The 288358-nt window shown below is 42.5% G+C and overlaps 2 protein-coding genes and 1 pseudogene across 3 annotated transcripts; 1 reads left to right on the top strand and 2 right to left on the bottom strand.

Annotated features, from left to right (window-relative positions):
* Nucleotides 1-57760: 57760 nt before the first annotated feature.
* On the top strand, nt 57761-173084 carry STAC (SH3 and cysteine rich domain). 2 transcript variants are annotated; one of them, XM_054595142.1, is made up of 11 exons: nt 57761-57940; nt 101467-101743; nt 125139-125239; nt 126815-126896; nt 128014-128129; nt 136587-136665; nt 146247-146311; nt 147610-147698; nt 162138-162189; nt 162294-162431; nt 172965-173084. In XM_054595142.1, exons 1-11 carry the CDS (start codon nt 57830-57832, stop codon nt 173061-173063), a joined length of 1209 nt encoding a protein of 402 aa, XP_054451117.1. In that variant the 5' UTR covers nt 57761-57829; the 3' UTR covers nt 173064-173084. The 2 variants fall into 2 exon arrangements, with proteins under 2 accessions (XP_054451117.1, XP_054451118.1); XM_054595143.1 differs by lacking the exons at nt 125139-125239; nt 126815-126896.
* Nucleotides 143345-145874, bottom strand: LOC129088445 (transmembrane protein 183A-like; annotated as a pseudogene).
* A 76788-nt stretch (nt 173085-249872) lies between the features above and the next one.
* DCLK3 (doublecortin like kinase 3) lies at nt 249873-287317 on the bottom strand. Its single transcript, XM_054595066.1, has 5 exons — nt 287278-287317; nt 265096-266945; nt 254042-254174; nt 251304-251471; nt 249873-250179 (listed from the first exon to the last, which is right to left on the bottom strand). Exons 2-5 carry the CDS (start codon nt 266893-266895, stop codon nt 249986-249988), a joined length of 2295 nt encoding a protein of 764 aa, XP_054451041.1. The 5' UTR covers nt 266896-266945; nt 287278-287317; the 3' UTR covers nt 249873-249985.
* Nucleotides 287318-288358: the final 1041 nt, after the last annotated feature.

The following is a 288358-nucleotide window of genomic DNA, read 5'->3' as shown; positions in this document are numbered from 1 at the left end:
TGAGGGAGTAGTCCCAGGCTGAAGACAGAGAGGGTACAGGGGGAGGGCCACCCCGCGGGAGCCTGAGTCACCCACTCCAGTCAGTTCACAGGGAGGAAGTCAAGGAAATAAAACTCTGCCCTCTGCTCCTTCCCTTCAGTCCCCTCTGAGCTCCAGCCAGAGCCAGAGGGCAAGGGTGAAATCTGAGAGCAGCGAGCAGGCAACCCAGGGCCCCAGCGGCAGGGTGGAGAAGGGTGGGGCCGAGGGAAGAGTTCTACCCCTTTGATTCTCTGGTCTGCAACTCCTGTTCCTCAGTGATTGACAAACAACAGACATTTTGCCCTATCAGTTCTGTGAATTTCCCTCATTCTTTCTTCATGGTTACACGGAATTCCAGTGTGTGGACTTAGGCAAGCAGTCACTTAGCGATGGACACTGGGGTCCAGTTTTTCACCAGTTCAATCAATGCTGCAGTTCCAACCCTCTGTCTACACACTGGTGTGAAGTCTGTGGGATGCGTCTCTCCACAAGGAATTGCTGAAGCTAGGGGCTGCTGCTTTTTGAAGAAACTGAAACGTCTTCCCACATCCCCCTTTTAAAGACTGAGACTCTTAGCTATAGTGCAGGAAACAGCGTAGTGAAAGTGACCATAACATGCTGCATCTGATGGATATAAACTTTAAAGATGAAGAAAGGTAGACAGAGGCAGAGGCAGAGGCAGAAGATACAGCCCCCAACCCCACACACCAGGCAAGGTACCCAGAACATTAAGTTTTCAAGGTTCTCTACTGCTCAGAGTATCACTCAAAAATGGTGTGTGGGAAGTTCGTTTTCTAAGACCCTAGATGTATAAAAATGCCCTTATGACTGGATATAGAATTTTAGGCGGGAAATCCTTTTTTTCTCACTATATTAAAGGCATTGTCCCATTGTAATCTCTCCCGGTCATGCTAACACAAAGGTAGGGTTATTCTGGTTTTACACAATTGTAACTCTCTCCCCCTAATCTCTAATTTCATAAGCCATGTTATCTCATACATTATTCAGGATAAAAAGTAAATATTATCCAAATTTTTCCTTTGGGACTTTTAGCAAAAGCAGCATTGGGACTTTTCACAGGTCCCCTTTTTCCTCTGCATATCCAGGGAACATGCTCCCTCCTGATACGTAAGAGGATCTCTCCCTAAGCCTCGCCATGTGAGCCCTGCCTGTCTGCTCCCTCACAGTTAGAGAGTCTGCAGCGGGCCCTGCGTGCTCCAACATGCCGGCCGCCGTTGCTTCCCGGGGTCCCTGTCACCGTCTTCCACGTGTTGTCAGAATTCGAACTGCATACGAAGAGCTGAGAGCATGTCCTATGCACACCTCCAAACACTCAACACCAAGTTGGCCTACCTCTAGGGCAGCTCTACTGAGCCATGTCTTTTTCTCTTAGAGGGAAATTATTTGGAAGGCGCTTTGAGATAATTTTTTAAGTCATATGCAAAAAGCAGTATAGGGAAATACGATACCCCCTTTTCACACTGTTCCCAGTGGGCTTCCTGTTCACACACACACACCCCCACCTGCTGGCTTCCTAGCCACACTGGTTAGTCGCCTTCTTCTTTTCCACCCTCAGCTGCACTGCATTGCAGAGAGCTGTCTTCTGCAGAACACGCAGTAAAGACGGGCACTGTTGGGCCTGGGGGAAGTACAGGGAAGGACCAAAAGCTGCTTGGGAAGCGGGAGGATATTCGGTCAGGACATCTGCTCTGCAGCAGCACAGGCCTGGACTTTCTAACGTGAGGATGCACCAGGGACTGAGGTAAAAGCCCTTCCTCGTTCTCTCACACCTTGATGTGTTGCTCATTTGGGCATGTTTAGGAGCAAGTGAACTTCCAATATTTCTCAGTTCCTTTAGGAAATTTTTACAAGAAATTGGCCCATTGCTGAACAATCTCCTTTGTACCAGTGCCATTGTGATGCTTTATTGGTGTGTGTGTGTTTTCATGGATATTTCAATGGGAAGATCATTAGGAAACTAAATCTGCTAAAGATCGCAAGTGAAGCATTTGAAGCTTTAGGAACTATGTGTTTTTTTTATGGTTCACCACACTGGGGGGCCAATAAATATGAACTGGATAAAAAGCAGAAGTGCAATTATTTTTGCTGTCTCTATGCTGAAGAAACGAACCTCTCCCATGGCCTTTCTGTTGGCTCCAAGCTTCTGTGACAATTCTACTGGTGTTGGGGTTTTATGTGTCCAAATGCCACAATGGAAGGTTTTCCACCTCAGGACACCTGCAACCCATTGTCATGACAGCATCTTGCTTGAATACTTCAGGGAGGGATGTTTCTCTGGACATGCATAGAAGTTCAAGTTCTTCTGCATCAGCATCCACCCATGATTCTGAGCAAGACCAAGCCATGCAGAAGCCCCTCCGGCCCCTCTCCCAACTCCCTGGTCAGCTGCCTGCTCTCCTCTCTCTCCACAGCTCAGAGCAAGGATGAGTGGTAGACAGAGGTAGGACGTTGGGGGAGAAAGCTCTTTCCAACACCCAAGATAAAGGCAGGTCCCCAGACAAATGTTGGAATGCGCTTTACTTTATGCATAGAAAGGAAATTCTTGGAATGGCAATTCAGGTACAGGCTGCCAATTTTAACATTCTCTCACTCATTCTTAGTCCTTCTAAATGTGCTGATACAATTTTTAAAGTGCTATTCAGGTTAGCTCATCTTCCCTATTCTGCATTATTTGCTTAAATGTTACATCTTAGATAATTTTTCATTAAGCTATTACATCTTTATAGGGATTAAATTAAATGTCAGCACAATATTTCATCCAGAGCCTGTTCCATGGCTAATTTACCATTTGCCCTTGTTTGGGGATATTCAATTTGGTTTTATTTTCATGCATTATAAATGGTGTCATAAGTAATATACTCATGTGTAAGTAACATTCTTACAGTTTAAAAAAAAATTTAGGTTCCCAAGAGAAAAATTCTTAGGTCAAAGGAATGCATATTTTTAAAACTACTGAAATGGACTGTCAAATTGCTTTCTAACACTGTTCTGGTTCTCGAACATAGCGAGGTCATGTCAGCTAACACAAGAGTGCTTGTTTTTTTGTAAGTGAATTTTTAAAGAAACACATTGCCTTTGTCCTTAGCCTGACATTCTGTGCATTAGTTGTTTGGACAACTACTATATTCATACTTTCCATTTTTTTTGAAATGATCCTGTTGTAAGGACAACATGCACTAGAAATGTGAGGCTCTTCCAAATGTCACAGGGCCTGCTGGTGTATTTCTGCCTTCACACACGGAGGGCAAATACGCCGTCCTGTACAAAACACGGAAGGGCCATGCAGTCATGCTAGCAGAACGGCTCTGCCATCCATGCGCTGGGTACTGGGGACGCTGTTCCTTGGGCCATAGTCACCTTCTATGAGGGCACTGACCGGTTGTGCAGAGTTATGCAACAAAGCCCTGGCTTTCCAACCCTGCGCATGCTTTAACCTCATTGAGCCTCAATACCAGACCCTGGAAAATAGAGGTGATGGGGAAAAATCAAACAAAAATTTATTATTGAATAGGCATATAACTAATTGTAATCCTCCCCTCTACTTGAGTAGGGAATGCTACTATTTAAAGGAATCGTATATAAAGTCTTTTAATTGCCTACCCCCCTCCCCCCAGTTATTTTAAAATCCAGATTTGTATGTATCTGTCTTTATTTAGAATTCTGGTAAAAATACTTCCTACTTTCCACCTCCCTTCTTCTCATAATGCAACACTGATGTCAAACATCACCTCCTCTCAACAGCCTTCCCTGCCTAAATGGGTCTCTTCATCTAGGCACTTTCTGTCTAGTGATCCGATTTTAGTATTTTCGTGAAACCTACCATTTCCTAGAATTATGTTACTCATGGTGTTGTCGAATAGCCCACCACCTGTCCTCCTCAGCTGGAACACAAGCTCCGGAGCCTGGGTTTCCGGAGGAGCACTCCGAGCCTGAAGCAGTGCCAGGCACACATCGGGCACTGCGCAGGGATCTGATGCTTGGGAGCCCAGATGTAACTCAGGTATTGCACCACGAGGAACAAAAAGTGTTGGCTGTTTCTCAACCTTGCTGAGTAATTTTTTTTTTTACTAATCACCAAAAAATTACATATAGCGCTGCATAGAATAAACGTATAACAACGGTCAAACTTTCGCACTTGGAGCAATGCTCTCCACATTTCTCTTTCAAGATGCTCCAACTCGGATGCCGGAGTGAGAATGCTGACGTTTGCAGTGACCACATCTGAAGGGGAAGTGTGTTTTGCCTGACTTTTTTTTTCTCACCAATTGTGTGCGGCTGTAGAAAAGCCACACCTTCCCATAATTGTGAAGGTAAGAAACATGGACCTCACGGGGCTTCTTTCGTAGGGACTGATTTTGAGATTAATCAAAGCTCTGCTTTCGTTTGATTTTTGCTGATGCCTTCCCATCCTCCTCGCTATTACCACAGCCTGAGAAAACAGCCCTACACATAAATTATGCATTAAGACTTTAAATATCTGGCCTTTTCCTTTTCCTGCCCCACCTCCACCCCAGGAGGAAGACTGCAAGGCTCTTAGGAGGTACCTGTGTTTCTGTCATTGGACCTCCTTTTCTCCTGCACTAGATTACTTTCATCTCTGAAAGAAACTGATATTTGATGAGAATCTGCCTCCAAAACAGTACACACACACACACCCCCACACACACCCCCACACACACCCATGCTAATGAAATGCATTTTTAAAACTCAGAAGTACAAAGCCAAGTTCAACATTAAGACATGTTGCTAGGGCCAGAAAATGAAAACTTCAGTCGTTAGTGAAACTAAAACTATGTGGTCTGTCAGAATAACTAGATGAGAAATAGGCTTTAGAGGCTTGGTTTTTATTTAAACAAATAAACAAAAATCTTCTGGGGGGCAGTGAGGATATGATAGTCAAGACCCTGACCGTCTGAACTCCCTGCATAAATAAATCTGGGAATCTGGGAACGATGGCGGTATGACCACGCTCACATGATCAGCCCAAGAATGGGACCAAGCAGTCTACGAGAGCCCTGGGATGTGACCAAAAAAAAAAAAAAAAAAAAAAAAGCAACATTTCTAGTCTGTGGTCTGAGATAGTAGGAACCAAAAATCTCTAATACCTTTGTGATGTGGAAACACAAAGTAGGAAACCGGTGCAAAAATGGGTCCAGAAACTGTGAACCACAAAAGAGGAGAAATAACTCAGACACTTCCAATGAGAATGGCTCCACAAGCTGAAACCATGTGCAACCTGCACAGGAGAAGGTTCCTACAGAAAGTGAGCTCACGGTCAAGCGCGATGCAGTGCATGAGCAATAAGCACCAGATGCATCAACAGGGAAGGCAGCGCGCTCAGGGATGAGGAAAGAGTGCAGTTTGAAAGGACACTACTCAGCTCAGTGAGATAGAGATGGGAAGGTGTGGCAGTGGGAAACACAAAGGTTGGAAAGAAAGAGAAAACTATTATGTATAGATGTTGGGTTTGTTTACACACAGATTATGAGAACCAATAAGTGTGTTTCCAGGTGTAAGACGATTCACAAAAATAATAGCAATTCTATCACCCAATAATAACAAAGTGTAAGCTTTTTAAAGTTTCTTCACAGTAAGAACAAGAAGCCTAAGATACTTGAGAACATATTTAGTAAAAGATAAACGTGACCTTTGTGGAGAAATTGCCCAGTAGTATATAGAAGATAAAGGATACACAGAGATACATAAATAACGAGGTATGCTATGTTCATGAATGAAATGACTCAATATTGTAAAGATATAGATTCTCCTGAAATTCATCTATTCATTCAATATCACTCTTTCTGAGAGTCCTACGACAAAAGGGTCCAACAATAGCAATTCAATGCTAAGAAATGTATCAAAAAACAGGAATAGGAATATCAAACTACCAAAACTAGCAATAGAGGTACCGAATGAAAGCATTATTACACTGATGTAAAAGTAGTTAAATGGATCTAGATCAGGAGCTCAAACCTGATAACCTGGTAACAGAATAACTTATTCCGGGAATGTGGCACATGATAGACAAACCATATTTGAGGGCACACGGCTAAAGGGGCACAAAGAGGACTTTCACTTCATTAGTCACGTTTTATGCCTTATATCTCAAAATAAGCACAAAATAACAGAAAGCTAGATTTTTTTAATTCTAAGACAGTAGGTATATAGATATATTTCATATGTAATTTTTTTCAAGTAAAAATATAGAAACAGACTCATGGTTGCCAGAAGAGAGAGAGGCTGGGGGACTGAGTTCAAAAGGTGAAGGGATTAAGAAGTTACAAAATAGTACTAGGATATAAAGGACAGCACAGGAAATATAGTCCATAATATTGTAATAGCTATGTACGGTGCGCAGTGCGTACTTGAAATATCAGGGAGATGACTTTGTAGCGTGTACGACTGTCTAACCTCTATGCTATACACCTGAAATTAATGTAAAATAATATAGAATGCAAATTGTAACTGAAAACTAAATTTTTTAAGGCAATAAAATTTTATAAAGAAAACATTAATATTTTTGCTCCAAATCTCTGTTTGTGCAAATAGGAAGACATGAAACAAATAAAAGAAATGTGGAACTTCCCGTACCCCTGGGACTACACGGGCACTGTGACCAGGCAACAGGGAGCTCGCTGGACAGCAGGGAGGCAGAGGGCTCTTGATGCCAGAGGCAGAGGGGACGCTGTTCTGGATTAAGAAACCCCGTTTTAGAGAATTAGACACCAGCCTTTGTCATTTTTAGAGCCCAAAAGAGCAGTTTGTAGCACCATAAGCTGCAGGCTTGGTTTTTATTTGAAGGCCTTTTTTATTTATAAGATTTTTAAACAACTAGGTAAACAGAGTTATAGAGCCTGAATGTCATTTTTTTTTAATTATGGAAGAACATACATAGTAACACAAACATTCAACTTGGAATCAAGCAGGTAAAGAGGTAATTTGTAGATGCAATTACATGATTGAGCGCATTTGAAAATGTACTCTAAACAAGAGAGAGATCTTCAAAGTCTATGAAAACCACTCACATAGATACTACTTAGTGCTTTCTTATTTTAGAATCAAATGATCTTAATGGCATAGTGATATATTATGGGTATGAAGAAATCACATTCTCTGCATTTATATGTGTGTATATATGGTGTACATGTGTGTATAGAGATACATGCATCTGTATATATGTGTGTATTTAAATTAGAATTCAGAACTCAGAGATACAAGGATTAGAAGGCAGAACAATTCTGTAGAGATGTTATGTTTGTCTACATAGCATGTAACTACCAATAAGTGAGTTTCTGGATACAAGAAACTCAGCATTTCTGAGAAAATTCTCAGAAATTGTGGATCAGAGACTTTACTTGGAGGATTTGCATAGCAAACAGCAACGAACTGACCAGAAAGGAAAGATAAGGCCATGTTTTCAACTGGCTTATTTATCAGTAGCAGAGATCTACAGTGCAAGTCAGTGGGTCACACCCCAACATCTCATACCGTTGTCTTCTCTTAGCAAGGCCACGCTGCGTATTGAACAAGGGAGCCGCTGAGAACACCAGGCCCGGAACCAGAGCAGCCAGTTAGCTCCAGGCAGAGGAATGGCCTAGAGATTTTCTTCTCTCGACCCTGCCTGAGCCCAACCCTGCAGAACATAGCTCCCCCTTGAAGCTGTCTCCTTGGTGCCTGGTGCTGTCCCAAGAGGATTACCCTCACCTTTCTAGAAACTTAGTTTCCTTTGTCCTAGCCTTGGCTTTCTCTTTCTCCCCCTTTCGGGATTTGTCCTGGATCAGCTGTTGCTGATTCATGCCGTCTATTTGTCTAGTGCTGATTTCTTTCTGGCTCTAGATCCATATATCTAATTGTCCAAAACTGAGGGCACCACTCAGGGAAGGTCGTGGTGGTCAGACAAGGCCGTGAACAGATGAGGGTTCTGGTGGGTCAGTTCATCGTGCTCTCCACCTTCTCTATGTCCAGCTGGTCTTCCCAATGGGCCCTACAAATACTCAGTGGCCCCAAGCCCATCACAGCGTCCTGGACTTCAGGCCCACAGAGGTGACTCTTCCATGAGGGCAGCTGTTTCCAAGGGCAAACTTCCACAAACTTCCCCACAAGCACATGGTTTCTTGAAATTTCAAGCAAACTCTGGTCTATATGTGCTAGAGCTTCAGTTGACTTGTGCCTGCCTCTCTCATCTTACCACTCCTACTTCCGGACCTTCACTTATGCCTGCCAGCTTCATATACGTTCTAATTCACGTAAGATCTATAAGGTACCCTCTTCCTGCAGTACTTCCCATGGTTCCCTGTTCCTGACCAAATGAAGGTCACACCGATTCCAGCCTGCTCCCCTACCTTTCCTGCTCTTAGGAAATATCAACACTCTCCCCACTTAACAGCCATCACCCTTTGCTTCTCCTCATGCCCAGCCAAGCACAGACCCTCTCCGCATGATCTCTTAGGCTTGTTGTGACCCCCTCCTCTCTACACTCCCACTGGCCCTGATCATTTTTAGAACTTTCTCCCTCTCTCTCAAGTCCTTTCTGCCTTCACTTCCCTATCAAGATCGGCCCTTGGGTGCTACCACTTCAAACATCATCTCCCATGTATCGTTGGCTCCCGCAGCCCCTGGCCTTTCATCACCCCCCCCCCCCCCCGCAACACAATCCTTGTCTCCACTTCACTGCTGGTACAGAAAAATCACACAACCACTCAGCCTCAGGTGGCTGAACTCAAATTCTCAACGTCAAGGATACCAGCCCCACTTCCCATGATTCCCTGCTCCACTTCATTTCCTCTTCTCCATGGCAGCTCCTCTAACTTTTTCCACTATCAAATCTCCTACCCCAGCACCTACCTTCTCACTATCTACCTACTTCCCTTAGAAATTCAGATACCAAGCACTTTAACGTCCTGCCAGACTACCTATGAACATAGGCAAGCACTGAGCTGGACACTAGGAATAAAAAGAAGTAAAACAGGACCTTAGGTGTGCAGATGGAGGTGGTGTCTTGCAGTGAAATCGGCCTGGGTTCATCTCTACTCTGCTGCATGCCCTGCGCCAGCTGCTTAACAACCTAATTAGAACTGTAGAACAGTTATGGATAATGCTAACCTCTTAGGCTACTTAAATGGATTAAGTTAAATAAGACAACAGAGGAAGCGGCCTACCACCCCAGGTAATTATTAAACGTCTCCCCCCACCTCTGGCCCTGGAGGGACCCACAAGCCAATGTGGGAGACAGAGCTAAGCAAACAACCACTGTCAGCAAGAGAGGTACATCTTAGGAGAGTGACTGCAGGGATGGGAACTCAGATACAGGAGCAACTTATGCTGCCCAGGGCAGTTCCCGGGGGGCATCCCAGGTGTGTGTTTGGTTGCATAGTTTTACTTCTATATCCCTAAACTATCATACCTGCATATGGATGGCTTCTTTGGGTTTGAGAAAGAATTCTGGGAAAGGGAAGAAAAGGCTGCAGTTCTGAGACTTGCAGGGATTTTTATATGATTCAGTTCAGTGAATCTCAGCATATTTTCTTCGAACAAACACAATGTGATTAAAGAAGCTTATTATTAGAGGAACAGCTCTCCTAACACGTTAGTCCCTCTCAGATCCTGGGAGCTGCCCTGCAGGAAGCCATCTCAGCAGGTAATTCATGAGGAAGAAATGCACTTATATAAGTGGCAGCCTTGTTTATGAGGAGTTCTCTCCCCCTGACTGAAGTCAGTACTGCTCTCTCCACTTTATTAGGCATTTTGAGAAGTGTGACCAGTGTTTTTAAAGGGATCGATGTGAACTCTATGTCTTTCTAGGCATCTGACTTCTGACAGAGTTCAACGCGCCTGGACCCGCCCCGTTCACCCCCTGCTATGGTTGCTGTCAACCTTCCCTGGGACAGCTTCTGTCCTGGGCCCTGATGGTGGCCGGAAGCCACTTCTGCCCTCAGGGACCACCTGGTCATTTTCTAGTGTGGTGGCTGCTATTTTTAGATTTCAAACATCTAACTTGGAACCTCAATAAAACGGATTCAAATCTATAAAATATAAAGGATAATGATTCTGATTCAAGCAAGGGAGTAAGACCTAGTGTCACCCTCTTTGAAGCAAAATTTGGAGGACACAGGTCTGGTAAATGAGGGGACAGATGTTGCCTGAATTTTGGAACAAAATTTGAAGAGCCCTTGAGCATGGGGCCCCCCTACAACCTTTCCTTCAGCTAGGCCTCCTCTGTCCAAGTACACCCCCAGGAAGGAAGGCTGCCGTGCCACGCGCATGCTGTCCTCTCACCTTACTTTCACCTTTAAAGTTAGAAAATTTAATTTATTTTCACTTTATTTTCCAATCTCTTTCTATCCATCTATGACCCCTGAACTCAAAACTTCATCTTATAGACACGTTCATCCTGCTTCATTTCAAGGCTCCACTCCGGGGTCCCCAAGGACTTCCATTCTTCTGTTATATCGATGTGCACTGCATCTGCTGCCTTGGACTTGCCCTAAGTCATTGATACATATGGGAGGTATAATCCACATTAAGTCACAAGCTCGTTGAGGAAGCCTTGAATGTACCCTTGTTTGCTTTATCCCCTCACACATAAACTTACAGAGTTAGTCATGGACCATCCACCCAACGTCATCATCGTATCTACAACGGCACCCTAGTACACTTTTCTCCTATTAAATATGCCCTAGGGTGCTTCCCTCTTTCATTGTTACAGCTTTGGCCACAGTGTAAAGTAAGTTTTATTTTGTATTCCTCACTCTTTCAACAGCAGTGACTTGTTAGCCATCCCTGTATCCCCAGTTCATCACATCGTACCTGGCGCAGGAGGTCAATAATACTTCACAATACTTAAAGGAAGCCTCTATGCTTCTTCATTAGTTTCCACTGAGATCCCTATTATCACAGGCTCAGTGGTGCCTGCTGACACAGACTCTGTTACTTCTGAGTTGCACTTGGGGCAAGAGAATCTTTGGCAAATTTAGGAGAGCCTGTGACATCCATGCCCCTCCCTCTACAGACCTTGCCTGCTCTGAGGGCACCATCACTCCTTCTAGGGTGACCAGCCATCCAAGTCTGCCAGAGATTTCCGTGGTTTTATGACTGAACATCCCGCATTCTGGGAACTTGAACCTCTAACTTATCTTCAATCACTGTGGGCTGGAGAAGTGGGATATAACTCTTTTCTGCCCTCAAAATCACTCCGCTCTCTCACCTCACCATCCAGGACACCAAGTACAACCTCTGTAGTCATAACCCTTAAGAAGAGCTGACAATATCTGGTTGCTGGCTTGCGAAGATGGAGGCCGAGAATACAAATGCTGGTTACCCAGATAACCAATCAAGGAGTGAAACCATAGAAGAAAAATCATCTGCATAAGTAGCCTGCCATATACCTACAAATCACTTAGCCCAATGCCTGATACATAGTAAATAGCAACAATTATTATTATTCCTGTGTATCAGATGTAGTCAAAGCAAAATAACACAGGGATCTTGCTCTCAATGGCCTGGCACTCAGGTAAAAGAAGACCAGAAGAGAAGAAATGTATTCATATATTATAAGTTAGATCTGACTCAAGGTACTTATCTGGCCTGGTATGTGTGAGGTGGACAAAATTTTTTTTGGAGTCAAGAAAAGAGCAGAAGATGACAAAACATCTGCAGGACATGGGAAGACACCTCTCGCAACAGTCTGTGAAGCAGTGTGCTCCCCATTCTGTGTATGGTCAGATTTTATCGTTTCTCTTCAGGCATAGCTCCTGCTGACGTCATTTCTGACAGCCTCCTAAATCTTCCTTCGTGGCTAAAAGGAAATTCTGCTGCTTATCTAGAAGTAAAATAGGAAGTGATTTCTCTTGATGCTCATTTTATTGATCTTCAAATGTGTTTTAAGAGTTTGGGGACATATCATCTACAGTTAATAGGGACAAGGTTTCAAAAGTGGTTTGTTCTCTGGCACTTTTCTAATTAGGTCAATAAACAAATACGTGAAAGAAATGCTATCTTTGCAAGCTTTCACTGGCTGTGCAACTACAATTTGCCCTGGAGACCCTCACTTTAATTAGATTCAGTAGGGGGTCTAGACGCTTTTATTGTCATTAGAATTTTTTGGTGTCCCACTTCAGGCATGAAATTAGGAAGCACTGGCTAACGCATGACTCCACCATGAAGCAGAGAAAAATACAGATTTATTTTTCATGCCTTGGACAATATCCTTACTAAAGCTCTGCTTGGTGCTTTGTTTTTCAAATATTTCTTTTCCAGATTTAGGAAATTCAGTCCTGTTTGTCACAACATTGTCGAGAAGAATAAAAATGGGCAATAGTTCCAATGTGAAACCATAGACATGCGGTTTATCTATAACAATGCAACCATTCAGCACAGACCTGTCCATGTACTGACCCAGAAATATCAACAGGAAAAACAACATGTATATTAAAACCCTATTTTTGAATACATATATGATTAGAAATAAGGGTGCACTGTGAACAGTGTTAAAATTTATATCCAAATTATGGGAATATGTTGATTTTTTTTTTGATATCTGAATACTGGTGAATTACTGGTATATGAGTAACTAGCATCATTAAAACTAAATAAAATAATATACATTGAAAGATGGAAATTAGTTTCTATTATAGCAGAGAATTGCTACTGACTCTAGTGCCCAGTGGGCCTGGAAGATGACTCAGGAGGAGGCACTGAAATTAGAGCACATCGGGCCCAATGTGACCCTGGAGACCCAGCTGCTCTCCCTCATGTCATGGTGAGGGAGCAAAAGCTGTGGAAGCCAAATATCTTGCTCCAAACACTACCATTCATTAGCACAGTAACTGGGTTTTTCTGACTCACTTTTGAGTAGATTTCCCATGCCTCACAGTCGTAAGGAGAATTGCTCCCACAAGTCCATCAACTTTGCATTTTGCACACAGCTAGACACTGAAAGCATACGTATGAATAATTTTTAAATGCAATCACTGGCCAGAAATAAAAAGGTAAAAAGTTTTGGAAATTTCTGGCATCAGCCAGGCTTGGCTTGATAGGGTGATCTGTGTGGAACTGGGCTGGGACAGATCTTCTCTCTACACAGTCTCTCACCCTCCTGTAGGACAGCCCAGTCTTGTTCACTTGGTTCCCACAACAGAGTGGAAGTTGCAAGACCCGTTGAAGTCTAGGCATGGAGCTGGTACACAGCTATTTTCACACTATGTTAGTCAAAGCAGATCACAGGCCAGCCCAGATGCAAGAGAGAAGGAAATAGACTCTGCTTCTTGACAGGAGGAGCTACAAAGAATTGTGGCCATGTTTGCAATCTATTACATGTATACGAGTACAAGGAAAGCAATCAGTTGGAACAGGAATAGCATAGTGTGGCCCTCTTTTCTTTAGGTCACCCAGACTCGAAAGATAAGCCTGGATATGAGGTTGAACCAATTAAACAGCTAATGATAATTGAGTCCTAGACTTAGGATTTCAACTTGGGCAGAACAAGGCTCATAACCATGATTCCTCACCACTCAACTCAAAGAGCAGCTCTTCCACGTTGTTTTTTAAATACTCAAAGCAAATATATCCATGTCCCTTTCTTTGAGCCTCCATAGCAATATAAAGGTCATCTGTGATAGTCCTTATCTTACCCTACTATGTGGTAAACTCATGTTTCTACTTTGATCCCCTATTCTAAATTTAGGCTACTTGAGGGCAGGCACTGGAACTTGTCAATCACTATATCTCCTGAAGCATCAAGCATAGCAAGTACACTGGAATACAGTGGCCACACTTTAAGACGTTTGCATTGATATTTATAACTGTTTGGTCTGTAGTTTTTCTTCTCCTGTGCTTTCTGTGGCAGACTTTTTAAACAATGCATATCTACATTATAAAAATAACCTGGAAATGCCCCTTCCTTTTTGTACCATGACATAATTTAAATATAATTGGATCATTTCTTCCTTAAAAGTACAGCATAATTCTCCTCTGAAACCATCTATACCGTTTTAGTGAGAAAGTCTTTAACACCTTCATTTTTCTCTAATAATGAATATGTTTAAATTTCCTGTCTTTATGGGATTTAGTTCTAGCAATTTTTATTTTCCTAGACAAACTTCTTCTTTTAAGCTCTCAAATTTATTGTATATATCTGAGCATAATTGTCTCCAATGATTCTCTTAATTTATTTCCCCTGTATCTATGTTGATTTCCCCATTATTGTTGTTAATTTTGGATATTTTTGTGCATTTTCTCTCACTTCTTTATTTTAAATTTAATTAGCTAATGGTTCTGAAAATATTTTTTGTGTCCTCAGATTTGTTATTTTCCCAGAAATATCAAGTTTTGCATTTACATATTAGCTTTGCCATGTTTCTACTTTTTAATGTAACTTTTCTAGTTAATAAAACATTTAATTATAAAATATAACACTCATAAAAAAGGTAAATGGGGTATATTTATATTAAATATAAATGCATAACTTCGTGAATTATTATGCAGTTAAAACTTGTGTAACCAGAACTCAAGTCAATAAATCAGACATTTCCAGAAACACTGAGCCCCAGATATAACCCTTCAATTTCAACATTATCCCTCTCCCTTACAGATAATACACTGACCTTTAGGTCATCATTCCTTGTTTTTCTTTATAATTTTAACTCTTATAGTAGCAACCTAAACCTTATATTTTAACTTACCTATTTTGGAGTTTTACATATAAAATCACAGAGTCTTTATGTTTAGAGCATTTTATGTAGCTGTGGAAAACTGAAGACTTAATTTCGTTGCAGATAATATTCCATTGTATGAATGTACTATTGCTTACTTTTTTCATCTTTTAATGAGATTGGCAGTATTTACAATTTTTTACTATTACAAACAATGTTGTAGAGTGCAGACTTCTAATTGTATCCTAATGCACAATTCTATGTAGAGGTCTTTAATCCATGAATAGAATTTAAAAAACCCATGAATTTGAATGGGAAAAAATATTACATTTTACTATTCATTAATGTCAATCTAAAATGCAGCCTTCTGCTTCATTACAAATGCAGACAAAAGAAACACACCTCCACTTGTAAGTTTGTCTCAGATGGTTCTGTAACTTGTCATTGAAAGAAATAACATTTTAAATCATGTTATGGTTGCTGATATCTAGAAATATCATCTGTGCTCATCACTATTTTGAAATTACGGTAGGTATTTGACTAGTAGAGGTTGTTATGTTATATGTTAATGAAGATGGACAATTTTTACCATATCACAAGTTTGTTTCAATACAGGGTGGAGTAAAAGTAGGTTTACAGTTATTCATATGGAAAATAATATGTCAATAAATAATAATACAAGAATAAACTGTGTTTCATGTACTCATAGCTGTAAATCTACTTTTGCCTCACCCTGTATTTGATAGCTGTATTCTCTGATACAACTGGATTGAAAGGCTCAATATTACAAATCTTTTGAATATCCCCTAAATTGATCTAACACGTCAATGCAATCCCAATCAAATTCTAAGAATGTTTTTACACTAATTGACACAGTTCCTAAAATTTAAATGGAAATGCTAAAGATCAAGTATATCTAAATATATAAAGAATAAAGATATAACATATTATGAAGCTCTAATAATTAGGACAGCATAGTATTGGTACAAGGATAAATATATGACAAATAAAACTAAAATCAGAGTCCATAAAGAGGCCCAAATATATATATAGTCACTTGATTTATGTCAGAGATGACACTCCAGGGAAATTGGGAAGATGGACCTTCCTATAAATGGTGCTGTATCACTTTGAATATCCATATAAAACAAAAAAAAATACTATTTGTACCTCTTCTTATGCCATATCCACAGAAATTCCAAAGAAATCATATTGATAAACAGATCCAAATGTGAAAGGCCACATAATTATATACATTGGACTCGCTTTATCTTCTGTATTTTCTCAGTCTTTTCCGCGCTGAATAGAAAACGGAGCTTGGGACTGTCGAGGCAGCGGCGTGGATGCGGCCACAGTGGTTCGCCAGGGGAGCCGCGGTAGGACAAGTGGGGTAAACCCCCGGCGGCAGCTGAGATCAGCAAAGGACCAAAACACCTCTTCATCAAAACCACCTGCTGAATCCAAAATAAGCTAGTCAAAATATGCATGGCCTCATTTAAAAATGTGTTCAACAACAAAATCATTTCCTTTTTTGTCTTCAATTAGCCATATGAAGAATTTCATGTGCAGAACCATTTTTTCATGTTTTTAGATTTAAATTTCTTACAACACCCTCTGTAACACTTGGACATCAGCTGCGTTGATTTTGTCTGTGTTTACAGAGCAGATAAGGCACGTTCTCTCTGACTTAGCACAGCTGTGTGGCAGCAAGCTCTTGCAGAGACTGAGAGAAAATAAACTCTCCATAAAACTAAAAAAAAAAAAAATCATATTGAATTTACAATATTTCCTGTGGGTTGCTTGTAGAGCAAGAGATCATCTAATTACAAAGATCATAGAGGAAATGTTGCCTTTTTCAAGAAAGACAATCCATGTAGCATGAAAGATATAAAAGCTGTTGCTTTATACTTGAAAGATGAAAATGTAGTCACAATTCAACAGAGAAAACCTGAAACTGAAAAACAGTTCTCATATTCTACCATTTTAAAACTTTTTATTGAACACATGCATGAATACCAAAAAAATGTATGTATGTATCATAAGTATACAGCTTATCAAATTTTCATAAAATGAACACACCCATGCAGCTAGCGCCCAGACCAAGAAACAGAATATTGCCGGCACCCAGGAAGCCTTCCTGTGCTTTTATTCCAGCCAATACTCATGCCTGTCAAATGTAACACTACCCTGATTCCTAATAGCACAGATTAGTATTGGTTATTTTTGCACTTTAATAAATTGAGCCATGCCCCACGTACTTTTTTATGTCTATTTTCTTTCATACCATTTTGTTTGCAGGGATTATTGCATACTGCATGTATTGTTGCATATTGTTATAGATCCTCCATTTTCATTGCTGCAGAATATCTCATTATGTAATTATATCACAACTGTTAACAGTTGATTGGTGTTTGGGTAATTACTGGTTTTGGGCTATTAAGAATAGTGCTTGTATAAATATTTGTGTACAGTCTTCTAATACATACATTATGCATTTCAGTTAGGAATAGACTCAAGAATAAAAGCTTGCTTTAGAAAAGAAGTATGAAAATCAGAAATGTACTGGTGTAATTAACAATGCATTAGAAAATAAAGAAAATATAGACCATCTCAACAAATGTAGGAAAAACATTTCTGAAATTAAACATATATTCATCACTTAAATTTTTGTGGCCCCCAAAATAGACATTGAAGCTCTAACCCCCAATACCTCAGAATGTGACTGTTTGGAAACACGGCCCTTTCGAGAGGTGATGAAATTATAATGAGGCCCTTATGGTGGGTCTAATTTAATAGGACTGGTACCCTGAGAAGAGGAAATATGGACACAGAAGAAGACACCAAAGATATATGCCCACAGAGCAAAACCACCTAGGGACACAGTGAGAAGGCAGCCACGGAGAGAAGGCTCAAGGGAGAAAAAGAAGTCCCTGCTAACACCTTGATCTTAGACTTCTAGCCTAAGAGAAAATAAATCTCCGCTGTTGAAGCCACACAGTCTGTAGTAATTTGTTATGGCAGCCCTAGCAAACTGACACATCATACATTTTTTTAATAGGGCAAATATCTTCTTTTATGTTGAAATGTCAAATGCATTTCCACTAAGATTAGGAATAAGACAAGGATAATGCCATCATCTCCTATACTTAGTATTCTATTCAAAGTCCTAGTCAATGTCATAAGGAAAGAAAATAAACAAAATGAGTGATGACCGGAAGAGAAGGCACAATCCTGACATTATTACAGCTGACATGAGAAGTATATGTTAAAAAAAAATAAAACCTCAAATTCAAATAAGTTATTTGAATAAATAAGAGATTTGAGCAAGACTGTAACCTATGGAAATAATTACATTTTTTATGCAATTAACACTTAGAAAATATAATTTTAAAACATTTACAAATACACCAAATATATAATTATAAATTTAGTTAGGGAAAATACTATTAAAATCATTTAAATGATTTTCAGAGAAAAGTATAAAACTTTAATGAAAGTAATTAATGAAGAGCTAAATAAGCAGCAAGATACACCCACTTTCTGGATAAGAAAAGTCCATGCCATAAAGATGTCAATTCTTTAAAGATGTCCAAACAGAGTAATAAGAGTTGATGCAATTCTGATCAAAACCCCAAAGGTCCCCCAGGTACTCAGTAACCTATTGAAATGCTTATAAGGAAAAACAAAGAGCAAGAACTGCCAACAGTCTGCAGAAGAACAAAAGGAGCATTTGCCCTATTAAATACCAAGACAGATTTTTAAAGCTACAATAATGAACACAATATAATACAAATGCAAAGATGGACTGCGGGCATTTCTAACCAAAGTAACACTGATTGGTTGCTTAATAACGGCCATTAGATAAGTATGTCAAATTAGAAAATGGATCTTAGTCGCATAACATAGTCAAAAACATAATTCCAAGTGGCTTAAATACATAAATATGGAAGTAAAATATGTTAAATTTATATAGGTCTCTGGGTAGAAAAAAAATGTAAGACTTAAAAAAGAAAAACAGGAAATTACAATTTTTTAAAAAGATAAAATCAGCTACCTCAAAATTAAGAATTTCTATATACTGGGCTGCCCTGTGCATGGACGGCAAGGGAGACCAACAGAGTAGGCGGCAGGTCTAACAAGCAAGGAAACTTTCTCGGGAGGCGTATCTCCTGCAGCTGCAAGTAGAGATCTCCACACCCCCAGCCCGCTTGAATCTTTAAAGTTTTTATAGAGGCCTAAACGAGGTTCAGTCACGTAATTCTTCCTGACAGTCTCAGCAGCAAGCCCTCTCTCAAGGTTCGACCTTGAAAACAGTTCTCACTGATGTAATGATGGACAGAACATTCTAAGGGCAGGAGAGCGGAGAAGGAGCCTCCAGTTGCCCAGCTCTCGCTTTGGGTCAACTGCTGGTTACATCCTGTTGGTGACCACCCCCCGCCCCGCCCACCAACGATACTAATTTTTTTTTAAGTCAGAATGTATTTATAAATTCAAAAATTGGTGAGGGACCGTTACAGGAATTTTTAAAATGAAACAAAAAAATAGACAACTCAAAAGGAAAAATGTGCAAAAGATACAAACAGATGAGGAAATTTAAGCAGCCAATGTACATGCAGTAAACAAGTTTCAACTGCATTATTTCTTAAGGAAATGTAAATGAGACCCACAAGATACAATTTCACTCTGTCTCAGTGGGAAGAAATTTTAAAGTATGATAGCAAATGTTGTTAAGGATATGGAACAATGGCAATTCTAATTTTTGCTGAAAAGTGTAAATGTACATGCATTTACAAACAACTATTGACACTCCTCTTTTTACAAACATAAAGTTTCTAAAATAAAACAGCACCCTTGATCTCAATCTGGGTAGTAATAATAGATGTTCATTTTGTTATTATCTAAAATGTCACCATGATAAAAAATTATCAAAAAATGTTAAAGACCTACTGCCAACATTTACCAGGCACACAGAATTTAGGGATTTAAATACATTCAACCCTTAAAGGAAAAGACAATGCGCTATTTTTTTTTCCACAGTGTAAAAAGAAATATTTCCAAAATATTTTTTTAAACCAGCTTAATATTAACCACTATGTTGTACACCTGAAACTAATACAAAATAATACTGAATGTAAAAAATATACCAATTAATATAAATACCAACCTGTAAAAGAATATACCATAAAAATGTAGAAATCCAACAAAATTAATGAATACTTTGTACAAAATTATTCATTAAAATATTAGCAAACAAAATCCAGTAGCACTTTAATTCAATAATACTTTCTCTGATTAACAAAAAGATGGTTAAATATGGTCTTCAACATAACCCTAATTGAAGAACAATGAAGAATGAAAATATTCAGGTGAGATCACTAAGATGAGAACTTTAGTCCCCTCAAAAGAGACCAACTAGCAACTAACCATAGAAACGATGCCATTGCAAAAATCCCAGAACCTGGCTGTGAGGCAAAGCACCTCCTGGGAAACATTAAAACGTTCACTTGGCATGGGGAGAAGGAAACAAAGCGAAGTAGGGTAATGCGTATCCAATAGAAAATTATGGTAGTTATGGTTATTTTAATACTTTTTTTAACTTTTAAACTAGAGTTGTAAGTGAATTTATACTCCACATTACAATACTAGTTCATCTAGCCTTATATATTTAACCATTATCAGTGAGTTCCATGCATTTATGTTTTCACAATGGCACTCAGCTTCCTTTATTTCAACTAGAAAAGTTCCCTTTTGCATTTTGGTAAAGAAATTAAAATATAATTTGACTGTGAATTTTATGACATAGACATTTATATATATATATTGAGTTTTTCGTTTGATTGTCCTTGTGTTTTCTAGGGATAACAACTACTTCTCCAGCGCTATCCAATCTATCCAACAGAAATATACTATGAGTAACCAAAGTTAGCCATATATATAATTCTAAGTTTTCTGTATATTGTGCATATTATTCCATTTTTATTTTTCATTCACTTTGGTATATTTAGTTTATTTCCTGTTCCTTGTGTAGTTGGTATCTATATTTTTAATTCCCTAATCAGACTGCTAGCATTTTATTTTGAAGTTTTCCTAAAATAACATATTTTGGCCTTTTTGACCTATATTATGTGTTTTACTTCATTGATTTGGTGCTTTATATTTGTTAATTTCCTCTTCCTATTTTTTTTACATTTGCTTTTTATTCTTTACCATGCCTCTTAGTAATTTTTCTTTTCTTACTTTCTAAAGAATGCATTAAGCACATACTCTGAAAATAATTTGGACATATTTCCTGTTGCGCGTTTGGTGGGCATTTTCATCTGAAAAAGAAAAACAACCCCTAAATCTTCCTTCAGCTTAGCAGTACATCCACTCTTTTTCATCCTCTCCCTTTTCCACTTCCTCTTCTTATTCCTCTTTCTTCTTGCTTTTTATTTTCGTCCCTTAGTTATAGTTCTCTCCTCCTGTATGTCTGTTTTCAGAAATACCAGACCTTCTATATTTGTCCTCCAAGTCTATTAGTATTTGTCTCTTATGTTCCACCTTTTTCTTGTTTAGCTCTATATTCTCAGATAGTATTTCTCAAACTTGAGTAATATCATTTGTCTCTTACGCTAATAATATACCTGAAACACCAAAAGCATATTGAGACTCCGTTTAAGAAGCATCCTGTTTTTAGGCCAATAACTCAGTTTTCCATCTTATCTAGTTCGCCTTTCCTTTGAGTTTCTTTTTTAATTTCTGTAATCACATGTCTCCATTTTCACAGTACCTTAATTTGATTTGTTTCATAGAGGCTATGTCTTCTCCATTTGCTCTAAAGATTTGACTTGGAATATTTTTGAGGCCCTGTTAAACTGTGGCCCCACAAGTTCTTCATGATAAGGAATTTTGAAAAACAACTTTAAAAAGAAAGATTGCATACAAGACAGGAAGACAGAAGGGTGACTCCAGGGACAACCAAAGAGAAAGAAAGTCTCCAGAGCCATCATGTGATTTTTGTCTCATTTTCTCAAAGCCACATTTACAGCTTTGGTCTTTTTGGTATTCAGTATGAAAACAAGCCTTAAGTATTATAAAGTATGGGTAATATGAAAGGGGTAACAAATACAACAAAATAAAAACTAGAAGGTAAAAATTAAGAAGACATAAAACTGTAACAAAATAAAACAGAAAATTAAAATAATTACAAGAGAATTAAAAAACAACATATTTGTAAACCTGATATCAAAAATAATATAAAACAACATTGGAATAAAAGATAAAAGCTAATCAAGTGAAGTATAATATGAAAATAAAATCAATAAAAAATAAAAAGTAGTACCAGATAATAGTTAAGAAGTAGAGGATTAAACTTTAAAAATAAAAGACAAAGGATAATTTTCAAAGTTAAAATGAAAATATAGGTATGTCAAGGGACCCCAAAATTATCCTCAGGTTTAATAATTCTCTAGAATGATTCACAGGACTCAGAAAAGTTGAAAAAATTTTATTATATTGAAAGAAAATTTATTAGAATTAGCAAAGGAAAATGTAGATGGGCTAAAACCAAGAAAAACCAGAAACAATCTTCCATTGTCCTCTCTCAATGGAATTACATGGATGGGCTCAATTCTCCCAGCAACAATGTATGACAACACATGCAAAGCTTTGCCGACCAGAGAAGCCTGCCAGAGCCTTCTAGGAATCTAGGTATCTAGGAGTTTTAGGGGGGTTCAGCTTATAGGACCAGGATGACTGACATTAGCTACTTAGTGAGTATCAAGCCTCTGGCACACAAAACCAGGCATTCACCACAAATCATATCGGTAGTACTAGCATCCCATGGGCCATGGTCTGAGGGTTACAACAATGGTTTCCTTGGGCAGAATATCTCAAGAGCTCAGAGCTCATTCCCCCAGGAGCCAGCCACCTGCCAGTCCTGAAAACAGGTCTTTCTTGAGTGTGTGTAAGGTTGAAACAACCCAAGCCTTTTGAGTGTACCCTGTCCTGCATAATAGTGTGAGAGAATAAAAAGGAAAATTAGAAAGAAGAAACACTCAAAGTCTAAAAGCTAGAAGAAGAATTAAGTGATAAATTTAAAAGAAAAAAAAGGCTCAGTAACCAAATCTATTAAATCAAAGCCAAGATTCTCTGTTGAACTGACAATACAGGGAAACAAAAGAAAGGAAAGAAGTGAGGGACATTAGCTGTAGGCAAGAAAACAAAAGGCTCCCAGCTGAGGGGCTGTTGGAGAAGAAAGAATCAGAGACAGCAAGCAGCCTCCACCTCTCTCCCAACTTTACAAGCCTGGCAGTGTCTTAAATTCTTCCAGCACCTTTCATGACATGATGGGTCTTGCCTGGTTAGAGAAGCCATCCATCCAGAGGCTTCAGGCAACAATCAACAGCCCAGGCTTCCAACCTTTCCTGTGCTTGGATGCCCTCCTTTCTCTGGGAAGGTCATTGGCTCTCTCATACTCATACACTATGGAGCACATTCATGTAGGCATCTTGGATTGCAAGTGTATGGCTGGCTGCTTCACTAATCACCTTAACCTCATCTTAGCCATTTTCTCATTGTGTGTCATCTGTTCTGAGTCCAACCTCTCTCCACCCCCATGTATCTACATGTTACGGGAGCACAGAGATTGTCCATTTAGGGAAACAAGAAGTCTAATGGACATCATGTCAATGTGAGTAGCAGATGTCTAAAAGCTCCCACGTTAACCTTCAACAGTGGGGACAAATGAGAAAAAGAGAGTGCCACAGGCTTTTGAGAGCATGTTATACGCCACTGCAAAGTGAAAAATGAATTTGCTGAAAGCAAACTGCCACCATTTATGAAAAGCTATCAGGGCTCCAAGTCCAATTAAGAAAGAAAAAAAAATCAATAGTGATCTACTTCCTTGTTAGAGAAATTGATTTTCCTGATAAAGTTCACAATATTCTTAGAGTTTGTCTTAATCACTTTCTGGCAAAATGGAACAGCTCCAACTCTCCCAAATTGTATAGCTAAATTGACGTCAGTGGCTTAGCCATGCAGAGAGTTACAGATCAATTTCATCAAAGAGGACAGGCATCCCTCAGACTGAAGATAAGCAAAAATACTCTCCAATCATCTTACTCTTGCCAAGTATTCGAATGCTTACTTTATCTCTAAAAAATCTAGGGAAGGATTACAATCTTCCAGTTTTCATTCAAACCTTAGTATCAAAATACATATCTGGTTTTTTGTTTTTGTTTTTTGGTTTGTTTTTTTTTTTGGTTCTGCTAAATAAAACTGTGACCTCAGGTTTTGAAGACTTAAGTCTATGTTCCAACTCTTTTGCTGAACACATGACTCTGAGAAAACCATAACGCTTCCCTGAATGGCTTCTTCATCTTTGAAGAGCTTAGATTTGCCAGTGCTGTGCTTGATATATATTGTGGCTATAAAACAATCATGTATAATTCAGCGATTACATGCAATTAAGCAATTACATATAGCAGACCCTGGGCTAAGTGCATCAACACACTGAACCTGTGCAGTCTCCCTATGAAAAAGCTATTATTATAATTCTTAAAGACAAGGACCTAGGCACTCAAAAAGTTTTAGGTATTTTACCCAATCTTAACTGTTATCCAAGGGTATGTATGCGCTCATAACTTGTGTTTTTTTCCTACACTGTTAATCATGTTTTATATCTTCTATGCATATTCTAACACTGCTGTTTCACTACTGAGTGATACATTAAGATGAAAAATTCAGCATGAGAAAATTTCCTCTCTAGAGTCAAGGAGTTTAATGTCCGAGTATCATCAAGCAGCGCGTGCGCATGTGTGTGTGTGTGTACATCCTATGGCCCAAAGGCCAAACGAAATCCTGCCCTCCTCCTGCTTCTGTACATCCCAGGAGCTAAGAATAGTTCTTACTTTTTTTTTAATGGTTGAGAAGAGAAACAAGAAATATGTTGTGACAAGTGAAAAAATATATAAAATTCAAATTACAGTGTCCTTCAGTTTCACTGGAATACAGCCGCACCATTTGTTAATACATCGTCTGCAGTATGGCTGCTTTCATGCTATAACAGCCGAGTTGAGTAGTTTGGACAGAGACCGTAAGGTTTGCAAAGCCTAAAATATTTACTATTTGTCCCTTTACAAAAAAGTTTGCCAACTCCTGCCTTATGCTCAGGCTTTTCATACAATGTGTTTTGGCTGAAAAATACAGTTTCTTCAATGAGCAGACATCTGGGGGATAAGCTTAGTTAGTTTTTTAACTTGACTTAATTTATAATAGAAGACCGTATGACTTAGTAGAAATCTTGGGGTTTCAGACCTGTGTGTGAACCTTGATTTCGGTTTTCTTGACTGCCAGTCCTAGGATAAGCTGTTTGAACACACTCGTTCTGTTTCTTTATCTATAAAATCACACTCACGAATTTAGCCAGTACCTACCACAAAGCCATCTTCTGATAGGTGTCAGCTTCCTCTCTCAGCGTCTGGCAAGACCGATGGGGAATGTATCACAAATGGACTCCAGCAATTCATCTTGTAGTCTAGACTACAAAGCCACTGAAAAGTAAGGAGCAGACCAGCACCCAGCCTGCTTCTCGCAGCTTATTCACAATACTTTTCACGTCTAGCTGACTGAAAAAAATATATTTTGTACAGCTCATTTGATTTAGCTCTTCCTTCCTGTAAACAATCACCTCATTGCATGTGCTTTTCACTGGAAATGTGTTTAAATGCTAGACCTCCCGCCTGACATCGAGCTGCCTGGCTCAGAGGAGGAACCCCGGAGGACATTGGCACAGCATCCCCACAAGTGGGAAAGAGATGGAAGGCAGGGCACTGCTCGGGAGTTGATCTTCCAACTGCTAAATCAGGCTAGATGATGAGATGAACCCCCTGTTCCTGCCCTAACTGCTCAGTGCTGAACACATAACAAACACAGCAGGCAGGCTTTGCCTGGTCACTCAGCTCAAGTGTCCTTATTCCTTACACAGTCATATTCTTCACGGCTGTGTTTATGCATGATCAGAACACTTAAGTGTGCTGGATGCAGTGATGCTTCCCACAGATCCTCTGAGGCAGGTTGCTGCATCTGTTCCCAAACAACTGTGAGTGAGGCCCCTGCTCAAAGTGCCCTTGACCAAACCCCTGGGGTGCATCCTATTCTCCTTGCTCAGGAACAGCCCAGAGCCGATGAATAACTGGTGCAGGGGCACAAAGGGCTGCCCCTTTGCCTCCAGACAGGACAACTGCTCCACTCTGTGCTCTCGGGGGACCTCCCATCACCTTGAGGGGATCAGGCCAGGCTAGATTTCCCCTGAAGCCACATCCTTGCTCCGTTCACTCCCCTTTCCTACCTCACTGCTTTCATGGGTCCCTACCAGATTTTTGTGTTGAAAAGCACTCCCTCAGCAAATTGTAAATCCCTGTCTCAATCTCTGCTTCTAAGAAGCTTAGCCTAAGATACCTCAAGTCACACAAAGAGCACAGGATTGTACCAGGTCTGAACAGCCCTGTTCCTCCTCTGTCAGATTAACCATGGCCACCAGTTATGCTAATAGAGGTGACAGCTCAACAAACCCAACCTGAGGAGATGCCCAAGAGAGGGACCTGGGAGCAGGGGGTGAGCCCACCTCCCCAGGGAAACTGGCTGCTGGGCCTGAGAGTACCCCTTGGCCGGGACCAGGAGAAGGGGCTCCAGCCCCCGCCCCCCACGAAGTGTCTCAGAGGATTGCTCAGTCAACAATCAGTGCACATTTGATTGATTACAGAGCCAAGTTTAGATAGGGGTGGGGAGTGTGGAAACACAAGGGAGCCTCCAGGGAAGCAATGCAAAGATTATTTGATGACATTATAATCTTGGACTTAAAGCCTGATGGGGTGGTAATGGCTTGATGAGCATAAAGGGAAACACGGCCTTTTTGCAAGGTTAGGCCAAGAAGAGAGCCAGGACAGCAGGAAATTTGAAACAGTCCCGGGAAGAGATGGATGCTCACAGAGATCCCGCTTAACCCATGGTTAACCATGACACTACTAGACCTGAAGGATAGCAGTCACCCGATTAATGAGGGAGCTGAGAGCCAAGGCCACAGGAAGCTTAAGAGGACAGACAGGGGAGGGCTTTCTCCTCCCTTCTCCCTTCACAAGCAAGAGGACAGGACGCGGGGGGACAGTGCAGAGACCATCGTGACTAGGACGTGGATACCGGGTCATTATGTCAGTGCTACGTGCACCCGATCACCGGTCTCACTGAGAGTGTCAGGAAAGGCAGTGGTCACCTGGTCTGCAAAGGTAATTGGTGGGCCTGAAGGTAGACTTTCTGCCAGATTAAATGGGTTTCGCGTCGGTGTTTACAGCTGATCAAGCAGGCAGGGAGCAGAGGAAGTTTAAAGAGGATGAAAGAAAAGCTAAGAAAATAGTCTGTCGTAATAAAAGGAATTATGCCTTCAAAGGCAAGTAGGAGATATTTCTGTGAAACACAGAGGGACTATATAGCAATGGAAACTGAACCAAGGACAAAAGGACTTAGGTGGGAGGAGGGAAAACAAGGAGATTTAAGGGGTCCTCTGCTTCCACTGACAGAGGAAGAACTGAGAAAGGGCCAGTTTACCAGGAAAATTGTGGAACATGTATGACATTGGATATAATGTGGGTTACCAGGTAAGTTTGTAAAGGCAATTGTATGTAACAAGTTTATATAATAGACTGCAAAGAAATATGAAAAAACTTTCTAAGGAGGTGAAATAGTCTATATGGTCATTGCAGTGCTGGTTACATAAGGTTAATATTTCCCACCTGTGTTCTTGAAATGTGTGAATTTTATTGTAGGTAAATTATACCTCCATAAGGTTGTTTTTTTAAGTTTATATGATATATACCAATTGTGTGATAATAAAAGGTTATTTTACCTACAACTTTAATCAATGAGTAAATTGCAGGATAGGTTGAATCTTGGTCTTGAAACTATAGAATTGTATGAATTGCGTGGGTGGATCATTGAGTTTAAAGAGGTGATTTTCAAAGATATCAGAGTTGAGTCAAAATGTGCCATTTCCATTTTTTAATAAGCTACTGTACTCTGAAACTTCTTCGGAAAACAAATGTGTATATGTGAGCTGGCTGGAAAAACAGGTTGTAATGCTGGGACTCGATGTACAAGATTATTTTATTATTTCCAGATGGTTCACAGTCCTCAAGTACTGAATGGCAGTGGGCACAATGGAATTAACTAGAACATCACTACTGTGCACATAGTATTTTTTAAAATAATGAGGTCTGTGTGTTTTCAATAATTATTTCTTGTTTTTCAGGCATAAATTTGTTTTGGAAAGAGAACATTTGTTGGACCAAAGCTAAAAGAGATGGAAAGAGAGTAGAGATCAGGCATTAATAAATGGCATTGTATTGAGAACAATGGTTGTCAACATGATTTTCCCTGAGCTGAATTTTGGATGGCAATTTTTCTGTGTTTTGGTCTCTTTTAGAACCTCACATTGTGGTCGCAGATTCTGAAGCTTCTCTAGGAAAAGGCAATTTTTAAAAATTTTAAAGATTTACAAATACAAATTGGGAATTTTTCTATTTAGAGACTTAATGTTAAAATATTTTCATAGGAACAAATTAAAAGGTGTTAGGAAATGTGTATAATAAAACATGGAGAACTAATACGAAGAACTTCTTTATCATATATTCTAAATTCAAATGGGAAAAATATTTCTGGGCATGTTGTCAATTTTTGCAGGCATTAATCTGTTAAAGTTATTGCAGAATATTAAATTGGAGTGCCCTAAAATTTATTTGATTTTCAACTTTAAATTATTTTGTTCTTAGGTAGTATATATTTATCTGGCTCGGGCAATTGTAGAGACTTGGAAAGTCCAACATTTTCAGAGGAGGCCAGCAGGCAGGAGGCTCAGAAAAGAGTTGCCGTCCAAGTCCAAAGGGGAGCTACTGACAGAGTTTCCCTTTGCTCAGAAGAGCCACTCTTTTCCTGTGGAGCCTTCCACTGTCTGGATGAAGCCAGCCTACATGATGGAGGGTAATCTGCTCTACTCAGAATCTACTGATTTAAATGTTAATCTCATATATAAAAGTACATTTATAGAAACAGAATAATAATTGACCAAATATCCCAATGTTGTGGCCCAGCCAAGCTGACACATAAAATTATCTATCACAGGTGAGGAGGAGGGGAAAAAAATCTTCTGAAATGTATCAAAGATGGCTGGGAATCACATCTAATGGTACTGGGGCCTATCTAGATAATAGGCAAATGTAAAAATGCAACTGGAATATGCTGCAGCATACTTATATTTGCAAGTCTAGTGACATGTTTTTGGTGGAACACTGCATATTCAATATTGTCAAAGTTGTCAGTATTGTCAATACTGACAAAGAGCTGTAAGTGGCGTCACAAAGATATTCCCAGTCATGCCCTGGTCAGTGTGGCTCAGTTGGTTGAAGCGTCGTCCCAAAAACCAAAAGGTCATGGGTTAGATGGCCAGTTGGGGCACAGGTCTGGGTTGTGGGTTCTGTCCCCAGTCAGGGCACATACAGGAGGCAGCCAATCAATGTTTCTCTCTCACGCTGATGTCTCTCTCTCTCTCTCTCTCTCTCTCTCTCTCTCTCTCTCTTTTTCTCTCTCTCTATCTCTCTCTCTCTCTTTCTGGAATTAAAAATAAATAAAAATAAATTTTAAAAAAACATATTCCTAGCTTCATGCTTCTAGTTATAACAAAGGCTGTATTTCTCTGATATGTTCAAATTTAGAGGATTTGCCATAGTTAAATCTTAGGTGATAGTGATTCTATGTATCTCAGAGCATCTAAGAAACTGAAATTCAATACCAATCTGCAATAAAAATTATTTTAAAGTTAATAGTGGCACTCATGAAAATCTAAATGGGGAAATGGAGGAAAGGGAAGAAAACAGTTACAAAGATCACTCCACTTGCTATCAATCCCAATCAATTGCTCAGCCTCAAAGGACCCGCTTTAGAGAGATCGTGAGATTACGATATCTCACAATGGACCATGAGAGAGCAGAGGACAATTTATCTCCCAGTCCCCACCTCTCCTTGATAAAAGGTTTCATCCATAGGGCATTAACTCCTCTGCATATCCAGCTCATGTATTTGTGGCTGCCAGCTGGGGTCCAGGGAGTATCTTGTCCCCACAGCAACTGGGAAGTAAGGGACCTCGGGCAAGAAGCCTGCAGTATTAGCATGAGAAGATGTGTGGTCAGGTGTGTCTACATTGTTCAGAGCCCACGGCATAGCTGTCCCACACTGGGTTCTCGGGGGACACACCCTGAGATGGGGACATGCATGCACATTTGGTGTTATTACTGATACAGTAGGATTAATGTCTGCCATTTTACTTTTTGTTTCCTACGTGTCTCATGTATTTTTTGTTATCCAGTCCTCCTCTACTGCTGTCTTTAACTACATGTTTTCTAATGCAGTATTTACATTTGTTTAATGATTTTTAGCTATATTTTATCTATTCCTTAGTGGTTGTTCTAGGGTATACCATAGGCAACTTAACTTACCAGAACCAGTTTCAGATTTGTACAAACTTGATTCCAGTTAGTATGGAAACCTTACTCCCAGGTTAGCCTGTTCTCTTTTCCACCTTTTTGTATATTATTGTTATATAAATACATATATATGTGTGTGTGTATATATATATATATATATATATACACACACATATATATAAACTATAAATGTTACCCAAGAACCTATAGCTTTATGACTTTTGAAGATGCTGAGAGAAGAAACAGAAAGTATATATTTATAGCTTTTTCTATGTTAATGTTCTTTTTTTGTATTTTCTGTTTCCCTTCACTTGTTTCCGTAAATCTGAATTCCCATCTGAAGTCGTTATTGTAGTCCAGGAAAGCTTTGCTCCCAACTACCTCATTTGTGCTGTTATAGGGAACTACACTACAATACATTATACACATATTGTTTTATACAAAAGCTTAAGTTAAGAGAATAGAGGAACAAATATGAATTTATTCTTTCTCTTACAATAACATAGTTACCTTTATCAATGACCATTGTTTTAAAGTGCCATCGGAATCATGTGCTTCCAATCAGAACGTTCTTCAGTACTTCCTGTAAGATGAGTTGGCTAGAAACAAATTCTCTCAGTTTGTGTTTATCTCAAAATGTCTTTACTTCTCATCTATTTTTCAAAAATAGCTTTTCTGGATATAGGATTCTTGATGGACAGTTTTCTCCTCCAGCACTTGAAATGTGATATTCCACTGCCTTCTGGCCTCCATTATTTCTGCTGAGAAATAAGAAGTTTATCTTACTGGGGTTCCCTTGTTAATAGTCTTTTTTCTCCTGCTCTTTTTCCAGATTTTCTCCTTGTCTTTGGCTTTCAGCATTTTTGTTACAATGCATTTATTTGCGGATCTCTTGGTACATTAATTCTACTTGAAATTTATTGAGCTTACTGGATATAGGTTAGTGTTATTCGATAAATCTAGAATATTTTCATCCATTTTTTTCTTCAATATTTTTCTGTTCCTTTCTCTCTCTCCTCTCTTTCTGTTATTTTCATTACATGAATGTTGACACTTAACACTCCAACATTTCACTGAGGCTCTTTTCATTGTTCTTCATTATTTCTTTTCTCTTTCTTCAGGTTACTTTATCTCTATTGATCTACCTTCAAGTATGCTAATCCTACCTTCTGCCAGCTTAAACTACAATTAGCCTCCCTGGTACATTTTTTATTTTATTTATTCTACTTTTAAACTCAAGAAGTTCCATTTGTTCTTTAACATAATTTTTATCTTGTTACTGATATTTTCTATTCAATGGGACGTTATCATCATACCTTCCTTTACTTTTTTTTAAATCCTCCCCTGAGGACATGCTTATTGATTTTAGATAGCAGGGAAGAGAGGGAGAAAAACATCAATGTGAGAGAGAAACATCAACTGGTTGCTTTTCATACATAACCCAACCAGGGATGAACAGGCAGCTTAGGCCTGCGCCCTGACTGGAGATCAAACCTATAACCTCTCAGTTTGCTGGATGACATCCAACCAACTAAGCCACACTGGCCAGGGTCCTTTATTTCTTTAATCATCATATGCCAAACACACTCCCATCCCAGCAAATTTCACTTTTGCTTCTCAGTCTTCCTGGAAGACTCTCCTTCTAGATATTATAAGGGCTTACTTGCTCATTTCATTCATGTCATAGGCCAAATGTTATTGCCACAGAAAAATCTTCTCTGACAAATCTACATAAAAAAAGCAGTCCTTCTTGGGTTGCTTCCTAGTTTTGTGCTTTTCCACAATATCTATACTGTCTTCCATGATTACATATTTTCGTTTTTGTTTTTGTTTTGTTTTTTTGGTCCATCTTACACACTAGAATGTAAGATTCACAAACCATAAACTTTGCCAGCCACATTCATTGTTATAACATGTCTAGAGCCTAAAACAGTTCTTGGCACATAGTAGGCACTCACCAAATATTTGTTATATAAATAGATGGAAAAAATAAATAAATAAATAGTGTCTCCCTATACTAGGCATTTAAAGTGGGGAAGTATGTTCTATGAAGAAGACTATAAAAGAGACAGCAAAGGCAACCCTCCCACCTCTGCCTTCGTAAGCTTACTACTCTGTCTGGAGAGGTAACTCCTACTCAAAAGGCTTATCTTCTTGTTTTCTGCTCTAAAGTCTCACAAATCCCAAGCTGCAAGGTGTGAGAGAGGAAGATGTGGTACAGGAGGAGAAATTAATTTGTGTTTAATTTTCACAAGCACGCGTATTTTCCAAGATTAGGGAAATATGTGCCAGAGCAAGGGTAAAGGACCACAGCCACTCAGAGAAATGTCACATTAAGTTTCCCCAAAAAGGTTTACGTATTGCTCTATGGAATCAGATCACTCCTCTGGTTCTCATTCTTCAAAAATTCCCTGATTTCCCCCAGAAATGAAGACACATATTCTTTTATGTTTTTCATGCTTTATATAAGATCCTCAAACCTTATTCAATCAGACCCTTAAGTGATTAAAAGATCCTATAGGCCTCAACTTCCCTCTTTAAGTGTTCTTGCACTCCATAAACTTCCCCTCTCAAGCATGGCCTGGATAACCTTAACTCAGATTTCAGGTCTCAGTGCAAACGTTACCTCCACCAGGCCTCCTCTGACCTTAAACTAAATAACCCTCTTCATTAGTCAGGAGAAAGCCAGCTGCTGGGACAAGTAGATTGCAACACAAAAATGGCTCAGACAGCATAGAAGTGTGTGTCTCATTGGTGTAGCAGTCCAAGGCAGGATAATTCAAGGACAAAGACTGTTGTGGTCTCTACTTCAGCACGTGGCTTTTAAGATGACCATGATAATTTCCTTCTCGACCAGCTGGTATGATAGGGGAAGAGCACATATGGGAGGTTTTATGGGCCAAGCCTGAAATTGGCACATATCACATCTTCTCACACTCCATTTTCTAGATAGTCATATGGCTATGCTCACCTGCAAGGGAGACTGGGAAATATACTCCAGCTGCATTCCCAGGAGAAAGAAGAGAATTTGGACTTGGCAAAAAGGTAGCAGGTTCTGCCACAAGGATTCCTTCTCTGCAGCTCCATTATATATTTCTATAGCCCCTGACATTTCTCCATCACAAAGCCCAATCACGTGTTATATGTGAGACATATACAGTCTACGAAGGCAGGGATATAATGGCCTATACCCCATTATATTCCTTGCAAGCCTGGCATGCAATAGGTTCTCAGTACATATTATATTGAACTATGTGAAGTGGCTGTTTTATTTGTCATAAAATGTCTGATATCAGCAATGTAAAAACAGCTTTTAAAGGCACACCTTTGACGAATGGGTTGTTTCACAGAACATCTTTCACAGGTGGGTGACAAGCTATTACATAGAACTCAACAGTTTCCCAACTTGCTTCTTTCCACTTGTTTTAAGCCTTGATATGTAATTAAACTCCTTGCCAGGGAAACATTTGTAGAACAAAGTGACTTCTGAACTAACTGCAAAGCCATACAGCCTGTGGAAATTTGGGGGGATGAGAGGGGTACTCACACAGAGTGGCACTTACTCTTAAGAGAAAGCTTTGCCATGCACTTTAATGAATGACAGACCTTGGGTTCTATCCCAATTAAGCAAACATTTGTTCAGCATCTATTGTGTGCCAGGAACTAGGTCCAGAGCCAAAGTCACAAAGATGATTGCTCCCTTTGAGGAGCCTATAAAATTGCAAGGGACTCACGATCAGTTTGTTTTGGAAATATCCCTTCAGCAGTTTTCAGAAGAATAGAAAGAAAAACCATCTGGGAGTTGATTTTAATAGTCCAAGCAAGGGATGGTGTCCTACATTATTTTCTTTTTCTTCTTTTCTTTTCCTTTTATGGGGAGAGAAGGTGGGAGAAGAGGTAGCGATGGGAAGGGTTAGGGGGCTGAAGTGGCTCAGCTACTCACAGCAGAAAGCGCTTGTCCTTCACCTGCTGGAGAGGAAAGCTGGTAAGGCACAGCAGGGGACAGCTGCTGTGCAGATCAGTGACAGGGGGTGGCTGTGCTGTGCTTAGAAGGTGCATCTGCTAACAAGATCCCCTCTCCCTTCCAATCCTTGAAAATAAAGGAATCTGCCAGCGAAATGAAGAAAAGTAGAGATCACAAGCATGAAAGACACGAGGCTGTACAGCCTTATCCTGGCATCATTTAGTCCTTAGGCTCCGCCTTAAACACTGTGAGTGCTGCGCCGAGGCTCGTGCGCTCCATCATTTGTCAAGCGGGAGCAGTCTTTTTGCCGGGTCTTTGTTGCTCTCACGCTCTGAGCTAAAAATAGACTTTCCGAAGAAAGCTCCCTTTAGGGGGTCCCACCAAGGCAATTTATATTATCAGCTCTGAGCTTCCAGACTAATTTGGAACACTCCTGCATTTGACGTGCTCCAGTTTTGTTTTCAAGGGTGGCTGCTTTTTCACAACAGATTGCAAGGAAGTGCTCACCACAGCCATCTCAAACCTTGGGCCAAGAATTAGGACAGAAGGTGGGGGGGATGGGGCTCACATAGTTTAGGTGCCACGTAAACTGCAGTTGGAATCTCTGCACCAGACTATCAAATTCTTCGGCCCATTTTTCTCCTACTTCAAGGTTAAAAATATATGCCCACATAATTATATTCCGCTAAGTATTCTAGATGCCTTTTAATGTGGACAGAGCAACAAGTCAGCTGGAGAATATTCTGGCGTTGTCACTGTAAAGGCTGAAGGAGCACTTACATCAGAGCACAAAGATCCGAGAGGCAGTCCTCCAGCTGACTGGCCTGTCCCTTTCCGGTCGTTCTGAGCAGCATTAGGGAGCCTGAGCCTCACGCCTGGCTGCGTGGTTGTCGCCTCTGCGGTGGAACCTGACTGCCAGGCCCAAGAAGTGCCTGAGTCCCCATCATGAAATTATAAGCTGTCAATGTGGACCCTGCACAAGTGACCCCTTTCAGTAGCATGACTCTGCTGACAGGTCTGACTTCTGTTACCAAAGGCCTTGTGTATAGCCTGTCACATGATAAACACATCTTTCAAAGACAATTTATTATTTAGCCATGGCGACTTAAATTCTAAAGAGGGGGAAATGAAAACCTGGGAGAGTTAACTGACTTGTCCGAGTTCAAATTTGTCCAAATCTTGAGAAAATGGAAATAAAATTGATGATTATTTTAGCGACACTCATCATCTATTTGGTACTATGTCTTCCCATCCAGAAATAAGATATCTCTGACCATCTATTAAAATCTCAAGTTTTGCCCTCCATTCACTGGTTCAGAAATTACAGACTAAGAGCCTAGTGTGTGCATCAGGCATGTAGTAGCTTCTGTTGTTACTATTTTGTTTTATTTCATATATTATATATATATATATATTTCTGCATAATTTTATAGTCTATTTCTTAAGATTTTTTAAAAAGTGTTCCTGTTGTTTGAATGAGGCCTTGTTTGCATTATATTTCTCATTTATTACAGGTAGAAAGGAAAGCTATTGCCATTTCCACTTTAATTTCCTAACCAACCACCCAATTGCACTCTCTAATGAGTTTTAATAGTCTTTAAGTTAGTTCCCTTGTGCTTTTCAAGTAGACAACTGCACCATCTGAAAATAACAATACTATTAATTTAAAATTTTTCCTCTTTCCCTCCCTCTTATATCCGTCTCTTTTTCTCTGCTCTAACCACCTTCCTTAAATGAACTGTCTCATATCGCTGGAAATAAAATGCTCTCTTTATGTTGGAATGAGGGTAGTTAAGGTTAAGAGGAAAATTCAACATTGCGATATTTCAGTGGCTTTCGGGGTGGAGGGGAAGCACAAAATCTGCTCTAGCTAAATTCTGAAAAATAAACTTAAAGAGTGAGGTCTTTCTGGGAGAGCTGGAGGCAGTGGCCTATTCTGTGCAAGGTTCTGATGGGAAATGAGGGCCTCAGCGGTTGCTGCTCCCTCCAGAACCAGAGGACATCCATCGCCTATGCAGACAAACTCTCAGAACAACCATAGGCAGGGTTGCCCAGCGCCACATACACCACTTCTCCAGATGGCCACATCGGTCAGCTTATTTTGTCTGCGCTGACACACAAGATCAAGAGCAGCCCTCAACTAGGACAAGACGTGACACTGTGGCATGATGAGTAGGCACAGGAGCTCTGGGCTTCATCTGAATGGACTCAAACCCTGGCCCCACCACTTGCTGACTATGAGGCCACTTGGGAAAATTACTCTTCTCTGTTCCTAATTTCTGTAGCTGTAAGAGGATGTTAATATTTGCTCCTACCTCACAGGGCTTTAGGGAGGAATAAATTAGTAACTATATGTAAAGTTCTGAGAACAATGCCTGGCTTATACAACAGTATGTGATCAATAAACCTTGGCTCGATTACTGCCCGGCAAGTTAGCTTCATTAGAGCTAGGGTCCTGGCCCTGGCTGATGTGGCTCAGTGGACTGAGTGCCAGCCTGCATACCAGGGGGGTTGCTGGTTCAATCCTCAGTCAGGGCACATGCATGGGTTGCCAGCCAGGTCCCCAGTTGGGGGGTGTGCAAGAGGCAACCACACACTGATGTTTCTCTCCCTCTCTTTTTCTCTCTCTTCCCCTCTCTCTAAAAATAAATAAATAAATAAATAAATAAATAAATAAATCTTTAAAAAAGAAAAAAGAAATAGGGTTCTGGTGTCCTTTGGCAGCAAGACTTTGGGAAAGATGTTTAAAATTTCCAATTAACCTTTCTGAACCTCACTTCCTTTGTCTGTGGAGGTCAGAACACCTTCTTCACTGAACCATTAGGAGAATTACTTGAGCAAATGTATATAAAACAGCTAAAATGGTGATGAAATAAAGTTGGTTTCCTTTCCATTCAATGTCTTTATTAGACCATCAGTTCCATAAATTCCCATGCCTAAACCTGTCAGGGACTCAGATAGATCCAAAGAGAAAGAAAGATATTGGACTAAATAAAAAATTGTAAGATTACTTGTCCTTTAACATTTCTATATGTATATTACTGTATATTCTTAACTGTTTAATATAGTCATATGGTCAATATTTTACTTTATAGCTTCTGGGTTTAAATATTTTACTTCAGGGTAAGAAAAATGTTATTTTTGTATTTTCTCCTCAAACTCCTTAGATTTTACATTTTGGTTTTTAACTCACCTGATATGTTTTGTATAATGAGTGAAATAGGGCTCTATATTTGTTTGATTTCAAGTAATAGTGGTCCATGCACTTTATCTATTGAATGAGCCTTATTTTCCCCATTGATTTAAAATATCGATTTAATCATAAATTATATTGTTAGACAGATATATACATGTGTTTCTACAATGCTCATTTTATTTCATTGATCTACTTGATTGTTTCTGTGCTGGTGTCATGTTGTTTTGGTTGCTGAGACTTTATAATGGATTTAAATTTTTTAATATTTTATAATGGGTTTTGACATTTAAAAAATAAATAAATAAAACCAATCTGCATTTTAAAAAAAGAAAGAAGGAAGGAACTCCTACCTTTTGCAACAACATGGATGGAACTGGAGACTATTATGCTAAGTGAAATAAGCCAGTCAGTGAAAAACAAATACCATATGATCTCACCTGTAAGTGGAATCTATTCAACAAAATAAACTAACAAACAAAACAAACCACAGGCAAGGAAACATGGAGCAGACTGAAAGTGACCAGAGGAGATGGGGAAGGAGGACAATGGTGGAAAGAAGGGGAATGGACTAGACAAAGAACATGTATGAGTGACCCATGGACATGGACAACAGAGTGGGAATTGACTGTGGGAGCGGGGGGCAGGTGGGATGGGCAGAGAAAGGCAAAGAGAGAAAAATTAAGAGAACTGTAATAGAATTAACATGATTTAAAAAAAGAAATTGTAAGATTAAATTTCATTCATCTTTTACTTGGCACAGAATCCATTTTTTGGACGTACTTTGAATTTGGTCTGGTCAGTATTTCTTCAGTAGGATAATTTAAGGAGGGTTAATTTACAAAATGACTATTTACAAAGCTGTAATGAGATATGAGGGGCTCACCAGTATAGTACAGTAACACAGAGCTCGTAAAAACAGTAGAGCTATTTTCATCTCTCAGCCTACAGAGTCAAGGGGAAGGACTGGTACCAGGAAGGTAGAAAGAGAGAGTCATTTTAAAAAAAAGTTTCTTTGCAAAGAGTAATGAGCTTCAGTCAAGGAATAAAGCTAGCCCAAGGTGACCTTGCAAAAAGGGAGGAGTGTAAATATTTTGAACTCCCTCCCCTATCTCCCAGCAGCTTCCTACTGGAGTTCCTGGTGGCGGATCTCAGCCAGAATCCAGATGGGATGAAAGCAGGATTGCCAGATTAAGCGAATTAAAAATGTAGGACACATAAGTAAATTCTAATTTCAGATAATAAGTAAATGTTTAGTATAAGTAAATCCCAAATATTTCATAGGACATACTTACACTATATATGCATTTGTTATTTTTTTTGACATTCAGATTTTAACTCTGCACCCTGCATTTTGTCAGACAATTCTAGATGAGAGATCATTGGTGATTCTATGTAGGTCAGTCTGCCTAAGCAGATGGAAAGTCCAAAAGCGAGGTGGGAAGTAGAGTTTGAGAGGCAAATGCAAAATAGTCTGACACAAACATTAGTTCTCCTCTTTTGCCCCAACACGTTCTGTATTTCCTCTCACCTAGAAAAGTTCGAAATTCCAACACAGGGAATACATGCGAGCGCAAGAGCCGTCACATCATCGTCACGGAGTAATGTCCGGTCAGAGTCCTCTCTGAAAGCGAAGTCCCCTTCTGGAGCTACGGGAAGTAAGTTTCTGTTGTTTCAAAGTGACCCAGTCTGTGGTATTTTTATAGCATCCCAAATGGACCAAAATGCCACCATTTTTCTTCTCCCTTAATTGGTCCTAGGAAGCTCCCGATGAAGCCTTAACTGTGGGTGGAGGGGAGACAGGGAATGTGTTGTTGGTGTTCTATTTTTAACTGAATCATTTGTACATGAGTGTTTGAAATTAGTATTTTATTTATAATACCCATTTACGTTATATGCTTTATTTGTTTTTATGCAAACAAGAAAGATGGATGGAGGAAGGGAAACAAGGAGAAAGGGAGAGAGGGAGGGAGGAAAAATATAAAAAATATCTCCAAGAAAATAAAATATGCCCAGTTAATTAAGCAAGTGGTTGTGTTCTGTATACTAATTAGGAGTAAAAAACAGTTGTTTTTTTTTTATTTTAAAATCATTTTATTGTTTTTAGCAGAGAAATTTATAAGAAAAACTATATATTTCTTAAATTTATTTTTATTCTTGTTCTCTTGCAGTTGTCCCAATTTTCCCGCATTGCTCTCCCCTGCCCCTCCCACCCCCCGCTCCCACAGTCAGTCCCCACACTGTTGCCCGTGTCCATGGGTCATTTATGCATGTTCTTTAGGCCCTTTCCCTTCTTTCCTCCCTTATCCCCTTCCCCCCACCCTGGTCCTTGTCTGACTGTTCCATGTTTCCAAGCCTCTGGTTCTATTGCATTCATTTGTTTCTTTTGTTCATTAGGTTCTACTTACAGGTGAGATCACATGATATTTGTCTTTCACCTACTGGCTTATTTCACTTAGCATAATATTCTTCAGGTCCACCCATGCTGTCTTGAAGGGTAGGAGCTCCTTCTTTCTCTCTGCTGCATAGTATTCCACTGTGTAAATGTACCACAGTTTTTTGATCCACTCATTTACTGATGGGCACTTAGGCCATTTCTAACACTTGGCTATTATAAATAATGCTGTTAGGAACATAGGGGTGCATACGTTCTTTTGAATTGGTGTTCCAGGATTTTTAGGGTATAATCCCAGCAGTGGAATCACTGGATCAAAAGGTAGTTCCATTTTTAGTTTTTTGAGGAAAATCCACACAGAAAACAGTTACTTTTTGATATCAACTCTGAGAACAAAGTTTCAGTCACTCACTAAATCTCCACATTTTAAACTTTAGAATGGAATTCCTAGTACCTGGATTGCAGAATTTTTGGTGAGTTTAGAGACAAAGAATACATGAAAGCTAATACACTTTTGAAACATAAAATAATTGCTTATAAGCAATATCAAGAGCATTCTTACCTAAAAATGTTTCATATCACATCTATTTTTTTCAAATTGATAAGCTTAAAAAGTCTGATGAATTTAATAGTATAATCACTCTTGATCTCTTGGTCATACAAACAAAAGATAAATTCTAAAATTGCCAGTCTCCAAGGATCATAAAATAGGAATTACAAGGCCAATACGTGTCAGTATTTTGGTTTCAGTTTTAGAAGTTATGTCTACTTTTCACATTTATGCTATTTTATATATCTTCCTCTAGGCATTAGTCATCATGTTTATAATTTTAGCAATGCTAATATTTATGTGTTCAGTGAATAATTAACACAATTCAGGCACCCACACAGAAGAAGTTTTAAAAACTCCAATAGCACTTTAATGTAGTTATATTAATAAGAAAATGAATACATAGGGTGCTCACATGGAAATATCTTTGTGATGATACTTATGGAATTTTTTAAATTTCAACTACACAATTAACAAAGTAGGTAGATGTAGGTGGGTGAATACAGCAGGAAACAGGAATAGAATCGTAGCGAAGAAAGGATATAGGTAGAATAGTAAAGAACACCTCACCTGAAGTTCCTGATTTGACCAAAAAGGAAACAGACCTAAGGCAATGAAAAGATTTGCCATGTAATATGTGCCATGCCATGACAACTATCTTTGGCTTTACAGTAATGGCCAGCTCAACCCTACGCCCTATCTAGAACCTTTTAATGAAGAGTGACAAATGCTCTGATTTGTGAAGTTTTAATAATGCCAGAGGAAATGACTGCATGTGGAAAACAAACATTTAATCTCGCAATACTTGGACTTCATGTGCTCTAGGAAAAAGAACTATGTACTTAAAGAAATGGCACCAATAGGAAAAGCATTCATCTTGAAAGTGAAGGGTAGGAGATTCCTCTTGGATTTCCTACTGAGATGCTCATTTTTCCTACTCTTGGTTTAATCATGGGGTCAAGCTTATATGGAAGAATCAAAACACTTAATGCCTACAATGAGTGCCTACAGGTTATACCAGTCAATCCTGCCAACATAACAGGTTGTGCCCAAGACATGTGGCCAAAGCGAGCTTTAAAGCATACACCTGAGTCAATGAATCAGAAAATTACACACAGCACCCACGTGCCCAGTGAAAATGTATGCCATCAAGGGACCAGAACCTGATTGTGGTTTTCTGGAAAGGGATAATAGAGTAGAAAAGAAACCAGTGCACCTGCTGGGAGATCTGGATTTTTAGACTTATTTCAGCATTTTCTGGATTTGTGAGATGGAGTAAGCCCCTTGGTTTCCATGAGAGTCAAACAGGGAAAATAATGGTTGGAACAAGCTTGACAAATAGTAAAAACTCAGAAGTGTTACTTAGTTAGTATTCATCATTACAACCTTCCAAGATTACTGTGTTAAACAAAAGTGCATGTATGAAAAATTGTAAACCATTATGTAAACAAGGAATTATGTAACTCATTGTGGAAGATAACACTGGTACCTTATCTTACTCATGTTACTTGAACCTTTTAAATTCAGGATGACAGGTATTGGGGGCAAGGGGAGGTCATGGGGTGGAGGGGTCCATCAAAAAGGAAAGAGGACTCACGGATGTGGACAACAGTGTGGTAATTATGCAGGGCAGGAGGGGGGCGGTATATGGGGGTTAAATGATAATAAAAAAACACAATTAAAATATTTTTTAAAATAAATAAAATTCAGATGATTGAAATATTTTTCAAGGCATAACACTAAGTAAAACCTTTAAAAACATACACAAAATTAGTATTCTTGACAATGATTGCAACTAGGAAAAAAACTACCTATGTATATAGATAAAGACTGGAGGGGAACATGGAAAAATGAACATAATTGTATTTGCTGGTGGTAGTAGAAATATGGGTTATTCTTTTTTGTTTCTATGTATTTTAATCTGTTTTTCATATTAAAATAGCTTTAATTTAAAAATAATAAAATGCAGAAAGTTAAGCTAAGCATTGAGATTTCCATCAGGGAATACCAATGCCTTGGGCAAGACTAATAATGGTAGTAAGAACAGTTCATTTTATTGAGCACTTATCATGGGTTAGGCATTGTGCTGTGTACTTTACATACACAGAGCTGGCTAATCTTCCCAACAATACCATGATCCAAAGGATACAAATGAGGAAAGTAGGTCTCCTAGCTGGTAAGTGCAGAATCACACAAGTTTTTTGCATGTAACAGTTCAGGGTAAATGGTGTCCCATTTAATCTGGGAAAAATAGATGGGCGAGCATCATACCAGCTTTTTCGTGATATTGGGAATATTAAATGAAAATTAAGTCTCTAATCTACAAATATTTTTACTTAGGTTTCATTTACTCTTGCGCCTGTGCGAATGGCACCAACTTCCCATCCCTTCGTGCTTGCCGGTGTCCTCACCCAGTTGCCTGAACAGGCATGTAGCGCGTGCAAGGATGATTCCAACAGCAGCCTACACGTGAGGAGTAAGGCCCAGAGAGACATGAAGGAGTTCACCACGTTTCGGGGAGAAAGGGACCAAAATTACTACGGAGGCATCTGGGAGCCTACCTCAGCTACAGAAGAGAACTCAGATAAAGCGATGGTTCTAAGTTCAGCCATGGGCCCGCCAGGCAGAATTCCCAGCAGCACTGCTGCACTTCCGGGAAAGGAGGAGAAGGCTGCTGCTTCCAAGAGCCTGTTTCTCTGGGAGGTGCAGAAAGTTCCCTCCTTTAAAAGTATAGACAGTCTAAGTAACCCCAGCTGCACCCCATCCGAGAGTTTGCTAAACTGGATGTGAAGTGGGTTCTAACGTCCTTTCTTGCTCAGTGCATCTAATTTTTTTTAAAATAATGTTGCTGATATTATAAGACCTACCTAAAATAACAAAAAAATAGAGTACTTTCCTAAAATAGGGGGATCAAAAATACAATGTTTATTGTTGCTTTTTGCAAAGGATTTGATGATGTTTAACTGAAGGGGTTAGTAAGCATCGCTATCTACTCAATGGCATTGTCCGTTATGACTGGAACAGTTTATTACAAGTAGGTAAATTATCATGACTTTCTTTGACAAGTTGGTTTTTTAAAATCTTTTTTTGTTGTTGTTGTTGTTATTCTATTACAGTTGTCCCAATTTTCCCCCTTTGCCCTCCTCCGCCTATCCCATCCCCTACCCCTACGGTCCATTCCCACACTGTTGTCCATGTCTGTGGGTCATTCATACATGATCTTTGTCTAGTGCCTTCCCTTTCTGTCCATCATTATCCCCCTTTCCCCTCCCCTCTGGTCACTTTCAGTCTGTTCCATGTTCCCATTCCGGTGGTTCTATTTTGTTCATTAGTTTATTTTGTTCATTAGATTCCTCTAAAAAGGTGAGATCACATGACATTTGTCTTTCACCTACTGGCTTATTTCACTTAGCTAATGTTCTTCAGCTCCATCCATGCCGTTGCAAAAGGTAGGAGTTCCCTCTTCCTTTCTGCTGCGTAATGTTCCATTGCGTGCCCATCAGCAAACAAGTCACAAGTCATTTTTGAGCACAAACCCTGTACCAAAGATTGGGCCAGCCATTGGGGCTAGAGATAATAATTAGACATAATCCCTGCCTAGTCTAGAGGGCACTGTATTATGATAAATACTTCATTATAATGGGATAAATGCTTTAGTAGATGAATGCACATAACAGGGATGTGCAGAAAGAACTAATTTTTGGGGGGAGCTGGACAACAGCAGAGGCTTATAAAATAAAGAGAAGGCAAAGATTCCTCAAAAAAACAAAAAGGGAATGGTATTCTTGAAAACTCTAGGGATTCATTTTTGAGAGGCTATAGGATCAGTATTGGAATCAGTGTCCCAAGCTTGGCTCTAACAGTTACTGACTGAGGTGGATTTCAAAAAGCAACCAAAATCTGTCTACTGCCCTTTACAATGTGAACTGGCAGCTCCTCCAATAAAAAGATAGAGTTCATTTCTTTACCCATTGCACCTGGCTTTGCCATGTGACTTGCTTAATGACATAAGCAGGAGCTCATCAAGCACTTGAGCATTGTGGCTTGTCCTCTCTTTGGGTGCTAGGAACACTGTGACCACAATGCACACCACCCAATAGCCTCTTGTTGGGTACGAGAGCTGGCAGGTGACCTCAGTCATGTGAGTGAGGCTGGTGATCACTGTCCAGCTGAGCTCACCTCAACTGCTTATCTACAGACTTAAACGAGGAAGCGTGATCACTGTCCTAAGCACTGGTTGGGTGTGGTTTGTAGTAGAACAAAACCTACCTGCTACACTCAGTGGCTCTGGATAATTTACTTCACCTCTTTAAACTTAGGCCTCCTCATCTACTACATGAAAATAATGATAATAATTGTCTCCTGGGTTGCTGAGAATATTAAATAAGATAATGCATGGAAAATACTTATAGTCCCTAGCACTAGATAGTGACTAATAGCATAATTGCATGCTTCTGCCCAGAATTTAATTTTTCCAGGGATCAGGAGTAGCCCTCTGGGATGCTGTCTACTCTATAAGCTGAGAGCCATTAAGTTCCTGAGACGTGTTATAAAAGTAAACAATTGGGATTTTTTCAATGTTGCATTTATTAGTTACTGGGAATTAAAATGTTCTATTTGGTGAAGTGCTATGTTTTTACGGGGGATTTTTTTTCCTAAATTCAATTTTTTCTTTTTTTTGTCTTCTTTAACCATTGCCTCTACACAACAAAGTCAACACAGCTGAATTTTCTCTTTTCTGTGACTTCAGTGGAACATAATGTCTTCCTGATTCATCTCCCCTGGGGAAGCATAGGGAGGAAAATAATACTTGACTACATCACAGGAAGGACATGTGGGTTTGCTAATGGCCTCCTGAAAGAATTAAGTGCTAAGTGTTTCGATTCTTTCCACTTCTCTATCTTAAACATCAAAGCTAACAGAATTAATTTGCTAAAAATTAAAATTCTGTCCTAATGGAACACAATTAGGAAACTATGTGGACGTTCCCTTTTCAATAATGTAGATTTAATTCCTTTTAAGTAACTTCAAGTAACATCTAATAGACATGAATGTTTATATTCCAACGGAAGTCAGAAATTGATGTAAATTTAAAGTAGCTGCAAATTATTACATTTTGAATTATTACTTACATTTTGAATTTTTTTAAATTAGCTATATGCTAATATTTCACACCTTTGAACTGGGCTCCACCTGACCCTCCATGTTCCGCTCAATTGTAGTAATCCTGAAATTCAAAACCTTGCCCAAGATAACACATTTATCCTTCAAATAGAATTATCACAGGAAACTTCACTAATGCATTTAGAAATAGCAATTTCCTGGTAGGCAACAGCGTTGTTATATCCTTAGTTTAGGTTCCATCTGAGCCTAAACATGAATGTTTCTAAGAACATGCATCAAGGCTACAAAACCAGATGTCCGGCCATGAAGGCAATTAATGAGGGAGCTCTCAATAAGAGCATCATCTTTGTTGAGAGTATCAGTTCCTCCATTTGTTTGAACTGATTTATAGCACAGGTTCTAATTATATGTGCCTATAAATAAAAGATAAGGTACCTAAGTCACAAAAATACTTCTGAATCACCACCCTCTTCCATGTTGAATCCCAGTAGGATGCTCAGTTTGGTGGCAGTAAAACATACGAGAGTATGATGCAGTAATCAGAATGCCTTCACTTAATAGCTCTGAGTTCTTGAGCAAGACGTGTCACCTCTCTGGGCCACAGGTTCCTCATCTGCAAAGTACATTACCTCCCAGACTTGAAAGAGATAATGCACATAAAATTATTAAAACAGTGGCTGGCACATAATCAGTACCTGCTTCTTGAAGTTGGGTACTGCCTTTAACCCTTGCTGAATGTGTTCTGTGGTTGAGATGGTATGGCTCAGACCACTGTTTATGGATAGGCCACATTAGTCAGTGTGGTAGGACCCTCATCTAAGGCAGAGGTTGACAGTAGTAAGAGATCTCACGTCAACTTGTCTGGGACCAGACACTACTATATGAGACTACCTATAGTCTGGGACTGTGTGGTGTGTAATCAGGGGAAGAAAACAGTCCCAGGAAGAAAAGAGGAACTAAGTTTAGATACATGTTGGGTTTGAGTACAATTACCAGGGAAATGTGGTCAATTCACATGCCTGAACACATCTGCGGAAGGCAACATGCAAGCATCTTCTATCTAGAGTGATGTCCTTTGCATGAGTCAACCCCAGATCTGATTATCAATGAAAAGTAAGAGTGACTGATAGTGGAGGGAACATAGCAAATATGGGAATTAGAGTATGGCAGTGCCTATAGCAGGAACGGTATAAGGTTATGAGTAGAGAAACCAATGAGTCGCAGACTCTCTAAATCACTGGTTATTTCTGTTCCTACCTAGCAGTCTTACCTGTTTTTAATGATCCTAGCCAGAGTTTACTCATTACAGTCCAGGGCACATTGAAATAAAATGGAAAAAAGGAAATAAGCCGTTCAACCCCCAAGTAGGTTAAGAATCAACAAAACTTTAAACTAGAGGAGATAGCACAGCTATTTTAAACCATATTAGGAAGTTGTGGGGAGGTTGTAACAACACTTAGAACAATGGAACCAAGAAATAGGTCAAAATATAATGCTTTCATAGTCAGCAATTAGGTCTGGTCAAGAGATGGTCACCTATAGGAGATAAGACTTGGCTAATCCATATTTTGTAGGGTTTAGGATAGGGAATTATAATATGAGATATTATTTTATCAGTGTTCTGTTGAAATGGTGAAGTAATATTAGATATGTGTTTGATAGGGGAAAACTAACACTTTTGGAGGGAAAAGCAATTTAGAAAAATGCATATAAAAGGTAGCAGAATATTGAATGGAAGCCATTAATCAAAGAGAGTAGTATTAAAAAGGAGAGAAAATCATGAAGGAATTACATTAGGTCATTCTGGAAAAACTATAGCGGTTGCTGCCATTGTTGTTAATGGTGCCATGGATGTTTAAACAATGGAGTCATCTCTTAGTGTGTGTTAGTTTCATGCTAATAACCTCTTATAATTTCCAATGAGTAAGGTTTGTAATTTATCCCTCTTTTCTGAGGCACCTGTTTTTTCTTTAGTAAGATACATCTGTGGCTTTAGTCAAATATCCCTCATATAAGAAATGTGCATGCTTTTTTTCATATTGCACATCATTTTCCACACCTGTAACATGTTTTGTGTGGGAGTACTTTTCTCTCATTGATTTTTCACAATGATCCTCTTTCTAAGGGTTTTCTTTCAGAAAAGAGGAGCGGCCACAGGACCCTCCCTGTCACAGTACCTCCAGGCAACCTTCCTGACAGGCCTCCTGCTGAGGAAGCGCAGGAGGTTTGAGTGTCTTTCCCTTTGATTCTATGATGAAAACAACTTTGATTCTCAAGGTTTGTCATGGTCTATGGTCAGTGATGGTTTTATAATTAGCCTGATTTCCCAAATTTGGGGATCGTGATGTGGTCCACAGTATAAAGATGCTCAACAAAAATAACTTTAATTTTAAAATTCCCTTTAAAAGTTTGTTTCTGTATACTAATTTCTCTTTTAATTCTTTTGTTAAATATCATAACAATTAAGAATGACCCAGCCAATCATTTACATCTCCCCCAAAATAGAATGTGAATGGTTGAACACCCCCAAGACAACTTTCCATAAAGAATGTTTATGGACAACATGTAAGGAAATAACAATGTAGTCTCTAGGTGGAAGTTTTATGAAACAAGAAGCCTATGTAGCTTTAAAAAGTGTTCCCCACAAAACGCAGTCTTTCTTAATTCTTAATTTTCCACTTCTTTACAGGTGCTTTAGGTACATGGTTCTTCTTTCCTTTATTTCTCATTGTAGGGAGCTACCTGGTTGAAAAGTTAAAGGCTGGCTACAAAGAAGAGAGTATTTAAGGAAAAACAAAGGCAGGAATTTCACTTAGTGGAATGACTGGGGTTAGAGGGCTGGAAGACCTTGGAGCAGTGAGTCACCCACTCTGTTTTCTCGTGGACTGATTACCTTTCTGAGATCACTTCTAACCCCTCCACTATGTGACATGGAATCAGGGGAAAGTAAGTCCCAAGAAGAAAGAAGAAACAGTGGAAGATAGAAAAAGATTATGCAAACAGGAGAATGGCTTCTCCAGATTCTTAAGGATTTCTAGGAAAGATACAGGAAGCTGGGAGTTTTCAATCTCACAAGAAAGCAAATGTAGTGGAAATTGTTCATGTACTTAGAAATAGGTTACCCAGTCAGATAATCTAAAAAAATTAGATTCCTCTTTTTTTCTTTTAGTAGGAGCTAAATCACCTGATGGCACTCAACTTTGTTAGTCATTAGGGAAATGCAAATAAAGCCAAAGAGATAAAATTAGAAATAATGCAGGATTCATGCTGTAAAAAACAAGTGGCAGCCATAACTCATGCCTATGCGTTAGCATCAACAGTCATGTTTGAGAAGAGTCACAGTAGCGGTGGTCATGATAAGCAAAACAGGAGAATGCCTAATAGTCCATCAGCACACGAAGGATTAACTAAACTGAAGATTCATACGGTCAAATTCTGTACAGCAACAAATGATAATACATTCAACAGTATGGGTCTTCACCCATTTTAAATGATTTTTGCATACTTTATTTTTAAGGTAGTTGTAAAAAAATCAAACTGTTTTCCTGAAATAAGTTAGAAAGAAATATGCTACAGCTCAATGTTTTATGCAATTTAAAATACTTACACACACGAATGAACTCCACATATTTTCCATATATCCATACAAATACCTGTATCATATATATATATGTGTGTGTGTGTGTGTGTGTATATATATATATATATATATATTTAAAACATTATAGTGGGTGTCATTTAAGAAAGGAGAATTTGAGGGAGAATTGAGTTATATTTGGGACAGTTAGTAAAATAAATTAAAATGATAAAGGGGAATTGAAAGAAATAATGATGACATGTCTAAGTCCCTTTATTACCACCAAAGTAACAATGATAAAATAAATAAACACAGATAATATAAGCAGAGACATATATTCATCTTAAGGTGCCCAGAACGACCTCTTTCTTCTCCTTCTGGAAAACTGCTACTTACCTGTTAATATTAAATCTTTTCCTTTGGCGAACCTTCACTTAGCTCCTCAGTAAAATTAGCTCTTTCCTCCTCTGGTTACTATAGACCTTTCTTCAAACTCATGGTCATTATTTGTCCCTAATTCTGCCTTCCTTGCCAAGCTGAATTCAGGAATCTGCACATTATGTCTGTACATGCCTAGATCTAATAAAGTATCTGGTACGTAGCAGTTCTCAGCAACTGTTGATAAATAAATCAGCTAATAAAATAAGGACTTTGTTTAGTTAGACGTCTCTACCTTTTTTGTAATGTCCTCAAATATCTTAAGCTGAATAATGACCCCTCACCCCCACCACTACACAAGGGGTGGAAGCGGCAAGCCACGGTGACTCAATAGATGGCTTCCTTAAAGTATTAGGCCACTGCTTGGTAGATTTGGGCATTGTGGCAGCTTGCACTTCAGGAGAAAAGGGGACTAAGACGCAGCCAACCACCACCTCTGGTCTGTCTGAATCACAACCCCATTGATACTGTCTCCCACTGTACCCTGCATCTGATAACTTATCATTATTAACAGAAGAGACAAAATCCCTATTTTCCGGCCAACTCCGCAATAATAAAGACAGATGAAACAGGTATGTCTCCTAAGTCCATGATTTATGGGTAAGTTCTTCTCAGCTGTGGAGGGAAGAAAATGGCATTGAGGCTTAAGGCCTGAGTCATCTTTTCCAGGCCACTCGTCAAGCGCCCGATGGATAGCTTAGCGCTGCCAAGTAAGTTATTGGAGCAACACAGAGGGTTACAGAAGGCAGAAGGCTAAAGCAATGACATAACCCCTCCTTGGAAAACACTGCAAAGAGAATTTTTGCAATTCATTTGCCCCAGTATGAATCTACAAGGTTCTGGAACACATTTATTTCAAAGTATAAAGATTTACAGATAGCGGAAACTCTTACCCATTTTGGCTCAAGTTTCTGTTCTGTGTTTTGAGAGTCAGTCCTACTACTCACTTCTAGGGATGTCACTTAAGATACATAATGATTAACAAGTTGACTGTTCATAATCTTTTAGGGACTGTAAATGGGCAAGTGACATGTGTGTTTGAATTTTAGGACCCTCTACGCAGAGCAGGACCCTGCCTCTCAAGAACAGGAGCGCTCTGCGGCAGGCTGCCGGCTGTGAAGATTCTCTGTCTGACAGAGCTCTCTGCACACACCGGCCCTTTCTTAATCTGTGAGCCATTTAAGCCTCCAGAAATCTGTGTGATGGTTTTTATTCTTCTCTCTGTTACTAACTAAAGCTGTCTCTCCCAGGCTGACAGAGATCCAGCTTTCCTGAACTGCCATTTGTAAAAGTACTTAAAACTACCACTCAAGGAATCAAGGAATTTCTCTGGTTCCAGCCTTTCCTTTTTTTTTTTTTTTTTTTTTTTTTTTTGGTAAGCATTGTCTACGTATCAGTAAAAGTTACAAAGAGAAGACACCATGGTGCTGTAAGATCCAAACCTAAACATCCCCTGCCCAAGCACATATCTGTGGCTGTATTGATTGCTCAAGATTGACTGATCTGCTCAAGCTTCCTTCCAGAGAAAATTGTATCAACTTTCCAAGTCCACTCAAACCTTCCCCAATGTCCTTTCTACTTCATGGACCTCATCCTTCCCCTTCTTGTGCTCTCATATCCTGTTGTCCATACTTCTGATACAGCAATGATCAGAATTGTCTGCTTACGTTGTGAGGAGTCTGAGGTGTATAGTCTGAGGAGGTGGGCTGAGGACACGCACTCTGCACTTACTATATCCCACTAGGGAAGTCATGATGCTTCTCAGGCTTCTGATGACCTCATCTACAAAATGGGTCTAATCGTATGGAAACTTGCCAGGTTGATGTTTAGGAATAAAAGAGATAATGAATTTTTAATTGTTCTCTGATAGTTCCTAGCAAAGAGCATAAATAATACTACAAAAATAAATTCTGGTGCATTTATACAGTGGAAAACACATTTAAAAAGAGAATGTATACTTTATTTATTTAATCCTCACCTGAGGATATGGTTATTTATTTTAAAGAGAAGAAGGGAGAGAGAGACAGAAACATCAATGCGAGAGAGAAACATCAATCAGTTGACTCCCATATGTGTCTCTACCAGGGACTGAAACTGCAACTAGTTATGTACCTTAACTGGGAATCAAACCCACAACCATTTGGTGTACAGGATGACAGTCAACCAACTGAGCCACCTCACTAGGGTGACACTTAGTTGTTGACACAGAATTTACCTCTAGGACATACTATCGAAGAGAAAGGAAGTTACAAAACACCCCAGGATGCATTTTTTCATCATTTTTACATAACTATATATAAATTTAAAATATACTCATATATGCATGCACTTCTAAAAGAAGGCTTACCAATGCTATTGGCTATTACCTAGAGGTTATGGAATTTTGGAAGATTTTTAATGTCTTAGTATTCTTTTTGAATACTGCTGGAATAATGATAAAGCTATTGTTTTGGAGAAGAGTATAAAGAAATACCATGCATAATATCATAATAAATTTGAAAACTCAGAAACTTGTGCAGCTGACGATTTAGCCGTATATTCCAAAGCTGAATAAAGCAATGACCATGGTGATTGCTGAGCAAGTACATAAACACTCATTCATTGTGCCACATATCAATTGCCTTTGCACAATTATTCAACCTATGGGGGTTTCAATTTTGCCTTCTACAAAATAGCTCTATATTAGACCTATTCAGTTCCTCTCCAGCACTGACATGTTAACTTTCATTCATTTAATAAATATGCACTGAGGACCTATTCTATGAGCACCTAAGCATCAAAGACAGATGATGAAGAGGAAAGAGAAGGCCCTTGACCTCATGGAGCTTATATTCTAAAATTCGCCAAATAAGAAAAGAAAGAAATGATGTTTTCAGAGGGCAGGCACTGAGATCCAAAACTAGAGGAGAGCTGGCCACGGGGAGTGAGGGTAGGATTCTCAGATACAGGGCCCAGCCACAAAGACCAACGCTGGGCAGGGAACAGACCAGGGTGGGCAGGCTCTTAGGCCTCCTCAGCTGTCACCCTGAACTCGCAGAAGAGGAAATGTAAGATTAAATGCTAATTACTAGTCAAAGAACCAAAACGTATGAGACACTTTAGGTATTTGCTGCTTCTGAACTGCCCAGATAGGAACCATTAATAATTTTGTAAATGTAGGTATTGCATATGCATTTGGCTGTAGTGAACAGAAAATCCAATTCAAACCAAATACGTTTGACCAAAATCACAGGACTAATGATAATAATAATAATAATATCAGGCATCAGCATTTTTTTCACCCTCTAATCCTTACAGAAATTCTATAAAGTAGGAATTACTATCTCATTTTTGACTTGAAACCAAGGCTGAGATCAAATCAATTGTCTAATATCTTGTTGCTTTAAAGTGAAAGAGCTGGAATGTTTGGAGTTTAGGTTCATGGACTTTCCACTAAATGCAAAATAAAGATTCAAGTCCCCTCTGTCTTGCAAAGGATATAACCAACTAGAGCCATGTCCATGCAATTTCTCTTTAGAGGAGAGAGCCAGACCTTACCCAAAAAGGGGCGATTTGAGGTTCGGGCCTTGCTGCCCTTTTCTAGGCATTTCCGGTGGGAGATAATTCCATGCAGTGAAACAGTGCTACTCAAATATGCTTTCCTATTATTCTTGCTGCTATTATTATTGATTGGTACTTATAAAAACAAGGTAAGGATGCTAACGCAGGATCTCGCTCATCCTGACAATATCAGTCCCCAAATTAAATTGTTCGCTTTGGTGCTGAGGAGAGGCCAGTCATGAATTGCTGTGAGAAATGCAGTCTGGCATTTAGGGTTGCTCAATGCAGAGGCTGTTTGTTGTTGTTGCTGCTGCTGTTGTTGTCGTTGTTGTTGCTATTGTTATTGTTGTTAGCTTAAGACTTTGGGCATAGCATTTGGTTTCTCAGGGTCTGAAAGTAGGTCCCTGAGGCAAGGTTGCCCGAGGGTAACAACTAATGCTGGCACCCACCTCCTACCCCCCGCCCCCTTCCCCCCTCCTAGCATTTTTTTGACCGGTCGGATGGCATAGGTTGCTGCCTCTTGCTTAGTTTGTTATTCTTGGCGATCACCTTCAAAGTTAGACCTAGTTATTATTTAGCCTTAAGATAAAAGAATGGAGCAGACACCCCTTCACTCTCTGAGGACTCTCCTTGTGCCTTCTCTGAGGGCTCCAGCTCTTCCCGGAAAGGCCTGCCACCTCTTCATCAGATCTGGGCTCTGCCGTTGTCTGGGAGGCAGCAGAGCAGAGTCATCAAAACTTGGCGCAGCAACAGTCTATAACTGGACTCAAATCCTTGTTTCCCTGCTCACTGTGGAGTCGGCAATAATTTTCTTTATCTTGTTAAGATTTTGCAGAGACTAAATGAAATTTTAATATATAGAAAATAGCTATTGCACACTAGAAGTCCTATATGTGTAAGCCATTATTATTATCAACAGTCTCATTGCCAAACCCTAGGCCCTCCTCACATGTCTCATTGCCATGACGACTCCAATGCATCAGACATGGAGGACCATTCCTTTATTGAGACCTCCCTCCTTTCGTCTTGCCAGCTCTCCATCACATTCTCATTATTTTTTGCCTTCCCTTTTCTTGCTGGTCCTTTTGCACCCTGCATAAACATGGCCATTCTAGTGAAGCAGTCTCAATAGTGTCTTTTTTTACCAAATGGCTCTAAAAGGAGCCAAAGTCCACAGAATAAAAGTCTGGTCTTTTATCCAGATTCTGAGCAAAGCAATGAGAGAAGGTTGAGAGCATTATATACTCTTCTGTTGAGCAATGTTACTGCGAAAGGCAGCCGTATGTGATCAGGAGGAAGCTTTTGCCCTTTTTACAAATTGGTGAGTGAATAAAAGTGAACGAGTAAATGAACCAGGAGCAGGGGCTTCCAGTTTAAGAATATAAAGATAAATTTCTGCATCCCTCACACTTCGGCTGCCTTGATATTTAACCAGCAACCAGAGTCGAGATTTAGGATGATTATTTGCAACTTGAATTTTCCCCAGGTTTCATCTGCCTGCTGTAGACATGAAGTCATGTGGACCGCCGTAGCTAAAAAGTTGCTGCAGCTTCCGTGAGGCCTCACCCCCAGTATAACTGGGGGTCCGGAGGGGATACCCCACATGGGGCAATGAAAAAGCACACTTCTGTTCAGCGATATCTGCGCTTTATCAGGTGTCCTCTGGGACTCGCTTTGCTGTTCTACCAACCACTGACCTCTGCTACATGAAGAACATCAGTCCTTCTCACTGTTCTCTGGGAATCACTATTAGTATAACAATGGCCCTTTAGTGCCAGGTCAGGGCTGGCTTTCCTGACAGCGTGAGAGGACTCTCCTCCCTTTAGGACTTAGAATCAGCACGGCCGTCTATTCCCAAAGCAGCAGTGTGTGACCCGAGCCTCAAGGCAGCGACTCCAACAGAGTGCCCTCCAGCCCTGGCAGCAGCCCTGCCCCCACAGGCTGAGACAAAGCAGCATCCTGACCATTTCTACTCCTCCTCCCAGAGCGGAGCTGTGAACCTCACGACCTTATCACAGACCTTTCCCTTCATGCAGACCAATGAAGCCCTGTGCACAGACAGCCTTGACTCTCAGTGTAAGAACCTCTCAATCCAATAAAGACAAAATCCTTGAGTAATTTTAAATCCCACTGCTTTCTAGAAACATCCAGTGTCCTTCTCCAGTCAGTAGATGGAGGGCACTTGGAGGAACTAATGTTGAGGCTACTTTAAGGCTCAGGGGGCTACCAGGGCAGTCTCCTCTGACCACCTAGTGAGCAAACACGATGCTAGCGGCCAAGGAAACAAGACGAACGCAACATGGTTCCCATGCGCTCAGTGCAGCGCATAGCTCAGCCAGGGACCCACGCAGATTCGTCACTGATTACTTAGGAGAGGTTGCCATGAGACTATGATTTGGAAATTTAAATCAGACTAATGGGGTTAAGGAAGGCGATTTCAAGAGTCATAAATGTTTGGAGGTCTGCTTTGAAAAATAAGACACGTTAGCTAGATAATAAAAAAGAAATGGGATGGAAAGGGATGTATGTGAAAGAAACACATGAGCAAAGTCTTGACCAGTTTTGGAAACGACAGGTAATTCCACAGCTTCCTAAGAAAGGCAGCAGGCCAAGGATTTCTGTTACTAGGACAGGGGTGGGGTGAGGAAGAAAGGTATTTTAAGGCTTCTTTAAAATTTCCTTCAGAGGAACTTTTCAATTTATTGGCTATTGTTTATCAGAGCCAATATTTTCAAAAATGAAGGTTAGCATCTTAGAGCTGCTTCCAGTTCTTAAAGAAGTAAAACCAAATCCAAAGATGAAAAATTTCTTGTTCTAAGTCACGATGAGCTTGCCCACCAGGACTGTACTTGCCCATGGTCCCTAGGGGGTTTGACTCCCTCAGAAAACCCTTCTCTGGCCTCCAATTACATCAGGCTTCATATCTGTACACACTCATTAGTGGCCTGTATGTTTCCTTACCGCAGTTCATGAGAAATGTTTCTGTGTGCGTGCCTGTGCACATGTGATTCAATTATTCGTTGTCTCGCTCACCAGGCTCTAAGTTCCAGGAGAACAGACTTAATCTATGTTTTCGCTCTGTTGTACCATCAGTTCCTAGCACAATGCCTGGACAGAAAAAATGCTTGATAAGAACTGGGTTGATGCTGCTGCTTCTGTCATTTTGTGCTTTGTTTGCTACTGTTGCGACTTCGAGTGTTAGAATGCTGTCTCTTTTGAACAATAAGGAATTATGTTTTGAGGAGGAAAAAACCATAGCCGTTGGGTTAGACATTCTGGCCTGGTCAAATGAGAGGCTCCAGGTCACTATGGTATTTAGAGCATCCTGAGGGCCAAATGTCCAGCAAGAAAGAGGCTGTTAATCAGAACAGGCGTTTTCGATTGATGTCTAGGATGGAAAAAGTAACAGGTTCTTTCCAAAGGACATGAGCTAAAGCAAACATACAGGACCAGATACGTAATTCACAAGACCTAGTGCAAAATAAAAATGCAAGGTCCCTTGTTGAAAAATTATTAAAAATTTCAAGGCAGCAAAAGAAGAGCATGAAGCCAAGTGTGTCATGTCACAGGTTGCAAACCCATGAAGCTGGCCTCGCAAACGTTTACAGTTAATAAAGAAAATATGAACTTAAGTTGACAATTATCTGTTAGAATATTAAGGAAGGAGTTCTATATTTATAAAAAGAAGTGTTTTAAATGTCTAGATGTATTTCCTTTCCCTACGTAGAGGTTGTATTTTCAAAAAATACTGGCTCTTTCTGCTCTTTATCCAATGGGGCCATAATTATGTTCCAAAAGATCTACTGAGGCAGAATGATCGCCCCTCTGTGAACAGTCCTGGACTCACAGTTGTACTGCAACATCCAGTTGCTGTACAGCTATGAAGATCTGGCCTAGATTTGAAGCTCCACAGTCCAAAAAGCATGGATTTTTGAAGCCAAAATGGGTTCCCATTCCAGCCCTACCATGTATAGTTCAGCGACTTAAAGCAAATTGCTTAGCCTCCCTAAAACCTCCAGCGGTCTCTTTTGTAAAATGGAAGTGCTCGGACCCAGTCCAACAGTCTGGTCCTGAGGATTCAATAAGATGAAAACTGTAAAGGGATGAGCACGAAAAAGCACAACAAAGTGAGGGCACAAGCGCCTTGCATTGTTTCTCTGCTTTAGTCCAAAGCTGAATAGGGGGAACCCCAGCTTTGATTCCTGATCTTCGTCACTGAACCCTATAAATAACTTAAGCTAAGTCACTGCCTCCCTTGGAGCCGCTGTTGCTTAGGGTGAGAAATGAGGGAGTTGTTGCAGGTGGTTCCTCCTGGCTGAATCATGCACGGGTTTTCTATTCATTCGGGGTTGGGTCTGAATTTTTACTACCTCTTCTAAAAATTCACCCCGACCTGGTGCGGGGCGGGGCGGGGCGGGGCGGGGCGCACCCAGCCCCCAGCATTGCCTCCCTCCTGCGCGGCCTCTGCCTGCCCTCACTACCCCAGCATTGGCCGCGCAGCCCCGCCCGGAGCCGCCTCCCCGCCTCCCGCTTCTCCAGGGCGAGCAAGCCCGAGCCTGAGCCCGTTCAACCGCTGCCCGGTGGCAGTCACGACTGTTCGTTCGCCAGCTAGGTGGCGGCGGGCGCGGCGGGGCGGGGCGCGCTCTCCTCTACCCCCAGGAGTTCCGGGGCGGTGGGCAGGGCCGGGGCGGGGTGAGGCCGGCGGAGGGCTCGTGGGCGCCTCGGCGAGGATGGGAGTCCCCGGGACCCGCAGCTAAGCGACCCAGCGCACGGCAGAGCCGAGAGGGCGCGCCGGAGGAAGGCGAGCCTGGCTGTTCCTCCGGGAGCCCAACACCGTTCCCGCGCCGCCAGGATGATCCCTCCAAGCGGCGCCCGCGAGGACGGTGTGGACGGGCTGTCCAAGGAGGCAGCGAGCTCCGAGCAGCCACCCTCTCCTGCATCCACCAGCAGCCAGGAATCCAAGGTACGGCGCACACTTGCCCCAAGGGAACACAAAACTCTCCTTTTTTTCTCTCTCTTTCTCTTCTCTGTCCACCTTTGTTTCCTCTGAACTGACGTTGGCGCGAGAGGCCGAGACGTGCCCCTAAGTGACCAGGGTTCAAGGACTGATCGTCCCTTGAGACTGGAATGTCCGGCTGACTCTCTGCGCACAGTGCTGGACCACGTCCCTGTGAACGGACCCAGCCGTCTCGCCCCTACACACCCAAGGCTTCGGGGGGCTTCCACCCCGCGAGCACACGCAATTCACCTGGACTCTGGGTCCACAGATCGATCGCTTTCTTGGGGGATGGTGGCTTGGTTGTTCTTTGCCTCTTTGTGCCCAGACTCGTAGAGGGCATATTCCGGCCAGAAAAGAGTGGTCTGTGCCCCAAGGGTCTCAGAGACCCTTTGCTTCACAGGGCTCATCCGTAACTTATCATACCCTTTATTGCAGAAAAATGAGGTGGAGGGCAATGCCGCGATCGCGGGACAGTGGATGCCTGTCTGGTGGAAGTTAATATACTCCGAGAACTTTCATTTGCTTAAATGAGAGTTACACTCACACACACACACACACACACACACACACACTCTCTCTCACACACACACACACACACTCAAGACACACACACACACACACTCAAGACACACACACACACACACACACACACACACACACACACACATACACTCAAGCGGTCCCGCAGCACCTCGCCTGTCGCTGTTACTCGGAAACTCTCGAGGGTGCCAGGCACATGGTTGGAAATCTTGGACGAGGATCAAGTGAAAAGCCGCTGCTGGCAGGGAGATGCCATTTGGAGTGAAAATTGTGAGATGGAGTTTGTAGTTATACGGCTTTTTTAAAAGTACAAGGTTCCTGGCTCTTTACACAGATCTCCTCGCGAGTGTCCCCAGCATCTTTTGGGTGAGAGGGAAGTTCCTGCCTAAGAGTGAAGGACAGAGTGGTGCCAGTTTGGAGAGCAGGACAGATGGGGCAAAGAAAGGTCCCCTCCCTGTCTCCCTTCCCACACACCCCTGGAAGCCACTGACACGTCAGCAGGAGCCAAACCAAAGCTGAGGGCCTCCTAGTTTAAGTGACACCAGGCACTGTATCTATCCCAGCCTCCAGAAGTTAGATAGTTATCCAAGGCAGGCAGCTTTGCATTATTTTAACTGTAATTTAATGTTTTTCTGGTAAGTGTTTGACCTAGGACATGCGTGTCAACATTTCTAAGTCTCAGTTGGAAAGAAGGGCAAAAGCCTCACTTTCCAGTCCTTGTGAGGAACGCGTGAGGCGACCAGAAGTCCACCCTAGGATAGCCTCAGAGATCAATGTTTATCCTCTTCCTGCCTGAGAAAAGGAGTTGGCATCTGTCTCACCACAGACAGTCCGCTCCAAAGCAGCCCCAACAGCCTATACACACAGACCACCTTTCCTCTGACCAGAAGTTGCTGTCCACCCTTGACCGTCAGTCACCTGAGTGACATGACTTAGCGGCCACTTCAAAGGTCGTCCAGAATGGTATTATATAAATGAATGGAGCCAAACTCAAGAGTGAGGCTGGTATTAAACTTTTTGAACTGGGCCTGTTGCTCTGCAGTAGGTGCGTTCTGGAAAGGGCTTAGCGTTTGGATATACAGCGGCGTGATTCAAGCACACCACATGGGTTTGCTATTTATAGATATCCTAATGTAAATTATTTGGCAACGCAGAAATTACCTATGTAAGACCCGTAATTACCCACCAATTTATCTGGCTTATGGTTTCAGATTTGTACACGTCAGTTTTTCTCAAACACGCCTGAAGTGTGTTTATACATTCCTAAATTTGCTCGCGTTGACTTAGGTGCTCTTAATCCATAGTAATGGGCTATGCATTCGGTCAGGGGTCGGGCACGGGATGACATGAACCCCAGGAAACTGAATATGAAATAGTGTGCCTGAATGAATTTTTCTTGGCATAGCACGTGTGATATTCTCCAACGGGTCCGCGCCCCTCCCATAGGCTAACTTCTGGTGTGGAGGAATGTACCAGAAGGAGGCAGGATGGCGAGAGAGGGGGGCAGAGGAAGGCTCTGTTCACTCTACGCCAGGAACGCCACATTTGAAGGCTCGTTGGCATTAACAAGAATCTTCCTACAGATGAGGCGCTGGTGAGGAAAGGGTGAGCAAGACATTAGTGATCATCCTATCTAACTCCTTTAAAGTGGTCTGTTTGTCCAAATACATGTGGGACAAGCATGAGCATTAAACCTTCTCAAGACACACTTTTTAAATACCTTTTTAATAACATGTTTTTTTCTCTGACTATAAGAACAACAAATACTTTCTGTAAAAATTTGAAAAGTCCGAACAAAATAAAGAGGAAAAAAAACACCCATTGGTCACAATCTGCAGGCAGCTACTGATAATATTCGTCCTATACCTTATGCCTTTTTTTTCATCTATTTTCTATTTATACAACTGCGAGAACAATGGTGAGCATCTACTGAATGCTTGCTACATGGCAGGCACAACTTGTCGCTTCACTATTTCCCTATGAGGGTGATGGCGCTGTTATTTCCACTTTATGGATAGGGAAGCGGAGCTCAGAAAGGTTAGGTGACTTACCCAAGAGCAGAGTTAGTTGAGTGACACAGCGAGGACAGGGACCCAGGTGGCCTTGTTCTGGAGTGTGAGTTCTCAACCACAGCACAACTGCCTCTCATGCTTTTGTATTGCTTTACATCCCTCCTTCCACCTAACATCCTAACCAAGTATTTTACGTGCCACTAAAAGTTATTTACAACAGTTATTTTGGTCTTCTCTTCTTAAGAAATATTTGAAAATGAACTGAGCTACATTATCATATGAAATAATTAAAGACCAATTCTTGTCCAGTTTCTTTGCTTTTGGTTTTGCTGCCCTTTCCCCGAAAGTATATTTATGGAGATACTTGATGGGAATATCACAGAATCATCTGGAAAGTGGGGCCCCACAAACCCTTTAGTCCAGAGGGCTCATTAGAAGAGAAACGATGCTGATTCAATGCCCTGAGCCCATAAAATGAGTCCAGAAGTACATTTCTTTGCAAATTCCTTGGAATGCTAAATCATGGACTATCAGAATTTGAAACACTAAAGATCAGCTATTCCAGTATTTTTAAATTATAGACAATTTTTACTGTGTAAATTTACTTTATGGAGGTGAATTTCAACATAAACAAAAGTAGAGAAAACAGTATGAAGAAATGTCATGACCCTACTCACCTGGCTTCATTAATTATCAATTCATGAACCATCATGTTTCATCTATTACCTTTCCCTGCAAACACTGGATCATTTTAAAGCAAATTCCAGAAATCAAATTATTTCATCCATAACTATTTCAGGTCGCATCTCTAAGAGGTAAAGGATCATTTTGTAAATATGAGTACAATCCCGTTATCACATATTCCAGGTGTTTAAATCAAGGGTTAGTATATTCTTTGGAGGTTCATGAATGGTCTTTGGAAGACGCATGAACAACCAGAACGTTCCAAATTGTGCAAGTACATGCATATGTGCATCATCTGGGGAATGGAGCATTAGCTTATATCAGATCAATAAAGTGTTTATAGCCTTCAAAATTTATTTAAATATATCCTGTTATTCTCTTGAATAAATCCAGGCCCAGAGCGAGGTGGTGATTTGCCTAGGATTACACAGCCAGTTACTGGCAATACATTAAGAACCCTGTCTTGAACTTTGGATACCCCAGTACAATTTCCTCAGAGCAAGTTCCTGTAAACACAAGTGGTAATGTAGTTTATATGATTTTCTTTTTCATAAAATTTGTTGAGTTGAAAGAGTTTGAGAGCTATTGATGAACCTCAGCCCTCTATCTTTCCACTAACTATTCCAGAAAAACCACAACCTAATTTATTTTCAAAGTGCTTGACAGAGAATATTGAATACTGAGAAAAAATTCACATTTCAGCATCCTTTAATTCAATAAATGTCTTCTCTCCTACTGACTTATTGACAACCTAGAAATCTCGCTACTGTCTAATATGAATTTTTGCTATGGATACCTTTTGCCAACACTTATAAGACCCTAGGTCACATTATGGTAATATGAAGGGATTGTAGGTTTTGAGGTCAAATAGACAAGAATTCAAATCTCTGCTCATCAGTTGGCACCTTTGTGACTGTGGGCAAGTTGCCTAACCATTTTGAGCTTCAGTTTCTGAATCTCTAGAATGGAGATACAAATGTCAAACTGGCATGATTTTTTTTGCAAGGCCTGAGAATATATAAAGCATCTAATATGTTGTTAGCATATGTAAACTTAAAACATTGTTTATATGGTCTTCCTCCTTCAAATTAGATGATTTCTGTCACTAGCCAACTCCAAATGTCATCATTGGAAGAATTTCAGTAATCAAAACTGATATTTCAATAATATAACTGAGTTTTCCTCCCTTCGGAATTTTAGTTATGCTGTGAGATTTCACCTTAGCTATTTTGCATGCCCAAGAAGATAAGCCACAGACTCACCAACATGTGACTTCAATTTTGAAAGGGTGATAGACCAAGGTGCCCCCTCATTCCAGGATGGTCCTCTCTGGACCTGGACCACTCTTCAGGCTAGGGAGAAGAAATCCCTAACCATGAAGTCATGCCTTGCAGCTCCCGGAAGGGTTTCTGTGACATCAAACTATTTATTGAATGCCTATTTTGTGCCCAGGACATCCCGTACATATATATGTATACACACACACACACACACACACACACACACGCATACATACACATACACAGTACTATTCATAAGAAATTTAACTTCTACTCGGGAGAGAAGGTGAAATAAAATGTAACCTTGGCTTTGCATTCATATCACCTGGGGAGTCCAGGCCATAGGCCATTCCTGCTAAATTGAAATCACTGAATGAGGTTCTTAGACATCAGTATTTTTCTAAAAACTTTCTTAGTGATTTCATTTTGCAGCCAAGTTTGAGAAACATAGAGTGTCAAATGAAGCAAGATCCTTTCCCTCCCAACCTAGGTACTTGAAGGAATAATTTGTATTTACTGTCTCTTCTTTATTTCCTATTTGTACTTCAATCCAAAGAAATGGCTCTGGCAAATGTGACCTGCTGTTGTTGACCACATGGCCAAAGAATCTTAGGTTTTACTCAGATATTTGGGTTTACAAGGATGACTGTATCTTACTAAGTTACCTTCATGATTATAAAAATAACAAGTGTTGAATGGAGAACACTGGAAAACACATTAAAATATACAGAAAAATTTATCACACAACCACCAATCATAAAGATGGTTAAAATTTTTGCCACAGTTCCTTTGTATACATTTCTACTTTTACACACACATACACTTGTAACAGAATTAGAATAGTGTATACACAAATACTCAGTGTACTTTTTTTAACCTAATGTTATACATAAACAGTTTTGCTGTACCCTTAAATAATCAATAATATTAATATTAAAGACAGCATAATATGCTATTTCATTGTTATACCACATCTATTTCATCAGTCTCTCTTGATTGCATATTTAGGTTCTTTCTCAGCTTTCACACATTGAAAAATATTAACATGCACATTCAACATTTTTATATATTTCTGCATACTGTCATGGGAAGTAGAATAACTAGGTCTGGATGTAAAAACCTGTAAGGTCTTTTATTCTCATTGACACAGTGCCCTCAAGAAAGATTCTACCATAGCTTTTCTTTCTTAGTAAACTTTTTATTGAACTATGACATCATACCAGAAGTTCCATACATTATAGATTAGAGCGTAATGAGTTTTTTAAAAACAAACTCCTGCTGTGTAGAACTACCACATAAATCAAGAAATACCATATGATCTCACCTATAAGAGGAATCTAATGAAAAAATAAACTAATGAATAAAATAGAACCACGGGCATGGAAACATGGAGCAGACCAGAGGAGAGGGGCGAGGCGGGTAAAAGAGGAAAGAAGGAAAAGAGACTAGACAAAGAACACATGTGAATGACCCACAGACATGGACAACAGTGTGGGAAATGACTGCAGGAGCAGAGGATGGGACGGGCGTAGGAGGGCAAAGAGGGGAAAAAAATGGGACAACTGTAAGGTAATACCAACAGAAAATTATTTAATTAAAAAAAGAAATAGAATGTTACCAACACCCCAGATCTCCCTCATACCCCTTCTATTACTACCTTCCAAAGGTAACAACATCCTGAATTCTGACAATGTCAATTAATTTTGCTTATTTTTGAACTTTATAGAAATGGAATCATACAGCTTGTATACTTTTATGCCTGACTTATTTCACTTAGCTTTATGCTGTGAGATTCATCTATGATATTACACGTAGCAATAGTTTACATTTTCATTGCTGCATAGTATTACACTGTATGCATAGGCCTGAACTTATTTATCCACTATTCTGATGATAGTTAATTGGATTTTTTCCTTGGTTTTGGCTGCTATAAACAGTACTGCTGTGAACATTCTTGTACATACATATCCTTTGTGGCACATATAAAGTACTTCTGTTGAGTGTAAACATCAGAGCAACATTACAGGGCTATAGGATATATATATATATATATATATATATATATATATATATACACACACTTAGCTTTAGTAGATACTGCCCACTTTCTGAAATAGCTGTACCAATTCATAGCCCCACCAGCAATATATAAAAGTTCCATCTTCTCTTCATCCTACCAACACTTGGCATCATCTGTCTTTCTCATTTTAGCCAGTGTTGCAGGTGATTAGTGGTAGCGCACTGTGGTTTTAATTTGTAGTTCTCCAGTGACTAATGAGTGTATCCACTTTTATGCTTATTGTCATTTTAATATCCTCTTTCATAAAGTAGTTGTTCAAGTCTTTTGTCTATTTTTTTTATTAAGAACTGTTTCTCTTCTTAGTTTGTAAGAATCCTTTACATATTTTGAATACAGCTGCTTTGGGAGAGAAATGTATCGCAAATATCTTCTGTGGCTCACCTCTCTCTTCTCAACCTAAATGTTAATCTAATGCAGTCAGTTCCACAATGCCCTCCCTTAGGACCGTAAATGCTTTTGTGTTCTGCTTATGAAACATTTGCCTACCCCAAAGATATGAAGGTATTCTCCTATATTATTCCCTAGACATGTTTTCGTTTTGCATTTTACACATAGTTCTATAATCCACTTGGAATTGGTTTCTTGGTATGGTGTTCGGTAGGGGTCAAGATTAATTACTGACCAACTCTGCCATAAATCAGGAGACTAGGTATCCGGTTTATGTGGTGGCTTCTATAGTGCCCCATTGGTCAGTCTATCCTTGTACCCGTATCGCTCTGTCTTCAATGGAGGGGCTTTATGAAAAAGTTTTGATATCTGGTAGATTAAGTCTTCCAGTTTTGCCTTGCTTTTTCAAAACTGTTTTGATTATTTTGGGCCCTTGGCATTTCTATGTGCATTTTAGAATCAGCTACTCCATTTCCAAAAAAAAAAAAATGCCTGCTAGGATTTTGATTGATGTTGCAATAAATCCATAAATCCACTTGGAGTGAATGGACATGTTTATACTATAAGTTTTTCCAATAACATATTCCACCCCACAGTGTTTTCTTCTGCCAAGTGTCTCATTAGCTGAGAACCCAATTCTGTTACTTTTGCATTGGGGGGAGGCTTCCCATATCAAACGTTGAGCCCCAACTCTATGAGAAGGCAGGTCTGTAATTGTGAATTCCCAGGGAATTTATTAATTCATTTATTTATTATTTTCTACCTATGCTGAGATTTCTTTGCTGTCTACCTGAGTGGGCGAGAAGCCTGTGTCTAGTTCATTCTTTCCTGCCTTTGCAGACCTCCCATCCATGCAGGCGTCCATTTCCAGCTCCCCTTCACTTATTTTTATTTGTGGTAAAATATAGTCAGTGTAGAACATACCGTTTTAACCATTTTGAAGCATACAGTTCTGTGGCATCAAATACATTCCCACTGTATGCAGTCCTCAGCGCCATCTGTCCCCAGAACTTCCTCCCAGACTGAAACTCTGTCCCCATTCAACAGTAGCCTCCTCCCCCCACCCAAGGCCCTGGCCGCCACCACTGTTTGCTGTCTCTGTGAATCTGACTAACTCTCGATACCTCATGGGAGAGGAAGCGTATTGTATTTGTCCCTCTGGAACTGGCTTATTTCGCTTAGCATACGTCTTCAACAGCCATCCATGTTGTGTTATGTGTTCAAACTTCCTTCTCTTGTAAGGCTGAGTAGTATTTGCTGTAGGTACTGATATATAGCACCTTGTGTTTACCCACTCATCTGTTAATGGGCATTTGGGTAGCTTCCACCATTTGGCTATTATGAATACTGCTATGAACTTGAGTGTATAAGTGTCTGTTCAAGCGTCTGCTTTCATTTTGAGGGGGGAGGTGTATAGCAGAAAATGGGATTATTGGATTATATGGTAATTCTATGTTTAATTTTTTCAGGACTCATCATACTGTTTTTCACAATGGGGACCCCATTTTAGATTCCCACCAGCATTTCAAAAGTGTTTCAGCTTCTCTGCATCCTCACCAACACTTACTGTTTTCTAATTTTTAGATCCTAATGGGTGTGAAATGATATCTCATTTAGATTTTGATTTGCATTTACCCTAAGAATTAGTGATGAGTATTCTTTCTTGTGTTTATCAGCCATTCGTTTATCTTCTTTGGAGAACTGCCCATTCAAGGCCTTTGCCCATTTTTAATTGTTTTTTGTTTTGTTTAGTTTTGTTTTTTATTGAGTTGAAGTATGATAGTCAGTTAAGTCAGCAAATTTGAAGGACAAAGATGTATTGAATTTGCTTATTGTTTTCATGACATTTATTCACTAAAGAGAACTGTTTTTCATATTTTTCAAATTATTTGTCCTTTTTCTTTTATGAATTATCTATTCATGCTCTTGTATATTTTAATAGAACATTCATCCATTTCCTATTGATTTTTTAGGATCTTTTATAAATATTAAAACCATGATCTTTCACATATGTTGCTAACAGTTTCCCAAATTAAAATTTGTTTTCAATGTTATTACATTTTCAACATAGAAGATATTTTTTAATGTTATTAAATGTCACAAATGTATTCAGCTATGGTTTCTTCTTTCTATTTATATTTAGAAAGGTCTTCCCCACCCTGGGAACAAATGAAATATTAACCAATATGTTTTTCTAGATCCTTAATATATATTTTTTATTTTTATCATTTTAATCCATCTGGAATGGTATCACATATTTAAAAAAGAGATCACAAATCTATTTTTTCCAAATGGTTAATAAGTATTTCTAAAATCATTTGTTGAACAATTTATTCTCTTTTTCACTTACTTGAAATGTTACATTTATTATGTTATAAATGGTAATATGTACTAGGTCTTTTAGAGTCATCTGTTATATTCTAATGATTTTAACTTTATCACTATACTTTTGCATTACTATTGTGTTTTAATTATTGTAGCTTTATAAGAGGCATAATTGACAATACAAGTTCCTTCCTGGGAGTTTTATTGTTTATTTATTTAGCTGCACTCATCTTTCTGTCTTTCCATCAAGTTATAAACATAATATTTTAAAAGTAATTGCATCAAACTTTTAAGATAATTTTAGTGGTCTCTTTACAAATAATGGGATTTCCCATCCAAGAACATAGTATCTATCTTTCATTAGTTACTGAAATGTCTTTTATGCCATTCATAAATGCTTGAGAATTTTCTTCAAATAATTCCTGCCTAATTCTCTGTTAGCTCCTTCCTGGGTATTTTATATTCTGGGTTACTCTTAAGAACCATCTCTTCTCTTTTCTAACTGGTTATAGCTGACATAGAAAATTTGCTTTATATTAATTTTGTAATCTAAGACACTTTAGATCACACTTCTTATTCATTAGTAAAGAAATGCAGTGTTGCTCTCTAGTTCAGAGCATGGGCTCTGAGTCAGACACAGGCGTAGTTAAATTCCACTTTGGGATGCCACTTAACAAGTCCTCTGTCCTTTACTTGCCTGAGCGCCACTATTCTTTCAGTAAAGTGAGCATAATAAGGCCTTCTGACACATTGTCATTAGGGTTAAAGTAATTAGCGTGTGCTAAGTGCTTACCATAGCACCTGGTACATAGGTGCTATTAGATTGTTATAAATGTTAGCTATTAGATTATCATAAGATCTATAATAATAATTTTGCTTCTCTCACTCTCCCCTTTTTTTTTGGGGGGGGGGAGTGGGGGAGGAACAGGGTAAGTAGGGACAAGGGTATATTATATTAAAATTTTCCAAAATATGGTTAAGTATTAGTGGAGGTATTGAACTGGTGCCTGAGTTAATTTAAATGCCACCGCTGTTTTGCCGAAAGTGTACATTGTCTATAGGTGTACGCTGTGCAGTGCTGGCGCTAAGGAGGGGTCTCAGCTCTATTCCATTTCAAGTCACTCTGGAAACCACTGCAGGGTTAGACACTCAGCCCGAGAAACATAAGGCGGTGCTTTAAAATTTTAGCTTCAAGACAAATACATTTGGAATGAAATCATTCCTTAAGACCCCCTTTTTACACAAAATCCAGGCTTCCCACTCATGCTACAATTAAATTGAGACAGTCCTTCTTGGGTGATAGAAGGATAATGTTCTTAGCTTACTAAGAATTTCCATCAGGAATGGATGTGGAATTGTTTCAAATGACTTTTTGGCAAGTATGAAGGTAATCACGCGATTGGGGGGTTGCTTTGGCCTTAGTATGTGATGGATTACATTAATAGATAGTCTAATATTAAACTCTTCTTACATTCCTGGAAAAGGTCCTAGTTGGCCATCGGGATTTTCTTTTAATAAACTGCTGGGTTTTGATTGCCAATACTTTGTTATTTGTATATCTATATACATAAGGAGATTGGTCTATGACTGTAACTTTGTATCCTCGGTCAGATTTTATTTTTAAGGATATACCAGTTTTTAAGAAAATGATTTAGGAATATTCTATGGATGTTTTTGTTTTCCTTTTCTCTGTGGAACAGTTTATAGAACCCATATCTTCTATGAATGTTTAAAAAAGACTGTCAATAATAACTACACCTAGTGCCTAGTTTAAAATAAATTTTGAAAATTTTGCACTTTTTTATTCTATTTTTTTTCTAGGTTTGCTTAAGTCAGGTTGGTTAACTTCTATTTTGCCAGAAAATTGTCCATTTCATATACATCCTTGTACCCTCTCTGGATGAGCAATTCAAGGAGAGCCCTGGGACCTTCCTCCTGCCTCAATGCATCATCGCTCTCCGGCAGGAGTCCTAGGTGCCTCTGTCCTGTGAACACCCCTTCCCGAAGCTCTGTACGTTTACATAACATTAGTTCCTTTAGGTCCGGATTTGGCACCAGGAGAGTTAAACAGCAGTGCTTACATTTCCACTGGTGAGAATAAGAGGAGCCATTGAAGTTGTAATAGTGAAGTGAAGGATGGGATTGTTGTAGAGAGAGCCTAAAGGGAGGGTAACTATTCAGTCATAAAAAAATGACAGAGGGGAAATGAGAAGGAAGGGAAGAGAGTGTGTGTGAGAGGACTTTCAAAAACAAGTACAAGTGCCCGGTTCTTTTGCAGAGAGCCTCCTCCCAGAGGCTGCATAAAGGGTGGACGCTGGCTTTGACCAGGAGGGGCCCTTAACTGGCCAGAGATGGTACGGTGAGAGTCAATGGCCAGAATGATTGAATAGTAAGATGAGAGAAACAAGGAAACAGGGAAATTTCAAAGGGTGAGGTAAGAAGGCACGAGAGTGTAAGAGTCAATGTTAGCAGTAAAGAAAATAAGAAGCCAGATGGAATGAGGTAGAAACAAAGTCATCAAGAATTCAGACCATGATCATCCTCCTGTACTGAAGCTGTTCTCTGCTACGTTGTTTGGTCGTTGTAGATTGTCAGGGCACCAACCCGTAGTTAGAAGGATGGGTTGTGAGTCACAGTGACGTGCATTCATATCTCCTTATGCGGCAAGAAGATGACAACAAGGACCATCCAAGAAGAAAATATTTTTATTTTTGGCTTACATAAGCATAGGCCATCTCTTCTCCAAATTTAAAACCTGGTGAGGGTCAAGGAGAACGACCTTGGATTGGAATAATTTCCTTCAGTCCGGAGTCTTTCTATTAAATGATGGTTATTATTTCTATAATAGAAAAAGCTCCCAGATTATAGTTTTGGCAGAGATTTGTTTCCTCCTCCCCTGATTAATTTTTTTTTTCTGCAAGCACAATGGAAGTCCCCACCCTGGAATTGAATAAGCTTAATGAAATTTTTAAACTGATTTCTTTTAACTGTACCTTTACAGCAGACAGTGAACCAAAGTTTCATTAAGTGGGGTATATATGACTTGGATATACATAAAAATAGTCAGTTATAAATTGGATCTCTGTTCATTGAACGATATTTTCCTACTGAGTTTCATTAAGAAATTTGAAATGAAGTTTCTTGGAAAAATAGCAAAAAAAAAAATCACATGGTACCAATGCAATGAATCTTTTAAATGAGGTTCATGGTTGAAAATTGCTAAAATAATTTTCCGATAACACATTATAACTAATGCAAAGTTAGTTACTACTTTCCTTCCAGAAACATTTTCTTGGAGTTCCATATTTTGGGGAAAATGAGTTCTTTTCATCACAAAGAAGTCCAGGGAAACCTTGTCAGGCAAGGATGCCCTAGGAAGGAGTCACCCTGGGCAGTCAAGCCTTTCTGAGTACAGAGAACATGTCTTTTTATGTTCCAAGCATTGATTTCCCTGTTGGGAATTTTACCTGCAAATTTTCCTATATTTGGTTTATATTTTCCTGCTTTCAAAAGCAGAATATGCTACATGGAATTTCATTCATATATAATAGAACTGCAAATGCTTTGTAAAGTTCAAAGCAATTACATTGTTTTGTAATTTCCTTTCCTTGATTACTCAGAATCGCCATTTTAAACACAAGTTACTGAACTTTTTGCATGTTGTAGTTTTTTTCCCCTTGTACTGGTAACTTCCTACTGCTGGATGATTCCAACGTTTTTCTAACTCTCCCTACACAAAGACCATCCCTCTCTGCAAGCGACTTTGAGGCTTATAATGTAATCCTTGTAATTTGCTTTTGTATTGGAAAATAAACCATCCAACTAGTTGGAATTTCACGTTCCTTAAATAGAAACAAAATAGAAACTGAGTCTAATGACAATTACAGGGAAGTAAATAGAGGATTTTTGGTTTTTTAGTCTTTTTATGTTTTTGCTTTGATTTTTACTTAGTAATTTGTCTGCTAGTGATTTATCACACTTTTTGTTTACATTTCCTAGTTCTTGGCTGCATGTTTTACACGTCAGCTGTTGAGTTTTCCTGATAGGTTTGCTATTCCTTAATTCTTATTTAAAAGGCAAAAGGATTAAGCCGAAGTTGCTGGTTTCATTTGTTTCATTAATACATTTTTACTGGACGCTTAATATGTTGATCAGTTTGCTGGTGATCATCTCCAATGGAGATGACTTTCCAGATAACATTTGTAGGGAGTGAATGTTTTTCTAACTATCACTTCTGCTTAGTAGATAGCCTGTCGCCAATAAGTGACATGTCCATGAACAAGTTGGACAATACAATAAGGGGAGAGGGTACAAAAGGAAACAAACATCCAGCTTACAAAATTACTGTATTTTGCAGTATTCTACTGTACTTTTTGCCCTAATTCTTGAGGGAAAATAAGGATGTGCATTATCCATGGGTATAATGATTACACACCATGGGTATAATGATCCCATGTATAATGCGCGTAAGACAACACAGCTGCGCATTATACATGAGAGTGCATTATACATGGCAAAATGTGGTAAAACATGCAGTATATGGTTCTTCTGATGAATATGAAAAAGGACATGATGTAAAGGCAGGAGGCTTCATGTGAAACCACAACTCAGCTGGCTGCAGCCTCTCAGATGTGCAGATCCTTACCGCCTGTTGGTGGCCTTTCTTCCAGAAGGAATAACTTCACCCTGGTCCTGGTGATCCCAGCGCTCTAGAATTTTATGGATTTTATGAACTTGTCTCAGAAAGCAATACACATTGTTTCATATGGAATTTGTTTGTTCTTGTGGTTAGAATTATTTTGGCAAAGTTCCTACCGTAAACTGTCCATAAGGTGACTTTTGTAAACAGCAGGAAGTTAAAAACCTGGTACTCTAATTTGTAATACATCTTGGAGTTGAAGATAGGAGATATTTTAAACTTGTATATCGGGAGCCAAGAGCAAAGTGTCAAGCCATCTAGCTTCATGGCAGAGCCCTTTCTGTTTCTTAGTTGGCAATTGACTTGGAAGTTTGTCCACAGCTGCACGGAGACCCTCAATCTAGCACTTGGAGCCCATGTACCTGGTTCCCAGGCTCTGGACAGCAGCTGGGAGACAGACAGGGGCCCATGGTGAGGACATCAGCTTTGACCTCATCCCGCGAGGCCAGATTAAAAGGCCACCTGCCAGTCTGATCTTTGTAATAAGACTATTCTAGTAACATCTATGCAAATGGGGGAGAGGGGGAGAAAAAGAGAGAAAAGAAAGTAGGAAGAGAGAGAAACAGAGTTATGCTCATCAAAACATATAGGCCCAACTTTGAGAAATTCTTCTTCCAACATAAAAGTTGCTGTAGCTGCAGAAGGTACTGAGTTCATGTTTTCTTTAAATCATTCCTTTATCCATCACCATAAGTTGGGGTCTCTAGAAGCACAGCCTGAGGTTCCGAGGCATGTCATTTATTGAGGCTGTGCTCTCGGGAGAAACCCACAAGGAGGAAGTGAAGGGCGGTAGGACAAGAGACGGGGCTGACCGAGAATGTGGCCTCGGGTCAAACTCTGCCCCTCAGGCTGCACGCACTGCCCCTGCCTCTAGGCAATGTGGGAGGACTGTTTCACTCTGTGTCAATCTTTGGACCAAAGTTGTTTTCTGGGGGGTGGGGGGTTTGCATAATGTCTCAGGGGGAGAGAGTTCTCAACAGCTGAGGGTAATCTTAGAGCAAAGGATCTGCAGACCAAAGCACCTGGGCTATGGGTGCTGGGGTCCCCACAGCACCCACTGCCTTCGTTTCTACCTGCCTGCCTCTTGCCTCCTTCAGTTGCCTTCCTCTTCTGCGCTCTACAGTTAGGAATGTGGCTACAAATTTTGGTCAACAAAAGACAGTTACATTTGCAAAAGGCTTGATAAGCCCCTGATGAAAACATGTACAAATTGCTGGGCATGGAAGCTGGCTGTTCACCCCCTAACACCGCACCGCGTTGTACAACAGGAGGAAGGCAACTAGGGGTCTTGGTGAGGGAGTAGCACCTCCTAACCACTCTACCCACCCACCCCCACCAAAGAAAACAACATGAAGGAGAAGGGCAGCACTTGGTAGGATTTCAGTTGGCCAGTTTAACATGCATAAATGGCTGGAGGACAAGTGGTCCAGGTGTCTTACTCCTTCAAGACAATGTTAGTGACCTTGTCCTCTAAGGTGGCCATCCTTTAACCTTCATATAAAGACCCCTGCGAAACCTGCTGCCGTGGGGTAACTAACTCAGGACTCTAGGAAATATTTGAGCTACACTGATTCACATGCATTCACGGGTTTTTGGAAAAGTTCCCCCAACAGACTTTGAGGTTGTGTGTAGCACAAGAGTCCCAAACCAGGGAGCTGCTTAAGTGTTCACAACATTCAAAAAAAAACCCACCTGGACGACTAGCAGAGGTGGACATACCGTTTGTTACTCGCATTGCAGGGGGGTGCACTGACGCGGGCGGGTCGGTGCGAGACAGACCACCCCTCCTCCAGTCTCAGGTTCGTTATAAGGGGTCCCAGACAAAGGCAGCGCGGGTCCAGGTTGCACAAACCTACCTGTGAGCTACACGTAGCTACATTGCATCAGTGTACACGTGAGGAGGAAAAGGTCAAGAAGCTGCCCCCAAAAGGAGATAAGGAGGGAGTTACAATCCATTCCCAAAACAATGCACATTCCTTCTGGCCAGGGATCCCCTGGCCAGCCCTTGTCACAGGTGGTGGGAGAGCCAGGTGTTGACCCCACATCAGGGACAGACCAAAGCCCAGATCTGGAATCAGTGCCTCAATCAGCCTGGATTATGCCACTAGGTGTCGTGGGCTTTGACCGGCCCCTGACAATTCTGTGCCTTACACAACCCCACACGAAATGGGGGCACTCATCCTCAAGCGCTTTGATAAATATTGGGGAGAATAGGTAAGGGAAAGGGAAGGGGTTAATGTACTTGAAAAGAGGGTGAGGATAGTGTTCCAGTCCAAGAGAAGAAAGCAACAAATAGTGACTGCCTTTCGCAAGTTTTATGTTCCAGACTCAGCTTTTATGGTATCATCCCCTGCAAAGTAGGCACTTTCCCAATTTGACAGATGTGATAAGTGTCAAATTCAGGTCATCTCACTCCAAAACCCGAGCTACCATATTGCAGATTCAGGTAGATGATAGATAGCTAAACAGACATAGAGATACACAAACAGATATATTGTATTAGCTGTTCAGCTACTATCCAATGATCATTTGTTCCTGTGTTTTGTAACCCTTAGAGGGTGCAGGTAAAATATATTTTTCCACTGACTGCTGTGGCTCAATGGGATGGGTATCATCCCCCAAACTGAAAAGTCACAGGTTCGATTCCTGGTCTGGGCACATGCCTGAGTTACGGGCCAGGTCCCTGTTTGGGGACATGCTAGAGGCAACTGATCAATGTTTCTCTCTCACATCGATGTTGCTCTCCCTCTCTTTCTCCTTCCCTTCCTCTCTCTCTCTAAAAATAAATAAATAAATATGTCCCAGTGCATACAAAATACAGTGTGGGAGAAACATGTGAGATCATCACAGACAATCCCATGATTTTAGGGTTGAAGAAACTGAGGTCCAGAGAGTTTGAGTTTTTCTCTCAATTACTCAATGAGCACTACAACTCTAAGCTGCAGGATGGACCATTTAGACATTTATGTTGGGTTAGGAAGCCTTACAATGACCATCAAAGACAGTCATAGAGCAACTGCTTGCAAACTTGAGTATGCATCAGAATCACCTAGGGGGCCTGTTAAAACACAGATTACTGGGCCCTGCCCACGTAGTTTCTGACCTTGTAGGTCAGAGGTGCAGCCTGAGATTTTGCAGCTCTACACAGGTTCAGGTGATGCTGATACAATGGGCACCGAGACCACTCCTTAAGAACCACTGCCATTGAAGTAAATACCTACTCTGCATGCACGCCGTACCCATCCTCTTAATTTAGGGCTTTAACTGTAACTACCTACCGGTGTTCTCTTGATTTAAGGTGGTCTGCATGTATGCTACGGCTCTGGCCATAAGTTCTAACGATGCACAGATGGCCAGAAGGTATTCATATGGCAAGGAGGAAAGTACCAGGACCATGCTGGGTTGGCCCAGCCTCTCTCCCCTTCCCACATCCCCTGTCTCGTTACCCAGCTGTGGACTTGGATAAAGAAGGCAAAGGAGATTGGCATCACATGGCCGAGATTAGCTTGCTCCAACCTCCCATCAACCTTTTGTGTTCACTTTGAAATAACTAGAAATCAAGCTTTGGAAAGGTTGTCATGCCCACCTTTTGGAGCCATAGTGGCTTGTGAAAACCAGCCTCTGCGTGCTCTGGAAAGAAAGGGGCAGATGGCCAACTGGGGTCCACAGGGCGGGGAACCAGGGACGCTACCAGCTATGCATTTCCTTGGGATTTCACATCTGAGGACACACGCTAGTTCATGCACAGCATGATCTGCCTTTTCCAGCATATTCCTAAAGATTTTCTTAGGCTCAAAAAAAGGCTCATTCCTTTAAAAGTCATTAACAAAAAGACAGTCCGTTGCATGCCTTTCAGAACTGTGCAGAGAGCTACCTGGAAGTGTGTCACATTAGGAGCTATAGTTAGACCAGCAGCAGGACTCCCAAGGAAGCCCGCACTGGTTGCGCCAAGAACTTGGGTAGGAATGACCCAGGAGAGCTGCAGCCACAGGCAGCCGATGATTCCGGGTGCTGCCTTCGGGCGCCTGGGAACCTCCTTCCTCTCGGTCTCCTGCCTGTCAGCCTTCTCAACTCTGAGGGACTCAGGGGGTGCTCGACTCCGAGCCACACCTGCAGAGAACACTCACCCCAGCACCCATAGGACCAAGCTAATTCTTCACACATGAATATGGACAGACAACTAAAACATAAAATAGGAAAGACCAGTGTCCACAAACCAAATAAACCCAGAGAAATGAGAGGTTACACAAGGATTATGAATGAAAGTTAAAACTTTCTAACTGGTATCTTCTGAAAGATCCAAGGAGTATAGTGATCATATCAAAAACTGGTTTCTATTTTTTTTTTTTTTAAGAAGAAGAGTCAATCAATGCATAGGAATGAATTTTTGGAAAAGTAAGAAGCCTCAAGTTGCTTATCAATACAGTGAGATTCACATTACTTTTGTCGACATAAAAATGTCAAAACCTGCAGCGAATTTTTATGAGCTTATTTGAGCCAAACTGATGATGTGTTGAGAAGCAAGATCTCAAATGCTCTGGAGGATGACAGTTTTGCGGTTTCTTTTTATACATATGGAATTTAGGAGGGAACACGTCATGGTGGGAGAAAGCAAGGTGGGGAGATGGCTATGCTTGGAATGCAGGGTAATGAACAAGGTTATGTGCTCCCCTGAGGGTGGTAACCCCTCCAAGGGGTCTGGAAAAGAGGGTTACTTCTGGCATTTCAAAGATGTGTTAACCTAGATGCACAAGAATGGGCAGGACTTGCTTAAGGTAAAGGTAACTCTTGTACAGTCCTGGGGCCTGACTACTCACCAGGGCCCGCCCAGTTAGGATTTTATAACCAAATTACCCTGTGAGGTCCCTTGGGGTCCCTGGACTTGTACACAGCCCCCTTTTTCTTCACAGCTTTTTTTCAGGGTATAGTAATCATTAAATGAGAAAGCATATATGGATTACTAACTATCACAGTACCTGATAGTAACTCTATGTTCACTTACGTGAGAGCCAGTGGGTTTATTCAAAAAGGTATATGACATTTTAAGGCTGAAAAAGACTGGAATCCCACTTTCCTATTTGAGTAGAGTAGATGTTAATGTACTTGTTTTGGTAAAAAAAAAAAAAAAAAAAAAAAAAATCTTAGATCCTGCCAAACATATATGGCCTTTTGCACTGCACAAATGTGACAGGCAGTCTGGATAGTCTTGGAGTTGTCCTGCTTTATGTATCTGGTCCAGATTCTAATTGATCGGAGCAGGCCAGATCCCATAAATGAAAAGTGTTGTAATTTGGAGGTGACAACTAATATGTCATTGCTGTCTAGAGTTCCATTTCATTAGCAGGTATCACTGTGCCGAGGGCCAGCCCCAGAAGACCGTCTCTAGGACAGGATTTCCAGAGGCGACAGTCCCTGCACACTTGATGGGGCATTTACCGCCTTTATATGAGCAACCTTATTGATGCCATTGTATTTAGTTAAAGTAACACTACCTGCTATGAACCACCGAAGCTGAATGTCTCGACACAAAGAATGTTTATTTCACATGCATGCAATGGTCCACAGTAGGTGCATTGGTTTCTATTCCTGCATAACAAAATGCTGCAAATTTACCACCTTAAAACAACACATTTATTATCTCAGTTTCTGTGGGTCAGGAGTCTAGGTACAAGCCAGAGGGCCCTTTTGCTTAGAATCTTACCAGAATGAAATTGAGGTGTCAGCCAATTGCAGCCATGCAATGTCACCTGAGGCTTGGGGTCCTCTTCCAAGCTCCCCGGTTGTTGGGAAAATTCAGTTCTTTGCAGCTCTCTAGCTGAGGTCCCCACTTTCTTGCTAACTGCCACAGAGCCTCTCAGTAACTAGAGGCCATCTCAGGTCCTTGCCACATGGCGCCCTCTGCTCCTAACATGGAAGCTTACATCTTGAAGGCCAATAGGACGATCTCACTTCAGTCTGCTACAGTGGAGTTTTATATAACATGATAATCCCCAGCGTGATTGTCCCTCGCCCTTCTCATGGAATATAACCTAACGGAGGGAGTGACTATCCCACCATACTCCCAGGCTCTGCCCCAACTCTAGGGCAGGGAATTACATACTCTTGCTTCCTAAGTCTTTCCTGTCATCTTCTTTCACTTTGTCTCCCCTTCTTCCTCTTCCAATGCCTCCTCCTTCACCTACCACTAATCCAGTCATTCTCCACCAAGGTCTCTGGATGTTCAGGAGACATTGTTGGCTGCCAACCTCAGAGCCATTTACTCCTTTCTTCTTTCTTATAAAATGTTAATACTGTTCTGGGGTGTCCACCTGTGTCTGTATAGCCATGCTCTTCAGGAAACATTGTTCTCAACGTATGCACCAAAGAGATAAATCCTGATTGGTATAAGCTAAATATAGTGGTTTCATTTTTCTCACCAGTGATTGGTTGAGGAAGAACATGTGTTACAGTTTTGGCCAATGAGAGAAAGGGAGTCTGATGAGAAGTCTGGGAAGGTTTTCAGGCCGATAAGAACAGACATACGGGAAGGTGCCATTACCCTTCTGCTACTGAATATTTGCAAACAGGTGGCCAAAAAACAGAGCGTGAGGGAAGCCTGCTTAACGGCTGGGATGAGGAAGACAAAGTAACCTGATGGAAAGAACTTGAGTCTTTCATGATGTCATTCTGCTCCTGAATTATCCATCCCCAGTGTCTCCCTGCATTACACCTCTCATTATATAAGGCAATATCCTTATTATTTCAGCCAGGTTGACTCTGGGTTTTCCAATACTTGCAATTGTAGGTACCTAAATGATTGCATGTCGGTGCAAAACATAGTGGTGTCCTTACTTCACATACTATGGTTCGAAATAATAGTAATGATGATGATTATAATAAAGACAGTAAAAGTAGTAATGTAGAGAGGAACTACCTCTGTCCAGGGAATGATATCAAAGCACCAGCATGAACTTTGCAAAATTCATTGCCCCTGATTTTACTGAATGGCATCCAGGATATAAATACAGATTTGACATATTTCCTGTCGTCTCCCAGATTCAGTGCTCCCCAGTGGGAAGATCCAGAGTCAGTGTGCCGAGACAGACTTTAGAGGAGCTGCAGATGATTTGGCATTAAGACTTGACTGGCTGCCTGTTTCCAATCCAAATCAGGGGAGCAGGGTGGTTCGAATCAGAATTTAGTTGGTCTATGGATATTAAGGTTGTAAGGAGATAAATAGAATTCATGCTCCAGCTCCATTAGCATTGGACCAATGGTGTTATTTTTCCAATTTACAGTTCATTCTGTGTTGTATTTTTGTTGCTGATTTTATTTAGTACTTATTTATTGCCATTTTGCAGCAGTACAGATGATGTGAATTGAGTGGTCCTTGACCGAGAAAACCAAGTAAACTCCTGGAGAATAGTGTTCATCAAAACTTTAGTTGGCTTATAGCCCTGGCCAGGTGGTTGAGTTAGTTGGAGCATCATTCCATACACCAAAAGACTGCAGGTTCGATCTCTGGTCTGGGCACATACCTAGGCTGAGGGTTCAGTCCCCCATCAGGGCAGGTATAGGAGACAACTGATTGATGTTTCTCTTGAAGCTATATAGCTGAGATCAGTGTCTCTCTCCCTCTCTCAAAAAAAAAAAATCAATAAAAATTCTCAGTTGAGAATTTTAAAAAAAACCAAACAAAAAAAAAAGTTTAGTTGGCTTATGGTACTGAGAGCAATTCACCTGCTTCTACACAGTGACTATGATTTGAGAGGTATCTCATACCCACTTAATTTATTCACATGCAGCTGGAAGAGGAAATCAAGAAGGCAAGTCACACATTAAATTATCAAGGTAAAATACTCCACATAAAAGGCCCCCTAAAGCCAAACTGAATGAACATTCAACTGGCAGAATCAGGAGAAATCTGCCAGCCTTACATTTCTATCTTATATAAATCCAACAAACAGATGAGGCAAAACTAGGGCATTTTGCAAAATGGGAGAGGTTTGTTCATTCCACCCAAGTCACGTTGCTTGGGATAGATTAGCAGTAAGTCTCTTTAAAAAATGGAGTTTTTATTTCCTTTTAAGGTGTATGGAAATGAGAATTAAAGATCATCAGGGTGGTCTATTTTTAGAAAAAGTGGTTTACTGAGAGTATTTGTCAGTCATTCAGGAGGACAGCCAACCATGAACCATGGCAGTCATCCGTAGGAACAGCCAGCTCTTGGAAGAAATAGAAAATAATCTTTCCATTCTTGAAAAGCATTAAAAAGGAATGTTATGATGTCAAAGGCCGGCAAGACAGGCAGTGAGGGAATGAGAAAATTTAAGAAATTTGCTATAGCAAATGTGTGCATGGACCGTAGATGTAGATTTACTCTATCGTGTTTGTCAGTGCATGGGTATAAGATACAGGGTCAATGGGCTCTGTGTGTCTGTAGTGGATGCTTTTGTGAATTTAAGAAATTACAGCTAATATTTATTGGGTTGAAACTATGTCCCAGACTCGGTGTTAAGAGCTTTATGGAGATTGTCTGTTTGAATTATCTCAACAGCCTATGCTTTCCACTCATGAAGAGGTTAAGAGTGGTATTAGGAATCAAAGCCAGGATTCAAACCCAGGCAGCCTGACCATTCTGGGCAATCAGCTCCCCAGAGCCGTTTGCCATTGGTTACATTACCATGCTGTACAACAGCATTGCTTATATGTATTTCTACATTTTTTTTGTTGTTTGTTTTGGAGAAAACCTTAAAGAGGAGCAGTTCTGTCTATTGTCTGCATTCAAATAGAATCAGTACATGTTTCAGACTGAGATAATTGACCAAACAAATAAACATACTCATCTTGTTGTTAACATACTGCCATTACCAAGAAATAACATCAGTGAATTCATCAGTAACAGCAGTAAATTGAGATTGAAAAGCTAGAATCTCAGGGTGTTTTTAATTTCTGATTGATCTTTGTCTTCATCTTCCAATATATCTCATAATTCATACAGTGCACTCTGGTGCCTTGCCATCTGGCCTCCGGCTTCTAAACAGTTTGGTGTGGCGCTTAGGGCTGTAGATTTAGAAGATTTGAAGTCTCCACACCACATCGCCACATGATATCTAAAGTCATCACCATATATTAACCCATCAAAAACAATTGCCCGATATTCATCCTCTCCTTCCATCAAGCACGATTCTTCCCACTGTCCACCCTCTCAGTAAATGGCCCCTTCCCAATGGCCATTGCTCGGACCAAAAGCCTCGCACTCATCCTTCGTTACTCTCTCCTTACACCCTGTATCCAACCCACTAAGAAATCCTGTTGACTCTACTTCATAACATGTCCAAAACGTACCTCTTCTCACCATTTGCGTTGCCATGGCCTAGCTCAAGCCATCATCTGTCTCTAGAATGCTCGCCCTTTCTCCACACACAAGCCAGTGCGATCCTGCATTAATATACAGCTCATTCAGAAATCTGCAATGACTTGACAACACACTGAGAATGAATCCAAAGCCCTTATCAAGGCCTCTGAGGTCCTACAGGATCAAGCCTCTGCCTGTGAATCCTTATCATTATCATCCTTTGCTTCCCCTTCTCTCAGTCTTAGTTCACCAACTTTCACTCTGTTACTTGTAACAATGAAAGCTTTTACGGCTTTGCAATCACTCCTGAGTACAGCCGTGATTATATATCTCTATAATTTTTACGATTATTATCCCTAACCGTTGAACAGCCAAGCTCCTCAAACACACAGAACGCAGGCCCATCTCTGCTTGGGAGAACAGCCAGGATTGAAGAGTGCTCATAGGGGATGTTATAATGAGACTCTTATAGAGGTATCCAGGTAAGACAGGCAAGATTTTGCCAACAAAGTTGCACCCCCATCGTAGGCAGTGAGACCATGGCAGCTAAGCCCAGGAGAGAGTGTCCCTCTAGGGTGTGGTCTAGGGTGCAGTCTAGAGGTCCCCAAATCTCCATCAGGCCAGGGGATGTGACAGCAGTCAGCATGCACATCCTGTGATGAGGCACTGTGGACAGGGCACAAGCATAACATATTGGAATCATGAGGGACCTGGGTTTGATTCCTGACTTTGCCACTTACTATTAGCATGACTGTGGGCAAACACTTAGCCTCTCTGAGTCTCAGTCTCTTCATGTTCCAAAATTTTACAGCAATTTCCTTTCCTGCAATAATATTTTGGCTTCGTCAAAAATCTGCAGGTACCCGTGGGAATGTAGCATATATGCGCTGTGCCAGTTAAAGGTATCAGGTGTGTGAGTTTAGGATAATTTTGGCTAAAAGTAACTGGAAATCCAACTTACAATCATTTAAACAAGTATGGGTTTGTTGTTCTCCTACAGTAAGAGGTGTGGAGGTAGGAAGTTGGCTCAGCTACTCAGCAAAGCCATTCGAATCTTCGTTTTCTCTCCTTGGGCGCCTGGCCTGCTGGCTTACATCCTCTTGTTTATTGTCTTGACTTGGCAAGAGGGCCGCTGCAGTTTTAGACACCACGTGCATGTTCAAGAAAAGAAGGAAAAAGAAAGGCAGGACCAACCTAGTCTTCTCTCTTGAATCAGGAAATCCACTCTCTGGAGATATCTACACTCCACGTGTGTTTCACTGGCCAGAACTGTGGCTTACGGGCATTTTCAGCTGTAAGGAAAGTTGAACACAGTGGTATTCCAAATAAAATGAAGGTTCTATAAGAAAAAGGGAAGTGAAGACTAGAAGTTTGGTGCATAACTATCCATGTCTGCCATGGGGAAAGAAAGAACAATGTAAAAAATAGTCTTTGTTCCCAGAATAAACCTTTTAGGCCAAGGAACATAATTATTTCAATACATAGATTGGTTTGATTTTCTAGTATCACATTTAGAATGTTTTTGTCCATGTTCAAAAATGAGATTGGTAGAATGTGGATGTTTGTATACTTTTGGGCACATTCTCTTCATTGAGTCTTAGCATTGGTATCTATTTTAGATGGAACAAAAGCATGAATTTGGAACATCACCCATTTGTATCTATGCTATGGAAAACCTTAGGAAGCATAGAATTTATGTGTTCCTTAAATTTTGAGGGGAACTTGCCTCTTAAACATTAGGTTCAGCCACCTTTTTGCAGATAATTATTTAAAAATAATATGTCATTTTTATAGTAATTGAGCTAATCAACTATCCTACTATTTCTAAATTAATCTTAGCAGTTTAATTTTCTTAGAAAATTATTCTTTTAAACCAAAGTTTCAAGTGTATCAGTAATGGATCTCAAATCACTTGCATTCATGACTATACCTCCTTTCTCATTCACAATTTTGTATATTTAGTGAAGATATTTTTCATCTTCTAAATTAAACTCAGTTTTTTCTATTTTAACATTTCCTCAGTAAACTAGTTCTTGGATTTATCTATTCTATGATTTTCTTTAATTTCTGCTTTTATTTATTACGTGCTCTTCTTGGATTTATCTATTTTATGATTGTCTTTAATTTCTGCTTTTATTTATTATGTGCTATTCTTGGATTTATCTATTCTATGATTTACGTGCTATCTCCTGATTTCCTTGTACTTACTTTGTTGTTCTTGTTATAATGTTTTTAGTTACACTCTCAGTTCACCAACTTTCACTCTGTTTTGTGTAACAATAAAAGCGTTTATGGGTTTGCAATCACTCCTGAATACAACTGTAATTATATATCTCTTAAATTTTTATGATTATCCCCATCATTATTTTCTGAGTACTCTAAAACAGAAGCAGGGGTGAGTGGGTGGGTGGGTGGGTGGGTGTCTGTGTGTGTGTGTGTCTGTGTGTGTGTGTGTCTGTGTGTGTGTGTAGCGAATGAGAAGGCAAGGGTTAATTTCCAATTGGCCAGGTATTTTTATGTTATTTGCCTTTTGGTTATTAAATTCTTATTTTATAGTTCTGTGCTCATTGTATGTAGCCTGTCTAATCATCTCGTTTGTGGAACTCATTGTCTGTGGAACCCTTCGTGGTTGCTTATAAGGTAACTTTTGGTAGGTGTCTCATAGGCCCTTGAAAAGAATATGTATTTACTGAAGTGTAAAGGGCTTGATACTCATGATTAAAAATACATTATACATTCAACAGTTCAGATATCTTATACTTTCTTTTACAATGTTAGATTTCTCATGGATTGAAGGAAACCAGTTAAAGTATTTCATTACTGATTCATTTCTTTCCATTTCATTTTTGCAGTTTAAAGGTTTTATCTTATATATTCTTAATGTCCTGTTACGTGGTGCATAACGACTCACCACCATTTAAACTTCATTGCCATTGTGCCTATCACCACTGACTAACTTCCCACTCTTCCCCACTACTTTTAACTTAAATTCTACTCTGTATAATATTAATACTGCAAACTCTCTCCTTTGCCAGCATTTTTCACCCTTTGCTCATTCTCTTACTTAATCTCTATGAGTTATTTCAGTTTTAGTGGAGATCTTCTAAATTATATTTTAAATTTATTTAATGAGGAACATAATCGTTAACATTTATTGTATGTTTGATTTTTATCTGTCATTTTATTTCTGTTTCTGGAAGTTTTCCTACTCCTTACTCTTTTTTTTTTTTAACTGTTCTTTGATATCTGAACTTTTTTCCCCAATAAGTTGAAGACAATCCAATTTTGTTATATACTAATGGCGACTTATAAAATTTTACTAATGCTGCAGCCGTGTGATTCTAATTATTAATATTGAGACTGGAATAGCACATCTGTCCCCTCTTATATCTTCAAATGAGAGCAATAATAATAGGACCTACCTGATAGGGTGGACTGGAGGATTAAAAGAGATGATACATTTAAGGTTCTAAACCATGTGTCACACATGTAAAGGACTCAAATGTGAGTTATAACTAACACTGTTGTCCTTGTTACTTGGCCTCCAGATAGAATGTGGAAATTAGCACATCCTGACCTCCTCCTCCTCTCCCTTCCCCCTCCCCCTCCCCCACCCCCACCACTCCTACCCCCCACCCCCCACCTCCACTGCTCTCGTGTCTTGTTACTACAAGTCATGGTATTTTTATTAGTGTTAAAACACTTCTAAATTATGTGTCATCTGTTTCATTAAGTATTTATAACAGGTGAATTTTCTTCATGAATTGTTTATACCAGTCATTTTTAACTCAACCATGTTTAACTTATTTCAAGCACAAATCCTTTTATGCTTCGTGTTTTCCATAGTTTCCAACCTTTTGTTTTCTCTGCTCATGAATGGTAATTTGTCTGGGTTGAGAACACTTGGGTCATAACTTTGTCTTACATTGTTTCATTATTATAGAAGAGAAATCTGAAATGAGTCAGTTTCTTTCTCTGTGGAGGGCCTATTTCCCTGCCTGTGCACTTGGATGTCCTTCTTCACTTTTGACACTAAGTTTCTGACAGGAGACTTGAACATGCTGGCAGGAAAAGAGATGCTTCTTTTCACCAGGCTGAGCCGACACATGGTGATTCCCTCCTTGACAGATGGGTCTTCTTTCCTCATTTAGCCCAGGAATTCTCTTATTTTTTTAATGTCTCTTAGGACCCAATTCTCTTTTTATATCTTCTCTAATGATTCTCAACTTACTGTATTTTTACTTGGTATTCCATGAGAGCTTCTCAAACATACCCTCCAAATCACTGAATAAGACCCTTTCTGCAGAACTAGGTGGTTTTCTTTATTTGTTTTTTGGGGGTTTTTTTGGTTTTTGTTTCTGTTTTGCTTTTACCTTTCCCTATTTTTTTTCACATTGTAGAAACTTTATTCTTTATTTTAATAGTTTATTTTTATTGTATTTTTTCCATTACTATTTATCCCCCTTATTAGACCCTCTTCCACCTCCGCCCACTTTAAATTTTACTGGGCTGTTACTGTTGCTACAAAGTCTTCTTGTCCCAATCCCTCCCTTTCTAACCTACACTGATCGTCTCAGTTTTCATAGCTTATTTTATATATTTTTATAATAAAATTATGTTTCTTCAGACTTATTGAGAGCACAAAGTAGTATATAAAATTTACTTTTTATTCCAAAAGGCAATATTTTTATAATTATGTTCTTCCTTTATTACCGGAGTGTACTAATCTTTACTCATTTTATGTTTTAGAAGTGTTCACAGGCCCCGTGTTATTGGTGTGTGTTTTATGTCCCTTCATTTCTAAATGAAAAGAGGGTTTCAAGATCTGGAATTTGTGCCTAAATATAGTGAGGCAAGTCTCCTATGAGCAGTTGAGTATTCATGCAGATGCTGTTAGAGTTCTTGTATTATATCTAAAGCTGGACAGGAGATCAGTGTTAGTTTATAAGAGCTGAGTGATACACCAACCTCAGGGATCACATAGAATAAGCAAATAGTAAATCCTCAATAAATGTTGGCCATTATTAGCAGCAGCAGCAGCATTGTTAAATCTGACTCAATAAAAATTTAAATCCATCCACTGTAAGTATAGTCGGTGAATAAAGTCAAAGATGAATACAAACTAAGAAAAATATTTTGTCACACAAATGGCAGGATTTTTATAAATCTATAAACATTTACATATCAATAAAAAGATCTATAACTTACTAGAAAAACTGATTAAATATTGAGCATTTAGTTTCCACCTGTCAGCCTTATAAATTGGCTTATTAACATATAAAAATACATTTGACCCTACTGATAATTAAGAAATTGAAAGTTTTGGAAGTTCATAAACCACTTTTTTTCACCTATTGCTTAAAATTAATTACAGTGTGAAGCAAAAGCAGATTTACAGTTGTTCATATGGAAAGTAGTACAATAATTAATAAATAATAATACAAGAATAAACTCTGTGTTTCACATACTCACAACTGTAAACCTGCTTTTGCCCCACCCTATATAACAAATTGCCCAAGGTGTCGAGAAAAAGACATTGTGTTATATAAACCAATGGGACTGAATTTAAAAATACTTATTAGGCCAAGAAAATTCACATCCAGCACTATAGCTCTTTGATATCTTTGCATGTGTATGCAAAGTGTTTGTTCCAGTATTGTTTGTAAAAGAATATATATTAGTAAGGAGAAAGACATGCCGCTACCGAAAAGAAACCCAACAAATACTCAGTGGATCAAAAAACATGGACATTGACTTTTCTCTGAGATAGGTTACCAGGTAACCTGTGTAGCTTAGCAGGGCAGCTGTACTCTTTGTGAACCCATTTCCTTCTAAGATATCACGTTACCATCGCCAAGGGCATGGTCATAATCGCCATGGTTGAAGGGTGTCCACACCACATCCATTGCAGCCAGAAGGGGAAGGGAGAACGGAGCAAGCAGGCACCCAGCCTTTGGCCCAGTTTCAGAAGTGATACATTTCGTTTCATTATATTCCATTAGCAACAATGCAGTCTCATTCCCGCATTGATGTGCCAAAAGCTTTGGGAAGTGTATAATCTAACTGTAGACCCAGGAAGAAAACGAAAATGGATTTTGGTGAACAGCTGCAGGTCTCTCCCTCAAGAAAATACTGGAAAAAATCAAATGTCCATCGAAAGAGGAACAATTAGTTAATCTGGTACCTCCATTTGGTGGAATATTAGACTGCAGTTAAAGAATGAGAGAATGTCTCCCACTCTGTTAGAGACATTAGAAAGATCCCAATATGGATTATGAAATTAAAAAGAAAGATAAAGAAAAATGTGCATAACATACATTTGTGTTTTTATAAAGAAGATATTCTATACCCTCAGGTGCAGTTATATGCCCAGGGCATTTCTGGAAGAAGCTACTAATGGAGGTTTAACTCTGAGTTGAACTAGGGGTCTGATGTAGAAGAAAATGTCCTTTTCCATAAGTTCTCTTTTTGTATCGCACGATTTTTTTAACCATATGTATATATCATGACTAATATTACAAAATGTGAATATATAAATATTAATAAGTTCTCCCTTGCTTAATACTCTCCAGCAATAATCTGTTTCTGTAGATAGTGCCCAGGCTTATTCATATTTTTCAAGCACCCTTCCTTTTAGGTTCCTGTCTGCCCTCTTATGCCTTGAACTTGAAGCTCCATACCTGTGCTGATCCTCATTTTCCTTCCTTTGCTTATAGTCTATCTGCCTCAAATGCTCCTCCAAAAACCTCATTACCCGGTATTTTTCTTCCTCCCTCTTTCTTTCTTTGTTCCCTTTTTCCTTTCTTCCTTTCTTTTTTGGGGATGGGGCTTGCAGAGTGAGTTTAGTAAAATTAATAAAATTTTATCCATAAAATTAGTATGGGTCTGTCCATGTTTTTCCCCAAGTGAGAGGAAAATCTAAGGACAAGGGGCATGTTGTTGCCCCTCCCTATCCCCAGCAGAATGGATGACACATGGAACATAATCAATAAATATTTGTCAAAGTGCAATGGTCCTCCCACCTACTTAATTTAAACAACATTTATTAAGTGACTCATACCTCTCTTAAGTAGCATCTTCACTCCTCAGATTTTTTCCAGTTTCTCTATTTTGTCCTGTGTATTTACTTTAAGCTAATTTCTGTCTCCTCTCCCTCTGGTGTAGTTGAAAGGATACTAGCTTTAGAGTCCAGCTATGCACATGTCAACCAGGGAACAATGAGACATGTTTTAACAAATAAGGGAGTATGTTGGTATAAACTCATGGTTTTTAATGTTATGCATATAGATTGACACAAAAATAAATATAGGCAATGTGTGAACGAGTGTATGAATGCACATTCATATGTCTTCTACTGCTGTCTACTGAGAGAGCCTAAAGTCAGTGACAGCTCAGTAGCCATGAGCACATCCAGTACCCAGACCTCAGTTTGTAAGTACCATTCCCCGGTGAAACTAACCAGGGCTCCTTGGTGAGATGGCTGGCTGTGAGATGGGAACAGGGAAAATACAGGACAAGCCTGGAAATCTCTGTACTGTTGGAAAGCAAGGAAGTGTTGAAAAGCAATTGCAACATGTCGAAAAGGACACATATCCTAACCTAAAGGAGATGCCGATGACCAAACTTCGGATAATTTGAACAATATAAATAATGATACTAGTACATTGTAACTTATAGAATAAAGCAAATAGCCATCAGGACATACTAATAGAAATGAATAATTGAATGATTCCTGTGATATCATTCCTGGCAAATATCACTTAAACCCAGTGACCAAAGTTAATATTACCCATAATGGGACATACTGACATTAGGTAACTCCTAATAGGCTACACTGAGAAATTCTAGAATGCTAATTAATAAATATAGAAGAATACCTCTGGGTTTGTTCTTTTTTTCTCAGGATTAGTTTGGCTATTCACAGTCTTTTATGGTTCCATATAAATTTAAGAATTTTTTGGCTTATTTTCATGAAAAAGGCCATTGGGATTTTTGATAGGGATTACATTGAATCTACAGATTTTAGGTGATATGGGCATTTTTACAATATTATTTTTTTTCAATCCATAAGCACAGAATGTCTTTCCTTTTTTTTTATCTTCTTTAACTCATGTCAACAATGTCTTGTAGTTTTCAGTGTACAGTTCTTCCACCTCATTTGTTAGATTTATTCCTATGTATTTTATTCTTTTTGTTGCCAGAGGTTTAACATGCCCCAATTTCAAACTATAATACAAAGCTACAGTATTCAAAACAGTATGGCGCTGGCAGAAAAATAGACACACAGACCAAGGAACAGGATTAAGAGTATATATATAAAGCTAATTTATGACAAAGGAGCCAAAGAGAAAGGAAACTTCCAATTAATGGTGTCGGGAAAACTGGACAGCCATATGCAAAAGAATTAAAGTAGGCCACTATCTTGTACCATACACAAAAGTTAACTCAAAATGGATTGAATACTTGAATGTAAGACTGAAACCATACAATACATAGAGGAAAACGTAGGTGCCAAGCTTCTGGATGTCGGTCTTAAAAATGTTTTTGTGGATTTGACTCCAATATCAAGGAAAACAAAAAGAAAAATAAATAAATAGAACTAGAAGGACTAATGGAAAAAGAACATCACCATTAGGCAAACATCAGATAATAAGTTTTCTAGTCAAGAATTGTCTATGTTGAAATTAGAGGGCAAATGTTTGATGACAAACAGGATATTTGCAAAGTCTCAAAGTACTTCCCCTACATGAAACTTGTTTGTTACAAAGAGGAAAACTATTACTTTTACAGTGGAACAACCTGGCAAATATCACTTAAACCCAGTGACCAAAGTTAATATTACCCATAATGGGACATATTGACATTAGGTAACTCCTAATAGACTACGCTGAGAAATTCTTATCCTATTCTTATCAAAAATATTTAACTTCAACCTAATAGTAGGAAGACATGAGACAAACCGAAATTTTAAAACATTCTACAAAATACTGGCTAGTAGAGCTTCTAGTCAAGATGGTAACATAGGTAAATACAGTACTCAGAACCTCCCAAAACCATATCAGAATTACAACTAAGCCACAGAACAGCCATCATTTAGAAACACCTGAAATCTAGTTGAACAGAAATCCTACAACTAAGGATATGAAGAAGCCACATAGAGACTGGTAGGAGAGGCAAAGAAGAACAGACTGGCCCCACACCCATGTGTGGCAAATAAAAGTTGAGAGAGAGAGCTGAGCTGTGGGGGTTCCCCACTGAGGAGCCAGGGGTCCCAGGTTCTAGGGCTAGGAAGAGAAGTCCACATAATTTGTGACTGTGAAAACCATCAGGATTGTGGCTGAATTAGACAGAAGGCTTCTAGAGCCCCAGGCGTTCCTCTTAACAGCCCCACGCAAGGACTTACCCAAACTCACTCTAAGCTCCAGTGCTAGGGCGGCAGCTCAAAAGGCACCAAGGACATCCCAGGAGGAACTGAATCATCTGGCATCAGGATGAGGGCTGAAGGGGCAGCTTTCTTCCAGGCAGAAGTTCTGGCAGAGGCCATTGTTTCTCTGCTGAGCCCTCCCCACACAGAGCCAGCAGGCAGGCACCGTATCTGAGTCTCCATCAACCAGGCTAACACTGTTTGCCCCACCCTAGTGATACCCCGAGACCCTGCCCCACCCAACTTTTGGGCCAAACACATGCCCTTTCTAGTGGCTTTTCCATACAAATGGCCTGTTTTGGTTCATGCTTCAGAATTTCCTGTAGTCACTGAAAGGTTCACAGATACTAAATAAGCTGCATCTGGCCTCTGCATATCCCATACATCTTGTTAAGTGGTCCCAGCTTGGATTAAATCCTCAATTAAAAGACATACAGTGGCTGAATAAGTAACAGAACAAGACTCTCATATATGCTGGCTACAAGAGGCTCACTTCAGATTGAAAGACATATCCAGAATGAAAGTAAAGGGATAGAAAAAGATATTTTATTAAAATGGAAACAAAAACTGGGGTAGTAATACTTATACCAGACAAAATAAACTTTAAAACAAAGGCTGTAACAACAAAGGATCCAGCATTTCCACTTCTGGGTACTTATCTGAAGAAACTCAAAGCACTAAATCTAAAAGACATATACATCTATATATTCATTGTAGCATTATGCACAATAGCCAAGATATGGAAGCCACCTAAGTGTCCATCAGTAGATAAAAAGATAAAGAAGTAGCGAATATATACAATGCAATATGATTCAGCCATAAAAAGAATGAAATCTTGCCATCTGCAACAACTTAGAGAGTATTGTGCCAAGTGCAGTAAGTCAGGCAGAGAAAAGCAAATGTCAGATGATTTCACTTATACGTGGAATAAAAAAAAAAAAAAAGAATAAACGAGCAAGCAGAACAGAAACAGACCCATAGATACAGAGAACATTTTGACGGTTGCCAGATGGGAGAGGGTTGGCAGAGAGGGTGAAAAAGGTAAAGGGATTAAGAAGTACAAATTGGTAGTTACGGAATAGTCATGGGGATATAAATTACAGGAGAGGGAATAGAGTCAATAATATTGTAATAACTATATACAGTGTTAGATGGGTACTAGATTTATCAGGGTGATCAGTTTTTAAGTTAACAGAAATGTCTACTCACTGGGTTGTACACCTGAAAGTCATATAATATTGTACATCAACTGCAATTTAAAAATTAAAAAACATTTTTAAAAATAAAATAAAAATCCATGTAATCAAAAGGAAAAAACACTTGCTAGTAGTCTTCAAAAAGGGTCAAGGTTATGAAAGACAAAGACGGAGGACCTGATACAGACTGCGGAGACTAAGGAAACATAGCTACATGCAGTATGGCATCCTGGACCGGATCCTGGACCAGGAAAAAAAAGACATTATGAGACAACTCGCAAAAGTCTGATATAGTCTACAGATTAGTTAATAGTTTTATATCAGTGTTAGTTTCCTGGTTGTAACTAGTGTATTGTGGTTACATATGATGTTAGCATTAGGAAAAAGTAGGTGGAAGGCATTTTACAATTTTTCTGTGTGGTATAAAATCATATTAAAATAAAAATTTGGAAAAAAATAAATCATGCAATTTATCATTGAGTTGTTCTTTCACAGATAAACCATCCAGAGCGTCCGAAATTGAAAGTTCAGAATAATTCTCCAATCCTTAATAGCTAATGTTTAAAATCTGTCGTTTTCTTTCTCCCCCTCATTTGGTATAATCTGACTCCGGGCTTGTTTTCTTAACCATCTAAGAGAAGCAGAGTTGTTGTTGTTCTTTTGGCAAAGGAAACTGCCCTTATCTTATCTTCAGCTCGATAGGTTGTTAAAACCAGAGCGAGGTGGGAGGAGGCTCTGAGCGGGGCTGGGATTTTGCGCGCTGCTCTGATGCGCCAGGCGGCCCTCACAGCTGCAAGCTGTCTAACGGGAAACTGTTTGCAAGGTTCCCCTAAATCTGAGCGTTAGAGGTGTGCTGCCGTGCAGTGAAAACAAGTCAAGGACCAAACACAGTGTAGGAGATACACAAAGGATTCAGCCTATCCATGGGCTGTATTAGCCACTTTTTTCAAGACATAAATATTATCCGTGACTACAATACAAAATATCAGAACCATGGGAAAGGTCTCCAGATGTGAACCCAGAAGCTTGGGTCCAAGTTCTGCTGCTGCCACTAATTATCTAATCTGTAGGAAAATAATTCTTAAACGGAGATAAGGCAACCAGTTTATGAAGGACTTGAGCTCGGGGTGATGCCCTCAGCTATCGGGCCTTATTTATCTCCTCTCACGCTCTTCTGACGTGGTTGGTTAGCATTTGTTCATTGCCTCTTAACACCAGTTGGGGCACATGCCATCACTGTCATTATTGATCGTAAGAATCTCATTTTCAGGTATTAAAATTTTAGTTCATCTGAAGCAAACTGTTAGGCTGACCGTTAATTCGCTGCTGTTCCCCTATCCCTACCACCAACCTCCTCCCTGCCTTTATCCACAAACGCCTAACCAGCTCAGGCCTAACCCTTGCGCTGAAATCCTGCACTGGAATCAAGCATGTTCCAGGAAGACTGACTCCCAGGCAGAACAAAGGCCCCGAAGGCCTTTGAAGAGAATTGAAAATCTGGGGGCAGCCACAGATTTTCTTAGTGTGTCGGCATGCCTGGGGTGAAGGAAGGGTGACTAGACATAATGGTGGGCAGGTGGGTGCCCCCACCCATCAGGAAGGGTTTTGTATCCCCCACAGGAAGGAGCCTGGCTATAACCTAGAAGGGAGGGGGCCATCAAAGCACTTACAGGGTTGAATTGTATGTTTTAAAGTTGATTCAAGGTTTGAAAGAAGGTCTCTGGCTATTCTAGCCCCCATTGATAGCTCTCTTTTCTGGCATGTTAGATCAGGCAGCAATCAAAATACTCCACCTGTCTCTTGATAATACAAATATAGGGTCTTGCGTCACCTTTGGATAGTTTTCAGCATTGCTTCTTGTCTCCAGAATTAGATCTTCGACTTCCTATACGTAGAAGACACCGTTGAAAGTCTTTTGTATGCCCTCACTGCTGAATTGACAGAGCTGGAAAGGAATTTAGCAGCCACTGAGCTCATCCTTTCTATTAACTGATGAAACCCAAGCCAAGGAGCTTGAGGGACCTGCCCAAGCCACACAGCTCGTTGGTGGCAAAGCAGGCGATCGGCCATATTCACTAACTGTTGCTTTACTGATACATTCACCAACAACTGGTTTTTGCAGCTGGTTATGATAGAGCCAGCTAGATGCATTAAGACAATTTCTGACTTGAAGTCTCCATCCAGACTAAATCAAATCAGGACCTGGAATATATTGTGCCTGCCTTAAAGAAAATGAGTCTGTGGATGGATAAAAACATTGGTAAGAAAGTTAGTCCTCATCACAGGCATTCCGTTTCTGAAGGCCCCAGTACTCACTTTTTGCCTACAGAGCCATGGGTAAAATATTTGGGGTGAGTGTGGGAATTGCTCCGACAAACCAGAGCCTACCTGGGAATGGAAGAAGGTAATCTGCATGGCTGATGGGGAGCGAAGGGAGCAGCGCTTGAGACGCAAGTCACAGGAGTGGTTCTGCCTGCTGCAGCGTGACAAATAACCTCTCTCCTTGCCATCAGTTAATTTAATAATAACTTTTCAGGAAAAAACAAAAAAACAAAGAAAAGGATGAGCAATTTCCATAGAAGGCATCGCCCTATTTTAGAAAATTTTAAATGTGAAAAAGAAAAAAGTGTTCACGCTAAAATCAAAGATGTAGATCACATATGGGCATCCAGGATGAGACATTTGGACATTTGTTCATCGAATGTTCTCTGATGACCACATTTCAATTCAGAAGCAAGCCAGCGCATTACTGGTGTGGTCTTCAATAGCGAAGGAAACGTCCTTAGAGGCGACTTCATGGTTAAATGTCACCAGGCAGGAAACTGAACTGGCATGGTGACTATGCCTCCTGATTTATGCCTGTGTGGGCAGAGATTCGTTTGCTCCCAGACTCCCCCTCCCCCACATAGTGCAGACTTTAGATCCTGGCTGTAATGATCTAATGCGTGCTGGTTAATTAACTTTATGGGCCACTGCAGAACAGACTGGTAAATCAATAGGCATGCCACTACAGTCACCTGCAGGCGGTATTCTGTGTTCCATTGCTCTAATGACGCCTGAATTCTGCTCTCCCCCAATTAATTGCCATAGAAGTGCTTCTCGACATGGCAACCACATGGATTATTGCTAACATTCCAGCTGGCTCTGAAGCACATGAAGTGGAGGAATTTCACTAAGAAAAGGTCAGGGTGAGAAACCTTCTCCTGAAAGCCCATTTGGCTTAGGGGGCTTGAGGGTTACAGAGATCTGTATGTGGGTCTTCGTTTTGCAACTTACTAACCATTTAACTGGATTTTGGTTGTCTCATCTGTAAAATGAGGTGAGTCCTCTGTGCTACTACCCCCCTCCCCAGCCTTCTACTGAGCAATGCTCTAGTCTGTTCTCTCTCTGCTCTCTGAAACAGCTCTTTGCATCTTCTCTCCCAGCTTCCAACATCTCCTCCCTCCGCTTCCCCCGTGTGCTCACTCAGGAGATGGACTTTTTTCTGTTTTAATTGATAAAAACAGAAGCAATCAGAAGAGAAGATCCAGCCAACACCCACTGCCTGCTTCCGCATCTCTCTCCTGACAGATGCACTGTGGGGATCCATAAAGTCAACCACTCCTCCCCTCTGGAGCAGTGCACCTCATCGCCACCCATCTACTCCAGGACGTCACCCCAGCTTTTCCTCCTTTCTCTCCTGAGTCCTGAAAGACATGCTGCAATAATCTTGCATCTTTAAACAGTTCAAAACAGAAAGCCTCTCCTGGTGCTACATCCCCCTCCATGACTGTGTTTTACTAACATCCTGTATAGCAAAAGTGCCTTGCCTTACCCCGACGTACTTCCCCTCTAGCCAATCTTTCCTGAAATCTTGCCAGTTAGGTTTTCATCCCCCACCCCCACACCACCACTTCACTGAGTGCATTCAAGTCCTGTTAAGGCTACTACCAAGGTCTCCCAGAGACACTCCATTTGCCAAATGTAACTACCATCCCTTACACCTCGTTTGACTTGATATCCAGGCTCTGTTTGATGCTGCGGGCGTTCTCGCCTCCTTGAGTTATCTTCTTCCTTTAGAGTCTAAGACATCCCTCTCTTTCATCCTTCTCCTTCCCCACCAGCCCCTCCTTCTCCGATTTCTTTCTTTGTCCTTAATCTTCTTGATGTCTGAATTGTTTGTTCTTAATCTTCTTGGCGTCCTGGACTCTGTCCTCAGATCACTTCTCAGTGTCTGCACGCGTTAAGTAGTGACCTCATCCAGTCTCAAGGCTGCAAATACCATCTATATGCTCGTGACTCCCACGTGTTTTATTGCAGTGAGGACCTGTCTTCTGAACCCCACAATCATATACTCAACTGCCTACTTGGCAGCAACACTTGAATCCAAAGCAAGCACTTCAAACTTAACTTACCCAAAACTTGACTCTGATCCCAACCCCACTCCCTACACCAACTTACTTCTCTGGGATCCTTCCTTTAGTAAGTGGTCCCCTATTCACCCAGTTGCTCAAGCCAAAACTCTTGAAGTCATTATTGACTCCTCTCTTCTCCTCATATTCCACACCCAGTTCCTTAACAAACCCAATTGTGCCCCAATTCAACCACGTCTTACTATAGCTGTATAAGGACAAGCCACAAGTACTTCTCACCAGGACACCTGCAAGAGTCTCCCAGATGGTCTCTCTGCTCCCATCACAGCCTTCTATGGTCAATTTTCCACATAGTAGCCAGGGTAAACTTTTTAAAATAAGGGTCAGGCCCTGTCACTTCTCTGCTCCCAGAAATCACCCTTAGGTGAAATTCCAAAGCCCTTGACATGACCTGCAAATGCCTGGTATGAAGCTGGCTCGACCTCTCTGTGCTTTCTCTCTCTCATTGCTGTGTTCCGGACACATTGACCTCTTAGACTTCCTCAAACATGCCCATCTTGCTCTCCTGTAGAGGCTTTTGCCCTTGGTTTCCCCACTACCCAGAATGCTCTTCTTCAAAGTAGTTCCTACCTTCACTTCCTTCATGTCTGTGCTCCATGCCATCTGTCTGAGAAGACCTGCTTGTTACAGTCTAAAGCCTGGCTCTGGCCCTTATACCTACCCAAATTTATATTATTACATATCTTTGATTATTTGCTTATTTTCCATCTTTACCCACTAGACTGTATCCCCAAAGCCAAGGGCTATGTCTGACTCCTAGTAGTAGTCCAATAAGGGCTTATGGAATGAATTATTTTAATAAGTGAATGAATGAATGAATGATCCTGTAGTCACAGGGTTGCTGGAATGATTACGTGAAATAAAGTATATTTAGAGCAGTTTCTAGCACATGGTACTCAAGACTATCTGTTCCTTTTGCCATGATTATTATAAATAGAATAGATGGGCTGTGGCAATGGAGTCTGGAAGCTAATCATTTTGTGACATCTGCTATTATCAGAGTTTGCTCCTATTTCTGCATCTCATATGTTCCCATCTGGCCTCAACTCTGGTAGGGATAATTGGAGAAAGCATGTTCCTTTGAGCTCACTGCTCAGACTTTGTTTAGCTTGTAGGCATTTCTCTTAAGCTGTCCACTTGAATAAGAAATGTCACATCAGCTCCCGAAGCAAATTCTCCAGTTCTAGAGGCAGACAGGCTCCGAAGGTCTAGCAGAATTTCCAGCCACGTGTCTCAGGGCAAGGAAAATGCCACAGGTTTCTTGGCATCATCCTACACTTCCAGGGGACACAAAATGCCACAGGGATGGAAGGGTTTGAAGGGAGGCAAGAAGCACCTGAGCACGGGAGGGAGGCCAGACTGCACATAGGCCGGTGTTACCCCACCACCATGCCTGTATTGGCAGCAGAAGACCATACAAGGATGTCTGATGCTCTGCCTTGATCAAAAATCATGCCCCTTTGTATTTTTAAGAAATTTGAAATATATAAAATAAACAGTGTAGCTCCCCAAAAGCAGATTGGCTTTCCATCCCCACATCCCTTCCACATTCATAGACCACCAGTTGTTCCAATCCCCTGGTGGTAACGGGTATTTCCCTTCCATCCCTCCATCTACTCTTGGTGAACTCACCAGCATGAGGTCTGGAGGAAGGCAGATTTAGGTCTTTACTCACCTAAGCTGTGTGGCCTTGGACAAGTCTCTTAACCTATCCCAGCCTCTATTTCTGCAGGGAAAAAGAAAAAAGTCTTCACTCCATGGTTGGGAAGATGTAAAGGCATCACCTGGTGAGGCACTTGGGCTAGTTCCACACCCCCAGCTCCATTCTGCCCTGCTCTGCCCACGCCGCTCCTTCCATTTGTACATTATAGAATTCTCAGCTCTCTCGAAGACAAATACCATGCGATTTCACTTATAAGTGGAATCTAAAGAGGGAAATAAATGAACAAAATAGAAACAGAGAGACTCATAGACACAGAGAACAGACTGATGGTGGCCAGAGGGGAGGTAGGTAAGGGGGCTCAGTGAAAAATGTGAAGGGATTGAGCAGTACAGACTGGAAGTTAAAATAGCCACAGGGATGTAAAGTACAGTGTGAGGAATAGAGTCAACGGTACTGTAATGACAATAAAAGGTAACAAGTGGGTACTGGAAATATAGGGGAAGATACTTTGTAAAGTATATGATTGTCTAACCACTATGATGTACACCTGAAACTAATACAAAATAATATTTAATGTAAACTGTAATTGAAAAATGAAATTAAAATAAGCATTGAAAAAAAAATTTTCAGCTCTGACACAGCCTCCTCTCTGCTCCCTTCACAGCTCTGCACTGATTTAATCAGGGTAGGTGTTACATTCTCTTTCTGAGACAAGAGTAGCCAATTCACTGAACCATCTGAACTCCAAGGAGGAAAATAGAAAATGACTTTCTTTTCCTATGATATTTGCTTTGATAAACTTCCCTCTCCTTGGTTTGCACAGTCCATGACAAAGTCTTGGCAGATTCCTTAACATCCTGATCACTTTAATTTATTCAAATCTGTCTAAAATACAACTTCAATCTCACCTCCTATTTAAGTCCCCCTTCCTCCAGTGCCAGGCCGGCATATAGCCGGAAGGACTTCAAGTGTAGAAGGTCTGTTCTATGATGTTGCTGCTTCCAGATCCTCCCCTCAATGTGGCTCAGTCTCAAAGAGTGAGGGTCTCATACCTCCCTCTCATTTACCTTTGCTGCAGATGGAGGGACCACTTCCCAAGAAGGGCTGTGCTCCCCGAGGCTCATGACTCCATTCTCCTATATCCATCATAGTACACTAGATTATGGGCCAGTAACAAACTCAAAAATAACTCAGGAGCACCTCTTTCTCCCTGCTTCTTCAAAAGCCCCAGCCCCTCTGGCAGGTATGGGCTACAGAGCAGAGGGAAAGGGACAAAAAAAAGGTCTTGGCTGGCCCACTGTTTCTGACCTTTCTGTGTATGATGTCGCTGCTTCTCTGGCTGATGATGCTCTTTCTGGCTGATGATGTCCCATTGCTGGCCCCCGCGGGGCTTCTCCAAAGGGTCCTGCAGGGCCATCCTTCCATACAGCCACCTGAAGGGGAGAGTCAATCTCACATGGCCACAGTCAATTTCAAATGAACAACCAAGTACAGTCCCACCACATGCCAGGAAATTGGGGAGAACAGCACTGTGTTGTGTACACACAATAGATACCTCAGTTAATGGTTTAGAAGACTAGCCATCCCATAGTTGACAGTTCTGTGGGTTGACCGTTTGAACGGGACTCAGCTGGTCTCATCTAGATGCCTTCATTCCTTGCAGGGAAGCAGGTGGCTCTGCTTCTGGGGTCTCACTTGAGTGATGGACAATGACTGGACCATGTGTCTCTCATCATCCTTCAGGCTAAGTTGGGTCTGTTCATATAGCAGTTTGGCACATTTCCAGGAAGGATGGCAGAAGCATGCAAGGCATCTTGAGGTCTGGGCTTGCTACTGGCTTAAAGTTACTTCTGCCACTTTCTATTGATCAACTTCCCCAAACCAACAAGATTCAAAGAGTGGGCAAATACGCTCCACCTTTGACAGGAGGAGCTGTAAAGTCACATTGCAAAGGGGAGTGGGAAAGTGGAAAGACAGAAAATTATGGCGTTATTGAAGTCTACACCCCAGCACTAAAGATCATCGCACCTTTCTGATCTTCTTAGGGAGAAGCTGGTGGGTGGGGTGGGGGGGAGGTGATGAAGAGGTGGCAAGGCTTGGCAGGGCCAGATCAACCACATTATGCATCCTGTCGGGGACTTGACCACTTGACGCAAGCCTTTATTAGAATAATGTGCTTAGCTTCATTTTCTCTGCAGGTTTAGGCCAGGGACATTTATTCCAGGCAATAGGCCAAGTCCCCGTGGATATTCAATTACAAAAGGAACTACCTTACAGGCAAAGTGACTTACTGCAGGTCAGGCAGCTACCGAGTGGTTTAGTTCTTTAATCTGGACAGAGAAAACTGTGTAGTAAGGGCTGGTGATGAAAATGCATAGTAAAAACCAGAGACTTTTAAAAGGCCACTGCAGCTGGGAGGGACAGAACAAGGCGAACGGTGGTGTGAGCTGTCCTTGGGATCCAGAATTTGCTAGTCGCTGGAGCCCATGATGATGTGCTTTTCTTTATGTTTAAGAACAAAGGAAACTTCATGAAGGATTTTAAACACGTGCTCACTTCTGTGTTTCCAAAAGGTTCTTCTAGCTCCAATGTGAGGACTGGACTGGAGGTTCAGACCAGCCCAAACCCAGACTTTTGGAAGTTAGAACTTTTCCAAGCTTCTTCCTGAGTCCCAAAGGCAAAGGAGAGGGGGTCCAGTTTGCCAAATGGACAAAGCCAAGCAGCGGGACAAGGGGAAGAGCAGAGACTGTCAAGTAGGCAATTCCACACTGTGGACTCCTCAAACACACACACACACACACACACACAGAGCACACACACAAAGGTTCCTTATCCATATGCTTCAGGCCCAAGCAGGCTTGGTAGTCTGTGTTCTCTGGATAGTTTAGCCAGATTGATTCTGAGTTTGACAGTGGCCTCTCCTGCTTTGCTAGGTAAAGAGATAAATGGCTGCTAAGTGACCATGAGCAAGACAGGCCAGCAGAGGCCCCAACATTACAGACCCAGCCTTTGAGCCCAAGAGTTTGTACATGTAATATTTCTGCAATTCAAATTCAAAAAGCAAGAAGTATCAAAAAACCCACAGTCATGGGATATTTTGACGTGGGCTGGGGTGTAGACTTCAATAACGCCATAATTCTCTGTCTTTCCCCTTTCCCACCCCCCTTTGCAATGTGACTTTACAGCGCATTGGTGGGACCCCAAGGAGGCAGGGAGGTGGAGCAGGGGCAGCAGGTAAGGCAACATGGAACCTTTTTGGCTCGGCAGGGGTGTGGGCTGTTGAATTCCCTCGAGGCACTGACATCACCCCACCTGCAGAGGGACATCTGAGAGCCTCCTAAGGGCTGAGGGTGTCCGTGGGAACCAAGCAGTGCATGGAGCCAACGACACCCCCACATCATGCGTCTGCGCAACTGATCGTAAGAGAGTCTGTTCTGTCATTGCATTGCAGCTCCAGAAACTAAAACGATCACTTTCTTTCAAGACCAAGAGTCTACGGAGCAAAAGTGCTGACAACTTCTTCCAGCAAACCAGCAGCGACACGAAGCTGCATGGGGATGCGCTGGCCGAGGTCAGCCCCAGCTCCAGCCCGCTCCCTGCCCCAGCCAGCCTGACGTCCACACCCACCAGGGCGGGCCTGCACCCAGGCAGCGGCAAGGCCCATGCCTTTCAGGAACACATCTTCAAGAAGCCCACTTTCTGTGACGTCTGCAACCACATGATCGTGGGTAAGGCCTCTCCTGCCCCTCCCTCCCGGTCCCCCCCTGCAAAGCCAAGGGAGAGTGGCGTCTGTTGCATGGGTCCCGGTCCCCGCAGACAGACTCTGCGTCTCCGAGGTGTGCACCTAGGAGGATTGTTTGGGAGCACTGGGGGGGGATGGCATTTGTGAAAAGGTACAGGAAGCAGGACAGGCAGTGGGAGAAGTCAGGTTGTGATATAGTTGTAACAAAACCTTCAGCCAATCCTCCCGGGAGCTCTAGCCCTTACTAGTCCAAATTGCATTGAGGCTGGAGGTCTGGGACTTTGTGCCCCTGTGGCGGACATAACTTTGAACAAAGTAGCTCTTCTTAGCCAAGGGCAATTAGCAGAGGGGGAGTTAGTAGGAGGCCACCGAAATGGCATCTGAGGATGCTGCAGTTTTTCGGGGGGATCTCAGTGAGCATCCCAGCATTTACTACAGTGTGTGTGGGATGTCTATCTGGGGCAGCCAGCAAAGGGGGCTATTTCTTGGTGAGTTACAAATGAATTACAGGGAAGTGTGGGAGGGATGATTCTGGGGTTGGGGACCTCGAGGAGGTACTAAACCAGGCAGAAAATATGGTTCAGCCAGCATTACAATTCTGGACCCGGAGAGAACTCACCTGTGGTCCCTCAGAGAAACGGTGGTAGCCTGAGAGACCTAGGGGTTGTACCCACATGCAGAGAATGACCTACGCAATGCCCCAGCTAGATGAAAAGCATGTGCCATTCAGGGCCACGGGGACAGAGATTTCCACACTTCACTCTTCTGCATCCCCCATGTCAGAAACCCAGAGACTAAACAGATGGAGGGAAACAAAGGGAATGTGGGTAGGACTCTGTGAATTTAAACCAGTGGTTTCAAGAACAGTAGTGTATCCTGGAAACAGAACAAGAGAAAAGAGGGAAGGAGACAGGTGCGCGTCTGCTCTTGGCAGAATATGGGGATGGACCTCCCTCCCCCCAGTAACTCCCTATTAGCAGAAGTTAAAGGGCAGAGGCAGGAGAGGAAAATGAGGCTGCAAATCAAAAGATGCCAGGCTGATCCAGCTGTGGACCGGCTTCCTGGGATGGTGCTGGTCTTCCGGACATGTAACCATGGAGATCCCCGGAGTGCCCGAGAGGACGCGGAGAGGGAAATGGGTGTGGCGGACAGGCCCTGCCCACCCTGGGGTCCCCATGCCAGGCCTACACTGCAGCTCTTGCTCACTTACAGCCTGGATGCTCCGCTGGGGGCTTGGCAAGGATGCTTTAGGGAAGATCAAGAGCCTCCGATAGTCCAGTGGGGGGCCAGGGCCCGGTGCGGGCCCTGACAAAAAGCTAATACGTGAATCATTTCCTCTCACTGCCCAGCCCCTCCACCCTGACACACAGCCCTCCTCCCAACCCTGCATTTCCCCTCATGCTCTTTTCCTGTGGCCCTGGCATCTCTTCTGAGGATGACAGTTGTCCCAAGTCTGGTTCCCTAGAAGCAGAGCCTGAGACGGGATTCAAGTGCACCTATAAGTAATTGAGGGGGTACTGCTGTCAGGGGAAGGGAGAGAGAGAGGAGAGGTAGGGCAGGGAAGGAGCTAAACCAGGACATGGTCACTGCTGGAGTCTCATTTTTGACCTGGCCTGGGAATTGCACCGGCTGTCAGTGGGCTTTGGAGGTGGCTCACATTCTGCTGAAGGAAACTTTCAGAAGAAAGAGTAGCAGCCAGCACATCCATTTCCCACTAGTGTATTGGTGGTTTTTCGCTATGGTAACAAATAACCACACACTCAGTGGCTTGAAACAACACAAATTTATTACCTGGCAATTCTGGAAGCCAGAAGTCCTCACTGGGTCTTACTGGGCTAAAATCAAGCTGTCCATAGGCTGACTTCCTTTCTGGAAGCTCTAGAGGAGAATCCGTGTTCTTGTCTTTTCCAGCTTCTAGAGGGAGCCACACCTTGGCTTGTGGCCCCTTTCCATGTTCAAAGTCAGCAATGGCAGGTCATGTCTTTCTCCCCCTGCCCTGTCTCACAAGGAGCCATGTGATTACAGTGGACCCACCTGGATAAATCATGATAAGGTCACCTGAGTAGCACCCTTACTTCCACCTGCAACCTTGATTTTCCCTTGCCATGTTAACAGCACGTTCACCAGTTCTGGGGGTTAGGATGTGAACATCTTTGGGAGGACATTCTATGCCTGTGCCCACCCAGGAAAGGGTACCTGGGCAGGGCATGGGTAGTATCTACCACAGCCATAGAAGAAAACCTTGGCTGATCACAGGACGGATCTCTATGGACTCCTTTCCTCCTTGGTGCCAATCATGTGACTTTGTGTTCCAGCTAATGGCTTGATAATGTCCATCCTGAGGGGCTATTTTCATTCAAAATGGGCAAAGATATTCCCTTCTGTTGGTGCACGGTATGGGAAAACAACGACCCTTGTTTTTCTCCTGGCTATTTTTATGAAAAAATTAGCCCTTCCCCTTCCCAGATAAAATGAGATGAGGGAGTGGGGATATTAGAAAGAGCATGATCATGAAATCAGATGACTTGGATTTAATCATTACTCTCCTTGAAGCAAAGAAAGATATTTGGAGGGTAAAACAAATTAGTTTAACAGAAAAAAATTTTTTTAACTTAATAGGCATAAATAATTGAGAATATAATGTCCAGATAACAGGCAATTAGTCTCTCATCTGCATAGCAATATTTCACATATACCTTAAGGATTATCTCTAATTCTGCATTTCACATTTTTGAGAGTATGAACGAGCAAATGGGTGTCTAGGAGAGAGTGATCAGAATGGTGAGTGGTGTGTCAACATAAAATTATGAGGAAACCCTGGGAGTCTGGTGTGGGAAAAACTTTAGATGTACAGCTGTGTTTTAAAATAGCGTATTTGAAGAGTTAAGAGGCTCATTCTATGAGGCTTTAGAGGGAAGGATTGGGAACAAAGGTTTAAGTTAAAAAGGCAAATGTCAGTGAGAATCTAACCTTTTAACTGATGCACTTGACCTGTCATTGAATGACTCGCCTTATGAGTAGCATGTGATTTAACTTCTGTCAGGCATAGGATCACCTCAAAGGTCTTTTCTTACTTAAATATACGATTTTCCTTGAAATGAGACTTGGAATGTTTGTTGCTTCCCAAAATGACCAATGTCTGTCATCACTGAACTTGAACTTATGGTGTCCAATATGGCCAAGAGGGCAGAGTTTTGCACCTCCCTTCAACCTTGACCGAGAGCCAGTGAAGAGGTGGGATGTTCAAAATGGGGAGCGATGTCAGCCCCCGTTGTGACTGTACACACAGGGCTATCCTCATCTTCAGAAACTCACTATTTACCCACATTCTCCTTTTCTCATCACTGTTATGCATGTGCTTCCTTCAAACAGTCCGCATTTAGGATCAGTGTTTGTGTCAGTCAAGGATTTTTCATAGTAATGCTACATAACAAATACTCTCAAACTCTGGGGCTTTTAAAGTAGCTTTCTTTTACACTCACTCAGGCATCTTCAGATCAACTGGGACTTGGCTGATCCAAACTAAACCCAGTTACTTATCTTCTCTCTATTCCTTATTTCTCACTCTTTCCATGGATCAGTGGACTATCCACATCATATTCTTCTCATGGCAAGGACACGTGGAAGCGTGCAAAGCTTCTTAAGGCTTTGGATTAGAGATGACACTGTCCCTTCCACTGGCATTCCACCAGAATGAGAGCCAAGCTCAAGTCAAGGGATAGAGAAGTGCACTCTGTCTTGAGTGACAGCAACTTCAAAGCCACCTGGCAAAGGGCATGGGTACAGGGAGGGGTGAAGAATGGGGTCAATAATTCAACCTACCATAGTGCTGAGGATGGCCTCTGAATTACTAACCTATTTAGTTTGGTAGATTCTGCTAAGTCTTGGAGCCATAACACCCTTCAAACTCACTTCTCTATCTGGAGGTGATGCCTGGCGCCTGACTGTGAGCATGGCAGGGAGGGGGTCTCACATGTTCCATGCTCAGAATACTTAGGCAATTTGGCCTCCGACTTAGTTTTTGTGTCTGTCTCCCTAGCATCTGAGTCTGACGCATCACTTTCAGTTTCCACCAGGCCTTTTCAAGGTATTGCTATTCATAACCTTTAAGTAGGTGACTATGCATCTCTATTTTAAATCTTATTGTGACCAGTGTGAAAAGACAACAGGAAGGCATGTTTTCTAAAATGCATAAGGGAACTGAGTTACACATTCTGAGGAATGTCACAATCATTATCCTACAGAGGATTCTAGGTACACCTCACCAAGCAACAATTTCGAAAGACTTTATTTTGAAAAATCACAAAAAACATGCCCTGTGCCAAAGAGAATTGCGCTATACTTTTCTCTCATCAGAACTGAATTTATATTGTAGCTGGCTTTTTATCTTAAGAAAGAAAGAGGAAAAGAATAGTCCACAAGGCCTGCTGTTCTTTTCAAAGATGAAAACAAAGTAAACCAAATAGTAGGCTCTTCGTAGGAAAGGAGAAAGGAGATGAGAGTGGCAGGAGGGGTAAGGGGAGAGAGAAAAGGCAGGAGGAAGGAGGTGAGGAGGAAAAGAAATGAGGGGACGTGGAGGCTGATAAATGTTTTAACCCCCTGAGACCATGCCTAGGCCTTTGTAGTCTGTGATAATGGAGCTCAGTGGCTCTGCCCCTTTTCTCTTTCTTTACTCTTCAAACCCAGCCTCCTGTCTCTACCCATATCAACCTGAAGATTTGTTCTTTTCATGCCACAGGTCATTTTTATATTTTAAATTCTAGGGAAAGACCACCTGCTGTTATCCTCTTAGAATGACATTTTGGAAAATATATTCAAGCAGATACTTTTTTTCCTTTCAACAAGAACCAAAGGTTATATAATCATAGCCAAGAACAATCAAATCTCATTTCTGCAGTTTCTAGATGATGGATATTTATTTAAAAATAAAAGGAATCTGGCCCTGGCCATTGTGGCTCAGTTGGTTGGAATGTTGTCTCATAGCCCAAGGGTTGAGGGTTTGATTCCTAGTCAGGGCACATACCTAGGTAGCAGGTTAGATCCCCAGTCCAGGTACATGCAAGAGGTGGCCAGCTAATGTTTCTCTCTCATATCAATGTTATTCTCTCTCCCTTCCTGTCTCTAAAAGCAACGAAAAAAATGCTTGGATGAGAAATTAACAAACAAACAAACAAGCCTGGCATTCTCATTGTCTAGGATTTCTAAGTCAGATTGGAGACTCAGAGTTGCATTTACAAAGCCTCACAAAGGACCTTGCCTGACTGCCTGTGCCTTAAAGCTGGAAAGACTACACATTTGCCATGAGAAAGCAACAAATAAAAGTAGACCTGGACCCTAGCCTCCATCTCTGCCCTTCTGTTTAGAATATCCTTAGCTCCTTCACTCTGTAACGCATTACCTATGGCCAGCTTTGCCCTTGTGCTTGGCCTTGACCCTGAGATTATTCCTCTATGACTGACCTGGCTCCCATGCCTCTTGGGCTAAGCAGACACTGTGGCATGCCTGTCTGCTAATCGAATCTTGCCTCTAGGACATTGCTGACCTTTATGATCCTCCTCAGATTATCCCTTTCCAAAAAAGTTGATCATCTATGCAAGCCAAAACTGCTCAACCCAAGCTTTCTTAGAGACCCACAATAAATAGGCAGTCAGGTATACTTGCCTACCCCAATGCTGGATGTCCAAGTCTTTGAGTCAGCAGGACTCAAGACTCAGCCTTAGACTAGGAGAATCCTCTTGTACTTGGTTAGATGAATATACTTCCTCCACCGAGCACATCTACTCTTGCCATCCTTAGGCCCTGGCAATGGTAGTTGGGGGTGGGGGGCTCATCTTCATTGTATATCAACTAAACGTATTCCATCTCTTGCACTCTGTCTTCACATGGGATTAACTCTCTACAATGACTCATTTCAAGAGAGTATAGGGATATCCATGTGGTAATCTGCATCTCACTGAAATTTCAAGACTTGAACAACTCAACACGAACTATTAATGTAAATAAGTCAATGCATGGGTCTACTCCATAAATTAAGGAGGTTTTTCCAAGGAACTCCATTCTTCCATTTACCAACAGATACCTTGTTTCCAAAACTATTTTTAAATTAACTAAATATTTTTAGTTGGCATTCAATTAGAAGTCACAGCATATTAAATGAGCTCATGTTTCCTATGCAAATGTTTAGCAAAATGCCTGGATTTAATAGCCTAAAATTTCAAGTTTCCTTATACAGTCAATGCAGAGTCCAAGAACCATTCACTTTCAAACTGTCCAAGCAGTAACCACTGGGAAAAATAATTATGGCTTTGTCTTAAGTAAAAATCCCTAGAGGTTCTTGGGAGCGTGGTTTGTTATGGGGAATGCCCCCAGGAGAAGGGGAATCAGAGGAGCTGGAGGGTCAGGGGAAGGAACTAAGCAAGGATATGGTGTCCACCGGGCTTGGCTTCAGACTGGCCCCACCCTGGGGCACTCTGGAACACAGGCTCTATCACCTCGTGGTGCCAAAGGGACTGGCCTTTGTATGTTACCACCACTCAGTCATTGGCCATGGCTGCCCACAGGAGGCAGTGGGGATGTGACATCCCAGGCAAGGAGGACCTCATTTGGGTGAGAGCAATCCTCTGAGAAAAAGGCGCCCGTGAGCCATTAGCAGCCAACACGCACAGCATCAGCATGATAAATAAGATCTCAACAACATCACCACTATCAACACACTCTAAAGCCACAAGGTGCAATATAAAAACATCCTCCACTAGGAATGAATTTAAAATGCAGATGGACCCTTGGCATTGTGTACCTATAACATTATGTTACCATTATCATAAATAATATGACATGAGGAAATATTACAGTACACTGAGTCCAGGACCATTCTGCTGTGCTCTTGTTTGACCATTACTTTAATTATTTCCTGACCTATTCTGACCTCGTCCGATTGCTCAAAAAAGCCAGATCAAACAAACCTTGAATGGAAAAAATACACACACACACACACACACACACACACACACACACACAACTAAAATGACAAAGCAGTGTTCATTCATCAATTAAGTTATCTCTTAGCGGGAAAGGCCAAACAGGATTCAAGGGAAATATTAAAAAGCAAAGGTCAAAGCCGTGTATTCTCAGAACAGAATTAAAACTCGGAGGTGTCATCAATCATTTAACTGGACAGTTGTTTCAGGAGCCATACAGTTTAAATAAGAAAACACAAACGCTCTCTAGAAACATTTCCATTAATTTCAAATAGATACTTTCCTTTGAGCCGTGGTTTAAAAACACAGCGCCCAGACTGCAGTGGTTTGTCCAGCGGGATTGTTAACCTTGGGTGTTTTAACTGCTTTAAAGTAGCAGTAACTTAGTGGCTACTTTTTTTTATTAGGGGACAAAAATGTCATGTGATACTCAGTTCAGCTGAAGTAATCTCTTTGTATTCTTTGCTCATCTGGTCCCCTTGGGAGAGTCATGCTGACCCCGACGGCTGCATTTTAAGTGAGAGTAAGTAAAACTGGAGCCCGGTCAGGCTAAGGAAGTGGTGATCCAACCAGATGAATGCCCGCAGGAGCTGGCTCTGTCTGGCCCAGAGAAGACGTGGGAAAACATGATCACTTTGAACAACTGAAGAGATCTCGTCTGGAAGAGAGAGCAGACTCACCCAGGGTCCCCAGTGCACAGTGATGGATGGTGGAGGGAGGTAGAGTTCAAGACAAAAAGCAAGAGCTTCTAAAGGCAATTACAGAAATAGGCACCATAGATTTGGGGAGAGATCTTCCATGGTAAAATATACGGTATGTTTACAAAAGCTGCACATTGTCCTCCCTTCAGCTCTTCATAACACTTCTTAGCATTGCCAAGTCCTTCTATCCTGAGAACGACCCAGTGTTATCAGTGGAGAACAGAGGGAGTGGAGCAAATGGATTATAACTGAGGAGTTCTCCCTCCTAACTAACATCCACTTTTCCCTAATTCTTCTTGACTGCCGTTGAACACTCTTTGGCATCCATCTCTTTAATGTGCACAATTCAGAGAGCCTTTCCAATGCCTGTAAAAGCAAACTCATTAACAAGTTACTGAGACTTCAGTTCAGGCCCACTCTTCCCAGAAAATATCGTACCCAGCCCCGTTCAACTAAAAGGGCACAAAATACTTTTAAGCTAGCATCTTCTATTAGTTTCCTGAAATTTTATGCCTGCTGCCACGTACTGTTTATTTTAAGAAATCTCTCACTGCAAATTACCTAAATGAAAAAGTAAACCACATTCCTTCCAACAAAGATGGAACAGAAATGGATGTTAGCTGGGTATAAGGAAGGAGGTATCTGAGAGTCTCACACAGAAATGGAAGCAACGGCTGTTAGAGGTTAGCGTCATCCTCTGGGACATCAATGGGACAGGCAGGTCATGGCTTTGAAAAGGTAAAAATCCTTGACCTGCCACCGAAAGCAAAGACAGGACGGGGGGAGGTGGACAGGACTTCCTATGGTACCCTATTTCTCATCACTCTCCCTCAGACGTCCTATTCCTTGTGGGAGGTCCTAGCAGTGTTTTCCGAGCCCATTTTCTGAGCCCATTTTCTGTGCCTTGGCGTTTTGCTCTTCCTTCTGGAACACCTAGAAAGCGCTTCCTTCCTGCTCCATCTCCCCATCTATCCCAGTTTCAAATCAATCAAGACCCAACTAAAATGCTCTAGCCACCAGGTCTTGGCTGACCACATATTTTCTCTGAATTTGTATGTCGTTTTCCAAACAGACTAGACTTTGGTAAGCTCCTTGAAGACATGACCATGTCTAATGTATGTGCCTTTTTCCACAGCAGCACACAACTCGCATTTAGTCAGTATCTTAAAAAAGAGTAATTAGTGAGTGGGGAAAAAATAGGCCGCTTTCAAATATTAACCAACACAGATCAAAGCGAATTTAAACAAGATAGAAGAAAAACATGGGAAAATCTCTAATCCTTCTGAAAGTCACTCCCAAGGACATCAGGGCTCCAGCCTGCCCAAAAGGAAGCTGGACACGGAAGTCCTATTTTCTCATCTGTCATCTTTCTCTTTACTTCTCCTGTGTGTTACATATTTTCATGCAAAGTTACTCAGCATACAAAGGGCCATTACAGAAATATCTTCATTGTGAATTATAGCCATATCCAAATCAAATGACATCCTATCTTGTTTAATATTTTTGTACTGAATTTCACTGTTACAATAATACTTCCACCTTGGGGTTTTGTTGGATTTTTTTCCCTAATTGCCTGATATACCTTTATCTCTCCTTTAACTTTAAACCTTTTCATCATGTTATCTAATTGCTTCTTTTAAAAATCTACTTAATTGGATTTTAGATTTACTTCCTCCTCCAACCTGAATTTTTACTCTTAAACAGAGGAGTTTTATAGATTTGGATTCATAGTTATGAGTGAAATATTTGGCTCTGCTGCCTGTTACTCTTTTTTGTGTTTCCTTCCATTGTGTGCATGTGTGTGTGTCTGTGTGTCTGAGTTAGCTTTGTGTTGTTGATATATTCTTTCTTTTTTAACCTTTAATGTTTTGAAAGGCATATATTTTTCTCCTAATGATTACCTCTAAGGTTTTCAAAATACATTCTTTATTCTACATTTCTCAACTTATTAAAAAATAAAAGTAAATATGACATTTGATTCCTCTGTTACTCGAGATACACTCGCCAAACTTTTAATCCTAATTTCCATCCTGCCAGCAATAGCATTTCTACTTCTGGCTTTTGCATATTAAGTATAACACTCTTATTGATCCAGATTTTTATTGTTATTCCAATGTTTATAATTCAGACCTTTGATTGAGAATAAATCTTAAGATATACATACATTTTATAGCAAGACATACATCTATTTAGACATTTCTAGTCTTAACTGATTTCAACATTTACCACCAGTTCTATTATTACATAACATCTCCAATCTTAAGGTCTTATTTTTATATATATTTTGTTTGTTTATTTTTAGAGAGAGGAGAAGGGAAAAAGAAAAACATCAGTTGGTTGCCTCTCACACACTCCCTGCTGGGGACCTGGCCAGCAACCTAGGCGTGTGCCCTCACTGGGAATCAAACCAGCATCCTTTCAGTTCGCAGACTGGCACTCAATCCACTGAGCCACACCCGCCAGAGCATCCAATCTTAAGCTCTTATTTTTGTTTTGTTTCTCAGTTGTTCATGGGTACCAAAGGCATAAGTGAGTAAATTGCCACGGCCCCCACTTGCTTGGGTCATGAACCTCTTGCAGGCTGGGGCTGACCAGTGATGAGTCCAACCTGGAACTTCTTGCAGTCTCTCCTCAATGCCCCTTGGCCATATTCTGTGGCTTTGTGTCTCTGCCCACTCTGCTCTTACTGAAGCTAGTAACACTCTCTCCTCAATTAGCCCATGAAATCCAAAGATCTGGGGACTGCGGCGTTATGACAGTATTTAAGTCACCTGCAGTGTCAATTCTGCCCTTCATACCTCTAATAAGAATTTTGATTGTAAAACTTTATTTTTTGCTTCCTTACATTCCCCATACATTACTTCAGGGTTGTTTCTTTTTTTAATTTCTTTGTTTGACTCCTTTATCAAATACCCAGTTCTCTTGTATTTTTTTTTTTTTTGTCAACAAAAAGCAGATGCTATATATAATTGTCTTTTGTTTAACATGATGAAACAAGATACGTCTTCTTTTATGGCATTGCTGATGGGAGTAAAGGAGATGGGTTATGTCACATAGTCACACAGACCAGGCAAATGGCAAATGTGACAGCATCAACTCCGGAGAGCGGAGGCTGTGGTGTGTCATGCTGTGTTCACATTAGTAGCCTTAGCACTAAGCCTGGACTGTTCTGTAATTGTTGTTCAGTATGAATTTGTTAAGTAAGGGAATCAATAGATCAATGAATGCTCAACCAGTGAGAATTATTGTCAGAATTATGATTATGATTATTTTTATTAAACACAAAGCAAAATATTCCAAATTAATAAGGTAGAGCTCTGGATGATCTCACTAAGTAATTATCCGGCAAACACTGAGCACCAGCTCTGTGCCAAGGCCTGTGCTGATATCTGCCATCTTCGTAAATTCAAGTGAGGAGACTGAGAGGTCACAAAGGAAAGGGGAATAGAAGTTATCTAGAGACTGGAAGGAGTGAGAGGGAGCCATGGTCACTTTCAGCTGAGACCTGTTGGGCGCCCCGCCCCCCACGACAGACTCTGCTGTGTTCAGAGGACAAGGTGGGGTTAACCAGCCTCATGATGCTCTCACTGGCCTTCTTCCAAGGCCACCCCATCCCCTACCCCCATCGAGGTAAATGATCAGACTAGGATGTCCTGAAACCAGGTCACTGGTGGGAGGATCTCTAAACCCCATTCAGGGAAGTCAGGAAGCCAAAGGAACTGTTAGAGTCTAGTTAGTCTCAATGATGTTGGTCATACTTCTACATATGTTCCTAATTCTGTCTTTCTCAACGCACACAAATGCTAATATTAGGAAGAGGAGGACACCGCCTCTCTCCTCTACCCCATCATGAACACCTCATGACTATTGAGAATAAGAAAGGGACCAGGAGGTGAAAAGAGAATCTTTATATGTGTCCAACTTCCCAGAAAATAAAAATTTCCCAAGCTGCCAAACACTGCCGTTATCTTATCAATGTAAGAAAGAAAATGCTGAACTTCATTCCTCTGAACTGTTTATTTTACTAGTGATGACTAAAGACTTAAATGGTCAAGCTTGGGGAAAAATCATTTTTAAAAAGTCAGCCAAAGGGAAAAGATGGTCCCTCTTAGATGAGAGATGATGATGTTTGCAAGGCTTTGGTGATTTCCTGAATCACCGCCTAGAGGTAGTCTTTCAGAAAAACGATGGGTTTTTTGGTGCCCCAAAGAAAAGCTTTGTATTTTAGGAACCTTTTAAGACCATACCTAAACAGAAAGAAAAAACAATACTGGAAAGTATTTTCACTGAGTATATAACCAGCCAGAGTGGAGATATTTAAGGTGACCTTTTGTTAAATTTTTAGTCATTCCCTATCGGTCACCACCTAGATGCTATTTAGTAACATAGCAAATATTTATTAAATATATATATATATATATTTCCACGTTCTTCTGACTTACTGTGCTTCATATATTTTCCCCTTGTCCTTTCCACCAAGAAATGAAAATGGTGCCAGGGCAGAAGGAAAGGAGGAAATCACTCCAGGTGGAGCTTGGGTGGACAGAAGTAAGACAGTACTGTGAATGCTGGATACACTGGGAGGGTTGTCTAAACTCGAAGCTGCAAGGCCTTTTTGTGACTGTGCTATTGCTGATTCCTGCCTTCCTACTTGGGAGTCAGACCACACCATGACAGGCAAATGTAGACAGGCTTCCTACCCTTGGATCCATGAGCAGTTCCGTGTTTGGAAGCTAGGGACCTGGGGGAATAGGCCGTCTCCTATTAGAAACACAGGGAGACAAAGACCTGTTGGAAAATGTATCCTGCACTTCCATTCAGCTGCCATAACAAGGGGTGCCCCACTGACCTACTTTAGAATCGTCGCCTTGGTTGTACAGCCACAGTGGATGCCACATCATAAAATGACAGAAGTGGGCCCATTATAAAAAATGGGACATCCCTCCCTGTGTATCTGAGACTCAAAGCATCCAGTGCGTGTGTGTGTGTCTGCATGTGTATGTCTATGGAAGACACCCGGACATTGTGACCCAGCCATTAAAGAAAGAAGATGGGGGCAAGAGAAATACATTGCTCCCAAAGCATTTTCTTTGTAGCTTATCAACACTGCTTGGTTGCATAACCAGAAAAAGAAAGCATTGATTCTTCCCGCCCCCCCCCCAACAGGCTAAGCTTACCTGGAAAGAAAATATAAAAACCTATAGCTATCTTGCACTCCTCACCCCAATAACAAGACAAGAAACAAGTTCATAAGTGCACATACTTATACATGTGTGTACATGCACACACCATGCACACATTCTCACATTCCCACCTTCCCCTACACAGGAAATGTGTGTTTCCATCGGCATAGCACAGTCACATTTTAAAGAATTCACACCCACTTCAGCCTGTGTCTGAGCCCTTACGATCTAAGATTCAAGCACCATCCTCACCCTGTTCATAATGCCATAAAAAAGAAATGACAAGAATCACATAGCATTAAAACTGAAGAGGGACAATGAGCAGGCCTGACTCAGTTTGACCCGGAAGGATTCTATCACTTTGCATGAGATCAGCCTGATATCCCTGTTGAAAAAGGAGATTTCAAGGAAAATTTTCTAAGCATCTGTGTCCTGGGTTTAGAAAGAGAAATGAAAAGTACCTGTCCGATAGAGGTGCTGTGGAGATTACATGAGATGGCAGCCAAAATCAGCGGTGCTCAGGGAGCAGTGGCAGGGCTCCTGGCTTCCCCCGGCTCCCTGTGCTGCCGCCGGCCCGCCCTCCTTGCCAAGGTCTAGCTTCTCACTTCAGCTGCCAGAACCTTCCTGCCAGATGCCTTGTCGATGCCAAAATACTTCAGTGTATCCACAGTAGAACAAAGCATCTTCTCCCATACAACCTGCCCCTTCACTGATGTCCTCTCCCGCTGGGGCAGATGGCACCTGCGTGCTCTCAGCTTCCCGGCCAGAACCTCGAGGCCACCTTGGACTCCTCCCTTCCCCCTCTCCACCCCTGAGCAAACTGTCAATCCTCCTTCTGTGAGTCCTCTGTGACCAGGCCTCTCCTCTCTTCCCCATGGCTCCCCAACCCCCAGTCCAGGCTTCAGCACATCTCACATGAGCTGTTCTAGGAACTTTTGAAGTGTTGCTCTTTCTGTCCATCTCTACCTCCTCATCCACTTTACACCTGCTGCCAAAGCTCTTCAGAAAGCAAACAGACACTGAATGACTACTCTTCTCAGGAATGGTTGTACTACCTCATTGCCTAAAGAATTGCTTGATGCTTGCTCTACCCCCTCTAGTAGCTGACAAAGGTGAAGAAGTAAGGGCTTTGTCCTATCTGATTTGTAGAAGGTGAAGCTTCGTTCACTATTCGAGACATCCATTATCAATAGCACCAATGAGCATTTATAAGTGGATCATCATTACAAGCAAACTCAATATACAGAGCTGCAAGAAGCAGCTGGGAGAAGGGCACAATGGCGTGGGGCGAGGGGGGCAGTTATAGGTGGGTACTTGCATTCTAGTTCTGCACCTAGTAGATCAACTGACCTTGGGCAGTGAATTTACCTTCTTTCAATCCCAGGGTCTTTCAAACGACATTGAAAATAATACCTAATTCATGGAATTTCTGACAAGTAAAGTAACATGAATGATGGTCTTTGTGAACCATAAAACTTGAAAATGTTTCCCTGCTATTAAAGCCACCTTTATGCAGGAAAGGTTGATGTCAGTAGTATGCCAATTTCCTAGGAAAGCACTTTGGGGATGGCGAGAAGTGGTAGTGCATAGACTGGCGAAGCCATTCTTGGGAGACCTGAGGATAAACACAAATGCTTGAGGCTGAAGTTAGAAGAATAACAGTGAAGAAAGCAAATGAGACTGTGAACACTGCAGATCTCGGAGAAGAGAAGGCAGAACAGCGGAGATTATTAACACTGGGGTCAGGGGTGTCAAATCCAGATATTTCCCAGATGGTCATGAGAAAATGATAATCCTGGAGAATGTCTCCTCTCAGAATGTTAAGCCAAGCACACATTACAGAAGGAAAGCTCGGTGGCCGTGATATTATGATGTGAACTGGTGACCCCAGGGGGTAAAGGCTATGGACTCCAAGCTCGGAGCTCTGAGCCAACCCAACTCCTGTTGCTATTTTTAAACTTCAGTGCGGGTGAGGGGTGGGGAAAGGAGGGAGAGTTTTTCCACTAGTAGTCAGGAACCGAAATAGGAAAGATCAACAGAGGCATTTATAAACAATGAATGCCATTAATTTTTTTAAGCTAAGAAGGGGGTTGGAAAAGTCGTAGTGGAGCAAGCAGAAGGGACTGTAGGCAGAGAGAAATGGCCCTGGGGTCTTCATAATTTTTAATGGTCCCTTCTGCTTGCTTGATGGTATTTGAAGTCACTGGTGAACTAGTGTGCCCCTGACTTTCTCAGAAAACTTGGAGACTATCGTGTTCTATTGAACTCATAGTAGGAAAGACATAGGCTGGGTTATTTTTAATTGAGATCTCATGACTAGAGTTCAAGTGTGATATAAAATATGTCCCCTCTTTTCTCCCTTTAGCAGAAAACTTTCTACCTATTGAGTGATATCTAAAGCTTGGGAGCACGTTAAGGTGTATTGCTCTAATTCCAAAGCTCCAACTCTTTGTAGTACACCACCGTCAGGACAGTGACAAGTCACCTAGGACTCCTTTTAGGATGGTGAGAAATGGGTCATTATGAGCCCTGGTTTGAGCTACGTCTGCCTAGCTTCCCAGCATGGACAATGAGAGGACCATTAGCCCAAGAGGCTGGACATAGTATTCTGTCAGCTCTGCCCCGAAGGAGCAGTGGCATGTTTGTCAAAGCACTTTGCTTCTTTGAGCCTCAGTTTCTTTACCTGTAAATTGAGAGGGTTGGCTACTTATGGTTATCTTTTTATTATTTTTAATCTTTGCACATTTGATAGAAAAAAAATGTGTATCTTGCTATTTTTATTTCCAGTTCTTTGATTACTAACTAAATACACCATTTATTAAATGCTTAACTTTCAATTCCATTTATTCTATAAGCCATCAGTTTATATCTTTGACCATATATTTTTGGCTTATTCATCTTTTGCTTTTAATTAGTAAGAAAAGCTCATACATCTTTTATAATATAGTATAATACTCTTAATTTTATAAAGCAAACATTTTCCTCAATTTCTCTGCCCTTCAGTTTTGTACTACTGGGTATATTTTTATGTAATCAAATTTACCAGCCTTTTGGTTGTTTTCTCTCATGAAAAATCTTACTTAGAAATATCTCCTCAAATCAAGAACGAATAAGCAGGTATTTATATTTTCCTCAATAAATATAATGGTTTTAACTTTTATATTAATTTCTTAACCCACCCAAACTTTTGTTCAGAAGAGGCTGTGAATTAAGTATCTAGTGTTTCCCCAAAATAATTTACCAGGTGACTCATCAATATCTGTTAAATAATCCCTCTTTTCACTGTTGATTTGAAAGTCACTTTTATCAAACATTGAATTCTTAATGATGCTTAAGTATATTTTTTGTTCAGCACCAGTAGCTCTCTGGTTTAATTATTATTGTGGTTTACAATAGCTCTTTTTCAAAAATATTTTGCTGTTCTCAAGCATTTATTCTTCAACATTAATTTTAGAATCATTTTGTGAAGTTCCCCACCCAAATCCCATTGAGACTTCTGCTAGAATTCTGGTATATTTGCAGAACTATTTGTAGAAAACTGGCATCCCTTCAATGCATTTTTTAATTTAATAATAGCATGCTGAGTATTAGTAACATCAGGCATCTTTGTCTTCTTTCCAACTTAAATAGGAATTCATTCAAAAAATGTTTGTGGGTTATCTCTCTGTGCCACGTTTAGCTCTAAGCGCTTAGGTTGCATCAGTGAACAAACCAGACAAATATCTTTGCCTTTGTAGAGCTGACATTGCATTTGGGGAGACAATGGATGGGTGGAGTTTTCCAAGGTGATAGGTGATGTGCAAAGAAGAATAATGTTAAGCAGAGTTAGAAAGATCTGAAGTCCTGAGGCAAGGCGCAGGTTGCTGAATCACATGACATGGTCAAGGCTGATCAGATCTGAGCAATACTTGAAGGTGAGACAAGTCTGAGGAAGGAGCATCCAAGTGAGGGAAACAACTAGAGCAAAGCAGGGGCATGCTGTGTTTAAGCGCCAGCCACGTAGCCAGCATGGGGTGCAGCAGAATTAATGAAGAGCAAAGAGGAAAGGAGGGCAGAGATCTTGTGCAACTGTGTTGGTCATTGTAAGGACTTTGGCTTTTACTCTGTAAAGAAGCTACAGCACTTTAATCTAATTGTATTTGAAAGGGTTGATCGGGCTGCTATGTAAAGAACAGACTTTGCTGGGATGGGGACAAGGATTGAAGCAGAGAAGACAGGAAGCTATTACTACAGTAATTCAGGAAATAGATCAAGTACAGCAGGAAGAATTGAGAATGGTCCAGATTCATGATATATTTTGAAGAAAATACCCAGCAGGATTTTCTGCATGTGGACTGCCCAGGGAAAATAGGAAATAGGGATGCTTCCAAGGTTTCTGGCCCTAGTAATTGGGAGAATTATTTGCCATCAACTGAGATGGTGAAATTGTAGGGTAAGTAGGTTAAATCCTATGAAATCTTTTGTTAAGTCAAAATGGCATAAAGCAAAGAGTATCTCATGTTTCCAAAAGTTTGCTTTATGCAAGAAAGACCTACATTGGTATGGTAATGGACATTTCATAAAAGTGAAAAATCCTCTTTGTATTCCTGTATTTATGTCTGTTTTCATGCTACAACAGCAGAGTTAAATAGATGCAATAGAAACCATGTGGCCTGCAAAACCTAAAAGTAAACGCTTTCTTGCCCTTTACAGAGAAGTCTTTCTGGCTCCTACTCTAACTCCTCAGAAGGAAAAAGCAAACAAACAAACAAACAAACAAACAAAAGAACCTCCTAAATTGAGGTCCAAGCTTGGCATTGTTTAAAGGTTTTCTTCTGGAGAAACCCTTCACTCTGCTGCCAAAAATCTCACATTCTTGGAATGTAGAGAAGTTTTTCAAAGAAAGAATCGGAAGGCATCTGTTTTTCTCCTGGTAACTATGGCTTCACTTGATTATCCTGCAAACTACATTTTGAAAAGATTATACTAGACAATGAGAAAGTATTTCTAATGCTGCGGTGGATATCACAGTGGTGCTGTGCTCAGTGGGGGAGAGATGAGTGTCAGAGGGAAGGACAGGAGAGCAATTCCGCCCCCTCTCCCTCTGGGGCAGGGGCAGGGACTCTAGAGAAGGCTAACCTCCATGGTCCCCGCTAACCCGTCGCCTCTTTTTTTCTCCCCCATTTCCTTAAAATCAAAATGGTAAATGAGGGCAAGGGCGGGGAGGGGGACCACCAATGTCAGTACAGGTGACATTCTCCCTTCTGACAGCTTCTCCACAATCCTTGCCCAAGCTTCCCAAAGCTTGTCTGGTCTGAAACCTGAAGTTTGATGCTTTGGCCACCCATCTTTCTATAGGGCAAATGAGAGTTTGTACTCATTCAGTTTTGTCTTGCTTTTTTAAAAACAGTATTCCCTTTTCACTCTCAAACCTGTCCCCATGTACCTCTTTGATACAGCTCCCTGGAGGATCTCTCCAGACCAAGGCCAAGCCTTGCGCTGTAGACACACACATTCCTAGAGAGCTGAGGGATTGCTGCTGTGCGCACTGACCGTTGACGCAGGCTCTACCGTAGTGCCAATGCTCTGTAGTTCTAATTCTCTTTGTTTGGCCATGGCTCACAAAACTTAGCATTTGGGTCTGCATCAGGTTGCTAGAGGCCCTTAAACTGTCCACCTCTCACATTAATACGTAAGTAAAATATAATTATTATATACTATTATATATAAATATTTAAATAAAAAATAATATAGTTGATAAATATAAATTCTATTTATGAAAGAACTATGGAGTGAATTATTCTACTGTATAAGTGAAATATTTCTTTAATATTTTATGCCATGTTTGAGTTCACAAGGTATTTGAAGGAATCTTACAAAACAAGGATCAACTTACTCATTTGTAAATTGAGTTTTAAGGAGGGATTTGAACGTGATACACAGAGAAGAGGTAGGATGGAGCTCTAGCTGGGTCACGCCTAATCCAGTCCTGAGTTTCAAATGTCCAGGTAAGCCTTAAGGAATCTGAAAATTGTGCCCCCACAGCGTCAGGGAAAGTCACCGTTTAGATATACCGATGACACACGTTCCAGCCATGTCACAGCTGACTTTTGCATGGTGAGTTATGCTTACCAAAGACAGGGCCCTTGATTTTCCCATTTTGTGCTCGTGACACCCCTTCTCAGATGGGAAGATTGAGGCTCAGAGATTGAGTACCTTGCCCACCATCTCAGAGCTATGGACAAGTACCTGAACATTTTGATGCTTGAGGCCTGACGACCTCTGCCCTGCCATGATGTCTTTATATATCATATATGCAAGTACAAACACAATTCCTGAGGATCTAGGTACAAACATACAAATGTAATACAATTTCTGCATGCAGTTTTAGTTAGTTGTAAAACAGCTGCTCTGCTTTTGTACTTTTGTATTCTTCCATCTGTACTTCTCCGGCTCCACTCTTCCTTTTAAAAGAATCAGCCAAAATGAGAACATTGTTTTTATTAAAGGCATTTATGACATCAATGTCATTTTTCAAAACAAAAAATAAGTCCCTGCATTAGTGCATATCAAAACTAGAAAAAGCGGTGTACACTTTTATCAGCATATGCATTTGTGGCCTTGCCTCCTAACGCATTATCAAGGTTGTGAGCAATCACCAGCTTAGAGGGCTTGGCAAGGAAGGCTGCCATGGGAAGAACACTCTGTTTCCTGCACGTTCCTTCTGCAAGTTTGCAAGGGCCTGCACGGGGCTCTAGAGCAGTGGAGCCTGTAATCCTACGTCTTCATATACTAAGGCCTACATTATCCCAAGGAGCTGACTTGACCCAGTTTCCAGCAACTTGATTTATTTGCTTTTTGTCATGGTAGTCTATGAGACTAGTTTAAATACGGTATTGATGGTACAGCAGATTCTACAATGAAAACTGTCATAGTCCATAACCCAGACTAACTTCCAAAAAAGCAACCATTTTCAATCTCTTGGTTTTTCTGGCATTTATTTCAATATTTCTAAATGCCGTGCTTCTACTGCTATTTATCAATGAAGCATTTATTGGTTTTCTGCAATAGAAGATGAGAATTCAGCTCCCATCCTTCCAACACTCTCTTGCTTATTTCCTTCTTCTCGCTCTCACCGTCCCGTAAGTTATATCACAATCTTTTCTCCCTGGCTCTCATCTTCCCAACGAGTTTTATCACAGTCTTTTGTCAACTAGATAGCCAATTTATACACTATTGTGGCTATTGCACACTTCTGATTCAAGCATTTTACTGTGATTATATTTCTTTCCTTACACAAGTTTTGTATTTCCTCAAATTAGAAACCACCCTTTTCATTTTCTTGACTTTCGTGCACCTTTTTTTCTGTGATTGTTTTTTCCAAATGCTCCATATATCTATTGCTCAAATGCTCATATCTATTATTTCATCCAAACCTCAAAAGCATCGATAAACTTTAAAGTCCCACTCTCAACTTGCAGCACCTGTCTAGGGCTAGTGCAGAGTTTTCACATGTGCATATCATTTACTTCTCTGTATCAGTTCTTCTGTTGTGCATCGGATCTGACGATTTTCTCTTCCTTGATTTATTCCCTCATCTTTCTAATGCATATTCTTCATTAGTTTTCTAAGAAAGAGTATATGGAAAATTAATATTTCGAGTCCCTGAAGATCTGAATAGGTGTTTATTCTGTCTTCATTCTAGTTGGTAGTTTGGCTGGATATAAAATTCTAGGTCAAAAATTATTGCCACTCAGAATTTTGAAATTCCACACATTTTGAAGGTCCATGGTCTTCTCGTTTCCAAGTTGCTATTGGGAAATTCAATCTTCCTCTTTTCTGCTAAATTTATTACAATTCCTTTAGCTGCTTTATTCCAAATATATGTTGAACTCTCTTCTATGCTTGCTGCTCTTCCCAGTAACCTTGTTATTTGGGATTTATACAATTTATTAATTCTTAGATTGTAATTTCAGAGGGTTTTCATAAATGTTTGGGTTTTCATATGAATAAATGTTGAGAGTCATGTATCCAGTCTATCATGTTTACTCAAAGTCCAGTGACATCTTTATGTTCCCAAATATTTCAGCCCATACAACCCCCTTTGTGAATATTTTGACACTATAACTATTAGAAACTCTGAGAGTAGTTAGTACTATTCCCATTTGATAAAGAGGCCCCCTGAGGCTCAGGGAATGTTAATAGTTTTCTTAAGTTTAAAGAGCGAGCATGAGACGAATATGAATTTAAATTCATGCTTTTCTCACTCTCCTCAAAGCATCAGGATCATGTGCAGCGATGTCTTTGTGATGGAGGTCACTATATTAATAGCACATGTCAGACCACAGCTTTCCCATATCTTGCTGCAGTAAACTAATACCATTGCTTGGTATGTGTTATTCCTCTGAACCATTCTCTGAACCACAGCATACAAGTTTTCCTCTTCAATCATTCTTGTTATTCCAGAGTAGAAATTGGAACACCTAAAACCAAATAATTGCTGACGGTCTGACTCATACAAAACAGTAGATTGTATTAGAACAGACAAAGAAAACTAAAATTATGGTGTTCAGGCCTGAAGGAAGGAAAACAGCCTTTAATATATAATGGTGCTCTTTCAGAGTCTAGCACACAATGAAATAACTTTGTTCTTTGAAGCTTTTACTTACATTTTTCACAAAGGGCACAAATAGCCTTCTCTAATCCAGAAAACAAAAAAATAAGTAGTTCCTTTCAAAGTCCTGTCTTTTGAAGGCACTGCAGTCTTTCAGCTAAGTTGTTCTTCTCAAAAATGAGAAAAGGCTTTCCAACTAGTATTTATGAACATGCATGCATACCCAGTAATTTATGGTGTGTTTATATATCACTTTGATTTTCCATGGTTATAACAGCAGACACACTTTGTGTTAAATGAATCCTTCCTGAAAGGATTTTTCAGTATTACCTCCTAAAGGGTTTCTAGGTCCTTGCATAGTCAAAAGTTTCCCATTGTGGGGGGGGGGGGGCGTTTTCAGCTGAATGTCAGGTTTTTGTATCCATTATTTTATCGTCTTATTATCCCCCAGTGCATTTTCATGTAGGTTAAGCAACCCACGTAAGGGGAGGAAATGCGTGGGTCAAGCAGTAAAAGATTGAAACTAGGTAGGACGTTCCCTGACCTGGAGCAGATCATTTTACTGCTTACACCCTCAGGCTGCTTATCTGTAAAACAAGATCATACATACAAATGATCTTCAAGTCCCCTTTCAGCTCTTGAGTGTCATTTCTAAACCATCAATGAATCAACTTCAATTTATTATCTAAATCAGGCACCACTGTTTTAATACATGTGTGACTATGAAAGAATTTGTATTAATTTATTTAGTACATTGCCCATCACACTCAGAGCTGATTATACAATGACAAATAAACTTAGCTTCATTGAATTCATAGTCCATAGGGAGAGGCAGACAAAAACAAACTCTCAAATTAGTAGTTGTGATTTTAAAGAATACTGTGACAGAGTATTGTGAGAAAGAATAAATAGGAAAATGATAATTTAGACAGAAGGGGAAGGTTTCCGAGAAAGCTTCATAGAAGAAAGGACAAGTGATTCGAAGGATGAGGAGTGGTAAGACAAGTGAAGAATGATAGAAACAGCATTCTAGGCATATAGGGCAGCATGTGCAAAGATCCTGAGGCATCAAAGAGCGTGTGTATTCAAGGACCCTGAAGAAGATCACATGGTTAGAGCATAATGAACAAGAGGGGTTGGCCTGCAATAAAGTTAGAAGTGGGTTCCCACCAAATCATACAAAATCTCGCCAATTTGGTGAGCATTTTATACAACATCAGGAAGGCGTGGAGAACCTACTGAAAGATGGTTAAACAAGAGACGAGGTTGATTCAAGTATATATTTAAAAGATTATTCTGGTCACTCTTCACAGATCGGAGGAAGGCCAAAACAGATAAAGCCAGTGCAGCAGAGAATTAGTTCAGATAAGGGATAGTGGTGATTCGGGTGAGAAAGAGGCAATGGTGGAGAAGATGGTAAATTGTACATATCTTGGGATATCCAATTTTGCAACTACAGTCAGCTGTGGTACACAGTGGGCTATCTGTTCCACCTGGTTTGGTCATTTTTCAGAGTAACCCAACAACTCAGAGTGGGTGATAGGAATTCAGGTAAAAATGCACAAAATTTCTGAGCTTGCACTACTCAGCAGAAGAGCAGAGACAGGTGGCCTATATAAAAAGCAAAGAAAGTGGAATTTGCTAGCTGGAATTGAGAGAACCATTAAAGTGGAGGCAGCTAACATTTTCTGGGGTAATGAATAGAAACGGAGTGGGAAAAACCAAACCTTGACCCCTTGGGTAGGAAGTGTGGGAGAAGGTAAAAGATTCTACCATAATAGTTTGCCCCTTTTGAAAAGTTCATCACAAGTCACAGAAAAGAAGAATTCCCTGGGTTATGGAAGTGATCACTTTTCCAGTGAGTTCATACTAGTCACCAGCAAAGGGCAGGCTGTATCCTAACCAAAGCTCACCGTGTGTCTGACAGGAACAAATGCTAAGCACGGACTACGCTGCAAAGCCTGTAAGATGAGCATCCACCACAAGTGCTTGGACGGCCTGGCGCCCCAGCGGTGCATGGGCAAACTGGTAAGGGCTCATGCCAGGAGGAAGCCCCGGAATGCCTTGCACAGTGTGAGATCACTGTGTTCAAACTCCTTCCCTGCAGCACCCTTGAGAACCAGACACCAGAAGGCAGCCCCAGAATCCCTGGCCTGCTGACGGCTTCCTAGTTGGCAAGTGAGAGAGCTGAGGAGGAGCTTTGTCAGCCTAAAGGATGACTGCTCCCCATGGAAAATGGATTCGGTGTCCTTAATAGGGTGACCAGTTTGTCCCAGATTGGGATTTTTCTCAGCTATAGCATGGGAAGTCCCACATCCTGGGACTGTCTAGGTTATTAAAGTGAAACTTAAGCACCTCAGAAACATTGCCTCAGCACCAGGCAAACTAGGGTGTTGGGTCATTCTAGTGCTTAACTGGCTGACAGCTCAGTGGGTATCATGAATGGAATAGAGATCAGCCACCCTCCCCAAAATAGAGAGAGTAATAAAAATCTGCAGCACTGTAATAGAGCCACGGTGGCCAAACCGAGAGAGGTTAGGGAAACTTGGCCCTTTCTGGACTGATCATACCATCTCAGAAGTGTGGCCTTCCTTCATTACGGGTGCCGCACATAGTGAGAAAGCAGCCCAGAGGATATTTCAAAACTAGGATATCCAAAAAATTGTAGAAGGAACCAAGAATTTCTATCCTAGAGATACTTAGAGCATGACAGCTGTCTTCAAATAATAATAGTAATAGTAATAATAATAATAATAATAAATACCTGTCACCCAAAAGAAGAAATTGTATTGTCCTCGGTGGCTCCAGGAAAAAAGAGCTAGGATCAATAGGCATCAAATCTTAACAATCAGAGATAATGTCACCAAAGACCTGCCTCCAGAGTTAGTGAGAGCTCCCCCCACACCCACCCTCCATCCCTGGCAATGTGCAAACAAAGGAGAATATCACTGTCAGGACCATTGGAGAGGATTGTGGAATTCCAAAAGAGGCTGGGCCACTAAGTTTTCTTTCAGTCCTGGGATACAGTAAGTCAAGGTTCTTAGAGTTCATTGACTTACTCTGATTGACAACGACCTCTTCTCCAAAACCCCACCTCACCTGTCCCCCTCCTCCTCCAGTGGTGAATCCCACGTGCCAAGGTAAAGACCATGAATGAGAGGTCAGAGAAACAGAATGAGATCTAGAACACGAAGGACATGGTTCTGGGTAGAGCTCCTCAGACATGCATGACCTTTAGGCTGACCTCTGAAGTCTGCTATCCCGTTCCCAGGCCTTTTATGATTTTAACAAACCACAGTAATAAGCTGTGAGGAAATAATGCATCATGATCCACTTGTGTTCTGGGAGATAATAAGGACCCCAGACACAAGGGTCATGGGCGACAGAGAGGGGAGAAGCAGGGCAGGGCAGGGCAGGGCAGAGCTGGGGCTTGCTTTCTAGAGGGAGTGTGTCTTAGGACAAATCAGCATCTTAAAGGGAGACAAATCAGAATCCTGAAGGTGCCCCTAGAAAAACCAACTGGTTTAATTTTTAGAGTACTTTTGTGGATTTCTCCATCTCATCGGTAACATTAAGCCCTTCTCTTTCTCATTCTCTCTCTAGCCAAAGGGGTTTCGGCGTTATTACAGCTCCCCCTTGCTCATTCATGAACAATTTGGATGCATTAAAGAAGTTATGCCCATTGGTGAGTTGGGACATTGATGGGCTGAGCTGGGTTTGGAGCATCAGTGGCAGCGTTAATGGCTGCTATTCTCCCAGGGCTGCAAAACCGAGGGGGTGCGTTCGCACCTTTGTTTGGTGGCTGATGGGGTTATGGTTGCCTGCATATTTTACTGAAAGGGTGGACCAAATTCTGCAGGAATACTCATTCTCTCTCCCTGATGAATCTCAAACCACACCCAAGCCCCGAAGTCTGCTGCTATGCTACCCCGCCCATCAGCAGCATGGCAGAGTGGAAAGAACGTGGGGCGTGGCATCCCACAGACATGGTTCAAAGCCCAGCTTCCCCACTAACCAGTGTGGGGCGGAACAAGCTACCCAACCTGTCAAACCCTGTAAAATCAGACCAGTAGTGGCTGCCTTTTCTGTTGTAAAAAATATACATAAATTATAGACCAATGCTCGAAAGGAACTCAGTGAATATCAGTTATTCTTCAATGAGGACCAAAAATGCCTTACACGTATAGATAATTTTGGCTTGAATTTATTCTTTAAAAATATCGTTCAGTGTACTTCTATTTCTTTCTCTCTCAAAATCTCTACATCGATGTTTGCCTTTTGGCAGGGGCAGGGAAGCAAGTTTTAAACTAAAAATTTATAAACGAAAAAGTTTTACATTAGAATTCATGAAGCCTGCGAGTGTCGAATTCTTTCAAAAATACTTGCTCACTACTGCCAACTTTGCGTCTCAAGGCTTCAGACGTGGGAGAGCGGAGCCTTGCAGTAGAGGAAATAACGCAGGTCTCTGGGAGGAACCCTGAGGTTGGAATCCTGGGGACAGAGAACAAAAAAGGAAAATCAATCCATCAGGAAGTGTTTGGGAGCAGAAGGTGCTGGGTGCAGTGGAGGGGTGACCTGGCAAATGGGCCTATGTTGTGGGGGGCACATAAGTGAGGAAAGCGTGACCTCAAAAGCCCCATTTTCCCAGGGGTTAGTGGGTCTGTTGTTCAGACTCTGTTTCTCAGGTGCATGCGAGAGGTGGTGCATGAGGCAACCCAGGATATGTGATAGGCGACTGGCTGCATTCCTGACAGTGAAGTGAGGAAACCTTTCTCTCAGATGCCCTTTCTCTTCCATTGCAGCCTGTGGCAATAAGGTGGACCCTGTCTACGAGACCCTCCGCTTCGGCACCTCCCTGGCTCAGAGGACAAAGAAGAGCAGCTCTGGCAGTGGCTCTGATTCACCTCACAGAACCTCCGTAATTGTCCTCTTCCCGCCTCGGTCCACCATGGTCCTCTTGGGCAGGGTGGGGCTTGGGCACTGAGGTGTGAGGGGTGCCACCTAAATGGATCATAAGGGCAGGTCTGTTGGGAGTCAGGCAGCCTCCAACAGGAAATGCTCTCCACCACCCTCCCACCAATATTAGATAACATGTCAGTTAACACAAAAAGGCTACCCAAACAGGGGCAGAAGCAGGGAGTCCCAGCTGTGCCACACTCTCCCTCCAGCTACACCCCAGTCCAACAATACAACCATTTCTCACATCTCAGTCCTTTCTCTCTAAGGCAAGGTATACCTTTGGTTTCACACAAAAACTGCCCTCCCCAAGAGGTGCTAGACCTGTGACTCAGTGGGGCTTCTCTCCATGAGACACTCGCCCCTCCAAGCACCTCTCCTGAGTTTTACCTGACCTAAATAAAGTGAGTGCTCTGTGTATTTCTATGACCTGCTGGCATCATCCTGCCTCTGGATGTCCCAACCAGAATTTTTATAAATTCTCTAAGGTGCCATATAACTCTGCAGCTAAAGGCTACCATCTCTTCTGCAAAGAGACAGGGAACTTACAATTCACATTTCCAGTAAGGATAGCTTGCACACAATTATCAGCTCCATTGTTGCCCCATAATCTATGTTACTCCATCAGTTCCCCCTAACCTATGGCTATGAAAACCAGCAGGATTGTGGCTGAGTGAGACAGAGGGCTACAGAAGTCCCAGGCATTCCTCTTAAAGGGCCCATGCCTGGACTTACCTGAACTCACTTGCTCTGAGCTCCAGTACTGGAGCATCAACTCAAAAGGCACCAGGGGCACCCAGGGAGGAACTGAATTGTCTAGCATCAGGATGAAGGCTGGAGGGACAGCTTTCTCCAACACAGAAGTGCTGGCAGTTCCATTGTTCCTTTGCTGAGCACCGCCCCCGCCAACCACAGAGCCATCGGTTGGGTGCCATATCTGAGTGTCCATTGACCTGGCTAACAGAGTTTGCCCTACCCTAGTGATAGAAACCCCACTCCACCCAAATATGGGCCCACTCAAGTCATTTGCTATACAAATGGCCTGTCTTGGCTCAAGCTTCAAATCATCCTACAATCTCTCAAACAAGCAGCATCTGGCCTTGTGGCCCCAGGCTCAGCACCAGCAGCAGCTGGGCTTGGTTCACTGCTTGGCACCTCCCGGGCACCTCCAAGCCCGACAAAAGTACCAGCCATCTGCAGGTCACCTTGTAGCTCATGCAGGATGGCCCTGGCCCAGGCACAGGTGGCAGCTGACCTTGGGCTGCACCTCCTGGGAGGCCACAGAGCCAGCACACCCACTGGACAACTTCAGACCACATCAAAGCACCACCCAACTACCTTCACAAGCAACACACTCAAGGGTCAGACTCAGCAGGCACCAGAGCCTCACTAAAGTTAAGTACTGCTATGTGGGGTGGGCCCCTACATAGCTAATTCTTCACAGCAGTGGCAGCCAATCCTTGCAGTCAATTGGCCTGGGGGTAAATCCCTCCCACTGATGTGGCAGCAGCAATTAAGGCTCAACTACAACAAGAGGGTGTACACAGCCCACATGGGGCTAGGGGCACATCCAGAGTGCCAGTTTGGGTGATGAAGGAGGCTGTTCCACAGCCTTATAGGACACCTACTATATAAGGCCACTCTACCAAACTCAGAAGACATAGAAACAAACATAGAGAGGTTTCTAAAATGAGGAGGAAAAAAAGTCCCAAATGTAAGAACAGAATAAAACTCCAGGAAGAGAACTAAACAAAATGGAGGCAAGCAATCGACTAAATGCAGAGTTCAAAAGACTGGTTATAAGGATTCTCAATGAACTTAAGGGAAAAGTAGGTGGAACTGAGTGAGAACTTCAACAAAGAGATAGAATACATAAAAATGGAGATAGAAAACATAAGAAAGAACCAGTAAGAAATTAAGAGTACATTAACTGAAATGATGAATACATTACAGGGAATCAAAAGCAGAGTAGATAAAGCAGAGGATCAAACCAGAGGTTTGGAAGATAAGGAAGCAGAAAACATCCAATGAGAACAGCAAAAAGAAAAGAGAATTTTAAAAGTTGATGATAGTATAAGCCTCTGGGATAACTTAAAGCATACCAACATTCACATCATGGTTTTACCAGGAGAAGAGAGAGAGGAAGGAATTTAAAACCTATATGAAAAAATAATGGAAAATTTTCCTACTTTGGTGAACAAAATAGGCATACAAGTCCAGGAAGTACAGAAAGTACCAAACAAGATGAACTCAAAGAGGCCCAAACCAAGACACATCCTAATTAAAAAGCCAAAATTTAAAGACAAAGAATATTAAAAGCAGCAAGAGAAAAGCAGTTAGTTACTTACAAGGGAGCTCCCATGAGACTGTCAACTGACTTACAAACAGAAACATTTCAGGCCAGAAGGGATTGGCAAGAAATATTCAAAGTGATGAAAAACAAGGATCTACAACCAAGATTACTCTAGAATCTATGGACAGAGAAAGAGCTACTCAGAAAAAGAAAACCTACACGAGTTTATCACCACCAAATCAGGATTACAAGAAGTATTAAAGGGCCTTCTTTAAGAAGAAGAAAATGAGAGGATCAAAACTATGAATAATAAAATTGCAATAAATACATACCTACCAACAATTACTTTAAATGCAAATGGTGTAAATGCTCCAATCAAAAGACATATGGAAGCTGAATGGATAAAAAAATCATGATCCTTATACATGTTGTCTACAAGAGACTCACTTCAGATTGAAAGACACATGCAGACTGAAAGTAAAGGGATGAAAAAAGATAGTTCATTAAAAATGGAAACAAAAAAAAAAAAACCTGGGATAACAACACTTACACCAAAAGAAAAGACTTTTTAAAGCAAAGGTTATATAAGCAGAGACAAAGGACCCAGTGATTCTACTTCTGGGTATTTATCCAAAGAAACCCAAAACGCTAAGTCAAAAAGATTTATACATCCATATATTCATTTCAGCATTGTTTACAATAGCCAAGATATAGAAACAACCTATGTGTCCATCAGTAGATGTAAGAATAAAGAATTGGTACATATACACATTGGAATATGACTTGGTTATTTTTAAAAAAGTGAAATCTTGCCATCTGCAGCAACATGATGGACCTAGAGGGCATTGTGCTGAGTGAAATAAGTAAGACAGAGGAAGACAAATGCCATGAGATTTCACTTACGTGTGGACTCTAAAAACATACAAAAATGAACAAGCAGAGAAGCAAGAGACTCATAGGTACAGAGAACATTTGACACTTGCCAGGTGGGAGGGAGTTGGGGAGATGGGTGAAAAAATTGAAGGGATTAAGAAGTACAGATTGTTAGTTATAAAAGAGTCATGGGGATGTAAAATACAGCATGAGGAATATAGTCAATAATATTGTAATAACTATGTGTGGTGTCAGATGGGTGAGACATTTATTGAAATGATCACTTAGTAAATTAGATAAATTTCTAATCATTGGCTGTATACCTGAAACTAATATGATATGATATGTCAACTGTAACTGAGAAATAAAAAATAAATAAAAGGAAGTAATCAGACAATAAAGAAGAAAGGAGAAGAAGAGGCAGTAGTAGTAGTAGTAGTAGTAGTAGAGGACATGGCTCTTTACCTTTAGAAATTAGAACTTACTTCTGAAGAACAAACTGAAAGGAGAAGGCTGATAATGGTAGATTATTCAGCATTTTTTGTTTTATCCTATCTTTTTATGAAAAAGAATATATCATGTATATGTTAAATGTATTATAATACCTATGCATGCAAATGCTAAAGGATTTCATATTAAAGATGGAAAATATTTAGCTTCAGTGGGCATTGCCTCAAAGCAATGAGGGTATAATTTGTAACATTTTAAGATGCCTGATCCTGATGAACTACCCAGGGAAGCTATAGATCAAATCAGCAGTCCCAATGGTGATGTTAATTCATTTACTGAAACGAGGATAGAAATGGTGCTAAATGTAATGAAAACATACAAGGTGCGTATGGATAGGATTTATATACAAATACATTATGCCTGTGTGGGTTGGGTAGTAATAATAGTGTAAGTAAGTTCCTAGCGCAGAGCCTGGCATAATTGGCATTCAGTAAGTTAGTGCAAGTTGCTGGGGGTTTTTTTTTTTTTTCATTAAATATCTAGGCCTTAGCTGGGTTTTCCTCTGAAATGGGTTTATTAAGTGAAACAAGGTTGTAATCTGTTCAAAAGGTCAATATGTTCTCTGAGAAAAGCATTTCCCAGGGATACCTTTAACAAGGTCTATTCTTAGCTCTATGGGAATCCCCTGTGTCACACAAGGGTTCTACACTGTTCTGCTGAGCCTGTCTTCTCTGTCATGTCCTCCAGCCACTCCTGTGTTGGGGTGTCCCCAGGGGTCTGCTTTGGCTTGGGCTTTGTCTACTACATGCTCTTCATGGTTACCTTTTTCACATTCCTCTTGTCTACCCACCATCTATCTCTAAGCTGATACTTCCATTAGGCATTTCCTGTCTTAACATCTTTTCCAAGTATCAGACCAGCCCTACAGATCTCTCAAAATCAGCATGTCCACACAAAACTCATGGTCCACTGGTGAGTATTCCAATAATTCAGAACTTAAGATTCTTTCTCTCTCTGCCCAAGGTTTGAATTCCAACATCTCCTGCCCGGACATTACAAAGGTACTCTCTTCCTTTTGAGTCTAGTCTTAGCAATACCTCCAGATTTATGACCTTTCAAAGAAAGACTTGGTGCAATTAAAACACTCTATGGACTCTCTTATGCCCAACTCTTTAGCATGGCAAATGATGCCTGTACTACCGTAAAGACACTCCTTCCTCTGAATTCACCAAGCTTTTTAGCATCTGTGTACCTTATAGCATGCTGTTTCCCCACCTGAAATTTAAGACCCAGCTTGGTTTTTATACAAACTATGAAGAGCTCTTGGACTCGCCAAGCATGGTGAATAGTTCCTCCCAAAGGCTTCAAAACTTTCTTACAGCTTCTAGAGCATTGCATTGTAATTATCTACTTTTGCATCTCTTTTCTGAACTAAATGCTGAGCCTCTATACATCAGGGCCCCATTCCTTATTCATTTCATTACACCAGGGCCTGGCACTTAGTGGGCACTTGAGAAATGCTTGATGAACAGGAAGAATTAACAAGAAATCCTTGAAAACTGACTGTAGAGCCCTCAGGGATTCACACAACACCTCCTCACAAGCCCTCAGCTTCAGGCACAGTTTGCCACTCTCTGGATAGCAGACTCTCTCCAGTAGCTGAGACTTGCCCACACCCTGCCTCTGTGCAGATAGCATCTCTCTTCCTGGTCTGGGTTATGCACCCCGTCCCTGGCTTCCCATAGCAACCAATTTTTTAATCATAATGTTTTGCATATTCCTTGGAAACTTTCTTGTTTTAGGTTCATTTCTCTCTTTCTTCTGCAGTCCCTTCCTTAACTAGACTAAGCCGCTTCAATGCAAGGACTCCTATTCACTTCCTTCCATTGCTTTATGCCAGTGATACTCAAACTGTGGTGGGTATCAGAATTCACTGAAGAGCTTTGTAAAAATATGAAGGCCATGGCCACATCTACTTCAATAAACCTGGGGCCCTGTGTGCATTGTTAGTTCTCCAGGTGATAGGTGATTCGGATACCCTCCAAAGTTTGAGATCCTCTGACCTATACAGTCCCAGTCTATTGTATACACTCACTAAGTATGTGGTGAATGGACAAATGAGTTAAAGAAGGAATGAACACCACATGCCCCCAAGTCAAACTGTCTAAACTTCTAAGGTAAACCTAAAGCCAGCAGTGAGTTCAATCAGTGATTCTCAATATGTGGTTTCTGGACCTGGGAACTTGTTAGAAAGGCAAATATGCGTTTTCCTCTCATGCCTACAGAATCAGATAATCTTAGGGCAGAGGCCAATGATCTGTGTTTTAACAAACCCTCCAGGTGATTCTGATGCACAGTAACATTTGAGAATCACTGAATTAAATAAAGACTTAAGTTGATTTCCAAGAAACCAGCCCCGCCAGCCCCGCCTCTTTCTTCTTCATAGTCTCTTGTGCTTCTTCACACTGGTTCTTACTCCCTCTCTGTGTGAACAGCTCTTGAATCACACATTCACGCTGGATCTGAAGCCTAGAGATTAAAAAATGCCAACCACTTCCCCAATGCCACGAACCACATTACATCTCCTTCCGCAGAATGAAGAGGACCATTGCTGCCAACCCATCATTTCCCGCAAAGCAACATGGAGCTGACTCTTGGCCTGCAGTCACCCCTTCTTTACAAGTCAAGACGTTTTGTAGATACCACCCAGCAACCAAAAGCTGAGCACAAACAGTGCTGGCCAGAGCAGGGAGGCCACTGTCCACGCTGACCTGCATCCTGAACGCCCATCTCTGGTGGGAGCCAGGATATCGTGGTCCCTCTCACTGCTCATGCATCCCCCATGCTCCCCTGAGGCCAACATTGGTGAAAGGCAGGTGCAAAGCCAGGCAGGGAGGCAAGAGCAGAAAGGAGGCTTCCCCAGGGATGGCCTGACCTGTCCACATCAGCCCCAGGTGGCAGCTCCTATAAAAGCTCTACAGAACTGCTGAGGGGAGACAGCCTCAGAAACAGTCACAGCAGCCAATGACCGTTTTAGCCTCCACGCTTTTGGCTCCTGCTAAGAAGCAGCAAGATTTTCAGAGAGACAGCTTGTCCAGTTTGCTTTCATGTTTACAATAACTTTGTTTCTAGCACTATCTGGACCCTACAGGCCAATTTTATGGGCAAAAAGCATAGTTTTCTGAATGTCAAGATGTCCATTTGTCACAGTCCACTTAGGCTTCCTGGCACTGGTTCCATCAGTAAAGGTTTCTTGGAATTTTGTTCTGTGACAGCATTGTTCTGAGACCTGCAGAGAGATCAGGACAAATCAAATTGTGCTGAAATATCTGTCACTTCATTCTTTCCCCAGAATCCAACTTGCCTCGATGGAAGAAAACAGAAACAAGTGATTGGTGCTTTAAAATGATTTTGCTCCCTTTCCGCAGGGGCGAATGATAATGAAGATCAGCCTCTTGCCATTCTTGCAGGATTATATCCTAAAGCTAACGTATTCCCGCATAGCAGAGCTTGGTCCCACGGGTTGATTTTCTTCCAGGGCTGGAGAGGCATTTGCTTTACATTGTGGGGAAATCGCTGCCTGGCTGTTTCTAAATTGTTATGTTTCCTTTAATTGGTCTTTCAAATGCTCTAGAACATAAAAGGCTTTATGGCTTTGGGAAGGCCTGCTGAAACCAAATTCAAAAAACTTTCTGGGAGTTGGTTGGCTAGTTTATGAATAATCTTCAGTTCCATAAGAATAAATTAATATAAGAGCAACTTTTGTTCAGCACTAGTGAGCTTCAAAGGAACAGGATGCAAATGACTTAGAGGCCCTGTGACATTTACTGTTTTTCTTATTTCTGACGTATCATGAACATAAGAAAGGCTGAAAAAATCTTAAATGTTTTGTAATAAAAATCAGTCTTGGGGAGTGATGCTAAAGTGCTCTAGAGCTGACTAGGAGGTAGGAAGGGAAACTTGTTCTTCTCTGATAAGATATAAATAAAATGTTTTTAAAATGTGATTCTTCTTTGAGGCCCCCTAAAGTCGTCTTTTATTGAACCAGGCAGATAGAAGTGGGGACATCTGGCCCTTTGAACAAGGCAAACTGAAATCAAGTAGAGTTACTAATTCTCTCTGCGCTTCAGATACCTATCTGAAAAATAGATCTACATATGATTATTTTGAAGAAGAAATGAAATGATGTATATAAAGAACTTATATGATAAATGATCAAAAACCATTACTATTTAGAGTGCTATTATTGTTGTTACTGTTCTATAACCTAAATGTAAAAATGACTATGACCTCTTATTTTTAAAAAGGGGAAAATAAGTATTGCAGAAACAACTGATTTTTGCAGCAATGGGAAGAGCTTTTAACTCGAACCTAAGTAATGCATCCCTCAGCAGTGCATCTCCTTCTCTGTAATTAATATTTAAAACTCACCTATATAGAGAGAGCTATAGTTCTGTTGAAAATTTTAACTGACAGGATATGGGCAGGAATTCTGATTTCTCTCTGTTGTCTCTTCCTGGGAAGAAGCCTAACTGTGACCTATTAGGCATCTCATCCAACACACGTTCAATACCTCCCACGTGCCAAGCCCTGAGCCTGCCACACACGCCAGAAAAAAGGGGCAGTGCCCCTGAGGGGAAACGCAGCCTCTCTGAAGTTAGCCAAACAGACAAGACAGCAGTAACCAGACTAAGACAGCCATGCAAACCCTGCCTTAGTTGTTCTACTGATGCGGAAATCTCGGTTCAGTTAGCGCACTGATACAACAGTGCTCATTCCGTGCTCTCCTCTCCTTTCTCCAAGACTTCAGATCTTGTGGAGGTTCCTGAAGAAGCTGACGGGCCAGGAGGCGGGTATGACCTACGGACACGCAGCAACAGCGGTGAGTGAGGGACCGGGGAATCGGGCCTCAGCACGACTGTGGAGCACATTAGTCCAAGGTAGCAGGCTGGGAAAGTAGCTTTCCAGGCCCCTCGCTTCCTTTGCTAGCTCAGGAATTCCTTCTGGGCAAGTGCTCAACTTCTGGAAAGCATCTGAACATCATTACTGGTGGATTTCAGTGATTTGACCGGAATGATCCCTGAGTTCTGTCGCCTGAGTTCTCATGCCTTATGGAATTAGCTACAATGGGGTTTAGGAGTCACTTCCAGACCTTTCTGTTAATGCGCCATTTCCCTCACTGACCTACACAAGATCAGCAAAGTCACAGAGAAGCTGCCCCACACTACGCCTGAAGTACCTCGGCCCAGGCGGGTGGCAGGGCCAGGGAGGACAGTGGCAGCCTCACACGCTGCTCCTTCCCAGCAGGGATAACTAAGCCTCTGGTATGTGCAATCTAGCCCAACATTCCTTATTAATATCATTTAATTTCCTAATAGCTTAAGCCCTGCTACAATAATTTCTAAAATAGTTATTAAATGCTAACTACATACAATTGCTTGCTAACATTAAGAAAGAGCCGCCTCTTAAACCAGAGTTTAAGGAAACATCACCAGCCTCTTATGCAGGCACCCCGCTGAGCCTCTGTAATGTGAACAACTGCCTAATCTCCACACTTCTATTCAAACAACATTTATGAAGCATTTACTATCTATCCCCAGCAAAGGCACCTAGGTCACAAACGCTGTCTTCCAGCCTGTCATAACCTAGCAAGACCGCATGTCCTGACTTGTGCATGTACTGAGCTGAGTACACCCTCAAGGCAGAGGTTGCACCTCCCGACTTTCATGCCGGCATGGGAAGCATGGGAATGTACCCCTTGGGTAGGTTTTCCACTTGGCAGTTTACCCTGCCTTTTCCAATCTGGAAGCAATATCCCATGGCTGCTTTGTCAGCAGCTGTCTTACGAAGCATCGCTTTCGCTTCCTCAGTTCCAGGAACTCATGTTCGTCTCTTCACTAGTTAGGACTGTGCCTCTATGAGTCCCACAGGGCAGCACATGCTTAGCTTCCCCCATGACTCTCCCTGCTAAATAAGCATCAGCGTTTGCACAGCCCCCCTTGCCAAGCCTGCACATATCTGCTACAGCATGCAGCGAGGGGAAGGATTCTTCTGCAACACTTGGGGAAAACTGCACTTTACGTCGATGCAAACAGGTGCTGAGCACGTAGCAGCACCATTAGAGAGGCAATCCAAAGAGTGCCAATGGTCAGGGGACCCTCACAACAAGCAGTAACACGGCAGGACCATCCTAGCCCACGTCCAGCATTGCAGGTCCAGCAACCAAATTTGGTCAGCAGCCTCAGAGTTCTTCAGCACCTGAGGAACAAACTCACAAGAGACTGGTATAGAAACCAAACGTGCCTGCATTTTGATGCTGCTGGGTCTGGTCAGCTGGTGTGATCCTGAACCTGACTTCTGCTTGCACTCCTCACCTGAGGCTCCTCCCCCATACCAACCACGCTGGACATCCTTGGCCCCTCCTGGCTCTGGAGACAGCCTGAGAGACTGCCTGGTGATCATGTGGCTGCGAAGCAGTGACCTAGCCTCTCTCTGCTTCTGTTGACTCATCTGTAAAATGAGGATAATCATATCACCAAAGCCATAGGATGTTGTGATCTTTCAATGAGATAATGAATGAAAGTACCATGTACACACTGATGACTGAAACCCTGTTTCCAAGACCAGGCTTTTTTGTTGCCTCCAGACACCTACAGCCTACCGGATGTGGCCATCTGAATGTGGACCAGGCATCGTTAAGTTAGCACTGGATTCCTGATTACTTCACCCACCTACCTACCCACACTGGCTCTTCCCAGCTTGTCCCTGCTCAGTAAATAGGAATTCCATTCTAATAGTTGATCAGGCCAAAACTTGTGGCATCAGCCTTCACTCCCCCTTCTTCTCACACCTCACAACTAATCTGTCAGCAGGTCTTATCTGCTGCTCTTCAACACCTTGCCCAGCCTGTGCCCCCCACTTGCCCCAGCCGCCTTGGTCCAGCTCCACTGCTGTTCACCCAGTCCCTGAGGGGTTAAGGTCTTTATTGGCCCTGGGGATTTCTTTACTCAACGAAGGTCTTCACAGGATTTTATAATGTGAAGGAATCGCCATTTGTATAGAAGTCATCAATATGAAGCACAGTTGCTATTAATTAAGTCATCATAAGGTCATAAAGTGTCAGAGATGCCACTCAGAGCCTCTCTACTCCAAGCATGGCCCATCAACCAGCAGCCTGGGCACCACTTGACAGCCTGTTAGACATGCAGAATCTCCAGCTGTTCTAGAACAACTGCAGAATCAGAATTCATATATGAATCTGTGATAGGAATCCTGTTAAAGTTCAAGAAGCAGAATTAAAAGTCATAGAGCCAACCACCTCCCCTCCAATACACATAAACACACACTCACACCACACACTGTCAGATAAGGAAACTAAGGCACTGAGTAATACATTCAAAGACTCAAAGTCGAGTATTCGCCATCTCTTTTAAGTTAAGGGACATTTTTACAGACTTTTTCAAAGAAATCTGTTAAAAGAATCTAGCAAGCAATAAACCTCTAAAAAGCTTTGGAGATCTATTAGCTATTCCTTTGATCAGCAGTTGCTTTCTTTATAACACACCCTTGGAAGCAAGAGACATTAATTATGCAGCAGTGCACTTCAAAACATTTTCTTTGATTAGATTTAATCCCCTGTCCATGCAGTTTAAGAAACAACCTAGGGAGACCACCCTGCTCTGGAGCCCCAGTTGCCAGTAGTCTTCTCACCATTATGGTGAGGATGGTGCTGAAGCAGCCCTTGGATTCCAGGCAGCAGCTCTGCACTACATGTTTCCTTTCTGTTCTGAAACATGCGTAGTGTTCGCAGGGACTATTTCTGCCTGCCAGGTGGTATGTCATCCTGGAGGAAGAGTTCAAAAGCCACCTTAGAAGAGGGTACAATTCACACTCATTTCTTTACTGTTAAAAGAGCGCAGTCTCTGCTTTCTCTTTCTAGAAGCTCTTGGTCAGGTCTGAGTATTTCTGGTTGTCGTTGTCAATGCTATCCCTGGCTGCATCAGAAATGTAGAGGGGGAGAGTTGCTCGTCTTCATCTTTGCTTTAACTGCCAGGCACTCCACTGGAAGCAAGGCAATGAGCAAAGGGAGAAGGAGTACCGAGGCTACCTATTTCAGCTCAAAATGCCAAATGATGATGTTACTGGCTGCCTTCAATAATTGCATTTCAGTCTAATTGTATGTGATCATAACTTTCCTGGAAGAAAAGCAGAGGGAAAAAACCATAAGCAGGATGGTTTCCTAGAAATATTCTTTTTCAAGGACTGGGTTAATCACATTCCCTTGAGGATATCACAGAGCCCAGTAGAATCTTAGGTTGCACTAAAGCAGAGGAATTTTGCCCAGAAAGAAAAGTGGCAGTGCATACTGATAGAACATACCCTTGTCTTTTGCATGCACTGGTTCTATATCTAAAATTTTGAGGTGTCACCAAAAAAAAAAAGGAAGCAAATATTTAAATGGCTCTCTTGGCAGATGCTCCTAGTTCTGGTCCCCCTCCAGTGGACAATTCCCAAATTACAGATTCAAATATTATGGTGTGTTTTCATAACACACAATTAGAATCTAGACCATTTGCAACAACATGTATGGGCCCAGAGAGTATTATGCTAAGTGAAATGTCAGACAGCAAAAGACAAATACCATCAGATTTCACTTATATGTGGAATCTAAAACAAACAAACAAAACAGAAACAAACTCATAGGTACAGAGAACAAATTGATGGTTGCCAAGGTGAAGGCATTAAGATGTACAAATTGGTAGTTATAAACACAGTCGCAGGAATGTAAAGTACAGCAGGGGGAATATAGTCAATAATGTTGTAATAACTATGTATGGTGTCAGATGGGTTGCTAGACTTACCAAGTGATCACTTCAAAAGTTATATAAATGTCTAATCCCTGTGTTTTACACCTGAAACTAACATAATATTGTATGTCAACTGTAATTGAAAAATAATTTTAAAAAATTTTGTTACTATAGGCAAATGTTAAGCAAAGAAAGATTATATAGCTATATTAATGTGTGGGGAAAATGGACTTAAAGACAAAAAAAAAAGCATTACTAGAGAACAGCATCATTACAAGGCCATGTTCACTTCACCAGAAGATATAAATTCTAAACTTCCATCCACCTAATATGTAGCCTTTAAATAACAGAAACTCCAAGAGGAATTGACAGAACTATTAGGAAAATTGACATCCCACTTCATAGTGAGGGATTTTAACACATGTAGCCATTGGCAAGTTGGATAGACAAAAAGATTCAATACAAACATAGAAGAACTGAGGACCCATTTGACAATTCTAATTGACTTAAAAAGAACACTCCATCTAACAAATGGCCAATTCACATTCTTTTTAAGACCACTTGGAACAATTATAAAAATTGATCACCTGCTAGGCCACAAGCAAGCTTCAGAAATTAATATTATATAGAACACATCTTTCTGGCTACCATAGAAATCAATAGTCAAAGAATAAGTATGGAAACCCATAATTTGGGAAATTAGAACACATTTTTAAAAAGTTTGTGCATTAAAAAAATCATAATGAAAATTAGAATATATTTAAAACTAATATGGAAAACACTATCTATCAAAACTTGTGGAATGCAGCTAAAGTTGTAACTAGAATATTTAGCTTTAAAACTTTTATTAAAAAAATAAGAAATGCTGAAAAGTAATCATCTATGCATCACATTTAAGAAGCGAGAAAAAGAAATGGAATAAATCCAGAGAAAGCAGTAGGGAGGCAAATAAAGAACAGAAATTATTAAATTACAAAGATAGATCATAAACCCTAAAAGTGGTTCTTTAAAAGTTAAATTTATAACATTTAACAATTTTTAAGAATAAAATAGATATACAAAGCTAAGAGCAATAATAAAAAGAATGAATATAACAGATCAATAAATCTTAAAACTTTTTTAAATGGGCAGATACCAAGAAAAATATCAATGACCAAAGTCTGATTCAAGAAGTAATAGAAATAGAAAACTTGACTTTGCCTCTAATCGTGATAGAAATAGAATCAATATTTTCATTTTTTGAACAATGAAAATACAGGGTCCAGTCAACTTTGTAAGTAAATGCTACCAAACGTTCAAGGACTAGACAATTTCAATATAACACTAGCTCTTTCTAGAAAACAAAAAGTGGCAAGGAAGAAGGCCAGTGGTATTCTCTAACTTATTTTATGAAACTAGTATAATACTGACCTCAATACTAAATGAAGACAGTGAGAGAAAGGAAAATCACGGGCCAGCCTCCCTCTTGAACATGGAAACAGAAATCTGAAACAAAATCTTAGTAAACTGAATCCAATAATGTATTTGTAAAAGATAATGTATAATTACCAAGTTGGACTTATTTCAGGGATGCAAATTTGGGTCAATGTCAGATAAGCCAATTATGTAACTGCCTGCACTATCAGGTTACGAACAATAAAGTAATAATAATCATCTCATTAAAAAACACAGGGTGAACATGGGCCTCACAGGACTGCAAAGCAAAAAAAGAAAGACAGAATATGGAAAAGGAACAGACAAAAGTCCTTTGGGGATATGGCAAAAACTAAAGATTCATTTTGCATCTATAATAGAAAATATTACTAAATGAAATAAATCACGTGGAAAAGGATGAGAACTATATCATTTTACTCATATGTGGGATATAAAACAGCAACAAATGAACAACCAAACTCACAGACACAGACACCAGTATGGTGGTTACTAGAGGGGAAGGGGGAAGGATGAAGAACCTAAGGAGGGTCAAATATATGGTGGTAGAAGGAGACTAGACTTTGGGTGTTGAGCACACAAGGCAATATACAGATGATGTATTACAGAATTGTACACTTGAAACTTATATAATGTTATTAACCAATGTTACCCCAATGAATTTAATTTAAAAATGAAATATGCCTGTATAAGCGACATATTCTTTGAATACATGCCATGGATGAAATTAATGATCAAACTATTTTTTAATAAGATTTCTGAGAACTCTGTCACCTGATTTATTTCTGGAAAAGGAGAAAGAGAGAAAATATTCACTTGAATTTGAGGGGCAGCTAAATTGGAAGCAACAGTAGCAACAATTCTATGCCTCTATGTTTCCTCTGGTCCATAGAGAATGCTTAAACCTCCTTGACTGGAGATTCAAGAGTCTAATTTTCCCCCAGAGCAAGACCATTGGGAAAACAGAATAAAGAATAACAAACTCAATAGCACCAAATAGGGTTTAACACAGAAAATAGGGCCTGGTTTCTCCTTTCAAATGAAAATTTTACATTAAAAGATGTTTAGAAGTCATAGTTGTTTTTCCTCTATATTCAGAGAACATGGGGTTCGACCCTTCCCCTTCCCCCAATGGGAGCATGTGCATCACTAATCAGATAAACAGTCCAGCCGCCATTTCACATGGGACTCTGATGACCAATGGGGCTGGCCTAGCTCAGCCTGCTCACAGGGAAAGGATGCAGTGACTACACTCTCAGGGAGAATGGGTGGTGAGGATGCTGCCAAAGAGTCAAACGTTGTGCACTGGGTCCAAGATGTCTTTCACACCCTGCTCATTTGCACAGTTTCTGACCACTGCGGACGGGAGAGTCTTGGAACACTGGTCTCACTCGATGATACCTTATTTCCGTGCTCACATTGATCGTAAACATGGTGACTATCATTCCCATGAGGGAATGATGACAAAACTGAGGGTGGTGACCTGCAGGAGACAGCAGCCCTAGTCGGGGTTGGTATGAACATGTTCGCACTGAACAGGAGGCCGCGGCACCGCAATGCACTTGCTCTTTAATGTAGGGGGCTGTTTTTTGAACTTGAAGTTGAATTTCCGCATTGGTTCCTGTCTGGCCCCAACAATCTTTTTTGGAATTCTTTAATGCGATGGGTGTGCTCTCCGGTATGGCGAGGGTTTTTGGAGATTCAAGCTGCAAAAGGCTCACACGTATGGTGCAGAGATCAGATCACGCATGCCCAGAGGCAGCACAGCTTCTCCAGGGACTCTGGTTGCAGGCGCAATGGCAGAGAGGCTCCAGCCTGCAGTGCCTTCAGTACAACCTGGGCCAAAAGGCAGCAGTGCAAGTGACGCCCAGGCACTCTTACAAATCAGAGAGAATTTCCCAACAACATCAGGATGGATTGGAGGAGGCCAGCAGCAGCCAAATAGCGATGGAGTACTCTTCTCCTCCAGCCCCACCCAGGCCTCTGTGCCTCCTGGTTTTTTTTTCTGGAGACAGTTCTCTCCTGGATGGCCGCCTCCTGGGCATCCATCTCGTCACCACTGTCGATGACGTCACAGGGCTTCCGCCAGGCCCAGAAAGAGCTTCCACTGAAGGAACATAAGAGCCTTCCAAGCCACAAAGAGATTTTACTTCAGGCTGAACTGCGTAGGCAACAGCTTTCTTGACCCGCCCAGACATCACAACAGCTGGTCTGAGTTGGCATAGTCCGCCACAGTCTCTCATCCAGAGCAGGCGACTTGGAACTTGAGTCGCTTCTCTCACTTGGGCATGGCGGCCACATTAAGGTGAGGCCACTCCAGTGGGCCAGGACCCCGGGGACATGTCTCAGGCCCTGGAGCCGGCTGCGGAGGCCACGGACGCTCCACCTGGCTCTATGGCCATCCCGCTCCTCAAATTAGTTTTAATAAAATAAATTTAACGCACCAAATATAAAAGGTATATGATATATATTTTTGGTAAAATAGTTACCTTTCTTTATTTCCTTTCCCTCAAATGAAAGTCTTAGACGTGATTCTGGAGGGAACGGGCTTTAAAAAGCATTTTAGCGCTGTTCGGCTCTGCTTGGAACCATACAGCTGAAAACACATTTGGGGTCACTTCAAAGGATGTTTAGTGCAGTTCACAAAAATGATACCAGATGTTTAATGGATATTCAATATAAAGCTAAAATGATGCGAAATTACAAAATTGTAGACCCAGTCCAAATTGCTCATTGCACATGCACCTTATGTAGTTCCCCTTTTTAGCTCCAATCAGCAATTTTCTAAGAAGATTCTCTTCATGTGTTTTTATTCAAATATTTAATATTCTTTTAGACGTATCCAGTTTTCTACTTATGGAATCAAGTATTTCCACTAGGATTTTAGGTAATCACATTATACCAGCGAAAAGTATTGCTGGCTTCTGCTCATTTTAAACTAAGTTGGGTGGTCAGATATTAAGGCAGACGAGGGCCATAGAACTGGACCTTCATTTCCCACTTACCTACAAACCGAAGCTTCTCCAATGACTGCTTGTTGGCCTCCTAGGGATAATGGGATTGCGTCCACAGGCTCTGGAACTGTAAACTGGATAACAGATGTTTACGAAGCAATGGCACATTTACAGGGGCTCTTATTCTGAAGTGTGTTTTCTACACACAGTTACTGAGTCCATTTTAAGGACAGTGGAGATTGTCAGTGGACTAACTGAAATGGATGATAGAGCTTCTCGTGGTGCATTTCTCTTCCTCTGCTGCTATTTCCTTGGTAATTGGAAAGGTGACCAAAGGGAAGAATAAAGCAGCAATGGGAGATTTTTAAATGTCAAGTCACCTAAATGTTAGTTTAGTTTAGACACCGTAACTGTATTATATAAACTTGGAAACATCTGCCCCATTTGTGTTTAAGGCAGAGACACGCAATGTGAATAAGGCCACGCCTTTGGTGACCAGGGTAGACTTGGCTGATGGAACTCACCAAGGCAGAGCCTTCACACCCCCCAGAGGCCTCCTGCAGCTGTGTAAGGGACACAAAAACTCCAGCCCATTTTGAGGGGCCTTGTTCTTTCTCAAAGGCCACAAAGTGGTGGCTTAAATGCACGAGAAATAGACAACCCAAGAACAACCTGAGAAACCATGATTTTATTTTTTAATCCAAATAATTGCTGCAATACATTGACAATAAGAGATCAAGGAACTATTCTGAAATTTAAACCTCAAGCTCTAATCTGCAAAATATAATGCAGATATCATTAAGAAACTAGAATCAAGATATTGAAAATAGATAAGAGAATCTGGTATTTAGAAAAAGTTATTCAAATACCATTAAATAGGGCCATACATGATCCTCCATCCCATAACAAATGATTTGATACATTTCACAAAGATGCCTGGCACTGTCTCTGTTCATGACAAGAGCACCGTCAAATGAGGCCAAGTTGTAAGCACCCAACTGCCAGGCAATCAAGAGGATGTGTGCCAGCCGGAGGCACATACAGGGTGTGAGCATGCAGAGAAGGTGGTGCCCAATGTTGCATGGGGAGTCAGGACAGCATCACGCAGAAGATACCATGAAAGCTGGGTCGCTAAGAGCAAGGAAAAGGCAGTGGGTCAAAGTAAAGTACAGCCTATGGTACAGGGAATAATAAAGCCACACCTCTCAAGCGTGTTTCCAAAGCATGGGGACCAGGTTCCTAAAGCTCCTGCTTTCTCTTGTCTCCTTCAGTGTTTACGTATCCAGAAAATGGCACAGACGATGTCAGAGACCAAGCAAAGAACATAAACCACCAGGTATTTATGGATGCCACAGAAGGCACCTTTTGTTTCCACATGCGCGTTACATGCAAGCAGACATATTCTCTGTAGTGTGTAAATTATATAATGGCATCATATATTGACTATATTTTATAGTATATAAGTATGTATTTATATTTTTATGTTAATTTATATACAATTGGAACAGAATCCATAGAATAGGATAAATCAATAGAATCAATAGAATAAAATAAAAGAAACTTGAGCTTGGATGGCAGAGAGAATAAAAAAATGATACAGTTGTGTGTCCTTTTTGTTTTATATATAGCACATATTTATTACATTATTATGTATTTCAATGTAGTATACAATTATATATTATTACATTTTACATAATATATACATATTTGTATATTATACAATTGTTATATATTATATAATTTTTAACTTGTTATATGTATTTTAAAGTATAAACGTTTATATAGAATTTACATTTAATTGGTTATTAATAGTAGTTCATATTTATGTATCACTTACAGTTCTCTTTGTAGCCTACAAATTGGGGATAACAAGAAAGTCTACCTCACTTCTCGTGCTGTGAGGGTCCAATGTGCTGATGCATGAAACATGCTGCCTGGCACGCAGGAAACTATCAAAATAACAGTTTTTATTATCCTTATTGCAAGGTTTCATAGCCAGTAGATAATGATTCCATGATATGAACTAAGTCTGTCTGATGTCAAAATATGCTTTTTTTCAAAGCATGAGTGAACTAATAGCAACATGAATATACCTGGTTCCCTTTGATATTTTAGATACCAAATGTTAGGCTAACTGATAAAAAAGTCAATTTTCCAGATCACTTCATAAATTATATAAATGTCTAACCACTATGCTGCACATCTGAAACTAATATAATATTGAATGTCAACTGTAATTGAAAAATAAAAATTTTTTTTAAAAAGTCAACTTGAGGAAGTGAAAGTTGTTTATTCCTAGTCACATGTCCCTCTTTCTACAGAGAGAATACTCTAGTTCCAGGGCCCAAGCTTTCATGAACAACTAAATACAAAATATTATTGGACGAAAATTGTAGTATTTCTGACAAAGACCCCCACATAATTGTTTTCAAATGGTTTATAATAAAATCAGGCTCAGCTAAGAGAGTAAAAATAAAATAAGCCAATGGTTGAAACAGTCTTTAATGATGGTTAGATATTACTTAAGAGCCATGTACTTAATTACATTTTATTAACGTCACCATTTTTTTTTCCTTGCTTCTCTCCTTTTCTTCCTCCTTCCTTCTCTAATTTTTCTTTTATTTTCTCTTTCAGGAACCTCTTTCCAAAGACCCATTACAGATGAACACCTATGTTGCCTTGTACAAATTTGTACCACAGGAGAATGAAGATTTGGAAATGAGGTAAAAATGCTTTAAAGGAAAGAAAAAGCAAGACTGAAAGAAAGAAAACTAATAATTCTGTGCAAAAAAGTAGTTCAATTTGTGTCACCTCCGGGAAATTCAGGGCAATCCTCAAACTTTAGTGCGCACGCAGGGCTGCTGGACCACTCCCTGCAGTTTCCGATTCCGCAGGTCTGGGGCTGGGCTTGAGAGGTCGTATTTCTACCTGGTCTGCAGGTCGTCTGATGCTACTGATCCAGGACCACACTTTCAGAAGCACAGTTTTAGCACACCGACAACAGAACTGCTCATGGGGGTTTTCATGAAAATTGACCATCCGATGCCCTTGGCATCCTGTGGCATCTCGTAGGGAATCAAAAAAAAAAATGTATGTAATCCCCAAATTAACATTGATTGAAGAATCAAATTGAAACCATTTGTTTCTCCTGCTGGAGACTTCCCCCTTCCACTGGCTCTCACCCTGGGATAGGCTTTTGTTTTAGAATCCACCCCACTTATGGTAATTGACCCTGGGGGATGGTAAGGCAAGGTATGGGGACCCTTATGAAATCTGAACCTTCCCTTTGACCGCAGTTTGGGGTCCTTGCATTTCAGGGGTAGTTAAGCTGGAGTCCATCCTGTGTTCACATCCTCCTTATTGTGTGACCGTAAGCAATTTATAAATATTTCATTGCTCTGGTTTCCTTCTGTGTAAAAGAATAAGCATGACCTCTTCTCCTGAAGGTATTTGTGAGGATGAAATGAGTAACATCTATAGAGCGTATAGCCCAGTGCCTAGTCATCATAAACACTCAGTAAATGGTAGTTACTACAATTTTTATAACACGGTGTGTTCTCCAAGAAAAGGATTTGCTCCCGCTCCTGTCTTCCTGACCCGAAAAAGTAAGTCATCTGGGGAGAAGGCGTTGCTGTTTTCCAGCCCTGGATCAGGATAGTAAGGGCTGCTTCTCGAGTCAAATGGGCCCTTGGAGACTAGTTCTTTCCAAGTCTGAAGAGAACGGAGAGAGAAATTAACGCTGAAAACTACTGGAATGTCAGAGCATTGGTAAAATGGCCTCCAATTCGGGGTGGACTCCTCCAGTGTGAATGCCACACAGGCCAAGTCACAGCCACCAGTCACCCCCTTCCAGTGGCTCCCAGGGGTACCTGTCTCTCCACCCTTGACTCCATGTCCTCAGACTTGTACCATTTCCCAGACATAGTCCCTCTCACACTTGCCTGAATACAGTTTCCCACCTCAGTGAAATCTGCCTCTCCTCTTCCACTTTTCCCAAAGTGCTGCCCAAAAGGCTCCAGTCAGACCCTGCTTCCCTGGCTCCATATGCCACTGGGTCCACTTCTGCTGCCCCTCCGAGTGCGGCATCCAGCGCAGCTCCATAGCAGGCGTGTGTGCCCTGCTGAGCCTGGCACCTCCTCCTGGTTCACACAGAGGTCAGCTTCCTTTCAGTATTCCTGTGGTCTGCTTCCAAGCTGTTCTTGAGCCTTTTCAGAGCAGAGCGCAGGGCCTGGATCCCGGCTCCCTAGATTTCTGCAGACATCTAGGCTCTCGTGCATCTGAGTGTTCTCCATCACTGAGTACGAGGTGCCATGCTGCAGTCCCTGGATGGAGTTGTAAACACTACCTGAACTGTCCGGCGTTGGTGCAGGAGAAGGAGATGACATTTATCAAGGGAAGCCCTATTCTATCAGAGGTAGACCCAGCCCTGAAGGTTAGAGCCTGCCTAGGATTCATCACTGGGGCAGTGCCAGCCCCTCAGCCGACAGTCCACAGCGGCCTTTTTGCTGATGAGGACAAGGATGATTTGTGTCTACTTTGAATAAATACAGTGTATTTTGTTCTTCTTGAGACTGTCATTAGGTATCCGAAATTTAAAATTTACCAACTTCCTATTGTGCACATTCTACCATTTTATATTAGAAAATTATCTGAAGTCCTCAGATAAAAAAATATTCCTAATATATATAGAATGTTACTGAGGAGTGATGCCTAGCTGCCTGGTGGCGGTCATAACATTTTGTGCTTATTTTAGTCGGCTGCAGGCCATTAAAAGTCAAATGGTCTGCTCACAAATCCACCGTTTACAGTCTGCTTCGAGGCATACAGTTCATTCCCTGGAGCGAAATGTCTGCATTACACAGGCTGCAAGATTGGAGTGATAAATCATACTTACATTTTTTTTTCTTTTGCCTAGAGATTCTAGGTTCCCATTTTAAAAGCCAGCTGCTTGATTTAGAATGTGTAAGGTGATGCTTGGGGAGTTGGTATAATTCCATGAATGAACTGGGGCTTAGTGAATTATCATTTTCTCCTTAAAGTAGAGGAAGAAATTCCTTTTCACAAAATACCACTCTTATCCACCTGCGTTCTGACGGAGGGAAGCATGCTGGGTATTGTCCTCAGGCAAGAGAACAAAAGAGGTGAGAGTCCAGGGAATGTTCAGAGTGTGAGCTTGGAGGCAAAGTAGGCCCAGCTGTCAAAGCCAACCATCACAGACCAGGGCAGATGAATCTTCACTTCAACAGGCATTTGTTATATATCTGCTCAATAATAAGGGAAGCTTTTTCTGCCAACAGCCAGCAAACAGCCCAGATCTCTCTTCCGACTTCCAGTTGCGCATCCAGACCTGCCTATCCTAGGAATGGATAGCACATAGCAGCACCCCCCTCCCTCCCACACTCCCGCTCCTTAGGGTGAATGGTGTCACCATCTGCCCCAACTGCAAGCTGGCCACCAGAGATATCCCTTTTTCTTGTGCGCAAAATGTATTTATTATTCAAATTCTACTGGTTCTCTTTCCTAAAATCTACTACCGCCATCCCCACCATCATCCCTCTCCTGCATTGGTGGAGCAGGAGCTACACAGTCTCTGGGTTTCTAAGCTTGGCTCCCATCCTTCCTTCCCATCCATTTTGGGAGGAGAGGAGAGGACCAAAGGGGACAGTGTCGAGCACTCGATGGAGACTGTCTAAATTTGGAGTCAGATAGGATGGGTTCAAATCCCAGCTACTCTCACAATAGATCATTTTACCTAACTTTCTCAAACTCTGTTTTCTCATCTGGAAAACAGGGATTCAAGGCTGCCCTTACAGGGTGGCTGTGATTAAATAAGACAACAATATCTGGTACAGAGTGGGAGCTTAATATAATGTTAATTCTAATCAGTTCTATTCATACTCCAAAAGTAGATGCTTTCTTTTCAGACCAAAGACAGGAGAGAATGAGAATGAATATCTCAACATTTCCTGAGTGTTTAAGAATAAAGAGTGTGGGGATGTACTTGGCATGGGTTTAAGTCCCAATTAAGCCACTCACTAGCTGTGTGACCCCCCTGAAGCCCAGAGAAGTTACACAAGCCATCTGAGCCTTTGCTTCTTCACTTGTAAAAGAAGGTCATCGTTATGCCTGCCTCAGGTCTGCTCATGACACATACATCTTTGCTATCCAGTGTCCTCTATTTCCCTTGCATAAAAACCAGGATATCTACAGGGTCCTCCACAGGGGACAGTCTCTGGTGACACCTCTGCTTTGTATACCCCTCACCTCTCTGCTCCATCCACTGTGGCCTTTTTTCCTTCTCCAGAAGGACCATGCTGCCACCTTCCAAGGGACCCTGCAGTCTGCTCCTCCCTCTCCCATCCTCCTATCCACCCTCTACCACCATCATACCACACACACACAGACATGCACACATACACTATTCCAGTTGACTATCATGCACCCATTAGATCTCAGCTCAACTTTTGCTTTCTTAGTGCAGCCTTTTCTGATACCCCCAATCTGGGTGAGTTTCCTCTTTTCTATATTTTCATGATACCATATTTCTTTCCTTTGAACCACTTACCTCAACTTGGGTTTATATATTTCTGGTACTGTTTGGTTAACCTCTATCTCCCTTGTATATGTTCTCTTTGTATATGTATGTGTTCTCTTTGAGGGAGATGTGTCCCTCAAAGAGAACACATCTATAATTGCTGTCCTTCCTATCCCTGTAGCATAGTACAGTCCTTAAAATATAGTAGATGCTTAGTAAATATTTGAAGAATAAATGAATGAGTATGGTGGAAATTAAATGAACTAATTTGTACCTGGCGTGTACAATTAGTGGGTACATCAAGTATGTGATAATATAATGGAAAATATGAAGGAGGAAGCAAACCAAGCTCAGAGGGGTCAGCCAGAACCTATTTCCTGGAAGAGATGAGCCTTGACCCCATGATGAATACTCTTTGTCAAGGAGAAACTATAGAAAGCAAGACCAAACGGGACCATAGTCATATTCACAAGGAACAAAGGATAAAAGACCATTTGGAAGAAGCCCTGCTAAGCCTTTACTGAGCATTCACGGGGAAGAGAAGCCAGGTTTTGTCCCCTTATTGTTAGGGCAGCAAGCACTCCTCTTAGAAATGCTCTGGTCCCCTCATTAGTCTCTAAATGCTGTCTAAAGACAGGCTTCACACAGTCTGTTTGCTGCAGTTGCAGTGTAGCATGAACTTCCTAAATTCATCTACCATTCTCTTGCCAAATCCCTGGAGTTCACATACATACTCTAACGATGCTCTGTCTTCCCACCATCATGGGCAGAGAGTAGGAGAGAACAGGCGAGAGCACAGCAAAGAACAATACCTAGGAGTCACATAGACCTCATCTACCATCCGCTCTGATCCTCATTAGCTGCATCAATCTGAGCACACTGTTCTCCCCTCCCTAGGGCCACTGAGTATTTAATGTGCTATTGAAAATAAAAGCTAGGATTTCATTCCCAGTACAAAGCAAGGTACCTAATATATTTTGATACCTTCTGTTCAAAATTTGCATCTTTCCACAATATGTTTTCATTTCCTAGTCTTCTAAATAAGCTCATGAACACAACCCTAAGGATATATAATACAAAATTTTTAAAAACACAGTCAACAACTCTGTCTGGCCATTGAACACATCAGATGAGACTTTCCCTAATTGGCCCAGCAACAAGGAGGCTGTGATATCCTGCCCCTCGTCTTCTGAGTAGGTTTTTCAGTTGCTGATATGACATGCCACGGGTATGGCATTATATTACTGATGTGAGAGATATGATGTCCTTGCATGTGAGATCTCCAGTTCATTGCTGATGATTGGTGGTCTCATAGCACCAAAGACCCACCTGAGTTCCTCTGAGTGGAATGAGCTCATTCAGATAACCTTCTGTAATGAAAGGTCTTAGATAATTTCCACTGATAACCCTTATTGTCAAGTTTTTTTAAAGAACTCAGAAAATCATACTTTATGGGATGCCAGCTTAATTTGTGAGCAAAGTTCTTTAAAATGCTACTTGAAATACAACCTGGAGAAACCCCATTGTAACTGATATTGACAGACTGCCTCATTCAGTCACATTGGCTGTGTGTCAAAACATCCTCTTGACCAAGTGGATGAGTATCTGTATATGACATATTTACATATGCACAATATGCACACATATTCTCACACACAGTCAGATCTGCATGAACACTGTCACACATGTCCATGTGCACACATTCACACACTCATGCAAACTCAAATATACATTCATTTGCACACACTCATACACATATATCATTAGCATAAGCGTGATAATACATGCTTAACTTTAAAGAAAGTGAATCCTGTCTTCTACATATACAATATAACCAGTCTTGTTATCCTCACCACTTTTGGTTTCAGAAGTTTGCAGAGTCTTAGAGCTATTATTATTCAGAACAACACACCTTTTAAAATTCAATAAGAATTCCTTTTTTGGCTTTGCCAAGTTGATACTACCACATGAGTAACCAGCAGATGTAAATAACTCCAAGTAAACACAAACCCTTAAACATCTTCAGAACTCTGAAATAAAGGATCCAGAGTAAATAAAAGACTTAACAGTTTAAAAGCGCATTTTAGTGACCATATAATACCTATTCCAAAGAATCCACTTTGGCTTCCCACATCTAAGTCATTTTCATTTTTATTAGTTCTCCTGAAACAGATTTATGTGATAATGGCCATGTTTCATAAGGGGGAAAAACAAAAAAGGGGGGGAGTTTATGAGCAAAGAGAGTGAAAGCAGGAACTGCTTTTTCAATATTATTAAATTCTAAGACACAAATTAATTGCCATTTCAATGTGTGTCAGACACCTAAATTTGGGGGGCTTCAAAGAAATACCTGTCTTCTTTTGTAACCTCAAATAAGGATTTAGATTCCTGAATCACTGGGCTCTTTCTTGGAAGCAGGGAGACTCAGATTTTTCCATGGGTAGGTCTGAATGAAACCAGGCAACTATTTGTCTCATTAGCTAATATTCATTAAGAAACTCTGGAGATGGGATGGCCTGAATTCATCTCATTCTGATTTTTTTTCAAAGCACAATTTGATTGAGTTAAAACTGATTTTAATCTTTGCATGGCTGTTTCCAGGGTTCGTTTCATCTGTCCACCACTCATCACGTGGTGAGTGAGCACCTTCTCTCTGCTGGGGGAACCATTCACAGGCCCTGTCCTCAAAAAGCTCATGTGGACACAGGGCTGGGGGTGTGGAGGCGGGGGGTCAGAAGTGTAGACAAGAAGGTACACTTCAGGGTGAGGTCTTGTTGGGGGAAGGCAGTCCAGAATGCTGCCACAGCACCTCAAGGGGGCAGCATCCCAGCAGCCTTGGCAAGTCAAGGAAGGTTTTGCAAGGAGGTGGTATCATGGCCACGCCAGGGCCTCAGGAAATGGGTCTTGGGGCCTGTACATCTTGGTTAATGAGTAGTCATTCTCTCTTTACAACAAGGTAAGGATGAAAGGAGGAGAATAGGTCAAATAGCAGAACAAGAGAATTACTTTAAGAGGTCCCAAATGGGAGGAGGGTGCAATGCACACTCCATTACAAAAAGAGGTGGTGCCTGGTCATTGCAGGAGCAAGGGCATAGTTAGATAATTACATTCATTCCAGTCTTCATTCTGAAAAGACTACCTTAAAATTCAGTAAAGCTTAGTGAATGGACGGTTAGCTATTTAGTTCATATTCAAATGAGATGATTTATGGTTCTTTACATTTTGGGGGATAAGGTGGGAGAACCAAGACCCAGAGCTCACAGGTAGAAACCAGGGAGACAGACTCCGAGTCCACTCATCTTTCTCTTACCCCAAGCTTTCCTATGTTGACTGTGGTAGGTTTCCTCTCTGATAAGGCTGACAATTACATTTAATCAGCAGATTCAGACAGTGTATTAATTTATCCCATGTCAGCCACCTACATCACTTCTTACAAATCTATAAGGATTGTGAAGCTCATGTGTAAGAGCAAGAAGTGTGCGATCTATAGAAGGTGTTCATGAAAAGTCATTCCTCTTCAAGAATAACTTTTCAAAATTAAGATAAAATCATGACTCTCATACAAATATAAAATGAACACATGTCAAGATTTTTATTAGGCTAATTAATGAGAGAACAAGCAATGTGTGTCATCAGGTTCAAAGGAGAATTCAAGCATCACACACATGTAAGCAATTAGGAGTGTTGATGTGAATTCACACATTCATGCAAAACTAGCCAGTATTCAGAGTAATAATTGACCACATTCTGCCAGATACAATTCACTTGCATTTCTATGGACAAGGATCATTTGCATTGTCATCAGTTGTCTACAACTTGAGGATATGAAAATTAATAGCTCAAAGACATTTAAAGGGGGGATCTCCAGGAAAAGTGGCCTAGATATCCAGATCAGTAATCATTTTTTTGCTCATTTCAGAGTCTTTCACAATTTCCCCTGACATCCTTTTGTGTTCTTTTAGCAAATCTGCTGTGTTATCCAAGCAAGTAGTACTGTGGAGGAAACTATGGTTAGGATAGCCCGCGCTTGTTAACAAGCCAAAGAAACTCCTGGAGAATATTAAAATAGAGATTCCTGGGCTCCACCCAAGCCTAGAGAGTCAAATCCCATTGGGAAATATGTGTGTTGAATATTTCCCTACATTCTGATTATCTTCCAGATTTGAGAACAACTGTGGCTTCTCAAATAGTGGGCCAGTGGCAGACCCAAAACCAGAAGGCAGGTTTCCTGATTCTCAGGCCTGAGGCTCAGTACACTGGTCTTCTTTGGATTTTGGGCCTGTGACTTATGTGATGATGTCCTTCGCTCTGTAAGGCTTTGAACACCTGCCCTAACATAAGAAGAGGAAAGCCCTTGAGACAGAATAAGAGAATAAAACTCCCATGGTGTCTCGTTTCCATTCTCTAAGTACATTACTGCTTGGCAAATGCATCAAGTTAATTAAAACTAAATGTAATTATAATGCACCAATTTGATTTAAAAATAATCTTCACAGTCACCAGGACATCAAAATGCAATTAAGGCTATTTGAGGCAAGTCTCTGATGCATATTATGTTCTGATGCTGCACTGTGTCAAGAAACCCAGATCTTCCCAAATGTCACTAATGTGTTTAGCAGCCTCCGTCTCACTCAAATGCCTCTTTCAATTAGGTTCTGGAGAGCGTGATCCATGACAGTTCAGGAACATTCGCCAACTCCCATCCAACGGGCCCTTTAGCCAAATACCTTTTCCCTGAGCTGGTCTCTGAACTTGGGAAAGTGCAGGCAGTCTTATGGATACCAGACTTAACACAAAATCAAATGGCTTCGTTCCGGAGTTCCTTGTTACCTACCTGCATTCTGAGACTGTAAAAGGCTCTGGACCAGGATTACAGACATTGAGAAATGGGTCTTAGGAAAAATTAAGTTGTAGATCTAAGATTAATGGAGCAGTTTGGCAGGCTCCTTTTTTTCTCTTCCCCTTAGGCTGGTTTTTTCTGGACATCTGTTTAGGCTGAGTGACTATGGTTGCTGTAAGCTTCATTTGGAATTCTTTTTGCATAATGAATGGGAAAGGGTGAGAAAATATTAACGCTATCTCAAAGTACTTGTGGAGTAAAATGGGTGGTTGTGATGACTTCTCACCAGGCGTGGGTGGTACAAGAGGCAGCCGGATGGAGCGGTGTTAGTAATGGATTCAAACCCTGCCTATTAGTGGCAAAGTCTCTCTGAACCTTCTTTCTCATGTGAAAATACATGTCATTTCCACTTCACTCAGTGAACATGGCTGTCCCCTCCAGGCAACTTGGATGTCCTCCTTAAAATCTTCAGCCTCTTTATTGCGGTCAGCCCCTGGGTGGCAGAATACGAGCTCCAGCCTCCAGGCCCTGCCATACCTTTGTGGTCACTACCTGAAGTGGAGGGGCAGGAGGTATGGGGCATGGAAGGACAGGAAAAAACTTTTCTAAAGCTCTGAATTACACCAACCTTTAGTGTCTGAAGCCACTTAAGACAAGAGTTCAAAGGCTATTTCATTAACCAACTGCCTTTGCCAAACACCTAACAGGACACTCTATTAAAAAGTAATAACCATTAGGTCTTCTAATTTCCAAGTGAAAATTTATGACGAAATTAGAATTTGTAAATCCTTACTGTATTTCAGTCATATATACCTTCTCATTTAATCCACCCAGCAACTTTGCAAAGTAAATATATTTGTCATCGATTTTTTTTGTTCATAATGTGTAATTATACAAATATAAAGGAGGTAGCTGAGTCTTAAAAGGGCATATATGTTTGCTCTTTGTATGGAGTCAATTTCACATTTGTGTGCCCAGCTTAATTCTTATTCAGCGATCACACTTCCTGTAAATTACCAGTTCACAGCTCTTTCCCCTTTAAGCTTACCAACATCTTAAGGGCAATGGCTATATCTCAAAAATAATAGCCACCATCTACTGTGGGCTTACCTAAATGTGCTTCGCAAGTATTACCTCACTTAGTCTTTAAAAAATATTGATGAGATGGGTATTATTATTATTATTATCTTCGCCTTAAAGATTAAAAAAAACTGATGCTTAGAAAAATCTTTTCATCTCTGTACACTTAGTGCATGTCCAAAATCTAACCTGTCACAAGCATTCAAGAAATACTTGTCATATAATTTCCTCCAGCTCAATAGGCCAAGATGGCAGGATAAAGGCTGACAAATGTCCTTTGTATTCCCAAAATATTCAGTATATCCAAAACATTCTGAGAGCAGAGAAGGCTCAGAGCAGCCTGCCCGGTCCACGTGCTTCCAAAGGAGGCCCGTGTGAGGGCTTAGGTTGTCCCAGGCAGCGGAGATGGTGTTTCTCCAAAGCAGCGACCTCAACGCAGGGGCGTCAGCGGCTCCACTCCCAGGAATGTGAGCTCAACCTGGGGGGTGGATAGAGGCTGAACAGGAGGGCCCCGGAACAACCTACACTCCACCCTCCGGGGGCTCCCGCCCATAGAGGACCAAACCATCTTCCTAACACCTTGCAGAAGAGTTCCCTCTAGCTGGCTGGGCTCCACAAGGACTGCGAGAATGAACCCAGATAAGCAACCGTCACGCTCACATGCAAAGACATGTGAACACAGAGATACACTCTCAAAGAGACTCTGTCCCTTTTGCCATTAAACCATAATGCTATAGTTAAATTTTGTTATCATATACCTACTCTTGTTGACAGTTCACAGTTCCCTCATCATTTTAAGACTTCCCACAAATTATGATATAACCAACTTGAAACTCTTCCTCTGGGCCTAAGACAAATTTTCCTGAGCAAACGCAAAGAGAAGAGGCCAGCTATGGTGCGCTGATCTATCTGCACCAAGTAGGAAACTGGTGTTTTCATTGTTTATGAATTTTGTTATACTTTGTATCATGCTATACACACACACACACACACACACACACACACACACACACACACAATTCTGGCTTACAGTGCAAGCAGAGTTTGTACCTAAATTTAGGATGTTCTGATTAAATTAAGCAAAAATAACCTCTTTAAGTATTTGGTGACCTGACAAGTTTGTCTCCAAGATTTTGTAAATAAAGACAAAGTTAAATTATAAAATCTACCCATAAGAATAGATTAGGAACACCAAGTCACCTGAAAGAAAGAGAATGGCTCTTAAACCAGAGCTAGATTTTCTTCGAACATGCTTGGAGTATGATAACCCGAAATAAGGAAGAATTGTTCCATGGACTAGGGCCTGGTCCACCACAGAAGCATGAAACAATTGGAGGCAGACAGTCTTGCACTGTGTCCATCCTAGGACTGACCAGGGCAAAGAGAATTTTAGGCACGAAACCTCCTCTTTTCTGGGATCAACAGCAAGGGTCTCCGTATGGAGAGCAAGTGGGCAGAATGTTTGGATTTAGTTCTTTTATGGCAGGACAGAATACCCCAACACCACAGGAAGAAGAAGAGAACTAAGGTGAGAACTGCTTTGAGAACTCCCAGCTGGGAGTAAAGGGCGGCCACCAGGGCCACACTTGAGAGTCAGGTAAATAACAAGGTGGACCTGTCGGGACAGCTTAGGTATGGCCAGCAGATGGGGTTAGCTAAGTTCGCCAGGCTCTCTATGAGTTTGCTGATTTGAATAATTTCACAGGCTCAAAGGCATAAGGGCTGTCCCTAGTTGTCTGGTACCTGCCTCACCCCCACCCTGGGCAATTAGGGCTGGGGGTGGTGCATAGATAGTAGCTGGAGTTTGAGAGCCCAAGGGAGGTGGTTGGGATGTTGATTTAATCAGCTTCTTAAAAGAAACTCTCCAGTCTCTACCCAGAGTTTCAAAACTGGGTCAAGACACATTTTAAAAAATAAATTTAAAATATTGTATTACACAGAGTGGTTTTATCTTGCATGCCTACTCAGATCTACCACATGGAGCCCAGTGCTGAAAAGGATTCTTATTCAGGCTCAGCAAGGAGCATGCTGAGACAGATGGGTGATGCCAGGCAGGGGTATTTGGGGCAGCACAATTCCCACAACTGGCCCAGATGTTAGAGAGCTGCTGTCTTGGATGCAAGGGCTACCCTAGAGCAAGACCCTCCCTACGGTGAAAAAGAGGCATTAGCTGTCTCCACTGGATGGCTAGAGCATGGACTAATATCAGGAGCCCACTCTTGTTCTTTATGGCTGCATCCTGTTGATTTCCTTCATAGCCCTTAAGATAATTTCCAATTATACATAAACATTACCTATTTTTTATATATTTATTAAGTGTTTTACTGTATATTTGCTTATTATCCATCTTCTTGTTAGAACATTAGCTCCAGTAGGGATTCTATTCACCAGAGTATAGCCAGGGTCTACTAAACTGGACCTTTCAGAGTTGGCATTCTAGAATATTTTTTAAAGGAGTGAGTGAATTTAAAAAAGAAAGAAAGAAAGAATAGCCCTGGCCAGGATGATTTAGTTGGTTGGGCATTGTCCAACAAACCAAAAGGTTGAAGGCTCAATTGCTGGACAGAGCACATACCTAAGTTGCGGGTTCTGTCCCTAGTTGGGGTGCATACGAGAAACAACCAATCAATGTTTCTCTCTCACATCGATGTTTCTCTCCCTCTCTTCCTCCCTTTCTCTCTCTCTAAAATCAATAAGCACGTCCTCAGGTGAGGATAAACACACACACACACAGACACACACACACACACACACACACACACACACACAAAGAATAGGTGGATAAATGTAACTCTCCTCACTCACCAAGCAAGTCTTCTGATTCTGGTGGAGCTCTATTTTTAGGAAAAGGCAGAATCCCCATCACAATGTCAGAAGTTATGTCTGGTATGTCTCGTAAAGTCATAGCTTGTATTGCAGGGAGTGCCTTATCCTAACGTCTGACTTAGTTAACAGGGGTCATGCACACAGGGACAGTCTACCCCTGGGCACAGTAAAGAGTGAGTCCCTACCTAGACTAGAAAAATAGAGGTTGGAGTGAGGCAGCATCCTCTTGCACCCTCAGGAAAAGGTGTCTCCCCCAATCTCCAGTTTTATTTTCTTTATTTTCTACTTATAGTTTCTACCAAACCACCAGAAAAGTCTTTGTAGTTGGTACTAACACATGGTTTCTTAGGCTATTAGGTTAAATAAAATCTGCTAGAGCTAGAAAGATTTTTCTATATCGCCTTTCATCCTTGCTGCTTAATTAAATCCCTCACCTGGGAGAAGAGTAATTTTCAGCCACCTTGCTTTCTGTGGCATCAGCACGAAACTGCGACTGTTGAAATACCAAAATGCCAGTTGTGTTTAATGTTTCAGGTGCAACAAGCCTGTTATATTTGGAATCCCCTACGAGGATAGATATTAACTGAGAATTGAAAATGACAGCAGAGGAGATTGAATCAGAAGAGCAAAATGAGCACACAAATCTACTTCCCCTCTTTCTACAATCCCTTAAAGTGTCAGAAAATATATGTCTTTTCAAGAATACATCCATAACAGTACTAGAAAGCAAGGAGTAATATTATCAGAGACCCAAAAACCTTGGGATGTTTCTGGCTGCCTAGGAAGTAGAATTGAGTCAAGAGCAATGAAGATGACCAGAGACCAAAGACTGCTCAGGAAAAAACAACTTTAGATGTAAGAGCACAAAGAGACACTGAACTCACAGCGAATTCACTGAAGGGCATGAGCTGTCTCTAATGGTTTGATTGCATTATTGACTCAAATTCTTCACCCCAACCTGTATTCATGCCCTTTGCCCTGTGACTTTGCAATTCTTCTTACCACAGAGGTGGTGCCTATTATCCCATCCCTTAAGTCTATACTGGCTTCATGACTTGCTCTGCCCAATAAAATGAGGCAGAAATTACAATTTAGAGAAGGAATTAAAACACACATCCACACACTCAAACACACATGTGGATGTGAAAATCAAACAAGAAGTGGCAGATCACCAGCACGTCAACAAAAACATGTAAGTCTTCAGTTAAACTCAAGTAATTCTTGATGAATGATGTAACACACACACACACACACACACACACACACACACACACATACACACACACACACCCAAGTCTAGAACAAAATTCCACATTATACCAACATAAAAGGTGGCAGGCCAGGAAAGTAGAGCTAAGCAAAGTATAATAGGTCTTAAGAAGGTACTGAGAAAATATAGGTAATGATAAAGATAACAACTAATTTTTGATGCCAATAGTAAACTAAAGAAAAATCAAAATACATAAACATATCTACATATAAACATAAGTGTATGAAGGAAACACAGGAAGCCACTGACAGTGGCCACCGCTGGGCAGAGAGAGGAGGATTGTAGGGCAGGATATGAAGGGCAACCTATCCTTGAAACTTACCAACGTCCAAATTTTGGAGTTTTTTATAATATAAATATGAGCATCTATGTATAAAAATAAAGCTAAGGATTATTTTTTAATACAGCATAGATACCACACTTGCTTTCACTAACAAAACTATTTTCATGAGTGGGAAGAACTGGTAAAAGTCATGTTTATTTTCTTTCTATTTATTTTAGGACTCTTTGTATAAATGAATAACTGTTACTTCCAGCTTTTAAGTGTCAATTTTTTTTTTTGTTTTATCCCCCTCTGCTTCCTCACTCAACTTGTTCAATCTTCATTTTAGACCAGGAGACATGATTACTCTTCTAGAAGACTCCAATGAAGACTGGTGGAAAGTAAGGATTTCTCTTTCTCTAAAAACAATCATTTGATTACTATAGTTGCAATGAATTCTATAATTACAATGAATTGTGGGTGCATGACTTCTTTTACCTTTCAGGGGAAAATTCAAGACAGGATTGGCTTCTTTCCAGCCAACTTTGTTCAGAGAGTACAACAAAATGAGAAGATTTTTAGATGTGTTAGAACCTTCATTGGGTGTAAGGAACAGGGGCAGATAACACTGAAAGAGAATCAGGTGAGTAAAGCACACAAACACATATCAAGTTTGACCAAAATAGAGTAAGTCATTTAACAAACATAGCAGTATCTATAAATCTGAATGAGTGGGTTCACATTCCAAGTATTCACTTTGAGAAAGGATATATTTACCCCCAGTAATATTAGTGTAGTAGGATCTAAACATGCAAGACCAAAATGTTAGGAAACTCACTTGGTGGTATCTGTCCACAAGACGGAATGTCCATGATGTCATAGTAGCAAGGTGAGGACATCTGGTCCCCATGCTTTTCTCTGAGCGTCACTGGTCTCTGATGTGGGCAGATGCTCCAGTCTGGGCTCCGTGCTGGTCTCCACTAATGTGTGGTTCATTTTTCTTGGTCTCTTGGGAATATTTTGTTGTTGCCTGCTGCTGCTGTGTTCCATAGTCCATTGCATTTGCTTTCAATCACAAAGACTCCTCTTACATCTCCCTGTTCAGATTCCAAGCTTCTGCCTGCTCACTGGAAACCATGACACTCCCCAACCAAGGACTATCCCAGACCCATGCCCTACATAATTGATGTCACATCTAATCCAGGGGCATCTGGTGCCATCTTGCTCCAGCACCATATTGAATGTGGCATTCACTATGGTGACATCAATTTCCTGAGAAGTGAGGCGTGAATCCCCTGTACCTGTATGTCTTCATCCTCCTTGTTTCATGCTCCCTCATCTCACTCCTGGAATGTTGGCAGAGACAAAGAGACAAGACACACACACACAAACACACGCATGCACGCGCACACAGACCTTAGCTCTTCGTCCAGTGGAGACAGGTTTTCCTCCTGCCCCTTCTTCTCTGACTGCAACTACCCTCATGCCATGTCTGTCTCCTCACTATAGGCTAAAACAATATGCTCAGACCTCCAAGTTTGCTCTTGATATATTTGGGAATCCTTTTGAAAAGTAGACATTAGAAATTTATTTCCTCTTTGAATAAAGTCTCATTGGAATCCAGGCCGAGGTCCCGCTCACCACTCTGCCAAGGTTAACACAAAGGGAGAGGTGAAAATGGGGTCTGATGCCGTGTTTTTATTATTGGAAACATAATGGACCAGATGGGGCCTGGGGGCCTGAAGGTCCTCCTCACCTCAGCCTCAGCACTGCCACGCAGGCCTGTCTGAATCTCAGGATCCTACAGCACCAGATGGCCTGTAGAAAAACAATGGATCAGGAAGACATGTGATAAAACTGGCACAGGAGATAAGACGGCCTGATGACCTCCCGGAGAGGGCTGGGGCCAGGGGGAGGGGGGACGCTAAAAAGGAGAAGCCCGAACAGATGATGATAAACCCCTGGGCCATTTCCAATCAGACATCCTCCCTTCGCGGAGTGAGGACAAACCTAGGAGAGAGGATAGAAATCTTTGAACATTGTGTCACCATCTTAAATGATGGTTTGATAAACAGTGAAGTGATAAGTATTAATGACACATTGGTAGTGAAAATTATACAAACATAAGGGAAAAGAGAAAAAATAGAAAAGTTTGTTAAAGACTCTTTTATTTCCATTTAAATTACTTTCACGGTGTACTTTTTTAATATTTTATTTATTTATTTTTAGAGAGAGGGGGAGAGAGGGAGAGACAGGGAGAGAAACATCAGTGTGTGAGAGATCCATGGATCTGTCACCTCTTGCTTGCCCCCAAATGGAAAACTGGCCCGCAACCCAGGCACATGCCCTGACTGAGAGTCAAACCAGCAACCTCTCGGTTTGCAGGCTGGCACTCAATCCACTGAGCCACACCAGCCAGGGATCATTGTGTAATTTTTTTAAAAATAAAAATTTAAAAGAAGCAACATTAAAAATACTTGATCTTATGACTTGGATCTAATACGGTGTAAAATACACAGGGTTGCCGTGATTTTTCTGGGCCTCAAATCTTGCACATGCACACACACATGCACACCCACAGCTACACACACTCACACAACACACCACCATGTCCAACCGCTACTGCATCTAATTGCAGTAGCTATTGCTTATAGAAATGCAAGTACCCCCATCTAGTGATTTTTGATTAAGATATCTAATGTCCTTAGGAAATCGGGTTACAAGACTCCATGGTTTTACCCTGGTTTTACTTGAAATTGGCATTCTTCCCATTTATAAAAATTGCTTACAAGGTATGCCCACTTTGAGGCAGACTGCATTTTGTAAATTATACAACCTCTCCTTTACCTGGTCCCTTGTGAAAATAATATATGTTTAAAGAGATCTAAAGCCATCAATGTGCCAGCATAAAATGCACCTCACTTAAGACCTCCTGCTCCTTCATTTTCTGCCCAAAGTTGCTCATATTCTCTCAAACTGGTGTCTACCTAACACATTGCTTGCCCATGTGCTCCCTACAAATAGCAGAAGTCATCGACTGCCTATAAGAACAGAGGCAACTGAGAGATTCCCCTTTACAACAGCATCCCTGGGCAACTCCCCATCTCCCCTACCCCTGGCCGATTGCATTAACCACCCTGCCACCCATAAAGCATATGGAAAACTCTCATGGCTATTCCTTTCTGGGTTATGATAACCTGTTTTGGGGTCTGTTTCCTAAGAAAGAACCTTTTGTCTCCAGTGTCTGGTTCACACATGCACTGTGAATTTTACAGAGTAATTATTCACTATTTATGTTTTATAAATGAAGAAACAAGGGCTCATAGAGGTCACCAGTCTTGCTCAAGGGCACAAAAACCTGGTAAGTGGCCAGGCTGGAACTTAAACATAGTCTTCAAGCTCCACGTCAATGCCTTCCACTGAGTCATATGCCCTCGGTAATGTGGAACAAACTGAACAGTAAGGGCACCATTTACTTAGTTTCATTCCCAGGGAAGGCAAGTGTCATAAAGGCAAGTGTCCTGGGACTAGGGAGCCCCTTGAAAACAAATTCTTGCTCATTCAAACACCCTACTGAGTCATTCTTGATTCTGGGCAATGGAACCGTCCTCCTCAGCCTGAGACCCTCATTGCCACACACACCCCACAAACCACACAAGCACATTCATTCCCCAGCTGGACTCCATGCCAACACTTCAAACTTCTCCAAGTTTACCCAGCTGTATCCTTCCTGTTCCAAAATTTTGGAAGGTCTTTTGAATAAAATTAATGCAGGAAGGATGGTCATCTTGGTTGGCAAAGTGTTATTAAATCATTTTGCTAGCATGTTTGATTTTTTCTCAGCATAATCTTATGCTTCCCCACTTGAGATTAAACATTGCTTTCATGTTGTCAATATACAAATTGGTAAAACCAGAAGACAAATTACAATTTGCTCAAGTTTATCAATTTCCAGAAGCAGAACATCTGCTCAGTGACTTGTACTGATTCCTCAGCCATATCCTCCCTCCCCCAACCCCTCCCCATCTCAGAATATTTTGGGGGAGTGGGCTCACATCTGCATCCTCCACTCTGATGGCTGAACCAGCAGTCATGTCTCCTCACTTGGATGTGTTTAAGGCACAACATAGGATTTCAGCCTGAACTGGAACCACATATATCTGCCCATCATTGTTTAGCAAAGTGACATAACCCTGCTATTTGTCCAACCTGGTGTTTCTTAACTGTGTGGTCTTTGAACCACCTGAATCAGAATCACCCAGGAGCTTGCTGAACATGCAGGTTCCTGCCTCCACTCTAGGCCTGATGAAGCAGAACCTCTCAAGGTGAAAGGCAGAGAATCAGTCTCTTTTGCAGCCTCCCCAGGTGTTGTTCAAAGTTAATGGTTGAAAAGGACCTGCATTCTCATTACCTCACTTTGAGTCCTACAGTTGTTCTGTGAGAACTGAAGGCATTTTTTGTTGCAATTACATATTAGTCAACAAAAGCTACTGAGGCCTCTTAACCGCTACACCGATTTCCTGTTTTCCATCTTTGTCAATGTGGCAACCGATTTCAGTGTCAGCCATTTGAAAGAAAATTTATATTTTAAAAATCTATTACTGAGAAAAAAAATTTAATTTGCTTCCACTTTAGTATTCTGAATTATTTTAGGTATAAAATTTCCAATGCTTGTTAGCTGAGAGGAATATAATGTGGTAACTAGAACACAGGTTCTAGCGTCACATGGAAATGGATCCACATCCTATGTGGTTTTGACTAAGTCACCTTGGAATATCAACATTCTCATCAGTAAACTCAGTACAGTAGCATCTCCCTCCTGACTTGGAGTTGAGGGTTAAACGTTATCCCCTGTATAAAGCCCCAGCACAGTGTCTGGCCGCAATGGGGACTTGGCAAGGTTATTTCCCTCACCACCATCATATTCAGAGTTCAGCCTAAATGGGGAATTCATCTGCAGTGGCCAATGCCACCTAAAATTACCTACTAAGCATCAGAAAATAGCCAGTATGACATTGATACTGTAAAAATATAGAACGACAAATGGTCATTAGCAGGGAAAGGGAAGAAATTTGATTCTGAAAATAAATCCAATGCATCTCTAATTAAATCACATTTCTGCCTCTGGGTTATTATATTATTTTTTTTGTAGAGCCCTTGTTCCCAAATGCAATTAAGTTACCCTTTTGTTCTGAACACAACTAGAATCTGCATTGATATGAGTATGTTTTCTTTATTTCTGAAATTATCAAAATATCCTTATTAAATCAACTTTAGACTCCATAAAAGTATTGTTAGTTCATTCCATAGTTCTGTCATCCCTATAGAACTATATTCATTGATTCTTGGTATTCTATAAAGTTTTAAAGAAAAAAATTACTTTATATTATAAAACTAAACTGCATTTATTGTGGAGAAAATCTGGAAAAGACCCCTCCCCCCCAAAAAAAGGATAAGGAAGAAAATAAAGATCACAGGTAATTCAACCTTCAACCAATTATTAACGTAAACACTTTGGTATATTTCCTACCAAACATTTCTTCGAATTCATATTTTGATATCATAGTCTATTTAGTTTCCCAATTTATTTTTTAATATAGTCACTAAGTGTTTAGGAAAACACAGTTTTTAACAGCTGTATAACAAACATGTCATACAATTCAGAGGCTGACAAAACTATGACCCATGGGTCAAACTTGGCCTGATTTTTAAATAACATTTATTAGAACAAAGTTTATTAGAATGTAGAACACAGACTCATTCATACATACAATCTGTAGCTGTTTTCACACTACAATGGCTGAGCTGTGTTATTGCCACAGAGACAATACAGCCTGAAAGCCTAAAATATTTACTATTTGGTCTTTTACAGAAAAAGTTTGCCAACCCCTGATCTAGAAGTGCAAGAATGTATTTAAGCATTTCTCTATTGCTGGATATTCAGAGTTTTTATTTGTTTAGCTATTATTGATAACTGCAATGACTATTTTTAAACCTAAATCTTTTTCCATAACTCTGATTGCTTCCTTAGGCTATCCTTTAGAATTTATAGGAAAACATGTAAAAGAATTTTACAATTCTTGATATATACTACAAAATTGCCTCTAAAAAGGTTGGGCTGATTTATTCCCACATCAACTGTTTATGAGAGCTTTCAGGCCACCGCATCGTTTAAATGTCATTTGGTAAATGAATAATATTTCATGTTAATCTGCATTGCCAGCATGGTTAGAGATACTGAAATCTTATCATGTATGTATTAGGCATTATATTTCTTTTATATAATAATCTATGTGAGTACTTTGTGTATTTCCTTATAGTATTGAAAAAGTTTTCTATCTTTTAATAATATTTACAACTGGTCTACCACCTGTGGCCAGCATTTTCCCACTTATCATTTGGCTTTTAATCTTAATGTTTCACCCTTCAAAAACTAAGTAATTCTTCAACTGAACCCTCTCCGTTTTATCATATTTTCCTTAGAGTGGTAATCTTTGTATTGCTTTCTACTTTATTGCTCTCCACTTCTTCCTAAGAGAACATTTCAAGATACCCTCTTCATTTTAATTTTCTGAAGTTTCAATTCAGGCTTTCATTGCTTCTCATATGGATTTTAATTTAGTGATCATTTCCTTGTAGTGTTTTCTTCTCAATTAGCCCCCCTTTCCTCTGCAGCCTGGTCTCTTCACATCTCATTACATCACTCTTAACCTGAAGAGATTCTCTCCTTAAAACATAAAGGCCAAGTCTTCCTTCAACCTACAATATATCTGAAAGTATTGAATGAAAGAATATATTCTTTCAGACATATGCACATATTTTCTGCAGCATCTTTGAAAGTTTTATAGCAACGGCCTTGATTCCTTTATCTTGTGGTAAGCAGAAAACTGCCCCACGTCTTAATCCCAAAAACTTTGAATATGTTACCTTAACACAGCAAAGACTCTGCAGAAGTGGTTAACTTTAGCACCTTGAAATGGGAGATTATCCTAGATTATCCAGGGGAGCCCAGTGTAATCACAGGAATCCTTATAAGAGGAACACAGGAGGGTCAGAGTCAGATAAGTAGGTGTGATGATAGAAACAGAGCTCGGAGAGAGAAGTTTGAAGAAGTTTTGCTGCTAGCCTTGGAGATGGAGGAAGGAGCCAGGAGCCAAGGAATACAGGCCTCTAAAAGCTGAAGGCAAGGAGATAGATTCTTTCTTACAGCCTCCAGAAGAAATGCAGCCCTGTTTGACAGCTTGAATTTAGGACTTCTGATTTCCAGAACTGCAAGAAAATGAATCTGTGTTATCTCAAGCCACCAAATTTGTGGCAATTTTTTACAGCAGCTGTAGGAAACTAACACAAAGGGTACTTTGTAGATATATTAAGATTATGGACCCCATGATGGGAGATATCTTAGATTGTTTTGGTTGGCCAAATCAAATGATTTATGCCCTTAACAGAAGTGACATGTATCTGGCTGGAGTCAGAGAGACTCAGAGAAGACAGCAAAAGACAGATGAGATCAGAGATTAAGCCTGGGAAGGACTCAACCTACCCTTGCTGGATTTGAAGATGTGAGGAGGAGCCACAAGTCAGGAAATTCAGGTGGCATTTGAAGTAGAGAATGACCCCTGGCTGACAGCCAGCAAGGAAACAGTCACCTCAGTCCTACATCCACAAGGAACTGAATTTGGCAACAACCTGGATGAGCCTGGATTTGGATTCTCTTCTAAAGAGACAGAAAGGAAAGAAAAGAATGGGGCCCCATTGACTCCTTGATTTTGTCCTTGCGACACCCAGAGCAAAGTAGCCAAGGCCACCAAACGTCAGACCTACAAAGCTGATATAATCAATTGTGTTGTTTAAAGCCACTAAGTTTGTGGTAATTTGTTACAATGACAATAGCAAATTAATGCACATCTCAAATTACAAAACTCAAATTGAGTCAACCTCAAAAGTAGTTTTTCATGTACTCTAGGAATTTAGAATGCTGGAGGGGGGAAAAAAAACTGAGGTTTCCCCACTGAAAAGATGAGTGGATCAGGGTGGGTCCAGCTCAGGGTCCACTCAGGTGTATTCGGGTCTACTCAGTCGGAGCAGCAGATAATTATGTGTGACTCATACTAACCTCTGGGACCTACGAGGCATTTATCCAATGTTGGTCTGCTGGGTTGAGTTAGGATTTGCTTCTTTCACCATTGCTTTTTTTGCCCCCCAACATTCTAAACTTTTGAATTACATGAAAAACTACTTTCTACTTTTTGTGATACTCCCAGTCTTTCTGTCCCCATTCCCACCCACCGTGTCTTACTTGTTGGGACCTCGACTCCCAGGAGACACTTCTGCCACCTCTAATTTTTTCTACTTCCTGTCACTTCTTTTTCTAGAAAGACCACAAATTCTAATAAACGTAGACAGAGGGGCAGTGATTGGGAGGAGGGTCATGTGGGAAGGACAAAGTATATTTTAGCTACATCAGAAAACAGAGCCCATAGTAATAGAGAAATGGCTGCCCAATTTTCAGCTCTGGGCAGCTGATGCATCTCTAAGCCTGGGACAGATGTTAGAGGAGAAGATCTCTTTCAGGCTGGTAGATTTATCCTTGATACAGCTGCACAATTTGCTTCAGTCGTCAACTGAGTTCAGCACCAAAGGTCTTATAGAAATTCCATTAAAAAAAAGAAAAAGAAATTCCATTCAGCTTCTAAAATGGCCATCATTTTTGGCATTTAGTGTTATGACAGTTCCTCTCCATCCACCTCCAACCCTGTATTTTTTCACAGATATTTTGAGGGGAAGATTCAGTCCATGAGTGTTAGGCCAAAAAATATATATTTTTAAATAAAATGCTTGCTCATCTAATGTCAGTGGCAGCACACTTGAACATTAATAAGTATGGAGGTCACGCAGGGGGCCACCTTAGATGGTGTTAGTATGTGTGCTCCCAAAAGGAGGTTATTGGAACTTTAGCCAGGTAGGACTAAATGGGACCAAGCCAACAGGGGCATTTGCCCATCAGGCAGCAGAATTTGGGGCAGCCTAAGAGAAGAAGCCGAGGGCCAGGGAGTGGGTCAGCAAGCAGATACCAAGTAGAGACAGAGTGTGAAAAATCTAGTCCACTCCCATAGTCTTTAAAAACTAGGGAAGTGAGAGCAGGAGGGTGGGAGAACTACAAATGCAGAAACTGGAGCAGAAACATGGATTAGTGGTGTTAAAGTTTTAGTAGTAGTAGTAGTAGTAGTAGTAGTAGTAGTAGTAGTAGTAGTAACAACAATATTATAGACTAAGAGACCAAAGATTGAATGCTATTTTAAAGTTTAACTACCAAGCTGAACTTGCAACCCAGCAAAGAGTCTAGACTTTGGGCATGACATTGGGAAGAAATAGGGTAACTCTTTAGGATAGAAAACCATAAATTGTATATGTGTCATATTAAGAATGCAAAGTCTCTGAGTGATGCTCGGAGGCTGGCTGGAGCTGGGCTTGATAGTTAGGTAAGTACTGGGCTGGATGGAGAGGATATGCTGAACCCACAAGGTGCCTCTGCTCTGGATATGCAGCACCCACCTCAGTATGAAATGCCCAGCTCACCACTGCTACACACACAATGTGTCAAAGTCAGGTCCACACCATGGTCAGTGAGCTGGGTGGACAGGTCAGGACTGGTCAGCAGTGGGAAGGGAGTTGGTTCAACCTTTGGAAGCCTTTTGGTGGTAAACAGAGAGAGAGGGAGACAGAAAAGAACAGCGAGAAGGAATAAGAAGAGAGGGAAGGATGATAGTAGGTAACAAAAGAAGAGAGGAAAGAAAAGAAGAGAAAAGAGGAGAGGAGGGGGAAAAGATTTGCTTTAAGTAGATCTGACCCTCTCCTTCCTCCACTTAAAATCCTTCAATACCCAGCAACTGATTGACGCCAATGTTCATTTTTGCCCTTTTCCTATACTGCAGAGCCTTGAGTTTTGTTCTCTTATCCATCTGTACTTTCCATAACTCAGGTAAATTCTAACTGAATTGATGGAATTGATCCTATTCTCCTTCCTGGTGATTATTTTAGTGGTTGGCTTGTGAGCCCCTTCCAGTCAATGAGATAGGTCAGAAGGTCAGCTAAGGGACTCAGCAGGGCTTGAATGTCCCCACATTCTTGGTCCTGGCAGCCTTCCTTGCTTTATCTCACATCATTCACCACCTCCATCTCTAGTTCCACTGTTCTAGCTAGTCATTCCAAAGAGCCACAAAGTTACCTGCTAGGCTAGATCAGACTGCCATGTATTTTCACTTCGGCGCATTTTCCTTTATTCGTCAGGTCATCCAAAAAATATTGATTATTTAAAATATTAAATGTTTATATTGTCAGTCGGTTTACTAACTGTTGTTCACTGGACCATCAGTGAGTAAAACAAGCATGACCCTTGCACTCAGCACACATTAAATTACTCGATGAAATGCCTTTTTTTCCCCATTCCTGCTCAATAATCAATGTGAGAACAGGAATCTGTTCTCATTAGTTTCCCAGCTTCTGGAATGGAATCTAGCATAGTAGGTACCCAATAAAAACATGGTGACTAACTGAATGAATGAATGAATGAATGAATGAATGTAGAAAGCAGGGAATTAAGTGTCCTTAGACAATTGAGGTATCTCTGGCTTGGCGTGATGAGTTAAATATTTCCCAGAAAAATAAACCATCCAGTTAGTCTAAAACCAAGGAATTTTCTACAACGTGGGACTTCCAGTTCTAAAATGGAGAAAGTCCTGGGCAAACTGAAACAAATCCATCACCCTATTCATGACCCTTCAACGCAAAGAACTTCCTCTGGTTCTCCCTCCGCTCCCACCCTCTTCTCCTTAAGATCAATCACCTGAGTTGGGCTTGCCATTCTACCTCTAAATGAAAGGAAACATTTCCATCTCTGCCACTGCTTCCTGAAACAGCAGGTTCTCAAGCTGTTCTTGATCCCCATTCATCAAGTTGCTCAGAAAACACTCAATGCTCGAACCTAGCTCTAAACCCAGGGCTCTGCCCAATTTTTTGTCAAACTTTTTCTCCCAGAGCCACAACTTCCCACCCTGACACCGTTCTCCGTTTTCTAATTTGATGCCCCACTGACCTCAATCAGCAGTGATTCAAGCTGCAGATTCTAGCTTTTTTCTTGCTGACACTTGGTTTTTTTTATCCCCTTGGCATTCAGATCTGCCTGACTTCTGAAGAGGAACAAGATGGCTTTATCAGAGTCCTCAGTGGAAAGAAGAGAGGCCTAGTCCCCCTGGATGTCCTAGAAAATGTCTGAGTGCTGGCCCCTCGTCCTGTTGCAGTAGGCGAGCTCTGCTGTGATGCCTCATCTCACACTGTGTCAATCCCAAGGAGCTGTCACACTGACCCGGTCACTCGGGAAACAGTGAGACAAGACTCAAGGATCTGAGACTGCGGAATGACAGCCACAAGACAGAGGGTCCATCACACAGCAAACCCAAGCTGCCCAAGGTGGCGGTGAGGCTGAGAGAGTCACTGGCAAAGCAGAGGACCCTACCTGGTTAAAATAGCAGGGCAGCAACCACAGCTGTCCCTAGGACCCAACTCCCTCCCTGTCTCTGTGGTCTGAGTTTACCCGCTGGAATGCACTCCAGCCTGCAGTGCGAGGCTAGATCCACGTAGCCAAGTGTGATTCTGGTTCCAGACCTTTGTCCTCAGTACCGATCAATGAGCATCATCACATCTGAGACCCCAGGCAGTCCCTCTGCAGAGCATCAGGAAGTCCTACTTCCTAGCCCCCAACATTCCAGGGCTCCCCGGGCCCCCTTACTTTCTGACTGTGCTGTGTCTTCTGTCCTCTGAGTAAGTCCTGGGTGTGTGCATTACATGTGAGAGCTCAGTCAATGTGGCACCAACTTCAAAGACCTGATTGCCCAAAGACGGCTGACATGCAGTCCCCTCAGCTGCTTTAGTGACAACCAGTAGCAGAGCAGGACAGGAGGCATAGATACAAAGAGCAGAGTGGGGATAAAGTAGGGTAAAGGCCCCTTATGCATTGAAGATTATACAGCCCTTTCAGTAACGAGGTCCTTTTCCCAAGGAGATGGAGCTGGGGAAGAGAATGTAGCAAAAAGCCTCTGTGAGGAGCTTCACTTTCATCTTACATCTTCTGTGTTGCGGGAACATTTTCCCATCATGCCATTTCATAAGGCTCCCTCTCAGAGGCTGATCCCACCCTTTAAAGGGACCAGAAGCATGGAGAAGATCCAACAGCATCTTAGGAGAAAAGTAGCCAAATTGGAACCCATTCTTCTTTAGGACAGTATGTTATACCCTAGCAGATGTAAAATGGAAAAGATCCTTAATGCTTCAGCCTCAGAGAGCAGAGAAACTTGGGGCCTATTTAGCATCAACTAGGGGAGTCTTGTTACTCTGTACTTGTACTAATGTTTACAAGAATGCAATATACTGTGATGCCTTTCTCCTCCTTCACACTTGCATCCTGTTCCTCTTTAATATGGTTAAACTTCAATTCACAGTGACCTTGGAATCAATGTCAGTTTGATTTATTTTATTGCAGAGCAATAAAACCATTAGAACAATTGGTTTTTAAAAGACTTAAATGGATGCATCCTGTGCATGTAAGCATCATGGGGAAACCAAAGCATTATTCGTCTCCATTTATTTCTTTTGTTGCTGCTCAGCATGAAGATGGGAGCTGAAATCAGATGGCTGCTGGTTTCACGATCGTCTGGATGCCTTACTCTCATTTTAAATCCAGCCTCCAGGATGTCCTCCCTCTCTGACAAAACATGCAAAACAGAGTGTACAGAGTCCGATGGATTCTTGGAGAGCCAGGGTGGGTAATATGGCTGCCGTTCTATAACATGGAATGCTGGAAGACCAACGCTCTTTGCCTCTAATTCAATATTCCATTTAATAAAAATAACACAGTGGCTGGAAGGAGTATAGAAAATGTGTGTCCTGATCTCTTCTTTCCAGTGGAATATCCACTGAAGCTCTTTGGTAAGAGTCATATGCTATGCAAATTTCATTTGTTTTAAAAAATCAGTTGGTCTTTTGAAGTTGACTAGAAGGCTGTGACAGCCAGCTTCCAAAGTGGTCCCCCTATGATCTCTGCCTCCAGATATTCTCGCCGTTGTGCACATGGCTGCCACATTGAATCAGGGCTGGTCTCATGTGACCAATAGAATATAGCAGAAGTGACATCGCATGGCATCTGAGGCTAGGTCAAAAAGTCATTGCAGCTTCTGCTTTGATCTCATAGAACACTCACCCTGGGAACCCTGAGCCACCATGTAGATGTGTCTCCTCTGAGGCCACCATGCAGGAGGGGCCCAGGGGAGAGACCACACATTTCTGCAGTTAACATCATGAAGCAGCAGTCGGCCCTGCTGAGCATTGCCCAGGTTATATGTTGGTGAGCAAGATAAATGTGGTTAGGTTTTTTTTAAGTCACTAAGTTTTAGAGTGATTTTTTAAATACAGAAATAGATAACTGGAACAGGGACTTTGTAAATTGAGCCAACATTGAGAAGGAGGAAGGAGAAAACATATGCTCTCTGCACAATGAGGCCCAAAAGTTTTTGCCAACATCAAGTGACCCTCCAAATGCAAGGTACCCAGAGTGCCTTAAAGATCTGGTCATCCTGATATAAAAAAAAAGCAAAAAAGGTGAGGTGTCCCTCATAGCAGTGATTGCCACAGATGCTTACACACACACACACACACACACACACACACACACACACAGATTCTGGGAGCCAGAGCATTTTTTCTCCTGCCTGTCTGCCTAAACAGCGAGAACAAGGACAGCTATGATTTACCAAAGTCTTGAAGGTTTCCATGACCTAAGAAATGGCTGGAAGAAGGGCCACCACTTCAGAAAGGGGAGGAGATGAAGGCCTCAGGAGACAGATTCTGGTGAGGAGACAGGGAAGGAGAGAAAAGTGCTAATATGAAGAAGAACAAAGGGCGGGGGCAGGGGAGTTGGTATTCTTCGCAACGTGAGGGAACGGGCTTGTACCCCCTCACCTCCTGCCTCTGCCTCCAGCTGAAGGATGGTGCACATGTACCCAGCCCACGGAAGCCATGCCCAACACTTCACCAGTGCCGCAGGATATGGCTTTGGTCATGGTGGATTTGAAATAAAGAACTGATTGATCCTTCCTCAGGGCTCTAGAAGGTGAAGAATAGAATTTCTTTCACCCCTGTCACTGGCAGACTGAGTCTCCTTTGGTGTGGGCAGTGGGCTGCAAAGAGAACCCACATGTAGGTGTCCAGCTGGCTACCAGTAGGGTTGCTTGCACAGATCGCTGTAACTCCCCAACTCTACACACCAGACATACATACATACACATACTTCCAACAAGAGGAAGAATCCAGCATCTAGGTTACATATTTAATGCAGCTAGTGGGAGTGGGGTACATAGTAGGAGCTTATTAGAGTCTTCATTTCTATTAAAGAGAGAAAAACAAAATCCATGAAAAGATCACAACATATAAAAATGATCTTGTACCAAGTCCTGCTAAAAGAAAAAAAAAAAAAACACCATGGAAGTCCAAGCCTGGATCCAGGTCACTGGTTGCTCCAAGAAGAATAGAGCCAGGAAGGAAACTTACTGGTCGACCCCAACCTAAAGCTAGACTCAGGCAGCTGTGAAAAAGTGTTGTGTGCTCAAATGGAAGTTTAGATGCAAATAAAGTGAACCACACTTCTTCACTTAGGACTTCTCAGAGCCTATAAAAGGGGACTTAGAATCATGGCACACCTAATGGCACCAGTTAGAACATTCTGAGGAGCACAGTGTGGCAAATGTTACAACAGAGAATTCTCATATTATATCCACCTGGTAGCTCCAATGCTCCCTACTAGCCCTTCTCTTCCTCTATCTCGCTAAGTTACCTGTGAAATATTGAAAAGGACAAAAGTGTATAATCATAGCAAAAATGAAGACTAAAAGACAATCTACCCTGGAAACTGAGCTTGTAGGGAGTAGGAGAAAGTGGGATCTGTGTCCCCAAGGAGTGAAAACACAGGAGGGCCAGTGGCTTTATCATGCTCCAATAGTTTTAGCAAATACTGACCAACAGGACATAGGCTAGTATAAATCTGATAATAAAAGATGATTCAGCATTGCCCAAAATAGCATCCTCAGGAAACTGAGTGAGCAGGTATATTCCACACATTTACCACAAAACAAAAACCCTTACAAACAACACAGATGAAGAATTAAAATTAGTTTAATGACATCCTGTAGTGGTCACTTAGATTCTGTTGTGTGTTTTGTACAACACCTTGTGTTTTTGACCCTTAAAATATATTTTTTTTCCTCAGCTTTCTTATTAGGAGTTTTAAATAGTCTTCAATCTTCCTGTGGGCAGTAGGAACTTTTAACTGTACCCTGGAATTTTAACAAGCTAATAGCAATTTATTTTATAGTTCCTTTTTATAAAAGAAAAAGTGGTGGTTTTTTTTATCATGACATCATCAAGTTTAAGCAGCTATTGAATATCTTTATGTCTTCATGGAAGTCAGGATGTGCTGAAGTTCTGAAAATACATCCTGGAAAAGTATAATACCTACTTCCAAGGAAAATGGTAGATCATCTTTAGATTTACTCCACTGGCCTCATTTACTCAGGTTCTCTGGTTACTCCCCTGCCCCTATTCTTTTTGTGCATGGCCTTTGTGTGTGTGTGTGTGTGTGCGTGCGCGCGCGCACGTGCGCGCGTGTGTCTATCTTCTCCTTTCAACCCAGGTTGTTGAAGATTATGTGCTTAGTTCCTTTCTTTGTTAAGGTAAAAAAAAAAAATCATCCAAGGTTATGACTTTTCCTCTGATTTCAGCTTTGACCATATTAACGGGTTCCCATTTTCATTCATTTCTAAATATTCTGTATCCATCTGTAAGTACAGGTTTGATTTTTCTCTTAGATATTTTATTTCGTGTGTGTGTGTGTGTTTAAAATCATTACATGCTATGGTCAGAAAATATAGTTCATATTGGTTTCTGCTTTGAGGAATTTATTGCCATTTTGTGCTCTCACATGAGTAATCTTTATAAATATCCAATGAATTCTGATAGAAAAGTCATGTTGGCCATATATAAAGTCCAAGATGGAGAACAAAGTTCAATATGTATTTACTAAATAAATGCTTAAAGTATTCTGGTCAACTGTGTTCTCATTTATTTTAATTAATGCTCCCTTTCAAAGACAAGGACGTCAAGACCAAGCCATAGAAGGACTGAATGAGAGACGCCTTACAAGGGCCTTCAATTGCTCCTTTAGTGCCGGCTTTTGGAGGAAGGAAATGCCAGCCAGTGCTCTCCACTGCAGCTTCCTCTTCCACAATTAGGGTGAATCAGTAAGGTCATTTCCAAAGTAAACACACTCTCTTTAATTCCCAGAGTAAAATGTAAAAAAACAAACAAACAAACAAACAAACAAAAACACTTTTAAGTAAAGAGATTCCAAAAATACTTTTGGAAACCTTCAACATTGGGTCAAGTAGCTTTGACAGAGAAAATATACAATGAAATCAGCAACAGCTGTTGGATGGGGACCACATTAAAGCTCTAGTGGATGCTACTTACAAACTGGTAAAGGAGAAAAATCACACAATAAATTGATGAAATGTCATCGTACCCAATAGTCTAAATCTGAACATGGTGCATCACAAGTTGCTGGTTTCAAGCTATGGATGTTCCTGTGGTCATCATGATGGTTATTATTTTTACAGTAAAATCAACCAATATTTGTTGGAGCTTACAGGGAAAGGCTAATCAAACAAGTAATACCAAAAATATATGATTAGTACTACAATAGAGAAAGAACAGTGAATCACAAGAATATACTGGAATTATGCTGGTCTTATTAAGAACAGGATCTAAAAATTTTAAAGTTCCTGTGACAAAAATGTTCTCACTTTCTAAAAAGGCAAAGTTAGGCTGGAAATAGAAAACTTTTCAGCTCGTGCTCTCTCTCTTATATGTTACTTACTACTTGAAGCACTTTAGTTTCACTAGAATCTATGGATTATAAGAAAGGCTATTTTGTGGAGATGATATGGAGCTAGATTTTGTGGAAGTAAGATGATTCTTTTTATTTTTTTAACATAGCTGTTTCCAATAGTGTGCTCCCTCACTGCTGATGTGTTGAGTATTTGAGCAATGTTAGCAGTATGAGTGGAAGATTAGGTTGGGAAGAGTGATGGCGAGGAGCAGGTGGGGCTGGATGAGAGCATGGGGGTAGAAGGGATTCTGCTTACTTCTCTGTGCTATATTTCATTTCCAAAAAGGTTTAGGTTCGTATCTCAGTTGCAGAGCAATAGCCCAAGGAGAGTGAGCCACCCAGGTGAGACTGCATTCATCCCACGTCAATCCTGATATTTAAGACCCCCCCCAAAAAAAATTAATTCATAGACCAATAAAAGTTAAAACATCATCAGAATGGAAACAGATATACAGACGTCTTCACAACAGGGATAACAAGGATTTTTAAAAATCACAGACTTCCTGTGATTTGGGTCAGATTCTTGTCATGCTCATGACTAATCTTACAAGAGCCTTTCTGCTCTAGAGAGGTCAGGAACACGAAACTGCTTACCTCAAGTGCTGGAAAAGTTGCTTTTTCCCCTCTTTAATCATAGAGGGGAAAAAAGTTCAAATCTTAAATATTCAGAAATCGGTTTCATAGAACCCATACTCTTGCTGACATGTGGTGTTAAAACCATAAAATGTAATGCAATGCAGCAGTACCAAGCAAATCTTGAGGCAATGCTGGAAATAGAGAACTCTGGGCTTTTCAGGCCCAAGAAATGTTACGTGGACTCACAAGAAGCTCAGCCATCTGAGAAGTACCATGCAATGTCAGGGGCAGGGAGGGGACAGTGAGGGTACAAGAACCCAGCCAGGATGACAGTAGCAGGAAGCAGAGCTGGCCTCAAATGAGATTCCTGGAAGTCTTGGGATGGAGGTGGAGCAGCACCTGGCACTAAGGAATCACTTGCACAGTAGTATGACTGAGCAGGCTGTATTTCTCAGAACTCTTGGGGAGGTGTCTGTTGATAAACAAAATACCTTAAGAGCCCTTGGTTTAGAATGTGAGACCCTCAAGGGACCAGTTGAAGTAACAGTGCTTTGACATTGATGCCAACCTGATTTTTAGGGAAGGGGGCTCTGTTACATGCAGGGTATAGTTTTACTGAGGGAACCTGCAAGTGGGACCCCACCTGAGTCTCCTTGAACCCTAGAGGAGAACTCTTGGGCCCTAGCCCAATGAGATTCATTTAGGATTTCTGACCTCTATGACTATAAGATAATAAGTTCATATTGCTTAAGCCGCTAAGTTTGTAGTCATTTGTTACAGCACCAATAGAAAACATAGTGTCGCACTGCCACTTGGGAAGGTGGAGAGATGATGGGAGAAATCTAACTGAACTTCCTGGCTGTGCCTTAAGAATATTGCCAAGGAGGATGAAAGCCTAAAAACACAGACTAGGACCAAAGAAACAGCTCTCAAAACTCAGAAAAAGCCAAGCAAAGAGAATAGGAAAAAATCCAATAGCATGGTAGTAATGTGTAACCATTGTGGAAAGCCATTGTTTCTTCCTTGGGAAGTAGTAGACTGCGCTGGCCTCTGGAGATGAGAAAAGGGAGGAGAGATGGGTGAGTCTGGCCAGCAGAACTGCATCCAAATGACGCACGCATGCGCACACACATTCGTAAGCAGAATTTTTTACTGGGCCCTGATAAGGATTTAAGCAGTTTTTCAAAGCTACTCCTTTCTTGTTTTTTACACAAGAAGAAAAATCTCCCTGCCTGGGCCTCTGGAAGGGGTCTCCATCGACCTCTCTCTTCTTGCCTCTCTCTTTAACCCTTTCTTCCTCCACTGATGTTATCACTGCCACCGTCACCCAAGACTACAACCCAGTCCCTACAGCAATAATCCAGCCTCCTTAAGGAAATAACGTTTCTCTTGTATCTTGTCAACTTCATAGCCTCAAGAGATGCATGTAAATAATTTTTTCCTCCTCCCAATTTCTGCTTCTCCTGGAGAGGAAGGGTGAATTTTGGTCTCAGTGACTTCTGTTTCTTGTGTGATAAGGGAGCAGAGTCAAAGATGAGCTCTGGTGCAAAATGATAAGGAGATAGTTAGATGATGAGCATTTGCACCCCAGATGCAATCTGTCTTTCCAATACACTTTGTATTTCAAGACAGATCAATCATTATGCAACCATAAGTAATTTACAAAGCATGGAGGAAAGAGGTGTCCAATCAAGAGAGGATTATGAGAAATACAGAGAATATAACACACTTCAGGTGATTCAGGGAGATGAAAAAAAAACCCAAGAAGAGGCGTATGGAATGGCATAAAAGCTGAGTGAAATCAATATTCTGTAGAGGTGGAAACAGAGTTAGTATTGGGACAGTCAACACTGAAGGGAAGACACTCTTAGAATCATGAGAGGGAGCAGGCTAGAAACAAGGGAGGCCCTCGCCTCAGTGGCAGAGTCTATAGCCATATAGGGCAAGAACAAGGGACCCAGGCAGCGCAGCCAGGTCAGCCAGCCCGCTTTACAGCATCCTCCTCTGCGCTGTGCGCTCACCACTCCCCCACCACTGCAAAGCCTTTTTTGGTGGTGGCTCTTGGGAGCACCTCAAAACCAAGATCATCTTTCTAAAGCATCACTTTGCTCCTGTTGGCTCTCTGCTCAAAACCCTCAGTAGCTCCCCAGGTTTAAAGAACCCAGCGCAGTCCCTGCAGTGGGGTCTTTTCCAATGGCCCAGATCGAGTTCAGTGGCTCTAAAATTGCTTAGTCCCAACCAGAGCCACTCTATCACCTTGTGTTTGACTGAAGGTAATTTTTAAAATTTATTTCAGTGAATAGCCTCTAAATGTCTGGAGGGCACGATGTGAGGCTGGATTGCCTTGAAGAAGGAAATCACCATCTTTTGGGGCAAGTTCAGAGTACCACGGAGTATTGGCATCATCAGAAAAATCCCCAGACCTGTCTGCTATGACCAACACATTCTCCTACCTCTTAGCATGTCCGGATTGTGGCACCAGGTGACCATGGCCTCTGCCTATAGCAGGTTACAGTGATCAGCAAAGCCCACCAAGATAGCAATCAAGGTCAAGACCTGAACTAGAGATTGGGTTTTGTCGTGTTCTTGGCAGAGAATGCAGCTCCAACTCCAGTCACAAGGTGAGGGTGTGATGTTACAGATCCATCACCACTTCCAGAAAAACAGCCTAAAGGGCGTTTGATGGCAGGGCTGCCTCCACAAGGCCCCTTTGTGCATCTACCCCTCTCCATCTCTGTTGCTGTTAGAGACAGCTCAGGTCAGGTGGGGGAGGGGGCGTAGACTAGAAATTGCTTGCTTTTTATGATTCTAAGTCTCAAGTTATGAATGATGTTAAAAGCAAAGTGTATTGAGTATGTCTGTGTCTTAAATTAACTGTATGACTTGCCTTCACACCCAGAAGCAGGGACTGTGAGCCTTTCGCTCAGATGTTCTGACAAACTATCCCAGTCCCCATACAGTGTAGTGACAGGTGCGAGCTCTGCACTCAGACTAGCTGGGCTCCAGCCTGGCTCACCACTCGGCCACTGTGTGAACGTACAGCCCACTTTTCCTCAGCCTTAACATAAGTACTAATATCAGTTTGTTCTCTTTTTCTGTTTGTTTGTTCATTTATTTTGTTTTTTAAATTCTGCATATAAGTGAAATCAGATGGTATTTATCTTTTTCTGTCTGACTTATTTCACTTAGTATAACCCCCTCTCAGTCCCTCCATGTTGCTGCAGATGGTAAGATTTCATTCTTCTCACGGCTGAGTAGTATTCCACTGTATACATGCACCACAACTTCTTTATCTACTCATCTATTGATGGACACTTAGGTTGCTTCCATACCTTAGCAATTGTAAATAATGCTGCTAGGTAGGAGGGAGTTGAGGGGCTGGATGAAAAAGGTAAAGGGATTCAGAAGTACAAATTAGCAGTTACCAAATAGTCACAGAAATGTAAAGCACAGCATAGGAAATATAGTCAATATTGTAATAATTTTGGGTGGTATCAGGTGGGTAGTAATCTTATTGGGATATCACTTCCTAAGTTATATAAATGTGTAACCACTATGCTGTACACCTCAAACTAATATAATTTTGAATGTCAACTGTACTTGAAAAATAAAAGAATAAAAAATAACATTAAATAAACAATATTAAAAAATAAGATGTAAAAAGTCAACTAATGCCCAACTCATGGGGTTGTTTAAAGAATTTAATAGAAAAGTCTTAGTATAGCTATGGTACCTAGTAACTACTCAATAAAACATATCTATAGCCCTGACTGGTGTGGCTCAGTGGGTTGGGCATCGTCCTGCAAACTGAAAGGTCGTGGGTTTGATTCCTGTCAGGACACATGCCTACATTGCAGGCCAGGTCCCCAGTTGGGGGCATGCAAGAGGCAACTGATCAATGCTCCCTCCCTTCCTCTTTCTCTGAAATAAATTTTGAAAATATTTTTTAAACATATTTATAAATGTACATCAACGCATGTAGTGAGAAGAACCTCCGGAAAGTACTTCGCATTATAACTGACTGCTCCGTGACTGTCTCTGCCCAGCCACGGCTCATTCTGCTCTGTAAACTAGGTGCTTGCTTGTCTCTCTCTCTCTTACCTAATTTTAAGCAACTTAAAGGAAGGGACTGAACTTTCACATAGTTTCATTACACATTGGTGGAATGTTTTGCTGAATCTCTCTATTTTTCCTTGTCCTCAACAGTTTGCAACTTACAGTGAATGTTCGATAACTGGTTTTGGAATTAATCTGAATTTTTCTATAAAACAGAGGTGTCATTTGGGGTCTTTTCAACCTTTGAAATCTAGAGAGGGTTACTTGGGAGTCTCTAGTTCATGACATAAAAAAAAACACTCTGTAAATTAGTGAAGCTACTATGGAAAACAGTATGGAGTTTCCTCAAAAAAAATAAAAAATAGAACTACCATGCGATCCAGAAATCCCACTTCTGGGTATGTGTCCCAAGGAAATAAAAACAGGACATCAAAAAGATATCTGCACTCTTATGTTCATTGAAGCATTGTTCAAAATAACCAAGATATGGAAACAACCTAAGTGTCAATCAATCAATAGCTGGATAAACAAGTTGTAATATACAACAGAACATTATTCAACCACGAAAAAGTGGAATATCCTGCCATTTGCCATATGGATGGACACTGAGGGCATTATGCTAAGTTAAATATGTCAGATGGAGAAAGACAAATGCTTTATGGTATCACTTACATGTGGGATATTTTTAAAAGTCAAAATACTTAGGCAATAGAACAACCGTTATCAGGGGCTGGGAGGTGGAAGGAGTTGGTAAAAGTATATAAACTTTCAGCTGTAAGATGAATAAGATCTGAGGATCTAAAGTGTAACAGGGTGACTATAACTGATAACACTGTATTTCAATTATACAGTGTTATATAATTATATATAACTGTATAATTGAAATATGCTAAGAAAGTAAAACTTAAATGTTCTCACAAAAAAGTAGGATAAAAAGATAAACATGTGAGATGATGGATATGTTAATTAACTATATAGGGAGAATCCTTTCATAATGTATATGTATATCAAATCATTACAATGGACACTTTAAATATCTTACAATTTTGTCAGTGGTATCTCAATACAGTTGAAAAATAAATTCTTATTAAACATTTTATGGTTCTATTACAGTTGTCCCAGTTTTTCCCCCTTTGCTATCCTCTGCCCAGCCCACCCCCCTCTCTCACAGTCAATCCTCACCCTGTTGCCCACGTCCATGGGTCATTTATACATGTTCTTTGACTAGTCCCTTCCTCTTCTTTCCTCCTTTACCCCCCTCCCCTCCTCTCTGGTCTTCATCAGTCTGTTCCATGTTTCCATGCCTCTGGTTCTATTTTGTTCATTTGTTTGTTTTGTCCATTAGGTTCCTCATATAGGTGAGATCATATGGTATTTGTCTTTTGCCCCCTGGCTTATTTCACTTAGCATAATGCTCTCTAGTTCCATCCATGCTGCTGTGAAAGGCAGGCGTCCCTTCTTTCTTTCTGCTGTGTAGTATTCCATTGTGTAAATGCACCACAGATTTTTGATCCACTCATTTACTGATGGGCACTTAGGCTGTTTCCAGCACTTGGCTATTGTAAATAATGCTGCTATGAACATAGGGGTGCATAGGTTCTTTTGAATTGGTTATTTGGGATTCTTAGAGTATATTCCCAGCAGTAGAATTACTGGGTCAAAAGGCAGTTCCATTTTTAGTTTTTTGAAGATGAAAAATAAATTTTTGAAAAAAATTATGTTGTCAGTGCTGGTTATTATGTTTTAATCATCTTATCTATTTATAAATTCTAATCTCTAACTAATTAATTAATGAAGCCTCCATCACAATCTCTAGAAGTTCCCCAAGACTTATACTCTCCTGGATCCCCTTTGCCCCGTGTTCCTATTTTCTTGAAAACTGTTTCTGCTTCTGCCCTATCTCAGGCTAGATACAAAACTCAGCCTTCTCACCATTGTTTGTAAGAAATTTACTCCCATAAATCATGTGCTGAATTTAGTAGACTTGCTCCAATGATGTCGGTAAGAGGTCCAGGAGGAGTCCTGGCATGTGTGTTTCCACCAACGCACTGTCTCCCCAAACCCTTCCCTGCTTCCTCTCTGCTTTCTCCTACTTTGCCTGCAGAAGCTCCAAACCTGCCTAGAAAGCAAACTGTTTCCTTCCAGCTTCTTCATTCACTTTGCACAATCAAATACACCAAAATGTTCAACAGGGCAAGAGGTCCGCCTTTGGATAAGATCTAATCTCTGTAGAAGGATTTAAATTAAAATTAAAGTTAAAATTATAAATAAAAAAAAACATCTTAGACTTTCAGTCACGATGGAAGCATAGATAAACATGCTTCAACAACAGAAAAAATTACAATTAGACTGAACAACAAATATCACCTAGATTCATCAGAAAATCAGGCTGTATTGAAGTCCAACAACCAAGGATTTAAAGAAGCCACATTCATCCATACAGGCCACACTACTAAGACAGGGGTCAAAGAAGCTCTACCTAATAGATAGAAATAACACAAGGACATTGCCAAATTTAGAAGACAAAGAAATATGGCCCAAATGAAAGAACAGAACAAAACATCAGGAAAAGAACTAAATGAAATGGAGATAAACAACCTATCAGGTGCAGAGTTCCAAACACTGGTTATCAGGATGCTCAAAGAAATCATTGGGTATTTCAACAACATAAAAAAGACCCAGGCAGAAATGAAGGTTGCATTAAGTGAAATAAAGGAAAATCTACAGGGAACCAGCAGTGAAGGGGATGAAACCGATAATCAAATCAATGACTTGGAAGATAAGGAAGAAAAAAGCATTCAATCAGAATAGCAAGAAGAAAAAAAAAGAATTCAAAAAAATGAGGATAGAATAAGGAGCCTCTGGGATATCTCCAAACATACCAACATCCGAATCACAGGGGTGCCAGAAGGAGAAGAGGAAGAGCAAGAAATTGAAAACTTATTTGAAAAAAATAATGAAAGAAAACATCCTTAATTTGGTGAAGGAAATATACATGCAAGTCCAAGAAGGACAGAGAGTCCCAAACAAGTTGGAACCAAAGAGGACCACACCAAGACACATCATAATTAAAATGTCAAAGGTTAAAGATAAAGAATTTTAAAAGCAGCAAGAGAAAAGCAGAGAGTTACCTACAAAGGAGTTCCCATAAGACTTTCAGTGGATTTCTCAAAAGATACTTTGCAGGATAGAAGGGACTGGCAAGAAGTAATCAAAGTGATGAAAAGCAAGGACCTACAATCTAGATTACTCTATCCAGCAAAGCTACCATTTAGAATGGGAGGGCAGATAAAGTGCTTGCCAGACAAGGAATAATTAAGGGAGTTCATCATCACCAAGCCATAATTATATGAAATGTTACAGGAAGCTATATAAGAAAAGGATCAAAATAATGAATATTAAAATGGCAACAAATACACATCAACAACTGAATCTAAAAAACAAACTAAGCAAACAACCAGAACATGAACAAAATCATAGATATGGAGATTATTTGGAGGGTTATCAGCTGGGAGGGAGAAGGGAGAGAATGAGGGAAAAGATGCAGGGTTAGGTACAAATTGGCAGGTATAAAATAGACAGGGGGATGTTAAGAACAGCATAGGAAATGGAGTAGCCATAGTACTTACATGCATGAGCCATGGATATGAACTAAGGGGGAGGATTGCTGGAGGGAATGGAGGTACCAGGTGAAGGGGGGCAACAGGGGAAAAATTGGGACTATAATAGCATAATCAATAAAATATTTTTTTTAAAAAATACCATCTTTAGTTACTAAGGAAAGCCTCCATGTAGAAGTATGCATTGGATTAGCTCTAAGGGTTTCTCCCTCCAGGCTCCTGCCCTGGTGCCTTTCTAGAGGAAAACCTCCATCCTCGGCATCTCAGAAGGACACTTCTTCAAACACTCTCAATTGTGCCTACGTGGCCTAGCCAACTGGAATTTCTCTTCACTGTATTCATACCATCATTAGAACACCTACCTCTGGAAGCTTCGCTGTTTCAGCTCCTCATCTGACTGTTCATATGAGTGAAATGCATGCTCATTTGTTTATGAACATCTTCCTTTCACCCCAAACACAAAGTGATTTTTGTGGGATTTCTGATTTAAGGTCTGTATAATACAGCAGATAGACTAGTTTTAGAGAGTCACCTTTCCAGCACACCACAAAAAAGAAACAACGAGGGATTCTTGGTGATAGTTCACTGTTGGGGAAATAGAAATTATACTCCCAACCAAACAGCAGAAATCCAATGGCCTGGAACACCGTGATTTTACTGCATAAGTAGGTTTTCTTTAACAATAATAATACTCCCTGTTTCTCTACATTTATATTCTTTAAGTTCTGAAAACTTCCTTCAGAACTGCAGGTATTTGGCCTTCCCTTCACAAGAATTTAGCTGTTACTGGTCCACTTACACAATCCATCTTGCAAGGGGCATAATCTGTTTCACAAATGCACACGAATAGTGGCATGATTTGCTCTTTTTATAAGTCTAGGTATACCACTAATGTAATTGTGTACTTTAAAACAGCTGTAGTCTGCAAAAAAAAAATTTATCTTTATTTATATTACCACGTCACCATAAAAAGAACATAAATAGTAAATACCTAATAATATAGCTATTGACCTAGAAGGCAATTACTAGTGTTTTTAATAACATAATGAGAAGAACATGGATTTTTTAAAAAATACAAACAACCTAGGTTAGAACCCCTGATTTAGTTTTTCACTAGACTGTGACCTTCAACAAATTGCTTAACCTCAGACATATTAATACCTCCCAAAAGACTTGTTGAGAGAATGAAAGGAGATATTTATATGAAAGTGTATAGTGTAGTGACTGGCACATAGAATGCTGTAAAATCTTTACTGTTGTCCCCCAAAAGTAGTATTATCCTATTGAGAGGGTGGTGCCTTATTGTAACCTGTTGACTTGGTTTATTCTACCATATGACAAATATTGTCAGAATATCTTGTTTAATATGTGAATAGTTAATAGTTAATAAACCAAACTAGTATATACTGATCTCCTCTGATCCTCCACTTAAACTTGTCAGGACACAACTGTAAACAGAACACACCAAGGATTGGCCCACACCCCTGTTGACTGGCTGCCGCCTCCTTCCAGAGCTATGGGCAAAATTCTTCATGCTTATATGGTCCTTATGTCTGAAACACTCAAAGCATTTTTCCGGAGATTAAATCAGAGCTTTCATAGGATCCTGGTTAATAAATGTCAAGTCTCCAATGTGAAACCTCAGGCTATCCTTTTGAGGAAGGTGGCTGACAACATTATCTTTCATACAAATAAACTGAGGCATGAAGGGGATAAATCAGAAATCTTGTTACAGATTCTTAACTTCTTAAATACACTTTTATTTTATGTATGAAGCCCAGCGTTCTGTGGGAAAGCACGGAGCGTCAGCAGGGATCCCCAGAGAGCATGGCGGAGGCTTTGGGGAAAATTCTCCTAACTTGTCTGGGAGGGTTAGGGGTCCTGGTCGGGGGAGCGTGCCGAGGGTGTGGTGCCCTGGCTGGGTGCGGAGTCTGAGTCAGTGATGTCCGCACAAGCAGATAAGCCAGAACTCCAAAGGTGTGTGGTCGTGGCACCTGTCCTGAGAAACACAAAGTTCCTACTTTAAGCTGAGGCATAGTAAGCCTTTTCTCAGAAGGAAAAAATTGCTCAAGAGGGCTAAGAAGGGAAGACTTCACGCACAGGGAGAATGCAAGTGCTCTGATCAGCATGTGTGAGAGCCAGCTTGAGACAGTGTCCACGACTATGACTAGAGGAAGCAGAAAGATTTTCACCTTGCAGAGTAATTACCTGCACCTCAAACAAGCACCTCCAGTGGCCCCTTAATTCAACCGTATCATTAGTTAACATCTTTCATCACTTACTATATACTCACTCTTGAACCTGGTTTGGTGCTTTTGTAGGCTTTGCACTGTGATAATACAGGTATGCCGGAGCTACGTCTCCCAGAACTCCCTTCCTCGAAAGGACCCAAGTCAGTGCAGGTCACAAGAAAAATTTTGCATGAGCCTTGACATGTGGAAGTAAAGCAACTGCCATGGTTTTTACACTCTGAAGTTCAGTGGGAGGCACCAAGCACTATGGAAGCTGGCTCACAATGTCACTGTTAGTTCCTCCAACTCCTAATCTGTCTCCTGCAACTTCCACGTGCCTGTATGGCCTCTTGCTGAGGGGCACCAGCTTCTCCTGTGTGTCAGTCACAGCACTGAGTTTATGGGTGTGGAAAAGACAAATGTAGCTTCTAGTACATCCTCACAGGTTCCAGTTTGTCTTTGCTCTGGAGCGTACCCAACCTTCTTATCTAACTACCAACATGACTAACCTTATGTTGCTTCACACTCAACAGTACATGAAGAGACAACAGCAGCATTGATTTCTCCACCAGTTCCTATAATTGCAGAATCTAATCCTTAGAATAAATTTTGTGTTTTGTATTAGAGTACTTCTGCTTTTCTGCCTGAACCCTAGTGATACACATGTACTATCTCATTTAATCCTCACTAAAGTCCTATGAGATAAGCACTATTATTGTCCCTGTTTCACAGGTAAAGAACTTGAGAAACAAGAAGATGGTCCTTTGTCACTTACTATATGGTGATGCTGAGATTGGAACAGAAACCATCTGATTCCAGAGCCTGAGTTTCAGCTCTTTCCTTATCTTGCCTTTAATTCTATATGGATTGGTTTCTGTCCTCACCACACTTTTCTTTTTTTTTAAGAAAAGAGAGTGTTCTCAACACTTTTAAAACATCTTCAGAAAATTTTCCTCTATCCTTCTCCTCCTGGACCTTTCTAAGTCCTCTGATACTTTTCTTTATTTCTGGCCTTTATCCAAATTTTTCTTTTCTATTTCCTTTAGCAACTCTCTGCTCTCTGTTATCTACCACACATGCATACACATGCACACACACATGCATGTTCACACACAGGTGTGACCATCTCTCTCTGACTCCAAATTACATGCTCATCTCTTCACCCGACCTGCCCAACAGTGGCCCATCAGCCCCTTTTGCTACCCCAGCCCTCTCCCATCTACCACTGGGGGCTGCCAGAAACCCTACCCCTGCTGCCCTCTGTCGGTAACAGAAGCAATCAAACCTCAAGTACACAGGACAGAGGCCAGATGAGAAAGAGACAGGACAGAGGGAAGGGAAAAAGGAAACTGAGAGAATCAGCCAAAGAAAAGGTACTAGCAGAGCAGGGCAGAACCCAATGAAACCTTCTAAGACAGAAATAAACTCCCACAGGGAAAAAAAGTAAGACCATGATGCTTTTATAAAGAAAAGGCCAGGTCATAAACCATGAAGACAAAGGAGAAAAAATATAGACTTCCCAGAGAAGAGGAGCCAGAAGGACCACAGCTGAATTGTCAGTGGCATGGATTGAGCAATAGGAAGTTTTAATATGAAACTAATAACAGATTCAGGACTAAGAGAGGAAAAGAGGTTACTCATCCAGAAGCCAGTATCTAGAGCTGGGCAGAGCCAAAAACTCAAGGGATAAATGTAGTATCTGGGCCTGTGAACTCAAAGGAAGTGGTCACCCAGGATGGAATTGCTAAGTTCTTTGAAACTTGATCAAGTCAAGAAGCGTGAACTGCATGTATGAATGACCTCAACAACTCCTGAGAACAGTCAGGGACAACACAAGCCGGGATCTGCCTTTTACTGAAAAGTCTCCCCCCTCCATGTCACCATCCCCTGGAAATGGGAACCTGCAATTTTCCAAGAATGAGACAGGGTCTTGTATCTATTTTTCCACATACATACGAATATGACAATCAAAAACACCAAGAAGTAAACAATGAAATTCAAGCCAGATACAGAAATAAAACTTGACTTTTTGGCCTCAGCATATTTGGTAAACCTTTGCAGAGGAAAACTGAGCTGATGAGAAACTTACGAAGGCATCTGAAAAAGAGGCAAAAGTGCAAAAAGGAAACTTGCAGGCTTTAAAGCCAGTGATCTTAGATCCAGGAACTCTATTTCTGAATCTCATAAACGGAAAAATACTAAATGGAGAAACAGCTTTTTCCCCCAAAGTAGTCTAACTAAGTATTACTTATAATAGCATAAAATTGGAAACAGTCTATATATGGGCAAAGGGGGATTTGTTCCATAACAATAAGAAAAAAAAACAGCACATCCCTACAGTGAAATATAATGCATCTGTGAAAAAATGAAAAGAATGTGCAGGGGCGTGTATGTGTAAAAAGGTGGGAGGAGAGACTGAGATAGAGAACAAAAGAGAGAAATCCTGATAAGTGAAAAGAATGTTGCATGATGTTAGGTAGGACATGCATTCATATCCGTAACTCTGTGAGGGTGTATTTACCTATGATTACATATCCCTAGGAGAAGTCTGGAAAGAAATATTACAAGTCATTAACATGGTGATCTCTGGGGGTAAGGTGAACAGAACAACAAAGCCAGAGCATTCATTTTCTTCTTTTGTATACTTCTAAATTGCTTGAATAATTTTAGATTTCAAGCAGAAACCTGTCCAATAAAATTTGTTCATACCATCCATTGCTGGACCTCAGCAGCTGCTTTCTCCACAAACAACTATACTTCCCAGTCCTCCATGTAACTAAGTGTGGCCATGTTTGCCACAGTATATTAGCAGAAATGTGAACTATTTCCAGGTCAAGGCCTTTCAGAGATGGTGGGCCACCTCTGTGCATTCTTTCTTCTTCCACCAGTGTTAACTTGGATATGGCAACCCAGCTTCAATTACGTATAACAAGACCCGAGAAGATGGTGGAGCCACAAAACAGAAAGAACCATGTTCCTGAATTGTTCTGTGGGGGAAAACCCACCGGGGACTGTTACATGAATGAGAAGTTAACTCCTGTTGTCTTCGAGTCATCACCTTGAGTTTATGTCCTTTCTTACATTATGTCCTACTTACGTTAGCCTTGCTAAAATTTCCAATATTACTTTTTTGAGGGCTTTTTCCATTAAACGTTTTTACTTTGAGATTAGATTCCCAAGCAGTTATAAGAAATAATGCAGAAAAATCCCATGTATTCTTAACCCAGTTTCCCAAGTGGTGCATCTTGCAAAAACCATAGCACAAAGTCACAACCAGAATGTTGACAATGACAGAGTCAAGATAGAAAATATCCGAACATCCATCATCACAAGGACCCCTCATGTTGTCCTTTCATAGCCACTCTCACTTCCTCCGGGCCCCATGTCCACCTCAACCCTTAGCAAAGACTAATCTGTTGTCCATTTCTGTAATGTGTCATCTAGATAATGTCGTATAAATGGAAACAGAGTATGTAAGCTTTTAGGATGGGTTTTTCTCAATAGGCACAATGTTCTAGAGATTCATTCCATTTGTTACATGTACCCATAGCTCCTTTTTATTGCTGGCTGGTGTTCTATGACAAGGGTGTACCTCAGTTTGTTTACCATTCACTCACGGAAAGACATCTGAATTGTTTCCACTTTTGGCTATTGTGAATAATGCTTCTATAAACATCCATGTATATAGGCTTTTGTGGAACCATTAAGTTTTTATTTCTCTCAGATAAATGCCATGGGTGCAATGACTGGGTCAAATGGTAGTTGCATTTTTAGTTTTTTAAGAAACTGTCAGCACAATTTACAATAGCCAAGTGTTGGAAGCAACCTAAATGCCCATCAGTAGATGATTGGATCAAAAAATTATGGTACATATACACAATGGAATACTATGCAGCAGAAAGAAAAAAGAAGTACTAAACTTTGCGACAGCATGGATGGAACTGGAGAGCATCATGCTAAGCGAAATAAGCCAGGGGGCGAAAGACAAATACCATATGATCTCACCTATAAGCGGAACCTAACCAACAATGCAAAGATGCAAGGAAAATATGACCAGCAACACTGAAAGGAAAAGAAATCAACAGAGACAAGAGGGAAGGGGGGGGCAGGGAAAGGGAAGGGAAGGGGAAAGTCAAGGAACATATAGCAAGGACTCATGGACAAAACCAAAGGGGAAAAGCTGAGGGAGGGAAGGTAGGAGGGGGCAAGGGAAAGAGGTGGGGGGGAGGCAGAGACAAATGTATTTAAAAAGTAAATAAATTTTTTTTAAAAAAACTGTCAAATTGTTTTTCCAGAGTGGCTGTGTTATTTTATATTCCCATTCTCAACATACGAGTGGTAGAGTTTCTCTGCATCCTTGTCAGCATTTGGTATGGTCGCTACTTTTATTTCAGTCATTCTGATAGGTGACAGAGATATCTCAGTGGTGGTTTCTATTATTATTCCCCAACAGCTAATTATATTGAACATCTCTTCTTTGGTTTATACACCATCTGTACATCCTCTTCGATGGAATATTTCTTCATGTCTTTTGCCCATATTCTAATTGAATTCCCTGTTTTTTTTTGTTTTTTACTTTCAAGTCTTGAGAGTTCTTTATAAATTTTGGATAATTGTCCTTTATTGGATATGTGACTTGCAAAATTTTTTCCCGTTCTATATATTGTCTTTTCATCCTTTAACATAGTATTTTTCATTAGCAAAGGTTTTCATTTTGATGGCGTCCAATTTATCAATTATTCTTTCTCTGGGTCATTCTTTTGATGTATCAAGTCTAAGAACTCTTTGCCCAACCTTAGGTCCTAAAAATCTTGTTTCATGATTTTTAAAAGTTTTATAATTTTACGTGTTCCATTTTCAGTTAACATTTATATTATAAGATATAAGAAAACTTGAGGTTCTGTTGTTTTGTCAATACATATACACAAGCTCCAGTTTTATTAGTTGGAAAGACTATCTTACCTCCATTGAATTGCTTTGGTACCTTTGTCAAAAACCAGTTGGGCATATTTCTGTGGTTCTAGTTCTGACTTCTTTATTCTACTCCATCAATCTCCATGTCTATCCCTCAGCCAGTACTACATGTCTTGAATACTGCGGCTATTTAGTAAACATGGAATTGGGTAGACTAACCCCGCTTACTTTATTTTGCTCCTTCAAAATTGTTTAAATATTTAACTATTCTAGATTTACACATATAAATTTTAGAAAATCTTGTTTAGATATACAAAAAATATCTTTCTAAGATTTTGGCAAGAATTTCCTTAAACTGATATATCGGTTTCAAGAGAATTAACACATTTACTATATTGATTCTGCTAGTTCATAAACATGAGATGTCTCTCCATTTATTTAGATCATCTTTGATTTCTTTCACCATTATGTAGTTTTCAAGCCTCTGTATTGGATATCATTTTCATTTCATTGTCCTAATATCACCAGGTATTTCACAGAGGATGGCAAATGTTATTTCTTTTTGGACATGCAACAATACCTTATTTTTTTCACAATTAATTAACATTAGTTTCTGATGATAGTATGTATAATATCTTGAATTTGAACTATTTTTATTCATCATAATTTAACTTTTAATTTTGACAATGTTTTAAACATTCAAAAATTTGTAGTGATGGTACGAAGAACTCCTATCTAGCCTTTGTGCATATTCACTAATTCATATTTTGCTATATTTGTTTATTTATTTTATCCCTATTTTTATCCATTTGAGAATCAATTATAGGCAGGATATTTCTTCATCCCTAAATATTTCAACTTGAATTCCCTGAAAATAAGACCATTTATTAACATAATCACTGTACAATTATCAAGACTGAGAAATTTAACATTATTTAATTCTATTATCTAACCATCAGATCTTATTTAAATTTCCCTATTTGTCCCAATAATGACTTTTATAGCAATTTGCCTTTTGGCAGTTAATGTCCTTGGTTCAAAGCCTGGTGAGTCTAATTTTTTTTAATTCCTTTTGAAGTATTTATTGTTTTTTCTCTCAAATGTTTTAGGATCTTCTCTTTTCCCTTAAATGTTTAAAATTTTACCAGACTCTGATTACATTAAATTTATCTTCCTTCACACCAGGTAGAAAATTATAGTCCAAACCTTGTGCCTCTCTTGAGCCACATAATCATTTTACTTTCATTTCTTACATTATTTTCTCTTTCCCACTTTCTGCAAAACTTCTGGTTCTTTGATTCTTTCCAGCAGTATTTACTGGGTGCCTTCTATGTGCCAAATATTGCCCAGTGAAAAGTAAAGTAATTTAGCATCAGACAAAGCCACTGGCTGAGCTGATTAGTCACCATCAAGGGCACAATACTTGGTCAAGTGCAAGGCAGGACAGGACACGCATGCCCTCAGAGGGTTCTGCTCTAAGAACAGAGACAGCGTACCCCAGACAGGGGAGAGGCCATTCAAACTCCCAGGCAACTATACAGGGCATTTTGGAACCTAAAGGCTAACAGTCCAGCACTTTTGGCCAGTGCTCTATCCACTCAGAATAAACCACTTATATTTATGTACATTGAATACAGAAAGCCTAGACATCAGGAACCTCTCTCAAGGACATGCATCCGCATTACCTACACACACACAGTACTCTTAGTGTAGATTGTCAAATCTCTAAAAGTAAATACTTTCACTATGAACTTGGAGCTTTTGTAGATTTGAGGACAAATAACATTTTTTTCCTTACAAAACTTCCCCTAAACCTCTTGTTACTTGCTCTAGGGGAAGAACAAACACTCTCTGATGGTGATGTTCTTCCGTATCTGCCACACCTCCCCTCTGCAGGTGTGTGATGCTGGAGCTACGCAGAGAGGCAAAGCCAGGATTTATTCTGGTCAAGATGGAGGTTGGATCGGGTGCATAGGCTGGTCACTTATCTAGACCAAAGAGTCAGCTGTGTCCTGGTCCCAAGTTGACCAACCTCTCATGGACTTACTCAGACTAATCAACCTCACCAGCATCTAAGAAAGAAACTAGGATAATTACTTTACAATCAAAACTCAGAGTTAAGTAACAAGACCACTAGAAATACTCTTTGCTCTCTGAAGAGCTCAGACTTTGAAGATTAACAGACCCAATTTCAACTCTCAGCTCTACCTCCAACAAAAGTGAGATACTGGGCAGTGATTTAACTCCTCTGAACCTTCATGTCCTCATCTGTGAAATGGGGACAGTGAAAATATCCACCTAACATTATACGTATTCAGAAAAGGTAAAATGGGTATTTTTAAAATAAAGCTTTATGACAATTTTCAGCAAGTCTGGTAGAACTCACCTGCATTTGTAATACAGTCTGTTTGTTCCAAAAGGTATAATATAATAACCTAGGTAGTAAATGCCGAGAAATGTTTTTCCTGCCATTGGCTTTTGGAAGTTTACTTTTCCAAAGAAATTTAAAACTATGTAGAAATTAAGACCCAGTAAACAGATCACATTTTTTATTTCTTCCCTAAAAGTTACAATGTGCAGTTTCAGAACGTTTTCTATGCCATGACTGATGGTTTCTCTTTTCCTGCCTTAAAAAATGGCTGTGTCCATAGATGTAAAATCATTCTTATGTTCCTATCTGTATATATTTGCCTTCAGCTGGATTTTCTAAAATAAAATTTACTTCTTTTTCCATATTACTATAAACAGAACTATAGAACATTTTTTTAATTTGCTTCAACTTTGAACTAAGATATGGAATATTCAAGCCAGAAGTGAGAAGTCAGGTTTGTAGGGGGGAAGATGCTTACGAGGAGGAAAGGGGAGAGAGATCAAGTTCTCTTTTTAATTCTGCCTTTAACAAACTAGCCATAAATAAGGTTTTACTAAGGTTGTATGTAGGTGTACATATAAGTATGTATGTATATATATGCTGGCATATGTGTGAGACAGATAGATGATAGGTTGGTAGGTAGGAAGATAGATGATAGATAGATAGATAGATAGATAGATAGATAGATCTCCTATTGGTTTGTTTTCCATGAATATTCCTGACTAATATCAATAAGGATATCCATGGATATTCATACCACATCTTACAGTCCTTTAGCTTCCCACATTGAACAGCCTCCCATCCAAGGCTTATTCAAGCAGCTTCTCTTTCTCTCCCAGCTGTCCTCAGATCTATGTCATTTCATCTCACCTAGTTCATAAAACAGCACTTGAAGTCAGGATCATTAAATGATGAAGCGGAAGCTCAGAAAAGGTCAGCGACCACCTCAGGCTCCTACAATTAGTTACAGTGACAGCCATGCAGTGTAATTATGTAAGTGTGAAATGCATCCTCTTTCTAATTACTTTGCATTGACTCATGATTGTAAGTTATACAGTATCCGGCATGATGCTTGACAACATTAGACACCTAATATGCGTGTCTTTTAGACTACATCAAACTCTAGTGTTAGTTGCTTCACTTGAGAGTATCGTTTTTATCTTTATGATTTCTTGAGCTTCTTGACTGCTGAGTTTGAAAATTATCCTCAAGTAATTTCTATACTTTTCACTAGATGATCAAACCAAGTTTTAATGTCTGACCTTTGGTGGTAATGATCTACCCTACTTTTTCACCCTCAAAGAAACAAACACCCATGTGTTACATCATAAACTTCAGGAATTAAAATATTAAATAAGGAAATTGTTCATTCATCTATTGACCTTTGTCATATGTTATTTAATAAGTTTAGATTTTGAACATATTCTTTGTCTTTCCTCTGAAACAATGATGCAAACTCTCCTAGGGTTTACATTTAATTGGAGAAATATGTTCCTCATCTGGTAAGTGTTTAGGGACATGTATTTAATAAAGATGTAATTCATAATTGGTTTTCCATTAAAGGATTCAGTTTGAGTTTAAAGTTCACTTCATTTAGCCATTTCCTTGTGCAAATCATTGTTTGCGATGGAAAAAAATTTTTTCACATCACTGCTGGCAAATGAGCTTGTGTCTAATGTTTCTGGGTCAAATGGAGTCTCACCTTTATTCTTTCAAATTTGTAAGACCATGTTTCGTGCCTGTAATTCTTGTATTGAGACTTCCTGCCTGCTTTTGAGTTAAATAGTCAAAAGAGGCTCCAAGAGTAGTTCTTATCTATCTGGGGAGCAGTGAAGACTTAAAGGTCTATTGATATTATTTATCTAGCACAGATCATTAATGATCCATGATGATTAAAATCTTCCATGTTCTAGAAACCAAACTTCATGGCTACAGGCAAGTAAATGGTCCTCTTCCTCTGTGAGTATAAAATCTTGTTGGAAGGAGATAATGTTTCTGAAAGAGAACTAAAAAACAAAGCAAGAAGTATAAAATTTTCATATTAATGGTATAGAACAAGTATGGCAAACAGTCACTTCCATCACCAATACCATGGCTGACGTTGTTAATATGCTGCTACACCCCATGAGCCTGGAGGAAGCCTCATTTCAACATCTCAATGCAGTAGACTTGGGAGCCACACCAATCAGTCAGCATAGGTGCATGCAATTACATCTGTTTGCTATTTTTATATAGATAATGCTCTAGGAGTTCAAAAGAAGGTGAAATGATATAAGAATGGAACAGTTAGAGAAGCCTTCTTGAGGAGAGTGAGGTGTGAGTTTGAAAAATGAATGAGATGTAGTTTAGTGGAAAATAGAGCTTAAAGTATGGAAGCAGAGGAGCTGGTGAGAGCAAAGGCGTGTCAGTAAAAAGTAGCTTTGGGATGATGAAGAGACCTTGCAAATAAGAGGGAAAACTTTACCAGCCCATTGCCTAGCTGAGTGGTTGCTTTCCTATATCAGGAAAGTAGGTAGAAAATATATATAGCTATTAATTTCCTATCTTCCTGTCTTCTCCTCCTCTGAGGATTTCAAGAATCAAAAAGACACATCCAGAAGGAAAACCAACTTAAAACATAAAAGGGCAACATTCTCAGAAGCCTGCAAACTTCAGTATATACCAGATGAAATCATTTAAGTATATCAGACATGAAGTACTTCAACAGTTGGACCCTCTAATCTGCAACGAGAATGATGTTTAGTGATGTTATACAGGAATTGTCCTGGCACCCTGATTCAACCCCAGAACGGATCAGTTTTCAGCTCAGACTCCAATCAGGATCATTTCAGAATAAAAGGCATGTGTAATGCAGAACAAACTGGCAAAGCCCCCAAAGCAGAGAAAGAAACTTCTCCCCAAGAATAAGGATTTGGCACCAAGCATGTTTCCAATCATTTTACAATATTTAAAATAAACTTCAAACAAGTACATAAGAAGAAACTGAGACTCAGCATTCTGGTATGAAAACTCTGCTGCCCCTCTCTGCCTGCTAAAGACAATGGTGCAGTCCAAGAGGAGCAATGAACACTCAGCAGAACATGGACAAAGAAAAAAAGTCCAGATTGGATGCCAAGAGAGAATAGTCTCTTTTGTTTTATGTTTTCAAAAAGAAACCCAAAACACTAAGTCAAAAAGACATATATATCCATATGTTCATTGCAGCATTATTTACAATAGCCAAGATACGGAAGCACCTAAGTGTCCATCAATAGATGAGTGGGTAAAGAAGTGGTGCATATTCCATATACAATGGAATATGACTCAGCCACAAAAAATAACATAATCTTACCAACAGCAACAATGTGGATGGACATAGAGGCTATGATACCAAGTAAAATAAGTCAGACAGAGGAAGACAAATGCCATATGATTTCATTCATATGTGGAATATAAAAACAAAATAAACAGAACAGAAACAGACTCATAGATACAGACAAGATTTTGGTGGTTACTAGATGGGTTGGGGTGATGAGTAAAAAAGGTGAAGGGATTAAGGAGTACAAATTGGTAGTTACAGAATAGTGATGAGGATGTAAAGCATAGTATTTGGAATGTAGTCAATGATATTATAATAACTAGGTATGGTGTCTGATGGGTACTAGACTTATCAGGGTGATTATTTAATAAGTTATATAAAGGTCTAATTACTGGGTTGTACACTTGAAACTAATGTAAACTATAATGGAAAATTTTTTTAAAAAAGAAGATAGGAAAATAAAAGACACCCAGCACTGTGGAAAGGGAGAAGAGGGACAATCCTGATGAGATAGAGAAATTGAAACATAAAATTTGCCTATCAGAGTCTGAGGTTGAATCGGCTCAGCCTCTAAGACCAGCATTGAATGAAGAGTTTTGAGTAAACCAAGGTGGTGCTAAGTTGTTGTTTTTCTCATTAACTTCTGATAATGATCACAAATTGCCAGCAGCCAATACATGTCCTTGTCATCTAATGTGAAATAACACCTGTCTGATCCTGGTGGGTCTCTCCAGCCTCCCTCCAAATAATCTCATATGGACAACCACCACCCAACGACCAAGGTCCCTCATGACTCTTGTGCACCTCCATCCCAGCATGGATGGTGAGGACGAATACTGGGGACCAGGGAGGCATGAATGGAAAGTGTGAAAGACACTTCCTCCACCTGTTCTCCTATCTTGCCTGTGGTTGGCCCTTTTGAACTTTACATTTACCCAAGACTCTAAGAAGCACCAGATGTTGTTAAAGGCTGTCCACCACCCAGGAGGCACTTGGCTAAGGTACAAATGCTATTCAGCTCACAGAGTTCTTTGGGAGAAGGGCAGTGGGTTGTAAGAATTTTCACTTGGATTTTTCTTTTATTTGTTCAGAATTTGGTGTCCCCTTCCATTTCTCCTCCCTCTCCTTTAACCCCAGCTCTACTTAGAAAATTTCACTGTACAAAATTCCACTCCACAGGAAAATATATCAAATTTAGAAAGCCATTCACATGTAAAGAACCCTCATTTCAAGAGGGTAGAACAGAGTGTGCCATGTAATCAAAGGCAATTAAAAACATTCACACAATTGTGAATATACATCCCTTGCATATACAATTTCAGAGAATTGTTCAGAAAGCTTACATACTGGGGCACTGGATGGTCTCCAAAAGGCACTTAAGGCATAAGAAGCCCTTATTTGGGGCTTGCAAACATGAGTTTTGTTTGTGTTCTTGCGCATGTTTGGCAAATACAATGCAGGCTCTGCTTTCCAAACATTTGGCCCTAAGTAAAAAGAAATATGTCAGCAAATCCACCAAAAAGTACACTAAACCCAAAATATCTTCTGTTGGATCTGGAGGGAGGCTGAGGTAGACTCTGTTTGTTTTCCCATTAAAGACAATACCTGGATGCAAGAGTTCTCTCTGCTTTGGCCACATTTAGCAGAGAGGTAGAAAGCCTTACCAAGGGGCCAGTGTTTTCACTGCAAAGCAGCGCAATGCTTACAGCACACCTGGAGCCAGTTAGGAGGGCGACATGACCATGAGAACAGGATGATGTCACCCTGTGCCTCTCAATGACCTCAAACATTTGCCATCTGCTGCAGAACATGCAAAGAACCACCTACAAGCATATTGGATTTCTTGGATGGTGGGAGGGAGAGCGGTGGAGAAGGACATGTTTCTTTTATCTCCATTTATTCAATAAGAAGCAGGACTTTATAGCCCATCTACCTGGCTGAAATACCAACTCTGTTGACTGTGACTAAACAAATTATGTAACATCAGCCTCACTGTCCTCATTGGTAACACAAACATAATTAACAGTACCTGGCTCATAACCTGTTGAAGACTGATAAAATGACAAATGTAAAGTGGCCACACAGAATAATCTCTCAAAGATTGTAGGCTAAAAATATTAATAAATTTTATCATATTCTACCCATATTTTCTTTTTTGGCTTCAATGCAGTAAAGTCTCCTCCATTTAGAAGAAGAAGGAGAAGAGGAGGAGAGAGAGGAGGAGGAGGAGGAAGAGGGGGGCAAGGAGGAGGAGAGAAACAAGAAGAAAAACTTGATCTACTACTCACCCTCACAAAGTATCACACCTCCATTTCCTTAAATGCCAAGTTCTTTGAAAGAAAAGTCCACATGTGTGGTCCTACCTTCACTCCCCTTCACTCTCACTTCCTTGCTCCTTCCCCCACAATAAATGATGACTGTGACTCATCAACAGTCTTTGCCATGTGACTTTGAGTGTCTCCCAGGCTACCCCACTGACCTGCTCGCCACATGACTGAAGTGGGTCAGCAGAATGTGGACAAACATATTTTCCACATGTGAGCAGAAACTTTAAATGTACTCACTTCCTTCATTGTGGCTTCTTGCATTCTTGCCTTCCTCCATGAAAACAGCATGGAGGATAGAGGCTACTTCTTCAGCCTGAGTCCTGGAATGCAGTGACTTGAACCCAGGAAAACCCTCCAGAATCACAGCCAATCTCAGCCTTCATGTAATGCCAGAAAGAAATAATGTGTTTGGTTTTATCCTGTTCAGAACTGGGTCGTTCGTTACCGCAGAAAAAACTGACTAATACCTAGCCAGGGTCTCTTCTCCTGCACCTAAGTATTCCCACTATAATACCAATAAGGGATAACATACCAAGGACAACACCCCTCCTTCTTCATCAAAACTCCCCTCCCCCCACCCACCACTCTTTATCCATGATTCCCCTCAGTATTGCCACATTTGTAACTGCTGGCTCCTGGGCCACCAATTATTGACTCACAGGTAGGATCTGGCCCCACCGACAGTGGGAAAGCAGTACAATGTAATCATACGCACAGAAGAATGAGATGTTGTTCCGTTTCTATTGTTAAATGTTCATGCACAGGAAAGAATGGGTGACCACACAAACAGAGAGAAAGGAGGGCAGTCCTCTGTTTAGACAGGAAGGATTTACCATGAGCCATCTGGTGGCTGGTGGACAGCAGCTTGAAGAGATAGGTCCAGATAGAAGAGCCTGGAGTTGAAGTGGTTTGGAGCCAAGTCTTTAAATTCAAATATGGTCTTGACCAAAGACTTGAGGAGCCATCTAAAGTCTTCTGAGTAGTGAAACTAAATCTGGAGGGAGAATACAAAGGCCAAAGCAAAGCTGATTGATCCTCGGGGTTGGGAGAAGGACCATCAGGCAGGCCTGGGACACCAAAGAGCATATCAAGGCACCAGGTTTCTGACAAGTCATCCCAGGAATGTGAATAAGACACTTTTTCACCTCCAAGAGCAGCTTCTTCGAGCCAACCTGGGCCTTGTTTCGATATAACAAGTCTAATCACAATGAGAAGTGCTGGGACCTCCCAGACATCACTCCAATTGTTCAAAGGAAGAGTTTCCAGAACAAACACGGAGGGCGGGGGCGGTTCTGGGCTTCAAGGATAAAAGAGTCCTTCACTTCACACCCCAACTGTGTTTTTAGTTGTGATGAGAAAGAACTGTGTGCGCCAAGGAAGAAAGCGGCTCCGCAAGCACATTATCTTTCTCCTTTTACAGAGAGAGAAGCCAAAGCATGCAGGGCACCCACCAGTGCTGACCCCTCCCAGTGTATCTTGTTGGGCTGGGGGCTGACTGGGGGCTTCTCCTTTTGGCTCAGTCCCTGCTGACTTAACGTGAGGCTGCAGTGCGCCCATGACCATTAGTCCCCAGACCCCGCGTCCAGGGCTCCTAAGGACGTTGGCTTCCTTGGGCTTACACAGAAGCAGGCTCTTCGTCGTGGAAGATGGTCTGCTGGGAGAGGGTTCCCCTTATTTCAACAGAAAAAAAAAAAAGCGGGCACTATGAAAAAAATACTACAGATCTACGTAAAAGGAATAAGTGAATGCTTACCAAAAACAAAAACAAAATCCCATAATGTCCCCAGAAAAGGAAAAGGATATAATACGGGCATTCTGTAGCTTCTGGAGGTTGAACTAAATTAAAAAGGCAGCCCTGGGAGCTGAACTTCAGCTCCCTGGCTCATGGGCAGTGGGTCAGATGATTTGAACACCACGAGGCAGCCCCCTCTGATGTTGTCCTGGAGTGAGCACATGTTGAGAGCAGGAAACAGGATCGGGACAGTGAAGTAAAAGGGACAATAAGTAAAGTAATAAAAGACTATGCAGGAAGTATGGATAATCATGTTCTACACACACTGAGGAGTAGTAGGTAGGATCATTCCAATTCTCCATACCAAAGAGGAAACAAAAAAGCATCATTGAAAACCAGGATAATGTCTATTTTAATCCTTACAACTCTGGGGTACACATAATCCTCATTTTACAAAGGAGCAAAAGAGCAGAAACTAAGATATGTTCTCAGTAGTGCCCAAGTCCGCTTCGTTGACAAACAGGGATTAAAACGCACCCCAGCTTAAGTCCACAGCCTATCTCAACCATGACAATCTCCTTCTCTGACATTTATGTGGGACCTGATTTTCTATTGGTTTGCCCTTTATTTAGATGTGCAATATTGTAATTATGTTATAGTAAAGGGCTTTTCCCACATGTCATATGCATTCCATTTTTTCTCTGTACTTTAAATTCCCCTCATTCTAGCCCTGACTGGGTGGCTCAGTTGGTTGGAGCATCACCCCATACACCAAAAGGTTGTAGGTTTGATTCCTTGTCAGGGCACAGATCTAGGATGTGGACTTGATCCTCAGTCTGGGTGCATATAGGAGGCAACCGATCAATTTTTCTCTCTCTCGCTCTTCCTCTCTAAAATCAATAAATATATCTTCAGCTGAGGACTTTTAAATATTCCCTTATTCTAGAGGCAGACCACATAGATGTTTCTTTGGAAGCTGAAAGGAGGCTTCTTGGTTGAGATTTTGTTGGTGGAGTCTATGTAAACATACAGAAAAATAATATGCCCTGGCCGGTGTGGCTCAGCAGATTGAGTACTGGCCAGCCGACTGAAAGGTCACTGTTTCGATTCCCATTCAGGGCACGTGCCTGGACCAGGTCCCCAGTTGAGGGCATGCAAGAGGCAACCAATCGATATATCTCTCACACATCGATGTCTCTCTCCCTCTCTTTCTCCCTCCCTTCCCCTCTGTCTAATAAATAAATAAATAAAATCTTTTCTAAGTAAAAGAAAAAATGTAAGTGACATTCACATCCTTTAAGAAGAATATCTAGATAATTCAAGTGACTGTATTAAAACTCACATTGGACCTCATCTTGGTGGATAGGCACTGTGGCAGAAATCTGATTTTTTCAGAAACCTTTACTAGGTCTTCTAACGACTCACCAAGGATCTTCCAAGAAGACATTTGAAAAGTCCTTTTGGGTAAACTATGACAAACAAGCCCCACTTCCCCTCATAAATCACACTATTGTTCAGTGATGCACCAACAAGGCAGATCACATGTATCTCCCCAAAGCAAGCCTGGCAAGACTATGTTCAGAAAATATTGGTCTTGTTTGTTATCTTTCTGAAAGGTTAAGAGAAGGATTTGCTTATCTATAATGATTTATGGAACTGACAAGCAGGTACACAGACATGGCCAGGAAATGCATACAAATAGAACAGCTTAGAACAAAATTACAGTGTCAGGGCACAGAGCCGATAGCTTCATTGTATAATGGGACAAAAAAAAAAAACAGGATTCATAAATCACATTTGTCAAGAATAAATAAAAAGAGAACCAGACAGACCAGTGCCCCTGGTTGTTTCTATCTTTATCATAATTTGTTGGCCGGCCCTGCCCTGCCTCTGTCTGAGAGATAAGGGATCCTATTGCTTTCTTGCTGTCTCCAGATGAGGTCTAAACACCAATAAAGAAGCCACACTGGCTTCTGTCAGTGTGTCCTGTCATTATCTGATTTGCCTAGTAACTGTTAAATGATTTTCTATTATTTCATGGCTAAAGCACTAAGCAAGTGTATCTGAGCGGGACCCTGTGGAACCCACCCCATGAATAAGCTTTCAGTGGCTACCACAAGAATGCCTGAATCCCAGCTCTAGCTCAGCCAATACCTACCTGAGAGACTTTAGGCAACTTTACTGTGCTCACATCCTTCATTTCCAAAGCTCTTTTAAAAAAATACACCATCCATTAGTTTGAAAAGCTGAGATAATAATCCAGCTGAACAAAAGGAAACTATAGGAAGTCATGTCAGTACCCTAGACGCCATGGCTACTTCATTGCCAGGCTTTTTTGGGGGGAGGACAGGGGGGGCAGCAGGTAAATGTTTATAAAATTGACTTGAAAGACATGTCTCATATCTTTAAATAAAGAAATAGAATAAATGTACATAGGATATGACAGTCTTTTTAATTCTGAAATTATATCATTGAATTTGCAAAAAAGAATGGCTAACCATCTGCTGATTTCATTGACATTTAAACACAACTAAATTGTTCTGAAATAAAAATACTTCGTAACCTTCTGGTTTTTGCAAAACATTCCCTCCCTGTGTTTTATTGTAGCCCTAACAATAATTCAAAGACAAATAAACTTCAATACAACACCCCCTCCTGCCCTCTACAGTGTCTTGTGCTATTTTAAGCTCTAACTGCACCATGGGTAGCAGTTGGTATAAGCACCTTGCCAGAAAACCTTTATTTTCATTCCTTAAAGAAGACAGCTAACCTCCAGGTGTTCCATTCAATGGGTAACGTGCAAGCTGCAATGCTTACATACTTGTTTTTATCCATTTAGAAGCCTGAGCTGGGAACAAATACCATTGAGTCCATTTTCAGGATTAAAATATGGCAGGGATCACTGGATCAGGATCTTGTCCCCTGATCCCTGTCACCAACTCTTCTCCATTAGTCGAACCAGACACCTTCAAGGAAGCAGCATTGTTCACCCGCACACTTCACCTGCGTCCTTGTCCAGCTCCAAGCCTGCTGGGCCTGGCTCCTGACTTGCTGGCTTCTCTCCCATTTCCAGGTTAATGCTCACCTCAAAGATCTTCAGCCACTCCCATCTGGACTTCGTTGGTCTTCCTGGGACAAAGGCTTATACTTGCTCCGTAGGTCGATCCAGGTTTCAATGAGGCCACCGATCACAACCTGACCCTCTCTGCCTGGGTTACATGGTCCTTCTAGACCTACCAGAAGGAGATACATGGCAGTTTATTTTATATGTGACTTCAGCATCCATTTTGAATTGCCCTGGAGTATGGACACAGGTCCTTTCATTCCCTCAGTTCTTTAAGCAAAAAAACACAAAAGGGTAAGAGTTAGAAGGGTTGACAAAGAAGGCTAATTATCCCAGGTCAGGGGAAACCCCACAGATATGACCGCCAATTATTTTTTTAAATAATCTTTTCAGTTGAACTATAGTAGGTGTATATAGAAGTTCAAAATTATGCATGGACAGGTTGATGGCACACCACAAAAGAATACACCCACATATCAACCACCCAGATTCAGAATGAGCACATTACCAGCATGCCAGGAGCTCTCCTGGGCCCCCAGCCAGAAATCCCCCTTTCCTCCTCAAAAGCAACCAATAGAATGACTTCCATCCCTAGACATTACATTGCCTGTGTTTGAATGTTACGTGACTGGAATTACACTGAACATATTCTTTTGGGTTTGGTTTCTTTCACCCAACGATTTTTGTTTGTGAGATTTATCCATATTGTTGTGTGTAAATAATGTGTTTTCATTCCTGTATAGTATTCCTTTGAACAAATGAATACAGTACATTTAAGAGTAGTAGATGCCCTCTCTCCCATACTTGGTATTGTCAGTCTTTTTAATACTGACTCTCCTAATGTGTATACAATAAGAGTGGTATCTAGGCCCAGGCAACAGTGGAACCTAAGCTATAGGAGGCCATGAGCTATGACCATAAGGTACAGATGACCCTGCTCTGGTCCTTCTAGCATCATAGCACCACCAGAAGTCCGCTGGGCCTAAGGCAAATAGAGCAATAGAAGACCTTACTCATATAGACTGCATTTGCACTCTCAAGATAAAAAAGAAATCCTTTCTCCAAAAAAAACTTTAAAAGTCATTTTATAAGAACTTTATTATAAAAAATGTTTTTACAGATAAAAATCTATGAAAAAGAATAGTTGAAGGTAAATAACTTTTAAAAAGAGAGAAAATTTAAAGATTAACACTAGACTGCATTACTCAAGACTATGAAAAACTGGATAAAATGTGTCTTTTTTTAGTAGAGTATAATTTACCACACTGATTTCCACTAAGAGATAGAGGTGAGGCATTAAGCTACTCTTGAGTTAAACATATTTTGAGGTTCACTCCTAAAATAAAATTCTGAAAACTACTGAAACAAGAGACTACTACACTGATCCAAGGACAGCGTGATGATTTTTCTTTTCTTTTTCATGTTTTTTTTTTTTTACTTATTTTTTTTATTGTTGTTCAAGTACAGTTGTCTCCATTTTCCCATCACTACTTTTCAATATAAAAATGAGAGGATTGAAAAGATGACCCATTTGGGGGTGGGAAGGGGATAGGATTAAACTGTTTCGGACATATTTCCTTATTTCTCAGTAGTCAACTGTCCCCCCAAAAAAAAGCTACAAGAGAGTCACAAGGTTGATTTGGTTCAGTCATTGGGATTGTCAAGGCAAATGAGCAAATCGTGTGAATAATTGAATGGCATTACCATGTGCCTTCTCATCCATTACTTGTCCATTGACCTGACAGCAGACCGTTGTGAAGGGCATCTAGAATTGTCCACAGTCACGAAAAGAAGACTGAAAGATTACAGTTTGGGCCACTTTCCTTTTGGGCACCAGGATTCTGTTCTTTTCTAGAGGTTGAAAATGACCTTATGATTAGTTCTGAGTAAAGCAATCCAGAGGTGGATGTGGTTCTTCCAAGATACTTCTGTTGTGCTTTCTACACCCACCTTCCAAGAAGAAATTAAAATGCAAAAGTACCTAGTGCAGTGTTTTTCACATAGTAAACACTGGTGCTATAGTCAGGTCTTTCTCAAATTTAGGTAAGACTCAGAATATCCTGGGCAGCTTGTTTAAATGCTGATTTTCAAACCTGTCCCCAGAGACTCTGCTTCAGGAAGCCCACCGAAATTGCCCCAAAGTTATTTCCCCCAGGTACATTCAGAATGTACCTAGCTGCCTAGAGCTCAGAAGCTCACCTTTCCCCGAGCCTTTGCCAGACGGTCCTGAGTCTGGTTTCCTGGTGAGCTCCTCAGGGTTCAGTGGGAACCAGAACTCCACCCTATAACCGCTGCATGTTAAGGACTGACAGTATGTAGAGGCTATACTGGGTCCTTTAAATACCATATATCCTGTCATCCTCACAGCATCGCTCTAAAGCAGGAATTATTATCCCATTTTACATATTTGAACAATGAGAACCTGAGAAGTTAGCATACAGCTTGTGAACAGTAAAGCTGGTTGTCTTACCACCAACATTCAAAATTAGACATAAGGCTGGGAACTTGGAACTCCATCTAGTTCTTGTCATCCCCTTCTTCCTGACTTTGGTCCCATTTCCAGAATCCCCAGCTGTCCAGCGCCCTGCCCCAAACCAGACAGAACACCCAGAACAACGCGAGGGGCCCCTCCTTCTGCTGGGCCCACTCACCTGACAGAGCACCTAGGCTGTCCATCTGGTCCCAGGTCAAGCTAGACTTCGTTTCATTTGGAGCCTGTTTAAACTGGTCACCCAAGCAGACAGTCCAGTTACATATCCAAATCAGACCCCCAAACCCTGGCATTTTCCCCTTTTTGCTGATTCTGAAGTCCCAGGAAACCTGGTAGAAAAACTACATATTTCCGGGGTCTTGAAACCTCAACCAAACCTTTCTATTTAATAACAGGGCAGCGTCTCTCAAAGTTCAGCTCATGTACCACCCACATCAGAATCACCTGGATGCTCTAAAAATGAACCTTCCCAGGTGCCCCTGAGAACTCCCAAGCCAGACTGTCACGGTGGTTATTTTCCTTAAGGCGCTCAGTACCTATTTCCTAAAGTCCATTAGTGTCCTGGTTCCAGAAACAGCTGGCCACTATCGCCTGTGTCTCTGAAATGCATATATATTTACTTTCCCGGCATCATTTATAACAATGCTCATATGAACTTCTTCAGTTCAGTCATGTTAAGAGCAAAGGGAAAAAAATGAAGCTATCACTCCAGAGCTGCTATAGGGGATCAAGTACCCTGTATTCTTATTGTTGTTAATCCCCCCCCAAAAAAAAACCCTGTAAGGATGGCTCACTATCACCTGCACTGTCACTTAGAGACACTGAGACACTAAAAGGTTGACTTGTCCGAAGTCATGCAGCAAGACCAAGGTCGGTGCAGATAAAAAGCCAAGCCTGTCTGATCCCAGTCTCCGAGCAAGTCCCTCTATACCACTCTAGGCTTCCCTAAGTTTCACCCACCTCGTGCTCTGCACACTGCTGGTTGTTTGGACTCATTTTAGTACTTAGTTACTTAGTTGGTTGTTTCACCATAATATAAAAATTACTCATACCTTTTGTACACAAGAAGTTGTCGATCATTATTTGGTGTAGAAACAAATGAATTCTGTGTAGGCTTTTAAATCTACAACACAGTCATGCATTCCAAACTGCCATGCTATAAACCTGCAAAAAAAAAATTATTTAAACTCTATAATTTAAGCTTTTTTATTGTTACAAATCAGGGAGTTGGCAAACTGGCATGTAAGTCAAATCCAGCCCACAGCCTGTTTTTGTACAGCCAGCAAGCTAGGGATAATTTTTATAATTTTAAAGAGTCATTTTTTAAAAAAGAAAGAAAAGAACAGGTCACAGAGGCCATACATGGCCTGCAAAGCCTAGAATATTTCCTATCTAGCCCTTTATAGAAAAAAAATGGCCAAACACCACTATAGATGATAAAAAAAAAAAAAGTATTCTAAGACCATGCATTCTCACAGGAGTGATATCACAATAAAAATGATTCATTTTATGAGCAAACAAAGATATATGGGTAGTAAATAAACAGACACATGGTATAGCTGTGCTTTGAGAAATTTCATCAGGAAGGAGCAAGTAGAAAAAAATGCCTAATAGGCTCCTTAAGGGACAATAAGGAATCAGAGAAACACTGTGCTAAACAACAGCTATGCCAGTGCGTGAAATGGCTTCATGTGTGCGATGTCCAGTGTCCTCAGGCTTCCTCTCCATGGCCAAGGTGCAATCTCTCTCCCAGCTTCAGACACGCCCATGAGCTCAGAGCTGTAACAGTCGCTGCCCCGGCCCTGCCAGGACAGCCCCATGCAGCCATGCTAGTTATTGCTGTAAAAATAACGTCAAGGACTTCATTTTTTGAACCGAAAAGCTCATGCCTTGCCCCAATTTTTAGCATTGGAGACCTTTCAGAGCCAAGGAGAAGCATCTCCAGGTTCTCTTGTATCAAGTCCAAGGACATCAAGTACCAAGTCAGAGAAGTAAATCCTCTGTGTCCTTTGTAGCAAACATCCAAAAGAGCTGTTTTCATGTTCTTTCAACCCACTCCAATCGGCAGCCCTCCCATAAAGCTGCTGTTGCCATAGCCATCAGAGAGCTCTATGCTGAACAACCCAGTGGCTATTTTTCTCTTCTCATATTACACAACCTCTCATAATCCCTTGAAATATCCTCTTCTTCCTGTTATACTCCCCTTTACTTTTCAGCACTCCACACTTTGTTATTTTTCTTCTTTCCTTCCTGGATAGTCCTTTCAAATTTCCTTTTGCAGATTCCTCTTCTTCCATCTGATTTTTCAATGTCAAAATTCCCCACAACAGTGCTAGATACTACCTCCTTTTTTTTCTCCATGGTTTCTTCCTAGGTCACAAAATCCATCCCTAACTTTTTTAAGCGTCACCTCTATGCTGATGAATCCCAAATTTGTATCTCTTCACCTATCCCTTGAATTCAAGATTCATGACAAGTCACCTGCTGACATCTCCACTTTAATATCTAAGATACATCAAGTGTCAGGAAAATGTTTATTTTCCCCTCTCCTCCCAACCAACTTAGTCCTAACCAAAGTGTGTCCAAGTTCTGCCAGGGCAGCAGAATCACTCGAGGTCTTTCCCACAGAGAGGATTTAACACCAGGAATTAGTAATATGGGTGATGGAAACAAGAGATGGTAGGACAACCCATAGATTAGCCATAGCAGAAAGACACCATCACCTGAAGGGCTGGAACGAAAGGAGAGGTGAAGGTGTCATCAGATATTAAAACCCAGTGTCATCCGGGGAGAGTTAGGACCAGAAAGGCTGACAGAAGCTAGAGTCATGGAAAAGATAAGACCTCTGCTAGAGATACCTGTTACAGAATTAGCGAGAGAGACACCCCTCGCTTCTCCCTTCCTCTTGCTCATCAGTCTTCTGCTCTTGCCTCCATGGCCAAACCTACGAAAAGGCAGCTGACCATAAAGCCCGGAAAATAAGGGCTCTTATGACACGAAGCATAGCATGGATATGAAGGGAAAAGGATAGGAGGGCAAACAGGAAGTGACCACTCTCTCCTTTCCTGGTAAATGGCACAATTTCCACTGAATTGCTAGACCCAAATAATAGAACGTTTCCTTGAATCTAGTCTTTTCCTTACCACTCATTTATAGTCTAATATAAAGTCCCATCACTTTTAGCTCAGAAATTAATCTGCCTACTTCCCTCAATGTCATCCAACCTGGTCCAGGTTATCTTTTCCTCTCACCTGGTCAACTGCAAGACCTCCTACTGGTCTCCCTGCTGCCGCTCTTGCCCTCTTGCAACATCCACAGAGCAGCCAATCTGATCTTTTTAAATTTAATACCAAATTATGTCACCTCCTGCTTAAAAACTTTGAATGGGATTTCCACTTCCTGTAATGGAAGTCTGAGTGATTTAGACCAAACCTACTGCTAAAAGTGTCTAAAATTCCAGGTAAAAGATTTTTTTAAGAGAAGAAGAATTATCAAACAAAAAATAAAAGGAGAAAGAGAAGAAAACGTCTTTGAGGAAGTGAACCAGCATACTAGGCATCAAATTATTTCTTTGAAAATCAAGATGCAATGTACAACACACAACCAAAGCAAACTAGGCACACAGGATATAAGTCACTATGATCAAGAACCAGCAGAAACAAAACACACAGATTCTCAAAGGTTTTATAGTAGTGTAATTATCAGACTAAGCTACTAGCTTAATGTTTCAAAGACATAAAAGCCAAGTTTAAGTTTTGAAAAATGACTATAAACTATAAAAAGTGACATAGCAGATTTTTCTTAAAGAACCCAATATAAATTAAGAATTAAAAATGCAAAAACAAAAATTATTATGGTAGATTTAACTTGACAAAAAAAGGGGATAGCAACTTGGTTTATGGGGAAATATATAATACAAAATACCACACATGGAGAAAACAAGACTGAAAAACAACAGAAGTGAGCGCAATATATAGAAGATACAGTAAGAAGATTGAATATACACTTATTTAGAATCCAAGTAGGAAAAGCAAGAGAGAGAAGGAGTAGAGCAAAAACAATATATGAAAAAAAAAAAAAGGCTAAGTGTATTCCAGACCTGACTAAAAATATCCATCACAGATTTCAAGAAGCCAAGTGGATCCCAAACAGAATAAATTAAAAAGGAAGTCATACATGGACATGTTATAGCAAAACTTCAGAAAAACAGAGACAAAAAAGAAGTTATAACAGCAACTAGAGAAAGGAAAAAAACATGACAGTCATTGGCAGATGACTTCTTACCAGCAATGACAAAAAAACAGAAAGAGAATGATAACATAAATGTGTTTAGAGAAAATAAACTATCAACCTAGGATTTCATATCCAGAAAAACAAATTCTCTAAGAGCAAAGGTAAAATACAGGTATTTTCAGGCAAAAGTCAGGGATTCTATTGCCAACTGCTCCATACCAGCCATAAAGAAGCTACTTCAAGCAGAAGGAAAATTATTTCACATGGAATGTTAGGTGTGCAGAAAGAAAAAAACAAACAAAGAAATAAATACATGAGGTTAAGCTATATACTGAAAAGACAGCATCTTAGCCTGTGATTCCCTAGAAAGCAGATCCTGAGACAAAGGCATGCAGGCAATTTATTTTGGGTAATAAACCCCAGGGAGACGGGGAACAGCAAAACAGGAAAGGAGAAAAAGACAATAAAAATTAGGGATTATTACTGAGCAAATCTCTTCTGTGGACAGCTGGAGCTCAGTCTCACCAGGGCCTCTGGAGAAGCCAAGTAAAACTTTGCACCTAAAGAGCAAAAGACAGGAGTCTTTTTCACCAGCTTCTGTCCCTATTTGGCCATTATCCTATTCACTCTCCCAGGCTACGGATGCCTGAGTGCTGAGCAGGTTCATGCAGACAGGAGGTGAGAGGGTTAAGGAAATGTGAGATGGAGGTTGAGAAATGTTCAATACGTAGGCAGAGTTAAAATGTTCTCAGGTCCTTGCCTTTTCTGGAATGAGATAAAGGTGTTCTTTAGACATTGGTGAGGTAATGATTTCTAAAGTAATTTCTAGAGTAACCACTAAAAGAATATAACCATTAAGTAAGTTTAAGTGACAAATAAGGGAAATTAAATTTTAAAAATGCTGAAATGAAAAAGAAAGTGGAAAAAATAATGACAGAATATAACAGACAAAAAGCACAAAATAAAATGTTGCCTTTAAACCCAGATACATCTGTATTTACATTAAATAGATTAAATTTCCACTTAAAAAATAAAGATTATAAATCTGAAGACCAAAATAAATAAATAGTAAAATTTCACCATGGGATGTGAAACCAAGACTTGTTAAAGTGATCAGCATATCACATTATCAAATTAAAACACCTATTGCATGAGTTCTTTATATATTGTGGAGATCAAACGCTTGTCCAATGTATCATTGGCAAATACGTTCTCCCAGTCAGTTCCCTTTTCACTTTGCTGATGGTTTGTTTAGCCATGCAGAAGCTTTTCAGTTTGATGTAGTTCCATTTGTTTATTTTTTCCTTTATTTCCCTTCCCCTAGGAGGTATATCAGCAAAAATGAACTCATACAACTCAACACCAAGAAGACAAACAATCCAATTAAAACATGGGTAAAGGATCTGAACAGACACTTCTCCAAGGAGGACATACTGAGGGCCCAGGAACATATGAAAGGATGCTCAGCATCCCTAGCCATCAGAGAGATGCAAATTAAATGCACAATGAGATACCACTTCATACCAGTCAGAATGGCCATTGTTAAATAATGAACAAATAACAAGAGCTGGCAAGGATTCAGAGGAAAGGGAACCGTAGTGCATTGTTGGTGAGAATGCAGACTGGTGCAGCCACTGTGGAAAACAATATGGAATTTCCTTTAAAAACTAAAAATGGAACTGCCTTTTGGTCCAGCAATTCTACTGCTGGGATTATTCCCTAAAAACCCTGAACACCAATCAAAAGGACCTATGCACCCCTGTGTTCACAGCAATGCTATTTACAGTAGCCAAATGCTGGAAACAGACTAAACGTCCCTCAGTAAATGAGTGGATCAAAAAACTGTGGTACATTTACACAATGGAATACTACACAGCAGAAAAAAAGAAGGAACTTCTACCTTTTGCAACAGCATGGATGGAACTGGAGAATATTAGGCCAAGTGAAATAAGCCAGGTGGTGACAGACAAATACCATATGATCTCACCTATAGGAGGAATTTAATGAACAAAATAAACTAAAAAATAAAATACAACCACAGGCATGGAAACATGAAACAGACTGAAAGTGACCAGAGGGGAAAGAGAAGGGGGATAATGGTAGAAAGAAGGGGAAGGGACTAGACAAAGAACGTGTATGAATGACCCACAGACACGGACAACAGGGTGGTTATTGACTGTGGGAGCGGAGGATGGGACGGGCCGAACAGGGCAAAGGGGGGACACTGGGACAATTGCAATAGAATAACAATGTTTAAAAATGATTTAATAAAATTTGTTTAAAGGAAAACACCTGCTGTGGTCAAGAGGTCAATTCTTCCCAAATTAATGTACAGGGGTGGGTGAAAATAGGTTTACAGTTATAAGTACATGAGTCACAGAGTTCATGTATTCCTGTATTATCATTTATTAATTATTGTATTATTTATTTGTATTATAACCATAAACCTACTTTGCCCACCCTTCTATAAATTTAACACTATCAAAATTAAGACAGCAACAAAATTTTTTTGAAAACTTTACCAAATGATTCAAAATTAATCTGGAGAATGTTCAAGAATACTTTTTTAAAGTAGAATAAGGAAAGATGTTAACATAGCTATAAAACGGCAAGAATAGACAGACATAATCACACCAATTCATATGTGACTACTGACAGTTTTCTGAATGCATTTACCTTTATTATTTCATTTGGTCCATGTAATAAATCTTATAAACCAAACAGGCATAATATAGAGGAAGAAACTGAATCTTACAAAGTTTAACTTGTGCAAATTTAGCCAGCAAATGATTGAGCTAAAGCTCAATTCCAGCTCAGACTCACCACTGGTGGTATGCTGGCCCACTCATCTTTAGAACTGGCTATAATCATTAATCAGCTCTACTTGTAGAATCAGATCACAGTTTCATATATAATAGGGCAAATATAAAGGAGATTATAGTGTGAGAAATACCCTTCGTTTATTACAAAATTGCTTTTCTTTAAGCATAAAAGTAGCAAGATGATGACATAATGACAATGCAAGCAGCATCTCAGGCAGAGTTCTCCCTGGGGTTCCTACAATCTGATATTAATCAATTGCTTAGCACAAGCTTTAAGAGTTGATTTCCCCCCCCCCCGCCCCCACCAATAACATCATAAACCTGTAATCTTTTCTATCTATCTTAAAACTTCCAGAATTTTTGTACATCTTTTGCTACCATGATATTTTTGTTGTGTTTTTTTTTTAATAATATCAGCTTATGTTTAGAAAGCATTTGAGCTGGCTCAAGACATGTCCCCTGAGCCAACTGTATTCTGCTTTGTGTACTTGCAAACGTACTTAACACTTTCATCTTCCCCACAACAATGGCAACTACATAAAGCTGATTCTGTGGCTGTCCAAAATCTCACAGAGTACTACATCAATGTATAAATAGGAGTGAACAAATCCGTCAGGTCTTCAAAATTACAATTGACAGTGATAATGATGATGACAATGGTCACAAAAGCGCCTCCTTTCACAATGTCAGAGCAGAGTAAACTATTTAACCGGCTTCCTGCAGAAAGCAAACATGGGAAACTCTACAGTGTGGACCTGCTTCAGGAAGGGTGCCCTTTGTTCTCCAAACTTAAGCCAGCCCAGAAAGAGGTGAGAGAGAAAATCTGTATCACCAGCAGACACCTCTTACGGAGTATAGAGTATAAACCCTGCGTCAGGACCATCAAATATTTCTGTTCATAGGTCCTATAAAGGAATCAGTTGTTAGATTTCCAGTGAATGAAAAATGATAATGAAGAAGAGACTTAGTCATTTAGATATTCGCAGGGAGTAACCGTTACGGAACCTAGTTATATACAAGTATTTTTTTCATGTGTGTCTCAAAAATGTCCCATTTTTAACTAAATAAAACTTTTAAAGGATTTTTAGGAGCAGAATACTTACTATACTGCTTATTACACATATTTCTTGAGTATATATTTTATGTCCAAAGATTTATTTTGTATATTCAGTTTTATCATGTAAAATTAACATGCAGTAATGCAATGTCAAAGAAATTCCATGAAGTCTTAAATTCCTTAGCCATGTATCTATCTCATGCATCCTATTTTTTCTGACCATTAGTTGTCTATGTTTGATACTAAAAGGAATACAAAAGAAGGGAACCAGGCCTCCTGTACAAAAACAAACACATACTGTACTCTTCGTAAAAGAAAAAAAAAAACAGGGAATTATCTATCTCCTTGGGAGACCAAGTCATCCTAATGAGTTAGGAAGCTCTGAGAAACCTTGAAGCCCTTTCCAACCTCAGGCTGATCATCTGTGTGTGACTCATTCACAGTAAATCTGTTTTGATTCTTAACCAAATGCTGCCTTGTTATCCCCAAGCTGAAACTAGGTTGAAAGCTCAGCCAGCCTCTTGCTTCCCTCTAACAGGCACTACAAGCAAAGCAGTCACTTCTGAGTAATCCTTTTATTACTCCGTGGCTAGTGCTTAGTCTCAAACTTCTCTGCCTTTGAGATTATGCTTTTGCTTTAGAAATGGATTCTCCTTCCCTCTCTGTCCCCTTTCCACTGGTCCTCCCCAGCCCCTGCTCGTGCCATTCTTGACACCTTCTCCCAAAACCAGACAAGTCCAGGGGTTGCCAAGGGAGTTGGGAGACCATCGTTGGAAGCTCATGGTTGAAAAGCAGAAAGCCCTTGACTTCAGGCGAAGGCTGAATGGCATCCCCATCTGCCCCCTTTGCAAGGGTCTCGTGATTACCTGACTTTTCTCTACCCCATCTAGATGTCTGGAACCAAGAAGAAAATTCTACTCTGGCCCCAGGTCACTGACAAGAAGCCCTGCCTTCTCACTTTCTTCAAGACAGCCCAGCCCTGACTGGTGTGGCTCAGTGGACTGAGTGCCGGCCTGCAAACCAAAGGGTCGCTGGTTCAATTCCCAGTCAGGGCACATGCCTTGGTTGCCAGGCCAGGCTCCCAGCAAGGGATGTGTAAGAGGCAACCACACATTAATGTTTTTCTCCCTCTCTTTCTTCCTCCCTTCCCTTCTCTCTAAAAATAAATAAATAAAATCTAAAAAAAAAAAAAAGTCCAAAAAACCTTGGACTAGGTCCTATTTTTCCTTGTTCCCATGGTGACTGCAGCCAGAATGACAACCTGACCCTCACATTTCATCTCTATTTCGCCTGCCTCCATCCCCCGTCAGACTCTCTTCCTCTGTCCATGCCTGAGTGTAAGATTGACCATGACCTTGCTGAGACAGAGCTGAGCAGGCTGACCCTCACCAGGACCTGAGCCGGGTGCAGGACTCCCCAGCACCAAGCTGTCTCCGTGCTTCTCCTGAGAGCACCGCCACCATGTACCCTCTTCATCAGCCCTCAGGGACTCCCTTTGCTCCTGACACTCGGCATAGCTGGCGTCACCACCTCACTAAGAGATACCACCGCCTCTTAGAGGAACCATCAGCACAGCTATTCCTAAGCCAGGGTGTCAGAGAACATGTCTAATAAAGGGAAATTGCACCCAACTTCAGGCTTTGCGCCGGGATAACTGGCCCTTGGGCAGAAGGCCGTGCCTCCTCAAAGCCTCTTGGGGCATCAGTGTTACATAATAGCAATAACGTAAAACTTCTTAAATAGTCAAACAAAGGATGGATTCTTGGGGAGTAAAATACAGATTGTAGACAATTTTTAAAAATAAAACCCAAGACTTCTAGGACATTTTGAAGTGCAGGTGGAAAATACTAGCATGATTCCGGATCACACCCCCTCGTACCATGCGTTGTCCAAGTGTAGGCGCTCACTCTTCTCGCCTGTTACTGAGAACATGGGAGAGACCTGGCTCTGTGACTGCTTCCCATTATTTAAGGTGACTCCTGTCGGCAGGGGTCAATGGCAGGTTTTACAGATATGGCTGTTTTCCCTCTGGCCCGGCCACCGACCGCTCACTGGAGGCCATTCCAGATGTTGTGTCTGAGGAAAGCTTTCAGAGAGTTTCCTTCTGGACCAGGATTGGAAGCGGAATTATTTTTGTGGGAGTTACAAAGAAATTTGATGTCTCAATACTAATTATGGATAATTTCCTTCTTCATGTCTTTGCTCTTATAAAATAAACTGAGCGGCAATGAGCATTCTTATCGTATGCATGTAGACATCATTCGTTATTTCTCTAAGGATAACAAGATAGGCATCTCTTTCTTAAAAATTATACATTGGCCTGATATTTCTATTTTTATAAACCCCAGGACTAGGTCATGGGTAGGAAACAATCCTCGGAGGCAATAAGAGGCATATCTGTGAATACCAAGGTCATGCTAAGGTTTGTGAAGCGTCATCTTCAGGTGCCCTGGCCACGTCTGACCACGTCTGACCACAGCCCAAATCACTCAAACATCCGAAATATAATAAATAACAGAAGCAGGGAGGAGACAGACTTAGTAAATCCGAGACCTAGATTCCAGTACAAAGCCTGTTACCCCTGAGAATTCTGGCTACTCGCAGAAAGCATTTCAGGACACATGTCTTACCTTTAATGCTAAACTCCCACAGGATTGTACAGATAAATGCTACCGCACACAGCAAGGCACTTGAGGGCCGCGAGAGCTGCTGAACTTTAACAGACAAGTATATACCTTTCTTCCTCAAACTGTGGGTTGTAGAGAATATGATTAGCAAGAGAAAATGTGTATGTGACCCACACCACGATGACATACAGCCGACACTTGTCTGCTTCTTTTGAGGCTCATCCTGTAAGTTTACATCCTCAGTTTGATTAGCTCTGGGCATCACCCCACATTCATAAAAACCAAGAGATTATATAGTTACACCCCAGTACCCTTTCCCCACCCTGGGAGAACCTGCTGGACATGTATATTCATGGGGGAATAAACCGACAATTGAGCACCAGTGTGCTATGCTTCATGGCTGCTAACCATTTCATAGTCGTGACCACCTTAAAAACTAGTATTATTAGCATCAATTTCCAGATAAAGACACTAAAGGTCATGGTAGGCATGGATTTGTTGAATATATATTAAATTTGACCTGCAGTCCTAAACACAACACAGCTATACGATTGTAGAGGATGATATATGCAGCCTTTCTGAGATAGTCATAAAGGAATAAATGGCTGTGAACACAGTTAATGACCCGTTGAAATAGAGATCAGTGCAGCCAGAGTTCAGAGAAGGGTTGCACTCCACTATGGAAAATGATGAGAAGCCCCAGAGTCCACAGAAAGCTCACAGATGCTCTGTCTGAAGCCTTGTTTAGGGCCAAATTACGGCTCTCAGTTTATCTGATGAAAGGTAACTCAAGTAATTTGTCAAGGTCAATACAAGAAGCACACTGAAAGTCACAGCTCTGTTGCCCCTGAATGGCAACAGAAAATAATTGTAGCACATCTTTGGCTTCTTTGGAAAATAAAAAATCTATAATCGGCAAAACTGAACAGAATGTTACCCTCTCCGCTTCCCAAATCCCTCATAAATGCTAAGGACCAGGGAAACACAATATTACACAGAAGAGCAAAATAGCTCAGCTAAGTGTGATTTTTATATTCAGGTTGATTAAAGACATTACCTGCCTCGACAAGCTTCAAAAACTGCCCTAGATGGATCTTTTTCCCCCCATGTCTCATAAATTACACAGCTCATTGAGTCTGTATTTTCCAGAAACATATCATGGTGTCAGCCTTGTAAATGCCAATGCCAAACCACCAGCCCCTTTCATTATGTGTTGTGATTATGGAGTGAATGATTTCATAAACATATTGGTTATTTCACATTTGGCATAAGGCTGTCTTCAAGCCCCTACAATCTGTCATCACTGTTAATGAGATATCGACCTCCTTATAACCCAAGTAAAAAAAGTTCCCCGTTGAATGTCAGCCAAGAATAAAACCTCCGGAACTTGTACAAACTCTGAAAACTCCTCTCAACACCGTATCAGGAATGGCCTCAGCCAATGGGCCAGGGGCATGACCACATGACAAGGGCCACGTCTGCACAATGTGAAATGTAGGCATTGATGACGCCTGGGATCCTTTCCCTCCCCAGGACAACAAGGACCACCTTAAACAGCTGGAGTCCTTAGAGCACATTTCTCAAACATTCTGTTAAAGACGGAGAATGGCGAACTCAACACCCAGCGGTTCTGAAGACAGGGCTGTTGGAGCCTACCATACCAAAATGTCCTAGAAGTCCTATGTGATATATTTAAACTTCTATTACACACCTTACATCCCATTCCACAATATATCCAGGCTTTCTTTAGTATTTAAGAAGATTTGTATCAAGTGAAATTGATATTCCAGCGAGTGGAAGCAAGTGATTCTGGATGCCAAGTAGGCTGTGGCCTTCACCCACACAAAAACCCCAGGGGGCCGCATATCCCAGTTTAAGATCTTCGGTCTTAGGGAGTTTTCTAAATGGAGCTAGCCTCATTTAATATCAAGAGTGGGAAAATTGATAAGATTGAACATAGTGTGCAGTTACAGTATATTCTAAATGTGTCCTACATTAGGTACAATAAATTAAGGCTCCCCCTGTATTCTTGCCAGGTTTCATAAGAATTGTTGTCTTTATATTACTGTTAGTAGGTCCTGGGGCAAAGATACAGATAGTTGTAGTTTTATACACACAGCCATGTGCCACCTACCAATGTTTCTGTCAAAGATGAACTACATATACCATGTTGATCTGGTAAGAGTATAATGGAGTTGAAAAATTCCTATTGCCTAGTGACATCCTAGCAATTGCAAGGATGGAGTGCAAAGCATATCTGTTTTGTGCTGGTCTTGGTCGAGGGATAGTGAAGCTCCCTGCTAGAAATGCCCAGGTGGGGGGCGGAGCTCACCGGGCTGCCAGTGCACTTCCCACAGACACCTCCTTTCTAAACCAAAGTTACAACTGGACTGACCCTTGCGGTTCTTACTTTGATTACAAAGCACCCTTCAGCAATAACCATTAAGAAACTCTGAAGAAAGGATGGGAAAATACAATATAGCTAATTTTAACTCAACTGTGTTAAGGGAATATTTTTGGTGTGGGGGAGGGGAAATGTTTTGTTTGTAATTGAACTTGGAGTGGCAGATAAATTATGGTAACTATTTGCATATTGGCTCATGACAATGCCAGTCTTACTATCAAAGCAATCACCAAATCAGAGCTCCTTTTTATCCAAAGAATCTAACATTATTTTTCAATTCAAATAAACATGTTAACGTAGGACCTATGACTCCCATCTCAATGTGGGATGCAACAGCAGTCTACAGTATTTTGATTCTATTTCTCCAAAGATCAATGTAAAAAAAAAAAAAGAAAGAAAAAAGAAACATGAGCTCAACATCCTGAAAACTATTTTTAACTGTCACTCCTGGGATAATAAGTTCAACTAACTGCAAAAATATGCCTCTTACAGAAATGGCTTTGTGAAATTATCCTTTGGGAAATGTGAAACTTCACACATTCATTCCATCAGAGAATTTAAAACCACTCGTACATTACCAGGTCGCAGGTAATGATAGATGAAGGCTCTGTGTCAATGATAGCAGATTCGCAGCTACGGTCAAGATGCTTTCACAGCGGGCGCTGCAGAGAGGGACCCGTGCCCACTTCGCAGATCCAGGAACGGAGTGACAATAAGCAGACAGCTGCAGCTGCGAGATTAAAGGGTCTCTCAAAGCCTTCATTCTAATGCTCCTTGGTCTTACCCTGCTTCTACAAGAGCTGCCTAGTGATAAAATACAAGCAACCTATGTCTTTATACCACATTGTTGTATTTGAATTTGGTGCAAGTAAACGAGCGAAAATTTATCGCAGTCCATTGAATGAATATGATAAATATACCTTGGCACATTGAATGAATGTGAGTTAAACTTCTCTAAGTTATTTCCTTACTCATGTCCCCTTACCAGGAAGCTGGTTCCTTTGCCTGCACGCAATCTATTCATCCTGGAACGAGAGCAGGGAAGATGCGGTTTCAGCCGATAGGAGGACATAGTGGAGGGGCGTCCGAGCCCCACAAGAGAGAAGGAAGACCACCCTGGTGGCTGTTGAAGACCCACACCTAGCAGGTGAGGAGCCTCTGGGGCAAAGCTGACGCTGTAATAAGAGAAATGAAGAAGTTGACTTTTGTTTCCACATCTGAGCATGGTGTCAGTCCATTTGCAACCCTCTCATACAGCAGTTTGAACAGAGACAGCGGAAGAAGAATTGCGCCATCCAATGGCTCACAGCAGTATAACAGAATGAACTCAGAGACCCGCATTTGAGAGTTAACATTAGTGCCTAAATTGCAATGTGGGGCAATGTGTTGAGTGGTCCAGCTTGACCAACCAGTCCTGGTTTGCATGGGAATTTTCTGGTTTTTAGCACGGAGAGGCGGGTTTCTCGGGAAACCTCTCAGTCCTGCATGAACGCTATTTCCGAATATATCAGTTTGCAATCATTCATTGTAAGTATAGTAGTAAATGTGAAACAGAACATTTTAATTAGATTAAATAACCATTTAACACAGATTATAATAATAGGGCACTGCAAACCTTATCTTCAAAAGAACATAGAAGCTTAACACTTCTCAACAGACACTCACTTAAGCTGCCTTTTGAGAACTGTTTACAGGCAGAATTTTGGCATGAGGTCGGTCTGATTTCTTAAAGTAGCCAAAATAAATGAATAAATGAAACTCTGAAACAGACCCATATTGGCCTGGACAAGTCCTTAGGAAAAACAATCATTCTTTGCATTATAATTCTGCAAGGATAACATACAGAAGTGTTCGTTTGCGTTTGCTTCAGCTGCTGCCGGACGCCTGGAACATTCCAAACACCTGGGCGGGTTAGCAGTAACACCGCAAAGGCAGCGGCCAGGAAGGCACCGCTGACATGAGCCACGGTGGGCGGGGGCAAGCGTGCGGTGGATGGGTCAGCCCAGCTGCCTCTGCATGTGTCCTGCCTACACGCAGAAAAAGCAGCTGCAAGGCAAGAATGGAAGGACGCCTGAGGTCCTGCCTCCTACTTACCTCATTCCAGACAGAAGTCAGCGTCCACTGCCTTCAGTTGCTAAATTTAGCTTCCAGAATGGGTTGATAATATGCCTTTGCTCTCATCACCCAAAATCAATAAGAAACTTAGCAATGACATCATGGCAAATTATGACTCCTTTTAGGGAAATGTGTCCTATTAAAATGAGTCACATAATACAAACACCATGTAGAAGGGATTGACGTTTAATAATAAGGAGCCTCTTACTAACCAAGCTCATTTGAATTTTAGGTCCATTTGAGTTTTAGCTTCTCTCGTTTTACCTCCCAGTCCCTTGATGTATGTGATAATTAAAAGTAAAATGGTATCACACTACATGGATTATTGAAAAACTAAATCATCACCTTCTGGTAAAAAGATATTCTTTATAAATATATTCGGTGTATATTTCCAGTAAAAATACATTTCTTGAAATAAGAAATATGTTCACCTGCTACAAGCTTGGACTCTGGCACAGTGGCAAATAAAATGAGCAGCCTTATGACCTTGTAAATAAAAGGAAGGAGTAGACTTACGGTCTCTTGCCAGAGGAAACATGCAAAGCACTATAAAGTAAATGTGTCTTTTCTATATCAAGCATGGTGAGGAGAGGGGCCATGGGCACAGCCTCAGATCAGGACAGAGAAATGAAAATGCAAAGAATTATCACAGTGTTAAATCCTGCTCTACCCACATCTAACGACCAAGCACTCTCAGTGCACAACCCTGAGAGAACATTTGCTATCGCTGTTGTGCCCAGATTTCCCGGATCTTCTCACCGGTTGGCAGAAAACACATTATTCTTCAGCACACACAGAACGTGCTCCAGGTAGGTCACATGTTAGGCCACAAAACAATTCTTAACAAATTGAAGACTGAAATCATACTAGGTATCTTTCCAACCACAGTGGAATGAAACTAGAAATCAATAGCTGTAGGACAACTGCAAATTTCACAAATATTTGGAAATTAACAACACATTCTTTTTTAAAATATGTTTTTCCAATTACAGTTGGCATTTCATATTATATTAGTTTCACGTGTACAACATAATGGCTAGACATTTATGTAACTTACAAAGTGATCACCTCAGTAAGTCTAGTGCTCATCTGACACCAGGTATTGTTATTATATTATTGACTATATTCCCTATGCTATACTTTACATCCCCATGACTATTTTTATAACTGGAAATTCATACATATTAACAACACATTCTTCAGCAATCAATGGGCCAAAGGGAAATCACGAGGAAATCAGAAAATATCTGAGATATGAAAACAAAGAAACATACAGCAAAAACTTGTTCCAGGAGGGATATTTATATAGGTATATTGAAAAGAAAGATCTCAGCTCAACCTAATTTCATGACTCAAGGAAAGAGAAATAAAAAAGGACAAACTGAAACCAAAGCTATCATAAAGAAGGAAATAATAAAAATTAAAGCATAAATTTTAAAATAGAGACTACAAAAAATAGTAGAAAAATATCAATAAAACAAGAGTTGTGTTTTTTTAATAAGGAACAGAAAAATTGACAAGCCCTTACCTAGATCAACTAGTCAAACAGAGAAGACTAGTCAAACAGATGAAGGAGAAGACATTACAACTGATACAACAGAAATAAAAAGGATTATAAGAAACTGTTATGGACAAGTATAAGCCAAAAAATTACATAATCTAGCAGAAATGAATAAATTCTTAGAAACACACAACCCACCAAGACTGAATCATGAAAACAGAAAATCTGAACGCATCTGTAAGTAGTAAGGAGATCAAATCAGTAATCAAAAACCTCCCAACAGTGAAAAGCTGAGGACCAGATGGCTTCACTGGTGATTTCTATCCAACATTTAAAGGAGAATTAACACCAATTCTTCTCAAACTCTTTTTTAAAAATTTAAAAAAGAGGAGACATTTTCAGACTCATTTTATAATAAGACTAGCATCACCCTGATACCAAGGCCAAAGATACAAGAAAACTACATCCCAATATCCCTGACGTATACTTGTGGAAAACTCTTGAAAAATAATAGCAAACTGAGTTCAGCAGCACATTAAAAGGATCATTCACCATGACCCAGTGAGATGTATACCTGGAAAGCAAGGATGGTTCAACATATGCAAATCAGTAAGTGAAATATACTACATTGACAGAATGAAGAACAAAAATCACTTGGTCATCCCAATTAACCAGGAAAAAAGGCATTTGCCAAAATTCAACACATCTTCGTGGTAAAAACACTCAACAAACTAAGAATAGGAGAAAATTACCTCAACATAATAAAGGGCAGATATCAAAAGCCCATAGTTAACATCATACTTGATGATGAAAAATTGAAAGTTTTTCCTCTAAGATCAGGAACAAAACAAAAGCCCATTCTTTCCCTTTTTACTCAACATAATACTGGAAACCCTAGCTAGAGAAATTCAGTAAGAAAAAGAAATAAAAGTCACCAAAATTGGAAAAGAAGGGGTAAACTTATCTCTGTTCTTAGAAAAAAATATCCTATAACAGGGATGAACCTTAGGATATTATGCCAAGAGATAAAGCCAATCCCAAAAAGACTAATACATACTACATGATTTCACTTATATTAGGCACCTAAAATAGTCAAATTCATAGGACGAGAAGTAGACTGGTGGTTGCCAAGAGTTGGAGGAGTGAAATGGGGAGCTGTTGTTGAATGAGTATAGAGTTTCAATCATGCAAGAGGGAACAGTTCTAAAGATCTGTTGTACAACCATGTGCATATAGTTAACATTACTGTCATGTACAGTTAGAATTGTTAAGAAGGTAACTTTATGTGGTGTTTTCTTTTAGCACAATAAAAAATAATGACAATTTTGGTAGGAATAGGCTTGGAAATGGTAAAGAGGTAGGGCTTCAAAAGTTATAGATTCCTGGGTTATTTTTCCTGTAGATATTTTACGGAGAGGTTTTCTGTAGCATTTATCCAGTAGTTGCAAAATCAGTCATTGAGCACATGTAGGATTTTATTTCATATGGCCGCTGTGCAGCACTAACACCATGTCTTCCTTTCACCACCAGCACATTTATTAGCCCTGTTCACTTCACACTTTCGTATCTCCTTTGTCCTGTTTATAATCCACGTGCACGGGGCACTCTCCAGTTGCCACTCCCCAGCTCTTGTCCACACTTCCCTGTCCCATGCCGGACCCCAGAAGGCTGACCTTGGTGGAACGCATCACCCAGCCTCTTTGGCCCTCTGGCTTTTTGTTGGATTTGGCCAATAGAGGTACCATTAAGCAACGGAAGGGGAGAAGCTACATGTTCATTCTCTGGCTCTGTCCCTGCTACACAACACTTTGATAGTGTCTGTGTTTTCTACCCAAGGGCACAGCCCCTCCCTGACAGCTACAGCTCTTGCCAAATTCCCATTCCCACCCCTTGCCTGTCACGAGAGGCAATGGCTTTCCACCACTTTGGTGCCACAGTACCTCACGGATCCTTTTATCCTATCTACACCTTTGTAAACACCTCCTCATTAAGCTCTCTGAAATTATATCTGCACACACCACCCGTTTCCTGCAAGACGCTGACCGATCCTCCCCTGCTAGCATAAACAGAGCACAGAGCCACTCCAACAAAGAATTTGAGTTGTGAGCAACAACTTTTTTCCTACGTTCATGGAGCAAACAGCACCCTAGAACCAGTATCTGTCTCCACGTGGCAAATGAAGCTTCCTAATTAATCTATCCCATCATTTCCAATCAGCATAATGAAAGCTTGTGCTAAAGAGAAATGTCTATGTTGTGAAATCCTGCCACAGAGAACTGAGTCGGGAGGCAGCCTTGCTGGAGGGAGCCAGCCTTGCAGGTGGTGTCAGAGAGGGTCAGAAGCAATTGTGAGGGGTTAATTTGGGTTGTTCTGAATGGCCGGCCCCAAGAAAACATGGCTCAGGACAGGCGATGCGCACAAGCAATGGGGAGGTAGAGGATTCTCAGGGTGATTAATGAAAAGTCTTGGCCTCTGACTTCCTTAAACTCATGAAGAAAATTAAATTTTCCACCAGATCTGTGCTCTGACTGGGGCCAGAGAAGCCTGTTGTTTATCCCTCAGGATGCAGGCAGGGAAAGGGGTGACCTCGAGAAAACACAATGGCCTGGGTGTCCAGGGCTCCCCCTTTTCTCCAAGAGCCAAGCCTCAGCCAAACTGCGCTGGAGGAAGGGGAAGACCTATAACTTGTACGGAGCCTCCTGCCATGTGCTGGGCACTTTGCGCACTTTGTCTCATTTGGGATGACTTTCCACATAACCCTGCAGGTCGGCTACAGGTGGAGGGAACCTTCCTGAGGAAACGAGTCAAGAGACAAAGCCGCTCTAGTTAATGGTTCAGAGTTGTAGAATAGTATTCTGCCTTTCTGAAACCATTTATCAAAACAGAGCAAGGGGAACTTGTGGGGAATGGAGGGAGGCATAAATAGGTGAAGCACAGATGTTGAAAGTGGTGAAACTATTCTGTGTGAAACCATAATGGTGGGTATATGCCTTTATGCATTTGTTAAAACCCATAGTGCAACACAAAGAGTAAAACTTAATGTAGATTATTAATTATAGTTAATAGCAATGGATCAATATTGAGTCATTCATTGTAACAAATGTGCCATACAAATGCAAGATAACAATAGGTAAACTGTGTTCTTGGAATGAGTGTGGGGTGTTGAAGAATGGGTATATAGAACTGTTCTCTCTTCTCAATTATTCTGTAAATCTAGAACTGTACTAAAAAACTAAAGCCTATTAATTATTTAAAATTATAATAATAGCCCTGACTGGTGTGGCTCAGTGGATTGAGCATCAGCCTGCAAACCAAAGGGCCTCCAGTTCAATTCCCAGTCAGGGCACATGCCTGGACTGTGGGCCAGATCCCCAGTAGGGGGCATGCAAGAGGCAACCATGCACTGATACTTCTCCCCCCTTTTTCTCCCTCCCTTCCCCCTCTCTAAAAATAAATGAATAAAAGTTTTTAAATATACGTAATAATAATCTCACTCACTAAGCTCCTGCCCTTTCTATTGCTCTGGAGAGCACCTGGCTGTTTTCACAATGGGAGCACAGTCAGCCCTTTGTATCTATTGGTTTCTTACCTGTGGAGTCAACCAACCAAGTGGTCCACAGTTGGTTGGATCCAAGAACGGTGAGCCCACAGACCTGGAGGGCTGCCTAAGAGACTTGAGCATCCTCGGATTTTGGGATCGCAGGCTACCTGGAAGGATCCCTTGCAGATACTGAGGGGTGACTGCATAAGCAGTTTTGTGACTGGGACTATTAAGCTGACCTGTGCATGCTGGACATAGGAGATGGCCCAATGCTAAAGTGTCCAGCTGCAACTAGGTGTCCCAGGACACGAAGAGCTCAGTGGGAAGAGAGGGGAGGAAACCTCCTGGTTATTCATCTGTGAATTAAGGATGAAGGTCACAGTAACAGGAGGATTTCTTCCTCATAATACTCTTAGCAGGTGATAGAAATTAAGAAGAGCTATGAGATGCTCCTGCGGTCATGTTTAGTTTTGTTGTTTAATTTCTAAGCGTTTCATTCATGAGTGACATGTCTGAAGTAGGGAGGAGGTATGCCCAGGCTCCCATAACATATGTTATCATGGTATTAGAAAAAACCTAAAGATTCTGAGAGCCAGAACTGCCTCTGGATTTTCTAAGATATTCCAGGAACCCACGGAATCGGGTCACTGAAGGGTGTTGGGTTGCTTCGGGTTCTCAGGAGGCAAAGGCTCAGGCACAGGGAGTTTGTTAGAGGGGTCATCCCAGGGATCCGAAGTGAGTGGGCGAGGAGAGACAGGAAAGGCAGGAAAACCCAACAGAGATGGGATAAAAGGACTTGTATAAAAGGCCTTGAGATCTGGCAACTGGCAGATGAAACCAAAACTCTGCAAAAAATCAAAACTAATGAGACAAGGCCACTTATGGTAGGAAAAGACAAAAGCTGGACCGCTCCATAGTCAACGGCTAGACACAAAGACACTGTAAAACCACAAAAAATAATCTAACATCCATTTCTTTCTAACACGGTGAGTCCATTTAGGTAGAAATTATTAAAATATCCAGTCATCAACTTGCCCTCAATTCAGCACCCAATTCAGGGGGAAAAAAAAAAACTGACTTCCTACAATCCTGTAAAAAAATCTCGCAGCACAAGTTAAAAGACCCCACAGTTGTGCTCTCCAGGTGCAGCGAACAAACTGACCTCCGGGACGGCAAACAGAGTCACTTGGGGTCATGCTCTCCAATGTGCTCATTGCGGGCACATTGCAGAAGCATGCGGAGCTGCCCCCCAGAGTTGTGTGGGTACCAGGTGGTCCCGGGGGGCGGTGCTTTGCTCATTTTACAAAGGCAGGAGCAGAAACTCCCAGAGGTTAGAAATGTGCAGCTGGGGTCACATACCCATTTTCTCAATGTTGAAAAACAACAATGTTTACATCTTTTCTGGATGTATTTCTATGATCTTGTAAACAAAAGAGAATGTGTTAAGTCCTATTTTTCATTGTATCAAATAGCAGAATGGGGCTTGGGGATTACCTGCCACTACAGACCATCTTGAGGAATGTGCAGAATCCTGGGGAGCAGGGTTTGCAAACTCCTAGTCGTGGAACCCTTTTCTTCTTTAGATGAAATCTGATGGGGAACATGGAGCAGAGGCTCAGAGCCTCCCCTATTTGGGACAAACTTCATGGCCTCAGTCAGCTTCTGAGGCTTCTCAAAGAATGCCCAAACTCTACGGAGCACAGAAGTAAATCAAATAGACAATAGAATGCTGGAGATTGGGGTGCCTGTATCAGCCTGACCTCCTTCAACTTGTTGCGCAGAGTTAGTGGTGTCACTTACCTTGGCCCTGAGGTTCCAGTTCCTCTCTTGTATGACAGGGTTACCCCGTTTACCAAGCAGCAGTGAAGGGCTAAGTGGGCTGATAAACAGCCAAGCCAGCTGACATCATTCACCACTGACCTCATTCATTCTCCAAACACAGAGTCGACTGGCTGAGCCTCATCATGTTTCAATGGCCTGCTGTGGCACCCACTCTCCCTTATTATTCATTTGTTGAAACACAGGGCCTTGTGCCCCATGATTATTCCCACAATAAACATAGAGGCATGGCAAGACAAAGTCCTCTAGCTCTTTTTCGCCATTTCCCTTGGGAAACCAAAGAAAAGCATGCAGAGCTATGTGATTGGGTGTCAATATACAGAACAGAAAGGAGAGGGTTTTCGGAGCCCAGAGATCCATGGAGGATGGAAAGGGTAAAGGAAGGAAGGAAGGAAGGAAGGAAGGAAGGAAGGAAGGAAGGAAGGAAGGAAGGGAGGAGGGAGGAAGGAAGGAAGGAAGGAAGGGAGGAAGGGAGGAAAAGTAAAGGACCAGGGAACCCATCACCAAGCCACTACCTGTATTAAAGGGAAAAATCATACATCATCTGGGATTTGCTTTCAAATTCTCCACCAGAAGCAAAACGGGAGGACGGATGAAACAAGACTGGCAAAATGTTGCTAATTTAAAACTGGGTCCTAGGTACACGGAAGTGCATTTCTTCTCTGAAATGTTCTATATGTAAAATGTTCCATTAGAGAAGGCGGTGCTGTGTTTTTAATATGTTCTGGTGACCATCTTCAACACCTTGCACATATCATGTTAAATCTTTCAAAAAGCCGATTCATTTTACAGATGAAGAACCTAAGAGTCAAAGTAATGAAGTAATTTACCCAAAGAAGGCTGGGGCCAGGGGTTCCCAGCGCTCCCTGAGCTGAAGAAAGGCCTCGTGAAGAAGAGGTCTCCAGGTGGCTGGGCGGTGACTTCTCCGGAAGGCAAAGGCGGTCCAGCAACAGGAACGGACCTCCCGAGGCATGCCCTCCAGGATGGGGCCAACACGATGAGGAAATGGTTTTGCAGCTTATAAAATGTATTGTATTATCCTGTTAATACGAGCCAATTGTCTCATCACCTAATCAACCCTGCGTGAACTAACAGAGAAAGGGGATTAGACTGACAATCAGGTATTGAAACAGGAGACCGATCCATCTGAGGTATCCAGGGTGATGAAGACTTGAAACCCACCAATGGATCGCTCCATCTCCACCGTGCCCTCCCTGATTCCAAAGTGAGAATAAAGCGGGGAGGGGACCCTGTCGGCAGAATGAGCAGGAGCTCTCGGTCCCTCCCAGTGTTTGGAAAACTAACTTTCCTTCTTCGTTTTTCACTCTCAGCTCAGGCTACTATAAACGTTCACTGAGCACACCCACTGCCTGCCAGGCACCATGCAGACTGGGTGTGGGATCTCAGGGGTGCCGTAGGTCAGGCAGACCTCCAAGCGCTCCAAGCCCAGCATCGGAGAAAGGTGAGTGACCCTGTAAGTTCAGAAGCGGAGGTCTGCCTGGGGTGGGGCTGCTCAGAGGAAGCTGAGCCTGCGTACACTGCACCAGGAAGCAGAGTAGGGCTTAGGCAAACAAAAACTCGGAGGACTACCCAGGCAAAGGTGGACGTTTAAGATGTGTTTGGCTGGGGGCCATGCGTGAGGGGAGTGGGTAGGGAACAGCTATAAGAAGTTACAGAGGAAAGTAAAGGAAAGTGTACTTTAGCTTTGAGTGCCAGCCAAAGGTTTTATGGAGCCATGGATGCTTTCTGAACAATTCAGAATGTGTCTCATACACATTGTGGTGGATTGCATTTCGGGGGAAAGCAATTTTTACTCCACCATTTCCCATGACACTTTGCAGTTCCCCCATATAATTCCCATCCCTAGACCTCAAGATCAGCTATAAAACTTGCAGTAGCCAAGGGGATCTTAACAGATGTGGCACAAAGCTGACTTCTGCAGTGGGGCTTTCCCTCTTGGCCCTCTCCCATTGTCATGACATAGACACGCGCTGGGTAGGAGGCTCATCCAGGAAAGATGAGACATGGTGCTGGAGAGACCCCCAGACCTGCAGTGAGGAGTGGAGCGTCCCAGACATTGCAGTCAAAGGAGAGCCACTCAGGCAGGCCCTACTTAGATCGGTCAACCTCCAGACACCTCCTGATGCATGAACAGTCCACCTGAGACCAGCAGAGGCATTGAGCTGACCTCCAGATGCCTGCGCTAAATAAATGCTTTTTGTTGCATGCCACTGAGACTTTGTATGTGTGTGCTTCCTTGTTACATACCAATAGCTGACTAATATACTCACCATATTTCTCTCTCCAGAAAAGTTCAGGGAATTTTGACAAGGAATTTCGTGGACAATCAAGACCACCTGTGACGCTACAGTTAGAGCGTATTTCTTCCTCTCATGGAAGAAAGGGCAGGATAGTGCTGGAAACAACTATGGAAAAGGCATGGCTCTGAGGAAGATAACATGCACTCATTCCTCCAGTGTAGGTCTTCCTAACCTTCTGGAAGAAAAAATACTTTTTCCTAGAAGTTAAGAATATTCTAGAGGGTTCTGGGAAACTTGTAGCCAATCTTGAGAAGTTGGCAAGCAAACTGCTCTACAAAAGTAGACATAAAAGTCCCAAAACTTTATTAGACTCACATACATACAAAATCTCCAGAGCTAAATATTTTTAAGAGGTTGCATATGCAGAGATAAACACACATTCTCATCATAGAAAGAGGATTGCTTTGTATAACAAATTGATCTTCTTCAACCTATAAAAACTTACATTTATAAAGTCATTACCAATAGTGTGTCTTGGACATGTGTAATGCAATTTAGTTCTCTGATTTTAAAATGTTGGCTGACCCTTAAAATTTTAAAAGGTTAGAGTGGTATAGGCCTCACAACTGTCAGCAACTCTGTTATTAGAAAAAAAAAATGTACAACTTGAACATTTCAATCTGAGATCTTATCTCCTCTTCATGACAGCTGGTCCCAGACAAGCTTGGGCTAAGCAGCTCTAAACATGTATTACTTCCCTAAGCCAGGAATTAGGGCTGGTAGCTATTGAGAGAGAGACAGTTAGTTGTCCCCAGAACTGACATTCAAATTGTAACAAACTTTCTCTTTCTCACAGACCAAAATTCAGGCAGAAATGAACTCCGACTGCTTTGCACCGATACCTGTATCCACCGCTGCCAGCTGGCCCCATGCTCCAGCCCACCATCCCTCGGAGACTGGGGTCCAGCAAATGCTGCGCGGCATGCGTCCTCTTTACCCTGAGGACATGCTCCCCCTGGCCGCACCCACCCATCTGATGAATCAGAACACTTCAAACAGCCAATTAGGTACTTCTAACCTTTACGACATTTTTTCCAGTCTTTTATAGCATCAAGAGCATCATGGATCTTATCAAAGTGTAAAAGCACCCTTTTTATCCATCCTAAGAGTGTGTCCCTGACTGATGTGGCTCAGTTGGTTGGGCATCGTCCTGCAAAGAGATTCCCTGTCAGGGCACATTCTTGGGTTGGGAGACTGGTCCCAGGTCGGGGTGCATACAAGAGGCAATAGATTGATGCTTCTCTCTCACACCAATGTTTCTTTTTGTCTCTTTCTCCCTCCTTTCCCATCTCTCTAAAAATAAATAAAATCCTTTTTTTAAGATTTTATTTATTTATTTTTAGAGAGGAGAAAGGACAAAGAGAGGGAGAGAAACATCAATGTGTGGTTGCCTCTCACGTGGCCCCTACTGGGGACCTGGCCCACAACCCAGGCATGAGCTCTGACTGGGACTCGAACTGGCAACCCTTTGGTTCACAGGCCAGCACTCAATCCACTGAACCACACCAGCCAGGACAATTTCCTTTTTTTAAAGGGCGTGCATAAGCCCCTCCCACAGCCTCTCCCTATCCTCCAGCCTTACTTGGCATCTCAGCTTTCTCCCATAACGACCCATCCTCTGATGATCTAACAGCCTCAGCTCATCCCTGACCAGGTCCTTGGTCCAAGATCCAGCCCCTCGCTGGGCCTGGTCTGTCCACGCAAGAGGTTTCTCACCCTGACCTCTGGGGTGGGGTGAAGCTAAATTGGGGAGACTACGTGAGGCGCAGGGACAGGGCTGCACTCTTCAGAGCTCATCCATGGAGCTTTCATTGCCATGAGCAAGAACAAGGAGTTGCAGTTACACAATCCTTATCTTGTCAGACAGCAATATCCCATGTTGAGAGACTGAACCTAGCAGGGCAGAAAATGAGAAAGATACCAAACCCAGACTGTCACAGAAAGCATTTATCAGAAGCCAATACAACTCAGGAGCCCAGTCTTGTGAAACTCGGGTCACTCCCTGATCAGAAAGCTAAGCTCCCCAAGCCCCGACCACAGTGCGCTGGAGATAAGAACAAGGCAGATTCCCAGGAAGTCTCTGCCTCCCTGAGAGAGGCCAAACGGTACGTTGCTAACAGCGCCGTCTGGTGGCCGCTCGAGGATGTGCCTGTCTGTGGAGCCCAAAGGCACCAACAAAATCTCAACCAAAAGGGTTCAGAAAAGTCAAAATTTCACTTTGCCTTTCATTCTTTCTGCCGCCTGCTCACTCTTATTTAATGGTCAAGATTTTTCTGGTCCCAGAGAAAAATGAGCATGATGCGGTGAAATCCACCAAACTCCAGGCCGATTTGGAATAAGGCAATTTACTTCTTTGCTGGGGTACATTGGACATCAAGTCAGCCAGGAGCAGGTTGGAATGTGCCAGCCCATGGGGTCATGCAGCACTACGTGTGGCTGTCCCCCACCCCCCTGCCCTCCCCCTCTATGACTTAGAAAGGGCAGGACAGGAGGACAGGGGAGAGCCTTCCCTGGCTGCCCCAAGGACAGCGAGGTCATGGTACCTCAGCCCAGAACGTCCTCAGCCCAGAATGAATATCCATGGCTGCCCAGTTATTCAGAAGCCTTTTTTAACGTTTTCCAATCCTCTTTCAAGGTAATGCTCATCTCAGTGTTTAAATGCCATGAGGAGACAATATCCAGCTCACCCCAAAAAATCTTACTTCAAACACAAGAATAAGGGTAAGGTAACTGAGCAATAATGCCCCGGAAGGCCGATGCTTTGATAGAACTAATGTTGCCACCAGGAGGTGTTGTTTCAGCTCAATCCAGTACAGGACGTGACTGTTTCCAGGTAAAAGTACCCACTAGAGCTCCTGCCGTCACAATTCTGATCATGCCAGAGCAATCACAGCAGACAAAGGTGACACGAGGCCTCAGGGAGACACTAGGGTCAGGGGGCTAGACTGAGTGACCCAAAGTTCCGAGCCCCACAAAAAATTCTGGTGCCCCAAGCTCACGCTGGACGGACCCAAGAGGCTGGGTTGAAAGATGTGTCTCATCCTTCACCGGTGTAGACCCACAACAGGTGCCCGGGGAGGCCTCCCCTTTACTTAATACCTGGGAAGACCCCGGGACCTTGGCAGACACCTACGGTGGAGAGATGCGCACAGTAATACCCAAGGTGGAATTTCCCGCCCACGCCACAGAACAAGCCTTAGAAAACAAAGAAGGGCGATCCTGCCGGCACACCCGAGATTAGAGATGCAGATTCCCAGCACCCCAACCATGAGGGCAGGAACAGACTTTGCAGACACATGCCCCTAGAATTAGAGGGACCCAGGAGGAACTATAAAATGGAGACTGAAAACAGAGCCCCAGAATTAAGGAAGTAAATCCCAAGTATGTAAAGCCCAGAGCCACACAGAGTCTCTGTGGATGGGCCTGGTGTCTGACCACGTCGGTGAAAGGTGACTGCCAGATCCTTAGTGAGATGCCCTGGAAACACACACTGGAGCCTGAGTCACAACTGTGGCTCAGGTGTGGCCAGTCGCCTTGTCATGTAAGGTCCAATAAGATTCACCTGAGCATCCTCTCCCACGCTGCAGGAAGTCCCCGGAATTCCTGGGGGGGCGGGGGCAGGGCCTCTCCCTCTGTGGGAGGACAAAGGGAACAGGAAGGCAGAGAGAGCAGCAACCCCTCCCGGGAGAACTGCCCGGTCTCTGGGCTGCCAGCCTGTCTCCCTCTCCAGACAGGCCTTAACAGGGTGATCTTCTTTCCTTCAGATACAGATTATCTTACTCCCTCCCTTCTAAGACTCAGATCTATAGTCAATTTAGTTCTCAAAAAGCAATTATTGGATTGTCAAAACTTATCAAGCTAAACATTTAAAAGCAGTTGCATTTTATTGTATGTTAAATAGACCTTCAAGTTTAAAAAAAAAAAAAAGCACTACTTGCTATAGTTGTTCATAAAGTCGGGAAACAGAGGCAAATACATATGTCATCAAAGATATCTTTAATTTGTAAAAAGTGGTATTTCCACACTTCGAGACACCCTAGATTTGGGTTAGGTTAATAAAAACTAAATGTATAGTATAATATTCTCATCCTATAGAGTATGGGCTCAAACATTCTCAACAGAAGGAATTGCCTGGAAGAGACAGACCCAGGTGGCAGCCCCCAGCAAGGTGCTTGAACGGCAGCGAACAGAACTGGCTCTGTGGTGGGGGGAACATTCTTCACATTTTGTTTTTTTTCTTTTAAACTGGGTTGGGAAAGAAGATCTAAGCTCTGTTACCATCCACTGTGCCTCCTTGATCAAGTTTATGAGCCCTCCCTGGGCATTAGGTGGTCCACTGTAAAGGGAGTAAGATAAACAAGATCTACACCTGAAATACTATGATTGGTTCCGTAAGCACTCAGGTGACTTTCACTATAAATCGGTTAAGTGAGGCATCCTATAAATGACCATCCCTACGAAGATGCTGCTCTTCCGAGTTGCTAGATAGAAAACCAAGACCACTTAGCAAACTGAACAGGAACAGCCTTAGGACCTCCGCACCATTGAAGAGAAATGTATGCAGGGTGTCCGTGTTGCTAGGGGTAAAATCACCGCAAAGGCACTTGTGGAGACCCCTTAGAATGGTCTAGGACCAGAGCACAGAGGCCTCACACCCCTGTCATAGCACTAGGATGAACCCTCCAGCCGGCAGGTGTGAGCTGTGGAGGACGCCAGCGTGGAAGAGCCGACTGCCCGCACCGGGGAAGGGGGCTAGGAGCGTCTCCCAGCAAACCACCAGCTGCTAGGCTGGGGCCGGCGCCGCCGCTTTCACAGCCTAGAAATAAAAACAGGACATAGCCCAGGAGCTTAAACGGCGGCCCACGCACCTGCCCGTGCTGCATGGGGCTAAACTGGGCTGACTCGACCCAGATAAAGTCATTGCAGAGGGGGTGTTTTTCAAACATTAAAAAACAGTAAACACACTGCAATGCAACACCAGCAAAGGATATCCAAAGCCGACCAACGTACCTAGTACTTACTGCGGGCCCCATTGTGATTCCAAGTGTCAACAGCACCACCTGCTGCCCAGACTGTGAAAAGTCTGGCTTGGTTCTTTCTCTTCAGCACTACCAACACAAAGTGCGTTCGTAGTGTGCTGGGTCCCCATGAGGACGCTGAAGATCCAAAGCGCTCTCCAAGATTTGTGAGCTGCTTGGTCGTATTTTCGTTCTGGTGATGACCTAACAAACTTATTACTAACAGCTGCCAGCTCATCGGGATGACGAAGGAAAGGAGAGTCCTTAAACCAGATTCCAGGCCTGCCTTTATTTTGCGTTTGTTAGCATACAACTAGGAGATCGTGTCCGGTACTGCTATTTTAATTGTGGCATGGTGATGAAATGGAGCAGGGGCGAACTAACTTCTCCGGGAAGCATTTATACTCTGTAGATGCCAAAGGACTCAGCTGTGAGTTCCACGGTGATTGCAGAAAAGTGTGGAGAATTTAGTCATCACAGGACTCACATGGTGTAAGCACACCTAACCCAACAGAATCGGAGACCCAACTATAGGGAACATATTTTCAATGCAAAGACCATGCAGTAGAAGGAAAACATCGTCCTTCCCATTGAGTTGGAATAGAGTATTGATGGAGCTTTTTTTGAAGTTAATATGCCATTGTTTTATTTTATGGTTCAGTATGGATTATAAGGATAAGAGATGTGTACCTAGTATCATTTGAAATGCTTAAATTACATTATAAACTAATTTACTTCTAACTTTTTCTAACCTGTCTCCCTAGTTCTACCCCTCCCCTATCCACATAGTATTATTCATTGAATGGATGAATAAGTTATTTCAACACAGAGGGTTTGCTAGAATTTTCTCCCTCTAGAAGGGTCCTATGCATACAATTCAGTATAGTCAGGTGTTGGCTTCAATCGCAGTGTGCTGTGAGGAGAACAACCCCAAAATGTCAGTGGCGTACAGTCACAGCCACATGTTCTTCTCACCTGCAGGTGTGTAGGTCCGTTAACGTTGCCCCGCCTCCATCTATGTAGGATCAAGTGTGCTCCATGTGTCCCTCCTCTTCAAGCCAGGGCGTGCTCTCTGTGTGGCAGATGGTAGAGCACAAGATGCCAAGCTAAACAAGCAAACACATTAAAACCTCTGGGCCCATCATATTTGCTTCCAATTTATTGTCCAAAGTGAGCCACACGGCCAACATCAATGGAGTAAGGAAGTCTAGTCCTCTCACGGAGGTTGCTTGAAGCCAGGACATGGGCGAGGAGAGAAGGTGGAGTTGTGGATGAATCATATGACCTATTACAGGCCACATTTTAGAAACATTACCTTTAAGGAAAGGGGTCATTTAGAGTCCCATTACTCCATTAAAAAAATATAGAACCTCAAATCCAAGTGGTGATTGAGTCTATACATTTTACTCTCATCTCTCCTATCTGAAATCTCCACCAAAATAAATGACCTTGAGGTCACAAATTCTAAGTCATAGAAACCATATGCCTAAAAATGTTTAAATTGGCCCTGGCTGGTGTGGCTCAGTGGATTGAGTGCCGGCCTGTAAACCAAAAGGTAGCTAGTTCAATTCCCAATCAGGGCACATGTCTGGGTTGTGGGCCAAGTCCTGGGCTGGGGGCTTGTGAGAAGCAACCGATCCATGTTTCCCTTGCACATGGATGTTTCCCTCCCTCTCTTCCTTCCTCTTCTCCTCTCTCCAAAACTAAATAACTAAAATTATTTTTTAAATAATAAAATTAAAACTTTCAAATTGAAATTGCAAGCAGAGGGCACCCTAGAAGAAGTGTCCACCTTTTCACCATCGGCTGAACCTTGAAGAAGGACCCAACTGGAAAATAAGTGATTGGATCTCAGGATCCCATCAGCTCTAAACCAAAGCAGCTAGAGACAGGGGTGCTGTGTTGTGGTCAGCCAACAGCAAAATCCTGCAGGAATGGCCCTTAAGCTGCTGCCAAGTCCTGGTGGAATGGGGTCCTCGGCAGGGTGACCTCGCTGCTCCTCGGAGCCCACCGGCGCACCATGCATGTGGGTCGTGAGCTGCATGCTACCTGGGCCCTGCTGGGAACGACCCCGGCTGTGGGCGGCTGGGCTGGTTGGTGAAGGGACCTTGATCTCCTGGGAGCTTTGGTCTGGGGAAGCAGACACTGAAGGGAAACACCCAACACAAAGGAGGCACTCCCAGGGTAAGGTGCTCCCTCTACGGACACAAAGACCTCCGCTGACTCTCATGGGACCTACCCCAGTGGCCAATATTATACAAATATGGCCAGTCTGGTCTATGAGGATGAGCAGTCAGAATAACCACAGGATATGCGGAATGACTCCGCAGTTTAAAAGAAGCAGCCTCACCCTGACTGCAGTGGCTCAGTGGGTTGGGCGTCATCCTGCAAACCCAAAGTTCGCCCACCCGATTCCCCATCAGGGCACGTGCGTGCCTGGGTTGTGGGTTCGGTCCCCTATCAGGGTACAAGAGGCAACCAATCAAAGTTTCTCTCCTTCTCTTTCTCCCTCCCTTCCCCTCTCTCTAAAAATGAATAAATAAAATCTTTATTTAAAAAGAAAAAAAGCAGCAGGGGAGAAATAAAACTGAATTCCATAACTAACTCCTTGCACCAAAATGAAATATTTAACGTTTAAATGTTTAATAAAGATACACAAAGGAAAATGTTTAATATTTAATCTCAGTATTGGGAAGGCCTCTCTAAGCAATATGTTGACATCAGAACCCGAAGTGGAGAAGCCCAAGGACTCAGAGTATCAGAAGAGGATCATGTTTCCTGGAAGGGAAGCTCACCAGGATTATGCCCCAGAGCGAAGTTGAGCAAGCAGAAAGTGGCACGTAAGGGTGGCTCTAAAGATGCCAAAGATCTCCTGCCCAGCCCCACCCTCCGCTTCTGAAAAAATCCACCCCAATTCACTGTCCCCTGAAGAGGGCAGTCCGTGTACCATGGGACCTCCCCCGACACCAGACAATCAGACACAGCTCCTTGGCCTAGAGGCGGACCCATGGCCCAAGCTGAGCCAATCAGAATTTCTTTCCAAGGAATTTGGAGATGCATCCCTGAGAGACTGAGCCAGTTAGCTCTGAGGATCCAGACTGGGCACCATGACACCCATAAACATGAGGGAACAAGACCGGGGAAGCTGATGCAAAGCAAGCTTATGGGCAGGGGACGAAAAGAAGAGGACACCTGGTTCAAGACCAAGCTGAGAGCCCACTGGGCCCCAGAGACGTGGCGAGCCTGGAGAATCAGTGCCAGTGACCTCTGGTCCACAGGAAACCTCTTGCAAGAGATGCCCCCGCCACGACCTTGCAGTAAGCCCCCATCTCTACCTGTGTAACTTGAGCAGCTCACCTTCCTTGTCAAGACTCAGCTTCTGTGGATACACACATTACGGACAGTGCCTTGAGAAGGCAGGAACGAAACGGAGGTGTGCAAGGCAGTGCGCGCAGGAGAAGGCACGGCCGCTTGCTCTGTGTGAGAGCGATGTCACGGGCAACGAAGGCGCAACCTGGGGGAACGAAGTGAGGGAGGACAGCACGCAGAAGGGCAGCCTGCACAGGGCCGCTTGAGAAAAACACCCAGAAGCAGCCGGTGCAGGAAGAATGTCCCACAGCGCTTCTGTCATTTCCTTTTTTTTTTTTAATTTGTATTGAATGTATTGTGATGACATTGGTTAATAAAATTGTACAGGTTTCGGGTATACAATTCTACAATACATCATCTGTATGTCGTACTGTGTGTTCACCACCCCAAGCCAAGGATCCCTGCTTCCATCACCATTTATTCCTCATTTACTCTCTTCTACCTCCTCCCACTCCCCTTCCCCTCTGGGAACCACCATAGTGTTGGCTGTGTCTATGAGTTGGTTTGATTTTTTTGTTTGTTTTTGAGGGGGTTTTTTTGCTTAATCCCTTCCCCTTTTTCACCCAGCCCCTCGACCGCCCTCCTCACTGAAAGCCTGTCAGTCTGTTCTCTGTATCTATGAGACTGTTTCTATTTTCTTTGTTTGCTTCTTTTGTTCATTAGAGTCCACATATAGGTGAAATCATACGGTATTTGTCTTTCTCTGACCGGCTTCTTCTCTTCTGTCATTTTCAAGGGAGTCAGCGGAGCAGAGAAAACAGGGATGTTCGGCCCTTGAACAAGTTTTATAAAGGCTGAAGGAGCCACATCAGGCAGCAGGAAAACAGCTGCCAGTTACAAAGGCCCGAAACCCTCTGGTTCCAAGCAGGGGACCAGGCCGGCTGACTTTTCCAACCTTACCTTGTTTCCCTGTACGGAGTTTTACCCCTGAGGGCAAGTGCGAAGAAAGAAATACAATCGCCCTCCAACTGGAAGGCTCAGTTCTCCCTCCTTAATAAGAGTGCCCTGCTAGTGCCATTGGGTAAACTTTGGGTCTTTTATAAAAATAGAATCAAACTTGGATGATCGCATTTTGGGGGAATGGAGACTCCTCCCGAAAAAAATGCTTTTGCTTTTGTTTTTTAATGAGGGCTAACGTGCAGAGCAGCCCCAAGCCACGGGCAGAAAGTGAGCAGTTGAGCCTCAAAGAAATGCGGAAAATGGAAACTAAGAGACGCCCAGCAGGTCGTGGGCCACCATCATTTCTATTGTGATTTTTCCAGCTTGGGAGGCTTTGTCCATTGGCCATGTCTCCACCACCAGAATCTGAGCTGAAAAGTCAGTTTAATTGCTGCTGTTGAATTCTTCATTCACCTTCCCCCTAATCCCAGCCCTGTCCAGGGGTGAATTTGAAGGACCTACGGAGTATGTAAGGAGGGAGAAAGGAGTTTACAGAGAGAAACAGAGGAAGAGAAGGCTCTCCCCTGAACCATACAAAGAGCTTCTTGTGTACTTGAGGGGAGAGAGAGAGAGAATTCTATAGGCTCTGGAAGCCACGGAGATCCAAGCGGAGGCCCAGCGAGGGGTCAGAACCTCAAAGAAGAATCATGGGTGTAACCATGGAGATAAGACCACGGACAGTTGGACATAGGACTCCGGGCCCTGGGGTGGCAAGGAAGCAGGAGAGAAGCGGACGGGGACTGTGGCGGTGTCAACAGCAACCCCATGGGAACTGATCACCAAGAGATACCCCCCAAGGTTTAGCATTTCACAGGACAGTAGAACTGGAAGTATATGGTCAAAATATAATCCATTTGACAGGAAATAAAATTATGCAATAATGGTTGCACCCCTGTGGTTACAGACTAATAAAAATACCTGCCATATCCAGGTACAGAAACGGACACCAAAGGTTAATTAAGCAACTTGCATTAAGATTGAATTAAAAAAAAAAAAAAAAAGACTGGATGGGGAAATGTATCAATTTCAACAAGTCAATTTCAAATGACATCCTTGGTCTTAGGAAGAATGCTCATTAAAATCACATTTTTCTGTTTGCCGAGTTACCTCTGTGTTGCTCCTGCATAAATCTTCTCTCTCTGTCAAATGCCTGGAGCTCCGATGATGACTGACTGACTGACGTGAAGTGAGCGCGATCACAGAGCCGAAGGTGGCCCCCCCACCCCCACCCCCACCTCCCACCAAAGTTCTTTTGGGAAGTTGGAGCTGAGAATTTACACAGCATGCTTCCTTCGGTCAGATCAGGAGAGAGACCAAGATCTCTCAAGTAAAATTTCTTTTCAGAACATGATGAAGTTATTGGCTTTCTGTTGACATAAATTACACAGGTATCTCAATAGGTGAAGCATCATTTTCTCTGTGCTGCACAGTGTTTATAATAGCAGCTGGATTTCTCAGTGTAATTTTTCTTAAGGTCAAATTTTCTTCTCCAGGTATAGCCAGCAATATGAAACTTGTCAGAACAAATCTCGATACATCTTTATATTCTCTTATTATTCAATTCCCAGATTCTATCAGGAAAATGGACAAGGAGAAAAACAATATACCATTAACAACAAAATACATATCTGAGGCTTCTCTGTACAGTATCTGTATAAAACAGAAAGAATACAACCCAAGGGAAAGAGAGAAATTTCCACTATTTATTCCAGGTACTATTGCTTTCTGGAAAATAATTACAGAGCTTTCACTGTAATTTATTTCCAGATTCTAGGACACCATTCCTGCAAGATACACCTCAGGTTTAATAAGAGCTTTCAAGGGGAAAAGGAAACTCTATTAAGTACTTGTCAATTGTAAAATGCACTCCAATGGAAGAAATGCTTAGAATGAATTTTTTTAAAAAACAGCTATGGAGATTCAATTTCACAGCAATTCAGTGTTTAGTGTTTGCCGTGGAAGGATGGCCGCAGCGATCCCACCCTGGGGCCAAAGGGCAAGGTCATGAAACCTGGGATGGAGATGCAGAAAACGGGAGTGGCTTGCTTTTCCATTCCCCAGGCAAGGTCACGTGGAGGAGAGCAGAGCTACGGCCTTCAATACAAGGGGTTCAGATCTCAGCTCTGCCATTTACTACCTCTAAGACCTCAGTTTCCGCCTCAGAAAACCATGGATTTTTTCATTCCTGCAACAAACTTATATTATGAGTCTAAAATTTTCCAGGCACAGTCCTAGACACTGATGATATCTAAGGAACAAGGCAGAGACGGGCCCTGGCCTGCGCAGAGGGAGGGAGTGAGCACAGACAAAATAAACAAGATCACTCCAGGTACTGAGAAGTGCAAGGTCAGAAATGGAACAGGGGGTGGGGCAGTGCCTCGGGGCGCAGCTTCTCCAAAGAGGCAGGATTTGAGCTCAGACCTCCAAAGAGCTTAAAGAAAATCATTCCAGAGATGGGGAAACAGCTGGTACAAAGGCTCCCAAAGGAGGAGTTGGCCTGAGAAGTCGCAGAAGTGTCTGGGCGACAACGGCCGGCCGGCCGAGCCCGCAGAAGGGAGAGGGGCAGGGAGGAAATCCGTGAGGTGGGGAGGGCCGGCTCCGCAGCAGCTGCAGGCCACCGGGAGGACTTCGGTGCTCTAAATGTCATGGGAAGGCATCTTACACTGGGGGTACGTGATCACATTTTTGTTTTAAAAGTTCCCTCTGGCTCTGGTCTTTCACACGACAGGTGCTGGGGTTGAGAGAATAACGACTGTATCCTGAGGATGTCTGGGGATTCGCTGAGAAAATACCGAGCCGCTGGCAGAGTGCCTGGCCCTCACGTGCGCTCGGAAATGGCTGCTATTCATTATAACACGCGCGGACCTCTGCGCACATCGCCTTCCTTCCCGTGACTGCGTTGCCTACAGTAATCAGCTTCAGAGCCATCTTCCCAGCAAGAGGGCACTCTGACAGCCACCGCCTTCCTTGTAGTGGGGGGCCCACTTCGGGCAGCTGGTGTCTTTGATAATCCAAGTGACAATGGGCAAGTCAGGTCACTTTCCTGAGCTCAGCCTCCCTATCTGTTAAGTGCGGCTGCAAATCATACCTCCTGGCCCCATGATTTTAAGGTAAACATGAGACATGGGAATGCACTCCAAGACCCATAAAGTGCCACACAACTGTCAAAGTTTAGGAAGCAGAGTCTGTGTTATTACTTGTCAATTATATCCAGGTATTCATGGTTTAGGAATTTAAAAAACACACACATACAAACACATGCACAGACATGTGGGAAACCATGAAGGAAAAGAGGAAATTTTCATTGCTTTTTGTGAGAAGGTAAATTAATGCAAAATCAAACGGTGTTACCTGGTCAAGTTCAAGCTTTTCTATGTCTAAGAGAAAAGTCCCCCACTTGTGCACAGGAGAAGGGTATTGGAGGGCACATGCCGTGTTTGTAATAATAAAGAATTAGTGAGAAACAACCTAAGTGTCCATTAGGTGGGAAACTGCGATGTTAAGTGCATAGATTCAAGCAAACACTGAGGAGGGAAAACCAATGGAGACAGACCAGATTCGAGGTGAGGGACAGAGGTAGCAAGGATGAGACCCATGTCTTAGATTTGCACAGCAGAGCCATCCCCTGAGACAGGAAGCCTTGGAAGAGTCCTGGGTTTGGGTGACGATCGCACACTCTGCCCCGGAGGAACTTCCGATGCCTACACGTGGGTGTGTCATGTGGCCAGTCAGACAGATGGTCTGAGCTTAGAGGAGAAGCCTGGACTGGAGGCATTGATGGACCGGGGAGGTGGGAGGAGGGGTGGAACCATCTGCAAATAGACCGTGAGCATAGGTAAAACTGCTGAGAGAATATAGAATAACAGAAGAGCCCTGGTCTTGAAGGGTAGTGTAGGACTAGTCCCAAAGGTACTACAAGTATAGCATTTTTAACAGCTTTATTGAGATGTAATTGACACACAATAGACTGCACATATGGAAAGGGTATACTTTGATAGGTTTGACACAGACACACCCATGGATCCATTGTTACATTCAAGGTAATGAACATATCCATCACCTCCAAAGTTACCTGGCGTTCCTTTTAATCCTTCCCACCTGCCTCGCTCCTGGAAAACCCTGATCTGCTTTCCGCCACTCTAGGTTGGTGTTCACCTTCTAGAATTGTGTATGAATAGAATCATGCAGAACATAGACTTTTTGGTCTGGCACCTTACATTCAGCCTAATTATTTTGAGTTTTGTCCATGTTGTTGCGTGTACCGAGAGTTCACTCCTTTTTATTCCAAATAGTACTCACTGCTTACATGCTCACCAGTTTATGGACATTCAGGTTGTGTCCAAATATTTTTGAGGACATTTGTTTTAATTTCTCTTGGAAATATCTAGTAGCATGGCTGGATCATGGTGTAGGTGCATATTTAACTTTTAAAGGAACTGCCTAATTGTTCTCCAGAGAGGAAAGACCATTTTTCATCCCCAGCAGCAAGGTGGGAAGAGTTCCAGTTGCTCCTAATCCTCGCAGTACTTGGCATGGTCAGTCATTTCATCCTAGTCATTTAACTGGAGCCATTCTAATAGGCATGCGGTGCTATTTCGTTGTGGTTTTGATTTGCCTTTCCCTAGTGACTAATGGTGGAACTACAACTTTTAGCAAGTGGTAGAAGACCAAACCGGTACAGGAGACCCAAAGGAGTACACAGGGATGCAGGAAGAAAAGCAGAGAAAAATGTGGCATCCCAGAAGTCAACAGGAGAAATGCTTCAAAAAGACAGTCGTCAACAGAATCAAAGGACACTCTCATGAAGACTGAAGATTCTCTTTCGGATTTCAGCCGCGGGTGACTTTATCAAAAGCCGTTTCAGTAGCAATTCTAGCTTCTAGCCTCTTTCTACATTTTCAGAATGAGCACCATTGCACTGCCTACTGGGTCCCAGCTCCACAGGGCCCCTCTTTCCAGCCCCGGAGGTGAAAGCACCAGTTGTACCCCCTCCTAGCAGTTCCAAGTTTCAGAGTGAGGTTGGGGGGGTCACAGGCTCTGTTCCCTAGGAAGCCAACTCCGAGGTCGAGATTAGCATGCAAAAGGTACACTACAGAATGGTCCCAGGGTCGTCACCTCTGGGAGGGAAGGGAAAGGCGCAGGACTGGGTGAGGAAGAAGCTGGGCTGCGATGCCGTCTCGGCCCAGGGCTCAGCCAACCCCCACGAGAACGGCCCATCATTGTTGTCCCTGTTGGTCACACACTGCATGGACCAGTCATTGGATGCAAGCTGCCCCAGGAGGGGGGCCATGATCCCAGGGGAGCTGACCCTTCCCAGTTAAGGACATTCCTGTCTCTGGTGACCGCTGAGGGCACCATCCCCTGCGCGGTTTCTTCCCTCAGTCTTGAAGCAGGATGTGGTGGCACACTGAGCGTCCCCAACAAGGGGCTTCTCCATGTTTCTGGGTCCTAATCACCCCAACCACTTCCCTCGGTTCCCCACCTAGGAGTGGAAGTCATTTCTTGCAACTAGTGTGTCTAAATTACGTCAGCGCCTCGTTTGCGCTCCTGCATCCTCCAACACCTGTCTAAGCCATTCCTTCTACTAAACTCTCGTGCTGCACCTGTGCCCCTGACTGACACTCTCCCCTCCGCCCAAGGGGGCCCCAGCACCAGTAGAGAAGGGAGGGGAGGGCTGAGAAACCCACACTTTGTGACTGATTCTGTGCCCTACTGACCAGGTTACATGTAATAACCCAGAAAGGCCAATTTGGTAAATCACAGCATTATGTTTTGCTCTTAGCTCCTGCATACTCTCCGAGTCATCTGACAAGACAGAATCTGGCCTGGAATCCTCGGGGAATACGCACCGTGTGCCCTCCGCGGGTCTGCCCTGCAGGTAGGAACATGCCCGAGCTCCCTGAGATCCCTCGAGCCTGAGCGTAATCCACTTACTGCTTGTCTGACATGTTAATGCACTGAATGGCTCCCCCGTGATCCGAGAATGTTAACACAGCCACAGCCTAAGTGCCGAACTTCATGTGGCAGTGACTGTAGTTCGGGGATAATGGGCTGTAAAGCAGTATCAATGGGTATCAAAGGGGCAAGAATAAATCAAGAATTTCATCATTCCATTCTTCAGACTGCACCACATCTGACTTTCAATTAAGATGAAAATGCTAGTGACCACAACCAGCACATCCTACACAAATAGATCTTGCTAGTTCATCAAAGGTTCATCACAACACATATACGTGGTCATATCAGCTTCAGAAGGTGTGTCTGACCTATAATTCCCTGGCTCTCACCAACAGATTGGGAAGGACTCAGAACACGACCCACTTCAGTCCTTCCGCGCACATTTTATTAACGCAGAGGGACAATGATTTACCTTATTAACCTCACAGGGGTGGAGACCCTGCTAAGCACCACGCACGTAGTATACCATGAACTCGATTACAAGGAGGAAGCAAAACACATCATTATTACCAAAAATACCTCACTGATGACAAGGCTTTCCCTCCCCACCCCCACCCCAAAAATGTATTAAAGGCTTCAAATATACAAATCTAAAAATATGTTACCACATTTAACATTAAGACTCCAGTTTATTTTTAAAAATAGACTGAGCATCTCTCCTTCCCCTGATTCTCCAATTGTGTGAAGAAGTCCTTGTCATCATCCTCTTTCTCCGAAACTTCTATCCTTTGTCCTGGAGCAGAACAGGAGGAGGGGCTGAACAGGGACCCGAGGTGGTGACTACGATGCCTGCTCTGCAGGCCGCTTGTGCTGGCTCTGGAGGTGGCCCTCGCTCCCTGGGGACGCGTCCTTCTGTGGGTTCGCTGTGCCACTCTCTCCGGCAGTCTCGATCCAGGGGTGCTGAAGAACCTGGTGGGCCGTGTAGCGCTTTTTGGGGTCTACCACCAGCAAGCGGCTCACCAGGTCTTTGGCAGCTGTTGGAGGAAGAGGGGGAGGAGAAATGAGGTGAACACGGGTGGTTCTGAACTATTCTTCTCCACACGTGAGCTAAGAACACAAACATCCACGTTAGCGCCACATGCAACTCAAGCGCCGCCCAATAGAACTTTCTGCCGTGATGGGAACCTTCCCTATTGGTGCCACATACTGGGGACAACTGAGCCTTTGAAATATGGCTGGTGTGACTAAGGAACTAAATTTTTATTGTATTTACTTTTAATTAGTGTCCATTTAAACTGAAGTAGCCACGTGCAGCTGGGGACAATCCCGTTGGACAAAGAGCTCTAAGGAGGCTCGTTCATTTCTCCAGAGCCACGGGGCCAGGCCCGCCGCCAACAGCCACGGCGTCCAGCCCAAGAGAGCAAACGGGGGCCACATACCATCGGTCTGCCTGTCGTAAATGTGGAAACCAAACTATCAAGTTGTTAAATAAATTATGTGCATTCTCCCTTCCCACGTTGATAAATAGAAAACTATTCTTAAATGACCTGTTTAGGGAAAATCGGGGGTTGGGAGTTATCACTCCTGTTCTACTTTTTAAGCTAAAGACTCAAAACTTCCAATTATCTAGTTCTCAGTTTTACAAGGGCAGCGGATAGAACAGACAAGTCAGTAGAGGCAAGGGAAAGATTCCGTCTCAAAGGGCCAAAAAGGAAACCTTTTTTCTTCCAAGTCCTGCTGGGCTCCAAGTTTGCCCCGCAAGACTTGGTGATGCACAAGTAAAAATAGGCATTTTCAGTCTATTCAACTCACAAGCACGTCTATATAGGAGATGGTCTGGATCTTTACAAATGAGGGTTATATGCTCCCAATATTGTTTTCACTTCCAATGTTCTTTATTTTCCTTAAAGAAAAGTATTCGGTGGCTGCCACTGGCAGGTAGAATTTCCATTAAGTCTGAAAGACAGCCGTGTTTTGCGGTATAGATTTACGTCGCGGGACATGAAGGAGGAAGCACAACATGTTGATGCGTTTGTGCCTGCGGGGGCCTTCTGCATTCTCATCACACATCTGACCTAGAACCTGCCCTGCAGTCAGACCACGGGTGGCCCTCCAGCTCTACACCCTCCTCCCCTGGCTTGGAAGCCCCAAATCTCACCATCGGAGATATTGTCCCAGTAAGGGGCCAGGAACTCGAAGTGGCCCTGCTGGATGATGTTGAAGAGCTCGTCCTGGTCCCTCTCCAGGCTGCGGAACGGGGGGAAGCCACACAGCAGGATATAGAGGATCACGCCGGCGGCCCACATGTCCACCTCCAGCCCGTAGCCTGCGGGACGGAGGCAGAGACACAAGCACAGCTGAGCGCAGGCTGCATCAGATGTGAGGAGGCGCGCAGCGGAGAACCATGGCTGTGGGTCACGGAAGACCTCAGCTGTCAGGGAGCCAGGGCCGCTTCCAGACCCGTGACTGCCAACTGCTACGGCCACGGGGTCCGCACCAGGGTCGCTCACAGCTGGGTCCCGGGGCCACCGCCACTACTTTGTGATCCTTTATTACTGGTCGGTGATAAAGTAAGCATAGAAATTGAAAGTAAACGCTTGGAAACTCTTATCTGGCATGGCTATGACATCCAATTGCACGATCTGTGGACACATCTCATGGACCAGGGTTGTGTAACACACATGGTAAGTCACGCGTGGCAGGACCTATCATCGAGTCACATGAGGCAGGACTGCATAGGGGTCCACAGGAATGAGACATTTTAAAACATGGCCCTTCACCAGAGACACTTGGAGAAACCCTGGTCTACACCAGCAGCCTCTGCTTCTTAGCCATTGCCTTCTCACTTCAAAAATATTATTTACTGGCTCTTTTATGATGATAAAAAGACAGATATTACCAGCTATATTCACCATGAGCACACAAACACACACACACATACTTTAACAAAATCAGGATCACATTGTACATATGTTATATCCTATTTCACTCACTTAATATTACATAGCATTTCCTATATAGGAATTTCCCATGAAAAACATAAAAAGTCCTCTTCAAAAATATCATCTCTAATAGCTGTTAGTGTTTCCTTTATATAATTAATCTTCTATGTTACAATTTAAGTTTTTTCTAACTTTGTTTACAACTGTAGGTAATTCTGTGATGAACATCCTTATAAATTAAATATTTGTGCACATCTCAGATTATCTCCTTAAAATAACTTTCTGTAAAGTACATGCACAAAGTAATATGCAGCAAAGGATTTTGATACCTATTGCCCAATCAAGAACCCAAAGTTTATAACAGCAGTATGTACATTTTCAAACATTTTCTTTTTCTCTTTGGAAAAGGAAAGCACTTGGCAGCTTTCATTGGGAAGCTAGATGTTCATTATTAAGCCCCAGAGCAATGTTGTCAAGATACAAATCCACTGCAAAGTGGTAAGGGAACAAGTACCCCTTTCCGGCCAACTTGAATGTCCTTCCTCAGTTCTCAACCACCTTCCACTCTCAGGAGGGCCTGGTCCTGCAGGGCCTCCCACCTTCGTGAAACGTGCCCCTCAGTGGCTGTGACACTGCGCTGTCCTCAGCTTCCCCCTGCCTCCTCCGCTGCCCTGTCTTCCACGGGCCCCTCTTCCCAGCTCCTCCCCGCAGGAATCCGCCCTTGGCTGCTCTTCCTCGCGTCACTGGGAACTCATGACAGTCTCCTGCTCCGGCCACCATCCCTGAGCTGAGGGGTCTCAAAACCCCAGGCTCAGCCCAGCGTTTCACGTCCTTGCCAACCGGGCAACTCTGTGTGTCCATCTGGAAATCTCCACAAAGTCAGTGTGTTCACGTTTTAACTCACCCCATCCCCTTCTCCCAAAAGAGAGCCTCCCTTTCCAACACCCTGTTTTAACTGGTGCCGTGGTTTTCCTAAAATTCACGCAGACTGTTGGCTCCCCTTCCTCTCATCCAGGTCATGGATGCTTCCCTGGAAACGTCTGGGTTGCTAGTGTTTGTCTGTCCCACGGTAACCACGTTCCCCTGACTGCTGCCTGGCCACGCTGAGCCCCGACTCCTCTGCCCAGCCTTCCCAGCTATGGCGAGACCAAGCTCAACCCACTCAACCAACTCACTTCCCTCTGCGACACTGCGGCTAGCCTTCTCCCCAACGGCTCTACCACCCAACCTCCATGCACATTGTGGTCTCCTCGTCTTAGCTTCTCTGATGCCTCTGCTGATGGGAGACTAGCTCTTCCTTCTCCCTCCCACCCTCCACCTCTTCCAGAAACTTCCCTTCATGCATAGCGTGCTTCAACTGATTCCACCTGGAGTGCTCAGTTGCTGAACAGTCATTCATGTATTTAGAGCCATGTGAGGATAATACTGATAATAATATTAATACCCTTTTTATATATTTTACAGAGTATGTCACTAAAGCAGTTCATTGGATCCTCATACGATATAGAAACAGGTAATAAATATTATTCATGGAGTTGGAAATCAGATCCCCTTTGTCTTAAGACGCAGGTTGGTGGAGGAATTCTTAAGCCAATTGCCTACCATTAGAGGTAGCCCCAGGTCTGTGGCACAAAGGGCCTCCTTTGAGTGGGCCCCCACTGAGTGCTCCACCCTCCCCCATCTCACTGTACCACACACACACACACACACACACACACACACACTCCAACCCTCCCTCTGTAATAAGGGCAGCCCTGATTTGGAAAAAGTTCTCATGCTTCGGTTAAGAAGCATTGCTTTAGATATTTCCATTAAAGCCTAAGCGCCACCTTAGCGCCAACTCTGAGATTTTTGACCTCTCCATGTTGAAAAATATAAATATTAAATATTTTTAAAAGTCGAACATTAATCCGTAAGTGAGCAAGTGCCTCCCAGAGCAACGTGTCCCACTCACCTTTCTCAGAAAGAATTTCAGGAGCTACGTAAGTCGGCGTCCCGCAAACAGTAAATACTGGTCTCACCACGTGCTTTGCAAGGCCAAAATCAGCCAGTTTCAGGGTGGTAGATTTGTCCTCATTTCGCTGAACCTGGAAGGAACCAAAAGCCCCAAATCACCAAAACTGTGATGAGAACAAAGAAGGAAAACCAATGAGACAACAAGCATAAAAGGTCAGGATGACAGACAACCTACACACACGTATAGTTTAGCCCAACATTGATAAACCCCGTTTGATCTCAGTGACGGGTGCTCATACTTTAAGTAAAAAATTAATGAGTTAGATTCATACCGTATGGCCAAAGATGGCTATTTAATTTTAAACTAAATTAAAAACTCAGTTTCTCAGATGCTCTAACCACGATTCAAGTGTGCAGTGGCTCTCAGGGACTATGGCTACAATATTGGGCAATGCAAATATAGAACATTTCCATCATCACAGAAAGTTCTGTTGGGCAGCATTGACCTAGAACAAGGATCAGTGGCATTTAGAGGACAGACTAGCTTTAGTGAGGACTAGAAAGTGCCTGAGGGCAATGCCAAGTCTGGGAAAAGGGGAATGAGGGGGAGAAAAGAACTAGGAATTAGAATGAAGAAGTAGACAAATAAGCAGAGGAGGGATGTTAAATACAGGCCCTAATTGGGGGGAGGACGGGGAAGGGGTCAGTTAAGAATCACGCAGACCCGGAGTCTTTAATTCCAGTCCCAAGACGTGCAGCGGGATGGTGCTGGACAATTTCATTACTGATCTGAGTTTTAAAGAGGGGGTGAAAGTTTCCAGCAAATAAGAGTTCTATTCAGGGCCTGTAACCTATGCTGCAACGTGTTAGCCGGAGAGTGACCAACAGTCCCAGATTGCCTGGGACTTACGGGGTTGCCAGGCGGTGGGCCTTTCATTTTGAAAACTTTCATTTTTATAACTTTCATTTGTAAAACCATCGTGAGCAAACCAGGGTGAGGTGGTCATGCTGGCTTGCACGGAGTAAGTCTTTAAAAATTAATGCTGTGGAACTGAGCTTTATTCCTCCATATTGGAACTGACAAACTGGTTCTAATTGTTCATATTTTTGCATGAAGGTGAAAGAAATTATATTTGATTCTTCCTTTAGATCCCACTTCTACCAGATTTGAGGGTAGAATTAGTCATTTTTTGAAACCAAAAAGAGAGCTACCCCCAACTCTGGAATGAACACAGAACACGGACTGCTCTCCCACGTTCTCATGAAACTACATCCCCCCTGAGAGTCTCGTCCCTTCCAACAAGTCCAGGTGGCTGGCTTTCTGATCTCTGGTAAACCCATTCCCACTGCCAAGTTCACCTGCCCTGCCCTTCCTTCTTCACCCTCAAGCTATCAGCATGCTAGACGACTGTGAGGAAAAGCTGGGTCTTAACCTAAAAGAAGTGAATCTCAAGAGGTGAGCTTAGCAATTATTCAGATCGCCATGCAAAAAAAATAATAATAATAAAGCTAAAGATATATTTCCCATTGAAAGAAAGAAAGAAAAGATGAAGGGGCAAACCTAGCATATGGGACAGGAAGTAAAAGCCCCTCAGTGCCCTTCCGGACCCTGCACAGCCTGAGGAACTTGTAGCAAAGGCCCTTCTTGTAACAACATAGTAAAATCCACTGGCCCTGCCTCCTGCTGGTGCCTCGGGTCCACCTGCCTCTGGTTCTCTTGGGGGCCTCTGGATGGGCTCCTCACCTCCTGTGAAGGAAGGACCTCCTTGCTTGAAGATTCCGTGCCATGTACCAATTACAGGCACAGACTCTGGAACCCGGCTGTCACGGTCCAGACGCCAGCCCGCCACGTGCTGTATAACAACTGGTCAAGCAACTTGCACTCCCTGTGCCTCCACGTCCTCATCCATAAAACACGGATGTGAACGACCTCATGGGACTATGATGAGGATTAAGTGAATGAGTATTTGTCAGGTGTAACCAACAGTGCCCGGCACCTAAGAAGCACAATTTAAGGGTTTGCTAAGGACACCATGTTATTTTAGCCACCAAACCAGTTCACCTGTGAAGGGCAGGATAGTCTTCAGCACGGAAAGCAGCAATGACAGCTCCCTGCTTCCCTGTCCAGATCTCCTCCTTCACACGGAAGCCCCCCTATCAGGGCCCTGCTGCCCCCTCTGCTGTCAAAGCTCCACCTCCTCCCCAACCATTCCCTGACTTCATCTCCTCACAGAAGCTGTGTGCTCAGGCCAGGGGTGCCCTGGGCAGTCAATGGCAGCGCGATGGTCAACGTACTGGGATAAGCCTGGTGACATCACCCAGGGGAGGGCCTCGTGGCAGCCACCAAGGCTACGGCAGAAATGATCAGCCCGTCTGGGGCACACATCCTCACGTCTGCGGTGGAGCTGGGCACAGGTTCCCAAAGTTCCCACCTGTGCTTGGGGAGGCAGGCAGGAGGACACTGGGGAGCACGCTGGTTCTCCCTGTGCCCCATCAGAGCCATGGGCACAGCAACACCCTAAAATGCAGGGTGGGGTGCAGCGGCCACTCCCCATTCTCCCCACACAAGAATAAGTTCTCTGAACTTGCCCTGGCTCCTTGCCAGTGAGCTTACGTCTCCGTACGCAGAATATGTCTTCATTACTGAGTCTGAGTCACCACGGGGCAAGCGAATCAATGTCTCCATAATTAACCTAACCAAATGGAAAGCCACAGACGTAGGACGAAAATGCAATTTTGCCTGGGACTGCGTATTGAGGCAGACATAGCCCGAAAGCAGACAAGGGAGATAATTATTAGAATAATTTAAATGAGAAAATCTAGTCTGGAAGGAAGGACAAAAAAATCGTGCGCTGCCTAGAGTTTCCAGATGGATCATCTATATTAATCACATTTGCTGGGTGATTGTTGGGGGGGAAAAAAGGTCCCTCACAAATATTTGCAAATATTTCCAAACAAATGATCAGCATTAAAAGCATTTGGCAGATTTAATAGACCAAAATAAAAATGCATCCCTATGTGAAACAAAAAGTCCTGTTCCTCATAGAAACACCCCAGTTCCAACACGAGGCTCCATGCGGTCGTAGCAGTTTAAGCATGGTGGACACTCAGACTTTTATTGACGAAATTTATGATGTTAAATGTCCAGATGCTGAAGTATCCATTTTTCAAACACCAAATCTGTTTTGTAAATCATTTTATGGCCTTTCTAAAATATAGTACGCTGCTTCTTGTCTCTTCCATGTTTAGCTTTTCTCTTTGAGTTTTAGGATCAACCCCATAGTATTACCAATAGAGCGGGAGGTTAAGGTTTGTGGGGTTGTTTGTCCCGTCCAGAATGTGGTCTGAGACTGCTGAGGGTTTCTAATTCTTCTGTCCCCAGCATTTACTGTCAGGAGTTATATAACGTTCTTCAGTGCTGTCCTTGTGACTTGAGGCTTCTCGCAAATTCACTGACATAAGCAGTTTAATTACATTGCACTGAGTTTTGTTTCATTTTGTTTTTTCAACAGGAAGTAACCTCACATTCCTGGCTCCAGGACAGTTAGGATGGTCTCTGTCTTAATCTTTGAAACCGAAGGAGTGATGTCCTCCTGGAATAATTAATTCTTCCTCCAAGAACAGTGGGACTTCTGAAACCATCGAATTCACCACCCACATAGGAATCTTGTCTAGCACATCTCCCCACCAGACTACCACTCCCCTCTGATGGAAATCTCGGAGAGGAAGAGCCCACAACTCTAGGCAGTAGTCCATCCCAGTTACTCTTAACTTAGGAGGAGATTCACCCCTATGTTGATCAGAATCTTACCCCTCCCCCCATTGCCATACTGCCCTCTGGAGTGATACTGGCTAAGGACACACCTCTTCCCAAAGATGGAAACACATACCATGATGCCCCAGGTTTCCTCTGGCTTTGCTGAGGTCATACGTGAGGATCCTCCAACACATCCTTATAGGTCCTGGTCTCCTGGCCCGTGACCCCTTTCTCCTTCCTACACTGAGGGCAGTGCCTCACCCAGCAACAGCATCAGCACCTGGGAGCTCGTTAGAGATCTCAGGCTGCCCCAAATACATTGAACCAGATCCCACATCTCTACAAGCCCCTAGGTGAGCCTTGCGCACAGTAAAGTTCTGGATGAGCCCCATTTTAACACAGAATGCCCAGAAGTGACCCCCACCACACACCAGCTGTGATTTGATCAGGGGGGTGGACCTCAGGACTCTCAGCCAGCCAAGCACTGGGTGGCCATCGAGGCAGCCAAGGATCCCACTAAATATCCCATTTCGATGTCCCTTTCCCAGAAAGTCTTTGTAAAGAGATCAGAACATGCCATCCCATATGAGGCCATTTTGACATTAATTCTTTTTTCCTGAGGACACATGAGAAACAGCAGACATGGGAAAGCACTTGGCCCTCCTCCTTCCGACCTAAAAGTAGGACATAAAATTTCGCATGAGGAAGGTGCCCACCCTGTACCAAGAAGGGCAGAGCACTAAGAGCACCCAGAGCACCAGAGACTATCAGCCCAGAGACGCACAGAGAGAGGAACTGACGTCACTCACTTGAGGAAACAACTCATCTTCCTCCAGTTTCCCCCATGCATTTACCTCCCACCATTTGCCGCTTCTAAAAACCTAACCCCTTCTCCTTTGTCCTGTCATTTCTCTAAACACTAGCTGTTATAATGCTATATAAGCCTTGGCTGGTATGGCTCAGGGGACTGAGTGCTGGCCTGCGAACCAAAGGGTCTCCAGTTCAATTCCCAGTGTAGGGCACATGCCTGGGGTGCAGGCCAGGTCCCCAGCAGGGGGCGCACGACATGCAACCACACACTGCTGTTTCTCTTCCTTTCTTCCCCACTCTAAAAATAAATAAATAAAATCTTTTTTTATAATAAATAAATAAATGCTATCTAAGCCCCAAGTCCTAACCACCCCTTCGAATTACTCACCACTGAGTCTCTCCCACGTGTACACACAACACACATGTAAATAAACTGTTGTCTTTATCTTGTTAATGTCTTTTGTGAGTTTAGTTTCCTGGGCCCCAGTCACAGAACTAAGGAGGGTGAAGGAGAAAGGTGTTGTTCTCTTCCCCTCTTCCCCTATACCTTCCTGGGCCAGGTTTGGTGAAGGCCCACCCACAGCCCCAGTGTGCACACCTGACCTCGCCCTGACCACGTATCCCCATGTCCCTCGCTTCTGGTCTAGCTAAACTCCCTGCTCGGGGTCACAGTCCTTCAGAGGCTCTGTTTTCAGTTACCTCTCCCTGAAACGGTGTTAGGGGCTAATGGGCACAGAACTGTAACAACTGTTGACCCATCTGCATCCATCACCCCATTTTCCAACCACAGCAAAGTACTCTTCCTTGAATCCAGGTGGTTGTGGTTATTTCCATCAGCACCCAACTAACATCTGGATGGTCTCACAGCTTCAAGGGGAGTCCTTGTTTTTCCAACAGTTAGCCTCCCTCCTCTCCTTCAATGGGCTGTCACTGTAAATGTGATCTTGTAGTTACCAAGTCTGAACAGAAGATGGCAGCAGAATACAGACCAAATAGCAAGAATCTACCTGAGAAAAATGATTGGATATGGGTAAGGTTTATCTGTCTTTGCCAAAATCGTACTTGATTCTTCATGGTTCCCCTGGCCTCTTCCTCCACAGTTCTGTGGTTATGGGGACCAAACCGATCCTTAAAACCAACTTACATGGAAATGTCTGAAATCAATTTACATTTCAACAGTAAAAGCTACTGTAATTTAAAAAAACAAAAAAATGAGTAGGGACAAAGTCTTCCCTGGGACCTGCTACATGACAGGCCTATGACATGCCTTTGGAGCCTACATATCTTGCCAGTTTTTTTAACATCTCATATTCATCCAATTAATATTAGATGCCTACCATGTGCCAGGCACTATCTAAGGTACTAAGAATAGAGTAGTGGATGAAACAGATAAATTTGATTTTATGAAGCCCTCTTTCTATTAAAAAATAATATGCTAATAAATATGTAATTTCAGATAGTGGTATTATTAAAAAGAAAAAGTGCGATCAAGACTGTATTGTCTAGTACGGTATCCACTAACCACCAAACGGAGCTATTTATTTTTAATTATGTAAAGTTCCATCCCTCAGACACCCAAGGTACACTTCAAGTGCTCATATAGCTAGTGGCTATCGCATTAAGCAGTTTAAATATAAGACAGTTCCATCATCACAGAACGTTCTACGGGGCAGTGGCAGGGGGTGGTACTGAATATTTTAAATAGGGTAGTTAAGAGAGGATTCACTGAGAAAGTAACGTTTGAAAAAAAAAATCAGGGGTGAGCCATATTCAAATCTGAGGAGTGAGCTCTCAGGTGAAGGAAAGAGCCAAGGCAAAGGGCCAGGGGCAGGCTTGGCCTGATCAGGAACGGCTAACGGGGGCAGGCGTGGGATGCGTGCGCGGGTGAGCGGCTGGAGTGGAGCTCTGAGAGGAAAACAGGGCCACATCATGCAGGACCTTCTAGGCCATGGAAATGATCTTCGCCTTTATGCTGAGTGTAACAGGACACCAATGACAGCCCGGACAGAGGAGTTATGGGTTCTGATCTACCCTTGGAGAAGGCCATTGAGGCTTCTGTGAGGAAGGTGGCTTTGGAGGAAGAGAAAGGACCAGCGAGGAGGTGAGTGTCATAGTCTCAGCGAGAGGTGGCAGGGGCTTGGCCTTGGGCGGTGCTGTGGAGGTGTGGGAAAGTGTCCTTCTGAGGGTAAAGACAAGATTAGACAAGGGACTGAATGTGAGGATGAGGAGAGAGGAGATGCAAGGGTGCTCTGAGGCTGCTGACCCCAGCAGCCGGGCCAGGGGTGGCCCCACCTTCCCGATGGACCAGGTGTCTTGGTGTAGTGCGGGGACAAGAGCCTGGCTGGAGTCCAGGACAGGACGAAACACAGAAAACTGCCAGCGTCAAGGAGGACACCCCTCTCGAGGATGTATGTGTGTGTGCATGTGTGGAGGTCATAAAAATGAAGCAGTGGCTGAAGGAACCTGTGGAGAAAACACGGGTTTATTTCTGTTAGTAGCTGGGGGATGTCACAGTGTGTCTTTGTAATGATGGAGCAGGAGGAAGGGAAAGCATTGAGAGATGTCTTGTCCCGAGGGATGAGGAGGCCGACAGGCCTTTCCATGAACTTGGGGACCCAAAAAGATCCAAGAGAATCACCCGTGAGGTGATTCTTTTGGGGACTTTGGAAACAGAGTCCTGGCAGGCACCTCTTATCCACAGTTTCCTAAAAGCTGTCATCTCCCAGATTTACCTTCCACCAGGAGTGGCCCCAGACCCCTGAAAGAGGACTCTGAAGCATCCCGATGCGCCCAAATGGAGAGGAGGAGAGTGGTGAGGCAGGCGGAAGGCCGCCCCAGACAAGGCCCATGCCTGAGCAGAGCCCCGCTGGGCCCCGAGCCAGCGCCACACTGGGAGGCCAAGGGGACCCAGGGTCTCCACGCTAAGTCCCCCTGAGCTACAGTGCCTGCACCCCCATCTCCTCCTTCCATCCCTGTTTCCAGAATGGGAACATGTCCCTTGTCTTCTGTAATTCTGGGATAAATTTTCCTCAAATGTCCTTGCTCCCGTCTGACATCTCTTCCATTGCCCCCACCCCAGAACTCACTCAGCTTTCTTTGCTCTACGTAGAATCTTGGTTGTTGGCCACAGGCAACCTGGCCTGTCCACAACCCATCCGGTGTGGGTTGGTCTGGTCATCGGCACCCCTCTGGCTCCTGTTAGCTTCCTGCCCCCTCGCCAGGGCCCCATCAACCCAACACAGCACATCCCAACCCTGCCAAGGGAGCACATGCTGGCAGAAGAAGCCATTAACACCGAAATTTCTGCAAGCTGGAAATTCTCATAATTAACATTTATTTTCAAGATCTCAGGAGTCTAAATAACCTGAAGGGAAAAAGAGGACTACCATCTTATCAGGAAATGGGATCTGTAGAAATAAACTCAGTAATAGAAGCCTCAAATTTTATTCCAGGGCCCAATTATCAGATACAAATATTTCCATTGATTAAAACAACATAAGAAGCTGGCTCTATTCACTAAGAACTCTTAGTGCATTCAGAAAGTCTCTGAAAACAGCAACGATTACAATCAGCCATATAATCAAATATTAGTTCTAATATAATCATTTCCCCAAGCTTAGCAAATACAGATCTTAATATAGATAGTAACCATACATTCGAGGAAGAAACAATTACTTCGATAATACGAAGCTCAACACAAATGCAGAACACTAAATTAGAGAACATTAACTGATGGATGGTAGTCACCATGGTGATATTTACTAACATGAGACCTTGGAAGACCTAGCAAGTTTTCATTATCATTATCATATCAGCAAGTTTGGAGATGACACCTTTCTAAACCCAGACAATGGGCCCCTCACCCAAAGCAACACAAACCAGACCTTTCTGAAAAAAGTGCGCTGACATTAGAGAGCACTTAGACTTCTGATACAACAATATGTTGAACCTGGCTCACCCAGGAAAAGGACAAATGGTTAATAAATGTGACAGGTCTATTTGTTTTGATAAATGTAAGCTGATAAAATTATTCAGCGGGGAGAAAAGACACTTGCCTATTCTACCTAAACAACGCGTGTGTTCAGACTGAAAAATGACAACTACTCTGCCATTTTGCCTCTGTCTCTCTATCTCTGCCTGACTCAGAACACACACATACACACACACACATACTTCAGCGCCCTTAAGGGCACTATAAACAATATTTATTGACACCGAAGTCCATGAAGAGTTGCCAAGCAACTTCTCTGAGGCTTGTCCACACAAACCATGTACCTTGCCATTTTCTACTTCCTAAAGTGAATTTCTCCGTGCCATCTAAACCAGTGCTTTTTCCGTTTTAAAAACTGCTGACAAATAAGTCCCTTAACACAAGTGAGAGTCCCTATTGCCCCAGAGATGGGCCAGCTCGACAGACTGGCACCAGGACCTTGTGGAGAAAGCACAAGCTCAGATGACTTGTCCCCAACCGAAAATGACCCTCTAGGGTAAATGGTCTCATTCCACAGCCTGAAGACATTGTAACACCATGAGGAGGCTTTATGAGACACACGCCCAAAATGTTCAGCTCCGGGCCTGTGGGCAGAACTTCTCCTGCTGAGACGACTCGAGGGAAACATCAGCGGGTCGGTAAGGACACTACAGCGGCCATAATGAACAGTGGGTCGCGCATCACACATGGAGATTCTGACTTGGGCTCAGACCCAGAAGGCAGAAACAAAGAGCAAATGAAGACAGGATGAGGACGCTCGGCTCACGCAAAAATGAAATTTCTCAAGGAAGGGCCACTCGATGGTAACTCAGACCACTCGGGCAACCGACGTCCTGCCAGTCTATGAATCTGGGCGAAAACAGGGCTGCTTGACTTTGTGATCAACGCGGACCTGATCTTACCAGATCATTAGCCTGACTCACTCATTGTTTCATTCTCCCTGTTGGAGCAGTTTATGGGCAGATAAATGCATGGAGATAATGTTTCCAGGCTGGGTCTGCAGCCATAGACATTAAAGGAAACAGGCTAAATCCCTGATAAAAAAAAAATTAAAAAGTGACTCACAGAGATGCCTGGGTCCATTCGCCGTTTGCTTTATCTACAGCAACCTAACGTCACACTTACTCTGACGTAGTAACAATGACGGTGCCTGCCACCGGTGGAATCCCCGCCACCTCCCAGGCAGCACGGCATGTCTACATTCATTCATCCATCCAAATAACAGTTAGGGAACGTCCACCGTGGGACACAACTGTTCTAGGTTCCAGGATACAACTGGAATAAAACAACGTCCCTACCAGCGTAGAACTTCCTTCCCAGTAAGAGGAGAAAGAAAACAGAAGACTAAAATTATAGACTGTATCAGATGGTGATCAGCGCTGTGAGAAAGAAGGGGGGATGGGGGGCAAAGGAGCCAGAGGGTGACCGTGTGAGCATGCTGTCCTAACCAGACCACCAGGAGCACTACTGGGTTTTGGGCACAGATCCCATTCACCGACTCATTGCTGCAAGGGAGAACACACCCCCCTGGGATCCAGGCATCTAAGAAGAGGGAGTTCAATGAACTTATTGTAAGATTTGGGCTGTGTTAGGTGATCTGGGAAGGGTTCAAAAAAGCAGGATTTTTGCTCTGAATCAAACGCTGTCAGGAAAAGAGAGGGCAATCCTATGTCAGGGGACCTTCACCTAGAAGCAAGAGGAATAAAGCGCGGCAGTCACGCATAGCAGCCAGTAGGGGGAAACGTGGCCATAGCTGCGGTATGGCCCATTTTTTTTTCCGTCTGCACTTGGCCATGATTACAAAGGGCTCTTGCATTAGTCTGGAGCCATCACGGTCAGAGAGTGGCCTCATCTGATATGGGTGTTCTCTGACATTGCTTGTGCTCAGCAGGAGACCACCACACCTGTCAGAGGCTGCTTCTCTTTCCTGTGCTCAACCCTAATTCGACTTCACAAGATAAGTACTATTACCATTTCTCTTTTTAAGATGAGACACAAAGGCCCAGAGAGGCGAAGGACTTACCCTAGAACAAGCAACTAAGAAAGCCAGGATTCAAAGTAGGTCACCTGACTCCAGAGCCAGCCTCTTATCCACCCCCCAAACAGGGCGCAGCCTGTGAGCCTTCTGAACCTCATAGCAACATTAGCTTCAGAAGCGTCAGGGCTGGTTTCAGTGGACACAAAGCCTGGGGAAAAATGCTGCCAGTAGACACCCCGACACCTAGGCCAGAATTTATACAAGTGCCCACAAAATAAGTCCACCGGATGAGTATCAAGGTGACAGTATTCTTCTCCCAGGGATGAGGAAACACATTCCATTTTGTTTCGATGGAAAGGTTTCTTTTTCATAATCTCATCAAAACCAATTTATGTCAGCAACTTCTGAACGACAACCAAGGTTATCAATACTGGAAACAAGCAGGTTAAAATAGCATAAAGGCAACAGGCCAGTGTGTACAGGGAAGAGAGTACAGGCGGCCACGTCAGGGCTTACCAGCAGGTTTTCTGGCTTGAGGTCCCGGTGGACGATGTTCTGGTCGTGCATGTGGACGAGAGCCTTACACAAGTCCCGGAGCATGAGGGCGGCGTCGCGCTCTGGGAACTTCACACTCTCTAGGATGGCGTCAAACAGGTCCCCGCCCTGCACGTACTCCATGATCAGGTAGATTTCCATGTCCGTTTCGTACACCTCATGCAGTTTCACTATGTTGGGATGAGAGAGGCTCTGGATGATTAAGATCTCGCTATCAATCATGTCCTCCTTTCCCTTGAGCTTGGACTTGTCGATGATCTTCATGGCGTAGGCCTGCCCGGTGTCCCGGTGTCGGCACTCCTTCACGATGGCAAAGTTCCCGTCCCCGATGACCCGGCCAGTCTCATACTGCTTCTCCACGCTGGCCAAGATGATGCCTGCGGGTCGCCGCTTCCGGCCACCAGGCCTCTCTGGCTTGCTTTCTTCTGTCTTCATCTTGGGCTCCTTTTCGACCCTTGCGGGTTGGTCATCCCTGGGAAGCATCCTCCTCCCACCTGACACGCTTGGCTTTTTCTCCTTCTCTGCCTCCTGCTCTTCCCCTCGGGTCCTAGGGGGCTTCTCTGAGTCGGCCTGGTGCTCCCTGAGGAACCAGCCGCCACGCTTCTGCCGGGCATCTTTCTTCCCACCCTCTCTGACGGGCTGAGCTTCCACAACATCCTTCTTAGCCTTGGCCACTCCTTGAGGCTGACCTTCCTGACCTTCGGGGTCTCTGTCCTCTTTCTTGTCCGTGTTCTTGCTGGGTCTCCTCAGCTCCGGAGTAGGGTTCCTGGGACAGCTCCTGTGGCTGTCACCCTTCCACCCTTCCTCCCCTCCCGGGGGTTTGGCCTCGGGGGACCTCCTGCAGCTCCTGGTCCTCACCAGCTTCTCCACGTCATACCGTTGGCACTTGCCCATGTCGAGCTCGCTGGTCCCCAGGGACAGCTTCTCCCTCTGCAGGCCCTGCCGAAGCTCTCTCTCTCTCTTGCACTTCTCACACCTGATGATTTCACCGGAGGTCTTCTCTATCTCCACGGCCAGGTGCTTCTCCCCACTGGCAGGCTTCTCGGAAGTGGCTTCCCGGGGCGGCTTGCTGCCAGGGTCAGGCTCCCGTTTGCCCCGCACCCACGTCTTCTGGGCCCTGGCCCTGTCCTCCAGCACCGGCTCCACGGGGGCCTTCCCCTGATGCCTGATGGCTGTCTTGGACCCAGCAGCCTCACTGCAGCTCTTGGCCGTCTCCGTCTCCCCACAGAGGTGACCCCCTTTCAGAGCCTTGCAATAAAGCCTGCTCCTCAGCCTCGGAGAGGGTGCCCAGCTGTGCTGGGTCAGCATCAGAGCCCGGGCCTTACTGGGGTACAGTTCCTCCATGGCCACCTGAATGTTCTTCAGCGTCAACGGTTCCTTGCCCATGGCTATGAAAGCATCCCCTTCCCTGAAGAAATCAGAGACGCTGCGGATTTCCCTGCCCTTGAGGTTAAACAGTTTCCTCACGCGATCGTTCTTCCATCTCGGGAAGCCCAGGGCCTCCGAGACGTCAGCCAAGAGCTGCTCGAAGGTCTGCACTGAGCGCCTGTTGAGCAGCAGGGTGATCTTCCGGAGGGGGTGCCCGCCCAGCTTCACCACGGTCACCACCCTGGGCTTCAGGGGACTGCTCTCAGCATGGACGCAGTGCGGGCTGTTCTGATGGCTGAACACCGGCCCCATGGAGCTGCGGGGGCCCAGGACAGGTTTCTCCAGACTCCCTCGGCCAGCAGGCAGCCATGTGCCCTGCAGCTTCCGCTCCATGATTCTCGAGCTTAAGTATTTTAGGGAATGGTCACATAGGCCTCGATGTCCTGCAAGAGGAACATGACAACACCGCATTAGTCTATGTGGGTTCAAAGAGCCTTTTGGCCTTTGGCAACACTTGAGTAAAGACTACTGATTCTATCATTGTTTATAAGGGTGACCTTTGAGGATCAGCCCACAACAACAGGGCCTTTACACCTCAGGGCTAATCCACAGTCGCCTCTGTGAGAGACCAGGACTGCAGAACGGAGTCAGCACTGGGCCTCAGGTGGCTCCTCCAGGCTTCTCAGGGACCCCCAGGCTGGGCCACACCTCAGGAGCCTGTTCTAAGCAAGGCCTGACCCTGAGGACACACATAATCCTGCTACATAAAGCGAGGTGACCTTCAAGGTCCTACAACTGAGGCTAGAGGTCCAAAGTCTGCTACCTAGGAAATACCAACAAGATGTCAGAACATTCTGGAACTTTAAAGAACCCAAACCTTACTCACCTCAAGTTTTCTCAGCTTGACTTTCAACCCACTCAAGGTGAGGCAATCTGGGGAGAAGCTCTGAGCACAGAGTTTGAAAAAGATCTGGATCTGAATCCTGGCATGGCCACCGACTATCTGTGTGAACCTGGGCAAACACTGCAGTCTTTTCATCTATGAAGTAGGAATGCTTACAGCCTCCTCCCAGGTTTTTTGTGGAGAGTAAATGAGAAATGATTACTATTTACTTAGAGTACTTGATAGTAATTGCTAATTACCAATACTGTCCAAACTACCTTAATATTTCTTCTTTGGTACGCTCATTTCATTTTGGTAGTGATGCCACCTGTTGATAAGGTAGACTTCTACGGTGTACAGCCTCACCTGGTCTCTCAAGAACTCAGGGACAAATGCTGGATATTTCTTAAAGCTCTGATTGAGCCCCAGTTGGCATGGCTCAGTGGACTGAGTGCTAGCCTGTGAACCAAAAGGTCGCCGGTTTGATTCCCACTCAGGGCACATGCCTGGGTTGTAGGTCAGGTCCCCAGTTGGGGGCACACTAGAGGCAACCACACATTGATGCTGCTCTCCCTCTTTCTCCCTCCCTTCTCCTCTGTCTAAAAATAAAGAAAATCTTTTAAAAAAAAGCTTTGATTGAGATTTTCTTGCCCTGGGGGTTTAAAAAACAAAAGTTGAAGATTTCAGTCTACATACAGAAACTTTCTTCTCCAAAAAGATGTTTCTCTCATTATTAAAAAAGGGAAAGAAACCAGGTCGCCTTAATATTCAGAGAGAATATGTTCTGAATAAATGAATAAATGAATAAAACAAGACTTAGTATTTCCAGCTCAACTGTACCCAGCCAGAATAAAGTAGATGAGGCAAAAGCAGTTCAATTTCCATTTCTGTCCAGGTCAGGAAAGGAAACCGGAAAATTACAGGATCTGTAGGTCCGTTCGAAGTTACCCCACAGGGTCCACATGTCCTATCCTACGTGTAGGAATCTGCCGTCTACTCTTCCTTTAGAGTCACAGTAAGTTGTTAATTGCACTTGAATTGTGGCAAAAACTCCCCTTGTGCCAGGATGGGCAATTTGGCTGGGCATATTAACCCAGAATGTTTTTTTGTTTTTTAATTATAACATACAATCTGTTCTGAGATGATTTCCATCAGACACAGGTGTCAGAGTAGATGACAAGTGGTGGCTGGGACTGATCTTCCCACACGCCATAAATTTATGAGCCTGACAATCACATTTACAGTGAAACTATTTATGGGCATCTGCTATTCCTTTTCTTGTCATGCTCTCTCTAACCTGCCTCCACTTCTGCCGGAAAGAACTGGCGCTGAGGGGGAGAGACTTGTGTCTCCCCACTGGAAAAACTGAGGAAGGATGACCTTCAAATGCATGTGTTCTTATTTCTTATTCTTATGGTGCTTCTCAGAATAAAACCCTCTATACGTACTTGTCAGGCTAAGGAAATGAAAAAAAAAATCTCTATTCCAGGAAAGGGGAAGAGAGAGAAGTTTTCAGGGAGAAGCAGCAGGACAAGGGAGCCGTCGTGAGCACAGGGGTCAGGGGGTCCCAGAGAAAGGTCAAGTACGCGACGTCAGAACCAAGAACAATATTCCGGGAACAGGGCAAATGCTATGCAGGCTCACATGTTGAGGGGTGACCTAAGATGACAGAAACAAATCATGATGGGACCAGTGGCCTCAAGGTCCCAAACAGTGAACATGTGGAGTTTGGGTGTAGGGACAGATGACTTGACCCAACCTCAGAACCTGCCCTGATTCCTTCTCATACAAGGGAACACCCCACCCCTGAACCCAGAAGAGGCTCCCCCAGCGCGGCCCCCCACCCAGGGTGCAGAAGCAAAGGATGTGAATGAAGAGAGAGCAGCTCGGCCTCCACCGCACCACCATCAGGCATGCTCGGTCCACTGCCAGGTCACTCACAAACTCATTCAAAACCCGCTGTGGTCGGGGGCAAGCGTGAGAGCTCAGACCTCCACTCCCCCACCCCCCCACCCCACCCCCGCCATACAACTGGGTTCTGCCTGCTTCCAGCTACACGGGAGCACTAGGAAAACACAACCTCATGATGCAAATATTTTAATCCTCTCTTCCGCAAGTCCTCCCTGCCCCTTTAAAATTCTTAGTCCGGAGCACATTTTTCTTCTCTAAAGGTAAGAGGATACAATCGGGAGACTGAATGACTGGTCCTTGGTCAAGGAGAGCAAATGTTAGAGAGAAAAAGAACATGATACATCCCTTGGGCCCTGGGCCAGTCTCCAGGAACAATCTCATCTCCCAAGGACAACAGCACACTGAGTACTTTTGACGAACTGCAAACAGCATTATCCAGGTACCTACCCCAATCAATCCAACCGGGAAGGCAAAGGCCAGTCTGTGTCTCTGCATCTCCAACAACTTACAAAATCAATTTGGTGTAATCATGTGACATCGCTGGTAATTCTACCCATCTTGACCTACCAAAAAATGGAAATTTCATATGATCTAAACTAGTAATCCCTACTCTGTCCCTACATCCACATCCACAGTAAATAATTAACAAAGGTAGAGATAATAAAAATTAGACAGCATAATTCCCAGTCCTTGGTCACCACGCCAGCAGCTTCCCAGGAAGTGACCTAGAGAAAGGATGCTCTTGTAGCTCCCTAATTTCCTGCTAACTTTCTACAGCAGCATAAATTGGCCTCGATTTGGCAGTACCGCTGGTTTTGCCTCATTTACCATAAATACAAATGTTTCTAAGGCTTCTCCCCAGTGCCAATCTAACCCCACGCATATAGAACAAGTGCTGCTTTCGCTGAGCCACTCCTTTGCTCAGGAGCCTACAGTGGCTCCTTCTTGGAAGGTCAAACCCAACCTCCTCCACCTGATAGGGAAGGCCTTCCATAATCCCGTGGTCCCATCCATCCCAAGCCCACTGCGCCCTCACTCTCCCCGATCCAAGCCTCACCATCCTGTAAGACCTAAGACCCACATCCACCGCCCAACCTCCCCTGACCTCACAAGTTCAGTCAAAGCTCCCTCCTCTGGAGACCTGTTCATTTCATTAGACCAGCATTCATCACGAACGCTGGACACCCGCTGCCAGCGCTCGGCTGCGGAACACCTGGTCTCCCCTTCGGCACATCTGCACTAATGGTTGTGTCGTCTTCATAGGTGTAAATATTCTTCCTCTCAACTAAATGTAAGCTCTCCAAAAACAGACACTATGCATTATGCAGATTCCCCTGCTCCATCCTGTAACGTACAAGAGGCACTCGAGACCTGAGAAACCAGTTCTCAGCCCAAAAATCGAACACTTGTCAAGTCTCAGGTTTCTAGCTCTCATTGGAAATAATTGAGTGTAACTACTTTCCGCACTGGTAGACATCACACAACAGACCTCGAGAGATGAAATAACCGAGGTGAGAAAAAAAAAAACACTATGATTTCCCCCAAATCCAGGCACATCTCGAGGACGAAGAGAATACAATGCTAAATGTGAGTTGGCTGGGGGAATTTGCCATTCATGTAGCAATTGAAATAGAAAACCAGTAGAGACAGGATAGTAATAGAAACACTCCAGAAAAGAATCTAAGCATACGGCCCTTCCTGCTCACTGATCCTAGGATTCTTCCTGACTGGTGTGACCTAATAAGCTCAGAAGCTGCACAGGCATTTTGCTGCGATTACCTCTAATGCATTCGGCTCCTATCTGCTGCCACAACTGAGGTGAATCAAAATAACCCGATCTCACAGTGGTCCACTCTACACCTTATTATGCTGCCAAGGTTACCCAAGATGACCGGAAGTCACATTAGCCCAGCTTCCTTTCTAATCATTTATTATTACTTTGTTGATGCTGCTATTCATCAAACAAGGGGGAAAAAACAATAAAAAATATACTGCTAAAATTAATCGTTTGTCTCTTTCAATCAGAACAAAGAGAATGTCCCTTTTCCCAAAGTGTCTAAACCAGTGGCTCCCACTTTCAATGTACTTGGTTCTATAGGGCTGGGCTTCTAAATGGTCAAGCGCGTACACACACACACACACACACACACACACACACACCCACCCAGGGACCTGTTAAAGTGCAGCTCCTAATTCAGTGAGTCCAGGGCCAGGGCAGGGCCTGAGATGCCACATCTCTAACAAGGTCCCAGGTGAGACCGATGCTGCTGGTCCACAGACCACACTTTGAGAAGCAAAGACACAGAGAGAAGTCCCAGAGCACCTCTGGGAGTGCTGGTCAACTACAACTCCCATCAAAGTGGACCATAAACTAATTCCTTGAAGAAATGTTACAACCAACAGTGTCTTTATTTTCACAATGTAAGTGACAGGTGACATTTAATCAAAACACGACATCATCAGTGCAGCAAAACAAAAAGTCTAGTCATGAGTTCCTTGTCAAAGGGTTTTCTTTTAAATACAGCAAACACAAATAGGGGAGGGAGGGGCTTCCCAAAGGGGTCCAGCAGCATCGGTATCACCGGGGTGCTTGTCAGACATGCAGAATCTCAGGTCCCCCACCCCCAGACCTACGGAATCAGATTCTGCATTTGAAGAAGATCCCCCGTGGAGGGGCCGCTTTGCGTGGTATTGGGGACTGTAGCCCTGCGCAAGCTGAGGCTTGGGAGAGGCCCCATAAGACTTGGCTGGAACACTGGGAATGCGGTTGATAGGCAGGACCCGATAGTAACTCTGAGGGCCCCCGGGGAAATCAGGCCTGGAAGTAAATTACACTCCTCGAAGCACGCTTTGTTTCTCCCTCAAGCTCTGTTAACCTTATACCACATAACCAGCTCAAGGCTGGGAAGGGAATTTACAAAATCCCTGGACCCTGACCCAAATCCCATCTGGCGCCATGTTTGTTCATCTCAGACCAAAGCGATTTGGTGTGTTCCTGCCATTGTCTTCTTTAAACATCACCCATTCTCTGTACGCTTAAGTTACTGATGTAATGAGATTACCTATACATTCCTGCTACCTGTCCTCCACTTGAAACCCGCTCAATAAAAGCCATTGAGCAGCAGGGCTCAGGGCATTTCTCCTTGAGAGAGAATCGCCTTCCCCTTCCTTGACAGGCAAAAGGTGTCTGAAGCGACTCTTTCTTCCATCTGCAGCGAATCGGGGGACTTCATGAGCTGAGTCCCCCATCCCCTAGGTGGTCTGGAGCACACTAAAGTTTGAGAGCCCTTCCTATAGACTATCCCTTGCTTCACCAAAGTGGTTAGTAAACCAAAATACACAGGCCACAGTGGGAGAGATCTTAAAGCCCTTGAACGAGTGGGTACATATCCATCTGATTAACCTGGAGGAGTGGCACGTGACCCCATGACATCCAAACTGGGATCCAGGGTCGGCTCCAGCCCAGGGGCGGTTTTGTCTCTGTTGTCTACGTGTACGAGTTGCCAGGTGGGCAGGCGCAGGGGCGGTCGAAGGGGAAGCAAGGATGTGTTTGGGGCACGGGCACCGGTGGACACCTGGGAGGATATACGAGCATAAGAGGCAATGCCGTAAGAACAGAGGGCGGGGCACCTGTGCCCTGCCCTCCCAATCCGGGGAGCACGGGGTTAAGGACGGGTGCTGAGGGAGCTGTGTGCAAAGCCTGTGGGAGCTGCCGGCCCCGGGTGGTAAAGCACAACCGAGTCAGCAGCACAGGCCCAGGGCCCGGGCAGGAGTCGGGTGGCAATGTGAAGCCCAAGGGACAGCCGGGGGGGGGGGGGGGGGGGGAGCGAGGCGTGCTGCAATGACTACGGAGGAACAGGAGCCATGATGTACCTGAGCACAGGTGACACCCCGCCCTGGGGATTCCAAGGACACTGGCTGAGGTCCCAGGTGAGCGGGCGGGGCCCCTGGGACTCCAAGCTGAGCACTAATACTAACACGTCCTCGTCCACCCCCGCGGCTGGTGAGGCCTCGCACACTCCAGTGACCCCACGTTAGCCCTTCCTCTCTGCCGCTTTTCCTCCAGATGAACCCTTGTCCCGACTTCCGATTATTTCATCACACGAAGCCTTATGCTCAGTGTTGTGCCCTTGGACTGAGTGTCACTGCTGGGGAGCCTCTCCAGATGCCTCCCTGTCCCTGGTGTTGTCCTTTGCAACATCTGATGCTGGGTTGCTTTCAGCGAAGCTTCCCTGGGGGACAGCTTATCTTTCAGTCTCACCCCTGGGTTTAACGTTTCCTCCCCACCCTCTCAGCTCACCCACTCGATCTCATCCCTGGAGGCAGGGGGCGGGGTCACAGCTCACCCAGTAAAATTCCAAGAGGGCAGGGCTCCAGGCTGTTGTTTCCTGTGACCTGGATTTGTAATCCCAACTGCCTGTTGCAGCTCAGAGATTCAGTCACCGTGATCTGGGCTGAGTTTTGTTCTTCCCGCTGCCGTCCAGGTTGGCTCTTTGGACGTGTTCATCTGGAAGGGGAGCAGCAAACCACACCTACCCGGGACCAGTCTGCGCTGACTTGATGCCTACCCGCAAGGCTTCACCAGATTTTCCCTTTCTGTGTAGCCATCACACCCAAGGGCCTCCGTTGGCCCCCGGGAACTCCATCAACCTGTGTTGCAACAACTTTCAAACACCGGGCTAGCTACAGCTCCCCCGTGTTTCATCCAGCCCCGTAGGTGAGGCTGCAGAAATTAGCCTAAAAGCAAACCCCTCCAACCTCTTTTTTCTAGGAAGACTGAGCCCATCTACGTCATATCTACATCTTTGTGCCTTGGTTTGAAAAGATCCTAGATGGATGGAAAGACCTTTGGAAAGTCTGAACCACCTATCAGCGCCTAGTCCAGAAGCCTCCCACCCCTCCCTTATCAAATGTTTATCTGAAGGGCCCACAGACAGCTCCACCACCTATTCTATGGGACAGAGAGGAAAAGAAGCTATGGATTCTTTAGGAAGCAGTTTTTAGATGATCTCGACTTCTTGATAAGACATCCTTCATGTACACATAATTAAATAGCAAGGAAGGAAAACAACGGAAGAGGAAAAGTGTCCAAAAAACATACAGCTTTCATTCGTATTCAGGAGTGATGACATATTTGAAAAACACTGAGGCTGCTTATGTAAAATAGTAAGGGAATATTATGATTCATTTCATGCTAATAAATAAGACAATGTAAATGAAATGGATGGATTCCACAAAAGATACTTATAACCGAAGTTGACTCAAGAAGAAACAAATAAACTAAATAGCTCCACTGTGCTGTTTATCTGAGGTTTAGGTACACCGGACTGAGGAAGAACTTTCCACAAATACTCAAGACATGATCATTTACATGACTGGCTGGATTTATGGGTAAAAATTGCTTATGTTGAAATAAGCATCTTTTGTAAACAAAAATAAGGCCAACAATCCAATCTAAGGAGGGTGCAATGGAGAATTCTACAGAGGATCCAAGTACTACACACAAAGGCTGTGTGAGTGAAAATCTTCGCATGTTAGAGCTCAAAGGGCCAGAAGCCCACCACTCTCAATTTTCAGATGCAACTGTAGACCAGAGAGGGTAAGCAATTAGCCCAGGGCAACACAGCTAGTCAATGAGAGCTGAAACAATCCTTCCACAGATCCTCAATCTTTCTGAACAGTGGCTCAGACAGGTGTAGGGGTGTCATTTGAATCATGGAATAGAGCAAAGCTCCCAGGATCATCCAGAGGAAATGGAGCATCGACACCCAAGCAAAGCAGTCTCATTTTAGCTCTGTCCTAATTGTTACACCAGCCAGCATCCCAACCAGACAAAATAAAGCCACAGTGTCCCTACAGCTGGCAATAAATGAGTAAGCTTTTCCCTGATATCCCCGTGGACGGGATGTTCTGAAAAAACAACTCCCCACATTGTTTTAAGATTCCAAACAAAGGAGAGTGATGTTGGGCGAAAGCAGATTAAGGTGCAAACTTTTCTTCCTTTAGGAGACTCAAACAGGGCGTCGGTTTCCTCTCACTTAGAAGCAGGAAAGTCATGGTACCAAGACCTGGACTGCAAAAGGCATCCGACAGCCACCGCGAGGCTCTCGCAGTGGCCCCAGTGCCCACCCTGAGCGCCAGAGCCAAGGGGGGCCTTACCTACCTCTCGAAGAGTGCCCAGGGGTCCTCACTGACGCGGGGGCCCGCAGCGCCACCCCCCACCCAGCCTCCCAGGATGGCTGTAAAGGCTGGAACAGAACGAGAGGTATAAGGTCACCTGGTCTGCAAAGCACTCAGTACTTCGTGGTGAAATCAGAGGGCCAACAGGGGCACCAAGGGGAGCCGGCTCCTCTGCTGAGAAGCCAAGCTCAGAGGGCAGACCCCTGCACGGTCCCCTCAGGCAGCCCCGCTGCCGCTGCACCTGGGCCTGCCAGGAGCATCGCAGAAGCGTTTTCACGAAGACTGCTGTCTTCGGAGCCTTGGCGGGGTAAACCTCGTCAGCACCTGGCTTCTCTAGGACTTGCGGTCAAGCTTCCTCAGGATCCCTTGCAATGCTGTCTCTTGGCGAAAATGATGTGATTTGCAGGGATGGAGTCTACTAAATAAATGGGCCCTGCTTGGCAAGACTCCAAATGCACAGACCTGACGCTGGGTCTGGGTTGGGCTGGCCACAAACAGCGCAGGATGAGAGAACCCAGTAGATCCATAGTTAATGAAAACAGCCTACCCGTTGGGTTCATGACCATCAGAATGTGCTGGGCGATCAAAGCAGCTATGACTTGGGATTTTCTCTCCCCTAAATGTCTCCAAACCTACTCAGGCATGAATGTTCTACAGGGCAGCCGTTGTGGGTGCTGTAGGTGCTCCACCCCTCACATCCCCTCACCAGGCAGCAGCCCCACCCACCAGCTCTTAAGAGCTTTGGCTGTTGAGGGGCCACCACTGGTCACTTATCCCAGGAATTACCTTCTGCTGGGAGCTGTTCTACCCAGGAAAGGACACACCCAAGTCACCTTCACAGGGCAGCCCATAATCAATGACTGACCAGTGGGCACAGGGAAGGGAACAAAAGACCAGTGCCTCGCCCTAAGGCGGGGCCAGGTCCCCGGTGCAACCCGTGCCCCAGGGCTCCCGTGGGTGTGACCACGCCTGCTCCCCATGCTCCTCTCTGCTCCAGACAGCAATCGCCCCCAATTCACATGAACAAAAATCTTACTCCCAGGCTCTGCGTCAAGGGAACCTAGACCCCCTTCATTGCCCAAAATTACTTTAAATTTTAAAATAGGAATGTACACTGTTTCATGGCATTTTTTATTTCAAATTCATACGTAGAAGCCACCCTTTTTCTCATGTTTCATGAAGAGCAAAAGGCAATTAATTACCCAGAGATGCTGAGTGTCTTCAAACTATTTCTACATACACATCCCTCCAACCTTTGTTCAGGTCTCTGATCGATAGATCTAGTATCATTCCTCCGAGAGGCCCTCACGGAAACTCACCCTCCCTGGCGTCCCTCCCTCTCCCCCACCGCCCCTGCTTCTTCCTTCCTAACACCCGCCACTACTGGGGCTCCAGCGCTCACTCGATGCAGTCACCTGAGTCCCCAGTTCTTCAGCTCTGCACTGTCTACTCTCATAGCCACAAGCTCCATGGAGCTACTTTCTATTTAAATTTAAGTTAATTAAAATTACCACACCAACCACTGTGGCACATAGCAGACACTCAAATAAATACATGTGTGTGAGTAAAGGATTAGTTCATGGTGATCATCAGTGATTCCCCAATATATTATTTTGTAACATTTGCACTAAACACTGATATTCTCAAGGGCAGGAAAAGAACTGTAGGAACACTTAAGAAAAATGTCCTTTAAAAGCTACCAAACGATAGGACTATTACTGCTTGAATTTTTAGCGGGTGGTAGTTAATTGTAGGTTAACAAAACACAATGCCAGCCTCCAGAGACAGCCAGCTAGCCAGAAACTGCTGAGAATTTTGACACTTATTGAAGGCAGGATGAAGAATAAAAAACTTTTCTTTTTTTCTCCCCTGAAATGGGCTGATATTTAAAACCCCATTCCCGCTTCTCAACAGAATAAAAGTCTATCGTGCATGGTCTTTTTTGCTTTGTTAACATCCACACTCAAGACTACTTAAAAGCCCACACATTGTGTGTATGGTCAGGAAAACATGCTGGGGGCAAGATAAAGAGATACCGGTCTGTCTCCTAGCCCACCCCTCTCCAAGTTCACACTAACACTCTATTCCTTTCTAAGAAAACAGCTTCACAAACACACCCACTTCGTACTTGTGATGAAGAAACTGCAGCTAACCACAAGGAGAACCAGGCAGCCACAGCGGTCTTGCCTTTGTAATGCAGACAAAGCAACTGGAAAAAAGTGAATAACTCACAAATGTTCCAGAGAACATGGAACTACAGGGGTCTCCTCTGTCATTCTCAGTTGTTTTTTCTTAAATTTATTCTCTATTTCTCCTTGATCGGAGTGGCAGACCGATGTCTTTCTTTCATGCTACAGGACATCTTTGGAAAAAGCTATCATCTTCAAAACCATGAAACCTCTTCAGTGAACACTCTTCTTATAAGCTGTTCTTATAAAAAACGATCAACTCTTTGAGTTCTAAATTAATGTTAATGGAATTAAAAGGAAAGGACTAAAAGGTTCTAATAGCCAGCGCATAGCACCCTTGTAACCTCACACTCAGGAGCTTCCCTGTAATGAGATTACTGCGGAGGTCAGCAACCCTAGGGCAGGGATTGACTGCCAGCTTCAAAAAGAAAAAGCAGCTTCATTTCAGCTTAGTGCACTTGGTTTCTTTCTCCCTTTTTTCTCTTTTAATTAATAAGTCCGATGATCTGAGTTTCCGTAACTGGAACACAAGGTAGGACCCTGAGCAAGGCCACGGCGTCCTCTTATTTGATTTACACGAACCAGTCTGACCCGCCAGGCCTGTCTTCAGCATCACGGAAGGGCTGGCTTCCCGACATTATCTTTTACTATCCAGACTCAGATATAAACATGTTCTTACTGACGAGTGTCAGTCGGCTAAGGGAAGGCTTGATGTTGGGGCTAGTGATGTCTAGGACCAGTCAGAGACACCTACACGCAAAGTGTGAATTCACAAGAGATGATGCTTCAAAGAGAAAACAGTCGAAGCCAAGCTGTTTGTTGTCACGGTGTCTGTAATTCTGCACTGGCACTGTGGGCTGGGATTCTATGATTCCTACCACATGCCCAGCTCTTTGTTCACCTTTCCTCTCTATCCTTTCCTCCCTCCTTCCCCAAATTCATTTCAGTTCTAGGGTGTATCTATTTGTTTACTCTGAGCCACCTGGAAAGACAATTGGAGTACATGGAACACCCTGAAATAGCTTTACATGTTTTCACTTCAAAATATAATTAGAAAGTGGATGGCTATAAAGCCAAAAAATGTTCAATCATATATATTTATATTACACTTTCCTATGTAACAGCAATAACCAGCTGGAAAATATTGTACAACTTAAAAATAAGAACATGTATAATGTCAAGATATAAAGAATTCCTAGGAATGACTTGAGCAAGAAATATATATGATCAACATACGGAAAACTGCAAAACTGAGAGAAGGTGTCAAAGATCCATTTCAATGACTTGGCAGGGGCAGGTCCATTCCAGAATGAAAAGTCCTAATAAGTTAAACATGGCAATTCTGCCCCACTCTAACTTGTGGGCTTGATGCAATTTAAGCACTAATGCAATTGTTGAGGGAAGACAGGAGGGAAATGAGTAATGGGTAATGAAGAGAGTAAAATATATTACAGAGCTATAATTATAATGTCTTGGTACTTACACAAGAATAGCTGAATTTAAATAAAAAGAAAACTGTAGCCCCAAAATAGATACTTCTCCACGTGAGAAATTAATATATAATACAAGATCATTTTAAACTCTTCAGGAAGGCAAAAATAATTTTTATTCAATGTTGAAACAACTGGTTAATACTTTGGAAATAAAATGAATTTGGATTTTTCATTTCACAAGTACATATCCAAATCAATTTCAGACTAAGTAAAAGCGATAGACAAATATATATAAATTGTGCTTTAATGTTAATCAAACCAGTGAAGAGAGAACAAGCTTGGAGATTTGAGGCACTGAAGATCAAAAGTAAGAAATCCCCAGAGCTCTTCCGCATCACACAGGACAGAGGCGTGAAATGGGATATGTTTCGGCACCACAAAGGACAGCTGATGCTGTGTGGCAGGCAGGAGGGCGCCGCGGCCGATGGATGCCAAGATGCTCACTGGCTTCCATAATCAAAGCTTCTTGTTCCCGTGACTCCCGACGCAGAGCCCATCACAGACCCTTCTCGAGCAATGGGACAGACACAGTGGCAGTGCCCAGCCCGTACCTGAGAACGACACACAGCACTCCCACCCACAGTGCAGGGGCTCCTATCAAACAAAAAGGGTCTTCTTGGGCTGGACTGTCCCAAAAGCCAAGCCTGGGGCAAGGACATGAGTTTAACTGGGAGTTGATCCAGGAAGCACTGGCGGCAAGTGAAGAAATGAGGCAATCCAGCAGCGTGAGTGAGCAAGTTACTGCCGTGGGCAACCAGGGCTCAACCTGGGAACTTCTGGGGAGAATAGGGAGAACATGCCCACAGTTGTCCCAGCGGAGGGGCAAGGAAACTGGGGTACTTATTCACCTGCTCCCCTCCATTAGCAGTAGAGGGCTGCTCCTAGGATTAAGGAACACCACATAAAAAGGTAGGGTGTCATGAAATACTTTGGCATGTTCAGGTCCTCGAACTAAGAGCTGTTTGGAGCATGGAGTATGCTGGGAAGAGCTTGGTCAGGAGGCAGAGCTCAGTTCCTAAAGATGTATTAGTCAGCATAGGCTAAGCTCTGCTGCAGTAACAAATCAGCTTCATCATCCTAGTAGTTGCCCAGCACTTCTGGTTTTCCTCAAGAATGGGCCAACCGTGCCCCTGCAGCCAGAGAAAGCCCTCAAAAAGGGCTTCAGTGGATTGTGGGGGAACCATCAGAACAGGGACTATGGCCAGGGAACGACAGCATCTGCTCAAGAAGGGGAAAATGATACCTGGGGAGCACCAACTGTCTCTGCCACGGATGTAGAGATGCAGACTCCACAGGATTCTGAAACTAAGTCAGTACCTGGAATAAATTGAACAACCAACTTCACCTAATCCATTCCTGCAAAGAGACTCTTAAAACCAAGGCTGTTATTGCTAGGAAAGCTGCTCCTCCAATCAGCCCTGGGACCCAAAGATGCTTTGGTCTAGTTCGTGGGTGTGGAGATGGCTGTTAGCAAAGATGGTCTGCTCGCACGGGGTGATTCCAAGAGATGAGAAGACACTATGCCTGTCCTCAAGTAGTACGTGGTCTCTGGGGGTAACAGATAAGCACTTGCTTATGAATCGTTTATCACAGGTTCCAAAGAGATGTGGCAGGGGCAGGTCACACATCTCCCTGGAGGTCCTCAGAGGCTCTGCCATGAAGGTGAAGTCTGTACCGAGGCCAAGAGACACGTAGCAGTTTGTCCTGAGTGAGACCGACCAGGGTCAAAGCCACTTCTGGCTCCTGTTGTTTCCATCGGTTGGTGCATTAAGTTAATAATTCATACAAAGAGGAAACACCAAGTTACATTTTTTAATTATTCAATGCCAAAAACTTTAATTAACACAAGATTTCACTCAAATGACCACGAGGCTTTGTTTTCAGTTTGTGACATTTTTGTTTGTTTCGGTGGCCTGGTGTTCTTTGCCCTCTGCCTCCCCGGAGTGCTGAGTTTCCACATTCCTTGTTACATAATTACCTAGAGATCATTTAACCTGCACCAAGTCTGGTCTGACCCCAGAGACCGTTGAGCATCTCTGTCCCAAAACGCAGAGTAGAAAGTTGATTGTCGGTGCTCTTAATAACTGAAGGCTGATAGCTAATCTCACGTTACATAGTATGACAGCTTCAAAACCATCCACAAGTTTCTCAATTTCTTTTCACTTTCTTCAAACACGTGGAAGACAAAAAAAGTGTGTGATGAATTAGGCAAATGGCTGCCAGAACCCTCTCTAGCAGGCACAATAGAGAGGCTAACAAAGCCACTCTTACCATTCACATGAACGCTAATTAAATATCCTGGGGCAGAAAAAACAGACACCGCAAAATGCAGCAGTTTCTCAGAAACTGGTTTAGAAAAGCTCAAGTTAGAAAAGATGGGGTCGTGAATATGGCTGAACGCAGCTCCAGCCTTGAGCTCTTCTGTTCCCTCGGGGGACGCGTGGTCCTCGCCCTGGTCAGTGGTACCACCAACTGCCCTGATTCCCGTGATTAAGAGTCATCTCTGACTCCTCTTCTCTTCCCTCACCTCCCACAGCCAGCCAATCTCCCAGTCCTGTGGATTCCACCTCCGAAATGCCTCTCAAACCTGGCACCGTAACTGCTTCTACCGCCTTCCAACCCACCCTCATCACATTTGACCCAAACCACCTGTCTCCAGCCTCCCTCCTACCCCTCACCTCCCCACACACCTGGACAAAGCCATGTCTCTAAACCACAGAGCGGGTCATCTCTCCCCTTTCACAGAACACTCTAGTGGTTTTCCACTTGGTTCTCAGACATATTCTAGGGGGCTCAACAGTCTCTAAAATTATTTCCAGTGTCATTTTATGCTTTCATTTTCATGATCACCTTTTTTAAGATCATCAATAGAAACGTATCTGGATCGGCCGAATGACCGTGTGATGGCCAAGCGCTGCCACGTTATTTGCCCGTATGCATCCCTGCGCTGACGGTGAAGTTGGCAACAAGAAATAGTATTTTAACTGTCACAGGCTATTAAGAAAAATAACAAATCAGACTTAATATAGAGGAAACTGATGAGAGGATTGAGCCAACACATAACTCACATGGCAGAGCACACAGCAGACCTAATTCATGAGAACCTAAACAATTGTCTTCAGGATCAGACACAGTGATTTAGCAAAAATAATTTTACCCAGCACATTAAATTCACGAAGTTAATCTGAATTTACTCCATTTGCAGCTGTGCTGATATTTTACTTATATATTTGTTTCGGTTTTATGGTCATAGGCAAGCTCTGCACATAAGGAGTTTAATTTGAATTGCACTGTAATAAAAATAATTGAAGCCACTACTAGGAATCTACAAGACTTTTTTTTCCTTTAAAGGAATTCACTTATGACTCCCATTTGAGAAACTCTGGCCTTCCGAGTGAGACTTAAGGCCCATAACAAGGCATGCGTGGGAGAGACGGTGATGTTCTGTGAGCTTTCCATCCATACCCCCATCATTTCCTAGGCCCCTCACAATGAGCTCTGGCCAATGGGCTGTGGGCACCAGCAGTAATTCATCAGTTCCAGACTGAAGCACAGAACAGCCAAAGAACAACCCTTCCAACACCTCTTCCTAATGCAGATGATGACAGAGACCACATTCTCCAAAAGGTGTGTCTGCAAGCTGACGGAAAGCTACGTCAACTTGGCCCTCCACTGACCTGCGAAGGACACCTAGTGTGAGTAAGAAGTAACCTTTGTTGCATTGAGCTACTAGTATAATGAAGTTGATTTGTTACTGCAGCAGAGCTTAGCCTACGCTGACTAATACATCTGACTAAGCCCTTTCCAGCATACTCCATGCTCCAAACAGCTCTTAGTTCAAAGACCTGAACCCACCAAGCTGTTTCAGGACAGCCTACCTTTGCACATACTGTTCCTTAATCCTGGAATGCCATTCCCTATATATTTCTGCTCTCCTCCCACATTCTGCCACCACGATTCATCTTCAAAACCCAGTTCAGATATAATCACCACCAGGATGTTTTCCTCCCTTTCCAACTCCCATCACCATTACCCAGGAACTCTGTAGAGGGCTTATCTCACCATGTTTACATGCCTGTCCCCACCTCACCCCAAACCACACTGTAAAAGGGTCAGTGGCTTATTCATCTCTATACCCTTAAGGTCAGAATGCAGGAGAAGAAGGCAGCACTTGACCATTTGGCCAGGAAGAGCTTCTTCCAGGGGAGCTGGTAATAAGGCCTTTGAAGGAAGTTGGGTTAGATCCACTCCCCGCCTGAGGGGAACACCTCACTCAACAGCAGCCAGTGCCAACTGTCTCTGCTCCAGCCCCAGGCCACACCTGCAAAAGGCCTGAACCCTCCCCAGCATCCTTCAGTTCCCACAAAGGGCTCAGACTTTCCCTGGGAGGAGTGACCTAAGGCCTTGTACTCAAAGTGTGGTCCTCAAACAAGCAACACCTGCAGAACTGAGGCACTAGAGAGAAACGCAGAATCTTAGGCTCCGCCCCAGACCTCCTGAGTCAGAATCTGCAGGTTCGCAAGATTCCCAGATGATTCGTATGCTTAATATTTGAGAAGCACTAACCCAAAGCACCTGGACAGAATCTCTTCTGCCCACAAGGTAACTTTAATAGCAATACTTTCCATCTGTAATAATATCTTCTAAAAGCTTTCCATCACTAAATTCTCAGAACATGATCATGCCTAGTTTATCAATAGAAAACTGAGGCTCAAAGTGATTGGGTACCTTACCCAGAATCACAGAGCTTTGAAGTTTCAGAGCCAAGATGTGAAGGCAGATCTGATGGACTCAAGAGCTCTAACCCTCAGAAATACACACTACATGGCACCCAGCCATTTACAAAGTTCAGTGCACACTGAGCCTTCAAGACCAGCCCAAGCGGCTCTGGAGACCGCCCCTGTCCCTTCATGCAGCTACCGAACTGGCGCTCTCTGTAGTCCGTCACTTACTACCTACACCATGACGCCTACACATATACCACTGTCCCTGAGAGACTGCCAGTTCTCCTGGATACAGATTTTATGGGCTTGCTCAACAATTGTTTGATGAGACAATGAAAATATCTCCCCTTTGATCATCAAACAACCGTCTGAGGTTGGCTGGACAATTATTATTAATGAAGTTCCCAGAGAAGTCCATGACTTGCCCCAGGTAACCAGGAAGCCTCAGATCTCTGGGTGTGGAGCTCAACTCCCTGGTTCCCAGGACAGATTTCTTCCCCACTCTGCCACATTCCTTGTATTTCCTCCTTCTGACCTACATTAACAGGTAGTTGAAAAAAAAAAATCCTTTTCAAAAAATTCCCCCACATATGCATCTTTGAAAGGGGCTCTGCTTTATCACTAGATGGGCCAAATTTAGACACTAACCAGAGGCCACGAAAGGAAAGGTAGGGAAGCTCTGATACCAGGTGCAATGGTCCCATGGATGCAAGGAAAGGAAACTTCATCAGGAAAGAGCCTCCAGCAGCCCATCCAAACCCAACACGATGAACTCAGGTCAAGGCACAGGCCCCCTGGAAGGCCCGGCAGGTGGGGACCTGCCCACCTTTCCTGACCAGGTACCACCACCACACCACACCCCCACCGCAGCCTGTGGTACTGTGGCTCCACTGGTCAAGGCAGCCTTTTTCTGTCCCCTTATTGGCTTTAGAAGGAAGCTAAGACATTTAACCAGCTTGACATTTCGCCAGAAAAAAAGCAAAACATGTGCCTGAAGTAGTCAAATATTTAGGAAAACACGGGAAGGAAACTTTGAACTGGGAAAAAGAGGGAGGAGAGAAGCCAAGAAGTGAGATCTTGCAACAACTAAGCAACTCTGAGGCTCACAGTGCCTGGGTACCAACTTTATTTTGCTTTTCTGAGCACAGCACCCAAGCCCCATGCCACCCCTTCTGCCGGGCACTGTGTGCACCACCGAAGACGCCCAGATGAGGGGGTCCGTGGATGCTGAACCCCTCCCTGCTTGCTAAACCTGTGCCTGGGCCCAGGGCTCCACGTGCCTGGAAGGAGGCACCTTGTGCGAATTCACACGCAGGCCCTCTGCAGGCCAGCACGGGCTGCCCATGACTAATGATGGAGTTTCACTCAGATCCCGGCAGAGGAAAAAAAAAAATGTTGAGAGTGAGAGCGTCCATGTTTTTTGTTGGGTTCTCTAGAATCAGGTCCTGGGATGAGAATCCCTATAAAAATGTTTTATTAGTAAGTATTACTAGGAAAAACTGGTAGGCGGGGGTGACGAAGTGAGAGAAGAAAGAAACGCAAGCCCAGCAAAGACTCTCAGAGGTCAAGGACACAACTGCACAGTGGGCCTCTGGGGACAAAGCATGTCATGCGCGGAGTGTCCCAGCCAAGGGGAAGGGAGCTGGACTGTTTATATTCCAGCACTTCTCAGTCCCTGGCCAGGGGCTACCCCCAGGGGGGATGTCAATTCCCACATGCTCCTTGCTCTCACTTCCTCAAGACCAAGCTGACTCCAGCGGCCCAAAGTCATCCTCCAACCAAGAGGAGGGGCGGGCAGCTGGGACCAGGGCACCAGTGCGCACACAGATGGCAAAGGTCTCCGAGGGAATACAGCATAGCACTGAGGCACCTATCATAGGCCACTGTCCAACATTTCTTTCTCCAAGTCCTGCCAAAGTCTCGGCCATGATAATGCTAAGACTCCACCTCTGCTGTTCTGAATCCTTCTGGGGCTTGAAGGCAGGGGGCCCTGACCCTTCTTGCACTTCTTGTAGCTCACCAACAAATACCACGACCCATTTCAAATCAAAATGGAAGGAGTTACTGCGCATCTTTCCAAAATCCTGTTCTGCCTCCCTGTTCTTCCTCCAGGAAGCATTTTAGGGCCTTTATCCCAAGCAATCCAGATATTAACCTGGAGTGCTCTTCTGAAGCTGGGCTGCCAGGCAAACCCAACACCCTTTTCCTTTTTTACTTTTTTGGGCCCATTTCTTGATATCCTGCCCCTGAAGGCTGAGCACCCTGCGGGGCTACTGCTGCCGAAGTCCACTGTTTGCAACTGTGAGTGTTCGTTCACCGCTAGCCCACCAGCTCATGTCTGCAGGCAGTGACCTGGACCAGCTTCACAGCCCCTGGCAGCCATCAATGCACAGGAGCAACTAATGACAAAATTCTCCATGAAAGATCCTGGATAACACTGTCAAGAAGAGGAAAGGGAATGGAGCCAACAGGGAGGGGGAGAAGTGGAGGATGACTAACTTGCAGATGAATAACAACTGAATTCCCTCCACAACTTCTCACCCCCCACTCCCAACAGGTGGATACTCTGAAAAGGTGTCCCCAGACGCCTCTGCCCGGCCCCTGCCCAGCCCTGGCGCGGTCTTCTCCCTGCCTCACAACCCGCCCCCAGAGCCAGACTGGGAAAGCAGTGTAAATGTGCTCCTATATTTGAAATTAATTGATGGGACATTTCACTAACTCTTTTTTTTTCTCCCTTGTTAATTCCCAAATGCTTTGCCCCTATCCTTTTTCCTGATTGTCTTTTGATCCTCCGCGTGTTTCTTCATCGAATACTAAGGAGAGTTTTCTGTCCTTTAGCCGCGTCAGCGAGCTACGGAGATAAGGAGTTCAAATCCCAGCCCCACTGCTACCAAGCCATGCGGCCTTGGGCAAATCAAGAGCCTGGGCGCCTCCGTTTTCTCAGGTGTCGAACAGGGATACTTCCACTTTCCTTACAGGTTTGTGTAGAAAACGAAATGAGGTCAACTTTCGAGACAGCACCACGCAGGTTGAGATGCTCAGTAAATGTCAGCTCCCTCCCGACTGTTTTTCCCCTTCTGAAGTCCCACCGAACCTCGCAAGATGCCCACGCGTTTCTTAAGAAGGCCCCGCTGGCTGGCGGGGGAGAGGAAACCAGCTCCGGACAGAACTGTCGCCGAGCAGGCGAGTTTCAGGTGGTGTAGCCGCGCGCGCGCGCTCACACACACGCACAGCGCACTTCGGGCACCCCCGCGGGTCGGGCACCCCCTTGTGTCTTGGCACTGCTGCCCCACCCCACTCAAGGGGTCTCAAGTCCGAGGGACAGAAGTGCTCCCACCCCTGCGGACGCGGCGTTCCCGCTGGGGTCTGCGCGGGAGCGCAAAGCACCTACTTACCCTGGGCAGGCCGCGCGGGGCAGCCGGGGGCGGGCCGCGCCGGGGGCGGCGGCGGGCGCGGGGCGGGCGCGGCGGCCGGCATGGTGGGGCGGTCGGCTCCCGGAGAGCCGGGCTCTGCTGTGGGAGCGCGGGGTGGCGGCTCGACGGTCCGGCGGGCGCGGGGAGGCGGGGCGCGGCGCGAGCAGCTACGAGCCCGCGCCCGCCCTCTCTCCTCTTTTCCTCCCGCTGCCCGCCCCGCGCCGCGCCGCGCGGGCGACGAATACCCGGAACGTCTCCGGGGGCGATGGGCTTAGCAACCGCGCGCTCGCCGCAGCTCCCTCCCTCTGCTCCGGGCTGGCGGTGCGCGCCGCAGGGGACCCTGGAGAGGAGGCGGGCCCGGCGTTGAACGTGAGCTCACACCCACTACTTTGCCAGTGAGCGGCCAAAGGTGGCCCCCGGGGACCCAGCAGCAGACCCGCCTTTTCCGCGCTCCTTCCCTGCCCTGCCCACCTTGGAGCCAGGCGGGTCGGGCTTTGAACGTGCGCCTCGCCCACTCTCTCTGTCGTTGGCAGACCGAAGACGTCCCCACCACCCCAGCAACCCTCGCCCTTCCTCGCAGAGTTCCAACTTCCTTCCCCCACCACCCCCTTCCTCCCACCCCAGTCCCACTAGTGCCACACTCACTCTAGGTCCAACAGCTGCCCTACATCGTCGTTGCCCCCCACCACTACCCCCCCCACCCCCCCACCCCCCCGCATGTAAAGACTTGCTCACGCTCTGGTCCACACTGAGACCTCAGAGACACAGGCTGCAAAAACATCCCTCCAGCCTCATGTCTTCCTGGTACCATCTAAAGGCTGCCCAATGTCCCCTGCCCGTTTATACCCCCTACACCCCTTCCCGGCACCTCCTGCCTAATCCTTACATTTGTAGATCCCGCAGGTCTGTAAGTCACGGTGGTGCTGGGGATGGGGGCAGGGAACGACGCCGTAACCTCACGTGGCTCCCAGGCCCCTGTTGGGAGAGGTTATGAGCTCACAGGAAAAGCCATGCCCACCTCTCCACATGTCCATTGACAAGACTACAGCAGTGGTCTTGATTT

The sequence above is a fragment of the Pteronotus mesoamericanus genome, unplaced genomic scaffold, assembly GCF_021234165.1.
Source record: "Pteronotus mesoamericanus isolate MK-2021 breed Mesoamerican mustached bat unplaced genomic scaffold, CSHL_Meso_final scaffold_54, whole genome shotgun sequence".
NCBI classification, from domain to species: domain Eukaryota; kingdom Metazoa; phylum Chordata; class Mammalia; order Chiroptera; family Mormoopidae; genus Pteronotus; species Pteronotus mesoamericanus.
Note: the sequence above shows the minus strand (reverse complement) of the source record. Positions and strands in the feature narration are given on the sequence as shown.

What these genes read in the sequence shown, in the direction of transcription:
- DCLK3 (XM_054595066.1), bottom strand. Translation starts at nt 266,895, where the DNA reads ATGGAGCGGAAGCTGCAGGGCACATGGCTGCCTGCTGGCCGAGGGAGT. An exon ending in TGAAATTCTTTCTGAGAAAG is followed by an intron (nt 251,472 to 254,041) that starts GTGAGTGGGACA and finishes TCCGTCCCGCAG; the next exon opens with GCTACGGGCTGGAGGTGGAC. An exon ending in CTGGGACAATATCTCCGATG is followed by an intron (nt 250,180 to 251,303) that starts GTGAGATTTGGG and finishes TTCCTCCAACAG; the next exon opens with CTGCCAAAGACCTGGTGAGC.
- STAC (XM_054595142.1), top strand. Translation starts at nt 57,830, where the DNA reads ATGATCCCTCCAAGCGGCGCCCGCGAGGACGGTGTGGACGGGCTGTCC. An exon ending in ATTCACCTCACAGAACCTCC is followed by an intron (nt 128,130 to 136,586) that starts GTAATTGTCCTC and finishes CCTTTCTCCAAG; the next exon opens with ACTTCAGATCTTGTGGAGGT. An exon ending in CCAATGAAGACTGGTGGAAA is followed by an intron (nt 162,190 to 162,293) that starts GTAAGGATTTCT and finishes TTTACCTTTCAG; the next exon opens with GGGAAAATTCAAGACAGGAT.